The 288,358-nt window shown below is 38.7% G+C and overlaps 2 protein-coding genes across 6 annotated transcripts; one reads left to right on the top strand and one right to left on the bottom strand.

Annotated features, from left to right (window-relative positions):
• The first annotated feature begins 95,878 nt into the window (after nucleotides 1-95,878).
• L3mbtl3 (L3MBTL histone methyl-lysine binding protein 3) lies at nucleotides 95,879-189,413 on the top strand. Of its 5 annotated transcripts, none has more exons than XM_090338138.1 (22): nucleotides 95,879-95,958; nucleotides 111,022-111,138; nucleotides 118,303-118,414; nucleotides 118,782-118,856; nucleotides 120,358-120,514; nucleotides 121,841-121,973; nucleotides 123,993-124,077; nucleotides 125,585-125,676; nucleotides 127,908-128,012; nucleotides 129,855-129,990; nucleotides 131,072-131,163; nucleotides 133,823-133,974; nucleotides 144,476-144,552; nucleotides 149,109-149,194; nucleotides 151,529-151,639; nucleotides 155,539-155,653; nucleotides 157,702-157,804; nucleotides 164,166-164,315; nucleotides 178,010-178,089; nucleotides 185,773-185,942; nucleotides 186,637-186,699; nucleotides 189,005-189,413. In XM_090338138.1, the coding sequence occupies exons 2-22, from the start codon at nucleotides 111,037-111,039 to the stop codon at nucleotides 189,146-189,148; spliced, it is 2,340 nt and encodes a 779-aa protein (XP_090194264.1). In that variant the 5' UTR covers nucleotides 95,879-95,958; nucleotides 111,022-111,036; the 3' UTR covers nucleotides 189,149-189,413. The 5 variants fall into 5 exon arrangements, with proteins under 5 accessions (XP_090194264.1, XP_090194263.1, XP_090194266.1 ...); XM_090338137.1 differs by having other exon boundaries at nucleotides 185,770-185,942; XM_090338140.1 differs by lacking the exon at nucleotides 118,782-118,856.
• A 3,013-nt stretch (nucleotides 189,414-192,426) lies between these two features.
• On the bottom strand, nucleotides 192,427-274,470 carry Samd3 (sterile alpha motif domain containing 3). Its single transcript, XM_090338142.1, is given in 13 exon segments — nucleotides 192,427-192,805; nucleotides 192,988-193,070; nucleotides 194,000-194,171; nucleotides 201,383-201,583; nucleotides 227,209-227,376; nucleotides 227,828-227,912; nucleotides 228,152-228,337; nucleotides 246,390-246,497; nucleotides 249,265-249,454; nucleotides 250,179-250,298; nucleotides 251,430-251,507; nucleotides 271,711-271,782; nucleotides 274,392-274,470. Coding segments are annotated over 10 exon segments (1,584 nt in total). The 5' UTR covers nucleotides 250,258-250,298; nucleotides 251,430-251,507; nucleotides 271,711-271,782; nucleotides 274,392-274,470; the 3' UTR covers nucleotides 192,427-192,493.
• Between the last annotated feature and the right edge of the window lie 13,888 nt (nucleotides 274,471-288,358).

The raw sequence follows: 288,358 nt of genomic DNA, 5'->3' as shown, positions 1-288,358 counted from the left end.
GCTTGATCTCAGGGCCTGAACACGTTCTTGGACTTTCTCAAGGCTAGAGCTCTACCACTTGAGCTTCTGCACCATTTCCAGCTTTTTTCTATGTATGTGGTACTAAGGAATCAAACCTGGGCCTTTGTGCATGCTAGGCAAGCACTCAACTACTAGGCCAAATTCCCAGCCCCTCTTTTCACAAACTTTAAAAACAAAAGTCCAACGGGGCGCCGGTGGCTCACATCTGTAAACCTAGCTACTCAGGAGGCTGAGATCTGAGGATCAAGGTTCAAAGCCAGCCCAGGCACAAAAGTTCGTGAGACTTTTGTCTCCAATTAACCACCAGAAAACCAGAAGTGGACCTGCGGCTCAAGGGGTAGAGTGCTAGTCTTGAGCTGAAGACCTCAGGGACAGCGTGCAGGCCCAGAGTTGAAGCACAACAACCAACAAAATAAAAAGTCAAATCCCTATTTTACAACTGTTCATGTCACTCCATAGCATATTCATGGTTATCAATTTTATCTACTGTTTGCACTATTCTCTTCACTTACACATACTTTACTCTGCACATTTAACAATGTCTTACCTTTAACAAAAGTAAGAGAAATTTTTTCTTATCAGGGCAACTAATCATTTTTTAACAGCTATCTAATATTCCACTGCATGCGTGTACCATAATTTAATTAACCACACTTCTGCTGTAGACATTTGGGTTGTTTCCAGGATTTTGCTTTTACAAACAACACAATAGTGGAGAGCCTTACACATAAATCATTTTGACATGTGCAGATGTGTCAGTGTGATGCATTCCCAGAAGTGAGATGGCTGGGTCAAAGGGCAAATACATTTGTAAGTATTAAAAACATTGCCAAAATGTTCTTCAGGAAGGTTGAATCACTATGCACTGCCACTGGGCATGCAGCAAATACCTACTATTTTACAGCCTCTGAAGCAGAAGTTTGTAGAAATCAGATGGGTGCCAACCTGGTAAATAAAATAATGGTGTAAGTGAACTGTGTCTGACTTTGATTCACAAGGATAGCAGGCTATGGTGAATAATGTGAAAAAGATATTGAGCTGTTTTCTAGTGCAATTGTTGTCTCGACCACAAAAATTGCGGCTGTAGGTGGAACTACACAGCTACAAGGGAGGGGTTCCATTATTGTCACTGGCCTTGAGGACATGTGGATAGATCGGGTAGTGAGAGACCTGCACACAAGCCAAAGAAGGGGTGGGGGTGGGAATGCAGGAGTGAGTAGTTAAGTCCTGGATGCTCCTGAAATTGATTATGTGTCTTGACCCAGATATCAGTTCACTGGAAGTTCAGTACAACCATGTGGTAAGAGGATCAGGAAACACAGTAATGGGGAAAAGGCTAAAATGACTAATACTGAAGGAGAAAGGAAGGCTCTGGGTCAAGTCATCAAAACCTGTAACCTCTTCATGTCTTCAACTGGAAGTAATGGAATAGCCATGCTCTGGGGTGTGGGGTGAATGAAATAAACATGTCCTGGAGTCTATCCAATATATTCAATTGCAATATAATCACAGAGCCATGTGATCCTAAGCTCTGATTAATATGGTTCAAACACACTCTGAATTGGGAAAGGAACTGTTGCATACAAATAGTTGGTTAAAAAAACCTACCATTCAAACAAGAGCTTTATCTTGTGTGATTGTTGTTCTTAACGTACTGTATTTCTCTTCTCTTTTTTTGCCCTTTGGTTAATCTATTGTTACTGTATCTGACTTTGTTACCTAGTATATTGTATATGCATTTATTTGTTTATTTGAAATAAGAAAGGGAAGGAGGTAAAACAAGATGATTGGGAGGGGGAGGGGAGGGAAATGGGAACAAAAATATGAGAAGTGGTATCAATGTGTGAGAAGTAATGCACTTACTACCTGGCAAATGTACCTGTAACCCCTCTATACATTACCCCGGCAATCAAAAACAAAACAACAGCAGCAAAAAAAAAAACCCTCCTATTCAGGAGGGGGGGGAGGGAGAGGGGAGCAAAAACATGAGAAGGGGTATCAAGTAATGCACCCCCTACCTGATGAATGTAATTATAACCCCTTTATACATTACCCCTAACAATATAATACAATAAAAAAAAAAAACACCATTAGAGGGGCTGGGAATGTGGCTGATTGGAAGAGGGCTTGTCTAGCATGCATGAAGCCGTGGGTTTGATTTCTCAGTACCACATAAACAGAAAAATCGGGAAGTAACACTGTGGTTCAAGTGCTAGTCTAAAATAAAGCTCAGGGACAGAGTCCAGGCCTGGGTGCAAGCCCTAGGACTGGCAAAAAGCAAAACAAACAAAAAAACGATCATCTGAAACAAAAAAAAATTAAGGAGAAAGATACCTCTCTTATGACCATAATATAACTCAAATTTAAATTCCAAGATGGTCTGCTTAATATTATGTGTTTTCTGGCCACTAGTGTTTATTAAATCTTCCTGGTTGCTAAATATTTAACTGAATCTATATAAGGGACACATTTCTGAAACATTTAGCAGAATATCTAGTATAATCCTATTGTATTTTGTAGATATTTGTAGAGAGTAATACCAGAAAGTCCATATTATAAAGTGGACATACACTTCTAACCTAGTCAACCTAGGCTGTAGAATTACAGGAATTTTAGTATTTGGAGCCGGGCATGGTGGCTCACACCTGTAATTCTAACTACTCAGGAGGCTGAGATCTGAGGATTGAGGTTCAAAGCCAGCCCAGGCACAAAAGGACCTGAGACTCTTATCTCCAGTTAATCTCTAGAAAATGGGAAGTGGGGCTTGGCTCAAGAGTAGGGCGGTAGCCTTGAGCTGAAAAGCTCTGGGACAGTGCCCCAGCTGAATTCAAGCTCCATGACCCACACAAAAAAACAGAAATTTTAGTATTTGGATTGTTTTTTGTTTTTTTTTTCTTTTTTATTGTAATTAGTAAAAGGGTTACATGATATTTGCCAGATAGAAGGTGCGTTAATTCACATACATTGATACCCTTTCACATGTCTTGGTACCCGTTTCCCTCCCCCCCCACACCCCCCACCCGTCTTGGTTTTCCCCCCTTCCCTATCAAATTTCAAATATCCAAATACAAATAAATTCAATATATTAGATAACAAAGTGAGATACTATACCAATATGAGATAACAAGGGACAGCAAAGAAGATGAGAGACAACATAGTACATTAAGGACAACAATCATTCATTATATGGCTTTTGTTTCACTATCCTGGAGTATTTGGATTGTTAATATGCATTTTTGTAATTGTTTTCACAATGAATGCTTACTAGCTTTGAAAATAATTTTGTAAAACTGTGAAAAAATATTTCAGCAAATGATGAGGTAGAGGGGAGATATTCATTTTCAAAAGCTGAGTTAAACGCCGATGCTGCAGGTGATAGTGGCATGTTGTGTGGGGGGAAAATTGCGTTGCCCAAACTGTCCATCTTTGTACATGCTGTTCAGCAAAGCAGAAGTATTTTAAATGAAATAGAGTAATAATTTTCTAGCTACCTTTTTCTATGTCAGGAATCTATTTGAACTTCTTTGTAGTATAATTCTTCCCTTATTTTACATTTTCTCATTTGAACACAAAATAAAGGAAAGCAGAAGGTAGGGCAGCCTCTCTGTAGCCTATTTTGTATATAAACATCATTTGTCAACCACTTTGCTTTATGCCTCTCATGATTTCCAGCCGATGTAATAGGTCTTAATCCCATTTTCTATTATATTATAATGGTTATTTTCACAGGACACTGTTCACAGTATCTTTTTAACTAGTCTCCAGGCAATCCATCTGACATGCAACCAGATTAATATGTTCCTGAAACACCATTTTCATTGTGGAAGTTCTTGTTTAAAAATCTTCAACAATGTCTCTTATTTATGGTCATGATTTTCAAGCTTTTAGGCAGTAGAATTTTTTTCTCCAAAAGGAAACCTTAGGTGGAATCCTCGTATATAAAGTATAGGAAGGTAGTATTTTATTGGGATTCAATGATAAAGCCAAACAATAAAACTCATGAGGCTATTTGGATGTGCGCGCGTGCGCGCGCAAGCGCGCGCGCGCGCGCACACACACACACACACACACACACGCACACGGCTCACTCCTGAAATCCTAGCTACTCAGGAGGCTGAGATCTGAGGAGTAAGGTTCAAAGCCAGCTCAGGCACAAAAGGACCTGAGACTCTTATCTCCAATTAACCTCTAGAAAATGGGAAGTAGGGCTTGGCTCAAGGGTAGGGTGGTAGCCTTGAGCTGAGGAGCTCAGGGATAGTGCCCAAGTTCAACACTCATGACCCCCACAAAAAAAAAAAAGAAAGAAAGGAAAGAAATACAGAAATATACAGGAATACATAGATGTTTTCATAAAAATGGATGTTTTTGTTTTTTCACTTTTTGTAAATGAGTTTACAATCTCAAGTCACAAATTATAGCAAAAGTTTACTCCAAGGTTCACAATAAAATTTAATGGGTTGGAAGTCACTGTATTAATATGGGGTATGTCATATTTCCATGTAGGATTTGATTGCTTGTTTCCTTGTTTCTTTTAATTATAAAACTTAGAATTCAGGAAATACATTTAGAGATTAAATTTTTTCTAAAAGTTTTTAGTCTGTGGGAACATTTTCACCAAATAAGAGTCTATTGGTTTTTTGCAGCTTTAAAGAAGGTATTCTTCTCCCTTTCTTGAAAGTTGTCAAGTATGCATTTCCAGAAAAACCCTGTCTTGTCTAACCTGAAATTCTGCTGAGGTAAGAAGCAAGGATTGTTCTTGTAGTTTTCCCATTTTCCTGGCTTTAAGATTGTGGCCTTAACCAAATAGTACGACGCTAAATGTACGACCTCCAGGATAAGAAAACAAAAGCCATATAATGAGTGACTATTGTCCTGAATGTACTATGTTATTGCTCATCAATTTTTCTATCCCTTGGTTATCTCATATTGTTACAATTTTTCACCTTATCTGATATATTTTATGTGTGTTTAATTGGTTATTTGAAATTGGATAGGGAAGGGGGAAATCAAGATGAGCGGGGGAAGGGTGGGAGGGAAATGGAGACCATGTCACGAGAAAGGGTATCAATGTGAATATAATGTAACCCTTCTATTAATCACAATAAAAAATTATTTAAAAAAGATTGTGGCCTTGAGCCTAGGGAAATACATTTTTACCAGGTGTTTCAAGGCTGTCCTGTCACTAGAGTAGGCTTCAGCCCCTCAGGCCCTAATAATCATATCATGAGTTAATGTTGGACTAAAAAATAGGCTGCTCTGACTGAGATTGTTCCTTAGTCTGTATGCGTTTTTTTCACTATGACATTTCTATATTTTCCCTGATGACTACTGTAAGTTTCACTTGCTGTATGATAGACTCTTAGTTCCTCAAAATCTATCCTCCTAAAGACTTAACTCATACACAAATAAAAAGTGTAATTTTCATATCATCTTTATCTTTTAAGATCTTTTTTTGCTCATCCTATGGCTTGAACTCAGGGGTATACTTCAACTTCTTTTGTTCAAAGCTAGTGCTCTACCACTTGAACCACAGTGACACTTCTGGCTTTTTTGAGTAGTTAATTGGAGATGGAAGTCTCATCTATTTTCTTGAGATGGACTCTCAAAGAACTTTATATCTGTGTTAACCTGATAGTTTAGGATACTGAATATTTTTTCCATGGGTGCATTTGACATTTTTCTTAATTTATTGGTCACTTATGTTTCTTTTGGAAACTTACTGTTCAGTTTATTGATTATATTACTTTCATTTAGTATTTAATTTTTTATTATTTTATATATTCTGGATTTTATCCTGTTTCAGATGAATTTCTACACTCTTTCTTTCTCTCTGTCTCTGTGTGTTTGTGTGTCTATGTATCTGTCTGTCTGTCTGTCACTGTCTTTCTCTCTGTTTCTATTTTTGTGCCAGACCTGTGGCTTTAATTCAGGGCTTTAGCAATGCTCTTGAGCTTCTTTACTCAAGGAAAGCACTCTGCCACTTGAACCATAACTCTACCTCTGGCTCTTTATAGTGATTAATTGAAGATAAGAGGCTTCAGAATTTAGACTCCTGAGTGACTAGAATTACAGACATGAACCACTAGCATTCAGCTTTGTCAACTGAGACTCCAATAACGATGGCCTCTCATTCTATAGGCTCCCTTCACTCTGGCACTCAATATTTTCTTTGCTATGCAGATAATTTTTTTAATTTCATCAGATCCTATGTGTTCAGTCTTGATTGTATTTCTTGAGCTATTGAAGTATCATTCAGAGACTGGGTATTTATGCCTATGTCTTGAAGATGTTTCTTTTTCTTTTTTTGTGCTTGTTTTTCATACAGAGATCATCATCTGACACTTTTAAACTAATTACATACAGATGGTAGTCTCACAAGTCCAGTGACCAAGAATAAAGAGAATAGCACAGGTATGGCCTCCATTAATGGATAACAGGCAGAATGAACTCATGAGGAGCTACAAAAGTAGTAATGTGCTCCCAAGTATAAATCGCAAGTTTGCACACTGAACTTTCCTAAAGGACTTATGTAGTTAAGAAGTATACTCTTAGAAAAGCAGTTTAAATTAAGCATGAGCAGCACATAAGTACATTTAGATCCAGCAGTAGTAAATGTACATGTTTACTACAGCACCTCATATTTTCATAGGATAAGATTATGGAAGTTACACACAATTTCAATCTGTGGTTGTAACACAAAAATGGCCATAGATAGCATACACATAAATGAGTATTACTAAGCCGGAAGTGGTGGCTCACGCCTGTAATCCTAGCTACTCAGGAGGCTGAAGATCTGAGGATCATGGTTCAAAGCCAGTCCAGGCACTAAAGTCGGTGAGACTCTTATCTCCAATTAACCACTAAAAAAAATGAAAGTGACTCTGTGGCTCCAGGGGTAGGGTGGTCGCCTTGAGCTGAAATGCTCAGCAACAGTGCCCAGGCCAGAGTTCCAGCCAACCAACCAACAGCAACAACAACAAAAAAATGAGTATTACTGTGTTCCAATAAAACTTAGGACAGTGGGATACATTTGACACTCCAACTCCTATGTTAGTCTAAAATATTGTTTTTATATTACTTAGTGAATACTAATAAACAAGTACATGATAAAAAAAAACAATGGCTAGAAATCGTTCTTCCATTGGAAGGTAGAGTCTAATTCCCCTTCTCTTTTTTGTTACTTCCTTGACCATCGCAGTACTGTGCACACCTCATTTTGAGATTGTGGAGGTTGGTTAGAAACCTTGTAGCTTGTTCCTCGGCCTGCTAGGGTGCGTGTTTTAGAGCCAGCTTGGTAACTCAGAGATGGAACTATGCCAAAAATGTCCAGGCCATGGCCCTCAGGGGGCCTAATAAAAGACTGAGAGAGAAGCGACAAGATGGTAGATAAGTAATCAAGGATGCCATATTGAACTTAAGGGGCTGAGCCTCTCCAGCAAGAGTCCAAAGAGAGCAGAGAAAAGCCATATCCATCACACACACACTGACCCAAATGAATATTCTTTATTTTATTTTTTTGGTCAGTCGTGGGCTTTGAACTCTGGGCCTGGGTACTATCCCTGAGCTCTTCAGCTCATAACTACCACCCTGCACCTGGAGCCACAGTACCACTTCCCCAAATGAATAATCTCTAGACTGTTTAAACCAATAAGTTTTGGGGGATGTTGTAGTTATTCAAGAAATTAGGGTTCAACAAGGAGAAAACAAGGTCTTGTGGTGTCAGTACAATATATTCTTATAGGAATTAGAATGCTTATCACTGCATCTTACTCACTCTAGATACTTATTTCAACCCAACACAGAAAATTGACTAATCACCTCTATATGATGTGGTTTGTGCCTGAGCAGTCTGCATGGGAGAGGATATCCCTCCCTGTAGACCTTCCAAAGAGCAGGGAACTGTCCTCACCAAGAGCAGAAGAGGGTACACGTGCTGAAAGGGCTGGGGGGAGTAGCCAGCAGGCTGATACACAGTGATTTTGCAAAGCAGTGCTGTATGTCAGTGATATCTAAAAGGCAACAGGATTTAGCTTATGCATGCTTAGCATATATTAGATATAATTTATGGACTATGCAAAGAAGCCAGTCACTAAATGGCTAAAATAATACCTGTTTAGCCTGTGATTTTTAGAACTTGATGTATAAAATGTTCAAATTTAGTCATGAACCACTGGCTCCTATCTGTAATGCTAGCTACTCAGGAGGCTGAGATCTGAGGATTACAATTCAAAGCCAGACTGGGCAGGCAAGTACATGACAATTTTATCTCCAATAAACTACTCAATAAAAGCTGGAAGTGGTGCTGTGGCTCAAGTGTTACAGTGCTAATCTTGAGCAAAAGAAGCTTAGGTATACCTGGGCCCTAAGTTCAAGCCCCCAGCACAGGCCAAAAGACAGTTTTAATTTATTGCTGAACATTTTGAACTAATATTCAACTTATTGTGAATAATTAAACAAGGTAAGAGCCATTGCCCACGGACCATCTTTGGCTAAATTTTTATGACAGGTGGTTTATTACACAGTGATAGAGAACTCGAATAATACAGCTATGCTGTATCACAGTATTTGTAGGTATCTATATTTTCTTTGTCCAATTAGATTCCTTATTTCTTCAGAACACAACAGATGTCCTAATGTTTTGTATTCTGTATAAGATTTGACCCAATGCTTCATAAACAGTTGCTAGGTAATAAAAACATTCTTAAGTGATAGTGATATCTCAGTAGCCAAAAAAAGGTCACTACACTGATTTGTGGGAACGAAATAATGGAATGTGTTGTTATTCAGTATACAAATGCAAATATTCTGGGTTCTGTGCAGAGACAACTTTCATACTGTTTTGAGAAGTATTTGGAATTTGTCTTTGCTTTGCTTGATCAAAGCATATTCTTTGGGATTTACCCTTACTTTCAGACAATTGCATATTGTTTAAAAATTATAAAAATGGCTGGGTGCAGTGACTCACGCCTGTAATCCTAGCTATTGAGGAGGCTGAAATCTGAGGATCGAGCTTCAAAGCCAGCCCTGGCACTAAAGTCCGAGAGACTCCAATTAACCACTAGGAAAATGGGAAGTGGTGCTGTGGCTCCAGGGATAGGCCAGTAGCCTTGAGTTGAAGAGCTCAGGGACCACATCCAGGTCCTAGGATAGCCTTGAGCTGAATTGCTCAGGACAGCACCTAGGGCCAGAGTTCAAGCCCCAGGACAGAAAACATGACAGGGTTGGGGAGGGAGATAAAAATGCACTGATGCACTGATACACCAAAGAGCACTTTTTTCTTTCTTTTTCTTTTGTTTTGGCAGTAGAATTAGAAGTGTTGGAAGCCTTTGAATGCCCTGGGTTGACTGATATGAATTGGTATGCTTATTTTGTTAAGTGGTAGATTTTAAGCCCTAAAGATGCAACATCTGCTTTGATGACTAGCCATAGGTCATCCAGACTTACATCTGTTTGATCACTGTGGATTAAACTAATAAAATCATAAAACATTTGCAGAATTTCTGTGGTGGTTGGAGAATTATGCTGAACACTTTAGGTTGCCATGATTGAAAATAATATACAAAACCTACTTTTGAATGTGTTATTATATAAAATGTGAGCTAGGATGAGTATGAAAATATGAATAAGGTAAGGAGGAATAATGGAAGATGATGAAAGAAGAAAGGATGGGATTTAATCAACAGAGAACGCAGAAGAGAAGACATAACATTAAGAAAATCTCAAAGAAAGGGTAGGTTTTACAAATATCATTTCAAATGAAAGAGACAATACTGAAACTTTCAAACAGCTTGTTTAAACATTTTTCTATTGTTTCTAGAAAATATGAATGATTTTGACTACTTCTAAGAGATACAATAAATATCTGTATGTCAACTGAAATAAAATGTATCAGTGGGCTCCTGAAAAGTACTGAGTGATTTCAGAGGTTTCTTGGGAAGTTAAGAAATTAAAACATTGGGCAGGGAGTTTGGCTTAGTGGCAGAGTGCTTGCCTAGCATGCACAGAGACCCAGGTTCAATTCCTAGGTACCATATACATAGAAAAAGTCAAGTGGTACTGTGGTTTAAGTGGTAGAGCTCTTACCTTGAGAAAGCCCAAGGATAATGCTCAGGCCCTGAGTTCAAGCCCCACGACTGCCCCACCCCCCCAAAAAAAAGAAAGAAAAAGAAAAAAGAAATGAGAATGCATGTCATATCATACAGGGTAAGCTATACCCAAAACACAGATGCATACATATAACTACACACATGTAGAGAACTGTTTTAATTTGGACATTTCTGGCGCCAAGCAAAAGAGATCGATTCAACCCTGCTGAAACAAAAGAAGATGCAGGTACATTCAAATCACTCTTGTGAGAAGCCTGGAAGAGACAAATTCAGATGGCTTTCTAGCACTTGAAACTTAACCCAAATCTGCCATGTCCCACATGCTTCTGAGGAGATGACTCCCTGTTTAGTATCACATATCTCAGTAGGTCTTCTCCCTTATCAGTGTCCTCTTGAATATTTTTCCATTCTTACTCAGAATTTTCCAACCTATAACTTTTAACTTGCATGTGGCTTTGTTTACTTCAGAACTCTCTAGTTCTGACTCTACCTGACCCATCGATTTTAATGTCTCTGGATTATTGCCCCAAAATCTGTCAGACCTCTCGTTGGAAGATTCCCATGAGAAATAACTGTTTAAGCCAGCTGCTGCTGGATCATTCCTGTAATCCTAGATACTCAGGGCGGCTGAGATCTGAGGATCGCAGTTCAAAGCCAGCCTAGTCACAAAAGTTCATGAGACCCTTATTTCCAATTAACTACCAGTAGACCAGAAGTGGTGCTGTGGCTCAAGTGATAGATTAATAGCTTTGAGCTGATGAGCTCAGGGACAGCTCCCAGGACCAGAGTTCAAGCCCCATTGCCAACAGGAGAAGAAGAAGGAGGAGAGGAGGAGGAGGAAGAAGGAGGAAGAATTGATTTGACCAGGTGGTATATTTACCCCTAGATCAGTGGATAAACTGTGGGTGGATTAATTTTTTGTTATGCTTTATTTTTTGTCTTTTGTTTTATGGCTTGTGTACCTCCCCCACTCTCATCCCACTGGCCTTCCACCTGTTTGAGGCAGATTTTTGCTATGTATTTCAAGCTGGATTCAAACTCATGATTCTTCCTCTCAGCTTTTTTCAGTGCTAAGATTACCAAAGTGAACTATCACGATCAACTTGATGACATGTTCTGATAGGGTGTGCCATGTATTTTTAAATGGCTGAGTTCAGGGACAAAATGAGATCAGGGACCCACACACAGTAGGTAAAACAGAACATGGTAGTAGGCCTGCTTCTATCTGCAGAGGCTGTGACAGACTGGGGAAAAAGTCTGACATTCCAAGTGTATCTTACCAATTGTGGATCCTAATCAGCTTGACAACTGGTCATATGGGATTTTAGACTCGTAGTCTACAAAGCTGGAGCAAAAGTGTTGAGATTAGCAAACTTAAGGAAATCAACTTCATGGGTGTGGTGAGTTAGGTTGTCATCATTAGAGAATAATGTAAATACATTTTTGCCTAGGATTATTTCTTGTAAAGGGATGGAAAGAACTCTTGAGGAAAGACTAAATTATATGTATTGATCATCAGGACAGTCTTCTGTTTTGAACATAGCCATATAGTTGTTGTGAAGTCTATTCAGCAAATAAATTTCAAATGTGAAAGAATAAAGCCATTTTCAGTGCTGAGTCACTTCAAGTAAATAATGTCCTGTCTCTTTGCCTATTAACCTCGAATAGTATGTCATAGCACAAAAATCACAAACAATGCTGACCACATCCTTGAACTTGCAGTGTATCAATACCATTATCTTAGGCCAGTGAAGTATGTTAGATTTACAGAAATAAATAACAATGCTTTATCACTACCAGCATCTAAGCCTGGATCATAAGGTAAGAGAATGAACTAACTTTGGGCAGAATTGTCCAATTTTTATTTATTTATCAATTGGTTAATTTAATTAATTTTCTTCCTTCCATCTTGCCTGCCTGCCTGCCTGCCTTCCTCCCACTCTCCCTCTTCCTTCTTTTTCTTTCTCTCTTCCTTCTCTCCCCAAAGGAGAAAACAGAAATTGACAGCTGCATGAGCTTGATTTCTGAAACCTTGTTCAAAGACAAAATCGTCCTGTGGGCTGAAGATAACCTTATGTAGTCATGACTATTTCCTGCGATCTGATTGAGCAATCTAGAGGACAAGCATTCAAGTCTCAATACAAGAGCTCAGAAAGTTCTCAAATTGTTCTCATCTCAGGAAATGTCTTCCTGAAAGCAAGGCAAATTCTGCTTTCTGTGACCATTAAAGTTTCCCCTCTGAGGCTGTACAGAAAAAAAAGCCAATTGTTCCTTCATTTCTCATCTGCTCTGAATTTTAGGTCCCTTCCTATTTCCTTCCCTTTCTGAATATACTGATGACTTGGCCGCATGTGCCCTGACAAGAGTCCAAGTACTTAGAAACCCAGTGATCCAGGGTTTTGTAACTCAGGAACTAAGAACATAATCTAATTTCTTAAAGGTTAGAAAACAAAATCTAAGCATCTTATCCAAGAATGATAGTGACAACATTGATAACAAACACAAGAATAAATCTCAAAGCATCCAACTGTTTCTTTCCATGGCTATGCATGGCAATGATGATTTTCTTCCTGGCACTAGGGCCTAAGGTAAAGTAGACAATTACTATCTGTGGATTGATTTAATGAAGAGAGAAAGAAAACCTACTCATCAATACTCATCTGATCTGCTCTTGAATTGAAAAGCTCTATTACCAGAGCTAGTTAATTTGTTTTTGAACATAGTACAATTGGTTAAAAAGAAAAAAAGGACTTGCCCAGCACAAGGCCCTGGACTAAATCTCTAATATTACCAAAAGATACTTTCTGTATACAAGAGAGTAATTCTCCCTCTGATCTAAAATTTCTACCTCTCAAGACTGATATCCAATTTTCTGTGTAAAATTCTATGTAGACATTCTATAAATATGCAATCACATATGTAAATGTCTTTGCATTCACAGAAAAAAAAATTTCTTTGTGCACAAATGGCAGCACTATAATTTGGAGACAACTTTTCTGACAGCATGCAGAATTTTCTCATTCTGTTCAAACATTGTGTGTTCATATCACAATTTATCAGTCTACCTTTGCTAGACATTTTGGTTGTCACTGTTCTATTGCTAATAAAAGCAATACTGCAATGGATATCTTTGTACATGTTTTTTTTTCCCATATGTGCAAGTAGATTTGTAAAATTAATTAATGGAAATGAAAAGGATGTGCCAAAGAGCATACAGATCTTAATTTTTTAAAGTGGATGCCAATTAACCTCCAGAGAGTGTGTGTGCCTAGTGTCTGAGGATGCCAGTTTCTCCAAACCCTTTCCACAGCACTGATATAAAATCGGTTGATCTCTGACAAAAAAAGACAGAATATGATGGAACATAACTCACTTCCATTTTAACTGGTCATTTTCTTATAGTGAAGTTCAGCTTCTTTTGACATATTTAATACTCATAATTATTTTTCCCTCTTCTTGTTTCTATTGTATAAGTAATAGTTTATTCACAGCAACATTTTACAGATTAAGATATTAACATTCAGACTATAACATGACAAGCATTTCTCAGCAATTTGTAGATATCTTTTGATTTTAGACAAAGAACTGTTGATCTGCAGATTATATACATGTATACATGTATTACATATATACATGTATATATGATGTAGATATACACTTAAATTTTTTCAAGTTTGTTTTATATTGACATAAAAAGCCCCTCATTTTCTTCTAATGTTGTATTTTTGGAATTTTTAATCCACCCAGAATTTATTCTGATGTTGAGTGAATGAAGATTCATCTTCAAGAGTTTAAAATCATGTATCCTAAGTGAAATAGATTTGAATTTTTATTTTTATGCTTGATAAATTTCTGTCTTGACTGTTTTTCAGTTCCATAATTTCTTTTAAATTTTTCTTATTTGTGTATGTTCTGGTTCAGCTTAATTCTTACTGAAATTTGCTATTGTTTGAACTTTCAGAAAATAAACTCATGAGGTATCTGGGCCTTATATATTTTCAAGAAGGAGAGTGGGGATGAAGGGTTTGTTGATGAATTTTCACTATTTTTATTGATTTACATTTTATACTTCTGTGAAGAACTAGCACAGTCTAAGCTATCTTATAGAGACGTTCAAATCATTTCACATGTAATTCATTGATATCATCCCTTATAATAATTTAAATCCATTCTATTTAGATTATTTCTCACTTCACCCCAAATTGGCTTATCTTTTTATCTTGATCAAATAAGCCAGTGGTGGCTCTATTTTATTGCTTTGCTTTTTTCCAATAACAAACTTTTAGATTAGCTATATGTGCACTAACTTTTCTGTCTCATGATGTAGTTTTCAAAATTTTTGTCAATTTTATTTTCAAGTTGTAATTGCAAATACTGTTGAATATTCTTGTGAGTAAGCCTCTTTAAACCTGTGCAAGGCACATACAGTCATTTGTATCTTCCAGGAAATGCATTCCAGATCCTTTTCTGAGGATGGGTTTAGGAAGATGAGCATCAAGCAATTATGTGAGGCCTAAAGAGGCCAAGTGGTGTCATGGTTAATTGTATGCTGGGGTCTGAGGTGAGGCAGTTACCTACCAGGTCACAGCTCACCCCTCCACATTCTTCATTGCAATGGCTCCCTCTAACTTCCTCACTCAACAGTCTTATGCTCTATAGAAACAAAATAAGTTAGTATTTGGGGATAAAAGCATTTAAATGAAAATCATGAAATCCAGCTATATAAATTATGGAAAACACGAGTCATGGTGCTTTTTGTCAATCACCTTAATAAAACAAAACTAGAAAATATCCCTTCATAAGGAGGCTTCTAAGTCGCTGATAAATTTTTCAAGGAGGCCATTTTATTCAACTAAATGTGCCCCCAGTGAGCAGAAAGAACAGTGGGCAATGCCATGGCGATCCCGAGCTGCCGCCTCCCCTCCCCCAAAAGCTCTGCAGGCACTACACCACCCCAACGCGTTCTTTCAGGTTTGCCTATTAGCTCCTGCTAAGTCTCATGCCTGTAATCCTACCTATTCAGGAGGCTGAGATCTGAGGATCATGACTCATAGCCAACTCAGGGCAGGAATATCCATAAGACTCTTAACTCATATTAACCAACAAAAGGCTAAAAGAAGAGCAGTGGTTCAAAGAGTAGAGTGCCAGCCTTTAGTGAAAAAGCTAAGAGTGTGCAGGCCCTGAGTTCATATCCCAGTATGGGCATGCACACACACACACACACACACACACACACACACACACACACACACTCTAATATCTTATGGTTCTTTTACATACTTGGACTCACTTAAACCTCCCTTTCTTCTTGGGGGAGAATACTAGGATTGAACTTAGGACCTTGAGCTTGATTGATAAGCAGTTGATCTCCTACTTAGCCTTTTTCTTTTGCATTAGTTGTTTTTTTTTTTTTTTTTCAAATAGGAACTCATGCTTTTGTCCAGGGTAAGTCTCAGATCCTGAGAGCTGCAACGAGAGCTGGGATATGCCACTATACTCAGACCCTTTTGTCTTGATTCTTAATTCTTATAAGAACCCTGTTTGTTAGACTTTTTTTGATTGCCCAGTGTTTCATTCAACTAGTCAGAGTCTTTATGATTCTTTTTTAATTTTTTTTCCTTGTTGGTTGGTTTGTTTCAGTACTGGGGTCTAAACACACTGCTAGGCAAGTATTTGACTCTTGCTGATTCTTATGCTGAAATATTTTATACTCATTTCTCATATGTTATCAGAGCCCATTTGTGAGTTTGAGGTTTAGTCATTTCATTCCCAAATTCCTGTGATGGTCTGCCTCTTTCTCCTCATCACCTGCTGGAGGCCAGTTGGGCTCTTGTAGAAAAATCTCAAAAGCATCATGCAAAGAAGGTTTATTTCACATTTACATCATAGTTTAATTCATAATAAAGGTTTATTTCATATTCATCTTATAGTTGAATTCAGCGTATGAGGTGGGACAGAAGGCAGGGTTGAAATCAGCCAGAGCCATGGATCCCAGATTTCAGCTTCAAACAGATCCAGCTGCCCATCTCTGCATTTCCCAGCTCCCTGCTGAGCTAGCTCACTGCCTGTGGCTACAGGAGGGAGCAGAGTATGTAGACACTGCAGCAGGCAGTGCAGGCAAATCTGCCCACAGGTCTGCCATCACTGAGAGTTCAGCCTCAAAGATACAGCCTTGATTTGCACCCACGAGGTAAAGGAAATACATTTTGGTGAAGGCATTGTGCATTTGGTCTCAGCCAACCCTGTTGTCTACCACGGTAGACCACAGCTGCAAGATTTGCATTCATTCATTCATTCCTTGAACTAAAATTTGCCAAACTCAACAATGTATCAACCACTCTGCTCTGTACCATAGATGTGAAACTGCCTGAGCTCACCTTCTTTGATGCCGAGAGCCTAAAGAGTGAAGGGAATAATGGAAGGTATCTTTCCAATACAAATTTTCCAAACAAATTTTCTTTGGGAATTCAAAGGGAAATGTAAATGTTAAGAACCGGTTAGTCAGGGGTCCAGACATGGCCTAGTGGTAGAGTGCTTGCCTAGTATGCACGAAGCCTTAGGGTCAATTCCTTGGTACCACATACACAGAAAAGGCCAGAATTTGTACTGTGGCTCAAGTGGTAAAGCACTAGCCTTGAGAAAGCCCAAGGACAGAGCCCAGGCCCTGAGTTTAAGCCCCAGGACTAGCAATCTTTACCTCCCATCTCCATTCATATGATAACCAGTTAATTTTCTACAGTGTCTGATAAGTCTCACTGTGGTATTCATTCACCCTTGTTGCATCTTTTATGTGTGTTCCCTTACTCTGCTAAATACAAACAAAGTAGCAAACAAATACATCAGGGAAAGAGAACGAAACAGCAACCATAGCAACAATAAAGAGTGTCTTGATAATATGAAATAATATTCTATGAAACACACTCTACCACTTTGAGCCACAGGTTCACTGCCAGAGTTGTAGTCGTTAAGAAGAGTGTCACAGATTTTCCTGCCTGGGCTGGCTTTGAATCATGACCCTTAGATCTCAGTCTCCTAAGTAGCTAGGATTAGAAGGGTGAACCACCAGTGCCCAGCTGGTTGCCACTTTCTAATGAGACTTTTCTCCCTTGGTTACTAAAATGAACCCTAAAATGAAGTGAAACCATAGACTTTGGAAATCAATCAGGGGCTGCAGCTTTATTACATAACTACAGATGAGGTATCAATGTTAACTTTGAAATGAAATGTACTGGTGGCATCCCTTGTTCATCTTTTTATTCATTTATTTATTTTAATTTTATTGTGTAGATAATGTACAATTATATCCTTGCATATTGATAGCCCTTCTCATGTTTTTCCCTCCCCCACCCCGCCTCATCTTTTTATTTTTAATCTTTTAAATTGACTTTTTGCTTGATTTGCCTCAGAAACTTTATTTGTTGTTGCTGTTTTGTTTTGTTTTGCCAGTTCTGGGCTTGGGCTCTGAACATTGTCTGTGGGATTTCTCATGGCTAGAGCTCTACTACTTGAGCTACTTCTGGCTTTTTTCTATGTATATGGAACTGAGGAATCGAACCCAGGTCTTTGTGCATGCTAGGCAAGCACTTTACTACTAAGCCAAACTCCCAGTCAACCTCAGAAACTTTTGAAGTTTGTTTAATAGCGATTCACATATAAAATTAAGAAGTCAAAACATTTACATGAATGGAAAAAAATCCATCCTTCCTGTCCCCAAAGTCCAGCTTCAAATAGAAGACACATCCCAAGTTACTGAATGATAGGTTGTCAGGCTGATATCTGCGCTTTTTTCTTTTTTCTCGGTCTTTACTATTTATTCTAATTCTAGGCACATCCATATTAGATGTTCAAGTGGGCATGGCAGTCTTGATCATCACCTGTATATTGTTTCATTGCATGAATGAAAACCATCTTCTCTAACCAGCCCATCTCCAGGGTGTCGCTAGTTATTCTGTGCCACCAGTCACACTGCAGGCCACCACTTTGTACATCAGACACCTCTGTGTGTGCACTGTACTGTGTGCGAACACGAAACGCTTCAAAGTGAATGAGGACTAGCCAGAGCTCAGTGGTAGGAATTTGCCGAGCCTGTGTGAGGCTCTCCTTCCACCTCCAGTGTGAGAACGATCGAAAAGAAAATGGTGTATGTGTATTACTTTAGTTATTTATGTATGCATGTATGCATTTATTGTTGGGGTTGCATTTCTTGTGAGGGGCTGCATTTACATTCATCTGGTAGTGGGTACATTACTTCTTGAACATTGTTACCCCTTCCTATGGTTTTCTCCCGCTTTCCCTTGTATTACTTCATTTTGATAAACATTGCAAATTGCTCCATCCACAGACAGAAGTTCTGACAGGGTTAAATATCTTTAAAAAAATACCATATAAACATTGATAAATAATGACTATAATAAATATAGTATATAATATATACAGTTTGTATAATAAATAGTATTTATGTAATCTATACAGTATAACTATATTATAGTATATGAATTCCATGTATATATGTATATACTATAATGCATGTAAATATAATATATTACTATATTATATAATATTGAATATTTGAATAATATACAATATAATTTATGCATAAATATATAATATGGTAAAATTACACATTATATTTAAGGTGTGTATTACATATTACATAATGTATAGCATATGGTATATGTAATAGATATATGGCATATATGTAGTATATATGCTATATATGTACATGCAGTATATATACTATATATGTATAGTATATATACTTTATGTATATGTGGTATATAGTATATGTAGCATATATAGTGTATATATACTACATATACCATATACTGTATATATTATATACTATAGATATACTATACTATATTACCTTGTATATTACATATAATATACTATATATAGTATAGTGTGTATACTATATATGCTATATATAGCATAGTATATATTACACATAGTATATAGTATGTATATATAGTATATATAGTATATTGTATACTATACAATAGCATATATAGCATACATACTACACTATATAACATATAGTATATTATATATACTATCATATAATATATAAGATAATATAGTATAGTATATCTGTAGGATATTGTGTATATGTATATAATATATGCTAGATATACTATGTACCACATATATATCATGTAGATATACTACACATATATAGTATAGGTATACTGCATATACATATTTACTCCTGACTATCTAGGATTACAGGCATCAGCCACCAGCACTCGGCTTCTTTATTTTTTTTTTTACTGAAGTATTTGCGAACCTGAATTTAGTATCTATCACTTTCCAGTGTTTATTCCTAAGACCATGCATATATAAGGCTCCCGAGTGGCCTGTGCGTGTAGCGGTGCGTGTAGTTTGCACGCTGTTACCCCTCGCAGGTCCTCTGCATGGCAGTCTCTGCAGTGCAGCCTTTCTGCTCAGCATCCTTCTGTGGGATTTACTCACACTATTGATAGAACTCAGATGCGCTCATTTCCCACTGCTCATACTCTTTGAATGACTGTGCTTTCGTGTATTGATGTACTCTTCATCTCTGTTCAGGCCGTTTCCCACATTTTCTCTTCCAGACAGTGTTACTAAGCATTCTTCATCACCACCAGTGGACACCTTTACTGGAGGGAGCCTGCTGCTCATTGATTTGTGTTTTGTCTTCACTGCATATTGCCAAATTGCACTCCGAAGTAGCTGTGCCAGTTTTCCTCTCGCTAGCAGTATAGGCACATGCCTCTGGTCCCCCGCATTCTGTCCAAAACTTGACAGCATGGCATATTAATTTTTGCTTTTACGATAAGTTTGAACTGGCATTTCTTTGTTGTTTTAATTTGCATTTCCCTGATTAAAAATAAACATTTTAGCTAGGGGTGATAGTGCAGGCCTGAAAAATCCCATTACTTTTGAGAGACTGAGGAACTATTCCAAGATGGAAGCCAGTCAGACTGTACGAGGAGACCATGCTTACTTATCACCAACATCGTCATCATCATCATCTAAAGTAAAATAAAATGGAATGAAATAAATGGATACAAATAAAACTAAAATAAGTAAAATAAATTAAAAAATAGGTTTAATAGTAGAGTGCCACTCAAAGACCCTAGTTTCCATCCCCAGTTGTTGGTGGAGAATGTACATGAATTAACATCTTTTCAGATGAATGAAAGCAATTTGCATTTTTCTTGTATGTAAATTGTTTGTTTTGGTCCTCATTCATTTTCGATTAGATTATTTGTTGTCTTATTTATAACTGCTTTGTACAAAGGTTTTATTCTTCAGATTAGCTACTTGCCAATATTGCAGTCTTTTTTTTTTGCCACCACTTCTCCAGATTTTTCTGTTTCTTTTGTGCTTGTTTATACTGCCTGGGAACCAGATTAAACTCTAAAGCTAGATAGATGGATAGATAGATAAATAGCCTAGAACAATTTATGAAAGAGTACATTTATAAAAAAGCATGTTTTAATAAAAAGCAATAAATGTATTTACTTACGCCTATGTTCATGTAAACATAATTAAACATGATGGCGGATAGCACTTGTGGCAGGGGCAGGGTTTTTTTTTTACTGTTTTGTTTGTTTGTTTTGTTTGTTTTGCTGGTTTTGTTCTCCCTCTCCTCTTCCCTTTCTCCTCACACGAACCCCTTCATCCTGCAAAGATAACTCATCCCAATCAATATCTTCACTGCATTAAGAGAACTCCATGTGGACCTTCATAGATGTGTTCATTTTCATACATAGTACAAAGGATGCCTTGACAATATTACTGTGTCGATTATAAGCATGGGAGAAGTGTGTATAATCTTTTTGGACCTGGTACACTTTCCCCTAGGTATACGTTATGAAAACACTCTACGATTCTAACTCATACTTCCAATAACTTAAGTTTGCAAATCAGCAAAAAGGTAAGGAAAAGCCACAGCACAGGAACTTTAAGGGCCATGGACCAAGATAATTGTACTTAGTGACAATTTTACTAAATATGTCATAGAGGATTATTATATTCATGAACTTTGACATCATGAGGAACAACTCCATAAGGTCTTCTGTGGTAGAAATTGTGCACATGCCTACATAAATATATTGTCATCAATTGAAAAATATATGAGGTATTTATATATCTATCCATGTGTGTATACATGTGTGCATATGTAATAATATGTTTATTATGTAGGTATGTATGTACATATGTGCATGCATGTTATGTATATGGTAGGGTACAGATATAAGCAACAGAAAGCACGTCATATTCCTGGTTCAGTACCATGACACTTCTGTGGACTTAGGGGAAAAAGTCTCCTTTCTGGACTTCACTTATTTTATCTGTGAAGTGAAGCATGCATGCCTGAGAAGATCAGCTCATCATCCGTGAATTCAAGACTAATCCAAAGTTTGCCAATGCAGTCCATTCACCAGCTGACATGGCGCCACCATGTGGTAGTAGTGTGAATAGTTTATATGCAATTGTCTGTCAACTTGTAAACGATGGCACATTAACATTTTTAACTTGAAGAATTAACATTTTTGCCAAGTTAATGCATACATATTAGTAGGAGGCTTTAATAGGACACACACTAAACTGAAGCCCATTTTATATTTTAATAGTGAGACAGTAAATAGGATCAAAGTATAAGTTCATTTTTGCCATTTATTGTAGCATGTATTTACCTATTCTTCTATACCAGAAATAACAATGTCAGCTCGGTTGGCACTATTATTTTTTATTTTGCATACATTTTAAATTTTAGTATAGTTTTAGATTTGCAGTAACTAAATTCTCATTTAACATCAAACATTACCATGTCCATTTGTCCCAACCCAAACCCAAATATGGAGGTTGTATTTTAACCAAAGACCACATCTCATTTAAGTTTTCTACATTTTAACCTAATATCCATTTTATTTTCCATGATTCAATTCATAATAATATTGCAATGTTATATATTCACCATGCAGATCATGCATTCTTATTCTTTGAACTGTGAGACTATTTACCTTTTTCTCTTTTTACTTATTGCTGATGACTAGTGATTTTGAAGGTATTTCATTGATTGAACCTCAATTTGGTCTCATCTGGTATGCTTTTCAAGACTAGAATGTGGTGAGGGATTTGGGGATGGGGGACTCAAGATGAAGTATCATTTTCTTCATGTAATATCAGGTGTCCCCGCAGTCAACAAGGCCAATCACAGTTGATTATCTCATTTTCTAGACTGCTCTGTTTGAAGCTTTCTTGTCCCTCTTTCCACATTGTCTCTGGAAGTTATACATGAAATAAACACTGAGGAATAGTTATGTTATATAGTTTTATATATATATACTTATGAACATATATAACTTCTATTATATATGTAATATAAAATATCATATAATTTATGATACCCATATATTATATACATATACATACCCATATTATATATATATTACATATATAATGTATACAATACAGATATGTATACAATATTATATTCACATATTATATTATATTCACATATTATACATATTCATACATTCATAGGTATACATATTCATAAACATACACGCATGTATATAATATATGGATACAGTCTGAATATGTATGCATGTGAATATATGAATATGTATGTGTATATACATATATAATATATGAATCGAGTATTATATAGTATATTACATATAGTTAATACAATATACTCTCTATTATATACTTATACATGTGATATACTTGTATACTTGCATGTCATTTTAAACGCCTTTCCACCCAACACAGCATTCACAGAAACTGAGATCTCCATTTGCTAGAACATATTTTTTTGCCATTCCTGGACTTGAGCTCAGGGCCTGAGCCCTGTCCTTGGACTTTCTAAAGGCTGGAGCTCTACCACTTGAGCTACAGCACCACTTCCAGCTTTTTTCTATGTATGTGGTACTAAGGAATTGAACCTGGGTCTTCACGCATGCTAGGCAAGCACTCTACCACTAGGCCAAACTCCTATACTTGTATACTTAAATAGGGACTTACACATAGATTGTTTGAGATTCTTCAGTATGAGATATTTATGAATTCAGTCAATTACTTATATCAACACTTGTGGATATAGATTTCCACATCTGGGGAGGTAATTTTCACACTCAAATTCTTCTACCTATGGCTACAGAAGGCTGGTTTGTGTTGGTTTCTGTGTCCCTTTCCTTTGTCACCATCACTTGGCTTCTAGACCCTTCCTTACTCTCTGGCATCACAAAAAGTCCGTGGCTTTCTTGCCCAGCCTTGGAGCCAGCTGTTTCTCCTTTGAGTTCTGTTCCTTCAACTGCCAGAAGGAATTAGAAGTTTAGATCTGGCCACTAAGTGTGACATATGTGCTTTGAATTCATCCTCTGTATGGGCTTGCTAAATATTTCCCCTTTGCATTTTAGTCATTTTAAAATTAAGGTTTCTTTGTTTCCAGAAGAGCTTTGAAATTCTGTGTAATAATTTGGTTCACAAAACTTCCTTCCTTCTTGTTGCCTATTGGTGTGGTTCTTGCTACTTATGAACATACCAGCATGAAAAAGTTTCCAAAATATGAATTCAGGATAAAAGCTTCCTAGAAAAAGAATTATAAATTATTTATGCATTTTTTCTCTCTACATTCTTTTCCACTAAATCAGCAGCCGACAGATTTTCTGTAAGTGAATTAGCAGAGCTGCCTGTGTGCATGCATACAGGTGTTTCCCTTTAGGCTTCTTTACTGAGCACAAATGTGCCAAAATGACCAGACTGATTTCTCTTGAAAGCAGAATCCACGTGTTTGCCTTTGCAGTTACAGAACTAAGCTTAATGCTTGACGTGAGGATTTCATAAAGATTTGCTGAATACATTCTACAGCCTTCCTGGGACATGGATAAGCTTACCATCAATTGTTTAAACATGACCTGGGTATGGTAGTGCTAGTAGATATTTGTAATGCCAGCACTCACAGCTGAAGCAGGAAGATCATGAGTTCAAGGCCAGCCCAGCCTACACAGTGGAACAAATGAACTGAAAAGGATAATATGTCTATCTTTTTATTTTCACATGTTTTAGCTGTTTTGTGTTTGCATGTTTTTATTTGGGAAGAATTCAATGTCAATAATAATAGCTGTTACCATCACAGGTTTTGTGTGTGTGTGGAAAGTGTTGCCTGATACCATTATAACCTGAGCTATGATAAACTAATCCTAGATGTAGGCTACTTTTCAGTTGTTCAAATAAAGCCCGAGTGCTCTTTTTAGAGAAAATGTTTTCTTGAAAAAATGTCTGTCAATGAGAAGCTTTTCTATGCATGATGTGGAATGTGCTGTCCTTCACTGGGTGATACTGAATTTAATCACACACACACACACACACACACACACACACACACACACACACATCTCCATGAAAATAAGCCTTTGAAAATGAAACTCGTTTCCATTTTCACATCAGAAGTCCTCATGTCCGTTAAATGGTGGGAAAATGACATGGATACGAAACACTACAGAAGAAAAAAAGATAACTGTTTGATGTCAGACTTTCTGGGGAAAGTGCATTTTTGTACTTCATCTTCCTTCTATTCTTACTTTCACTTCCCTACTTGAAAGGAAGATGCTCTTGTATGATCTATTTTAATTTCACTCTAGAATTCAGTGCAATTTTTTTTACCAAATGAACGTCATTTAAATATAACCCAGGAACCAAGCACTGATGAATGAAAGTATTTTTAAGACAGCACTCACACGGCTTCCATACAAAAATCACATCCAATCGTGCACGTCTCAAAACTGCTCTGCAGTGCTGGGGACACCTGGGTGACAAAGACACGCATGCCCAGTAATTAGCAGAAGAAGAGGAAGAAGAAACTGAAGACTGTAGCAAGATAGCGCCGGCTAAAATAGCATAGCATTAAGACCTGGATCTTGCATGGAAGTTCCTGGAAAGAGCCTAAACACATAGAATGGGTATGCACATGAAGACCTGGGTTCGATTCCTCAGTACCACAGATACAGAAAAAGCCAGAAGTGATCCTGTGACTCAAGTGGTAGAGAGCTAGCCTTGAGAAAGCTCAAGGACGGTGCCCAGGCCCTGAGTTCAAGTCCCCAAACAGAACAAAGCAAAAAACAACTGCAATTGTCTGCCCCAAGATAAACAGAGCACTTTGTTCCTTCTGTCCTGAAACTCCTACTTCATCCCCCAGCACACATCACCCGGGCCACATGCCAGAATGAACTAAACAAACAGGTTGAAAAAGTTCTCCCATCGCCTCCCTCCCGGGGTGCCCAAGCTGTTGGGTAAGATCAGGTGTAGAACTCCGCTTCAATCCGGCCACACGCAGGGGATGAGTAGAAATGGTGAAAGGCACATAGTTACCTGCTCCTTCCCATGATGGCCTGTCCTGAAATGAGCGCTTTCCTCATGGATGCTTGCGCTCGCTGGGGACAGGGTGGCCCCCAGTGGCCTCTCTGGTAGCTGCAGAAGCTGAAGACAGGTGGAGGATGCCTGGAGGGAACAGTGTGTGTGTGGAATGGATCAGGAAAAGAAGTGGAGCCTCCGTATTTCAAGGGGACCGTTTAGAACACTGGGGATGTTGCTACAGCTAAAGTTGTTTGAATGTATGAAGCGCAGACTGGTCTTGAATTAAGGCACGTCCTGCCTCCACTTTCAAGTGCTGCGATTACAGGTGTGTACTAGCAGGCCTGGCACACATGATGCGTTTGGTAGCACCTTCAGGGAAATGAAATTATTTCCTTGTTTGTTATGGACATGCTTTCCTAAGCAGAGGCTATGGCGTTGATGACGTTTTCTTGACTCCTTAGGGACATCAAGATTTCAGGAAATTATAGTTCCCACGTTGCCATAAACATTTTGTATATTTGTGGTGTATGGTTTTCTTGAAGCTTGTCTTTTTGTTTGTTTGTTTGATTGATTTTTGCCAGTCGTGTGGCTTAACTCAAGGCGGGGGTGTTGTCCCTGAGCTCCTCAGCTCAAGGCTGGTGCTTTACTACTTGAGCCACAGCACCACTTCCGGTTTTCTATTGCTTAATTGGAGAGAAGAGTCTCACAGACTATCGGGACCCAGCTGGCTTTGAAGCGTGATCGTCAGATCTCAGCCTCCTGAGTAACTAGGAATGAGCCACTGGCACCCGGGTGTCTTCTGTCTCCCTCCCTCCCTTCCTCCCTCCCTCCCTCCTTTCCTTCCTTCCTTTCCTTCCTTCCTTCCTTCCTTCCTTCCTTCCTTCCTTCCTTCCTTCCTTCCTTCCTTCCTTCTTTTCTTCCTCTTTCTTTTTTTCATTTTCTCTTTCTTTCTGCAGTACTAGGGGTGAAATTTGAGACCTTTAACAAGGTAGGCCCATGTTTATTTATATACTGAAAATAAAAGATTTCTCAAGTAATTAGACAGAATTGGGATAACTTATGGAACAGCAGTTCTGTTCAGCAAACCCACCATCAACAATAAAATTTTACAACTGTAATTACTGTTCATTTAAGGAATGCTATTGTTATTAAGGAATGAAAGAAATATAATTCAGTTGAGCATTGTTGAGCGGTCTAGATAGAAGAACAAGGATGAGAGATGTGGATTAAATCTCCCCCTCCACAGTACCTTTAACTTTCAGGGAGAATTGAAGGAATCTCGCATAACTCATTCAAGATGCAAGTGTTATTCTCAGAGATGAGCAGACACGTCTCTTGGAGCTACTGACAGCCTTTACTGGGATGAATGCAGAAAACAGAAAACTGTGTCATTGTGTTTCTGCCAGAGACATCGGCCTACATTCCCTCCCATCTCTGATCTCCTGCATCTTAGCCTACTACTGTATCTGCATAAGGAAAGGAGGATGTGGGTTCCCCAGAATGGGACAAAGTGATTCAGTTCTCCCAGCAATACAAATTGTTTTTTTAAAAAAACAAAAAACTATTTGTATTTGGTTATTTGAAATTGGATAGGGAAGGGGGGAAAACCAAGATGGGGGGTGGGGGTAAGGTAATGGGGACCAAGACATGTGAAAAGGTATCAATGTATGTGAATTAATGCACCTTCTATCTGGCAAATATCATGTAACCCTTTTATTAATTACAATAAAAATATTAAAAAAACAAATCAACAACAACAAAACAACAGGATAAGGTTTCATCCAAACCTCTCAACAATGCCACTGCCTTGGAAAACACAGGAGTTTGGTCTAATGGTAGAGTGTTTGCCTAGCATGCACGAAGATCCAGGCCCAATTCCTTGATACCACATACATAGAAAAAGTTGGAAGTGGTGCTGTGGCTCAAGTAATAGAGCTCTAGCCTTGAGAAAGCCCAGTGACAATGCTCAGGCCCTGAGTTCAAGCCCCAGTACTGGCAAAACGAAAACAAAAACAGAAGTGACTGTGTCAAAATGGTGCTAGCCAAATGACTCTCAAACCAGTCCGATCTAAATGTTCTGTATTTAGAATCCTCCCCACAAAGATGATCTCTAGACACATTAAGTGTGCTGGACCAGGCTCTCCTAATGGTGGGAGAGAAGGAGAAAGCGTTCTGATGTCCTCGAGGATATAAAAAATTGCTCCAGAATAAAGGTAAAAGTGAGCGCAGGCACAGGGGTGAGGGATTCCTGAGAGAGAAGATGGCTACCATCTGGAAGCATCGCGGGTGCTTAGTTTCTGGTCTTAAGATCACCTGCAGCATGCTTCAGCGCCTGGCTCCAGCCTTATGGAGGAACAATGCACTGCTATGCATGTTCATCTTTACGTCCTTGTGGGACAGATCTAGTACATGATTCATACTTTCCGTCCTTCCCCTCTAAAACAGCAAAACAAACAAACAAACAACCCACATTTTTAATCCTACAGCAACTTTCAAACAAGGTTAGTTTTAGGGCTATATTTTTTATTACTATCTTTAAATAGTTGTACAAAAGTGCCATAGCTGCCCAACCATTTTAGTTCAACAAATCAATTTGTAAGTATAATGCTTCTTGGTCAATGTCATGCATCCATCTTTTGTCCTCATTTTTCCCAATTCCATTCCTTAATAATACTACTAATTTGGCACTAGTGGGCCCATTATCAATGCTTTGTATGTTTTAGAGGAAGATGTTTTACTATTTGAAACACACCTCTAACCCTTTTATGTATTTTTTAAATTACATTAATCTAAATTAAATACAACTAAACTTCTTGGCTTATTTTTAAACATACAATTACTTTAGAAATACAAACATGCAAAAAATGCTGACCCATTAACTATTAAGCATTTGCTTGGTATGCAGTAACTTTATGAAAAGAACAATACCAGTAATTGTTCAATTTTAATAATAATACCATATGCTGTAAAGAACTGCAAAGCATGCTGAATCATTTGAAATACAGTGTATCAATATTCTTAAGAAAAACAAACCTTACATGTGAATTAAGTACAGATTATTTTTCTGTAACATCACTATTAACCTGAATGTTACCATGGTAACAAGACATCTAATAGAATATAAAGTAGATAATGTTCAATTTTTAAATCATAACTCATAAATAAAAACACACTTGTAGTTTCACAAAAGTTACACATTAGTCCTAACCACCAGGGGTGCAGAAATCTCCTAAGGAATCATATTTTTTAAACTTGTATGTTAACTTTTACAACTGGTTTCCAATTACAAAAGTAATTCATTCTTTCTGTGAAAAAGAAAGTGGGAGTTATAAAAACTCTGAGATGAGTACAGTTAGTATTTGTTTTAATTATTCTTACATAACGGTTGATTTATCATTCTATGATATTTGGATCAAAATGTCAATTTTGTTTTGTAACCTTCATTTTTTACTTCTTCCCATGTTATTAATTATCCTTTCAATTTTCTGCAGGAGATCTGTGATAGTCTCAGGAATGTGGAATTTATGCTTATATAATTTCTCATCAGCTTGGTAGACAAATCTAATAATTGTAGTTGTGGAATCATACTTTACCCCATCAAAAATAACAACTAAAATCGTATTTTGATTCTTTAGGTCATTTTGTATAGGCTTAGCCCTGCAGACTTCCAAACTTGACTGAGGTCCTTTCAAACTAATCAGCTTCCCTAATGCTTCTCTCTCATGCTTCTTGCCTCTAAAACAGTAACTGATTGTTTAAGAACACAATCCTAAACAACCCAGAAAGAGAACTTGGAGGAGTGTGACTGACCTTATTGGAGCAAATATATAGCATTTTCCAGGAAGATCATAGCATGTTTTAAATACTTTGTATTTAAAATGATTGTTTTGACACACTGGAAAATATAACCAAAAATGTTGTATACATGGACCTTTTGGTTATTTACTATATTTCACTTTGTGAACTTTGAAATAGTGTCAAATAACAGAGACACCAAGTATCCATGCTATAATGGTTCCTTTACCAACACAGGAGCTGTAAGATCTGACAACCTCAGTCTGCTAGACTAAATCCTCTTTGTCAGAGGCTGTAAATGGTCATGAAAAAGAGAAATTCACACACAAAAAGGTTACAGATCTCATCCCAAGAAGAGAAATGCACATGAGAACCAGCAGCCATAGGAATAGGGATTAGAACCGGAAGGAACTGGGGAAACCGGAAATCTTTTCTTTCCTAGCAGCCTCTTCCCAGCTCACTATCAATGGCTTCATGTTCCTTTCTCTGCCAAGACAACTGTCTCTGCTTCTCAACCCACAGGGTGAGGGGTGAACAAGCCCTTTGCAGTCCTGAGACACACAGGAAAGTATCTGGCCATAGTGAAATGAATTCCCAGTCCCTTTACCAGTGAACGACCTTGGCTTGAGTCAGGTGCACAGCCTGGGTCATCTTGTGAAAGCTTAGGTTCCCTGGTTACCCACTGAAGGAAAGAGATCAGTCAATGCTTGTAATTTGGGCTACTGCAATCAAGAGACTGATAGTAGGTTCTGGAGTCATACGAAGTATTTTCATTTTACTACTTTTGTGTTGAGAATTTTATTAATAGTACATGAATACATTTTCCTCATATCCATTGTGTAAATTTCCAGGCCCTTTTCCTTGGGGGAATCTCACCGTAGGCATTGTTCTGCAATTTGTTTTCATTTTGTCACATAACAATATGTCTTCTATATTAGAGTTATATATTTTTAATGGATTCATTTTTAAAGGTATACGGCCAATTCACAGGAGCATTTGTATTCTAAGAAAAATTTACGAATATAGATAATGTGGGTGAAAAAAGTCAAAATTCTTTTTCATGGAACTCCTGAATTATGACTTTTTACTTTTCTTAGGATCATGATTCATATATACTGCTCCACAGCATGAATCAATGCATAAATGTTTACCCAGTATTAAAACTGCATTGCTTTGAAAATATTATGTAAAAACACATATACAGAGCAATAAACAAAATCCTCTTTCAACTCCTGTCACCTATAATCATCCAATTTGCTTTTCCAGAATTGCAGTTCTATGCTTCACATATATACATACATATAACATATACTATTTGTATTTAAAAATATATGTTAAGACATATCATAATAATTTAACTCTTTCTTCATTGGTTAGTGTTTACTTGTATCCTTTTTTGTTTTTCGCCAGTCCTGGGCCTTGAATTCAAGATGTGAGCACTATCTCTGGGCTTCTTTTCCTCTATCACTTGAGCCACATCCAGCCTTTTCTGGATGCTTATGTGGTACTGAGGAATCAAATCTAGAGCTTCATGCATGCTAGGCGAGCACTCTTCCACTCTAACACATTCCCAGCACCTTCCAATTTGTTTACTATGGAAACTAGTGAGATATGGCTGAAGCATGAAATTTGGTGACTGATCACTTACCTAGCATACACACCAACCCCCTCCCCCAAACTGTGAAACACAGTTGTGCACATTTCTTCATGCTACCATAGGATATTTCTTCTATGCCAAAGAAATACAAAAGAATGTTTCAGACAGAGCTCCAATAGTTTTGCTCCCAATATGAGCAGGTCCTTTAGGACTTGGTGAGTCTTAAAGGTCAGGAATACTTTCTATTTTTGTCAGCCTGAAGGGGTGGAAACCATCTTTTCCTCTTATAATTTGTGTTTCTTGATTACTCATAGAGATGGCTATCTCTTCATACATTTATTAGCTACTTATAGTTCATATTCTTTGGTTTGTCTATTTCTTCTCTTGGAGTTCTTACCCTGATTATTAAAAATTAATTTGTAGAGTTAGGTGCAAATGGCTCACGCCCATTATCCTAGCTATTCAGAAAGTTGAGATCAGATAATAATGGCTTGAAGCCAGCCTAGGCTGAAGGAATGGTTCAAGCAGTAAAGCATCAAGCAGAAGGGTCCTAAGTTTGGCAGTATAGACTGCCAAAACCAAAATTAATAAAATCTAAAATAAAGTAAATAAAAGTTGGTTTGTAGAAAATAACCTATTGGTATATAATTATTTATGCCATAAATATTTCCAATTTAAACTTTCATCATATGAATTTTTACAAGTTGTACTGAGAATGGAACCCAGAGCATTGTAGTTGCTAGACAAGTACTTTGCCACTGAGCTATGTCCCAGTCCTGAATTTCAAGTTGTTAAGCAGCCAACATTATATTTAGGAAGATTTCTTCATTTATTTGTTGTTATTTTTTTGAGCAGTATTGAGGATTGACCTGTAGAATTCAAGGCCTCCAGATCCTATGTGTGTGTGAGCGTGTGTGTGTGTGTGAGCGTGTGTGAGCGTGTGTGTGTGTGTGTGTGTGTGTGTGTGTGTGTGTGTGTGTGTGTGCTGGTTATTTTCAAAGAAGGTATACACTTTATGCCAGTGCTTTCCTGGATTACAATCTCCCCACTTGTACTTCCAATGTTATTAGGCATGATAGATGTATGCAACCAGCCATTTGAGTAAGACTAAATCTTGCAAATATCTATGCACAACCTGGCCTCAAAACGTAATTCCCTATTTCTAAATCCCATGTAGCTAGAATTACAGCTTGACCCTCCTCATCCAGCGAGGAAGATATTTTTTAAGTTTTGTTTAAAGGTTTATTTTAGCTTACATTTTTTGTTACAAGGGCATGGGGCCACATCTGGGGATTACTTTCTTGCTGGCAGAATACCAAAGCAGCACAAGGCTTCCTGTTGTAAGATATAAGGAAGCACACATGCATTGGAAGATTTCACTAAATCAAGATAATTAAATATATGTTTAATTTGTAAGCACTTCCAATTTGATAACTTTTAAGGTTAACTTTTAAAACATTCTAGAACAATCTCTATTGTTATTTGGGAGCTAATTTTCCTATCTAAATGAATAGCTAATTGTTATTTGAGGAACTGATTATTGTTTACCCACCAAATTAAAAGTCTACCTTTCTTGTAAGTTAAATATCCATGAATAATTGGTACATTTCCAGATTTTCTTCTCTATTTATTTTCTACTTATGCTTTAGTTACCATAACTAAATTATATTTGGGTGTTTTTTTAAACTTTTCTTGGTAGTTTTGAACCTACATCTAGAGAGACAATAAATCGATAGATCGATTGGTCGATTGATAGCTAGGTGAAATTACATATCTTTTAATTGAGACCCATGAACCATATTTCTTGATGTCTTCCCTATTTCCTTCCAGTCTCCTGAAGGGGTGAAAGACTCACCTGTAAGGCCGGATGAGATCGGTGCCTTTCTGAGATTCTTTGTTGACACCCTACCAGCCTCCTCTATGGTTATTGGTTAGTCTTATGCAAATTTTATACTTCCTTAATGTCAAACTCAATCATTTGTGTTTTCTACAGAACTGTGACTTTCATCTACATTTTCAAGTGTATTTCTGTAATATGCTCATTCTTACTCATTCCTTATGTTTGTAATTGTGTTTTAATTTTTATCTTAATCGTACAAGCTGAAAAAATTTGTTGTGGGATAGGATTGTCTCTGAACTATGTTGTTTTTCCTCAGCAATCATCCCCTGCTCTGAAGTGAGACCTAATCATGTGCTGTGTGAATTTGACAGGGCATTCTAGACTGCCAGCTTTCTTTTTGGACAGGAAAAATAAAACAGTTGGTGACCCCTACAAAAATTCAGTCAGGCTGGACACCGGAGGAGGTGGTAGAACTTTAAAAAATGAGACCTAAGCCAGGCGCAGGTGGCTCATGCCTGTAGTCCTAGCTACTCAGAAGACTGAGATCTGGGGGTTGCGGTCAAAGCCAACCCAGGCACTAAAGTCCGTGAGACTCATATTTCTAATTAACCACTAGAAAACCAGAATTGGCACTGTGGCTCAAGTGGTACAGCAGTAGCTTGAGCTGACAAGCTCAGGAACAGTGCTTAGGCCCAGAGTTCAAGCCCCATGACTGACAAAAAATCCAGTCTAGTCACAAAAATCCAAGTGGGCTTTGTTTAAAAATTATATTTTAATTATCGTTTCATTGTATGAATTAGTTATTATTCAACAAATCAGTCTACAAGGATGATGTATCTTGATATTGCCCCTGTCATCATTCTATGCCATCCCTCCCAATCCAACCTCTCCCCTCAGTTTTCTTAATTTCACAGGATAGGCATTAAATATTATGATTATTTTCCCTCCTGCCACTCCCCCCACTTCCTTTTTCTATCTGCTGGACTTCCAGAAATGTCAACCTCAGCTATACTCAACAAGGCAGGGCAATTCTTCCGAGGAGACGCTGCCTTCTGGAGCAGATTATTCTCCCTTCAGGAAGGGCTTTACTATGTCCAGGGGCACACATTGCTAATCCCTGCCACTCTAAATAAGTAGAAGGAGAGAAAGGAATAAGATGCTCAACTGGCCTAGCTATTTCAAGAATGTGTTGATTCAGAGCTGGATAATCACTGAAATTCCTTTAACACTGTATGAATTTTCTCTTAACCATGCATAGCCTGAGGTTTTCTTTCTAACCTTATTTCTTTATCAACCTGATTCCATTTTGTTTCTATTTAATCTTCTCAGAATCTTTCATGTTCTGGGCATTATTGCACATTCTCTAGTCCTGGTATACATTTATTCTTAAGAAATAAACAAACTTGTTTCTGTCATTTCCTTAAGGGATTAGACATGAGAAAGAATGTATACATATGCACTCTGCTGCCATTTTTAGCCTGTCTCTTTTTATGAAATTTGTTTACACTGACATAAGAGGATAATCCAAATAAGTAAATAACTTGGCAACATCAGGACTGAATTAGGAGCTCTAGTTATGAATGCCTTTTGCTACAACCTTCTCCACTGAGTCAGTAGACCCCTGTCCTGCTTGTGGAAGTGGCAGTAATGTTAAGTAAAGACTTCCAGCTTGTGTGCCATTGGTCTCTCTGGTGCACAGCCTGAAATGTGGGTTGTTCCATAAACATTGGCTGGAGGATCAAATGAGTAACGTCATGCATAAGCCAAGCATACACAAAATCACTAGCAGACACTCTAGCTGGATGCCAGCTTCTCTAGGTACTGACAGTTGAGCGTTCAAACCCTGCCTTCCTCCTTATCTGCTTCTCACTGACTTTCTCAGGCTATTTGCTTTGTTCTTGCTTTGCTTTTGGCCACTACTTATACCCAGACAAGTGAAAAGAAGGCTGGGAATGTACCTAGGATTCATGAAACCCTGGGTTCAATTCCTTAGTACCACATAAAGCCAGAAGTGACTCTGCAGCTCAAGTGGTAGAGCACTAATCTTGAGTAAATGAAGCTCACTGACAGTGCCAGGCCCTGAGTTCAAGCACCAGAACTGGCTAAAAAGAAAAGAAAAAAGCCAACTTCAGTTCACAATGGCAGACATTATCATCCATCCTGCCTAACCCCTAACACTATCTTCCAGAGCATTTCAGGAAATCAGCTGGAGCAACCATCCTTTTACCTTGACTATTGTGTCCCCTATTGGAGTGACAAACTGAAGCTCACAGTACTTCTGTGGTTATGTAGTATACTTTCTTCATTTGACCAGCCTTTAATTCTTTTGCAAAGACAGCCATTAGACTCTGTGGGGTGTGGACGTGTAGGTGAGGATGTGAAAAGGTGGGTATGTAAGGCTGGTTTGATTGTTGATTTTATGATTTAGCTTCTGATCTAAGGAGAATAGTGGATGCTTAGCAAGCCACAGGTTTCCTAAAATAAAATTATTTCTTTCCAGAGAAGGGTACAGTGGCCTTTTTCTGTTTTATTCTAGCCACATAGTAACTGTGAGTGTTTAAACTTAATAGCTAAATCATGGTCATCACAGAAGACCTGTTTAAAATACATTTTTGTATGAAGCTGTTTGTTCCCTGATTCTTACCATAGGTAAACGCATGCTTTTTGCCTGAAAAGGGACTATGTTCCTCACGTGTCTAATATTGATGACAGGCTGGACCTAGCAAAAATATTCTGTGCTCCCAAACATTTTTGTAAACTGTAGATGATAATCTGGGCCTGACCAAATATTTTTTTCTTACTTTATAAAAAATAAAGGCATAAATTGGTAAGCTAGAAGTTTGTTCTTAAGTCTGCTTTTTATGGATTAATATACAGATGAGTATTTCTAAGGAATTTAGTAGAATATTTTACAAGAAATAGATAAGACTATTTAGAATTTTTTCATAAAAATGCTTATTATCTTTTAATAAATATACATAATAATTTCCACTTACTACTATTAAAGAAGCTACAGTGTTTCAGGCTTTAATAAAATTAGATTCTCATAAAGTTAAATCTATCTTAGATTAAGAAAATAGCTGCTAAAAACATTTAGAAATTATTTTAATCAGGCATAGTGAGCGGACATTCCTGCAATCTCAGCACTGGAGAGGCAGAGGCTGGTCAATCAGGCTGAAGGCATGCTATAGTTTATATGGTATGACCTTACTTAAAAAACCAAGCACTGGGAATATGATTCAGTGGGAGAACACTTACTTGATATACATAAGATCCAAAGTTCTAGCCTTAGCACTTCAAAACAAATTAAAATTAAAAATTGAGTTTAAGAACTGACTTTTGCTAGCTTTTATTTACAATGGCTATACTAAGAGGAAAAAAAAGAACAATTAGTTCAAAGGTGGGCTTGTAATTCTAGTTTACAAAAAATATCATAGCAGAAAACAGGACAACTGTACAATGTCATAGGTCAGGCTTGTCAGAGCAACATAACATCATAAAATAATAAAACATTTAGAAAATTACCTGAAGGTATTTTAGGTCATGTATTATTTTTATTTGAACACACACACATACACACACATACACACATACATACACACGCGCGTGTGTGCGCACGCGCATGCACACAACTTTTTGAATTTGCTCCATGTCCAAAAGGAAGACAAAATAAAAAAATAGGGAAAAAAGTATTTCACAACTTTTCCAAGTCAAATGAAACTTTTCTAACCCCCATCTGTTAGGATTCTTGAAAATCTATTCTTTGTCATTTGGGGGGTGGCCCTTTCCTTGAGTAAGAATTCAGAATCAGACATACATTCCAGTGAGCTCTGGGGACAGCCTCCAGGCCTTACATCAAGGTGTCTATGATGGTTTATTTGTCCACTTGGAAGTTACAGTCCTTGGTTTTTTGACCAATCACTAGTCTAGATGTAGTAGATGAGATTATTATTTAAATAAGGACACCTTCTCATTCAATTAGTTGAAAGCTGTAAGAGCAAAGATGAGGTGTCCTTAAAGAAAAAGCAAACCAGCCTGGCATAAACCCTAATAAATACTTTCCCGTTGAGATGTTCCCTGACCTAAGGGACATTCTAAGTCAAACTACTCTGCTCCCCTTGACATTGCTGTGCTGCCTCCCATTACCTCCAGCCATTGTGGCACTTGCTTTGACCCCCAAGACAACAAGTCTTAGCATCAGTTCCAGGAGTCCTTATGCAGACTGGTTATTCAGAGGCCCTGTTCCAGCCTGAGTCTGGGCCACCCTGGAGTTTCACTACTCTGCTACCTTCTCAACCTCTGGAAACCTAGCTCTGTCCCAAGGTTGTATCAAACTCCCCACCACTACCCTCACTGTCCAAGTATTAGAATCTGTCCTTTCCCACCTGCTCATCTCCTACCCTTGAGCAAAACCAACTGCTTCCTACCAAAGAGCTGTGTAAGAAGGCATTGGAAAACCCTTTGAAAATACAGAAAAGCTATTTATGTCTTTTCCGTCTATAACTGATAGCACCCAAGCTTGTCACTGAGATCTTAGAAATTATCCTTCTATTCCTTTGATTATCCTCTATCAGTGAGAATTCAGAAAACGAATGTCTTGTTAAACTCTCCTGCTTTGGATGTAAGGTGCCAAGACCCAAAGGAATGTCTTCCCCAACTTTGCCAGAACACTCATGAAAAGATCAAGATGCTATTGAATGCCATATTGCTTCCTCTCCTCTCCTCTTCATCCTTGATCTTATAGGAACAGCTATGAACATGTGCATGAATTCATGGAGCCCAGCGTTGAGACTGCTTTGTTACACACACGAAATAACAAGTTCGAACTTGTTAATTATGTTTGGTTTTTAGTGATACTAAAGTTTGAACTCAGGATCTACCACTTACCCAGCTTGCTTGCTTGGCTGACACTATACCAGCGGAGCTATGCCTCTAGCCCTGATTTTTGTTGATTGTTTTGAAGGTGGAATATCTCAGACCTTTTACAGTCCTCTAGATCTCAGTCTCCTGTGTAGCTAGGATTATAGGCCCGAGCCACTATTGCCTGCTTAGAATTTTATTTTTAAATAGATCACCATCTCTGCTCCTACCACAAGCACAGGCTTTGAAGGGAAGAAGGTCCCATCTCCAAGAGGTAACAGTCCACGTTGGAAATTCTGTGGGCACCATCTAGAATGAGTGGCCAGCAAGTTCTAAAAAGTATAACTACCTTACCTCCCTTCTGGAGGAGCAATCTTCTTCTCTTTTTCACTTTTCAATTTTAGTAGCTTAGGGGAGGGATGAGCTTTGACTGTGGCATTATAACTCAGGTTTTTCCTATCAGTCTCATGGACTCATTATGTAAGCGTATTCCTGCTGCTGATATGAAGCAAAAGTAAAAGGCTGACTTTTGAGTTTGTTTGTTTGTTTTCCTGTTCAAATGTGCTCAGACATTCAACAGTACAAGAGTAGCTATCTGTTTGGTCCCTCCACCAAGGGGTTGTGGCTGGAGTCTGCTTGAGCAAAATATCTGCTTCTGATCAAAATAAAATTCACACTGGAAACCAATGTAATTCATCACTTACAGAAAGCCTTCTTAGAGTTGCAACTTCCCGAGTCACCAGTTCTGTTTCTTCTTTCTTTTCCCCTCATTCTTGTGCTCATTAGTTATCTACTTTTGTAGTTAATAGTTTCTGTACTTTGAATTTTTTAAAATAGATTTTCTTTCCGAAGAGGTCACATACTGCATCCTTGAGTTTTATTTTCAACTCTAAGAAAGAAGCATGTGTATACAGAAAAGTCAGATAAGAGAACATGGACTCATTTGCAATCAGAATGTATCTCTGGCCTACTACCACTGAATGCATCTGTGGAGCCCACAGAGCTCATACTTTTCCAGAATCTATTTCTGCCACATTAGCATCTTGACTCCTGCCATAAGGCCACTCACTGTTCTTGCTCTAAGAAGCAGGTTTTAGATAAGATCACCTTTATAAAAATGAACACTAGGTCACAATGTGGCATCTTATGGAGCTTTCAATTCTTGTAAACAATCTACATAATAATTAGAGGTAACAGACAATTGAGATTTTTTATACAAATATTTATTGATTCAAAAATTATTATGCATAATTTGGTGCATTTGAAATCATCCTTTTTTGTTGCTCTGTTTTTTTGTCTGTTTGTATGTGTGTGGAGGGGCAGGTCCCAGGGCTTGAATTCAGGGCCTAGGTGCGGAGCCTGAGATTTTGTGCTCAACACTAGTGTACTATCATTTGAGCCACAGTTCTACTCACTCCTGGTTTTCTGGAGATTAAAGTCTCATGAACTTTCCTGCCTGGAGCCAGCATCAAGCTGTGATCCTCAGATCTCAACCTCCTGAGTAGCTAGGATTTCAGCCATGAGCCAGCAATGTCTGGTAGTCCTTATTTATTTATTTATTTATTTATTTATTATTTATTTATTTATTGTTAAAGGTAACTTCTGAAGCGGTTTTACAAATGAAGTTATAGAATATCTGATATTTGCTTCAAAATTATATAGAGGTGGAATGGTCAAATTGGGAAACTAAATGAAGAAGTGAGAATGACAATCGCCAGTTATCATTCCTAAGAGATATAATGAGGGTCATTATTCTGTGGTTCATATTGAAGAATACCCAGAGGGAAGTACTCTATAGAGCCATGAATACCCTGCTCACAATATGTTTGCATACATGCGTGGATGTATGACTTCTGGTTATGTACACACTTCTGGCTATGTACACATGCTGTTGTGAGGCTGCAGATAGTCTCAAGGAAAAGTCGGTAGGGACATCAAGTCCATCACCAATTTCTTATTTCTTAAACAAAGTAATACATCATTCAGTGATTGTTACATTTTTCTTTGCGCTCTCTCTCTCTCTCTCTCTCCCTCCCTCCCTTCCTCTCTGTCTCTCTCTGTCTCTCTCTCTGTCTCTGTCTCTCTGTCTCTCTGTATGTGTCTCTCTCTCTCTCTGTCTCTCTCTGTCTCTCTCTGTCTCTGTCTCTTTCTCTCTGTCTCTCTCTGTCTCTCTCTCTCTGTCTCTCTCTCTCTGTCTCTCTCTCTCTCTCTCTCTCTCTGTCTGTCTCTCTCTCTCTCTCTCTCTCTCTCTCTCTCTCTCTCTCTCTCTGTCTGTCTCTCTCTGTCTCTCTCTCTGTCTCTCTCTCTCTCTCTCTCTCTCTCTCTCTCTCTCTCTCTCTCTCTCTCTCTCTCTCTCTCTCTCGATGTAGTCTTGAACCCTGGGTCTGGGTGCTGCCCCTACACTCTTCACCAGGCTAGCACTCTACCACTTTGAACCACAGCACCATTTCTGGTTTTCTGGTGGTTAATTGGAGATGAGTGTTATGGACTTTTGTGCCCAGGCTGGCTTTGAACCCTGATCCTCAGATCTCAGTCTCCTGAGTACCTAGGATTACAGATGTGAGCCATCAGCACCTGGCTTGTCTCAATTTTTTTTTTAAAGAAACAAAATATGCTTTTTAGCAAATGAGAAAATAAAGTTAATCAGTAGATATCAGGAGAAAAATACTGAAACTGGTTTTTAATGAAAGAAATACAAATTTATGTAAGATATCATGTTGGTTTCTTTTTCCTAGCAAAGTGGAAAAGGTGAATGCATTCCAGTGATCAATGTTTGTTAATATCATGAATTAAACACTACTGGAAGTGAAAATCATTTTAAACTTTCTCGGAAGCAATTTGAGGAACAGACTGAGACAAAGCAATTTCACTCATATGTATTTATGCTGTAGAAATAACCAGAGAGACACAGATTTGTTTTACAGGAAAGTTAGAAACTTTCAATCTGACTATAGGAATCTTGTTAAATATGTGATGATTTTGTTCATGAAAGAATTTGATGTAGGAATAGAAGAATAACATCAATGGTAATAGAGGAGGCATGCTTGGCCTAGTCTTGCAGTTTACAAAGAAGATAAAGAGTATGCCTGAAGTGTGATCCCATTTCTGTGAACAATGAACAGAATAGGACTGCAGGGGTGGGGACAGGCCTTCTGCTGGAGATGAAGTGGCATCTTCTGAGAGGCAACCAGTCTGGGCAGGCTGAGGGAAGTCGCAAGGGGCCTGTGGGGCATCTTTCAGTTTGCTGGGGGGAGTCAAGGGATTTCACAGAAAACAATTCATTTGAAGCAAAATAGGATTTGTAGAAAACAAACTGGAGTATGAGACCAAGCCTGGAAGGCACAGGAATGTCTGTAGCCTGCCTTTGAAGAGTTGAGCCTCCAGGGCCTGAGTGGGGAAACTGAAGACTCTGAGGAAAGGTAGAAATGGCTCCTCACCAAAAGCCTCAGGACACAGTGGGAAAGCCACTGTGATAGAAGCTTCCTCTGCTGTTTTCTGTTGCTCCATGCCACACTCAGGACCTTAAAGACTTTGGGGTTGTGAAAGACACTGCAGAAACTGCCCTGGACTGTGGGAGCTGTTTTGGGAGACTGCGTGAGAGCCTCAGAAACACAGTGGACCAGAGTTTTCATGGAAGGAACGTCTGCATTTTTATAAGACCAGGATGTTGAAGTGACTGTGGACTCAGCTCTAGATCAGGGTGGTTTAAAGAAATTTGGATTACACATATGTGCCTATAGGCACAAAACGTTCCTCATTCTTATTACCCTAGCTAATTTCAGTTTCCCTGTTTTGTGACAGGGTCTCCCTGTTTTGTGACAACTGAGATGGAAGTATCACTGAGTATGCTTAACGAGCATTGTGGTGAATGTTCTATAGTGGTTAAGGTAATACTCACAAGCATTATTCTAAAGGATTTGACTACAGGGTTAGGGATGTAGCTCAGTGGTAGAACACTTGCTTACCACATATGAAGCCCTGGATTTGATCCCAGTACCATGGTGGGGAGGAGGGATGGGGAGAGGGATTTTTTTTTTCCTTATGAAACAGATAGTATATTTGATTTCTGTTATTATTCTTGTCAGGAAAATATCCCACTTTAGATCAAATATTCTGTATGATTTTCTAATCCTATGAAAAGTTTATATGTTTATGATGAAATAAATATATCTGACTCGAATCTGGGTGGATAATAGCTTCTCTTGTAGAGGATGAATTTTGTTCACTCAGCATGTTTCATCTCTTGATGGAATTAAAAAAATTAATCATACCAAGACATGAGAAAGGATATCAATGTATGTGAATTAATGTACCTTCTATCTGGCAAATATAATGTAACCCTTCTATTAATTACAATAAAAATATATGAAAAAATTAATCATGGAAACTATTGGTCACATAGTAGATTCAACAGCTAAAAATATCTATAGCGATGAGAACAATAAAAGAATTAATATAAATTGTATTTCTATTTGCAGTTATCTTTTCATCTCCTTGTATATGTTGAAGAGTCTTCTTGTTCACTATTAATAAACTGTTTTCTAATTTGCATTTGTTTTCTCTTTTATTTGTTTCTCTCTCTCTTTTTCTTTTCTGGTGCTAGAGATTGAACTCAGATTGAACTCTTGTACTTCATAAGCATGTGTCTACCTCTTCAGCCATGCCCAAAGTTCTTATTGCTTTGAAATTATGGACATGGAACACTATACACAGTGTATGTTTTCAATTTCATGAGCTTAAATACAGAAATTAGCATTTTGAATTTATTAGGAAATCAAGCCTGATTCAACATGTTAAATGCATAAAAGAAAAGTATCAGTGGTTGTAAGGTAGAAAGTTTTATAGGAGCATTTTAAAAGTATATTAATAATATATACTTGAAAGCTGTCAAAACAACACATTGAGGCTACATAAAATTATTCACAATCTTTGTCCAGGAGAGGGCCACATTAAGAATGTTTTCACTTCCTAGTGGAAATATTTAGTAAAGACCTCTGTTGAGGAAGAACTTGCCTATTGCTTAAAATTATTCATGTATCATTTCCAATTTTTCAATTGGTACAAAAAATTTCACTTTTAATATGATAACCATATTTGCTTTGGCAAATAACCTTTGTCGTGTTTCAGCAATTTCCTTTTATCTCTCCTTTACATTTAACATCAGGAGGTTCTTAAAGCACTTTACGCATCTATGATATATTATTCTTGGTCAAATGCTCTAAATGTATTCATCAAGGTAAGATATGCTAGGCTGCTATAATTAAACCAGTAAGTCTCAGACCCTTAACACAATAAACAGTCATTTCTGATTCATAGCACAGCCTGAGACGGGTCAGTGACTCAAGGAAGGGTGGGTCAGACCCCATCCTCCAGCGAGTTGACATGCAACCTGGAATACGTGTATTCCAAAAGCATCAGAAAAGAGACCTAGAGGGATGAGCAGGACATTTTTAGGTGCATGGACCTGAATATGCTTTTTTGTCACTTATATTCTCGCTACCCTGGCCTGATCTTGGTGTTATAGACTCTGTGTGACAAGGTAGAGTCTCTTCATGCAATTGGTGGAGAAGAAATAGTAAAGAAAGGCAATAGTATTCCTCTGCAATGGTAGCTCCATTGTCGTGATGTCATCTGCTCTCTAGATCTTCACATTCATGACCACAGAATTGTACACGATGCTCTTCAACAGTCTGTTTTATTTGCGGTGGGTTCCCTGCCTGTAAATGTATCACCTTTGTCTTTTTTGTGATTTTGCTCTAATCTGGCTCATCTAGTACTTATCCATTGATCTTTATAAGAAACAAGTTTTTCCAATTTTTATTCCGCTGATATGCCAAACAACAACAGAAACAATAGCAAGAAAACCCAAAACCTCCTGAGCACAATCCTAAGTGACCACTGTGGGTAGACAAACAAGCAAACAAAAAGAATGCCTTGCTCCCATGAAATTTATAATTCTTCTGCTTCCAATCTCTATTGTTCATCTTCTGTCATAATTTGGATAATTCTCATTTATCCCCAATCTTTTTAATAAAAAAACTCTGAAGCCATAAAGTTCCTTTTAATTTTAATGTCTTCAATAGGTTTGAACATTAACAGTTCTCACTTTCTCCTTTGAGATACTTTTTTTCTTATGGCTTTGATTTTTTTTTGGTTCAAAGTGTTCAAAAACATAGCACAGTTTCATTTCCAAGACTTTTTTTTTTGAGGAAGATACCTTTCTTATCTCTTTATTGAGTTGTCATTATTAGAAAATGTGATGCATAAAATACCTACATTTTAGAATTTAATAATTATTTCTTTGTGGATCAGAGTTCTGTGGATCAGAGTAAAGAATATATGTTCTCTAATGGAAGTTAGTATTTTACACAGATTGTGGATTCTGTTGTTAAAATAATCTGCCTTTACTTATAACTTTTCTACTTAATCTATCAAACTCTATAAAAGATGTATCAAATTTTTTAATATATTTCATTCGAGATTGAGCAGTACTTATGGAACCTTTTTTATATTTTTATGTGTTTGGATTTTTGCACAAAATTTATTTATAAATGACATGAGAAGATTTTCCTCAGACTAAATGAACTATGTGCTTGCAATTAAACTAGTTCTTTCTCAGTTCTGATTAATATGTTTACCTTGTTTTTATTGATGCTTTAATACCTGTGTTTATCCATTTATCTTACTAATACGCATTCATTTATATTTTCAGTTTCAATATTTCTTTTCTATACTATTCTAGGGAACTCTTATCTTAAAATGATTTTTGTGATATTCCATGGTTAAAAAAAAAAGTTAGTGGGGCCAGGAGTTTAGTCCAGTGGTAGAGTGCTTGCCTAGCATGCCCAATGACCCGGGTTCAATTCCTCGGTACCACAAACATAGAAAAAGCCGAAGTGGTGCTGAGGCTCAAGTGGTGGAGCTCTAGCCTTGAGAAAGTCCAAGGACAGTGCTCAGGCCCTGAGCCCAAGCCCAGGACTGGCAAAAAAAAAAAAAGTTAGTGAGAACTGATAATTCTCCTCTATGATTTTTTTTCCAGTACTAGGGCTTGAACTCAGGCCTGTTCCTGAGACTCTTTCTGCTCAAGGCTAGTCCTCTGCTACTTGAACCACGTCCAGCTTGTTCTGAATGTAAGAGTCTCACAGGGACTTTTCTGCCCAGATTGATTTAAAACTACAATTCTTACACCCCAGCCTCCTAAGTAGCCAGGATTATAGGCATGAGCCACGAGCACCTGACATCTATGAATTACTTTTTCTATTTTATTGATCTTTGTCTATTGTTTTTTTTTAATTATTTCTTTTGCCTTGGTCAAACTTTTCATCAGTTTGTTAGACTTCATAATTTTGCTTCTTCCCTGTTTAAAATTCTGCTCGTGGTTAAATCAATAGTAAAATCTATACTTATCTATTATAACATCAGAATTTAATAATTCCATCAAACCCTATATGTTTTATGTGTTTATTGCCCCTTCCCTGACCTGGAAAGAATTACAATGCCTTGTTTTCTTACTCTCACATCCTGTGTTCCTCCTGCCTTAAAGATTTTATTCTTATAGTTTAGGGATTTCATCAGAGTCCTCAAACTTTCTCTAGACAGTGAGAGAGCTGTTCACAGAATTCCCACATTTGCTCCCTTGTTGCTCACTGACAGATACCGACACTAGACACATACTGACTGGTTTCCTTCTTAGTTGTGAGGAAGTCAGTTTAGTCTAATTCCAAGGTAGCCCAAAGTAAAAATTTCTATGCTTGGGACTGAGAGAGTGGCCTAGTGATAGAATGCCTGCCTGGCATGCATAAAGCCCTGGGTTCAATTCCTTGATACCACATACACAGAAAAAGCCAGAAATGGAGCTGTGGCTCAAGTGGTAGAGCTCTAGCCTTGGAAAAATTCAAGGACAGTGCTGAGACACTAGCCAAAAAGGAAAAAAAAAGTGTGCTATTTTTTGGTAAATAATCTTTTCTAAAATTTGTATGCTCTTAATTTGTATATTCATATCTCTTACTACAATGGGACATTTTTTCCACTTATTTTTTTTCTCTCATTTGCCTCCATCTGAATTTGCACAGGAGTCACACATACGGAATGGATCTCTTATTGGAATTGCTGGATCCATTCTTTTTTTCCTTTATTAATTCCTCTTCTTGGTACGTTGCTCCATGACCCAACACACTTTCCCTGTAGAATTTCTGCACTACTAATTTTCTTCTCAACAGTAAACATAGCCTCAAGAAAGTGGTTGTTGCCTCATAGTTTGGCTTCCCCTAGCACCCATACAGGTCAGGCTGCAGGGTTTAGGGTAAAAGTGACAAGCTAGGCAGAGTAAATCTTTTTATTCATGGAAAGTAGCAATCAACCCCCTTCCAGACCATGAAGAATAAAGAGAATGTTAGATGGATCCCATTTGGGATTCATTACCTTCTTTCTGAAATCCCGTGGTATCCAATATGACAATATTAAATTCTGAACATCTGACTATCCCAGTCTTCCTTAAATTGAATTCAGAATTCTGCTTCTGAAAATTCCAGGATTAACCTCCACTTATCAAGTAACTATGACATGTCTGCTTGGCCAAGCATGAGTTTGGTGAGTAGGAAAATAATGATAAAAAAAAATCCTTGCTGTATTAATACTTAGAATCTGATGGGTGAGAGGAGAGGCAGAGAGTAAGCAAATATATATATTTGGAGGTGTGAAAAGTTCTAAGGTGGGGTGGAGGGTGGAGAAGAAAGGAGAATAGACATATGGAATTCAGAGTGCTATTTAAATCAGGATGTATTTGAAAGCTGCTTTTAATATGATCCTGAAAGAAGTGAAGAAGGAGAGTACTGTGGGTATTTGAGAAAAAAACTTTCACCCAGAAGGAACAGCAAATTCTATGACAGACTGGTGGGAACTGCCAAGAAACCAGCTGAGCGAGAGCAGAATGAACAAGGTGGGAAGTGGTCAACAGAGGAGAGCAGAGAAATAGCTGCAGACAGGAAATGCAAGGCTGACTCATCCCAGGCATCGCTGGAGCTGCACACAGTAGGACAATTATCTGGGAGTGACAGGGGACAGTTATAGATATCTTTTAAAAAATCTCCCGCAATCAACTCAAATAGGCAATTGTAGTTTATATCCTCCGAGGTACAGCATTGTGGAAAAAGTAAAGCTCTGGATTCTGTACTCTGTGTGAGCTAAGATAACAGTAGATTATAGAATTAATATGACCTTACATGTGGATCAGATGAATGCCAAGGCTGAGAGTTCAAGACCCAACACTATACAATAAAACAACAGAAAAGATTAGGTACTATGTGGTAAGGCCTAGAAAGTGGGGGATATGCCCAACAAAGATAAGTATGAGGGGAGGTTTGTTTTGGGGAAAGTAGTTGGTGGAAGACTCAAATTACAATAATCAAAATAATAAAAACTTCCCCGGGGCTGGAAAGGCAACTTAGTGGTAGAGTGCTTGCCTAGCATACATGAGGCCCTGGGTTTGATTCCTCACTACCAAATAAACAGAAAAAGCTGGAAGCAGTGCTGTAGCTCGAGTGGTAGAGTGCTATCCTTGAACAAAGAAGCTCAGAACAGTGCCTAGGCACTGAGTTCAAGCCCCAGGATTAGCAAAAACAAAACCAAACAAAAACCCCCACTACTCCAGAAGCTGAGAACAGTATAAACAAGTGGGATATGTGCTTACAATGAAAAATCATTTCACTCTTGAAAATAAAGAAAATTCTGGCACTTGACAACACAGGCAAACATAAAATGCCTCATGGAGCTGGGTGCCAGTGGCTTACACCTGTAATCCTAGCTATTCAGGAAGCTGAGACCTGAGGATCCCAGTTCAAAGCCAGCCAGGGAATGATCTCTACAAGACTCTTATCTCCAATTAACCACCAGAAAACTAGAAGTGATGCTGTGGCTCAATGTGGTAGGACAACACCTAGGCTGAGTTCAAGCCCCATGACCTTCAGAGATTAAAAAAAAAAGGCCTTATGATAAATGAGAGAAGATAGATACAATACGATAAATAAATATATTATAGGATTCTTCTTACAAGAGGTTCCTAGAATAGTCAAAATCTTAGTAAGAGAAAATAGAACAGTTCTTATCAGAGCTTGTATGGAAAGCTAAATGGACGTTAGTTTCTGTTAAGCCCAAGGATTAAAAAGGGGTTGGTGAACAAGACCTGGAGGCAGGTAAGGTTACACAACAGTAGGAATATGTTCAGTGCCTTTGAACCATACATCTAAAGCATGCATGGAAGTTTTTTCAATGTTTTACGGTCAGGGTAATGTATAGAGGGGTTACAATTACATTTGTCAGATAGAAAGTGCATTATTTCTCACACAGTGATACCCCTTCTCATGTCCCCATTTCCCTCCCCTCATCCCCTACCAGTCATCTTGCTTTCCCCTTTCCCTTTCAAATAAACGTATATATGTTTATTTGCATGTAAGTTTTGTTGTATATTTACCTCTAAATAAGACATAACAATAATATGCACTTAATGCATTACATGTATATTTCATATACAAAATTTACAGTTTATAGAAATTCTTTGTACTTTATGTTTTCATATCGCTAGGTACTTAAAGATACTCTTTAAGATATCCTGGTGTGTGTGTGTGTGTGTGTGTGTGTGTGTGTGTGTGTGTGTGTGTGTGTGTGTGTGTTTAGAAAACAAACAGGTTGTGGGTGGCCAAAAGTATGCAGCTGTGTACCATAAAGGACAGGCATGTGTGGACATGAGGATTGGTTGTTCTAAAACAATTGTGAAAAGGCTGGGAGTTTGGCCTAGTGGCAGAGTGCTTGCCTAGTATGCACGAAGACAGGGATTGGATTCTTCAGTACCACATACATAGAAAAAGCCAGAAATGGTACTGTAGCTCAAGTGGTAGATTGCTAGCCTTGGGAAAGCCCAAGGACAGTGCTTAGGCCCTGAGCTCAAGCCCAGGACCGGCAAAAAAAAAAAAAAATTGTGAAAAGGGGATACCAAATAAAACAATGTTAGCATGCAGTTACATGGTGTTCAAAGCTATTTGATATTGTTTGGAGCAGATAATCTCAGATTCCTGGTGTGAATGAAAAGCAGACAGGATTTAGAATATGTTCTGCTTTTGGCCTCCATAGTGTGCCTTTGTTTGTTTTGACCATGAGGCCTGTGCATCCTTAACACAAAGTCTTGACAGCAGTAGGTCTTGATCATTCTACTGTGTGTATGAGCAGAGCTTCCCCAAATGGAAACAGAAATCAAGAATACCCCCTTCATGCTTTCAAGTGGTTCTTACCTATTTTTTGCCCATGAAGTCACATGGTAATCAGTGCAAATATACACTGGTGAGGAAGATGAGCCGTTTAATGTAACATGTGTCCAAGCTTTGAATGCAAGAACTTCTTCCCAACCCACCCCGGTTCCCCTGGATGGCCACCGCCTCTAATCTCCAGCCTTGCTTTTCCTTTCTTCTGCTCTGTCTAAGCCACAGACTGGGAGTGAGGAGTGGCTTGGGCAGTGGAGATCTTACAGTGATGTCAGCAATTCTTGCAGCCCAAGGGTGGGGCAGATTCTCACGTTCATTCTTCTGCTCCTGATGACTTCCAGAATTTCTCGGGGAGGGGGTGGGGGGTGGGTCTCCTCATATGGGAGGTATTTTTCTTGCAGTCTCTAGAGATAACCAACGTCTGTAATTTTCTTCTTCCTTCCTCTTCTTCTTCCTCTTCTTCTTCTTCTTCTTCTTCTTCTTCTTCTTCTTCTTCTTCTTCTTCTTCTTCTTCTTCTTCTTCTTCTTCTTCCTCTCCTTCTCCTTCTTCTCCTCCTCCTCCTCCTCCTCCTCCTCCTCCTCCTCCTCCTCCTCCCCATCCTCCTCCTCCTTCTTCTTTTTGTGGGTCATGGGGCTTTAACTTGGCCTGGGCAGTGTCCCTGAGCTTTTCAGCACAAGGCTACTGCCCTACCCTTAGGCTTGGGCATTGTTCTTTAGCTCACCAGCTCAAGGCTACCACCCTACCCTTGAGCCAAGCCCCACTTCCCGTTTTTTAGGGGTTAATTGGAGAAAGCAGTCTCAGGTTCTTTTGTGCCTGGGCTGGCTCTGAACCTTGATCCTCAGATCTCAGCCTCCCTAGTAGCTAGGATTACAGGCATGAGCCTCCACCCCCGGCAACATCTGTAATTTTCATCCCTGAGTCTCTGATATCAGCCAAACTCCCAAGTAGGGCTTTTGAATTCAGTTCAACAGTTTACTCCCATATGGCCTAAGTAGAATCCACTAAAAACCATGCCTACTCTTCTCCACCTGCTTCTTATACCTTCTTTCCTTCTTTGTTCTGCACCTTGGGTGCAAATAGCTTCTCCCTATTTTCATCTTCCAAACTTGGATTTAAAAGTCCTGTTCAACCTGTTAACAGTCTCTCCACATTAAATAGGGTATTTGTATTTTGTTTTGAAAATGACTGACCTATGTGGTGCAGTTTAAATCCTGTTACTACCACCATCTGCTTCTCCTCTCTACCCCAGTAGTTTTTTTGTGGCTTCGGAAATGACTGAAAATTTAGAAAAGCAACAAAAGAACACTAATTATCTCACTGCAAAAGGAAAAAGAAACTATTTCTCTCTGGCTTGACAAATCAGTCAAAAAAAAAAAAAAAACCAACCCCACAAAAAACTCTTTCCACCAAATGAGTAAGAAGAAAATGTTCTATTAGTAAATACAAACATAAAGCATAATTAAATCTTGCTAACTGAAACATTTTAAATGAATCACTTTATTAAATTGAATTCTCAGGTTAAGCAGCAGCCCATTTGTTTCAATGTTTGTTATTAAATATCTTTTTTAAGTTTCTTAGCTGTCTTACATTCATTTTGGAATTAGCATATATGTGAAGTCAAATTAAAATGAAGTCATTTTTCCGGCATAAGTAGGGATTGTAGGAAACTTAATTAAATATCTGAGAAATCGAGGTAATGTGAGGTAGCCTACTGTCTGCCTCAGGCTTATTCTCTTATGGGCTTGCGAGGAGCCATACCACACAGGACAATGAAACAAGACACTGGGAACATGGTACCTCAACAGCCAGAACTCAAGTGCTTAGTGTTCATCCAAATCCCATTCTGTGCAAGACTGTCAGAACCAAAGGACCAAGATCCCACCCTCTTCCCATGTGGAAGACTGTCCAAATAATCATTTTCTCACGCTCCTATCTTCTGTTGTTCTATTTCATATACTCACTGGCCGTTTGAAGTCTTCAATGGGAAATTTGATCAGTAGATGCTGAGGTATGTGAGTCTTTCAGAAACATCCTCTGAATAGATTGTATGGCAAGGCAACAGAGCAGGGGCAGAGTGATTCTGAGAGCCTGACAGGAATGGCAGGGTTTTATAAAGCTACAAAGAGTAAGAAGCTCTGGATCTCTGGCATGGGTCGGGGGGGGGCAATCTGAAGAAGGAATGGCTGTAGTATATGTATAGAGAGCAGGTATTCTAGCACCATGTTTCTAGCTTATAGGCTCCATGGTAAAATTAGAACTTTTGAAGATATTAAAGATCCCCAAATTTTTATACAGCTTAATGTATGAGTGTGTGGAATTAGGAAAAGAGGTAGCCTAATGAGACAAATGCTTAACAGACAAAATGAGATAGGGATACATAATTTAACATAAGGTTGTTATTTGAACTGAGTATTAAGTAGAATTAGAACTAAAACATGGCCTACATAGTTTTTATATGCTGCATAACAATTCATTTATGCTCCTATTTTCTGTTGTTCTATTTCATCTACTAACTGGCTTTTTGAAATCTTCAATAAAAGCTTTGGGCTGTAGATACCAAGGTTTGTGATTCTTTATTATACAGCATATAATAAGTATGCAGGCTAATATTCTCCTTTGATCAGTGTCTAAGTACAATGTGTTAAGAGTCCTTAGTTGACTTTATTCACCGCTGAATAAAATAATGGAAATGGGAACATGCTTAGTAAAGTAAAAAATACATAGTCCCTATTATAATCTGATATTATATGGCACAATAAAGCAAATCAAATGAAATATTGACATGACCTTCTTAGAAGATTGTAGTAAAAAAAAAAAGCCATAAGTGTCAGTCAGATGAAGTGAGTTTCCATCTCCAAGATTTCCAGAAACACCTGGAAGTATTTGCTTTGTCTATGGCCCATTTAATGACTGCACACTTACTATAATATCTTAAACCTTTGAGATATGAGTTTGGCTTTTCCTAGGTATCTCCAGAAGCAGTCATTAATACCAGCAAGATCCTGAAGTAAGTGCTAATATTAATATCAGCCAGCTAACTAACAGACTAGATGGCTGCCTAATAGTGCAGGAGATATCTGAAATGATAGCTGCCCCCTGAGGGTACCTTTTTCTGGATGGTGACTATCTAAGATAGTTAGACCCTAGTACCAGATACTAGTGAAGGTAGAAAGTCACCCATCCACGTATTTAACACTATGAGCTTCATACATTATAGGAGTATTTTTCAAATGCTCTTCCAGATATGAATAACCAATGAACAATCCAAATTAATTTTTTCCTGCTCTCCTAGTGCTCACATTTTGATGGGAGAGGTAAACAAACACGATATATTTAATTGAATTAAATACATACTCCCCGCTTCTCCCCATTTCAGACCTCTGGAAAGAGGATTATCACAATGCTGTTGGTGGTATCTTCCAAGCACATTTCATTTGTCTAGGTATTGTTCATAGGGTAGTTTTTTATGGGAATTGATAACTAAAAACACAAGTCATGTACATTGTTGGTGCCATGTACCTAGAATTTAAATATTGCTTAAAATAACTTTCAAAGCTGCTATTCTTATGTGGCTTAAAATGATAAAGTACTAAATTGACTATCCAGGCTCAGAAATAGAGCAATGGGCCATAAATTTCATAGTAAGAAAGAATATGCTATCATTTGAAAATTGACCACAACTCTTTATTTCTTGCTTTATGCATCATAAGAAAGGAAAATACCTACACGTAAATGAAGCTGTTATGCTTTTTATTAGTGAGAAATTGGATGGAAATCCAATAGCATTGACAATGCTTAGTTCAAGAGCGAAGCTGAAAACTAAACTTTAAAGCTATTGCAAGTATAACTTGTATTACCTATATTTTCCTCCTTTGTGTGTAAAAGATAAATAATTTTTAAGACCCATGACTAAATAAGTCTAGGATGGTGCTTTCAGTGAGTGTAAAATGAAATTTTTAAGTGATAAGCTGTCAGTTTTATTTGTCAGAACTCCTCTTTCTTAATGGTTGTAGAACATAATGGCACATGTTTCAGGTAATAACATCCGTGAGCTGATGAAATTCAGTAGCTATATAATGTCAGAGTGAGATGCCATAAAGAAAAATAAACAGATAAAGGGAGACAGAGAGAAAGGCAGCTTATGTATTTTGAGATTTGCTGTTCAAAGAAGGCCTTTCTGTGGAAGAGAAATGTGAGTACAAACTGGAGAGAATTGAGAAAGTAGGTATGCAGATATCTAGGGGATAGCTTTTCACAAGCAAGTGAATGCCAAAGCAATTATTCTGCAGAGAACATGTGTGAATTGAGGAAGAGAAAAAGAGTTGTCTGCTAAAGCAGAAGAATCAGAAGACGTAGTTGCTAGAATCAGAGGTGGTGCTGGGGCTACTCATTAAGAAACACCTGGGAGACCAGGACTGTGGCCTTGGGTTTTATTCTTGATGTGATGGAACTTCACTGAGGGATTCTCTCAACACTGATGACTGCACTGAAAATGATGTGGATGGCAGGTAAGATAGCTGTGATGCTGGTCGATTCTACAGTACTAGCAGTAGGGGTGGTAATGAGATTTTGAATTCAGTTTGGAGGTAGAATTAATAGAAGTCACTAATGGGTTGTATATGAGGATAGGAGAATAAGAAATAATCAGGCATGGCTCCAAGGTTAAATGGTGAAATCTTTCACTGAAGTAGGTTACGATTCCAGGAGAACAAGATCTGCGTAGGGGGTCAGGGAGAGGACTAATAGGTTAAGACCATATCCGTGAGAGGAGAGGAAAGGCAGATCCACAGTCGTAGGTAAGACTTTAGTCAGGGAAGAAGCTCGGGTACAGAAATTTGTTTCAGAGTCATCAGAACACTGCTGGTACAAAGCCATCAAACAAAATGTGATTTCCATGAAATTAGGCAAAGAATTAGTGGGGGGAGGGAAGCAGAAGGATTAGGAAACCAAGGAGAGAAAATGTTGCAAGTTTTGTGAAATGGGTGTTAAATGTTGCAAAGAAAGCAATCAAGCTGAAACTTGAGACCTGATCATTGAATCAATGAATAGAAGAGCAAAAGACGGCATTAACAAAATCTGCTTCAATGGAAAGGTAGGTAGACACACATCCTGACTAGAAGAGATTCAAGAGTACCCAGAAGATGACAAAGGGGACACTGAGGGAAAAGTTATCATAGATGACTATCAGGTGACTATTTCTTCCTATATGCAACACAGACTCATATATTTTAATAATTCTACTTTGTTCCTGAAAATATCTGGGTTCCTTTGGGATTCCTATACATGGTCAGGAGTAGAAGATAAAAGCAACTTTAGTGAGCAAAGGTAGACAAAGGAAAGGAGTGGCTGAGGCTTCAAAATCATGTCAGCCTCATCTTTCAATTGCCAGAGTTTCTATCAACTATTGGGTGATTGTTGGTTTGTCAACTGAAGTGAGCACTTTCCAGCAAGTTTTAATGAGGCCAACTGTAATAGAACTTAAATTTTTTCATCCCTCCTCCTTCTCCATTCCTCCTTCCTTTCCTTCCACTCTCCCTTCCTCCTCCCTTCTTTCCTTCCTTTCTATTATTTTTTAATAAATCTCTTTTATCTAAGGTAGGTGTGATAGATCTGTGGCCTTTGGCAATAAAAAGGACCTAATACAATGACATTAGATCCCAAAGCCTCACACATATTGTTAGTCTATAAATGGCAACAAACGGCAATGACACTCGCCTACCTGAGGATCATTCACCTACAACACATTCATCTACAACACAATTGTCTAACTTCAGTGTGTAAACTAATCACCTGTTAATGCTGTACACTGGCAGATTCAGTAGCCATGGCATAGAGTCTAGCATTCTACATGATGTCCTCTGCATGCCAGATTTTGAGAAGGAAGACTTTAGTGGAGGGGAGAGTGACATGAGAATTTTCTTTTTTTTTTCTGGGTTACTTTTATGTTTATTTATGTTGGTCTTTTCCCCAATGTATGTGCTTTTAAAATAATCTTTAAGTAATTGTACAAAGGAGTTTCCATGTAACAACTCTCTTTGTGAATAGAGTATATCTTGATTAATGTCATCCCTCTCAGCATTTTCAACCATCTTTTCATTACCAACCCCTTCCCTTACTATTCTTAATTTTTGGAGGTTATATGTTCATTTACTGACTTTATTCTCAGAACTTCTCCACTTCATTTCTCTACTCTTTTCCCCTTGCTCTCACCCCACCCCTCTTGAGTAGCCACTTCTTGGTATTTTATTTTGCTGATTTTTTTTTTTTTTGCTAGTCTTGGGGCTTGAACTCCAGGCCTGAGCACTGTCCTTTGGCTTTTTTCAAGGCCAGCACTCTACCACTCGAGCCCCAGCATCACTTCCAGCTTTTTCTATGTATGTAGGACCGAGGGATGGAACCTGGGTCCTTGTGCACGCTAGGCAAGCATTCTTACCACTAGGCCAAACTCCTGGCCCCTATTTTGCTGAATTTTAACACTGTCTTTCTAAGCAATCACACCATTTCGTTTCTTCCTTGAATCTACCATATTTCAGCAAATATATCTGTATAAACTTAAAAGCTACTGAGCATATTTACTGATAAGTTTATAAGCTAAATCTACCTTCTACATAGAAGGGAAAACATTTAGCTTTTGTCTCTCTGGGTCTGACTTACTTCACTTAACATAATTTTTTTCTGGTCTTTACATTTCCTTCCAAATAGTACAATGACATCCTTTTTAATGAATGAATAAAATTTCATTGCGTATAAATACATTTTCTTGACCCACTTATCCACTGAGGGGCATCTGGGATGATTCCATATCTTAGTTATGATGAATAGTGCTGCAGTAAACATGGTTGTGATGGTGACTTTACTGTATCCTAATTTGTAATCTTGGTAAATTCCAGAAGTATGATTTCTGGATTATTGGGTAGTTCTGTGTCTAATTTTTTTTGAGGAAATTACACACTATTTCCAGAGTGATTGAACAAGCTTATAGTCCTACTAGTAGTATATTAGGATTTCCTTTTGACCGCACAATCCTCAGCGTCGGTTATCATTTGTTTTCTTGATAATGGCCACTCTAACTGGGGTGAGGTGGAATCTCAGTGTTGTTTTAATTTGCATTTTTTTACAGTGAATGATATTGAACGTTTCTTCATGTATGTATTGGCCATTTTTATTTCTTCTTCTGAGAAGAGCTCATTAATAGAAGGGTTATTAATTCTATTGGCTTTTTTAGGATTTAAATTGTTAGTATATCCTAGATTTTAGCCATTGTCTAATGTGTAGCTGGAAAAAAAGTCTTGTCCCATTGTATAGGCTGTCTTTTTAGCTTATTGATTATGTCCTTTGTAGTGCAGAAACTTCTTAGTTTGAAAAGCCCGAATAGTAAATATTTCAAGCTTTGAGGGCTGAACTGCCTCTGTTGTGACTGCAGATCAGCCATTACAGCATGAAACTGAACAGCCAGGATAAGATTTTGAGGAAATATACCTATGTTCTAGTAAAACTACATTTATGGACACTAAAAATGGAATTTTATATGAAATTCAACTGATATAAATTTCTGTTTCATTTTTCTAACCATTGAAAAATGTAGAAATCACTCGTAGCATTTGAAACCATATGCTAAACCACACTGGCCTTGCGAGTTGTTCTTTGATGACTTCATAAGTTGCCAATCAGTTTTCTATGCTCAGAACTTGTACTTTCTCATAAAATACACTGGTATTTTATGATACTAGTACACTAGTATGAGGAGGGATGAGAGAGAGAAAGTGGGAAAGAATGATGGAAAGGGTGATATACTCTGTCTGACTTACGTAACTGGGACCCCTCTGTATATCAAATTTCTAATAGCATTTTTAAAGAAGAAGCAAGTTTGCTTGCCCTACCAGCGTGGCAGCATTCCCTACACCCAGCCCCCAAAGCACATAGAGCTTCCATAGGACAGGACAGCCAGCAGCACACAGTGGTCAGCAACTGCCCTGAGTGCTTGTCATGTGATTTTTCTATAGAGTGGGCATGTAAGTCATATTCCTCCATTTGTAGATTCCCGTGAATTTCACAGGTGCGTGATTTTCCAGCAAATTCTACTAGTGTGACTTCACAGTGCCTTCTCCAGCATCCAGTTAGTAATCGCAAGCTCGTCCAATATTAGTTTTGCCTAATCGTGTATTCTTTTTCTGCAGTTTGGAATTAAATTGTTCTCATTCCCTTTTCTTCTTTCCCACTCTCATTTCCTCTGAAGAAAACCTTTCTTTTTTAACCCACTTTCCCCATATTTCCTTATTCTTCTTAAATCATTTTATTATGATTATTTCTACCTTTATTAATGTTTAACTTTATAGCTTATTCTACATCACTTTTGCCTTTTCTATGGATATTTGTGGTATATGAGTTGTCTTTAAACTTTCAAGTAAACTTAAATATCTGAGCAGTATTGTTGTTATGGTGATTTGCTTTCATCTCTCTGAGTAATAATGGAGACATGAGCCCCTAAGAGAAGACTGGTCACCATGAAAATACTCACATTAAATAAGAAAAAAAAGAAGGGAAAAGAAGAGGAAACTCAGTGCCAATGGCTCAAGCCTATAATCCTAGCTACTCAGGGTAGCTGAGATCTGAGGACTGAGGCTCAAAGCCAGCCCAGGCAGAAATGTACCTGTGAGACTCTTACCTCCAGCTAACCACTCAAAAACATGAAGTAGTGCTGTGGCTCAAATAGTAAAAATGCTAGCCTTGAGCACAAAGAGGCTCAAGGACAGTGCCCAGGTCTTAAATTCAAGCCCCACAACTAGTAACAGAGAGAGAGAGAGAGAGAGAGAGAGAGAGAGAGAGAGAGAGAGAGAGAGAGAGAGAGAGAGAGAGAGAGAGAGAGAGAGAGAGAGAGAGAGACAGAGACAGAGAGACAGAGACAGAGAGAGAGAGAGACAGAGACAGAGAGACAGAGAGAGAGAGACAGAGAGAGAGAGAGACAGAGAGAGAGAGACAGAGAGAGAGAGGGAGGGAGGGAGGGAGGGAATGTTTGTAAAGGAAGCACATAATCTGTGACATAAAAACAAAAGAACTTTTTTTGCCAGTCTTGGGACTTCAACTCAGGACCTGGACACAGTCCAGTGCTCAAGGCTAGCACTGTACCACTTGAGCCACAGTACCACTTGTGGCTTTTTTTGTTTATGTGGTACTGAGGAATTGAACCCAGGTCTTTATGCATGCTAGGTAGCACTCTACCACTGCTCCACATTCCTAGACCCAAAATACAAGAAATATTGAAGAGCAGGGCACATGAAAATTAGCATTTCAATGACTAAAACGTCAGTGAAGAGGTTAAAATGTCGAAACTGCAATGATCAATAGATTGGGTACTTGTGGCTCCACCTGTAATCCTAGCTGCTTGAAAGGCTAAAAGTTCTGAGGATCAGAGCTTGAGTCCAGCCTAGGAATAAAAGCCAAAACTCTTATCTCCAACCAGAAAAAAATCAGAAGTGACTGAAGGGATAGTGCGTCAGTCTGGAGAAAGAAAGCTAGTACATTAGCTGGGCACAGCGGCCCATGCCTATAATCTTAGCTACACAGGGGACTGAGATCTAAGGATTAAGGTTCAAAGCCAGCCTGGGCACTAAAAAAATGTGAGACTCTTATCTCCAATTAATCACTAGAAAACAGAAAGTGGGGTTGTGGCTCAGGAGTAGGGGAGTAGCCTTGAGCTGAAGAGCTCAGTGACAGCAGTCAGGCCCAGAGTTCAAGCCCCAAGACCCACAAAAAAACAAAAGAAGAATACTTTCCAAAATAACTGTAAACTGAAGCAATTTATGACCACAAACTGCTACTAAAAAATTAACAGAAAATAAGAAAAATATACAACCATATCAGTTTAGGAAAAAACAAGTCACACTAGAAGAAGAATAGGAAAAAGTAATGAGAATTAGTAAAGATCAAACCTGTTAACTCAGCAAACTTAAAAACATCCAGGATAGGTAAACAGAAAAATTACTACATAACTTTCGACAATGACCTTAAATGTAAGAATCCAATTAAAAGATGAAACTTCAATGCATGAAAAAAATGACTTCTAAAATAATTTACTGTCTAAAAGACATTCACCTCACTGGAAAATGTATAAATTATGTATACATTATATGTATATATACTTAAAGTGAAAAAATAGAAAATGATATGCCAGGCAAATGGAATCCAAAAGCAAGCAGAAATAGCTATACTCATATCTGATAAGTTTGACAAGCAGCTATTAGTTGGAAAAGATAAATATATGTCAATAAATACATATTCATATCAACTCATGCAAAGGATGTGCTAGCATGTTCAGTTTTCTAAAACCAGCACTACCAGGCATAAAGGGACCTATCAAAGTCCACATACATACTAACCAGTTGAATAACTCCATTCTCATCAATGGATAGACCATCCCTACAAAAGTCAGCAATGAGGGCTGGGAATGGCTTAATGGTAGTGTTGGCCTAGCTTGCATGAAGCCCTGGATTTAGTTCCTCAATACCATATAAATAGTAGCATACTATTAATCAAAACAACAACATCTATAGAATGGTTCATCCAAATGCAGAACAGAATATGTATTCTTTTCAGTAGCCTAGGAAAATGTTCTCCCAAATAGAATCTATTATTTTATTTCAAAAGCAACTTTTCTTTTCTTTTCTTTTCTTTTCATCAGTCATGTGGCCTGGGTGCTGTCTCTGGGCTTGTGTTCTACAACTTTCAGCCACAGGGCCACTTCTGGTCTTCTGGTTGTCAATTGGAGGTAAGAGTCTCTTGGACTTTGCTGCCTGGGCCAGCTTTGAACCATGATCATCAGTCTCCTAAGTAGGGAAGTTTACAAGGGTGAGCCACCAGCACCCAGCTAAAGCAATCAACACCTAACAAGCAGGAAAAATTTAAATTAATTCTTTGCCTCTTAGCACAATATAATGCAATTAACCTACAGATTGACAGCAAGAAGAAGTACAGAAAATACACAAATACTCGAAGACTAAACAATGTACGTTTGAGAAATCTGGATCTTTGAAGCTTAAAATATATAAAATGAAAACTCACATATATATGTACATACACATAACTGCAAATAAATAAAAACATGCACATTCAAGAGTCTGATACTCTCATCTTTGCACTGATCAACAGTGTAGAAAGAGATGTAGCAGGACTACAGGACAGCTAAATATTATCATCCAGCTTGCTTTAGCTAGTACTTAAGGAATCCTAAATCAAACCAAGTCAGGATATACTTTGTTTTCCAGAGTATAAAAAACACAAAAACAAATTACAAACTGGCCAGAAATGAATATTTCCTACTCCCTCCCCATCACCCATAGTTTTGTTTTCTACTGTTTTAGTCATATGTGAAAATTAGGGTCTGAAACTATGAAATGTGAAATTCCAGAAATGATTCCAAGGGTCAAAAGTAAATTCTATTCTGAGTAATGAGGTGAAGTCTTGGGGTTCTGCATTGTATATTTTACCCACCTGTTGGTCCCATGGTATCTCATTTGGTTTTTAGATCCAGCGCATGATATCATGGTTCTTACATTCAAGTAACACACACACACACACACACACACACACACACATATTCTCATGAAAAAATTGAGGTTTTTTAATCAGGAAAGTAAGATTGATTTAATCATTTAAAAATCAGTCAAAGTAATCCGCAATATTTGCAGAATAAGTAAAAAAATATAATTTCAGATTAAACATTCACACCAGAAAACCCAGAAACCAGGGTTAAGGATGGATAGAGAATGGGAGGGTCTGTGGTCCAAGGGAAGCATGGGGGAAAAGTTAGGGACCTCGCCTTAACTAAACAAGCTGGGTTTGGTGATGTCAGCTTGTCATCACAGCTACACAGTAGGCATAATCCAAGCTGGGCCCTAGGTTAAAATCCTTTATGAAATAGATGAGTCATCCAGGCAAAAGATCAGCAAAGAAACCTCAGATTTAAATGACAGTGGAGACCAAATCAACCTGACAGATAGCACTTACATAGTATTTTATCCAACAGTGGCAAAGTACACATTTTTCTCAGCAGCAGAGAACAAAATGGAACTTTCCCCCCAAATAAATGATATTTTAGGACATAAAACAAGTCTTAGCAAATATTAGAAAATCAAACGAGCTCCTTTAGTCAATTAGACCAAAATGAAACTTCTTTGTACAAGCAACCAAAACTAATAAAACTGTAGGAACAGCGACAATAACAAAAGAATGACAAGATAGGCTATGCTGGAGTTGGGGAGGTGTACCAGTGGGAGAAGGAAGGAAAGATGAAGAGGATGAGTAAGCATTAATATGATCAAAAGTACTTTATATGCATGTATGAATACAGAATAGTTTTAGGAAGGGGAATCAGAATAAGGGAGAAAAACGAAGAGGTGACTGACAGGGATACACTGCATATACATGTAAAAATATCACTATCGAAGCCTCCGATTGTACAATTAATACATGCTAACAAAATATTTTTAAATACAAATAAGGGAATATTTTAAATAAATATCTTTGATTAAAAACTCTACAACCAGTAATATATTATATTGAAAATATTAATATCATCCTATGATCAACTTTGCATCATTGCATCATTGCAGAAGATCATCACCTAATTTAGTCTATAAACACTCAGAAAATATCTTCCAGTCTCCAGAATCACATATACTCAGAACAGACCCAAAACTGCAGAGCAAATCCCACAGGGGGAAAAACTGAGTCTTAATAATCCCTCAAAGAAAACAAGAAGAGGTTAGGACCTGAACCAATTTAAGTTAATTGTCTGCTAAAGGAGAAATGCCATTGTTCTTCAGAAAACGATGGATAGATGACAATCACATCACAAAAATCACAATATCCAGTATACAATCAAAATCATGTCACACAAAATTAATCAGGAAAATAATGAGAGACCCTGACATTATCAAGATACCAGATTTGTCAAACAAGACTCACAGAAATATAACTTTCAGTGAGATAAAGAACATACTCAAAAAATTGAATTGAAGGATATGCATAAAAATAACCAGATGGGAACTATTAAAGTTAAAGACATAAGGAGCAGTTTGGTGATAGAGCTTTTGCTTAGGACGAGCAAGGCCCTAAATTCAATCCTCAGCACCAGAAAAGTAAAACAAAGATAAACTAAAAAATCAGAAACAATATTTTCAGTGTATGAACTTAAAAGCAGAATAAACTTTAACATAGATCAACAGAAATTTTCCAGTCTTTCAAACTGAAAAGACAGATAAAAATATGCCTACATATATGCATATATAAGTGTATATGTAAATTGAGACAGACACAGAGAGGGATGTCTATAAATTATGAATAGATATATCCAAGTATAACAATAAGAAATCCCAACCTAATCCAAAATTAGGCAAGAAAAAAAGAAGAGTGACAAAAAAATGTGGGAAGAAATATAAAAAACAAAAACCAAAATAAAAAACAAAAACCTAAAGGTTTTACTTAGCCCATCATATCAAAACTTATATTAAAGCCTAAAACACATTGATTAAAAGAAATGCAATTATCAGGTTGCCCAAGAGAGACCCATTTATATGCTTCCCTTCAGGGATGCATTTTAAATAATAAATAATTAGGTTGAAATGAACTAGATAAAATAATAATCTATTTAGGCTAGGAGTTTGGCCTAGTGGTAGAATGCTCATCTAGCATGCATAAAGCCCTGGGTTCATTCCTTGGTACTACATATACAGAAAAATCCAGAAGTGGTGCTGTGGCTGAAGTGATAGAATGCTTCTCAAGTGAGAAAGCCCAAGAACAGTGCCCGGGCCCTGAGTTCAAGCCCCATGACTGGCAAATAATAACAATCATAATCATAAGCATAAAGTTATTGAATGAGGCATAAACAAAAGAAGACTGGAATGGTTATTTTAATGTTAGATAAATTATCTTTAAGAGAAACATTTAGGACAATTGGTTAGGAAAAAATAAATGTACATACCTTGAATAACTACTTCAAAATATGTCAACATATAAAATCTTATGATATCTTTTATTTTGGCTCATGATATCTTTGTATAATACTGCCTAATAGTAATGCTATTCAGATAGGTGGAAAATAAATATATTGAAATGTTTGCAATGATAACGATCAGGAAAATACAAATTAATCCACAAGAGAGAACCAATGTACAATGTACACTCATTACCATGGCTACATTAATGATGACAGGTCAGAACATGAATGAAGAAGGCTTGATAGCCACTAGAACTCTTATGTAAAGTGGTTCTACCCTGGCCGGGAGTTTGGCCTAGTGTTAGAGTGCTTGCCTAGCATGCACGAAGACCTGGGTTTGATTCCTCAGTACCACATACTTAGAAAAAGCCAGAAGTGGTGCTGAGGCTCAAGTGGTAGAGCTCTAGTCTTGAGAAAAATCCAAGCACAGTGCTCAGGTCCTGAGCTTAAGCCCAGGATTGGCAAAAAAAAAAAAGTGGTTCTACCCTATTAAAAAGACAATTTGGTAAGTTTTTATAAAATTCAATATATAGCTACTATATGAGTCACCAATTCCACTCCCATCAAATACCTACACAGGATGATAAATAAACAATCCATGCAGCTAAGTCAAGTGGTTTGAAAATAGGTGAATGGATAAAACTTTTGTGGTATGTTTATGAGATACTGTTGAACAATAAGAGGGAGTGAACTACTGATAGTTGCAACATATATGCCTGTCAAAAACATTATGTAAAAAATAAAGAAGCCAGACACAAAAAATATGCCATATGATTCCATTTATATGGAACTTTATAGGAGGTAGAAGTAATTTAAAATGACAGAAAGAACTTCCCAGATGAGTGGTTGCCTGGAGCCAGGAAGTAAAAAAGATGGAAGATTTTTTTTATGCTAGACATGTTGTATTTCTTGATTGGGTGATGATTACACAGGTATGTCCATTTGTCAAAACTCATTAAACTGGGAAGTTAAGATGGGTGCATTTATTTTATGTAAATCACCCCCTATAACATTGATCCAAGCATGAAAAAACAGCATTTTGCTTCTTAAGAAGTCTAAGGGCTTATTTTTTAGATTAGGTGGGGGACTAGCTTTTATGAAAAAGAAAGGAGGGAAAGAGGAGAGAAGGAAGAGGGGGAGGAGAAAGAGGGCTATAACAGTGATACGACTAAGGAATCAAGAGGAAGCAGAAAAGGAAGAAAACCCACATGAGCATAAGGAAAGCTTTCCTGGGACTTCATACTTGATTCTGAATTCATCTCAACATATTTGTTATACAGTTCTGGGAAAAATGACTTATTCTTTTGGAATTTCTCTCTCCTTGTACATGAAATGGCTATAAAACTTATCTTGCTGGACTGTCAGGATTAACTGACACAAGGTTTGTAAAATACCTGGCACACAGAGGAATTCTGAAAGAAATGGTGATTTTCTTCTTTTTTAAGGAGAATTATGAGTGTCAGATTTTCTAAAAAGAATTTCCATTTTATCAACCTTCTAATATTCATAGCATGCATTCTAGGTTCTCTTGGTTAAGAAATAAGTGACTGTATATATCTTTAAGTCAAGATTAGGATTTATTTTAATTATTGTCAATTTTGAAAGTTGATGGGTCACAGTCAATTAAGGTTCAGGAAGTTTTCTAGCTATGGAGATACTGCTGGTAAATGGGTAGAGAATATCTAACTATATCAATCGGTGATACAGAAACACATTGAATGAATTGATCGTGTGAAACATATATGTACAATTTATAGTCATGAAGCTATACATATATAAAGTAAACTTACATATAATACACTATATTTGTAATAATATACTCTTTTGTCCTGCTCTAGTCCTACCAAGATTCATGTCAGACTAGGCAATGAAATAAGTGGCATTTTCTTGTCCATAAACATTATTCTGAACTGTGGTTCCTTTTAACTTTGAGTCAGTATATTCTCAAGAATACTTATACTTTCCCAATTTGCAAAGACATTCACTAATATGCAATTTCATTTTTAAATATGTTTTTATTGTAATTATTAGAAGGGTTACATTATTCTCACCAGCTAGAAGGTGCATTACTTAACAAACATTGCTACCCCTTCTCATGTTTTGTCCCCACTTCCCTCCCCCCACCTCCTCCCCTCATCTTGTTTTCCCCCTTTCCTACCCTATTTCAAATAAACACATAAACATATATGCAATATATCAGATAACAAGGTAAGATACTGTAACAATATGAGATAACCAAGGGACAACAAAAGAGATGAGAAATAACATATTACATTAAGAACAACAATCACACAAGATAAAACTCTTGTTTCCATATCCTAGAGATCCTTTCATTTAATTTCATCCTATGTGACCTTCGGTACCTAGGTTTTATGCTATTGTAATCCTGTGCTAGGAGAATCCTATATGTGTACTAATTATTACCAATGAGGGAAACCATTGAGCCTATGCTCCTTTGGGTCTGGCTTACTTCACATAATATGATTTTTTCTACGTCATTCTTTATGAGAGCAGCATAGAATTCCACTGTATAGAAATACTACTTCTTATTGATCCACTCATCAACTTAGGGGCACCTGGGTTGGTTCCATATCTTTGCTATGGTAAATAGTGCTGCAATGAACATCACTGTGCTAGTGGCTTTAGTATATCCTTGTTTCTGGGCAATTGGGTAAATGCCAAGTAGTGGAATTGTTGGGTCATAGGGGATCTCTATGTTTAGTCTTTTGAGGAACTGCCATACTGCTTTCCATAGTGGTTGAATGAGTTTACACTCCCACCAACAGTGTAGCAGTCATCCCTCCTGGCCACATCTGTTCTAATATGCAATTTCTACCACTAACTTTAACACTATAGGTGAATGGCAGTGTAGAAGCTGAATTATCTCAAGGAAAAAATATGATTCATTCATTCTCTCACTAAGCAAATATTGTGCACCTTCTGTATTGAAGTACTTGTGCTAAGTCTTAGTCGTGGAAACCATGTTGGCCTCAACACCACAGAATAAATTGGGAGGAGAGGATAAGGAAGGCATTTTCTAAACTTGGGAAGAATACAAGTAATTCAGTTTGGTATGTTACTTTTTAAGTATCTGAGAAACATCCCAGTGGAACTAACATTTATTCTACAATAAAACAGGAAAACATCCTCAGTTACATTACCTTCAGACCCATGAGCCTGAATGTGGCCAGTTGAGAAACAGTGTACACTGAGAAAAGCTCAGTCTAACTTTTTAGGAGGGCAGAGAATGAGAAATTCACCCCAGGCAGAGAAACTAACAAGACAGTTGACAGAGAATGAAAGCCTGAAGACTGCAGTACACCAAGAAGAGGCAAGGGAAAACTGTGTCATATTACATGAGAGAAAGATCCATGGAACCTGAACAAACTTAAGTCACAGGAGCACTTAGAAGACTGGTAGAAGTGAAGTAGGACTGGGTCTGTGTTCAAGTACAGAGGTGTTGTGGACAGCATCCCTTAAGAAAAACACTACATAGAGGAAAGACTCATCGGAAAAAGCTTTGATGGTAGGAAGGAAAATAGAAGTCTGCTATTTGCTTTTTACTGTGAATAAAAAAAAAAATCCTTGGATGATACTAGGATTAGAAGGGAAGTTGAAGATGAAAAGAGAAAGCTCTTTGAGGGTGGCAATGATGCCATCTAAAGAGAAAGAGAAGGATTGTGTTTGACACTAGGATGGGCCTAAAGCAATACCAAATGATGATGTGGGAAGGCTTGCAAGGGAGAAGTGAAGAGAGGGCACGGCATGGTAGAAAGGTTAGGAGCACCAAAAAGGGTACAGTCTCAAATCTATCACCTTCCATCCACTGTTGGCTTGGTCAACTTATATGATCTGTGAAACGGTGAGAAACTATTACCCATGTCGAAAGTACATCATGTGAAAGTGGTAGAGCGCTAGCCTTGGGAAAACCCAAGGACAGTGCTCGGGCCCTGAGTTCAAGTCCTAGGACTGGCAAAAAAAAATCCAACAACTTTGGGGCCAGTAGTTTGGCCTGCTGGTAAGAGTGTTTGCCTAGCATGCACGAAAACCCAGGTTGGATTCCTTGGTACCACATACATGGAAAAATCCAGAAGTGGTGTTGTGGCTCAAGTGGTAGAGCTCTAGACTTGAGAAAGCCCAAGGACAGTTTGAGCCCTGGGATTAAGCCCCAGGATAGGCAAAAGAAGAAGAAGAAGAAGAAGAAGAAGAAGAAGAAGAAGAAGAAGAAGAAGAAGAAGAAGAAGAAGAAGAAGAAGAAGAAGGAGAAAAAAGAAGAAGAAGAAGAAGAAGAAGAAGAAGAAGAAGAAGAAGAAGAAGAGTACATCAAGAAGAAAAGTACATCATGTGAATTTCTAGTAGCACTTGAAAATGTAGCCTCTATATTGTGGGGCAAAAGGTGGCTCATGCCTACAATCTTTGCAACTCAGGATGGGAAGATCAGAAGATTACAAGTCAAAACCATCCTGAGGAGGAAGGTTTTGTGAGATTCTCTCCAATGAACCACTAGAAAGCCAGAAATAGAGCTGTGGCTCAAGTGGTAGAGTGCTAGCCTTGAACAAAACATTTAAGGGCAGCTCCCAGGCTCTGGATTCAAGCCCCAGGACTGGCATACAATGCCCCCCACTCATATAGAGTACCAAGTGGCACTTCTACTCTGGAATTGATACAGAAGGTCCTATCTGATCACTTTTATTTTTTTCTCCAGGAAATCGGATGCAGATTAAAAGATTATAAGCTCTTCTATCCCCCTCCTAAATTACATAAGTACATAATAAAGCTATTTTCTATTAAATTACTAGAGATATAAGATCTATGATGCCCCCTACAGGGTACAGTGGAATGAATCAGGCTTCTACATGGCCCTGGAAGGTTTAAATAAGTAGATCCCCTGCAGTCAATATGATTCGCTAGATTTTCTATGGCCAATAACACAGAGGTCCTCAGGGGAGGGATATGATTAGTAAAAGGGATTGGAGATCTGCCTTTGGGAGGCTTCACTCCATTTCCAGCTCTCTAATTGGAGAAACTCAGTCCTTCCCTGATTCTCAAGATTCACACTCTGAGATGAACTCTGCTTAAGGCTCCTGTGTTTGTGAACTGTCAGTTTATCTCTACTACAACCCAACTTCTTCATCAGTCCAAAAGTAATCCTTTCACAGAGTCACATCCTTGACTCCCTAGTCTGCAATCTTATTCTTCTTCACAACTTCCTCAGAGAATTCAAAAGCCTTCTCATTTGTGCAGAGCTTTTAGGCTCTTCTAAATATCTAATTCCAAGGTCACGGATCACTTCCCCACACCCTGGAGAGTATTCTCTTCTTAGCAGAGTTCTCATCAGCAAAATTTCACTACTCCTGCAATCCCATGTCTAGAATTTATATAAAGAAATGTTCAGGCCAATTCTTAGCAAAGAGAACAGTTCAGGAGGAATTTCAGTACCAAACTTTAGACCGTATTACAGAGCTACAGTAACCAAAGCAGCTTGGTAGTGGCACAAGAACATGCCTGAGAACCAATGGAATAGAACTGAAGACCCAGAGGTCAACCCATAGACTATGGCCACCTAATCTTTGATAAGGGAGCCAAAAAAATAGAATGGAAGAAAGACAGCCTCTTCAACAAATGGTGCTGGCAGAACTGGTTAAGCACATGCAGAAAGCTAAAGATGGATCCTTTCATGTCACCCTGCACCAGGATTAACTCCAAAGGGATCAAAGGCCTCAAGTTCAAGGCAGATACCCTGAAAACTTCACAAGAAGGAATAGGAGATACATCAGTTCTCCTTGGCACAGGTTGAAACTTTCTTAATAAAGACCTAGAAATACAACAAATTAAAGAAAGTTTGGACAAATGAGATTGCATTAAATTGCAGAGCTTCTGTATGGCAAAGGACATAGCTAGAAAGTTAAATAGAAAAACCACAGAGTAGAGAAGATCTTCACCAACCATACAGCAGACAAAGGCCTCATATCTAAAATATATCTACTGCTAAAAAAATTGAATCTTTCCAAAACAAATCTTCAAAGAAACAACCATCCCATTAAAAGATGGGCCAAAGACTTAAAGAGAAACTTCTCTGAAGAAGAAATAAGAATGGCCTATAGACACATGAAGAAATGCTCGACATCTCTGGCCATAAAAAAACAATGCAAATCAAAACAACTTTGAGATTCTATCTCATTCCACTTAGAATGGCCATGATCAAGAAATCTAATAACAATAGATGCTAGCAGAATGTAACTGTAACCCCTCTAAACATTACCTCAATAATAAAAAAATGACATACACAAGTGGGATCTCTATTACACTGTTGGTGGGAGTGTAAACTCATTCAACCACTGTGGAAAGCAGTGTGGTGATTCCTCAAAAGATGAAACATAGAGCTCCCTACCCATCACTCCCACTCCTTGGTATTTACCCAAATGTCCAGACACAAGGGCATACTAAATCCACTAGCATATGTTCATTTCAGCACTATTTACCATAGCAAAGATATGGAACCAACCCAGATGCCCCCCAGTAAATGAATGAATCTATAAGATGTGGTATTTATACACAATGGAATTCTATGCTGCTGTCAGAAAGAACGACATCGCCCCATTTGTAAGGAAATGGAAAGACTTGGAAAAATTCATATTAAGTGAAGTAAGCCAGACCCAAAGGAAATAGGCTCACTGGCATCCATCATTTGTAATAATTAGTATAAACCTAGGAATCTCCTAGCAGGGGATTACAATAGCTCGAAACCTAGTATCATAAGGTCATATAGAATTAGATTAAATGAAAGAATCTCTAGGATATTGTAACAAGAGCTTAATCTTGTGTGATTTTTTTCTTAATGTACTATGTTATTTCTCTTCTCCTTTATTGCCCTTTGATTAATCTCGTATTGTTACTGTATCTGACTTTGTTACCGGTATATTATATATATTTGAAATAGAAAAGGGAAGGGGGGAAACAAGTTGATTGGGAGGGGGTGGGAAGAAGGAAATGGTGACAAAAGCATAAGAAGGGGTATCAATGTGTGAGAAGTAGTGCACCTACTCTCTGGAGAATGTAACTGTAACATTACCTCAATAATAAAAAAATAACATAGGCAAGTGGGCATTTATATAAGTATACATAATAGAATAATGCTGTTACCAATATTTTGAACGAAATACTATTTGTAAAACTAATAACTAAAAGAAAATGTTCAGGAGAGTCTAGCCTGGTGGTAGAGTGCTTATCTAGCATGCACGAAGCCCTGGGCTTGATTCCTCCATACCATGTATACAGAAAAAGCTGAAAGTGGCGCTGTGGCTTATAAAGCAGAGCACTAACCTTAAACAAAAACTGTCCAAGGACTGTGCTCAGGCCTTTATTTCAAGCCTCAGGACTGGTAAAAAATAAAAACTTCAAATATTCATTCTAATAGTATAATGATAAGAACACTGTAAATTTAAATACTTTATGAGGAGGGTTAAGAACGGGTGGAATGTTACACAATATTAGGATATGATTTTGAAAAAGATTTAAAATGGATATATATTTGCAATATGTTTTTAAAAACACATTGAGAGGAACTGGGGTGTAGCTCATTGGTAGAGCCTTTGCCCAGCATGTGCCAAGTATTGGGTTTGATATTCAGCACTGTAAAAGTAAATATAAGAGTGAAGACACTGAGGTACAAAGAATAAAATAAGCAAGAAAGGGTAGACTTCTCAACATTTTCAACAAGAGTAAAACATGTTTAGGTTGATAAATGTAGGGTAGCAGTTGCAAACTAGAAAGTGAAAAGCTGTATTTTTCTCTTCTTCCTTACTGGTTTTCCAAATAAAGAATTGCTTGTTATATTTTCTGACTTAAAAAGATAAATCTGCATAAGTTTGCAACTATCTTTAATTTTCTACAAAAGGGAGCCTTTATACTTTCAAAGATGCTATTTACATTGTTTTTTCCATTCAGTTTAACGTACGTACTTTCAGAGATCATTCAGTACTACAATGTCAATAATGTAATAGTAATAACATATTAGTATTACATACAGTATTAGTTACATATAGTAATAACTTATTACTATAGTAGCATATTATAATAATGCATATACTATTGTTTAATGTAATATAACTGATATTCCATAATATTTATTATGTCAATATATCCTCTTGGATTTAAACAGTTCTTTTTTTCTTTCCTTTCTTCTTTAGTTTATTCTCCTTTGTTGCTTTAAAAAAATTGTACCCATTGTCTGACTTGGAGAACGGAAGGGGGAATACAGAAATGGAGGGACAAAGGATGAACAAATTCAGCAGTGATTCTCACTAGATACAACTTTACAACTTGGGGGGTAGGGAGGGGAAGCAAGAGGGGAGGAACTGGGAGAAAATGAGGGAGGTGATGATGCTGTTGGAAAGGAAATGTACTCATTACCTGATTTACATAACTGTAACCCCTCTGTGTACCACATTTACAATAAAATTTATTTTTTAGAAAAGCAATAAAACAACAACAAAAATGATTTAAACTGGGCATAAGAAAGCATTCACCCAAGTACAGGTGATATTTTACCTATAAACTGTGTGAAAATGATATCAACTAGGCCCCAGACAGGGATACTTGAAGTACATTTTCTATTTTAATCTCTACAACATGAGGTAGATGTGACTTTCCCAGGTATTTTATAGATATGAATTCTGAACTAGAGGGAGATTAATTGCTTAACAACAATGTAGTTCTTACCACACACCTTCTGTGTACAATTATTTCATTCTTGTAAAATTTCTGTGATGTAAGTGCTGCTACTGTCCCTTTTTACAGGTGATAAAAATAAGGCCCAGGGTACTTAAGTTATTTTCTTGAGGTCATGCAACAGGACAGTGGCAGAACAGGGACACAGACTCAGGCTCTCTCCTGTGAGCCAAAGTCAGCCCTCCATGAGAGGAGAAAAAGAGATGTCAAAGAACAAGCTTAGAAGAAAACACATGGAGCAGCCAGGCTCAGAAGCATAGTGGTTGAGTTATATGATAGAGAATGGACCAGTCCAGTGGGAATGAAAATGGAGTGAAGTGGGTGGAAATATGATCCATTGCAGAGGTGGAACAAGAGAAGAGTTAATGTCTAATTGGATGCTTCAATCCTGTCAGGCCTCTCAGCTAAAGCATTTCATTCCTCTAAGTCAGAGCTCTCAGCTAGCCCCTGTATGCCTTTCCTTTTGGTTTTAGGGACCTGTTTCAGGACACTTCTTGTAGAAATAAGACCAATCCTGTGAAAAGTGGACTTGAGCAAGGATAACGCTAATGAGTTTTGAACTTCAGAGAGTACTTTTCCATCTCTCAAGCATGCACTAATCATATGAGACAAAGATGGGGCTCAGCAAGCAAGTTACAGGAGAGCAGGCCTCTATGATGAATAAAGATCATCTGACTGGCAGCATTCAGCTGTTCCACCAATACTTGTGGCATTGTCAACAATACTGATTATTTCCTCTGTGAAATTCCGTAATTAACTTCTATAATATCTCATTGACTAATTTTTCTTCTACCTCCATCATATATCTTTCCATTCCTCTTCTTTTTTTTTTATCAGAAAGGGAAACAGTATTTTTAATATAAAACTGAAAAAAATAAAGTTTTTCTCATTTCTTTTTTTCTTTTAAACATCAAACATGAAAGTTACTCTGAGAAATTAAAATTAATTGTATGTAGGGCTTGGGGACAAAATGCCCCCAGGGTCTGGTCCTGTCTGGTCTCATCTGGTCCAGTCTGGTATTATCTAATCCAGTCCAGTCTAGTCAGGTCCAGTCCAGTCTGATCTGATCCCATCCTGTCTAGTCCGGTCTGGTCCTGTAGTGTCCTGTCCCATTCAATCTGGTCTGGTCCGGACTAGTCCAATCTGGTCTGGTCTGATCTAATCGGGTCTGGTCTTGTCTGGGCAAGTTTCATCTAGTCCGGTTTGGTCTGATCCAGTCTAGTCTAATCCTGTCTTGTCTGGTCCAGTCCAACCTGGTCTAGTCTCATCCAGTCCAATCCAGTCTAGTCTGGTCTGGTCTCCTCTGGTCTTCCATTCCTCTTAAATGGCATCTCTTCTTCTATTCTCTTAGAGGACCAAAGGCACCAGGGTTTGCTCAGCATTCTGCAATTCCCTTCTGCTTGAAACCAGTACAACCTCAAATAAATGAACTCCGAACTTGTCAGCTGTCAATCTGATGAAATAAGAGGACACTGTCCCTCTTTTTCATGTTGCCATTTAGGGGAAGATTGTTACGCTTACAACACTGGTGATGCTTTGTGCTGCAATTCACTTCTGAGAAGTTCATGTGGGCTAGCTTCACCGACTTCCCCTTCTCAATCCAATGCTTGAGTCGGCCTACTCAGCTCTGCTCTTGGTTCTCTACCTTTAACTACAGTACTTCCAACTGCCATGTGTACACCCTTCACTTGGCCCAATCTACATCAGTGGGTCCCATCAGATATTTGATTACACTGGACTTAAGAAAACAATAATACCCTCCCCACCTAGACATGCTATTTTAATTGATGTGAGACAACACTGAGGTCATTGAGCTTTTTATTTTTTTTTCCAGTCCTGGGGCTTGAACTCAGGGCCTGGGCTCTATCCTTGAGCATCTGTGACTTAAGACCAGTGCTCTACCACTTGAGCCACAGTGCCACTTCCAGCTTTTCTCTGTTTATGTGGTACTGAGGAATCAATCCCAGAGTTTCATGCATGCTTGGCAAGCACTCTACCACTAAACCACATTCCCAGCTCAATTATTTGTTTTCATTTTTAAATGTTTAGATTAATTCACACTTTGTTTCCATTTCTTTTTAGTTTTTTATGGTTACTAGGAAAGTGATATAGAGAGAGGTTAGATACATAAGCCAGGAAAAAAAGTACATTTCTTTTTAATTTAATTTCTTTGTTATTATACAGGTGATAAGTCAGATACATAAGTTGAATGTGCTGGGCATAGGTAGCTAACATCTGTAATCCTAGCGAGATTGGAGGATCACAGTTTGAAGTCAGCTTGGGCAGAAAAATTCCTTGGGAAGCTCTTATCTCCAATTAGCCACTTGAAGACCAGCAGTGGTACTGTGGCTCAAAGTGGTAGAGTGTTAGCATTGAGCAAAAGAACTCATGGATAGTGCCCAGGCTCAGAGTTCAAGCCCCAAAACTGGCACACACACACACACACACACACACACACATACACACACACACAATGGAATGTGTACCAGTTAATTCTAATCACACCCATTGCACTTGTTACTTTTGAAAGGCATCTTAGGAGACATTCCTGAGCACCTGAGGATACAGGCTGCTTCTGCCTCTACCATGTTGGTGACTTATGACACCTCCCTGGCTCACTGTTGCTCAGCCCTACATTCTCCTTCCGGAATGAAGCTTCCTTACCCCGCAGACACCATGTTCCCACTAAAACCTGTCCTCCTACTGGCAGTTACAGTCTTATTTTCTTCTTTATCCTCAGTGCAATAAATATTTGTTGAATGAATTACTAGAAACAAAAATAGAGACGGCTGTTAAGTAGATAGGGAGGAAAGCAATAGGTTGTCAAAAGCACAGGCAAAATTAGCAATACAGACAACCACTGGAATTAGAATCTAAGGTAGGAGGTTTGATGCCAATCATTTAGAATACAAGTGGATTTAATATACACAGATTATAGGTACAGGATCCTCCGAGGCTTTTAATTACGAACAATAGACAATGATGCACACTGATCGAAACAAAAGGAATATATTGAGAGGTTACAAGGTAGCCAGAGAATTACTTGGAGGAACAAAGGTCAGACTTCAAAAACAGGCAAGAGCAAAGGATGTGAGTCATATCCACCCTGCATAAGGGGGCTGCAGCTTACTTTGTTCCTTCGATCACCATGGGACCAAATGGCTGCTGCCAAAGGCACTGTATCTAATTACTGCTATGACTGCTGCCAGCTGACTGGATTCCCCACTCAGCCTTGTTCAAGTGAGTGGGGAAGTCTGCTCTAGAAGTCAATGAATACTTCTAGACTTGTCACCATCCCTCTTGTATGTAGAGCAGAGGCTCATGGTTTATTTCTTTGCTTACTTACTTACTTAGTGTGTGTGTGTGTGTGTGTGTGTGTGTGTGTGTGTGTGTGTGTGTGTGTGTGTGTGTGTGTGTGTGTGCCTTACTGGGGCTTGAACTCAGGATCTAGGCACTGACCTTCAGCTTTTTAAATCAAGGCTGGAGTTCTACCACTCGAGCTAAACCTCCACTTCTGGCTTTTTGCTGGTACATTGGAGATAAGATTCTCAAGAACTTTCCTGGCTAAGATGGCTTGTAATTTTGATCTTTGCACCACAGCCTCCTGAGTAGCTAGGATTACAACTGTGAGCCAACAGTGCCTGGCTAAAGGCTCAGGTTCTGATGAATTCTTCCAAATAAAGAAAGAGGATTAAGAGCTGAAGAGCCATTAAAAATGTTTCCCCACTTTATGATAATTTAGAATGATAAAATTAATTAAAATTAATATTAGGATAAATAACTAATTTTGAGTAGGTCCCAAAACACAATTAAGACAAATTCTAGGACTCTTAAATTAATTTCTAAGTAGAATAACAACATTCACCATATACCATGATAGCGGAAGCAAAGAAGAAAAGAGGCATAGAAGGAATGTATCCAAAGTCGTAGCATGGATTCTCCCAGGAAATTTGGAGAAGGAATAGAAGTCTGAGGAGAAGATGGGGACAGAGAGAGAGCAAAGGTGGAGCTCAAGGTTACTATTCCAGGGTCAAGAGCTTCAAGCATAGGTTCTGAGCAACTGCCTCATATAGAGAGAATTCAAGGTTGAAGAGTTCATTTTAAATGACATTCATTTTCTATTGAAAGCTATTTGTTTCCATAAAAAGTAGTCACATTGAAAATGTTAAGCAATATTAAAAATCCAAAGAAAAAATTTAAAACTCATAGCACCCTTCTAACCATCTTTCTTCACATGTGCACAGATAGAACCACCTGGGCTTTCATACTGTACCAATCAACCCATCACCACTCCTATAGCACAAATTGAAGACAAGTGAATGAATGAGAGAATGGATGAATGGATGGATGGATGGATGGATGGAAAGATAGATGGATGGCTGGGTGGTTAAACTTGTGTCACATGAGCTCAGTGGAGAGAGGAAACGTGAGTGAATGCAGTCATAATATTAATTGTACATACATGGAAATGGAACCAGGTAAATTGAGAGAATGTGTGAAATTTGATATGTTGAGTTGTAACTCGTGCACAACTACTTCAAGAAAAATATTTCATTTTAATTTTATTTAATAGGACAGAAAGAAGGTAAGGTTTGACCTTAAATATGTTTTTCTCTACCATAAAACACATTCTTTAAAAAAACACATTTGGTGCAAAACAAAATTTATTTTTAAAACAATGCCTATGTTAGCTTCTTTTTAATTTCAACTAAATGTTTTGTTTTTCAGCATTATCAGTTCAGTTACTGCTGTGAAGATGAGAAATGTGGTGTTCCTGCTTTTTATCACCTGCCTTTCTCAATTTTCCATATTTTTTCCATTATCAAAGCTGACTGTAGTTATTGGTGCAGTTATATTTCCCAGTGTTCTATCAGCAAATAGATTCATTGCCCAATTGTGTTTCTTTGTCAATTGGGTGCTGTCATCAAACTTCTCTTTCTTTTTGAGAACTCAGTATGTCCTACTCCCTGATGTCTTTCTTGTGCCTTTTCATGACCTTGAAAATTTGATTTTTATCTTATTTTGGTTTGTTGAGACAAGATCTTGACACTGTAGCCCTGGCTGCTGTCAGATTCTTAATCCTGCTGTCTCAGCCTCCAGTACTGACATTATAGGTATGTGCCACCTCATCTGGTAGAAATACACTTTCTTTCTTTTTTTCTTTTTTTGCCAGTCCTGTGGCTTGAACTAGGAGTCTGGGCATTGTCCTTGGACACTTTTGGCTCAAGGATAGCACTCAGTCACAGTGCCACTTCCGGCTTTTTCTGTGTACGTGGTTCTGGGGAATTGAACCCAGGGCTTTGTGCATGCGAGGTGAACATGCTAACATTAGGTTATGCTCCTGGCCCTCTTTATTTCTTTTTCTATTCTACCATCATCTCTGGCATTGAATAGTGCGATGGGGAAAATGTGATGATGCTATTTTCCTCTATTTTTCTGCTTAGACATTTCTACCTTTCCATATACATCAAAGTGTAAATTCCCATGTCACATACACAAAGGTTCAATAAGTCTAAGGTTCTAGGATAATATCAAAACTTTCTGAGCCCTAAGCGCCTCTGAGGTGCATTCCTGGTAGTTTTGGTTAAGAAATCCCTCTCCCATTCCTGAAAGTTGACTCTAGAAACTGACCAAGTACTGAACAAAGAGGACTTGGCTGACCTCCCTTGAGTTGCTTTACTTCATTCTGAGGTTGCAACATCTCTCCTGGTGGGCTGGTATTTTTGCCTGATAATACAGTACATCAGTGGGGGTGTGAGTTTCTGTCTCCATAATGGACAGAAGAAGAGAGCAATCCCTTTCGAAGCAAGCAGGATTGTAAAATTTACCGGTGCCACTTACAGTTTTGCATGAGGAGGGGTTCCTATCCTAACATTCTGAGCTCCTTTAGCTTACTACAATACATGACTTACATGGTTTATTTTCCCTTACCAGAGAAGTTAGCCTTAGATGGGATGAGAGAAATGTGTCGGTTATGTTAAAATCCTCCTCTGCTTCAGAGGGTAGTCTTGAAGACATTAATTTAGATCAGAGGGGGCAAGGTCTCTGAAATTATTAAATCAGCCCACAGTCCCGCGTTCTATGGCTAACCATACTATGCTGTCTTTGGGCTCCATAGGGTATAAAAGATCTTTTTTTGAAGGCGAGAAAGACCCCATAACAACCAGATTACCATCCTGTCTTGTAAAATGAGAGACGACAGTCACACTGAGTGTACATTCCTCATGGCTGCAGAAGACCCCGAATTGCTAAAGCCAGTGAGGAATCTGTTGCCCTTTTGACATAGCCTGTATTCTCCGCTCACCAGGAGTCCCAACACTTCTCATTATTCTCCTGAGACAGAAGCTAGCTGTCAGTTACTATTTATTATTACACCTGAGCTTTTGTTTTTCTTAGGATAGAGTCAAGAGGAATGTGACACATTTCCTAAACTCTGCCTCTAACCTGAACAGAACTATGCCAGATACATAGTGTGGCCAACAAGAATCTTTTCCTTTGCCGATTTTTCTCATTAATCTTGCCTGTTGGAGGGCTCTCAGTTTATGACTATTGCTTTACCTGACAGAAGGGCAAGATGAGTGAGGTAGGCCCAGATTTAGAGTGTTTCTTAGTTTATAGGAGAAGGTAGTTCCTTCTGAGTTACACATAACTGTTGTTGGAAACTATGACTCTGGGGGTGTGGGTGGGAAATGTGACTTGTGGAGGGAGGGGAGTCAGAGAGGATCAGGGACTATTGGATTTTCTTTATTGTTGTTTGATTTTTGTGCCAGTCTTGATGCTTGAACTCAGGGCCTTGGTTCTGTCCTTGATCTTTGTGCCCAAGACTGGTGCTCTACCACTTGAACCACAGCTCCATTTCTGGCTTTTTTTTGTTATTAATTCAAAATGAGTCTTATGAAGTTTCCTGCCTGGGCTGGCTTCGAACCATAGTCCTTAGATCTCAGTTTCTTCTAAGATCACAGGCATAAGCCACTGGTACTTGGCTTGGATATTCTTAATCGTTTGCAGTTACATAACATTTTAAATTTTCCTTCCTTATTAAATTGAGGTTTGATGAATTGCAAGTTTCCTGTTCACTTTCTGTGCTTGAACTATGCTGATTAGCAGTTTGTATGAGATCCTAACCAATGAGTCTAGGCTGAGCATCCATATGAACCTGGGTTCAAAAATCACATGAGCACTGTCCAAGACACACTTTATAATGGTGTGGAATATTATTCATGGATAAAATATAACTTATCAGCTCACTTGCCTTGCTGTAGACTGCAAGATACTCATACTCTACAATAATATTAAAAGTGATTTTAGAATGACCCGTAGTTCAAATTTAAAAAGTAAAAAATAAAATCATATAGTTGAATGTCTTCCTCCCACTCTAGACTCCAACTATTCAGTCTCCCTTACTGAGAATAATGTTTCCAGCTTCTATTTTATGAAATTGAGATTATATCATGTCAATGATTTTCAATTTGTGATCCCTGGATATTGGGAAGCCATGAAGTATTTTGAGGGCTCCATGAGATAAAAAACTATTTTCATAATGACAAAAAAAAATCATGTCATTTTTCTTTTTCTTTTCTTTTTTTTTTGCCAGTCCTGGGGCTTAAACCTAGGGCCTGAGCACTCTCCTTGGGCTTTCTCAATGATACAACCCTACCACTTGAGCCACAGTACCACTTCTAGCTTTTTCTATGGATATGGTACTGAGGAATCGAACCCAGATCTTCATGAATATTAGGCGAACACTTTACCACTAGGCCAAGCTCCTGGCCTCTTTTCTTTTTTTAATTTTTTTTTATTGTAAAAATGATGAACGGGGGTTACAGTTCTTTTTTAAAAAAAAAAAAACTTTATAGCCACCACCCTCATTTTCTCCCACTTACCCTTCCCTACTCCCCTCCCCTCCAACTTGTAATATTCATTTTCAACACAGTGTCAAGTGAATATCATTGTTTGTCCCGCTGTTTCTGTGATTCTCTATGGATCAGATAAACTTACACACTAGACAAAGGATACAAAAATATCGATGCATTATCCTTCATGGGACATAGAATGACAAGAAGCTGTACCTGGAGTCACTTCATTCTTTACCACCAGGCACAGAGATGAAGACAGTTAAATTTGACTTCAGAGTATTTTTGATGGCATTCTTCTAGTACCTTCTGATGTGAGTTTCTGTGTTGAGAAGTCTGCCTGATGTGACAAGAAGTAGATGGGAGATGCTTTCCATGCACAACCGCGCTGCTGTGAGCTCAAGGAGAATTGTGTGACTAAGAGGACAACTCAAAGAGCTCAATAGTCTATAAAGCATGGTTTCTACTTGAAAAAATGAGAGACAACTTGTGGTTAGGTGAAGGTTTGGCAAATGACTTTTGAAAAGGAACAAAATGAATGTATTATCGACAAATATAATCTGAATTGCCAATGAGAAAAGTCAAACTTTTTATGTAAAAATTACAAATTTATAAAACTCATCTTCACCACGTGAGTTCAACTGCTTCTCAGTCTCTGGACAACTGTGCTCCATATTTTGTCCTTTTATATCCAAAGTATATGTAAAAAAACAAACCAAAACAAAAACTCATAGTGTTTATTCACAGTGAGTTCCTGGAATCGAGTGACAAAGCTGTGGTTTGTTTGGTTTAGTTTGCAAGGCTGAAGACTAGACCTAGTATTTCATACATGCTAGGCTAGCTGAGCTTCCTGCAAATCCAGGCTCAACCTGAGTTGTGTTTTTGAAGTGCAGGGTTTGAGTTTTGTTTTTGTTGGGTTTTTGTTTGTTTGTTTTAAATTTTTCTATTGAAGAATACCACTGATCAGGAAACCAGTCTGAGGAAGGCCTGTCTATCACGTGTTGTCATTTGTGACTGGAGTTAACTTCCATTCCATTCTGTTCTATTCCACAAGTATTTATTGAGTTCCATTATGTGCAATGAACTGTATTAAGTGCTTTGATAGATTAAAAATGAATAGATAAGACAGAGCTCTTGACCTCAGGGTATTTTATTATCTCAAAAGGAGACAAATGTTAGAAGGACCAGACACAGTTACTGAGCAGGCTATAACAAGTGCTAACATAGGCACTGAGAGGGAAGAAAGCTTTAAATTTCAAGTGTGGTTACCTTGAATTTTCTTGATAGAAGTAGAATCTGAGCCCTTACTACTCATAGGTGTCATAGAATGAGAAGCATTTGTTTTTTGTTTTTGTCTTTCTAGTGCCTACCTTGGTCCCTGGTCCTTAGTATGTGCAATTAAAGATACAAATTGTTTAAATTGCAATAAAACACTACATAATATTTCCTAACAAAAGCATTCTTAAGTATACAGTTCAGTGGTATTAAGTATACATATTGTTGTGCATCATTTATTCCCAGAATTGTTTTCATCTTAAACAAATTACCTTTTCCATTAAGTAGTGACTCCCTCTTCTTCTTCTCTATTCCTCCCCTCTTTTTGGCTCTATGAATTTATTTCAGGTACCTTATTTAAGTAGAATCAAATATAATTTGTCCCTTTGTGGTTGGACTTACCACAATGTCTTTAAAGTTCATTCATTTTGCAGTCTGCATCAGTTTTTTTTTTCTTTTTGGGGGTAGATTATATTGAATATGTGCACACACACAGACACACATAAATACTCCTCTGCACACAAAAATATTCCTTCTGTTTATATAGTCATCTATCAATGGACATTTGTGTTGGTCCCATGTTTTGACAATTACAAATATTACAGATATGAACATAGCCACACAAATATATATTTCACTACAGTTAGGAACCATTTGGCAGTTGAGGTAGGTGAGGAACATGACTGACTTTATACTCAAGGAGTAGGATTGTAGTGGTAAAGATGTAAACCTAGGACCATTACCCTGGCAGGAGACTATTTAGGACTGAGGAAAAGGAAACAGTTGAAGGGGAGAAGGGGAATAGAGGTATTATAGAGGAACAATCAATAGGATATGTTGAGTGGTAGGAACAGGAAGTTGTTGGCATCTGTCCCTAAGAACACCTGGACATTATAAACTGAGTTGCAGAATTCAGAGGTGCTCAAGGAGTTTACCTCAAGTGAGGAATCTGGATCTTCAGGTGCATGTTAGTCTCCAGAGCCCTCCACATTGATCTGAACATGGAAGGAGTCAAAGAGGATCAAATGCATAGATTGTCTAGACTGTTTAGAGCTCCTCTCCATTATTACTTTATTTTAATCTGTAGGGATGGTGACTAACATTCTTTCAAGCCAAAACATTTTCAGACTTTCCTGAAACTCCGCAGAGATACTTATGTGAATATGGATATTTCCCATATCTCCTTAGCATAATTTGTAGAGGCTTAGGTTACACTAGTCTTGGCTGATTTCATCGGTGCTATGCTGATTTTCCCATTTCAATTTTTTACTGTTAACAAATTTGGAGAGCATATGTCCATTCAGAGGGGACCCCTCCTCACCCCAGTTATAAACACTAGGAAAGACTACTTTCTTAAAGTGGCCCTTGTAAGGAAATACTGGGAAATTACAGAGGCACACTGTTTCAGTTTTGAGTTACAAAATTTCACGTTTTAAAGCCAAGTGTTATTGGCTGGGCCCTGGTAACTCATGTTTGTCATCCTAGCTACTCAAGAGGCTGAGTTCTCCAGCTCACAGTTCAAATCCAGCCTGGGTAGGAAAGTCCATGAGATTTTTTTTTTTGTCAGTTGTAGTGCTTGAACTCAGGGCCTGGTTGCTGACCATGAGCCCCTCTGTACACAAGGCTAGTGCTCTACCCCTTGAGCCACAGTGCTACTTCTGGTTTTTGAGTGATTAATTGAAGATTAGAGTTTCATGGGGCCTTTTCTGCCCCAGCTTTGATCTGCCTAGGCTGGCTTTGAACAGTGAGCCTCAGATCTTAGACTCCTGAGTAGCTAGGATTATAGGCGTGAGTCACCAGCATCCAGCCATGAGACTCTTTTATCTAATTACCCACCAAAAAAGCCAGAGGTGAAGCTGTGTATCAAGTAGTAGAAAAATTGTCCTTGAGTTAAAAAAAAAAAAACAAAAACAAAAACCCTAAGAGACAGTACTCAGGTTCTAAGCTCAGGCCCCAGTACTGGCACAAAAGAAAAATCTAGTTAAGTTCATTGAAAAATCTCTGTTTAAAGACCTTTCTATTGATTCTAGTTTCTGAAATAGAGCCAAATGCATGACACTGATACACAGCTAGTATAATTTAAAGTAGCAGATCATCATCTTCTGACTTTCCATTCAGCATTCTATGTGAACAAAGTCATGTTCCAGGCTTTATTTTTTATATACAGTTACATTTGCTGTATTTATCTGACAAATTCAATTCCAGATATAGGTATTAGCAATTGGAACCATGCCTCAGTTACCTCCTTTATGAAAGATAATGTAGGAATGTTATAACAAATATTTAGTTAAAAAACTGAAAGGGACTTTGAAAATGAAAAAGTGTAATATAAATGCTAAATAAAGATAATATATTCTGAACAGCAGGCTCCTTTGAAATAGGGCCTATGAATTGCATTAGCACTCTCTGTTTACATGCTTTTAGGAACTTTTTAGGAAGATGTAGCTGGGAACATGGCAGTGACATGACGTGTGCCCCAGTTACCAGGAAAGGGGCAAGTAGTACACCATATAATAATGTAGTCAGGTTCTCACGTGGTACAGCTCTAGTCTTGAGAAAGTCCAAGGACAGTGCTCAGGCCCTGAGCTCAAGCCCAGGACTGGCAAAAAAAAAAAAGTAATGCCGGGCGAGGTGGCTCACTCCTGTAATCCTAGCTACTCAGGAGGCTGAGATCTGAGGATCCTGGTCCAGCCTAGGCACTAAAGACCATGAAACTCTTATCTCCAATTAACCACTAAATAAATGAGAAGTGGGGCTGTAGCTCTAGGGGTAGGACTATAGTCTTGAGCTGAAAAGTTCAGGGACAAAGCTCAGGCCCAGTGGTAGAGCAAGTAGCCTTGAGCTGAAGACCTCAGGGACAGTGTGTAGGCCCAGAGTTCGAGCCCCATGACCAAAAAATAAGTATATATCCACTACCTCATGAATGTAACTGTAACTCCTCTAAATGTTATCCTGCCAATAAAATATAATAAAAAAGAATAACAAATAATGTAGTCATGTAGAACTCACATAATAATGTTTTATTTCTTTTTTTCTTCTCCTCCTCCTCTTCTTCCTCCTCCTCCTCTTTCTCCTCCTCCTCCTTCTCCTCCTGTTCTTCTTCTTCTTCTTTTGATAGTTTTGGGGCTTGAACTCAGGGCCTGAGCACTTTCCCTGAGACTTTTTCTGCTGAAGTCTAGTTCTTTACTATTTGAGCCATAGTGCTTCCAGTTCTTTCTGAGTAGTTTATTGGAGGTAAGAGTCTCACAGATCTTCTGTGCCTGGGATGGCTTTGAGCTGTGATCCCCAGATCTCAAACTTCTGAATAGTTAGGATTATAGGTGTGAGCCACTTGTGCCCATTTGATAATATTTTTCTTTAATTAATGTAATAAATGCATGTTACACACTTCCTACATGTAGATACTATAGCAAAGATTGCTACAGGGAAGGAGGGCAATAAAGCTCTGATAATGCACCTCAACAGACAATTTTTGAAGTAAGCCATGCAGATGGTCAATCACTAAATGAAAAACAACATACTCAACATCATTAGCCATTAGGGAAATGCAAACGATGTGTTGTTACCTCATACTTCTTAGGATAGCCAATATAAAAGAGATGAAAGAGAAGAGTGGGAAAAGATATATAGTGTATGCCCATAAACATTGTAGATGGGAATGCAAATGGCTAAAGCCATTGAAGAAAACACCATAGAGGTTCTCACAAAATTAAAAGTAGGACTGCCTTATGCAATGCAGAATCCAGAGCAGCTCTCATACCTGCACCTTTTGCTTCACCTGGCAGCTAAACCTGCACTTCCATGAATCATTTAGCTCTTGATTTCTTACAAACAACTTCGCCTTTATCTCCTGTTCATTTGGCCAAGTGTGAGAGCATGACTGGCCATCCCTGAGCTCTGTTGACTCGTGTGCTATACATGTTCAGTTCTTCTGTAAATAGTACTTTTGAACCAATCAGTTATGGCCAAACCAGCTTATTATTATTATATTTATTTTTTTGGCAGTCCTGGAGCTTGAACTCAGGGCCTGGGCACTGTACTTTAGCTTTCTCAAGGCTAGCACTCTACCACTTCAGCCACAGTACCACTTTTGTCTTTTTCTGTGTACATGGTACTGTTGAATCAAACCCAGGGCTTCAGGCATGCTAGGCAATCACTCTACCACCAGGCCACATTCCTAGCCTGGCCTGTGTCAGTTTAAATAAGAAAACATCTGGAGCTAAGCTGTAAGGGAACTGAGAGCTAGTGTTACAGTACTCATAAATGCTGCATAGTTATAAGGCTTATAGATTTTAAATGAGTGTGTCATTGGAAGAAATAGGTTTTTTTTTACATTAGCAGCAATTTATAGCCCAATATTATTCCACTCTTCTACCTTCTTTCTTGTATCTAAATGAAATGATAACATTAACATCTATCCAGAGGCATTTATGTATCTACTTTCCTTCAGCTGTTTATGATACATGTAGATTTACTTACTTGATAATATGTGTTTTTCATTTGACTTTCTTCTTCCTTCTTCCCTTCTTCCTTCTCTTTTTAATTCCTTCCATTCTCCTCCTTCTTTCCTATTTTTCTTTAGACAGAGTCTTCTTGTATGCAGCTCATAGTCTGTGTAGGTCAGGCTGGCCTCACATTTGGAATCCTCCTGCCTCAATCTCCTGAGGATTTTGTGCATGTGTGTCATGGAGCTTGAAATCTGGGCCTGGGTGCTGTCCCTGAGCTCTTCAGCTCAAGGCTACTGCCTTACCACTGGGCCTGGGCGTTGTCCCTGAGCTCTTCAGCTCAAGGCTACTGCCTTACCACTGGGCCTGGGCGTTGTCCCTGAGCTCTTCAGCTCAAGGCTACCACCCTATTCTAAGACCCACTTCCCGTTTTCTAGTGATTAACTGGAGCTAAGAATCTCATGGTCATTCTTTAGTGCCCAGGCTGGCTTTGAACTGCAATCCTCAGATCTCAGCCTTCTGAGTAGTTAGGATTACAGGCATGAGCCACTGCACCTAGCTCAATCCCCTGACTTCTGCTAGAACTCAATGAGTGAGTGTGCCACCCTACCTACATTACGCTCAGCAATTCAGTTACATTTCACTATTAAAAGCACTGTGCTAAGAAGGTATGCAGGTGTATCACAAGTTTGTGACTCAGGAAACCAGGATTCAAATTAAAGTACCTGTATAAATCTTTCACTGTTTTCTAGAACTCAGGGAGATCAAGCTCAGCTATGGCAAATATCAATAATAAAATTCTTGGCCAATTAATGCTAACATTTTTGTTTGCTTATTTATTTATTTATCTATTTATTTATTATTTGCCAGTCCTAGGGCTTGAACTCAGGGACCTGGCCACTGTCCTTGGAATTTCCTGAGGCTAGAGCTCTACTACTTGAGCCACAGGGCCACTTCCAGCTTTTTTTTCTATGTATGTGGTACTGAGAAATTGAACCCAGAAGTTTGTGCATGCTGGGCAAGAACTCTACCACTAGGCCAAACTCCCAGCCCTGGTAACATATTTCACACTTAGAAATTTGTAAGTAGACCCAGTGCTAACAGCTCTTGCCTGTATCCTAGTTACTTAGAAGGCTGAGATCTGAAAATCATGGTTCAAAGCTGGGCAGGAAATTCCAAGAGACTTCTTTCTCCCTCCCCTCTCCTCCCCTTCCATCTCCTCCCCTCCCCTCCCTTCCCTTCCTTTGTCTTCCCTTCCCTTTCCTTTCCATCATGGGGCTTGGGTTCTGGGCTTGAGCACTGTCCCTGAGCTTCGTTTTGTTCAAGTCTAGTGTTCTACCACTTTGCACCACAGTGCCATGTCTGGCACTTAATTGGAGATACAAGTCTCACAGACTGTCCTGCACAGGCAGGCTTTGAACTGTGATCCTCAGATCTCAGCCTCCTGAGCAGCTAGTATTTCAGGCCCAAGCCACTGGTATCCAGCTCTGTGAGACTCTTATCACCAATTAGCATCCAGAAAATCAGAAAGTGGAGATAAGGCTCAAAGTGTTAGAGCACCAGCTTGGAGCAGAAAAGCTCAAGGACTGCATCCAAGCCCTGAGTTCAAGCCCCATGACCAAAACAACAAAACCCAAAAAGGTCACAACTATAAAGGCCTAGTGTTTGGCCTAGAGTTTGGCCTAGTGGAAAGAACCCTTGCCTAGCATGTATGAAGACCGGTGTTTGATTCCTCAGTACCACATACATAGAAAAAAAAAATGGCTGGAAGTGGTACTGTGCTCAAGTGGTAGAGTTCTATCCTTGAGAAAGCCCAAGAACAGCGCTCAGGCCCTAAGTTTAGTACCCATGACTGGCAAAAAAAAAAAAAAAAAAGGCAAGAGAATTGGTTCAAACAGTGATATTTCTTGGATTTCATTCCTGGGCACTTTCTATTTGAGTGAGGCTGGCTCATGGAAGCCATCTCTAAATTCACCCATTATGGGATTGTATCCTATCTGTTCAGGACAAGTTTGCTGGTAGGAACAGAAAGTTTTTGAGTGGAGTTACATGTTGGGGTGTAGTAGGTGTTTTGGATGAACTTTCAGTGATGAAGAATAGCCTCAAAAAGTCTCCAAAGAGTGAGTTCAGTGATTTGTTTAAAATATTTTCCAGGGCTGGGAGTTTGGCCTAGTGGTAGAGTGCTTGCCTAGCATCCACGAAGACCGGGATTCCATTCCCTGGAAGTGATGCTGAGGTTCAAGTGGTAGAGTTCTAGCCTTGAGAAAATCCAAGGAGAGTGCTCAGGCTCTGAGCTTAAGTCCAGGACTGGCAATATATATATATATATATATTTTTTTTTTTCCCAGGGGCTAGGAGTGTGGCCTAGTGGTAGAGAGCTTGCCTAGAATTCACAAAACTCTGGGTTCGATTCCTTGGTACCATGTACACAGAAAAAGCCAGATGTGGTGCTGTGGTTCAAGCGATAGAGCACAGCCTTGAACAAAAAAAGCTCTAAGACAGTGCCCAGGCCCTGAGTTCAAGCCCCAGGACTGACAACAAATAAAATAAAATAAATTTTTTCTATGTAAAATGACAATGGCTTCAGCATATTAGGAATGGAATAATTTAACATCATTTTAAGGGGTGTGGCAGACAAGGAATGAATAAATAAATAAATAAATAAATAACTACATAGGGCAATAAATGGATGTGCCACTTCTGGTTGAAATGTCAGAGAAGATGTAGGCCTGGATGTGAAGGATGAGTGAAGAACACAGGTAAAGAGGGTAGGCAGGCCTGGGGGTGGGGAGAGGGGAGAGTGGAGAGAATGTCCAGATGAATTGATGCTCTGAAAGAAGATATCGTGGAAAGTTCTGTACATAGTACTCATTTATATGAAGAATAAAACAATATAAATTTTGGTGCTATGTTTTGCTTCTGTTTTGGATGGTGATACCAAAAGACCTTTGTAAAAAACAAACCATCATTAGTACCTGCTTTGGAGTTATTATTCATATGAGTGAGTACATTTAGGATGTCCATGACATAATTCACATCTTGAAAGTAATGATCTCCTGAGGAAAAAGGCGATATATTGTAGAGAGCATCTGGTCATACTTCCTGCAGTTTGTGAACCTCAGTCAAACTGTTCTGGAAACCCATCCACAGGCATTCCCTGATTGGTTCATTCCCCCAGATTCCACCTTCTGGGAAGTGGAATCACACATTCTAGCTGCAGACCTTTTTTTTTTTTTTTTTTTGCCCGTTCTGGGGCTTGAACTCAGGGCTTGAGTGCTGTCCTTGGGCTTTCTCAAGGCTAGAGCTCTACCACTTGAGCCACAGCATCATTTCTGGCTTTTTCTATGCTTGTACTGAGGAATCAAACCCAGGTCTCCATGCATGCTAGGCCAGCACTCTACCACTAGGCCAAACTCCTGGCCTAGGTTGCAGAACTTTTTTTTTTTTTGTAATGTATAGAGGGATTATGGTAACACTGGCTAGATATTAGATGCGTTACTTCTCACACATCAATATCCCTTCTCATATTTTTTTTGCCAGTCCTGGGGCTTGAACTCAGGATCTGAGCACTGTCCTTGGGCTTTCTCAAGGCTAGCACTCTACCAATTGAATCACAGGACCACGTCCAGCTTTTTCTATATATGTGGCACTGAGGAATTGAATTCCAGTCCTTGTGCATACTAGGCAAGCACTCTTACCTCTAGGCCAAACTCCCAGCCACCCCTTCTATATTTTTGTCTCCATTTCCCTTTCCCCACCTCTTTCCAATCATCTTCTTTCCTCCCTTCCCTTTCCTATTTCAAATAATTAAATAAACAATATACAATGTACCAGATAACAAAGTCAGATACAGTAACAATGTGAGATTAACCCAAAGAATGGTTGCAGAACTTTTAAGAATCAGCTGGGCCATCACATCTGAAAAACATGGTTCGGTTACCTCTGGTGCTCTTCAGTTGTCCCTGCTAATATTCATATTCATATTGGACAATAATAACCAGTTCAATACATTGTCTTTGTCATTTGATTTCCTTTGAGTCAAGGCCTAGTTTTGATCAGTTTATCCCTTTCAGGCAGGCAGGCAGGCAGGCCAGCCATTCACATATATGCTTACAAATTCTTAAAGCAGTATCTGAGAATATACATAAAAGAGAAATGACACGTGGAAATTATCGAAAGAGAATAAATCTGAGATGAATTTTTGGCGAGAGGAATCTAAAATTAATTTTAGAGGGTTTTTTGGGAGGAGGGAGGCAAGTTCTTGCTAGAAAAGAAAATTCATTCAAGGTATTTTCCCCCTCCCATCTGTAATAGTTTGCCTTTGGCCACTTGGCTACTTAGTATTCAAGAGCTAGGAAGAAGAGAGTAGCTGAAATTCCTATTCTTTAATGAAGCTATTTGGAAGCATCTTGGAGAAGTTGGATATAGGAAGTGAAATCAGTAATTAACTAGTGGTATGGGATTCTCTCCTTCTTTAAAGAACTCAGGCTCCCTCCTTCACAGCAGTCCTGAACCAAGGGCTTCCCAACACCCAAACTGTATTTTATATGTTCATTTCAGCTTTGCAGGCAGGGGTGTACATATGATTCCTTTACTTTTCTTGTTTGTTTGAGGAATTTGGTCACGATTCCAACATAAGAAATACTGGAATGGTCTGCTTTTCCAAGGTAATTTTATGGTCCTAGCGAAGCATTTTTTTATTTTTATTTTTTGCCAGTTCTGGGCTTGGGCTCAGGGCCTGAGCACTGTACTTGGGTTTCCTCAAGGCTAGAGCTCTACCACTTGAACCACAGCACCACTTCTGGGTTTTTTCTCTGTATGTGGTACCGAGGAATTGAACCCAGTCTTTGTGCATGCTAGGCAAGCACTCTACCACTAGGCCAAACTCCTGGCCCCTTGAAGCATTTTTAATAGTTGACTTTTCTGAAATTGGTTCAAGGAATATTTCTTAAGTGAAAAAAATTCAATCAAGGATAATATTACTTACATTTCAGAAGAAGGGTTTTTTAATACAGAATTTCCATCTGTGATATATTTAAATTCTAAGCCTCAGGTAAAAATTTCAGGAAAGGTTCCCTTTTCCCTTTATTAGATACAAAATAAATATTCCAATGTGGAGGTAAAGGCTTCTCCTTATCTTCTCACCCCTGAAGAGTCTAAGATTTTTCCACCGTCATTTCTGCTATCTGCTACTTAAAAAAATAATTCTGGCAGAGCAAACTCTCCTACTGCGCCAAAATGTTCACCACTTGAATTGACTTGAATTATTTTGTTCACACTCATATCTAGTAGAAAAGGAGATTGGTGAGTTGTCCAAAAAGACAGTCAGCAGTCAATAGGTGGAAAAGCTGTCAATACTGAGAAATCTAATACTGTCTTGATCTAGTTTTGACATGTTGACAAAGGCAGGTTTTGATATTTAGGATCACTCTCTAGCATTCTGAGTACATTTTAGACATGCTTTTTGACAAGATACTTTCACAATGATATATCTATATCTATATATTTTTTTCAAGTTGAGGTAAGGACTCCCAGAATCCCACAACACAGGCCTAAGCCATTGAAGGTCTAGATACCGATCACACTTAGGAAGTGAGGAACACGCAAGTTTTATACACATGGCTTTTAATGCATTCTTCCAGTCCTTAAAAGGGTGTGTGTAGGGGAGGGTTAGATTGAACTCTATAAAAACCTGAAACTTTATCTCCTATTTTTCATGACCTGTAGCATACATTTAGCCTTTGGGTTAGTAGGGTTGGTGTAAAAGTAAGGCCCACTCTTCTAATGGATGAACACATATATTTAAACCAGCAAGCATACGGTGGATTTATCTGTTCCGAGAAGAACTGCCGTTGGGAGGGGTTGGGGGAAAAAAAAAAGTAAAGTGGAAAAAAAAAAACCCAGACAAAGAAATCTATAACCTTAAAGCAGTCTTTCACATTTGTTTATATAGACTGTTCTGGAAGCAGCCTGGGAAGCGATGGCCAGGAGAGCGGCAAGATGCACCTGAGACAGGATCTGCGGGCAGATTCTGCCTTTGCCAAGCGGCTTTCTCGCAGCTTTCCAGCGGCGCAGCAGCAGCAGCAGCAGCAGCAGCAACAGCAACAGCAGCAGCAGCAGCAGCCGCCCCAGCAGCGCAGCCAGCGCGAGCCTCTCCCGGCAGCGGCCGCGGCGGCGGCGGCGGCGGCGGCGGAGGCGGCGGCGGCGGCGGCGGCGGCGGCAGCGGCGGCGGCGGCGGCGGCACCGGCACCAGCGCAGTTTCCCCTCTCCCCAGCCCTGACTCTACGCGCACATGCGCACTGCGCCCGCAGCCCTGGACCATTTGTCAGGACTACTCGTGAGACGGAGAAAAAAAAAAAGAGAAAATTTGGGGGTAAGAAGCGGTTGATCGGATCTAATCTGTAATTAATCTGAAGCTTGGTCCGTGCCCGAGCCATTCGTGGATTTTTTTTTTGGGTGCGGATGAAAGTTAGAGAGACCTGGAGAGGGAAGGAAGCGCACCCTCGTCTTGTGAAACGGATCAGGGGAGGGGAAGGACAGAAGGGGTTTCTCCCCCACTTCTCTGCGCCTCTGGGAAACAGGAGAAAACTTAATCCCGGGGAAAAAAAGTGGGCAAGTGACTCGGAAACGGCTGGAGGGGGAGTCTCTGGGCATCTCACTCCCAAGTAGTGAGTGCGAGTGTGAAAGAGGAACAAAAGAGAGAGAAAAGAGAAAGGAAAAAATGGGGGGAGGAGAGACTTGTATTTTTTTTTCTTTGCGCGCACACGGGGAAGGGTGTGGGGGGCCGTGCGGAAGGGAGCCGGGCGAGGCGGCCGCGCCGGGCTCTCCGGGGCGCGCAGGCGGCGGGATGCGTGTGGGCCCCCTCCTCCGCGCCGCCCTCCCCCCCCGACCCCGGCTTGTCACTTTGGTCGCTTTCATGACACCGGGCGCGGGGTGGGTGGTGGGGGGGGGGAAGGGAGCGCGGCGGGCGCCGGGGTGCGTGTCCGGGGTGGGCGCCGCGGAGCCCGCAGCCCGGGCGGGTGAGCGTCGGCAGCGGCGGCCGCCGAGGCTGGGGCGCCGGAGGGGGGCGCGGGGGCGGCCGGGGCCGCGGATCGGTGCGGCGGGAGACGCGAGCCCCGCGCGCCGCCCCTGCGGCCCCCCCCTCCTCCGCCCGTGTGGCCTTTGTGCCGGGCGCGCACCGGAGAGCGAGCCGAGCGAGCGCGAGAAGTACAAGTACGGGAGACCGAGGCAGTGGGAAAAGAGGCCGGGCCACTTTCTTCCCCGCTCGGGCTTGCGGAGAATGGACTGGTTGAATGTGCAGGCGCGTCTCCCCGGCGTGTGCTGTGTGTGCGCGGCCGAGAGGCCTCCCCGACTCCCACGGCGCACACGCACACTCACACGCACGCACACACACGGACCCGCCGCGGGGCTCGGCGGCCGCCGCCGCCGCCGAGAGTTTGCGTGTGCTTCCTCGCCGCCTCCCCCCCTTCCCGACCGAGTGTGTGAGAATTTCATATAGATCGGCTCCAATTTCCGCCATTTTGGGAAAGTTGCACAAAAATAAACCCTCCGGTTTATTTCTGCCCGAGGCAGGAAAGTGCTTCGGGGAGCGAGGCGGCGCGGGCCCGCGGACGCCGTCCGCGCGGGGGAGGGCGCGGGCCGCGGCTCGGGCCGGGAGCCCGCGCCGTCGCGGCGTTCGCCCCGCGCCGTGCCGCCGTGCCGCGCCGGCTGGGTGCGGGCGCGGGCGTGTGTCGAGGCGGCGGCGGCGGCGGCGCGGGGCGGCGGGCTTGCGGTGTGGGGCGCGGGCTGGGGGCGGGCGGGTGCAGGGCTCGGGGCTGCCTTCCCCTCCAACTTGTTTACGCCTGCCTGAGATACCGGGGAGGCCGGCCGGGCTCGGGGAGTCGGGCCGCCGCCCGCCACGCACCGCGTGCGTGTGCCATTTCGGAATAATGGGTTTTGCACACTCGCGTCCTGGGCCCGGCCGCGGCGGCGGCGGCGGCGGCGGGCTGGGGTGGGGGGGGAAGTAGAGGCCGGCGGGGGTGGGGATCGGGAAGCGCAGGAGCGGAGGCATCCGCCGCGCGCCCCGCGAGCTGCTGGTGGAGAGGGTGGGGGGGGGGGGGAGGAGGAAAACTTGAGATCCCCGGGAGGGGAGGGGGCGCGGTGGCACGGGCGGGGGCGGGGCGCAAGTTCGGGACTGGTGGCAAAACTTTAATTACCTTTCAAGAAAAAAAATTAAAAAAAAAAAGCCAGGGGGTGGGGCGAGGGTTACGCGTTCCATCAGCCCCCCGATTCTGGCCGGAGCACGGCCCACAGCGCAACCGTGAGAGAAAGTTTAAACGCGGGCGGTTTCCTCCCCGCCTCCCTCCCTCGCTCGGGGGTGGGGGTGTCTGTCTGTCGGTCTGCTCCCCGAGAGGTTGGGGTGGGGGGGGACCGAGTCGCACTCGCGGGGTCGCGTGGACCGAGGCTTTAGCCCCACCCTACCACGGGGAGGCGAAGGTAAACGGCGCTTCGGTTTCCCTTCTCGGTCCCCCGGCGGCCACCACCCCGCTTCCTTTTCCTCCTCCTCCCCGCTGATATACATATATATATTTTTTTGAGGGGGGAACCTAAAAAACAACAAAACCGGAGTCTCTTTCCTTATGCAACTTCCTCGGGCGCCTGGAGCCGGCCCTTCCCCCTCCTGCATCCCTCGGCCCGCTCCTCTGGCCACCTCGGGGCCATCGCCAGAAAAAAAAATTGCAGACGAAATCATTCAAAGTGCACGGAAGCAAAAAAAAAAAATAGATTAAAAAATTGTTCCAATGGAGGGGCGACGGATATGAGACATAAGACATGGGGGGGGTGTTTGGGGAGGGGGGAGGGGGCGTCGGCCCCGGGAACGTGCGTCGAATTTCCATTTTGATTCCTCCCCCCCCCCCCCCATCGTGGTCGTGTGGTGATGTTTGTGTTGGGAGACCCGGAGTCTCTCTATGGCTGGCTATCTTGGTCGCGTGGATTTTTTTTTTCTTTTTCTTTCTTTTCTTTTTTTTTTTTTTTGCGCAAGTTTTTAGAAAAACACTGACTCGAGTGAGTAGCGAGCATTTCTCCGGAAAGTTTCAAGTGCAGCAACATAGGCGAACGTGCAAAACTGGCCAAGGGGAGACCTCTAGTGGCTAGACGCGTCTGGAGTGCGCCAGGCCCGGAGCAAAGTTTGGCCTTTCCTTGTTAGCTACGTAAGTCCCCTTCGGACGTGGAAGTCATTAGGGGACCCGCGCGGGCAGCCCCGTGTGGTGTGCGAGGAGCAAGGAAAGGATGAGCTCGGGTGAACTGGGGCCTCTGGGGACTCGCTGATTTTGTTTTTTTTTTTAATTTTTATTTTTTGGGGGGGTCAACACCCCCCCCCCCCCACCGGCCTTGCTTCTTAGAGGAAAACACCTGACTTCTGCGAAAATAGCGATTGGGCGCACTGTTAGGATAAGAAACAGTTCGTTTGTTTTCGTGTTTGTCTTCCTCGGTGTCTTTTCACCGAGTTTTTCTTCAGTCAGTCACCGGTAACAGCGGATGACTCAGTTCTAAACAGTGTTGCTAAAAGACAAAGCAAGATGTGCTTAACACTGGAAAGAAAAGAAAAAAGAAAGGAAAGAAAAGAAAAAGATCTATTTTTGAGATTTGCTTGTGATGTGAACTGGTCACTTTATTCTGGGATCAGTGTATTTAAGGCTAGCCTTTTGTTTCCTAGCTGTATAACACATGTATACATACATATATGTATATGTGATCATACATGGGTAGGCCCTTTTTACTTGTGTTTCATTTGGGTGAAAATTAGTTCTGAATACTGAGTACTTGATGTCATCTGAAATTTAAAATACTTCTCTATGTGGGTAGAAAAACAAAAACTGCTTACCCAATCTACATAATATCCCCCCCCCCACTGGTTTTTAAGCCATTTTTTTTTTGCCAGTCCTGGGCTTGAGCTCAGTGCCTGAGCACTGTCCTTGGGTTTTCTCAAGGCTAGAGCTCTACCACTTGAGCCTCAGCACCACTTCCAGCTTTTTTCTATGCATGTGGTACTGAGGATTCCAACCCAGGCGTTTGTGCATGCTAGGCAAGCACTCTACCACTAGGCCAAACTCCCGCCCCCTAAGCCAAACTTTTTACTAAGACTTCATTTTTTTTTTTCTTTGCCATTCCTGGGGCTTGAACTCAGTGCCTGGACACTGTCCTTGCACTTTCTCAAGGCTAGCACTCTACCACTTGAGCCACTGCACTTCTCTGGCTTTTCTTCCTTTGTATGTGGTATTGTATAATTGAACTGAGGACTTTGTGCATGCTAGGCAGGCACTCTACCACTAGGCCACACTCCTGGCCCGAGGCACCTAATATTAAAGATAAAAACAGCAAGAGAAATTAAAGTTGTGTCAAGTGGCCCCCAGAACTAGTTTCACCTACCTGTCATTCAGTTCACATAATGGTTTTTTGTTTTCTGTTTGAAACCAGTCCTCCTTATGTAGCCAGGCCAGCCTTTCGCTCCTGATTCTCTGGCTTCTGTTTCTAGAGGGCTGAGATTGGCAGCTCTGTCATCTACATTTGAGTTTTATTGAATGAATTTCAGAGGAAGATATAAATAATTACAATCAATTGTACATCAGCCAGAACTAATTCAGTTTAATATACATCGTGATCATGTCAATGTTTAAGACTGTAAATTTATTAATTTCATATTGTGGATAGGAGGACCTTGATGGCAATGCTTTTTTAACCTTTCTTTTCTTTTCTTTTCTTTTTGTTGTTGTTGATGAATGTTAAATTCTTCAGAGAAGTCTTGGGGGTGTTCATTTGTAAAGCCCATCAGACTCTTCTGATTTTCATTACAACTACAAGGTAAGATCAACTTGATGGGAATTACCCAACTTACTTTTTTTTATTGCTAATCCTGGGACTTGAACTTAGGGCCTGGGCACTGTCCTTGAGCTTTCTCAAGGCAAGCATTCTACCACTTGAGCCACAGCACCACTTCTGGCTTTTTCTGGGTATGTGATACCCAAGGAATTGGACCCAGGGCTTGGTGCATGCTAAACAAGCACTCTACCACGAGACCACACTCCTAGCCTTGGTAAAAAGTTTAAAGACTGCATTTGGAAATCAGAAAGGAAAGTGTGGGATGGAGTCAACAGAAAACCTAAGTTTATGGTGGCTGCTTGGGAATTATGTGAACCTATTGACACTGTCTGATTAAGCTTTGAAGGAAACATTAGGAAAAACAATTGCCCTGGATAAATATTTAGAGGGATTTAGTAGGTTTTTCATTAGCATTTCAGCACCTGTTTTTACTGAAAACAAAATGGAATTCAGTATTATTTTTTGGGATTGAAGAAGTAGGGGAACTGGAACAAAGGAATTGTAGACAAATGTAACTTACAGAGCTATACAGTGATACAAAAAAGATTCTGGAATTTTAAATGTCTTTGGAGCCCATGGTGAGAATTAATAGCTTAAATTTGCTGTGAGAGTTTTGGGGTATTTAAGAAACGTATATGTGATTCCTGATACCGGAGAAATGTCAGATACTATGTTGTGTCATAGGAGTAGAGTGACTCAGCCTAGACTTGTGGACTTTTGAACAAAAGTCTTCCACAGGAAGATAGCTATTGTCCAGCAATGTCTTACTGAAATTTTGGAGTGTGTTGGTTTATTCCCAATAATCCAGGACCTACTCTTCAGATATACATAAATCTCAGGATTCCAGTCATGTCTGAAGTCCAACCTCTGAGTACCTTTGTGTCACTGAGTACGTTATGTTACTTATTTCTCTTTTTCTCTTAATCTTTCCATCTCCTCTGCTTGTTTCCCTTCTCTGTCATAAGCATTAAAGGGTTGCTGATTCTAACTTGGCAAAAAGGAAAGGTACTGAAAATTAGTCTTCCTTTTATGAGCAGGACTGATAACCTTGTTGATTCACATGCAATTGAGAAGTCACACAGAGTAGTTTTCTAGGCAAGCAGTTTTACCACTTGAGCCAGTCTCTCAATCAGTTTGTATTTCTCCATCTGCAAAATGGGGAGCCACGATACTTGCCATGCTTTTAAAGACTCTTAAAAATGATTATTAATATTTTTAAAGATGCAATAAAATAAGGTCTTGAGAACTATAAAGAAATACTCAAGTCTGTGCCTGTCGTTTCATCATCTTACCTTAGGTATGCTTTGTGAAAGGCAGAACATGGTGCTTTAATTCCTGGCTAAGATGTTTAGATTGGTTTTGGGCATGTGTATTATATACTCTTGTCAAAACATTTCTAGCAGTATTTTTCTTTCTTGAGAAAAAGTAATTTATCTTTGACAGTAGTGGTTCCTAAGGGAGGGAACGCATTCTAACGTGGTTGCTGGGTACAAAGTCCACAATTCATCCCAAATCAATCATTTAATAAGTAGAAGAGGTGAGTGAAAGAAATACTTTAACATGAGGCCTACTTATGGAAATGGTTAGGTGGTGGGAGAAGAGTTGTCGCAAGGGGAATTTGTGTGCTGTAATTAAAACTTTGGTTTCCTGAGTCTGCTGGGAGAAGAGGATAATAAAATAGGTAAATGGAATAATGGTGATTTAAACTAGTGGGAGGCCAAGGAAATGATTCTGGTGAATGGCTGAATTTAGGGAAAGGTCCACATGAGATTTTTTCCAGCTGCATTTTAAGTCATTTACTGCTGTATTCTATATATGAAATATAAACCTATTCACATGCATAAGTATGCTATATATTATAGTGAGCCCTCTAAAATCTAGATAAAAAACAAATCACAAATACTCTTTGTCATTACTTTCAATATGACACTTCTTTCTTTTCTTTCTTTTTTTTTTTTTTTTGCTAGTCTGGGGCTTGAACTTGTTTGGCTTTTTTTTTTCTTTTTTCTTTTTGCTTAAGGCTGGCCACTTGAGCCATACCTCCACATCCAGCTGTTTTTGGTGGTTAATTGTAGATAAGAGTCTTAAGGATTTTTTTCTATACAGGGTAGCTTACAACTGTGATCTTTAGATTTCAGCTCCCTGAGTAGCTAGGATTATAGGCATGAGTCATTGATGACTGGGTATTTTTTGGTTTTATTTCATTTCTTTTTTGTAGCTTATCCAATCAATGTTCTAAGAAACAAATGTATCCTAATCAATTACTCATTCAGCATTTTAGAGTTGGTTTTTGAATGATTTTGATTGGTTTGGCATTTTTTGAGAACTATGTTCTATTTCAACCAATGCTGTTTATTATAGTAATATTATAAATACTTTATGAGGTGTGGAGCAAGGATGAGTAACTGAATGATCACTCTAGCAGTGTTTTTAGTTACTTAACTAAAAGTTATTTTTATTTTTTTTAGTGTCTCACTTTATAGCCTCTAACTCTTGATCCTCCTGCTCAGCCTTATGAGTGCCAAGGTTGCAGGTATGCCCCTCCTGCTTCTGTAGTGTTAACTCTGGAAGGGTAGGTTTTTACCCTTGTGGATTTCCCTAGGTCATTACCTCAGGAGTAGATACAATTCTGAGCTTTGTACATAATATGAAAACAGTTGCGTACTGTGTCAGTAGAAAAGATTAAGGGTTTAGTAGTTATGGAATCTAGTGAGCCAAGAAATGATGGTTCTATAATGGCATACATAAGGCATAATACTCTGTGTTCCATTTTAATGCTTAGCTTTCAGAAAAGAGTAAGTAGCTTTTTAGCCTTATCAAGAAGTAGTTGACCTGTGTTGATCTGGCAAGGACAATGGATTTGGGCTGGCCTTCTCTTTGACCAGTGTGTTCACATGGAGATGACTTTCTGGAAAAGATCTGCGCCACTACTGCCCCAACTTGCTACTGTGCAGAGGATTCATTCATCACATAGATTTGGGGTTATTATGGTATAGGTGGAGATGCCAGAGAACTACTTACATGACCATATGTATATATATTTGTATTTGATGTCTTCAAATTCAGCAAATCTGTACAAGATATATTCTGTAAAGGATTTCATTCTCAGGATTTTTCTTTATTGTGCTACATTATTTCTTTGACATGTATAGATAGGAGTTAGTAGTGGGAGATCAAGAACCAGTTTGTATTGATTATGGCTATTATATGGCAAGCAGCAGAAAGGAAAACACCAGGAATGGTTCTGTGCACCCTTGACACAAACTTGCTTTATGAGGTCTAGGGAAATCCTTTTTTCAGAGAGAGAAGAGTTGGGGGAAAAGAACAAGGACATTTGAGAGGAACTTTAGTGAGATTTGGGGACTTAGGCAAGAGACTTTCTGATGAGGCCATGTTTCTTCTTCTGAAGTAGATTTATGATTAAAGAACTACATGCATGTTATATGATATATAGCTATTTGCCTTCTGTGTTATTATTGTATATACTATAAATGGACCCTTTGTGATCAATCAGCTCATATTTATTGAGCCTCTGTTGTATGTAAGTGTACTTTGTCTACAAAATCCTTGGCCTAGAGTTTTTGTAGTCTGGTTGGATATATAAGCCAATCATCTAATGGTCATTTACAAACAAAACCATGGCTGTTCAAAATGTTCAAGAAACTGAGTTAGTCTAATCCCATAAAATGACATATACTATAAAATTATTGTTCCATCTGAGAAAGGCCTGGCACATTGTAAGTTCTCAAGAAAAAAGGAATGGTAGAGATATAGCCATAGGTTCCATATGGATGTTAAACATGGTCTTGTGGTAGGATGGGTCAGACTAGGAGCCCCCTGCAAAGAAAACAGTTAAATTTACATGCACTTGCGTACCTAGTAAATGAAAAGCATTGAGCTTGATTTATGGGTTTTTTTTTAGTTCATCCAAAAAATACTTAATACCTTGTCTAGATACTAAGGTATTATTAGTCTTTGTGCTGAATCTTTTTTCTGCTGCTCTCAGTAGCCTTGAATAGTTGGTGTATTATTTCTGAATGGTAGTTGTATCCCAGGCTGCCCTTCAAGCATCTGTGTAGCCTCGGCTGGCTGTGAACTTTTGATCTTCCTGCCTCAGCCTTCCAAGAGCTGGGGATTACAAATATGAGTCACCAGTGCTCAGAGATACTTAGTAACTTGTCTAAATTCATATTATACGTTTTGAAAAGGCCAGGACCAAGGAAAAATGATACAGTTAGTTGTCTCTTTGGGTTTCAGATTTTCAAAACAGCATTTCTTAGCACACTTAAAGACATTGTAATATGTTTGATCTTATAACTGATTTTTTTCTATACAGAGCAACAGTGCAACAAAGGAAAAATGGATGGGAAGAAAACAGTCTTTTCACTGTAGTTTTTTCCCCATAAACCAAGAATTTAGGAAAGACCAATTATTGCATTATGCTAGAAAAAAGGCCTCTCTTTTTAGTGTTAATTAAGCAATCCATAAGAAAGAATGAGAGAGGCAGCTCAGTGGTAGCACATTTTCCTAGAACACAGAAGACCGTGGTTTGATATCCAACATTAGGGGGGGAAAAAGATTTCAAAAAGAATGGAACTCAGATTTACCCAAGTAGACTCAAAGATGATGGAATTTATTCACAAGCCAAGATTATGAAAAGAAAGGATAAAATTAAAATAAGTGATAAAGATAATAGTTGAAGGAAGCTGGGAGCACAGTGTGCTCAATTCAATATCAGAATGAAAATGAAGCATCACTAAGAGGCTTTTCCATCACAGTGTTTTAATTATTGTTGCTATACTCTGAACAGAAGGCCATTACTTTCCATGAAGAGGTGAAGAGTCTTGGAGTTGGTGGTTTTCTGGTATAGTGACTATTGCAGATCTTGTCTAGATGACTTGTGTTTGCGTTCACTGGTCCTTTAATCTGAGTTAGAAAGATGTCATCATATGTACTAACTATAAGGTAAATGGATGGTCCTACTTTTGTTGCAACAATTCCTTTTTTCTTGAGAACTTACAATGTGCCAGGCCTTTCTCAGATGGAACAATGACTTTATAGTATATGTCATTTTATGGGATTAGACTAACTCAGTTTCTTGAACACTCTGAACAGGACTGTCTAGGCACAAAGCTCGGATGAGTGTTTTCACCCCATCTGTTACACTGTTGAACCCCAAGTCATGAACTGAAATGTCTGTGTGGTCAATCTGATTGGGTTGTTAAATAATCTAAATAATTCACCTTGTGGGTTTGTGGTTTTATTTGATGGACTTAAGACTTTGCTGTACAATCTATTGATAAGGAGACTGGCTACAAATTTTATCTAGATAAGCCTAGAGGCATGACTTTGTGGGAGAGAAAGGAAATCTGGTTAAATCTAATTTATTATAAGTGAAAGAGAAATTGAGTGTAAGTCTTTTAATTATATCTTTATGGTCTATAAAAATGTGAAGCAGAAAAGGATACTACTTTTAGAATTTTTAGAAAAATTACAGAATGAAATAAAAAATAAGACACTATTTTTAATTCTTTTTAAATTTAGGTTCATGCATATGTAGTAAATGCACAGAAGTCTGTGTCAGACAGGTTCTTGTTCTTTTTATGGCCCTCAAATCTCTCTAATGGGTGTAAAATTTCTATTATTGCTGTTCTGGTGTAGTATGTTGATGAAAATGATAGCACTTTTAAGGACATTTCTGCCTCTTGTTGAAATACCTTATATTCTGCATGTTGAACATGAACTTCAAATAAAAGCATTTGATGGGAGTGTATTAAATAGGCCATAGGCTCATTAATGTCAGTTAACATGATTTTACTCTCTGTGTGCCTGTTTTTTTTTTTTTTTTCTTGAAAGGCATTTTTCATTTTCTGTTCCTCTTCTAAAGGAAGTAAGTAGGTTAGGCCACAGAATCTCAACTTTTTCATCCTTACAGTAACAAATGAGAGGCAGGAAGTTGAGATTTTTGTAAAGGTTACCCTCCGTGACTGCTTCTTTGCTCTGTGGCTGAGCAGATAGCAAATCAGACAAAGCATTACTAGATCATAAGTACAGTTGTTGTTCTCACTAAAATATGACCAGTATGGAGAGTGGGAATATTGGAAAAAAAATAATAAGATGGAACCACTCTAGTAACTGATTTCCTACATAAAGGGTTGATGGATTGCTTGACAGCTCAGTTGTCTGCTGTTCAAGGACAATTGAGAACACAAGGCTCAGATTTTCAAGGATTTATTCTTGATTACACTGAGGTTTCACTTGTCACATTGAACTAATCTAGGGTTTTTCTTGCCTGAAATCTATGAACTTGGGCCTGGGAGGCAAGACTTTTTACATCTCTGTATCACAGATCTCAATTCTAATATGTGTACAATGCAGAGTTCTTATCAGGTTTGAGTGTGTAGAATATCAAAGCTGGTATCTGTCACGCTTGATTTGAAAGGAAATTTTTTTTTCTTTGTAGCAATATGTGTTCGTTAAGGGATGCTTCAAGTGTGAGTTTGGGTTTTTCTCATATTCTTATTGAATAAGCCTGTTTTAAGAGGTTTGAATTTAACTTCTTTTGATGTGCTCTTCAGTGATGCTTACCTGAGGAGAGTTTCTTGGAGTGGTAATGTTATGCTTCTACCAAAGAAGTAAATAAACACTTAGCAGCTTAGTTGTTAGCTGGGAATTTTTGCTGGAGAGTATGAGATGGACGGACAAACGAATTTCTTTCAGTTTCTTTTTTGACCTCTCTCCTTTGCTGATCTGTTTCATTTTTATTGTCCTGCTTTTGGTTTTACAGTGTTGGGGATCAAACCCATAGCCTGGCTGTGTACTAGGTGTGTGCTCCTACCACTGTTGTACATCCCACCCCGCTCCTTCCTTTGGTCAGTAAAGTTTATTGATACCTTCTGTGACTCTTCATGAAGGAGAAAACAATGACTACATGAAGATCTTTCAAGAGAGAAAGAAGAATATTGTCATAATAGAGTACATCTGTGAAAAAGGGACCAGATTACTTTAGGGGACAGATCGGGTGAGGAGAGATGATGTAGAACGATGGGAAAGGGTCATAATAATCAGGGTACTTTGCACTCACAAATTGACACATTAAATTGAAACCCTTTGACACAACTACTTAAAGATAATTTAAAAAATTAAAATGACAAAGTATAAACCAAAAAATTGAAAACCTCCTTGAAATAGATGAACTTGTGTTTTAATCAGGGTATATTAGCGATATTTTCCTGGGCTGTCTTCTGACATTTTTCTGTGTGCACACATATTCCAGAGCTCACACAGAGAGACTGTGGAGCCCTGTCTGGGAGATCTTCTAGCTTTCATCTCTCCTTCCTACTGGCCTCTCTCCTCAATCTGGGCAGCTCTTTCTGTTCACCTCTTTACCAGCCCTTTTGAAAGCAGGTCCTGGAACCAGCATTGGTATGTGAGGAAAGCACAAATGGTGTAGTAAGGTTGCCAGTGGCCTAGTTTAGGCTAGTTTTTCAGAAATGATGTCCTATTTATTTATTTATTTGGATCGTTAAGCCTCCTTGGAAAGACTTGGCAATATGAACAGTTACATTTGGGACCGCTTACAAATTTTCCCCAATCCATTTCAAAATCTGCTTGTCTGTGAAATCTCAGAGTCTTAGCATTGTCCATTTAACTGCCATTCCTGTCCCCTTTTCTGGACAGGAAGGATTACATTGGGCTTTGTGATCCTTGGTCACCCTCCCCTGTGCTACTTCAGACATCTGCCAACCTAATGCTTGGAGGGTTGTGGATGCGGAAGGACAGCTTGTTTTCTTTACTCCCGATGACTGTAGCTCTTGTGGACTGAGTGTCCGCTGTGCAGAGCACTCCAACTTGCATAATTTTTTTTTAAAGTTCTTAAGTTTCTTGAAAGTACATATTCCTACTCGTTTCTTAGCTGAGGGGCTAAGGCTCAAGATAGAGTAGATTTTCCCCCTAAGGTAATTGCTCAGTGAAGATAATTGTACAGCTTGTAGATTGTGAGACTGAGCTTTAAGTCCAGTTGCCTTTGCTCCAGAGCCTTTGCTTTTTCACAATTGACAGTTTGCTGTCTTTTCTGTTGACTGACATACAAGATACTGGGCACTGTCTTAAGTAAAAGTCTTCTTTCTTTGCCTAGGTGATGTCAATTATTATTATTATTACTTTATTATTTTGTATGCTGTTCTTGGGACTTGAACTCAGGGCCTCCTGGATACTGTCCCTGAGCTTTGTGCTCAAGGCTAGTGCTCTACCATTTGAGCCTCAGTTCTACCTCTGGATTTTTGTTGGGTAATTTATGATACAAGTCTTACAGACTTATCTGCTCAGACTGGCTTTTGAATCCTTCTCCTCAGATCTCAGTATCCTGAGTAGATAGGATTATAGGAGTGTACCACTGGTATCGGATGCTCAGTTATTGTCTTTTATCCATAAAGTGACAATAATAGTCTTTGTCACTCTTAGAAGAAGAGTTGTGAGGGTCAGAAAGCTGGTATTGGTGGGATTTTTTTTTTAATGAAAAAAAAAAAAAACATTGACGAACCCTCTTTTTTATGCCAGTACTGGGACTTGAATTCAGAGCTCAGCAATGTCCCTTAGCTTTTTCACTCAAAGTTGTTGCTCTACCATTATAGCCATAACACCACTTCCAAGAAGAACATGTTTCATGTGTGTCAGGCTCATTGGCTGCTTTTGATTAGCCCAGTTGGCCTTGTATTGCTGGAGGTAGGAATTTCCTCAGCAGAGGTAGGGGAGCAAAGAAGTGGTATTAAAAAAGATTTGTGAAGGAGGCACAGAATGTTTTATCTATAGTCAAAAGTAGATGCGTGACATTTTTGAGGGGTATGTCCCAAGCCAATTGAAATTACTAAAATTAACTGGAATAGTTCAGTGTTCTCTGTAGACCCCTTACAACTTACCTCAGTTGACAAATGATTTTTGTACTGTCTGGAGCATTTATTGAATCAGATTCACATATCTCATCTACTTACTTCCTTTTGGAGCATTTGGTAGTTTTGTTCACATGATGTGTCTGACTCATCATTGCGTTGGACATTTCAGTCTTGAATTTATCTGAAACTTCTGTTTTGTGGCTTGGGCTGGTAACTTTCATAAACATTTCCATATACCCCGCATTCTGACATCAACACTAGACTCAACTTGCAGTTAATTTTATCTGTTTCGAGTTTTAAAAAGAAAGAGTTTTTATCACTTTATTTGCAGTGTTCACAGCACTAAGTAAGTACTATGACTAAGAGACTCCCTGGACTTTGGCCAGGCCTGAGGATGTGTCCTCACTCCTCAGCTTTAAGACATGTGTGATTCAGAATTATGTCTATGCAAAAGGACAAATTACTAAATGTCATGAGAACTGCAGGTGTCACTCAGGAACGAAGGAACCATAAATATCGGCGTGGGACTGCATACCTTTTGTGCAGTAGCCTACCCTACACATCTTCCTCTTCTCCATCTGGTGCTCTGAAACATGCACTTATAGTTAACACCTTCTAGTTAACTTACCAAGAGCCTTGCACGTGTTGACTTGCCTCTGGCAAGTTTCAGTGGTTGACATCAGGGACAGTATTCTCATTATCATATACTTTGTTTTGTTGAGACTGGGGATCTCATCCCATAGCCCTGAGTGACTTTGTTACTGATCATCTTTCTGCTTCAGTGTCCTGATGTTGGGATTACAGGAGTGGACCACCATACCCAGCTCTACGCTAAACTTTTAAATAAGCCTGAAATAGGATTCTGAAACTCCTTATTTGTACTGTTTAAAAATGCATATATTAGGCTGGGAGTTTTGCCTAGTGGTAGAATGCTTGCCTAGCATGCACGAAGACCTGGGTTCGATTCCACATACACAGAAAAAAGCTGGAAGTGGTGCTGTGGCTCAAGTGGTAGAGCTCTAGCCTTGAGAAAGTCCAAGGACAGTGCTCAGGTCCTGAGCTCAAGTCCAGGACTAGCAAAAAAACCACCCAAACATATATTAATTGTATATATGCATATTTGGTTATTTGAAATAGGTTAGGGAAGGGGGGAGAACAAAATGAGGGGCGGGTGTGGGGGAAGGGAAATGGGGACCAAGACATGAGAAAGGGTATCAATGTTTGTGAAGTAATGCACCTTCTATCTGATGAATATAATGTAACCCTTCTATTAATTACAATAAAAATATATGGAAAAATACATATATTGTTTGATGACTGGTGTTGTGTATGCACATATATGTTTGTGCACATATACATACATGTCATTTGAATACTTAGCAGGTACATAAGAATGTACAGACAGAAGTCTCCCTTTCCCATAGGATTGTCTTTTAGCAAATTATTTCCCATTCTTGGACATAGTCAGAACTACCAATTTCTGACATATCTTTACAGAGATTTATGTATGCATAAGCATTCCAGACACACACACACACACACACACACACACACACACACACACACACACACACACACATACACGCACTTGTTTTTTCCAAAGGGAACCAGACCAATTATATTTTCCTGTTTCATGAAGTTAGTAGGCCTAGTATAGTACCTTGCAGCTGTTTCTGTTTCAGAATGTAAACAGTTTCTTTGTCTTTTATGTAGCATCATGTAGCTTTGGGTAGATTTGCTGCAGTTATCCTCCATTGGTTGACATCTGGGTATTCAGTAGTCTTATACATATATTCAGGTATCTACAAGATAACTCTGTAGAAGTAGAATTGATAAATTGGAATATACATTCTTGAATATTGATCTCCCTAATGGTTCTTATTCCCATTAAGGTTCAAACCCAGGGTCTTGTTCAGGTTGATTACCTGGTCTACCACTGAGTGGTAATAAAATAGGACTTTGGATTCTATGGTATTTATTACTGAACCTAAGAGTCTGGCTCAAGGGAAAAGCATTTTACTTTGCATGCACAAGCCCTAAGTTTAAGCCCTAGCACTGGGGGGAAAAGTGACTCATTAATATCTAATGGAAGAAAGAAATGTTAGACTGCAGCCACCAAGAACTTATTTACATGATTTTCCTCAGTAGGCTGTCTCAAGTAAGGAGAAAAAGGACAGGTGCAGGACAGACGGATATGCAGTTTGGAGGGTGGTATCCTTTGTCATTTAGCATGCACTCTAGCCTTGCGGGTGGAGACTTGGGCCAAGACATTTGTAATATAAGTGAGTAAAAGCGGAGGGAGCTGTTGCACTGAAGATGTTGGGGTATATTTATACTCATACCAATGGTAATGGCCTCTGATTGGTTGAGGTGAAATGATTTTGCCTGCAGGTTTGTATGCAGGTAAAGGATGCATGTAGAGGATGAAAGGGAGGTGGCTTTGAACTATGGGATTCTTATTCTTCATACAAGCAGCAGCTCTTGTGAAAATAATATTGATGGCTGGCTATTCTACACAATTTAATAGGTAGTAGAAAAATATTTAGTTTGTTAAAGGCATTCAGACTTCTTGTGAAAATGAAAGTAGCCAGTGGCTATGTAGCCACTATACAGCAAATGTTTTTGTGATTGTATGTATAATACATCAATATATTTTCTGATTAGTACTAGGATTTGAACTCAGGCCCTCCTCACATGCATGCTAACCCTACTGATAAATCATGGACTCTGGCTCTTTCCTTGCAGCTTTTGAGGTAGCATTCTACTTCCTGTTTGGTTGTATACCTAGACCGTGTTTCTCTTATTTTTCACTTCCCCGCATAATTGGGATGATAATGCATGCCATTATGCCTGGCATTTTCCTGTTGGAATGGAGTGTCATAGCGTTTTTTTGTTTTTGTTTTTTTTTTCCTGTCTGAATTGTCCCAGAACCATGATCCTCTTGATTCTGGCCTTCTAGGATGACAGGTATGTACCACTATGCTCAGCCACTGGTGAAAATGAGGTCACTTGAACCTTTCTTCTCAGGCTAGCCTCAAACCATGATTATCTTCATCAGAGCCTCTCAAGTAGGTAGATTATAGTATATGGATTTGTGCTGCAGTATTTTATACAAAGTATCCATCTACCTTAGAGTGAAAAATAGTTAAATAAATTTTTAACATATTTTTTATTGTAATTAATAGACAGGTTACATAATATTTGCCAGATAGAAGGTGTATCACTTCTTGATATGGTCTTACAGGCAGAGTACACTTTGCAACACTTACTTTTATTTTTGTTATTTTTATTTTTTTTTTCTAGTCCTGGGGCTTGAACTCAGGGCCTAGGCACTGTCTTTGAGCTTTCTCAAGGGTAGTGCTCTATCATTTGAACCACAGCACCACTTCCTGTGTATGTAGTACCAAGGAATTGAACCCAGGGCTTTGGTGCAAGCACTCTCTCTACTACTAGGCCACACTCCCAGCCCCTATAACACCCATTATTTTGTGTACCCAAAGCTATTTTGGTATTTCCTAAAGCATGTAACAAACATTTACTGCAGATTTTGCATAGTGGTAACTTTTAGACTTCTCATCCTAGACATAGACAGGATTTTACTACAAGTATGGTTTTTACATAGGAAAAGAAGCATTCTGGTTTTATCAAGTTTATTCAGTAGTGGAAATTTATTATGTCACTGTATGGAGGAAAAATTATTCCTGTGTCACTTAAGAGGGAGGCAGTTTCATTGTTTACCCTAGCCCATTAGACCTTCATGTCTCAGCTCCTTTTCGGGGAATTGAATCTTCGTGAGAGTGAAATTTGAATTCTTCAAATTCAAACTAGATACATTTTGAAATGTCTTGATGCTTTCTCAGAAAAGAAAGGAAGAAATAATACTGGAGCACCTAGAAATTTTCAACAGAAGATAATTCTCATTCAAAGAAATACACTATTTTTCCTTTTGATGGTTTTTAAATGATTACATATTCTATGTGTAAGGAAACTGCACTTAAAAAATCCTGAGCCTAGTATGGTGGTGCCTAGCTATAATAATTCCAGCTCTTAGGGAGGCTAAGATGGGAGGAAATTCAAGGCCAGCCTGGTCTACGTAGTCAGATCCAGTCTCAAAAACAAACTAAAGCACATAGTGTTCTCCTTTCACTGTCTTTTTTTCTTTAACAAAGCAGCATAATCTGCTCAAATCTTTATTTTTAATAGTTTAATTAGAGACTAGTCCAGGTCTATAAATTATTATGATTGGCCACATGCTTCTTAAATCTCTTTACTCTAAATTTCACATTTCCTCTAAGGTTTCTTACTTTTTTTTTTTTTAATGCAGAAAGCAACTTTTATGTTGTACACTAGTGACTTTTAGTTATTTTTGGTCTCAAAAATTTGTATGCTTGAAAATAACCAAAAATCCAAATAGATATTGTATTATAGGATATATATACATATATATATTTGGGAGTACAATGTATATGTACATATTCATGTCTATATATGTCCATATGTACATATATAGAGAGAATATGGTATAACTATGGCATATATGTACAAATATAAATAGGCATTTACTCTTAGAACTGATCATTTGAAGGATTCATTTAAAAATAACACATAAGGGCTGGAAGTTTGGCCTAGTGGTAGAATGCTTGCCTCGCATGCATGAAGACCCAGGTTCGATTCCTCGGTACCACATACATAGAAAAAAAAAAGCCGGAAATGGTGCTGAGGCTCAAGTGGTAGTGCTCAGGCCCTGGCCTCAAGTCCAGGACTGGCAAAAAAAACCAACAACAACAAAAAAACCCCACATAAATCTAGAGAATAGTGTTATATATAAACTTTAGAAAGTGAATTATAAAAATATGAGAGACGTGACATTGTTTTACATTTTTGCAAATCCTTGATATCTAGCTTAATAGAGATAGCTAAATCCTTGACTGTTTCTGCATCATCTGTTGCAGTGTGTTGTTTTGGTTGAAAAATGTGAAGAAAATCTGGTTTTATGTGTATATGAGGTTGGAAAATTAAAGTGTTTGTTAGCTTACATTAGGTTTTCATTGGGGGACCTTTATCTGTTACATTTGCACTCATTTACAATTACATTCAATCAAACTCACCCCTTCTCTGACTTTCCCTGCCCCCTTACTCCCTTCCCCAAACAGTTTCAACAGGTTTCTTTGTTTGCAGTTAACTGTACTCAGATCTCTTTAATCTTCCTTGTTAGCCCAACCCCCTCCTGCTGGTACCCATCCCCTGACCCTCTGTTTCTCTTTCCCATCCTTTCATCCTCTATTGATCAACCTTTAGTAAGGTCCATTATGTGTTGCCATATATAGTTACAAAGTAGTTAAAATTACCCTCTGTTTTTGTTCTTTCCATTTCCTTTTCCTTCTCCTAAGTAGTCCCTTAATTAGATTAATATTCAGTATTTATATACATATGCAAATGCTGTACATGCCATAAATGTCCTTTTGGTAGGCCTGAAAATCTTTGAGCATGTCTTGACTTATATTATTATATCCTCCAATTGCACCCATTTTCTTGTAAAGGATACAGTTTTACTTCTCTGTAGTATTCCATAATGTGTGTGTGTATGTGATTTTATGTATATGTGCTTGAATATACCTCTCTCATCCTTATGAGATATGCCATATGATATGGATGACATATATGTTATGTGATATGATCAAGCACCATATTTATAGTATACATTATGTGGTATATATATGAGAGATTTCATATGAGGCATATATGAGAATCTATGCATATATATGAAAACATCTTTTGTATATTGCAAGGTTCCATAGTGTGCGTATATATATATATATATATATATGTGTGTGTGTGTGCATATATATGCATATATATAATGAGAAAAATGAGGGGAAGGACAGGAGGGGAGAGGAACAAAAGAGAGAGAGACAGAGAGGGAGAGAGAGATGTTTGATTTTTTTTTTTACAGGGCCTCAGCCATGCTAGGAAGTATACTCTACCATCAAGCTTTATATCCCTAGCACTAATGATGAATTTTCTGAAGTAGTTGTTTATGGATATGTGGTATTGTGACCAAGAAAATTAGAGAAACCCAAAGCAGTTATCACCAAATGGCACACTGATTTTGTATATATAATACTTAGTGGTATTTTTCACTTTTCCTTCCCAGATTAAAAAAGGAATCATGACTGAATCTGCATCTAGCACAAGTGGGCAGGAGTTCGATGTGTTCAGTGTTATGGACTGGAAAGATGGAGTAGGTACCTTACCAGGAAGTGACTTAAAGGTAAGCTGTCTTTATCAACTAGAATTATGTGTTGTATGCATTTTAATTTGAAGTAAATGCCTATGTGAAATAAGAATTAAAAGCATTAAGCACACTTCTTTAGACTTTATATAATACTCAGACCTCTGCAATAAACTTGTTAGACAGTTGGAAATGCTGATGGGTTGGCAGACGCTTTTGTCACCTGGGTAAGAAGGTGACAAAAGAAGAGTTCCACAGCATGTGCTTATTTTGTGGAAATCAGTCTATGGCTTCAACGAGGACTGTCTTTGTGTTGAATGTATCACGATGGCTAATGAATGCAGAAATGGCAGACAGAAGTCTTAGCTGCTTGGATTCTGTAATTTTGCCTGAATAACTGCAGTAGCCTTTTCACTGAGAAACTGGATATAATATTGTTAAATTATCGAATGATCACAGATTTTTGTGTAAATCAGTTGTTGTGAAGCAGATGTTTTCTGTAAGTCAGATTGTTTGGGTGAGAGCTCTATGGGAGCTAAAGTTTGCTTGTTATGTATGAGCTGGCCTTGCTTCTGTCTCTCCCCTTCCCCCGTCCCCCAAATCCAGGTGGTGACTACTTACTTCTGCTGCCCCATGAAATGTGGTTGCGAAAGCACTCATCTGGGGAGCCAGCTGCCCCCACTTCTCATTTCTAATTTGCTTTTGCTCTACTCCTATCTCTGAGACCTTGAACTAACCTGTGGCCTTTTAGACTTTGTGTTTGTACTCTGTCATTCAGGTATTGGAACGTCCAATCTCCCTAAGAGGCTGTCACTTGGCCTGTCTATCTAAGGCTTGTATCTCAAATAGGAAAAGTCTGCCCCCTTGCATAGACCTCTTGGAGACTGTTCCTTTTTGGTGCTTGTTTGGCAGGTGTCTTGGCCAATCCTGCCTTGTCTCATAATTGAGGCAATCTGCCTGTTGAAAACTTATGTGAGATTTTAGGTGGGGCTCAATTTAATTAAGTGCAATGTGCAACTATCTCATAAGTTTAATGTAACAGAAAGGCTGCAGTTTTGTGAAATCTAGAGATTTAATGAGTATCAGAATACAGTTAGGAGTAGTTGGTTCTAGTGTTCTGTAGCCTAGAGCAATGTAGGTATATTTTAATATAACTAAAAGAGAGGATCCCAAAGGTTTCCAACACAGAAATTATGTGAGGAGATGGGAATGTTAATATCTTTATCTGAATAGCACATAATGTGCATATGTATGGAATTAACCTATATACTCCAAAAATGCGCACAAACATCATATGTCCATTTAGATGATTAGTTTTTGTAAATTGGATTTTTAGGACTTTGAACAAATCAGCTGATCCCTAAGGGTCAAGTTTCCTCTGCAGTAAAATAAGGAACAGAATGAATTCTGGGAATCTTTGCTCTGATAATTCTCCAAATGTTCATGTGGATAAGACACAATAGAGATAAAGGTCTGAAATGTCTGAGAAAAGAAAACTGTTTCTCCACCTCTAGATAATGTCAACTACATCTTAGCTACCTCAGCTTTGTCACATTACTTGAAGTCTCAGAATTTTGGAAGTTTTACTTGAGAAACGAGCCATTTAAATCTGTAAGATTCCTACTCTTTCAGTGATTATAAGATTTAAAGATATGAACACTTAACAAATTGTGTATGTTCTGACGTTGCAACATATTATGTAAATTGTTTTTCTTTAATTGTTTCATTCTCTTATTTTCTTCTCCCTTTTTGTTCCTTTTCTCCTCAAAAGCTTTAAAATATCAGGTGGATGATGAAATTTATAATTATTTTCGGTTAGTTTAACTGAATAAACTAACTCTGATAGTAGCATGAGGTTTCCATCCCTAAGAAATTTGGATTGCTTTAAGGTATTCTGAGTAATTGAATTTAGAAATTACTTTTTAAAAAGATAATCGAGTAATTAAGTCATTTGGTGAGTATTATAATCTGGGTTATTTGATACGATTTTTAGACTCATTTAATTGAGTCTGAGCTAATTGTCCAATGTCAAGTCTACTTCATGTCCTCTAGATAGTTTAGAAAATAATTTAGAATTATTTCCACCTTTATAACCCCCCTTTTTAAAATCTGAGTTTCAGAGACTTCGTATTCTGGTGCTAATCTTAGAATTTCTAGTTTACTTTCTCATTTATTGAAACGTTTGTTGTTTAAGAGATTGAGAAATTGGCTTTTCACAAAATAAAATATTAGAACTTTAAATAAACAGTGAAATGTACTGCCTTGTATTGTTTACCTATCGTACACTACCCAGGGCACTGCATTCTAATGGCTATAGGTATCTAGGGTTCTCAGCAGCAAGTAAGACATCCAGTTCAAGTTCAGTGAGTTGATGCCATCAGTTAATGTGTAGAGGTCAGCCTCGCACCACAGGAGCCAGCTTCACATGCTTTAGATTTGTCTCTTAGAACTTTCCTCTGTGAAGACCTCATAATTGCTGACCAGGCATGTTATGTTAGTCTTCCGCCTAAATCCGTTGAGTAGTTGCCAGTATTTTTCACAACCAATTTCAGGTGTGTGCGTGCGTGTGCATGTGTGTGTGTGTGCGTGCGTGCGTGCGTGCGTGTGTGTGTGTGCCTGTCTGTCTGTCTGTCTCTGTCTCTGTGTCTATGCTTACTCTGGCACTCACTTCTCCATACATCTCACTCTACTCAATATTTCTTTTCTACTCATCTCAAACAACTAGTTAAAGATTTCATGCCTTGCTCCCCTTTTCACTGTTCCTCATTCCTGGAATCTACTTCCACTCTTCACACTGAATTAACATCCTATTTATACCCAAAAAAGCATGGAAGTCTTCTCAGAGTGCAAAGTAGGGGGAATAGGAAGCTTACTTTTTGCTGGACCCTTTCCTGGTAGAATTTTATGTATCCTTTTACTTAGTCTTGTTGTGTCTTATCTCGCTTGTCAGGTGAAACAATATTCCAGAATGGCTAATTTATTTGCTCAAATCTACCCATTAACTGACAGAACTGGGCTCTACGACTGTGTTTCTCTCATATTGAATTTGACTGTTAACAACAGTACACAAAAGACAAAATGTTTTCAAAGGGAAATGAAGGAAATTGTTATAGATGTGGTACAGACAAAACTTCATGTCAGAGAGATCTGGAAAAACAGATAGATAGCACTTGGGTCTTGGTACCTGTAAATATGTTGGTGTTTCTGTGAAAACTTGAGGAGATAGCCATGGGACAGGGTAAGGAAAAAGCATTAGCAGGGAGAGCAAGCAGTCTTGAAAATAATCATTAACAAGACCTTTCTGCTTAACCAGGCCTTTGAAACTTTGTTATTTAACTCTTTATTTTTTTGTTTTTTTTATTAAAGAATTTATTAACATTGATTTTTACATCATATTTCAAATGTCATTATTTTAAAATGTAAGTGTTTGTAGATTAAACGGCTCAAGAATGGCTCTAAGGCCAGTGGTTGTGGGTGCCTGATTATTATTATTTTATTTATTTATTTTTTTGCCAGTCTTGGGCTTGAGCTCAGGGCCTGAACACTGTCCTTGGACTTTCTCAAGACTAGAACTCTACCACTTGAGCCTCAGCACCAATTGTGGCTTTTTTTTTTTTTTCAATGTATGTGGTATGAAGGAATCAAACCTGGATCTTCGTGCATGCTAGGCAAGCACTCTACTACTAGGCCAAACTCCCGGCAAGGTGCCTAATAGTTTCTGTACTTAAACTCATAATGCTGCCTGAAACTTATTCAGACAGAATTATGCCCCTGAGTCATAAGGATTTAGTCTTTCCACCTCCTACAGTAAAATGCAGATACCCTTCAGTGAGTGGTAGCCTTTTATCTAGTAAAAGTATTGTCCTTTAGCTGAGAGCAATACCTAGCAACAGCCAGGCTGAAACCCAGATATGAAATCACCACAGTCCTGTTTTTGATCTTACTTGAACATTTTTTTGTTAGCATACATTAGTTGGAATGGGACTATTCATTAAATTTACCATACTGTTAATGCACAGTTTTGCTTTGTCTTTTTTTTTTTTTTTTCCTGATACCGAGTCTTGAACTCCAGGCTTTCATTCCTGCTTAGCTTTTCCACTGAAGGTTAGCACTTTACTCTTAGCCATATCTCCATATCCAGCTTTCTTGCTGGAAAATTGGAGATAATTCTGTTTGTGCTGTCTTGGAACCAAGATCCTCAGATCTCAACTTCCTGAGTAGCTAGTATTACAGGTGTGAGCCACCAGTGCCTAGCTGCCTTGTCTTCTTCATCAGTGTTTAAAATAGTTTAGTTATCAAACCTCCTTGCCATTGAAACACATTGGTAATTAGAAGATTTCAAGATTGAAAGTAATAAAAAAATGACATTAGTATCCTTTTTTTAAAAAAAAAAAACATCAGGGTGATACATAGAGGAGTCAGTTACATTCATAAAGTAGTGAGTACATTACTTCTTGAATATTGTTACATCCTCCTTTTTTTCCCCCACTTCTCCTCCCTCTACCCTCTCCCATGTTGTAAAGTTCATTTCCAAGATACTGTTTTGTGAATATTGCTGTTATACTGGTTCATCCTTTATCCTTTGTCTCAGTATTTTTTTTAATGATCATGTTAGTAAAGACAAGCAATAATATGCAAAAGAGCCTTGGCCCTTACAAGCAAAAATAGAGGGGAATTTTTGTTAACAGTAATGCAGGTCAACCCAAACAAACTTAACCTTTTTCTCCACTATATATTTCAGGCATAATTGTTTTCTTGTTGATTGGATATATCTACAGAAGAAATTGGACATGTCAGCCATGTGTTTGTTTTGCTTAATAAATCCCTTTTGTGAAGTTCATAATTTGGTTATTTCTGATTGCAGAAGGTAACACTGTACATGTTTATACTGTCTTTAGATGTCTGGGTTGTAAGAATTGATAATTAAAGTGTACAGATGAAGTTTACATTTCCTCAAACCATTCTTACACACACACACACACACACACAGAGTTTTAGGAGCAGACTGTTTTAACAGGGCACAAAAAGGTTGGGAAATATATATGCCTTTCTACCATTTCATCACTGGGGCTTCGGTGACATTAGCAATACCTAAAAACATATTCTGCCTAATGTTTCCTTCATAGTGGTATCGTGGAAAACAGTAAATTGAATCCCAATCGAGAAATACTTACACTTTGGAAATGCTTTGAAATTTATTAAATTTTGGAGTAAGTAACATTGGAAAGAGCAGATGTGCTTCTCTTTTTCAGGGTTATAGGGCCTACCTTTGAGCATAAAATGAAATGTATGTGTCTCCCCCTTCCCCTGCCCATATGTCTATGTACGTGCCCTGATTTTGCTCATGTTTTATGCACCAACCCTTGAAGTCTATCCATGGATCTCTGGCTTAGAGTTCTTCACACACTGTGTCCCCACGTGACATCTGTGTGCTTAGACAATTAATTTTAGGAGAAAGGAAAACATGACTGATACTAAATACTGCACTATGCGGATATTACTTTTAACGTTGAAAAGGATTGAGGCAAACACTTCCAGGAATCATAATTGTGCACTTTTACTTGGTGTTTCTACTCAGTGGTTTTCATTCTCTTGGTGTTTGAAAGGCGAGATAGTTTGCAGTGTGGCTACAATTTGGAGCCTTAAATCACAGGATGCTCTCTGTTTCATGGAGATGTTGGATGCTACTTCTCACACTTCGTATTTGTCAAATAAGCATTAATTAGAATCGCTAACGTATAATCAAAGGAAAGTTGCTCACCTGAAGTAAATTATCACACTTTGGTCTCCTTTTTAAAAGATCAAAATTGATGTTTCATCACATTCTTTAATATCATTAATTAATAATCTCAATGGCTTGTTTTTTCTACTCTTGCCCAGTAGATGGTACTGTCAGCCTTATTTTTGAAATATTTTGCTTTTAGAATTGATCCTTAAGAAGAACTTATCTCTTATTTTTAGCTTGAGGTTTCTTTTTTGTTTCCCCAAAATGAAGTTATCTTTAGTTCTTTTCCATCTAATTAATGTTGACTACATCCTAGTCAGACACATCATGTTATATGGAATATATAGTAGAAAAAAACATTCCTCATGGAATATATAGTAGAGAGAAACCATTCTTACATTCCTGAATTCATTAATAATTGTAGCATACATCTGCAGAAAATTATTTAAGGCACTCAATTTGTATCTGATGCAAATTATAATTGTTGCTGAGTTGTGCTTATGATTTTTTTTCTTGGAGTCTGAATGTAATTCAGTAGAATAAATAGTTCTGATGGCATGCTGACCAAGTAGGCCTTGCTTAGTGACTACATTTACATACTTGAAAGACCTTTAGACAGATCTAAAAAGTTTTATTGACCTTTAACATCTTGAGCCATCTGTCTGTTCATTATGTGTTAAAATTGGTAGACCCCTCCTGCCACTCAATTTCATGGAACCCAGAAGAAATACAGAAAATCTTTGCATTCACAAACTTCTAAATAAGAGAGTAAGCATCTGTATTTCAGAGAGAACAGGAAATCTGTACATAGGTAATGGTTAAGCTTTCAGTACACACACACACACACACACGCGCGCACACACATGCGCAGATGTGTATGATGGCCAGGTTGTTACAGATGCACACTTGCCATGAGCTGAGAAGGAATTTTGAATACTAGAATTGTAAAAATCCAATGAAAGCAAGCAGAAGTTAACTAGAAAAGGTAGAGGAGGGTCTCACCTGGCTTAGCTTGGAATACAAGGAGAAGGATGGGCAGGCGGTGAGTTCTTTGTCTCTGAAAATTAAGTTCAGGAGGAAAGAGTTAATTCCTAAGAATAACTAAAACACTTGTTCTTCTGTTACTAGCTTTATTATTAAATTAGCAATAATATGAGATAAGGAAAGAAAGGAATGGAAGAAAGGAAGAAAGAAAGGAGAACAAATCTGAGTAAAGAGTGTATCCGAAATGACAATACAAGCAAAATGCAACACAGTCTGAGAGCACACATTCAATAGCAATTGCTGTTTTGCTTGATTTCTCCATCCTCCAACTTCAAATATTCAGAGATTTCTACCTTAGCAACCCCATCCAAGATGTGATTGTTTAATTTTCAGCACATGGTTAATCTGCTTTTGAAGACTGTCTATCAACCATGAAATAAATAACTGACCTCTTTGGTAAGTCCTGCTCTTCTTCCCTTTTCTGTTGCTGCTAGTTTCGGGTGAATGAGTTCGGAGCTCTGGAGGTGATTACAGATGAGAGTGAGATGGAAAGTGTTAAAAAAGCAACGGCCACAACCACATGGATGGTACCAACCGCTCAAGAAGGTAAGGAAGAGTCAGCCACATGGGCTTTCTTGTGGAAGGGTTGGAGATAAGAATATCTCAGGTTTTTTATGATAGGTTGGAATGTTGAGAATCCTGGATGCTTTTTGTATCTCATGTTCTTAGGTAAATTTCTGTAGCAAGCCTAATTGGGGCCAAGGTTTAGATTTCAAAATAACCATAAACCGTCTTCTTTCCTAAAGCCAGATCTGTAATTGTATAAGGTTAGTTGGAAATGATCAAGTAAATCCAAGTTGTCATCATCTGCTCAGGTGATTTAGCCAAAAGCCTGCCACTATTTTTTCTTATCTACTCCAATGGTTGTTAACTAACACCTATATGCTGATGACTCCTAAATCTATATCTCCAGCCCCGACCTCTCCCCCGAGCTCCAGGCCCGTATTTCCACCTGCCCACTGGACATCTCCACCTGGATGTCCCACAGGTACCTCAAATTCCACATGTCTGAAACTCAGTTCATTTTCTATCTCTTTCTCCCCCAGCCCCCCGTCACCCAAACCTGTTCTTTCCTCTGTAACTCACACTTCAGTTTGATGGTAGTACCATCCACCCAGTGGACAAACAAGAAATAGAGGAGTCATCTGAGTTTCTTCTCCCCATCCTGATGTCCTTTCTTTAAAGCTCTCGGTTTTTATTTCCTAAACAATGTCTCAGATCTGGCCTTTCCTATAATCACAACCACTGCCTTAATTTACGCCCTTATTAACTCCTCCCTGAACTATCTCAGAAGTCTCTTCAAATAAAAATCACTTCACTTCTAATTTCACCCCCTTCCAACTTTGCCTGCCCTCTGAATTCAGAGTAACTTATGTAGACTGCTTATCTGACACTTGGCTGATTCTCTGTTGCAAAACACTCAAAGGTTGTGTACCCACCCACCTGTCTGCTTACTTTTGTCTCCTTGCCCTCTGGTCCCTTCTTTGTGTATATATATTGCAGCTATGCCAGCAGCACATAATTACATGTCATTTTCTCAACTCCTTGTATGATTTCATGCTTTCTTGTCTTTTTTCATGCTGTTTTTTTTTTTTTCCTGGCTCAAAAGCCACCTTTCTCTTTGTCCATTCCTCTGTGGCCTTCAAAACCTTGTTGAGGCTTTGTAGCAGAAAATCTTCTGCCCTCACCCTTGGCAGAATGAAGCATTTCTTCTGCACTACTTCTGGAATGTGTCCATCTTTCTACTATTGCATGCACCACGTTTTATTATGAATATTAGTTTTCTTGTCTATCTTCTCTTCTAGAATGTAACCTGTCTTGGGCAAAGGTCTGTACTGTCAGTATCAGTGTCTAGCATAAATCAGTGCTTAATCAATGTATGCTGAATGAATGATTAGTCTAGCAATTCAGACAGAAGGAAATATGAGGTGCTAAGACATTGGATTATTACAATTCAGGAGATCTAGTACATTAAAATAGAACTGCTGATTTATTCAGTTAAATCAGAAGTACTCATCAATAGGCTTAAACATTAACTAATAGAAGTCTTCCCCACTTTGAGATAAAAGTCTTGCTGTGGATCTTATGCTGGTCTTATACTTGTGATTGCTCTGTTTCCACCTCCCTGATGCTGGGAGTCCAGGCTTAAGGAACCACACTCAGCAGCTGTTCGCCCTTTTCAGTTTTATCTAAGATTCACCTATTTGAATTTAATAATTAATAAATTTTCCTTCACTTGGAATTCTGCAGAAAAAGCCTGATGCTAGCTCTTCTTTTAAGCCTCCCTGCAGATTTTTTTTTTTTGCTACAGAAATGGTTTAAGTGATTTTTTTAACCCAACCCCTTTCATCTCAAATTCTATAATACAATATTTCATTCATTCAACAAACATTACTCTGTGTGTGGCTAACAAAAATTATTAGAAGAGAAAGTTGAAGTATATCGTGGAATACCTTCTGACATGGCTTTAATTCTTTTTCACCTTCTAGTTTTTTCAGAGAAGACTGGGGTGCCCTTCAGATTGAAGGAGCCTGTGAAGGAAGGGCTTCAGTTCTGTGAGAACTGTTGTCAGTATGGCACTGTAGACGAGTGTCTTTCTGGAGGAAATGATTGCAGCCAGAATTGTGCTCGGCATGGCAAAGAAAAGTAGGTTCTTGCCCTGTTCCATCTATAAAATGAGTTTTAGAATCAAAAGCCATGTTATCTGATGCTGCAGAGGCTTAAATGCACTTGCTGACATCTATAGTTCATTCTGTTCTCCCTCTGGAGACACATGGTTCTAGTACTATGTCACACCAGACCTGAGTTGCACTGCTAAAGTTCTGCATTATCTTCAGCTTCTGTCTCTGTTGTCAGCCTTGAGTTTACATTCATTTGATTGCTTCCCAGCAAAGAGCATTTAGATGTTGTTTCTGGGATCTAAGTGTGTTTTCATAATACTGATTTTTAGAGCAACTTACTTTTGTTTATATTTTGGGGCTTCTTAGGTAGCATTTAAAATGACACACATAGAAAAAAAAAAACTCCATCTACAGGTGATGGGCAGTTAGCTGAACGGAAATGACCGTGGTGGATAATTTAGTGATTTGGTGCTAGGATGATCTTATAGTACCAATTGAGGATTGTGACTGGCAGTGTTATGTGGCCTTTGTACTTGGGGACTATCCAACAGAGTTTAGCTTACTAGCAAGAAGATATATTTCTTGAGTTGAACTGTCTATTACAATAAATGAGTTAAGCTCTCCATTGCAGTGGAATTTTTCGCATATTTTAATCAGTATAGCTTTAGGAATTGTCTGTGTTTTTTTGGCCAGTTGATGCTTTAACAAAGTTGTACTTGGCCTTTTCCACTGGATTTGCTATTTTTAATAATTGCTAGGTACTTCACCCTCAGAATTGCTCCAAAGATAAGTATTTAAGGATTTGATGCTTTTATTAGTATAGATGGCAGACAGTAGTTATAAACTTGGTAGAACTTATTTCACATGTATTGCTTGTCCTCTTTTAAAATTAACATGTAAAATTTCTAACTTTTGCCTTGACAAACATTTATGTAACAGTAGTTTTAAATGTCCCTATCTACAGTATATCTAATACCTGTGAGTTTCTTCTGATCATTAATTTTTTTTTCCTTTAAAGAGTGATTTTTTTTTTTTGGTTGGTCATGGGGCTTGGACTCTGGACCTGGGCATTGCCCCTGAGCTCTTCAGCTCAAAGCTACCACCTCACCCCTGGAGCCACAGCCCCACTTCCTATTTTTTAGTGATTAATGGAAGATAAGAGTCTCACATTCTTTAGTGCCCGGGCTAGCTTTAAACCATGATCCTCAAATCTCAGCCTCCTGAGTAGCTAGGATTATAGGCGTGAGCCACTGCGCCCAGCCTAGAGAATGATTAAAAAAAATAATATTTGCATTGATAATCAACATATAGATGTTTGTTTCTTCTTGTTTGGGGGTTATAAACACAACAGAGATCAGAAGGAAGAAAGGGATGTAGGAGAAGACAATGAGGAAGAGGACCCTAAGTGTAGTCGGAAGAAAAAGCCAAAGTTATCCCTGAAAGCAGACTCCAAGGAAGATGGAGAAGAGAAAGATGATGAAATGGTTAGTACTTGTTATTTGCCTACCTAAAAGCGCAGAGGTTCTTGGGTGAATGGCAGTTCCAGGTCTCAGCTCTGTTTTCCACCTGCTTGAGTTCAGATGTGGGTTTGGGGACAGGTATGGACAAGTTAGCTAGCCATTCCTGTCCTCATATCAAAATGGGAATAATAATCACACATATCTCAGGGTGAGGAAGTTGAGGATGTCCTGGATAGTCACTGCTGGGCTAGGAGGCCCAGAACACTATCTTCAGTTTCATAGGCGAAGCTTAAATTCCTAATACCAGCAAATTGCCAAACCCAATTATAGACAGATCTCCCAAAACTATGTGACTAGGTAGGAAATGATAGGTAAATATCAAGTACATTGGAGGAGGATCCATTTAAAATGTGCTGGTTAAGAGATAAAGATCTTTTCCATAAAGCAGTATGAATGGTTCTTTGTGAACAGAGCTAAGATATCCTGAAGCATTTCGCTTGTGATCAAATAGAAAGCAGTTGTTATTTGCTGGTCATTGCTAGGTAAGCTGGGAATGTAGACATGAGTAAGGCAAATACGAGAGATAGAGTCTCCCCCACTCCCCAGAGGCTTGTTGTTCTAGGAAAGGGGACATATAATAAGCAAACAAAGTGGACAGGAGAAATGTCAGCTCATCCTAAGTACTATGTTGAGACTAAAAATAGGGCTATAGGATTGGATGCGGAGTTGAGTTTTCAGGGAAGCCTCTCAGAGAGAGTGACCTGACTGCTGGAGACTGGATCGTAGGGAGGAGCCCTCTGAATAGCACCACTTCTGTAGGAGGGTTCCTGAGGTGTAGCAGGTTCATTTGTTGAAAATTTGGACAGTTGGAGGCAAGGGAATGCTTTGATGTAATTTATGTTTTAACAGGAGCTAGGAGCTCATGAGCAGGAGTAGAATCATGGAAACCAGTCAGATGGTTCTTAAAATAGATTATGTAAGAGTCATGTGAGCTAGAAGTTCAGTCTTTTAGAGGTAGGGATGGATGACAGTGTGTGGGAAGACAAGAGAAGAACCAGGGATGCCAAGTCTTAGATTTCAGCGTTGAACAATAGTCTACAATTGAAAGGGAGAGGTGGAGTAGAGTCAGTATCCACTGTTGGGCGTAGTGAGTTTAAGATGGTTACCAGCTACCCTTTGATATTAACATAATTTCCCCTTTTTCCTTTAATACATATATAACAGTAGTTGTTTCTTATATAAGACTTTCTGGTGCTTATGGATTTCTCCTAATGGTTAAATAGTATTCCTTTGGAGAAGAATGTTTTTTATAGAGTCATAGGTTTTTATGTCTATATAGTTATGTTTATATTTTCATTACCATGTCCATAGCTTTGGGTATACACCTATTGAGTCCTCGCTCTTGTAAGAATTTTTTTTTTGGTCTGTCATCGGATTTGAACTCAGAACCTACTGTGAGCTTTTTCCACTCAAGGATAGCTTTCTACCACTTTGAGCTGTAGCGCCACTTCAAGTTTTTCTGGTGATTTAATGGAGATAAGAGTCTCATGGACTTTTCTGCCTGGGCTGGTATCAAACCATGATTCCTAGATCTCAGCCTCCTGAGTAGCTAGGATTACAGGCATGAGCTCAGGCACCCAGGAGAATTTGGATGGAGGTTGGGACTGGTGAACAGAGAAATGACTTTGAAAATTCACAGGCTAGACAGATGAATGGTTAGATTGACAATCAGCCTGAGAAAGGGGCTGGTGAGAGCTGAGGGAGAAGAGTGGGGTAAAGCAGATGGGGGGTGGAGGGGCCATCGTCCTGGTTCTTGCAATCTGTAGATCTTGGAAGCAGTTTTCTTCAATAGTGACCTCAGGCCAAAAGCAACCCAGTTCTCAAATGAACTATATTCTTCCTTTCCACAAAAGTTATGAAGTGAAATGGGAGAAAAGAACAAAACCAAACCAAAACAAAAAAATGCCTTCCGACAGCCCTCTCATTTCTATTGATGCCAATTCCACAAACTTTCAGAGTCGCTCTTTTCCTTTCTTACTGCAGGAGAACAAACAAGATGGAAGAATACTGAGGGGCTCTCAGAGAGCCCGGAGGAAAAGACGGGGGGATCCGGCTGTCTTAAAACAGGGTGAGTTGATGAATGCAAGGGTGAAATTGAAAATAGTTGAGTCAGAGAGAAGTTTTAGTTTTCATCATCCTGTGTGCTGTCACCATGACTGTTGCTTCAGTCTTGTCTGTAATTCCATTTTGTCCCTACTAATGTACTCTTAGAGGAAGTAGAAAGAATTGGCATTAGCTGCTTCTAAATGCCGTCAGGGTGAGTGTGGGATCCTCGTTTGTTTATTCAGTAAGTAGGTAGTGCCTGCTTTTAAAACTTTACCAAAACATCTGTTCTTGTTCATTTCTCACTTTTAAACCTTTCGTGTTTGCTCTCACAGGAAGTGTACCGTTCTTGGTACTTGCTCTTCTTGCTGTGTTCCTCGGGCAGCATTTGGTTCTCAGGAGGAGCCCGCCCTCACTTTTATACTTGGATTGGTAGACTTTGGGGGGGGCTTTTCTCAGTGTCCTCTGGACTTTGCTTTATCCTCCTAGCCTGCTGTGTCTGTCCCAGTTGGCCTTGGTTCTAGGTCAGTCTGTTTTGCCCCAGCTAGCACTAATCCCTCAAAAAAGTGGTGGATGAATCCTTCCACCTGCCTCAAGCATACATTGGAAACTTGTGTGACTTTTCCTAGGAAACTAACTTTCCATCTGAAATCATAGGGAGTCAATTACATTCCTAATTACTTTGTATCAGAATGTGTTTTTTGCTTTTCCAGTTTTTTTTTTCCTTTCCCTTCAGTCTATTCTAGATGAAATTCTAGACCCTGAATCTTTTAGAACTTTCTTTAGTAATTTTCCTTTAAAATATTCTACTTTCACTTGTCCTGCACATTCCCCAAATATTTTAACCAACACTGCTACTAGTAAAGCTCTTGCACTCCTCTCATTTCCAGTATTTTGTTAGGTTAATCCCAAACAAAATTGATATAAGTGTTAACTAACTGCTCCCACCCATTTTTGTTTTGTTTTTGTTTTGTCTTGTTTTTGATCCGCTAACCTTCAGTTCATCCTCTGCTTCCCTTACTTAGACTCCCAAGTGTTAGGATTATAGGTATATACCACCATGCTTGGCTTTCTTCCCTATTTTTTATTACTTGTTACTTTTTTTGCACCTAAAAAAAAGGTCTGATATTCACTACACTGATTCATTTTTCCTTTCCAGCATTAACAATCATTTCCTAAACATTCAGTGTACTAATCTTTTCTCAATTCTCGTGCCTTCATGTCATAGGAAAATGTTTTGAGAGTCTGGAATTTGGAATCTATTGTTTCCATAATGTTATTCTAAGTTGGCTTCCTACTCATCCTCTTCATTTATTCAAAGTTCTGACACTTCTTTCTTTGGGCCTCCTAACTGTGGTTATATACCACAGTTCATTTCCTGTTTTCTTGGAGGCGGGAGGGGTGAGGACAGTAGGATAGGACATGAGACCCACCAGCCATGGAAGTGGAAGAAGCAGGCATAGCAGTAGTTGGGGGGAAAATGTAAACTTATGATCACCGATTTCTTACATTTAGTCTCACTTGCCTTTCAGGTTTGCCTCCAAAAGGCAAGAAATCTTGGTGCTGGGCATCCTACTTAGAGGAAGAGAAAGCTGTGGCAGTGCCCACAAAGCTGTTTAAGGAGGTATGGTCTCTTCCAGAGACATTATCTGTAAGGGCAATGGAGAAGGAATATGGGTCTCAATTAGTATAGCTATTTCTGTGATCTGCTTAGGAAATGTGACTTGGGGTAATTTCTCAGACTCACTACTTTAGATGTGTGAGTTGAATGGAGGAGTGCCTCCCAAACAGTTTGATGCACACACCCCTTCCCCAGGCCATACACACTCATATAAACACACACACACACACACACACACACACACACACACACCACACAATTTTCTCCTAGCTGGATTTCACTCTTAATTTTGAACAGGAATACTAATACTGTTGCCGAGATATCAACAGATTAAAAAATAACTGGCATGAAATTTATATTATCATGGTCTTGAGAGAATAAAGATGAATGAGTGACTGGGATTTACATTTTATTGGCAACAGTACATTCAAATGAGTTACTTTATGGTTATTAGTGAAAAGAAAAATACTTTATCCTAAGTAATTTAAAATCAGTTACAGATGTAGATGCCAACTATAGCTCGACTTACACATTTCTGTAGCTGAGAGCTTTATTGTAGTTTTTATCAGCTTTATTCCAAAACCAAGAGTGGGCCACATTTGACTCATATATTGTGGTTTGCCCTTGATTTGTTATTAACTTACTTTTAGACATAATCTGTTGTTGAAAACCTGCCATTGATATCTTCTGTGAATGAAAATAAGGAAACATTTTTTAAAGTGATGAACAATAAATGTTCAACCAGTTACATCTAAGTATACAGTATTTAATATAAACATAATAGTAACTGCATCCATACTTGTTCTAGATAATTCAGTGTATATCTGTATCTGTTTATATCCACATCTACATCTATCTCACCTTGGTTCTTTTTTTTTTTTTTTTGCCAGTCCTGGCCTTGAGCTCAGGGCTTGAGCACTGTCCTTGGACTTTCTCAAGGCTAGCACTCTACCACTTGAGCCTCAGCACCACTTCTGGCTTTTTGCTATGTATGTGGGATACTGAGGAATCAAACCCGGGTCTTCATGCATGCTAGGCAAGCACTCTACCACTAGGCCAAACTCCCGGCCCCTCACCTTGGTTCTTGACGGAATAAACTTGTTAATATTCTTTTTTCCAGTTCTGGGGCTTGAACTCAGGGCCTGCACATTGTCCTTGGAATTTTTCAAGGTTGGAACTCTACCACTTGAGCCACAGCAATGCTTCTGGCTTTTTCTGTGTATGTGGTACTGAGGAATTGAACCTGGGTCTTCATGCATGCTAGGCAAGCACTCTTTCCACTAAGCCAAACGCCCAGCCCCTAGACTTGTTAATATTTTTTTAAGAAGTTAAAGTATAACTGATTACTTGAGTCTGGACTACAAATGAATGTATTGTAATTCATCAGATTCAGATTATATGTCAAAGAAATTAATGTATGTTCCTTTTAGACATATCATCCAAAGTCTCAGATTTTCTCTTCTTCAAGTAGCTACTACATATGTACATATGAACAGCCCTCATTCACAAATCATCCCTTTAACCAATTGACATTTTAACCACATGCTTTATACTTTGGGGGCTTCATTTTTTATGTTTGTGTGACTCTGATGACGATGATGACGACGATGACTCTTTTGGCTGGTCGTCAGGCTTGAACTCTCAGCCTGGGTGCCATCACTGAGTTCTTCAGCCCAAGGCAATTGCTTTACCATGTTAAGCCATAGCACCACTTACAGTTTTCTGGTGGTTAATTGGAGATAAGAGTCTCATGGAGTTTTGTGCCCGGGCTAGCTTTGAATAGCAATCCTCTGGTCTCAGCCTCCTGGATATCTAGTATTACAGGCATGAGCCACCAGCAGTGTGCCTGGCTTTGACTTCTATTGCTCATGGGGCTTGAACTCAGCCTGGGCGTTGTCTCTGAGCTTTTCAGCTCAAGGCTACCGCCCTACCCTTGAGCCAAACCCACTTCCCTTTTTCTAGAGGTTAATTACAGATAAGAGTTTCAGGTTCTTTTCTGCCTCAGCTGGCTTTGAGCCTTGATCCTCAGATCTCAGCCTCCTGAAAAGCTAGGATTACAGGGTGAGCCACCGCACTGGCTCTATCTTTTTAAATATGTAAAAGATAAAGGCTCTAAGTCATTAAGTTTTCTTTCTATAACTTCTTTATAGACTTCTCTATTTTCATTGGGTTGAGCCTTTTGGATTTTAGGGGTAATTTGATCATACTTACTCTTCTGTTGTCTTGCATTATAGCACCAGTCTTTTCCATATAACAAAAATGGATTCAAAGTTGGCATGAAGTTAGAAGGTGTGGACCCGGAGCATCAGTCTGTGTACTGTGTCCTCACTGTAGCTGAGGTGAGCATTGCCTCATTTTCATTTTAAGACAAAAGTGGTGAGGCTGGAGGTATTGTACTGAGAAAAACTACCCTGGGTGGAGTACTTGCTGCAGATACATTAGCAACCTGATTTTCTACCTTGTACAGAATCCTGGCTTGTTCAGGCAATGCTTTTGCTTTTGTTTTTTAAATCCCTGGTCTAAGGATAAGAGAACGCTCAAAGAGGTGCAGTGTTATATAGAAGGCCAGAGAGCTATAGGATAGACATGAGCCCGTCTTTCTAACTATAGATTTTGCTTTAGTCCATAGCATTGGAATGGAGTAGTAGATAGGTTTTTTTACTCTTCAGGATGACTGAACAATTCAGGCAGAGGGGACAAGGTCACATACATATACTTTCATATTACTCATCTACTGTGGTACTGAGAACATTTTACTGCCTTCTTGAACCAGGGCAGCACATCTTTTAGTAATTCCTTCAGAATAATTCAGAAGGCCCTGGATGGTAGTGTTAGTTGTTGTGATGTGCTTTCAATGATTGAATGAATTTATAAGAAGCATGGCTCTTGCAGAACACATAGCATGTGCCCCTGGGTGCTGGTAAATCACACAGAATAATGGCCACAGTGGTGCCAAGTGCCTTCTGTGTCTTAGGGCATATTATGTCTCAAAGCAACAGAGTTTTGAGGTGGAACCCAGTCTCCTATCATTTAGATGGAAGAAGGAAAGTAACTTGAAGCTTGTATGAATGTATGTTTGTATAAGTATAAATAAATGTATATGTATAAGTGATTATATCTTGTGTTTGTGTGTGCTGGTACTAGGGCTTGGACTCAGGATCTTGCTTCCTCAGTTGGGCTTTTTATAATCAGTGTTGGTTCTCTACTACTTGAGCCATGCCTCTAGTCAGCATTTTGCTGATTCATTAGATAGAGTCTCAAGTACTTTTCTGCCTGGGCTGGCTTGGACCTGTGATCATCAGATTTCAGCCTCTGGAGAAACTAGGATTTTAGGCATGAGCCAGCAGCATCTTGCTGAATGTATATATATTTTTTATTTGTATAGACAAGTATGTAAGTACATACATGAACTTCCATAAACATCCTTTGCTCATAAACTGATTCATCCCATATAATTTGTTCTGCCACTTGCATTTTAATAGAGTGTTTTAGAGGTATTTTCTTGACAACTATTATTCAGCATCCTCGTTATTTTGGGATCGTTCTTGCTGACTCTGCACTGAGTCGCACTCTTGTGTGGGCTTCTGCAGCACGAGCACTCATGGAGTGAGTGGAGGTCGGTGGGAACAGGCCATTTGGAGTCTGCCTGCTCCTGCTAAGCAGAAAGAGCATTAAGAAATTGCACTTTCTCCTTAACCCAAAGCAGACCGTGACCTAACTTGGGTCCTGTAAGCATGCAGTGTCTCTAGGTGGGTTTCAGGAGACATACATACAGCATGTATTACAGAGAGTGAGCTCTACTAGCGTTTCAGGGAGCCCGTCTAGCCAGCCTAAAAATGAACTAGGGGCAACACAGCCACTGCAGTAGTAGTGAACCAGCTGACCATGTTATCAGCACCAGCCTCGGTCTGCAGTGTTTGGTAAAGGGCAGAGCATCCTCCCCTGGGACCTGCAGGAATAAGGTGACTTCTGCTGGTATGACATGGAGAATGGAGAGAACATATATTCTTCCCACATTCATGTGCTCCTTTTGCAGCTAGAGAGGGTGCTAGACCCCCAAGCTTAAGCTCTTTGCAGTACTGCCTCTGGATATTGTGGTTTCTTTACTTCTTTTAGTTGCTGTTTTGAGTTTGGTTTCATGGACATAGATAGCATTATGCCAACCTGCTTACATATTTCAGGTGTGTGGATACCGAATAAAGCTTCACTTTGATGGCTATTCAGATTGCTATGACTTCTGGGTAAATGCCGATGCTCTGGATCTTCACCCAGTTGGGTGGTGTGAGAAAACTGGCCATAAGCTCCATCCTCCAAAAGGTACTGCTTTGCTTTTGTTTTATGTTTTAAAACTTCAGTAAAAACTTAGTTTCTTTGATATTGGTTGGAAAATTGTAAGAATTTGGGTTTTAAGATAATTCAAGTAGCCCCAAATCCATGTCCTTTTTTTCCCTGATGAAAAAAGATGAATTTATTAGAGTGAAAGAAACGGTATGGTTTTAAAATTTAAAAAAGAGCTTAGTGTGGTTTGTATTTCCAGATGCCTGAAGGATTAAAAAGATCTAGAAACAAAGTAAAAAAGGAAGCATGCAAACCTTTTTCTAAATTAACCTCTTGTGTAACTGGTAAATTACTAGCTCTTCTTGTTGTCTATTGGACTTTATTTTAATGATTTGAAGACCAAGAAGATGTTGACTTGTATGAAATTGTGAAAATTAGGGCAGAGACATTTCTCTTAGCTGCAATTTGCTGATAACCTTTTTTGTAGTGCTAAGAGATTCACCTGCTTTATTACGATTTTTCCAACTTCCCTCTTAGTTGGTTCCCATTAGTTAGACCCTCCTTCCCCCAATTAGAATAGGTGAGGAAAAATAATTTGACTATCACCCTTTACTGTCCACACTGCTCAAGAATTCTAATTATAGACTCTTGGGAGTCTATATTATGTTTACAAAGAAAAGAAGTGAGAAAAGCAAATACATTACTTATTTGGGTGCGAGTCCTAGGGCTAGAACTCTGGGCCTGGATGCTGTTCCTGAGAGCTCTTTTGCCCAAAGCTAGTGTTCTTGGTAGTTTAATGAAGATAGGACTCTCATAGACGTTGCTACCTGGGCTGGTTTCAATCTGTGGTCCTCAGATCTCAACCTCTTTAATAGCTAGGATTATAGCTTATTACTATTTATTTAGAATTGGAGAAGTACTGGAATTTGTTGATAGAAAAATATACCTGTGTCTAAAACTACAGTTGTAGTTATGGGTTAAATTTTGTTTACCAAAGAAATCATTAGATTGCTTGATTTTGGCATGATTGGATTTGAGATCAAAGTGGACATGGGTGATAAATTCAATATGAAATCCTTTCATATTTTGCCAAGCTTATTCATATCTGCTTGTGCTCTAGGATATAAAGAGGAAGAATTTAATTGGCAGACCTATCTGAAGACATGTAAAGCCCAAGCTGCGCCGAAGTCATTATTTGAAAATCAGAATATAGTAAGTACCTCCAAAATACTTCTCCTTTCAAAGAAAGCTAGTTTTGAGTGTCTCACAGGATGAATTACAAATGATAACAAGGCACTGTGATAAATTTTATTGCCTTGGTAAATAGACTTCTCTTATCTTAATTAAACTTTAAAATTAGCTTAAAATCTTTATGAGTAAATATCTCCAGTCATGGTTGTCATGTTAATGGATGGTAGAAGACAACATAGTACAAAAGCTAGGTGTGATTTGCAATTAAGATACATAAAAAAATAAATTGCCTGGGATATTTTATTGTTGTCATCATTTAATTAGGAATGCTGTTCACATGGGATTCACACAGTGAGATGAATGTAGTCCCGTTGGAGCACATAGGCAGGAAATGGCTGGTGACTATGTGCCCTTGCTCCAGCTTCTAGCCTTGTTTGCCATGCAGTGGAGGCAAAGGCTGCATGTATGTGCCTTGGCTTCTTACTTCCTGACCTCTGTTGACAGCTCTGAGAGGCCCTGGTACTGTTTTATACAATGCCTCTCCCAAGTTCTGATCTGATTGAAAGAACAGTAGAAAACCAAAATAACGTCTGTATAACTGGTAAGGACAAGGTTGAAGGACAAGCAGACAAAATGAGCTTTTGATTCAGAGCCTTACAATCAAAGGGGTTTATTGCCATCAATCTCCAAGACCAGGGAGCACTGGACCCTCAGGAAGAGAGTAGAAACCATGCATCCTGCATCCCAGCTTATGCTCAGGCTCTACTCAGTACCTTCTTTCCGGATTCACTGGCCAGGGCAACAGTGAGTAAAAGGATGAGAGTTGGTGACATCATTAGCCAGGGGTCCCTCCAAATGAAAATAAATGTGAGGAGTGGGAGGAAAAGAGAACTTTCCACTTGGGAAATGATGCTAACATCTTGTAAATGAAATGTTCTCTCGTTAAATTGAATATGAACCAGATTGAATTATAAAACAAAACAAAACTGAAGTGCTGAGTATGTCTGGGCGAGAAAGACAAAAAATGAGAGAGGCAGGAGAGAAGGAGGGAGGGAAAGAGAGAGACAGCGCTCGTGCTACGAGCCATCTTATTACTTTCTAATATATGTCCTAGTTGGGATAGCTTAATTGCTGAAAGGTAAAAACTGACTTGTCAGAAGGTATTCTCTGAGAAAATGTGCCCAGGAGGAAGGTCGTTTATGTGGAATCCCAGCAGCCTTTGCTCCACGTGGCTCCTTGTTTCCTGTCAAGTTCTCCGATGATAACCTCAGTCCAGGCTTTGATTAACTGCCTTCACCTCTTCATGGCTGGCATACAATTTACCTTACCATGTGTTTTGGTATCAAAGAAGCATTTTTTCTGCTTTTTAAAATTGTTGTTATTGTTTCTAGATCATCTATCTCAGAATAGCCAAAAATTTATCGTCATAATTGCTAGAAAATTTCAGAATTGGCTAGGAGTTTTGCCTAGTGGTTAAAGTGCTTGCCTAGCATGCATGAAGACCCGGGTTCGATTCCTCAGTACCACATACATAGAAAAAAAAGCTGGAAGTGGTGCTGAGGCTCAAGTGGTAGAGCTCTAGCCTTGAGAAAGTCCAAGGACAGTGCTCAGGCCCTGAGCTCAAGCCCAGGACTGGCAAAAAAAAAAAAAAAAAAGAAAAAAGAAAATATCAGAATTGAAATGTACGGTGAATTTTTCTGTATTACTTTTGCTTGCTCCTTCATTTCATATAGGAATTCTAACATTTTTCAGATACATGGCTGTCTATAGTGATAACTGTGTAATTATGGTATAGTAAAAGATAACATTTTTTGTGCTAACAGAATAATATCTGTGTGCTTCAATCTAAATGGAAAGGTATTTTAGAAGAGGAAAGAAGGTGACTTAGTGTGTTATAATTGACATAATTGCGATCTTGAGTGCCTCGCTCTGAGATTAGGGCATTTTTCCTCACAAAATACTGTAGTCACAGGTGTTTCAATATTACTATTCTTTCAGCACTCACTCTTCAAAGAATTTTCCTTGCATTTGTTTCAAGTCCCAAATAGCTGATCATCTTTAGACTTTCTTTAAATGCAAACTCTTTTTGAATGACAATGTATATTAACAATGTATATTATCTCCTCTGCTGTGGATGCAAGATACCTAGTGATAAGTAAGAGTTGTAATAATTTGCAGCTTTTCATAGACGACAATGACCTACTTTCGGCAGTACTCTGGAGGAAGCCACTCAGAAGTGGGAGTGCTTTTGTACTGACTCAGGCACATTTTGAACTTGATTAAGTGCATATTCTGTGCGAAGTAATTCTCATTGCTAAATCTGTAATCAAGGAAAAGAAGACCAAAATGTAAACTGCCTGGTGAATGAATATAACGTGCCTACCTAATGTAGCCTTCTAACCATGCTACCAAAAAGCATTCAGATTTTCTTAAGCCCTGCCAGGTTGTGAGTGCTTTAGTTCTGAGGCTCAGGTTGTTAATTCAGTGTAGCCATTAAGCTTTTTATTTTTTAAAGTATATTTAATTGTGGCTTGTTGGAAGGTAATCCTGATGTGAAACTGGCACAGGATTTTTAAGTTATGTGACTAGAAGGGTGGATATGAGGCCTTGGAGTAGGGGGTGCAGAGTGTGCTGTGTTTGGTGTGTGCTTATCTCTAATTAAATCTGCATGTTTCTATAGACAGTGATCCCATCAGGCTTTCGAGTTGGAATGAAGCTTGAGGCTGTAGACAAAAAGAATCCTTCGTTCATCTGTGTTGCTACGGTAACAGATATGGTGGACAATCGCTTCCTGGTACATTTTGACAACTGGGACGAGAGCTATGACTATTGGTAAGACAGTTTCTATTTATTCATGCTTTTCTGGAAGTTAATGTCTATCTAGGTAAATTTAGGTACACAGTTGTAAATCAATGACAATGAAAAACTCGTAACAAAAAATGACAATGTTCTACCCCTGCTCTCTCATATCGTAAATTTCAAGTTTTTGCTGGTTTCATGTTCTATATATTGCGAAATAATACCCTTTAATGCTATTTCATGATTTGTACACATCCATCCTTCCCCACACCCTTCCTGACATGCTCTCAATGTGTACACAAAGACATTGTTTTTGTTTTTGTTTTGTTTTTGCCAGTCCTGGGCTTAGTCATAGGGCCTAAGCACTGTCCTTGGATTTTTCTCAAGGCTAGAGCTCTACCACTTGAGCCACAGTACTACTTTTAGCTTTTTTATATGTATGTGGTACCGAGGAATTGAACCTGGGTCTTGGTGCATGCAAAGCAAGCACTCTACCACTAGGCCAAACTCTCAGCCCTAAGACATTGATTTTGAGTGTGTGTCTTCCATCAGTTTTTAGGAACGTGTGTGTGTGTGTGTGTGTGTGTGTGTGTGTGTGCTGGCGGCATGGGAGCCATCTCTCAAGGCTTGAGCTATCTGTTTAAGCCTAGGGGTCTACCAATTTTTAAAAAATTATATTTTATTGTTGAGATAATGTATAGAGGGGTTATAGTTACATTCATCAGGTAATGGGTGAATTAATTCTCAAATCTTGATACCCTTTCTCATGTTTTTGTCCCCCTTTCCCTCCCCTTACCCCCTCCCAGTCTCTTGTTTTCTACCTTCTCTATTTCAGATAGATAAGCGTATATATAATATACCAGGTAACAAAGTCAGATACAGTAACTGCATAAGATTAACCATAAGGGGGGAAAAAAAGAGGAAAGGAATAACTTCACATAGTACATTAAGAACAATCACAAAGATAAACCTCTTGTTTTCATATCCTAGAATTCATTTTGTTTAGTCTCGGCCTGTATGACCATGGTTTCCCTCATTTGTAATAATTAATATAAATCTAGGATTTTTCTAGCAGAGGATCACAATAGCTCAAAAGCTATGATCATATGTCATATGGGAGCTACCATTTGACCCACATCTCCACTTTGAGCTTTTTGAAGGTTAATTGGAGGTAAGAGTCTCACAGACTTTTCTGCCCAGGCTAGTTTTAAACCATAATCTTCAGGTTTCAGCCTCCTTGGGTAACTAGGATTACAATTTTGAACCATGAGCACCTAGCCTAGGCACTCATTATTTAATATTATTATATTTATTATTATTATTATTATTGCCTGTCTTAGGGCTTAAACTCAGGGCCTGGTCACCGTCCCAGAGGTTCTTTTGCTCTAGGCTAGCATTCTACCACTTGAACCACAGTACCACTTCTGGCATTTTCTTTGTATTTGGTACTGAGGAATTGAACCCAGGGCTTCATGTATGCTAGGCAAGCACTCTACTTCTACACCACATTCTCAGCCCTAGGCACTTATTTTTATCTTTGTTTCCATTTTTATATGAAATAGCTAATTTAACCATTCTTGCTAGCTTAGTAGGTTACATGCATTGAGGAATATTGCTTTGAATCCTTACTATCTTTACATTTATACTATATAAAGAGTAAGAGCAACATAGGATAAAATTATATAATTATAAAAATAGTTGTAATAAAACTGTCCAGTTTGTTTTTGTTTGCAGTGCTGGGAGGTAAAACCCAGGGCCTTCCCCATGCTAAGCCAAGTGTGCCAACACTGGACTGTATCCCTAGCTTCGTTTTAGTTCTTTTTTTTTTTCATGAAGCCCTTGATGTTTTTATTTATGAAGAGCTACAGAGTTCATTTGGATTGCTGGAACTTAGCAAAATATCTAGTTTTTCATAGTTTTATCTCCCCTCCCCTTCCCCCAAGTTGTAAAGTTCGTTTCTAACATAATATCTTATGAGTAATTCCCCCCTTTCCTTCCCCCATGTTGTAAAGTTCATTTCAAACATAGAGTATTCCTGTTGCATTGGTTCACCCTGTGTCCTTCCCAATATTTCTGTAATTCCTCTTCCCGTCCACAAATCAATAAACGTATATAAAATACAGAGGGTACTGAAACAAAACGTGACAATGGGGTAAACCAAAGGAAAAATGAAAAAAGAAATAACCACATACAGTACACTAAGAAAAATATCACCTCTTAATTCCATATCTTATAGTTCATTTCGATTAGCATCATTTTATAAGGTTATATGAACAGTAACTATTGAGCTATTGTGATTCTCTGCTAGGAGAATCCTGGATGTGTACTAATTGTTACAAATGAGGGAACCCATTGAGCCCATGTTCCTTTGGGTCTGGCTTCCTTCACTTAATATGATTTTCCCCAAGTCTTTCCATTTCCTTACAAATGGGGTGATATCATTCTTTCTTTCTGATGGCAGCATAAAATTCCACGTGTATATATACTACGTGTTCTTGGTCCATTCATCCACTGAGGGACATCTAGGTTGATTCCATGCCTTGCTATGGTAAATAATGGTACAATGAGCATAGATGTGCTGGTAGCTTTAGTGTGGCCTTATTTGTGGTCATTTGGATAAATGCCCAGGAGGAAGGCAATATGGAGGTTCCTTAAAATTAAAAGGCTAAACAGAGCTCCTCTACGTCCCTAGCTTTAAGCCATCAAAGTTCAAACAGTTGAACTAATGATTTTCTATACTTAACTCTCAAGTTCATTGATTACTAGAATTCAGTTTCCTCATCAAAGGCATTTCTGAAGTGTTTTTGGTTCCATCTAGAGAACATGTGAATTGAAAATATTCTAGAGAAGTGACAAATAATGCCTATAAGATATGATAATGTTATTAATGGGGCTCAGTTTGGATGATAATGTTATTAATGGGGCTCAATTTGGTATTTGTCTTTGCACATAGATATAAGATGCACCAATAAAATCCAGTCTCTCTACTGAGAAAAAGATATGATAATGTTATGTAGCAAGTAAATATTAATTTATGTAAATACAGCTAAGTTTCTGAGAAGCGTTTGTCTTGACCTTACTATTTTGCATGCATATATTTAAATATTCAGTAGGGCTTTCAATAATTCCTGCCACCCATCAGACTGAATTCTTTGACACTCATCAGTTTTACTTGCATTGTTTTACAATTCAAGTCCATTTACTGTTCAGATGCTTTTTACTAGGTTTCTATTGTTTTATTTGTTATTTTTATTGTAATGTGTTAAAACGTATGGGCAAATCACTTAATGATTACATTACAAAAGATCAAGTTCTGGGGCTGGGAGTTTGGCCTAGTGGTAGAGTGCTTGCCTAGCATGCATGAAGACCCGGCTTTGATGCCTCAGTACTACATACATAGAAAAAGGCCAGAAGTGGTATTGTGGCTCAAGTGGTAGAGCTCTATCTAGCCTTGAGAAAGTCCAAGGACAGTGCTCAGTCCCTGAGTTCAAGCCCCAGGACTGGCAAAAAAATAAAAATCAAGTTCTTCAGTATATTTCATTAGCTTCCATATCTTTTGCTGCAAAGAATAACTTTTCTCTCATGGAATGTTTGTGTTCAGTTAGTAATAAGTAATATTTTTTTCTTTCTTTTGGGTGGTAGTGACATTTGAACTCATGACCTTCCACTTGGTAGGCAGATGCTCTACCACTGGAATCATGCCCTAGCCTTTTTTTGCTTTGGTTATTTGATACCAAACTTGTTGTCCAGGTCTGGTCTGTAGTATAATCCTCGTGCCTGTGTCATGTCTGTGCCTCCCGTGCAGCTGGGTTGATAGACACACCCCAACACACCGGACTTACTGTTTGCAATGAGCTCTTCATAACTTTTTGCTTAAGTTGGCTTCAACCTGAGATCCTTCCGATTACTACCTCCTGTGTAACTGGAATTATAGGCATGAGCCATCATGCCTGGCTGTCATAAAAATCTTTTATTGAACTATGGGCATGTACAAAATGAATGACAAAGTTGCCCTCTTAGACCTTACTCAGTACCCTTATTTGCAGCCCTTATTTACAGCCCTTATTTTTCCTCTGTATTTCTGTACTTGGAATCCCAACCCTAAGATACTTTGGAAGTCAACTGTATATAACATTTTGTGTGTGACTAATCACTAAACATGAAAATTATTTTTTGAAAATTGCAGTCTGGTCATTTGGGGAGAGTTTTTTTTAAGCTTTTGTGTGATTTAAACAAAATGAGCAGGTATTACTTTATTTGTATGATTTTATAGGTATTACTGTGTTTTAAAGGCATACAATTGCTGCTTTAAAATAACAACATGTATTACCTTTTAAAATATTGTCATGGGGAAAATGAGAAATTTGGCAAAGTTTTCTTTGTTGTGGGATATCTCGGAAAAAAAGAGGAAGGATCGTGGGTTCTTTCTGAGAAAGAACTTAAAACCCTGTGCCCTTTTATGAGCACGGACTAATGTCATTATTTTTTAGGATGGTATACTTTGAGGATTGTTTACAGTTCTAATCACACAAAGTCATATTTTGCTATTTGTCCAAAATCAAATACAGTATACTCTTTTCCTCCATATGAAATAAAGGCACCTTGAAAATTGTTTACACCTATTGGAACTTCTCTTGTTTTATTAAATGTTATGTTCTTTGATATTTGAAATGGTTTTTATCTGCATCAGTTGCTTAGGTGTGTAATTGGGGTTACTCACTGGCTTGCCTCTCTCTGTTTAAAGTAGCTTTGAAATGAGATTTTTTTTTCCAGTTTGAATTGAGCAATGATCTTACATCACTTTTTATATGCACTGGGGAATGAAGAACATGTATCTGTGGTATACGTGTCTAGTTGTAATGAAGTGTGTCTTTTTTATTGTAATATACAGGGGTTACAGTTATATTCGCCAGATAGTAGGTGCATTACTTCTCACACATTGATAACTCTTCTCATGTTTTTATCCCCATTTCCCTCCCTATCCTTTTTTTTTATATAAAAGTAGGTGGAATCTTAATTGATGAATTGAAAAAAAATCTCGCCAGATATTTAAAGGAAGAAAAGTCATAGCTTTCTAAGATGATACACATTACACTTGGAAGTGCACCATTCAGACCTCTTTCGAAATTGTCCATCTTCAAAATCAGCAACATAGTGACAGCATCTTCACATTTCTCCTCTGACTAACCTTTTCGGCCTCTGTTTTATAATGACCCTTGTGATAACCTTGGGCTCACCATAATTACCCAGGATATCCTCCCCATCTCAAGATTCTTAACTAATCTCATCTACATAATCCCTTTTACCCTATGAAGTAATAGTCACAAGTTTCAGGGAGTGGGATGTGGACATCTTTCTGAGGGTTTTGTTGTTGTTGTTTGCTACAAAGAATTTTAGACAAAGGCATTAAGTGTACCTTCTACAGAAGAACATGATAAACATTTATGTAGGATTGGAGAATGTGTGCGTGTGTGTGTGTGTGTGTATTATGGAATATTATACAGGTACAAAAATGAAATCTTGTTATTTGCAGGACAGTGGATGTAATTGGAGCATATCAGTTGAGCAACATGAGCTAAGCCCAGCCTTAGAGACCAATATGTCATGTTTTCACTCATATAAGGAAGCTAGACCAAAAATACATACATGTGGACATGTACATACATACTTATATATACATGTGTGTATATAAACACACAAATGCATAGCACATAATTCTAACTCAGAGGAGGAGAGTAGGGAGGATAAGAAGGAGTCTGAATTATTTTGAAATACATTGCAACTCTGTGTGAAGATGACATAAAGAGTGAAAATTGTTGATCCATAAGAGCAGGGAAAGAGAAAGCAATAGGGAGGGTTAAATTATAATAAAAATAGATTCACATTTGAAATATCATGTGAAACAACCTGAAACTTTAATACGTACCACTAAAAAAATGAATGACAGGAAAGTAAAACAAGCTCTGTGGGGAAGGGTTTATGCCAGTGGAGGGAGAGAGCACTAATGAAGAGGGTGACTGATGATGAATATTATTGAAGTTCTGTTTCTTTGTGGTTACATTTCTGCCTTTGAACACTAGGTGGGACTAAGAGATGACTTCTTAGTGTCTGATTAGTGCTCACAGCCCTCCAACTTTTGAATGAAGTATTGGGAACAGGAAAATAGATAAAAGAGGGGTTCCAGTAGGGAAAAGGAAAATACGTAACAGTATAATGTTTTATCTTTCCTGCTGGCTTATTTATTGTAAATAGTGACTTTGATCAATATATATTTAGTAACCATAACATGCCATAGTGTGTTCTTTGCTTGCAATTTGTAAAGGAATCCAGTAATATAAAAAAGTTAATAATCTTTATAAGACTGGCAGATAATTACAAAAATATGTCTCTATAGTTGTAGTAGATTGAGGAGAAAAATTAATATATATGTTATTCTTTTTTTCTTCATTATTCAAGAAATGATCTCATTGTGCAGCTCAGATTAGCCTTAGAACTCACTATGAGCCCTTCTGCCTCTGCTACCCAAATACTGAAATTACAGGAATATACCACTATGTGCAGCTGTTTGTTTGTACATTCTAAATGAAGCTATATGTAATCCTTTCCTAAAATTAATACATAGTAATAAGCCATGACATAAATGATTGTCTAATAACGCATCATTATAGCAGGGAATAAAGCTTCCTAGTTCTGTATAGCCATTTTAGAATGGTGCATTTAAAGAATACTGCAGTAAGTCATGATGATGTATATTGGAATGATGTGTATTAAAATGTATACTGGAATGATGTGTATTAGATGATGTATATTGGAAGATCAGTAGTGATTGCCACACAACCTTGGCACTGATGTTTCCAAAATAATGATATCATTCTGTAGCATTAACAAATAAAAGTAATTTGGGGAAAGAAGGATCTGAGATAGCAAGTCAGGGAAGAAAGAAGCTTTTTAACTGAGCATCTGAGAACCTCTAAGCCAAGGATTTTCTCAGCATGTATTTCTTGACTAGCCAAGGGAATATTTCCCATTTGGTTATTATAAAAAGAGTTTTATTATTTTTTTGAAAAACGTCTATAAAACAGCATAGATAATTCTCATACCTGTCTCTTGGAACTCCTCAAATTCAATAGTAAAGTCGTCTTTTTGTCCTGAAATGCCTCATTAAGCATGGTTTTGTAGAACTGTCTCTATTCTATTTGTTTTTTTTTTAACTCATTTTAACAAGTTTTTATTTTATATGTAATGGAAGAACTCTCTTAATGAGATTCTTTTATAAAAAGCATTTTTGTTAGCATATATACAGGGTACACACAGTGTACCCTGGACAAACTCACCTCATTCCCTTTCTTCTGCTCCCTCATCCCTTTCTTTCTTTTCTTTTTTCTTCCTTCCTTCCTTCCTTCCTTCCTTCCTTCCTTCCTTCCTTTCTTTCTTTCTTTCTTTTTTCTTTTTCTTTTTTTTTCCCAGTCCTGGGCTTGAGCTCAGGACCTGAGCACTGTCCTTTGACTTTCTCAAGGCTAGAGCTCTACCACTTGAACCTTAGCACCACTTCTGGCTTTTTTCTGTGTATGTGGTACCCAGGAATTGAACCCGGGTCTTCGTGCATGCTTGGCAAGCACTCTATCACTAGGCCAAACTCCCGGCCCCCATCTCCCTTTCTTAAGACAATTTGAAACAGTGTTCATTGTTTTCCTACCTGTATATAAAGCACTTTAGTCACATTTACTGTCTTTTACCAACTCCATTCCCCTAACCCCCACTGGCCCCTCTCCCCCAACAGAATCATTTTCCTTCCTGTCATACATTTTTAAGTATATATTAATTGTATAAAGGGGTTTCACCATGGTATCGCACACATGCATGTATTACATCTTAATCAGATTAACTCGCTCTGTTGCTTTCTCTTTCTTTCCCTGTCATTTCCCATTATCCTCACCACCACCCCTGTGGTCCATGCTAGTAGGATCGACTTGCAGCAGCCTTCCAAATACCTCTTCTCATGCTCCCTCTATATTGAGCAATTACTTTAAAATAGAATCAGATTAAGCTACTTTTCTGCTTAAACCCTCTCCCCCCCCAAATCCCTCATGATGATGTTCTATGTTCTAATCCACTCAGTAAAACCCCAAGCCTTATCATGGCCCTTGTGACCTTCCTTTCCTTTCTCTGCTTCTGTTTCTTTGATTTCTGTTTTGCCAGGACTAAGGTGTGAACTCAGTAGCTTGTGCTTGCCACCAGGCTGCTGCTCTACCACTGAGCCATGCCTCTAGCCCTTTACTGTGCTGGTTATTTTGAGATAGGATCCTGCTTCCTACCCAGCCAAGTACTGGATCTATGATCTGCCTGCTTTAGACTTCCCGGTCTTACTGGGTTCACAGGTGTCTGTCACCACATCCAGCTTTCGTCCGTGGAGGTGGATGGACATGGCTTCCCAGTATGGTCTGGAATCACAACCTTTCCAATCTCAGCATTGTGTAATTTGAGATGGTAGACTAGGTATGATGTTTAGTGATGAAGTTTGAAGAAATCTCAGGAACTTTTCTACCTAATCTGGCTTCAAACCATGACCCTGTTCTCAGCCTTTCCAAATAGCTAGGATGACAAGCCTGAGTCACCTGGTGGCTAGCTCTCATGCCTTTCTATTTCTAAGACAGGCTTGATAGGTTATTTTCAATAACCCTTGTACTTGCTGTGTCTTCTTTTTTTTTTTTTTTTTTTGCCAGTCCTGGGCTTGAGCTCCAGGCCTGAGCACTGTCCTTGGACTTTCTCAAGGCTAGAGCTCTACCACTTGAGCCTCAGCACCACTTCTGGCTTTTTTTCTATATGTGGTACCGAGGAATCGAACCTGGGTCTTCATGCATGCTAGCCAAGCACTTTAACCACTAGGCCAAACTCCCGGCCCCTTGCTGTGTCTTCTTCCCAGAATTGATTTTCTTTATATATTTGAGTTGTTCATGTATTTCTTTCTTTCCAGTTTTGGCTCAAATGTTTGTTGCCTTATTTCAGAAGCAGTTTCGTTACTTTGTTTTGTTTTGTGTTTGGTACTGGGGAGTGAACGCAGGGCTTTCTTGCTTTTGTTTGTTTTCTGATAGAATTTTAATACTTTCCCAAGTTGGCTATAGACCATGATCCTCCTACTCAACCTTCCAAGTAGTTAGGATTATAGCTGTGTACTACCACACCCACCTGAGGTTGTCCTTAAAGAAAAAAATATAAAAGGGTGTAGGTTTATAGACCAGGCAGGCTAGAAGTCATGATCCCCTGCCTCAACCTTGAGAGTGCTAGGATGATATGCCTGTGCCACCACACCTGGTAGGACCTTGTCTGACTAGGCTGAATAAAGAAGTGCTTTTGCACCCACTCAGTGTGCTCATTTGTTTCATTGCATTTGTTTACCTAGCATCATGCCAACAAAGTATATATACAGTTTCTCTCAGTACTCATGGGCTCCATTAGGAGATGGCAAACATAGATCGAAAATGCCGTTAGGTCAATAATGGTTGCGTCAGTACAGAATATGCACAGGATTTTTAAGGAAGTTCATTATCTTCCTAAACAGTCTAACAGAATAACAATGTAGCACCTATATTAATATTTGCATTGTGTTATAAATAACGTAGATACTATAATCTAGAAATAGTTTTCAGTCAACAGGATGATGTCCCTCGATGATGTAGGCAAATGTGACTCAATTTTACATAAAGGATGTGAGCATTTTCTGCCTTTAATGACTACATGGATCACAGGCCAGTGCTCTGTAGATATAGAGGGGCCTTTATGTTTTATTCATTTCCTGTCTTTTCTTGCTATACTGTAAATGTCATGAAACTGGGACTTGGTGCCTGTCTCATTGGCTGCATTTTCCTCATGGTTTGTTCTAGTGGCTAGAGTATCATTTTGAATGAGTGAATGAGCAACAAAATGGATGAACTGCATTATGGTTGGGAATGTATGGAACAAGTGTGCTTAGGACAAGGAATCAGATGCACTCAGTTTGCATGCTGATAAAAAGGCTCTGGAAAAAATGTATGCTTCACTGTAGTAAAGATGACAGAGCAGAGAGGGAAGAGGAAAAGAAGCACCTTGCATTAATACCTGCTCTACGATCCCAATGGGTAATAAAAATAGTGTGTGACTTTCTGGGAATGATTGAGCTTCCTGCCTTTGAACATGCCCTTAAGAGATGCTGATATAATTTTAGCCTGCCTGTACACACAGTCTATTTTTCCCACATGATGTTTCTGAATGGAAATTTTGAATTTTAATGATGCTATCTTTGAACTTCAGCTATATGTGAAGTTTCAGGATATAACTTCAAATATAGCAAAAGAAAACTGCTTGGTGTCAAATCCATGTGCTATTCTATAGTAAAAAGAAATCTGCTTGCTATAAATGGGGACATTGAAAATATTCTTTGGTTTAGCAATTTTATTTTCCAATCAGAACTCTGTGAAGTATTCAGGCCTAGCCTTAAACATTTACTTTTATTTGTGAGTTTTTCTGATGACAGAGTTTTAATTTCTATATCCTGCAGGTGTGAAGCATCTAGTCCACATATTCATCCCGTTGGATGGTGTAAAGAACACAGAAGAACCCTTATTACGCCACCAGGTTTGTGCCAAATACTGGTCATGTTCATAGATGCTTGGTCTCCATAGGGCTTTTTTTCCCAGGAGATGGTTGTAGAGGAAAGCAGTGTGCTTGGAATATATGGGTTTCATTGCACCTGCTCTGTTCATTCTTCCCATGATTCCATTCAACTTCTGCTCAACACATACTGCCTCTCAACAGATGTAAAACTTTCCCTTCATCACATAAACTCCTAACTTTTGCCATATTTTAGAGGTTCCATTTGCTTCTTGGGAGGTGTATTTTCACAAAACTAAGGGCAAGGAAACACTCAGTGGAGTACACAATGTAAACACAACTGAGGACAGAATCAAGGGGTCCACATCAGTTAAGCTGAGTAATATGCACACAGTCTTAGTTTCTGAACTTTCCTTTGTTTCTTTATTTACCCACTGATAGATTGTTGTATTCATTCATTTTGACTATGCTTGCTCAAAATCAAATATAATAATATTTGAGAATAAAATACTTAAGGAGTTGGCAGTTTTTCTGTTAAGAGCCAGGTATTAAGTACTTTCAATTTTTCTTCTTTTTTTAAAAAATATTTTTATTGTATTTAATAAAAGGGTTACATGATATTTGCCAGATAGAAGGTGCATTAATTCACATACATTGATACCCTTCCACATGTCTTGGTCCCCATTACCCTCCTCCCCACCCCCCCTCTTGGTTTTCCCCCTTCCCTGTCCAATTTCAAGTAACCAAATACAAATGTATCCAGTATATCAGATAACAAGGTGAGATATTGTGACAATATGAGATAACAAAGGAACAGCAAAAGAGATGAGAGATAACATAGCACCTTAAGGACAGCAATCATTCATTACATGGCTTTTGTTTCAATATCCTAGAGGTCCATTCAATTAGCTTCATACTATATGGCCTTATGTATCAAGTTTTTGCTCTATTGCAAATCTTTGCTATTAGAGCCCAAGGTTTCTACTGGTTATGATGAATGAGGGAAACCATTGGTGAGTCAGTCATAGGGCTTGACCTCAGGTTCTAGGCATTGACCTTGAGCTTTTGAGCTCACACTTTGAGCCACAGTGCCACTTCCAATTTTAGGTCATTAATTGTAGACAAGAGGTTCACAGACTGTCCTGCTAAGTCTGGCTTTGCACCATGATCCTCAGATCTCAGCATCCTGAGTAGTTTGGATTACAGGCATGAAGCATCACCATCTGGCTATTTTTTTATTAAAGAATTTATTAATGTTGATTTTTACATCATATTTTAAATGACAAGTTTAACAAACAAGTGTTCAAGGAGGGAATCTCTGTTTACAATCACTGCATCTGGCTATTTTTGAGTTTTGTGATCCAGAGCCAAAGTCTGTCACTACCATTCATCTAGTTGTATTGCAAAAGCAGCCACGAACAGTGCACATAGAGGAACATAGTTGTGTTACAGTAACACTTTATTATGCTATGGCTGCATGTGGTCTACTGACCCTTGGTGTTCCTTCAATTATTGTCTTAACTTCATACTAAAATCTGAAGCTTTGTCTTCTTTGGAAAAGTAAACTGTTTAAAGAGATCTTTCATGTTTTAATTTTAGGTTCATTTCTAGGCTTAATTTTGTTAGTAGAGAGTTAAAGATGAACTCTAGATCTGAACTGCTAAGCTTGGACAAGTATAGAACATGGGCACTGGGCCATCGAGGTGGAGTATGTACAACTTATATCATGATGATTCCGATAGAAGCAAGAAGAAGCTCATCTTAACTGGGAGCCTTGAGGCATCTACTCTTTTATTTAGAGTGGTAAACTCTATTTGCTGTCCTTTTTTCTTCTTTTTGTTGTGATTTTAAAAATTTTTTTCATTGTTTTTCTTTTTTTTAAAGAATTTATTAACATGAATTTTTACATCATATTTCAAATGACGTGTTTAACAAGCAGGTATTCAAGAAGGGAATCTATATATACAGTCACTGGCACTTAGATTTTAGAACATAATTGGCCTAGTGGTAGAGTGTTTGCCTAGCGTGCACAAAGCCCTGGGTTCAGTTCTTGGTACCACATACACAGAAAAAGCCTGAAGTGGTGCTATGGCTCAAGTGGTAGAGCTCTACCCTTGAGAAAAATAAAGTTCAAGGACAGTGCTCTGGCCCTGAGTTCAAGCCCCAGGAATAGCAAAACAAATCTGTTGTGATTTTTTTATTACAAATATATTCTATAGATTATCCTAGTGCTGTCTCTGTTTTCTGAAGTTTCTAGGTGCTTCAGCTGCTTGACTGTGGCCATGCAGCTTTCTCACTTGTTCTTCTGACAGGAAAATGTGTAGCTGCTGATAAACAGTGTCCTTGAATGTCGTTTTGAGTTTATTTTCATGTGCTCCGAGCAGCTTCTGCTGCAGCATCCTAAGACCGTGCACTGGTGAACTTGTCACTGTGGGAGGTGATCTGCTGGTCAGAACAGGCAGGGACAGTGGCTCACATGAAGACTCATTGGTTAGAAGGGTTGTTCTTTGGACAGGCACACAAGTGAAACAGGTTTCTCAGATCACAGATAAGAGTGAGTCCTTGCTTTCCTGCCAGATGTTTTGTGGCTGGAGCCCCACAGCATGTAAGAGCAGAGACTCCTCATGGAGCTCCAGATACTAGTCTTATTCTAACAGCGGGGTTCATTGTAAAGTTTCTCCCCAGACCCATTCAAGTGTATGATAGCTTGTTCACTCAGGGACTAACCATTCCTGTGATGTGCCGAGTCCAGTTTTAAATTTTCTGGAATGCTGAAGGGAATAAGGGCAATCCTGTGGCCTGACTAATATATAGAGCTGTTTTAAACATAAAAGGAACAGAATCATCAAATGCTAAAACAAATAATGATTCTGTGGCCAAAATGTAGTTCTGTCTGTAGATTTCATGTGTCCAGTTCTTCCACATCCTGTGATTTTTAAAACATTAGAAGCTGGGATTGCATAGTTGATTCTCTCACTTGGCACCATTGGAACTACTGTGAACATTCTTGTATTTCTCTCAGCTTTTGTAAGGATGGTGAATAAATTGACATTGTAGAGTGATTCTACTGATGTTGCTTGGTGGAGGGTGGTAGTATTATTGCTCATTCCTTGGATGAAGTGGAATGATAGCCACTTCTTTTTCTGTGTGTGTGTGTGTGTGTGTGTGTGTGTGTGTGTGTGTGTGTGTGTCTATTGGTCCTGGGCCTTTCACTTAGTGCTCTGGGCCCTGTTCCTGAGCTTTTCCTGCTCAAGGCTAGTGTTGTATTACTTGAGCTTGCTTTCTGACATTTTATGGATAACTGAGATAAGAGATAAGAGTCTTATGTACTTTCCTGTCCAAGCTGACTTCAAGCTTCAATCCTCAGATCTTAGTCTCCTGAGGATATGCAGTAGAGATGTGAGCTACTAGCATTTAGCCTTTCATGGACTTTTATAGTTCAATAGAAAAGAATTACAACTTTCAACACGATTTAAAAAAATTAAAATTGCTTGTTAAAAACTAAGAATACTTGAGCATTCTTAATGCTACTGAAGTTTATATGTTAAAACAGTTAAAATAAACTTTATAAAACCCCTTTATTTTGTATCGGATTTTCAGAAAATTTAAGCTGATTTCTATGTCTTTTAGACGTCTTCCATTTTTTGAGGACAGCTTGGTTTCTACAAGACTTAGGCTTGTCATATACTTACCTTCCTAGCCCTACAGTTGTCTGTTTCCCCAGAATCCATGTTATTTTCCACAGAGAATCCTACTTACAAATGAAGATCTGGTCACTACTTAGGCTTGTGGCTACTAGAATGTGTCTACTTCCAGTCTCTTCGATGTATATATAAAACAGGAATGTCTAAACATACCTATTCCGTATGTTTATATATGCATATACAAATTCCTATTTGCATATTCACACATATCTATTTACAAAGAATGATATGTAAATCCCTATATAACTAATAAACAAAAATTTACTTCGCTGTCTATCAATAGATGGATTAGAATCTTTGTTCTGATTCACAGCTAACATTGATACCATGCTAGTTTTCCTATGGAAAACCTGTCAAGGAGAAGCCTGATTTCCATTGTCACCAATATATTTGCATAGTTTCTCAGCCCTCTTCTGTAGCAAATTCCCACTCTTTGGACCACCACTACTAATACCTACTTATGCTACCTAATGGATTTTGAACTCTGGAGCAAAAAGGCAATGGAAAGGAGTAAATAATAGTTATATCTACGCATAATTTATAAATGCATTTCTGCATTTCTTTGTTCAGCCTAACCATACAGAAGATAATTGAAACTTTTCATTTATTAATATACATATAATAGTTCTGTATTCCTTTTAATAAATACTTTTATTTTGTATACATTTTTATCTAAGAAGAAATCATGGTCAAGATGAAAAAAAATTATTGCTAGTAGTTCTGAACATGCAGCAAGTTTTAAGTTAGGTGTATATGAGTGTTAATTCCTAGGTCATAGTTGTAATTATAACTCCATAATTTTTTTAGGGTAGTTTCTTGTTCTCACTGGCATTTTGGTTAAGTTTTATAGGATTTGTATCTTTCTTTGTTTTTTAGGTCATCCCAATGTGAAACACTTTTCTTGGGATAAATATTTAGAAGAAACAAATTCTTTACCTGCTCCTGCAAGAGCTTTCAAAGTGGTAAGACAATGCATTTCACACTGTTTGATTAGTTTGTGTTGATATATTATTTGTTCATGAAATTTAAGAATAGAAAAAGATGGTGTTGGCAAGGCTGGGTAGGAATGAAAAGAAAAGAGAAACCAACTATAATAAGTTTAGAGTTTTACTTTTTTCTCTTTTTCAGTCTTGGGGCTTGAACTCAGATCCTGGGTGGTGTCCTGGACTTTTTTTTCACTCTACCATTTTGAGCCACAGCTCTACTTCCAGTTTTCTGGTGGTTAATAGGATATAGAATATAATGGACTTTCCTGCTGTGGGCTGACTTTGAACAGCAATTCTCATCTGAGATCTCAGTCTCCTAAGTAGTTAAGATTATAGGCATTGAACCACTGGGTCCCAGTTTAAGTTTTACAATTTTGAAAATCATCATTGTTACTGAAATTTTTGTTGTTAGCATATAAAAATACTTGCATTTTGGACTTTAAAGTTTTCTTGGAAAATAATGCTACTTAAGACTCCAGTGGTTGAAATATTACAGCTAACTTCTTTTTTATTTGCTAACTATTCTGAAAGACCAAGTACTGCCACGAAAATGCTTGCAAATGAAAATTATATTTGTAATTCCTTTGAATTTGTTTATGGCAAGTGGGGATGCTGTTTTAGTAGGATTCAGAGTAAACTTTGTTTCTGTTCAAAGGAACAAGAGGAAATGAAATACATTGGCATATTTTTTACCTCAAATAACTTACCAAATTCTTAAACAAAGTTTCTTTTTATGTAGCATAGCTTTTCTTCCAGTCTGGATTTTGGTTTAATCTATATCCAAATCCATACCTACTAATTCTGTCATTAAAAATCCAAGTGGTATCAGTTAAAGAAACAAATATTTTTATCATCTATATTTTCTCATGAATTTAAAGGAAAACATAAACATTTAATAGTTAAATAGGATAGTACACAACTATAATCTCAGCACTCTAAAGGATGAGACAAAAGAGGATGATACATTCTAGACCCTGTCTCACAAAAAGAAGAATAGAGCATAGAATAGATTAAGATAGGTTAAGATAGGATAGAATAGAACAGAACAGAATAGATAGAATAGGATAGAGTAAAAATAGTCTGAAAAATATAGCCACATCTATCATAGACAGTAATTTTCTTCAAATGATACTTTTGTGTAGATATTTTTTTAGTGATAACATTTATAGATTTGGATCCAAATGTAAATGAAAAGAACATAAAGAATTTGAAGAGCAAAACTGTATTATGTGAAGAGAAATTTAAAGATTTTTTTTTTTTTTGCCAGTCCTGGGCTTGGGCTCAGGGCCTGAGCACTGTCCATGGACTTTCTCAAGGCTAACACTCTACCATTTGAGCCACAGCACCACTTCCGGCTTTTTTCTATGTATGTGGTACCGAGGGATCGAACCCAGGTCTTCGTGCATGCTAGGCAAGCACTCTACCACTAGGCCAAACTCCCAGCCCCAAATTTAAAGAATTTTTATGACTTCCCCTGATGGTAAGATAGGGATTTAAAGAGGAATAATGTGAAGAGTTATGTGGTATTTGTTGGTTTTTATGTGCTGTCTCTACTGTACCACACCTGGCTTCACACAGGATGGAACTGTGGCAAGATCAGCCTCTGTGTCTAGCGTCATCTCAGAGGGAGCCACGAAAGTGTCTGCTGTGTTCCCTTTCGGGTGTCTTGTATTGATTGTTTTGTGTCCTGTACATAGTTCTTATAATTAACTGTGCAACAACACTTTCATTATATTACACTCTTTACAGAAAGTTTAGGTCATTTGTTTAACACCAAACCAGTCACCTTGCCTTCTGTCGCCTCTTCACAGGTTTATGGTTCTGCCAAATATTCAGATATCTTATTCCTAAGACCCATCTTGTTTGTTTTGAGGTCTCATTTTCTTTTGCTAAGCTGTCTTCTACTTTTTACATCCATCCTCATTCCTAACCTTGGTATCTTTTTCATCGTCTTCAATATTTTTTTTCTCTTTCTAAAATTGAATTTCATGCTTATTGTCTTTTGCCACATCGCCTCCAGTCAGTGAGAACAATTTCCTATCAAATGACTGTCGTATCTTTGTGTCAGTGTTTCTGCTGATTCCTCCATGAGGTTCTCACGCCGTTCTCTTCCATGTGTGTAGGGGTTATGTGTTTTGTTTTGTTTTTTTTTTTATTGAGAAGGTGCCATCCAGAGCCAGTCTGGTAACTTGAGAGTAGTTAGAAAGGTTGGTGCCCAAAATAGCTCATATGTTTATTATTCTTTGTGCCGTTGAGTCCACCTGCTCTTCCCCTAAAACCTCTCTTTCTAAAACTTTTTTGTCATGGCAGAAACCTCCACATGGATTCCAGAAAAAAATGAAGCTTGAGGTTGTGGACAAGAGAAACCCCATTTTTATCAGAGTAGCCACTGTTGCAGACACTGATGATCATCGGATAAAGGTAAGTGTTTTCTGGTGTGGTTTGGTTTTGATTTTTGTTTCAAGATGTCTTAGTGGTATCTTTTGTAGCTACTTAAGCCCTACAATTAAATTAGTCAAACCATAGGAATGCATTCATCTGAGGTTTTCCTTTCACTTTTTAGAAATGCTTTCTCTTTAATTATGAGTGACAATTTAGTGTTCCGAATGTATATTTGGAAAAAGTAGAAATAGAAGGTATTAAGATAATATGCTGTTCAGAATAAAGTGAACTACTTCATTCTTTAAGACTGCTCTTTAAAAAAAAAAAAAGAAGATAACATCTTAAGGAATATGCAAAGATGGCTCAATGGAAAATGTACAGTCCTGAGTATAGTAGTTGACACTGAGAACAACCACTGTAGCAGTTACTGTATCTATAGTATATCTCCATCATATTAGAATTAAATATTTCCTAAGAATATTTAATACTATCAGGTGTATATTCAGGTGTAATATTCCATTTTTTTCTTCAAAGAAAAGATACATAACCAATTCGGTAAGGAAATATACCAATGTGTAGCAAGAGGATCAAGACTGAACTCTTAAGTTTTTCTCATTAATAGTTTGGTTTCTGGAGCATATATTAACTTTGAAATTTAAAACCTCAGATTTGATTTGACATGTGGGATTTTTTGACACGGACAGGTCAAATATTCTGAGATGGGCAGTTCAGTGAGCTCTTACAGCTGAACTCTTCCTAAAACAACTTCCTTCCTGGCCAATCCTTGACATTCAAAAAGGAGCTGGCTGTAGGCTTTGCAGTGGATATCTTTGCGTAATTATTGGAGAGTCTCACAACTGCTGTGCAAATACATTGGTATTTATAATCTCCTTTAAAGGTCAGTAAACAAGGACAACAACTCAGTTCCAGATTTATCAGAAACTTTGGAGAATAGAAGAAGCTTTCTGACATATAAGAAGAGAAAGAGGGAAATAACTCATGTAGCTTTCTTTTCAAGTTTCTCAGGAATAAAGTCAACTTGTGAACTGAATGAAAACCAACTTTTATGTTATATAATATATGATATTTTGCATCTCGAACCAGTACAATAAAAAGTTTAAACTTTTTATAGATTGTACCAGATGTTGTTGAAGAAAAAAATGACCAGAATGTGTTTGCCAAAATCTTGCATTTTCTTGGCATCAAAAGAGTACAGTCTGCCCTGTCCCTCCTCATCCCCCCCACCTCCACCCCCATTCTGGCTCCCCAGTGGCAGGAACTTTACAGTCTTCTAGTCATTACTAACATTTTATCTCATATTTTGTAAAATATTTCATATATTCTCTTTATCTTCAGCTTATCTATGCAAAATTTTCTTAATGATTTCTTTTATGAATTTAGATCTGGCCATTCTTGTGCTTTATCATTTCAGTATAGCAATGTTGGTTTTTCTTCCATGTTAATATTATGAATAAGTAAATCTGTACACTGCTGAACAGTCTTTCCAAATTGCTTTTCCTTTATTGCTTTTTGTATTTCCTGGACTTAATAATTACTTCATAGTTCTTTTTATTTCTTTAATTTTTCTGTTTTCTTCTAAAAATTTACAAGTTCTTCTATCGACTTGATGTCTTTTGACTCAGAATTCACAGACTAACTGTAGCCTTTAGTAGTTAATCTTTCTGTCTTTCGTTCTTGAGCGCTCTTCCTACAGTTGAGACAGTTACTTGTACTAGCCTGAGTGGACAGGTGCTGCCTTCACAGAGCGTTCATCCTGTAATTTCTCTTTGCTAACCAACTCATTTGTATCTCGTTTTTCTTAGAAGCTAAGAGTTGTGATCACACATTTTGTTTGGTCTGGTATACTCTTAGCTTGCTGAAACATCTCTTTTTGTGTCTTCTTTTTGAAGATCATGGGGCTTGAACTCTGGGCCTGGGTGCTGTCCCTGAGCTCTTCAGCTCAAGGCTACCTACTGCACTACCCCAAGGCCTGGACATTGCCACTGAGCTCTTCAGCTCAAGGCTACCACCCTTCCCCTTGAGCCTCAGCGCCACTTGTGGTTTTCTGGTGGTTAATTGGAGATAAGAGCCTCCCTGTCTTTAGTGCTTGGGCTGGCTTTGAACAATGATCCTCAGATCTCAGCTCTCTGAGTAACTAGGATTATAGGCCTGGCTGCGAAATGTGTTTTCTGATTCTTTGTTTGCAGATGTCAGTACAGTGGCTTTACATCCCCTTCATATTGTAGCTAGATCACATATTCTAGATAGAGAACCATTTCCTGTCATATAAAGCCAGCATTGAAGTGCGGCTTTCTTCTGAAGTTGTTTTGTACCTCTTACTCCATTATGATTCCTTTCATCTGGTTTATGGGCCTCTGGTTTCTGGAATCTCTTTGACAACTGGCTCAGTTAGGATTAGAGTGTACACCATGATACTAAACTCATACCGATTATATTGATAATAATCCATGGACATGTATTTTCTATATTTCTTTTAGATTTTCATCTTTTTATATTAATCCATGATGTTTAATAAGCTAAGGAGGGCCGGGAGTTTGGCCTAGTGGCAGAGTGCTTCCCTAGCATGCACTAAGGCTTGGGTTCGATTCCTTGGTACCACATACATAGAAAAAAGCCAGAAATGGTGCTGAGGCTCAAGTGGTAGAGCTCTAGCCTTGAGAAAATCCAAGGACAGTGCTCAGGCCTGAGCTCAAGCCCAGGACTCGCAAAAAAAAAAAAATAAGCTAAGGAATATCTTGTCACAGCAAATACAGTTTTTCAAACCCATAAAATACAGTTTTATGGGTTTTCCATCTTGTTTGGTAATACTTGTCACTGAAACTTTATATTTTTATTTACTCAAATTGAACAGTCTTGTCTTTTATGGGTTTAAATTTGGTCTCTTGTTGTGATAACAAGTAACTTATATCATGCATTCTTCTAGGATGTTTATTATTTACCTTTCAATGTGGGAATTTTTCTGTCTGGTACCTGTTGCCTTGTATGGAATGAAAGATTCACAGACCTTAAAGAACTAATTGCCAACATAATTTAAAAGCAAAATATATAAGGCATTTCAGTAGATCTTTTTATTGGAGAATGTAAAAATATATATACATATATATTTCCTAATATCAGGTAGATATTACCTGATATTAGCAAGCATGGTAATATCCTTGACTGAAAGAGCAACTATCTCTTTACATGAACTTCATTAAAAATATTAATAGTGGTTATCTTACAGCCTGCCTTTGAGAGATGCTATAATTACTTACAGAAAGGATATTTTAAAAACTGTAAACTGGGTATTTCTAGTAGGGTAATGGATTTTTTTTTTCTTTTCCAGTCCTGGGGCTTGAACTCAAGGCTGGGCACTGTTCCTTAGCTTCTTTTGCTCAAGGCTAGCACTCCACTTCAGCCATATCACCACTTCCAGCTTTTTCTGTTTATGTGATACTGAGGAACCAAACCCAGGGCTTCATGTATAATAGGCAAGCACTCTACCACTAAGCCACATTCTCAGCTCTGGATTTTGATTTTTAAAGCTTTGCTTTATATTTACATGAAATCAGTTCCTGTCCACTCCTCCCTCTTATCTCTCTTCCTCCCTCCTAATTTTTTTTCATTATTTCAGTATTTATTGGGTGTGTGGTGTTGATTGTTTGAATATGTTACAACTCAGTTCCTGTCCTTGCTCAGTGTTGAAAGATACTGACTCAGCAGTGCCTCTGTAAGGCATTTATTGGTGGTTAATTTATTGAAGGTATTCAGAAGTGCCTTTTATTTTGTTCTGTGAGTGAAGTATTTAAATAATTGAAATTGTTGACAGAGTATTAAACTTTCTGAGATATGTTAAAAGAGAATGCAAATGATTATAGAGTGAGCACAGAAGATACCCTAGGTATTTTTATGATTATTGATGTCTCTCTGGTATCCAGGTTCACTTTGATGGCTGGAATGCTTGCTATGACTACTGGATAGATGCAGATTCTCCTGATATTCACCCAGTGGGCTGGTGTTCCAAAACTGGTCATCCTCTTCAGGCGCCTCTGAGTAAGGATACACAAGGATATCTTGGCAAATGCTTTCATTCTCTTGTGTGGTTTGCATAATTTTTCTTTTTCTTTCCTTTTTGAGAGATGGATATAAAACTTTAATCAAATGTATCAGGAGTTTATGGGCCAGATAACATCACTTCCTGTTTTTTACTTTTAACAAAATTTTTTTCCCATTAGCATACATTTGTTGTACATGGGGAGGATTTTGTTGTTGGTGGTGTCGTTGTTTTGATCAGTTGTGGAGCTTGAACTCTGGGCCTGAGTGCTGTCCCTGAGCTCTTCAGCTCTACCACTTGAACCACAGCACCACTTCTGGTTTTTTGTGGTTAATTGGAGATAAGAGCCTTACCGACTTTCATGCCGTGGCTGGCTTTGAAACGTGATCCTCAGATCTCAGCCTCCTGAGTAGCTAGGATTACAGGTGTGAGCCACCAGCACCCAGCTATAGTCATAATATTTTTATAGTCACACAAATTCAAAAATTGCCACATGGAAAAGTAAAGATATATAGCAATTTGTTTACTTTTATTTAGAAGCCAACATTGTCTTCATAACTAAGTGTAGGGTTTTGTGGAAGATAATTGGTAAGAATACTAAAGTTTAATGTATCAATTTCACTATCCTTATAGTAACTTTCTGTTGTAGCTTTCCAAATTGTTTGGGGAGTGGGTAAGGCAAAGAAACTGTAAAAGAAAGCTCCTATTTACTTATTATTGCTAATACCTGTAGGTGAACCTGCAATTATAAGAATAAAACATAAATTGAATTCAGTTTTAAAATAGATATACAAAGAACCTACCATGTTCTCAATTTGAAGACATATTGATTGCTATAGAAAGAAATACAGTGAATGCAGCACTTTTTCCTTAAGTTTGAACAACTTAGTGTTCTTCCCTGTCTCGTGGCTTTGTTTCTGTATGTTACATGTACACTGGGTATGACACAGTGATACATGTGCATGGTCATCAGGGCAGCACATCGAGGAAAGAAACTAAAAACCTTGAAACCAATAGTAGGTAAGTATAAGGCATCCATAGAATGTTTACCACGCAACTACCATAAAACACATTCATATTGCTACGGATAATATATAAGGTGAGGTACAAACCAAGGGAGACCATGCCAAAAGGAACATCCAGGTTCACCTTTATGTTTGGAAAAACAATTTTTTAAAAAAACCAGATGTGCGTACACATGCTTTTCAACCAAACGTATATGTGTAAACATAGATATATATTTGTACCTGACTGCTTAGCTCTGCACCCACGGGTGAGTACCTACACCCTGCATGGTCAGTGTGACGGAGATGAGGGCTGGAGGAGCCTGCATGCCCATTCTACATGTTCCCATGGTGTTCGGCTATTCCTAGGCAGCGGTGCTCTACCACTTTCTGCTTTTTTTTTGGTGGTAACTGGAGGAAAGAGTCTCACAGACTTTTCTGCCTGAGCTGGCTTCAAACCACAGTCTTCATATCTCAGCCTTCTGAGTACTAGGATTACAGGTGTAAGCCACTAGCACCTGGCTTCTAATTTATATATTTTTTATTTTGTTTTTGTTCGTTTGTTTTGTTTTGTTTGCCAGTCCTGGGTCTTGAACCCAGGACCTGGTCACTGTCCCTGAGCTTTTTCTTGCTCAAGGATCTGCACTTTGCTCTACACTTGAGTCAAAACACCACTTCTGGCTTTTACTGTTTATGTGCTACTGAGGAATAGAGCCCAGGACTTTATGCATGCTAGGCAAGCACTAAACTACACTCCCAGCCACTAAAGTATGTTTTGAAAGAAGAGTATATCAGTGTTTACTATTTTATTACTGAGGAAAGATAAAATGTGTGAATAGAGTCATTGAGATTCTTTCAAAGTAGAAAATTTAAGATGGTTTTGATTTTTACAAGCCCAACTACTTTTTCTGTTTTTTATGTATTGATTCCATAATTGATTATTTAGAGATTCTTTTCCTTCCTTATTCTGACCCCAGATATTTAACTTGTACAACCATCCACTTAACTTGTGGCCCCTTCTTTCCCTCTTTGCTTTTCCATAGGCTCTGCAGAATTAATGGAGCCTTCAGAAAGTGGAGGATGCTCAACTCTAGGGTGTAAAGGGATTGGCCATTTTAAGAGAGCAAGGCACCTGGGCCCTAACAGGTATGTGTTCTCCACCTCTCACATGAGGATTTTGTACATGGTCACAGCGGGAGGGAGCCCTTTGCTCCTTATGTTTGCAACAAGTTGTGCTTGTGTGTAGACAGATGGAACTGATTTTACATTCATATTCAGAAGAAATAGGGTTCCCATAGAGAACATATAAAATAAAGGTTGTGTCTAAAGTTAAATCTTCCTGGAATAAAATGTATTTATGGTTTAAAATAGATTTACTCTAGTTATGCTGTTCTTGGCAGTCCTGATTAGTTTTATATATACATGACTTCTGAAATGATTAGTTTGAATTGGCCATTAATGGTGAGAAGAAGTTAAAAATTATTTGGTAAAACTACTATGTGATTAAATGACTATGTTTTGAATAGTAAGGGTAATATTATTGTGACTTAATGCTGTGGATGTTTAAATAATGCTCATACTTAGCCATAAACATGTAATGGTCAAAAATAATTCCCTTGATATTTTTTTCTCTTACTCTTAAGACAGTTGAAAAGGAAACAAAACATTTAAATATGATGTATTATTTAGATGATGTGGAGATCTTTGTAGCATTTTTAGAATACTAATGGAAATTGCAATAAATTACTGTGATTTATCTGGGATATTTTTAAGGAACAGAAACATACCATTTGGTTATATATGAAAACAGTAATTTGTCAGTGCAAGTGTAAACATGTTAATTAGATTGCCCACTAAGAAAAAAATGACTTCTCATTCATTCAGTTTTATAGGTTGGGAATCTAGATCTTTAAAATTTCTAAAATTTCACCTCTAAAAATTAATAGAAGCTGGGGCCGGGAGTTTGGCCTAGTGGTTAAAGTGCTTGCCTAGCATGCACGAGGACCCGGGTTCAATTCCTCGGTACCACATACATAGAAAAAAAAAAGCCAGGAGTGGTGCTGAGGCTCAAGTGGTAGAGCTCTAGCCTTGAGAAAGTCCAAGGGCAATGCTCAGGCCCTGAGTTCAAGCCCAGGACTGGTAAAAAAAAAATTAATAGAAGCTGCAAATTGGTGTAATTACTTTCTCTGGATGCAGTTGTCTCTCTCATTCCTGCCACCTCAGTCTTGCTTATCTTCCTTTTGCAGTATTCTTCCCGAGTTTTTATGAGTTCAGTAGATTCCAGAATAAAAGGACATTATGGAAATTCCACTTAAAACTCTGTTTTATTGCAAATGGAAAGTTACAGGATTCAATGAAACTAAGTTAATCATGTTGCTTATTTGACATTGCTGAATATTGGCTAGTGAAGACAACTAGGTTTCTTTTAGATCAGTATGTAAGGCTGCATGTAGGAAGTACTTCATGAGACCGCTAAATTTCCATGGCATGTCCAGAAACCATGGAAAATATTCCTTTGTTCAGTAAATATTTTTGAGGAGTAGCTTTTTCAGCAAGTCAAGTAACATAGATTATGTAGTCTGTGGTCGGGATTATACTAATTACTTTCTGTATGTTGAATAGCCTGTGTGATTCAGGAATCATTACATCTTACAAGCTTTGATGAGACCATAGTAATACTAGAGAGATTTTAATTTGTTTTACCTAATAGCTGGTAGGGAAACTTCTTACACCTTGAGGATCTGATCTTTCCCTTTTTTTTTACCTCTATTTTTAAAATTAGGATATTAATGGTACAAAAGGGTTTTGTTGTAGTATTTCCATACATGAATATTTCCATCAAAATTATCTTCTATATTGTTCTTTCTTACTCCTTGTTACACACTTAGAATGGGTTTCATTATTCTAGTTTCATATATATGCATAAATTACTTTGGTTATATTGATCATTCACCCCTTTCTCTCACTCCTCCTTCTCCCACTGATTGCTCCCTCTGCCCCCAGGTTTACACTCAGATCATTTTGTTTTTATTTTTGGGTGTAGATTCCCCATATGACAGCGGTTTATTTTACTTAATATAATTTATAGTTCAATTGTACCAAGATGGACTTTATTTCATTCTTTTTTGACTGAATATAATATACCCATGTGTGTGTGTACTGTATCATTTAATCCATTGGTGAACACAGAGGCTGACTCTATAGTTTTGTTCTTGATATCTTCCTCTGCCTCTCAGTACTTTGCTATACGAATTAGTCACAGCTCAAGTTTCAGACTTATGTATTTACTTATAAATGACATAATTTAGCTAAAATATGAGAGAGAACAGTAACTAAAATCAAACCTTGCATATGGACCTTTTTCCTATACAGTCCTATCATGTTCATTAGACTGAAGATGCTTGTTCAAATTGTGAAGGAAAAGAACAATATCAACAAAAAAATGTAGGTGAATGGTGACACTTTGTTGCTGAGATGCAACTGAGTATTTAAAATTTTGATTTGGTATTTGAGAGGGAAAGGGTCCACTGGTAGTGATGTGCTTGGAATCTCTGAGTGGCCAGGTTTACCCATGACAGCATGGTCTTTGGTGATAGCCATGTTCCCTCCCAGTGTCCCCACCAGTCTTCAGGGCTGCCTTTCCCCTGTGTGTTCAGGTGAACCTCAAAGGTCCTCAGTTTCGAAGGTTGTCTTTGGGGTATTTCTCCATAGATGTGGTGCTGTTCAGGAAGGGGAGAAAATGATGAGTGATTCAGGGAATGATTCCTAGGGAATCCCGAGTAATTGCAGCCATACTAGGGAATTCCTCATTTCTTGAAGGAAAGTAATTCACTTATTTTAGATAAAAGAGGAGCACTGATGAGGAAGCTGTATTCATTGTTCGGTGCAGGGCAATGCTAGCACAGTATGTGCCTTCGACAGAGTTTGTGGACAGGGGTCTTTGGACAAAGGAATGCCATTCACAGAGCTAGGGGCAGGTTCTAGCTTCTATCTAACTGCTGTCCTCCCTGCCCAGCCATTTTCTTAGACTCCTTGGCCAGCTGTCCTATTCACAGCCTCTAACACCCCTTTCTGGCAGGACATTAATCCTCAGCTGGCGGAGCCTGTTTTCCATTTCATTAGTAGACTTGTGGAATAGCTTGCTGCATCATGGATATTTTCTGAAAGGTTCATTTTACTGGACTTACTTCTGTCCTTGCTAAGAATGCTGTGTTTAGGAAAACATAATGAGGAAATTCTCTTCGGATTAATTTGCTGGGAAACTGCATAGATCAAAACATGCATTCTTTGCTTAGGTAACAAGGAAAGTTGCTCTTTTAGCAAGAATCGTCAGTTTTATTGTCACATGGGCAAAAGACTGTATCTTGATGGGCATTTATGATTACTACTCCTGAAGACTACAAATCAATTTTGATCTAAGAAATGATAGAAACTGCACGTGCACCTCAATAATGAAGTGTGAGAATGTGACCTCGTACCGTGTTGTGCTACAGATGATCAGTGAGAGAGAGGAGGCTCTTCTCATTGCTACGAATGGGTATCCAGTGACGGGCATGCCCTTCACAACTGGCATGAGCAGTCATGTGGTTGCATCTTGGCATTTCTCTTTGTCATTTGGCCTACTGAGAAGGCAAAGGACAGGAGAGGGTTAAAAGAGAGTCGTGGTTTATATAAAAGTACATACTCTACATACCTAGTGCCTTCAAACATGCATCTTCTCTGTGTGAAATTTATCTTGGAGACCTGAATCAAGAAAATGTGACAAGCCAGAGCATTTCTAGCAGCCTCCAAAAATATTTCTGAGGTCTATGGAATTAAATGTCTAACTCTGGGTTCATATATACCTGTAATCTGTGAGCAGGTATTCAGCACTAAGCTTTCCATCACATACTGTGTGAGTGCCTGTTTTGGTCCCCTTGTAGGGTTAGGCAGGCCTCACTTCTAAGGAGGCCCCTCGGATGTAAATAGAGCCAGATAGGGATGTATGTTGAGTAACCCTCAGAAAAGCACCCACTTTCTCTGAGGAAGTGTTGTCTGTACCAATAAGCTGTGTGGAGGAATTTTAGAGGTGGTTGTTAATGTTTGTTGTCATTTTGCTAGTATTCTTTTATCTAGTAGGGGTTACATGTCACTCTTCCCCCTTTTAAGCCATCGTAATGTGTAGGATGGATTAATGACTTCCTATGTTGGAGGCACTCAGATGTGACGTACATGTGTGACTCACATGTGTGACTCATTAATCCTCTCAGCAGTCTGAGACTTGAGCACGGTTTGCAGATGAGTCAGAGCCCAAAATCTCACACTGGCAGAAGCAAGTATGCAGCACAGCCCTGAATGGCCCTCTGTCTCCCTTCTTAGCTTGGAGAGGCTCTCCTACAGAGCAAGGTTGCCTGATAGAGCCTGCCTTTTGTTTTTGTCAACACTGAGCATGAGATTGGCTGTGTAAACAAACTGTGTTGTCTGATTGCTTAGGAAAATATATTTACAACTAGAAGGGATTTTTTTTTAAGTGGCAGTGGAGAGCCATGGATAAAATTGTTCAGGGTTTCCTAGGTAAAGCATCCTAAGAGGGAGTATTGGGAGTGTTTATCTACATGGCTAATATTTAATAATTTGTTAATGGAACAGGGTACAACCTAATAACATCCTTACAGGAAAAAGTAATGCTATCTGAAGCTATCCCTGTGCACTCTGAAGAATTGCAGAAGTGTGTGTGTGTGTGTGTGTGTGTGTGTGTGTGTGTGTGTGCACATCATAGGTTATATAAATACTGTGAAGAAACAAGCCTTACTTGGAAACTTAGTGCATGAAAAATAATCAGAAACCAGTTTCTGGAGCTCAACTTGTTTCCACCCTCTAGCCAAGCTGTCTCTTTCTCAACACACCAGGCCTTTTCTCCCATTTTGTGAAATACTATTTTCTAAACATGAGGGAATGCAGACTTAGTACCAACTTCCCCACCGTCAGGTCTCTACTCAAACCCTTCTTCAAGGAATCCCTTCCTTCTCATCCATTAAAACACCCTGTTCTTACTGTGTCTCACTGTCCTAATTTGTTCATGGCATTGATCCCATTGTAAAGTTACATAGTTCTTTATGCATATGGTTATGCAGTACCCATCTCCCCTTTTAACTTCTAGTTTGTCATATAAAATGCCTTTCTATGGAAGTCGGGAAGACTGAAATATTCTGTGTCAAGCAGAGAGCCCATTGCCTAAGTTCTCCATAATTATTACTAGTTGTTGTTGTTTGATACTGTTTAATCAATGTTGTATATGTTTATAGCAACATGTAATCAGATGTTACTTTTTCTTTTACTTAAAATATAAATATATGGTAACACATAATTAAAAGAAAGATACATGTTCCTTTATTTGCTTAGAAGAGATCTGGTTCTACAGGCCATTAGAATTGTCTGTGAGGATATTCAAACTCTTCTGTCCTCTTAGATTCTCTTGATGACGGGTAAAAATTTTTCTCTGGGTGATTGTCAACTTGTATCACACAAGAAAGGAGCACCTAAGAAACAATAATACTTTACTTAAGGTCCATGGAATTTCCAGATTTAAAAAGACTTCCTCAAAACAGAGGGCAAGACAGACAGCATGTTGAGAAGTATGGAGTGAGAAGACTTAGACACAGTGGCCCAGTGGAAAGGTTGAGGCTCAGCCCTGGACACTGGGTGGCTTCAATTCCTCTGCTTAGCAAAGCAATCTAGTCATGTGAGTTACCCTCCTGTAAGCACAGATGCAAGGAAATGAGTTAGATGGAGCCATTATCCAAGTTGGCCCCTGGTCCCTTTCCACATTAGGGGCTGGTTGGACTATACCCCATAAGTATTTTCCTTGGATGTCAGCTATAGGTGCAGATCTGGAGACAAGAATAATCTGTGGAGTACTCTAATTTCTTTGGAAGGCAGTAGTTGTTCCAAAAGAAATTAAATAGAGCAGATCTGCTCTGTTGGTTGGATCATTGTCTCTCTAAGATTTCTATCACCAGCCTCCTCTAATTATTTCCAGTGATTGCTCCAGGTCGTACCTATTCATAGGACAGTTCAAAGTAATCCTTCTGTGACCAATTGTCAATTTCCAAGATGGTAGCAGGTAAAAATCTAGTAGAAAGATTATGTTTGTTTGTTTTGCCAGTCCTGGGGCTTGAACTCAGGGCCTGGGCACTGTCCTTGGGCTTTCTCAAGGCTAATGTTCTACCACTTGAGCCACAACACCATTTCTGGCTTTTTCTGTGTATGTGCTACAGAGGAATCAAACCAAGGGCTTCATGCATACTAGCCAAGCACTCTACCAAGAGGCCATACTCCTAGCCCTTAAATTGTTTTAAACATACATTCTATACTGGATGTTTAATCATATGCACACATATAGAAATATATCTAACAGGCTCATCTCACTTGTGGAGTTACATATTCTGTAGTCTGTCATTTTAATTGCAAGAAGTAAATATGGTCTAATGGAAGTATTCTCTTTTCTTTTTCTCTTTTAATCTGTTAGTGCTGCCAATTGTCCCTATTCAGAAATCAACTTGAATAAAGACCACATTTTCCCAGATCGCTTAAGTGGTCAGATACCTCCAGCTGGTCCAACATTTCCAAGAACTAAAAGAGCAGATGCGAATGAAAGCTCGTCATCTCCTGAAATCAGGTAATTAAAGCGATGGCATTTGTTTTGTTTGGCAGCACTCTGATTGAAGAGTCTGTCTGTCTCACTCAGATGTTCATGTTTTGTGGTGGGGTTTTCTTGCAGGGTGGCTGAAAATGCACTTGAATGCATGTGAAGTGAGATGGTAGTAGTAGAATTTAGAACTAAAAAGCTCCCCATCTTTCATCCTGCCTCATCTTTTCGTAAAACAACTGGAGTCTTTTTATCTTGTTGACTGTCTCTACTTATAAACTTTAAAGTGAACTGAGCTAGGGTAGTGAACTCCGCTAGGGTCATGGACTCAGCTAGGGTAGTGGACACTCATAATTCCAGCTGCTTGGGAAGCTGAGACAATCAGATTGCTTGAGCCTGGGAATTCTGTTAACATAGTGAGATCCCATCTCGCTGCAATTTAAATGTAACCCAAGACTGGAAACATCTGTCCTAAGTAGGCTAAGAAATGGTCTCCCCTTGTTTCCAGTGCTGCATGTCCTTTTCAGGAAAACACTGTACCTGCTGCTAGTAGTAATAGTAACTGATGGTCTCCTTCCTTCCTTCCTCCCTCCCTCTTTCCCTTCCTCCCTCCTTCTCTCCTTCTCTCCTTTTCCTCCCTTTCCTCTCTTCCTCCCTTCTTTCTTCCTTTCTTCTCTCTCTATCCTTTCCTCCCTCCTCCCTCTCTCTCACCCTCTTTTTCTTTCTCTCTATTTTGTCAGTTATATGGCTTGAACTCAAGGCCTAAGCACTGTCCTTGAGGTCTTTTTGCTCAGGGCTAGTGTCTGCCACTTTGAGCCACAGTTTTACTTCCTGTTTTCTGATGGTTAATTAGAAATAAGAGTCTCATAGACTTTCCTGCCTGGGTTGACTAAACCAAGATCCTCAGGTCTTTGTCTCCTGAGTAGCTAAGATTACAGGCATGAGCTATCTGTGTCTTCCTGGCTTGGTACTTCCTTGTTCATTATATGTGTATATTTTAATGTCATTGTGTATTGTTTATGGCAAAAGTGGTCAGAGATGCACATGTCTAACTTGGGGAAGATGCTGACAGAGTCCTGTGCTCTGCTTCTGCCCTGGAATTGTGTTTGGAGGAATTCCACTGGTCATAGTGTAAGAAGACTGGTGTTTCTGTAGAGCATTTCAGGAATTTGCCTTGCTATTTTGCACTGAACATTATAAACTCATTTGCTTTAACTATATCTTCTCAGCTCTCACTCTTCTGCCTGACCCACACAAAGCTATGATTTCAATATATGAGAGATGGGAAACAACTGCCAGGTAGATTTTACAGCTGGATATGTAGAATTTTGCTGCTCATTTCCAGTTCTACCAGTGGACAGTCAGTATGCCCAGAGGTTAGAATAAAAATTGTTTGGCGGGGGCCAGGAGTTTGGCCTAGTGGTAGAGTGCTTTCCTAGCATGCATGAAGACCTGGGTTCGATTCCTCGGTACCACATACATAAAAAAAGCCAGAAATGGTGCTGAGGCTCAAGTGGTAGAGCTCTAGCCTTGAGAAAGCCAAAGGATAGTGCTCAGGCCCTGAGCTCAAGCCCAGGACTGGCAAAAAAAAAAAAAAAGTCTCACACAAAAAAAATTTATTTGGAGGATTATGCACTTTCTCCTTAATTAAAAGGTTCCTCAAACCCTAAGGGTAGTAAGGCAATTTCTGGCAGAAAAGCAAAACTTTTCTAAAAATAAAGTATCATGGATGTATAAAAAGTCATTATTAAGTAGCTTCTGGTGCTATAATTAGTATTATACGAGGATAATTCTTATTTCTCATACATATTTTTTTCCTGTCCTGGGACTTGAACTCAGGAACTAAGCACTGTCCCTGAGCTCCTTTTGCTGAAGGCTAATGTTCTGCCACTCAAGCCACAAAGCCACTTCCTGCTTTTTCTGTGTATGTTGTACTAAGGAATCGAACCCAGGGTTTCATACATGCTAAGCAAGCACTCTACCACTAAGCCATCTTCCCAGCCCTCATATTTTTTTCTGAAATGTTATTTTCCTGAGAAATATTGTTTGAGGCAACCTTTTTCTTTTAATGCTTTCTCTCTGTCCTAAAGAGACGTTAACTAACAAGAGATGCTAAAACATTGGAGTTACAAATCTGTGATGAGCTGAAATTCCTTCAGCTTTTATTTGTTTGTTTTTTTATCCTACCAAACTTTAATGCTTTGGGACAGCCAGTCTGTACTGTAGCTCTTGCTTCCACATAGTGGTGATTGAAAGCAGAATGTGCTACTGAGTCTCACACCTTAGCTTCCCTACCTGCAAGGTATAACACCCATGATGAATTAATCCATTTTTGCTTTGAATCTCAGTTTATGAGGCTTATATGAGATGAATATTGTAAATGAAAGCTCTTAGAATTTAGACAGTCTGTAAGAAACAATAGATAAATAACTAATGTTTTATTTGTATTACTCAGAATAATATAGATTTTTTTTATTTGTTTCATAGTACTAGCTCAGTGTTACTTGTCCAAAATGCTTGGAAAGAGAAGATCTTGGGTTTTTGCTTATTTGTGAATGGTGGGGGGGGGATTAGCCTGACCTTTCCTATTCCTAGTCAGAAATGCTCCATAATCACTCTGTTTCTGTTTTGTTAGTTTGTTTGGTTTTTTTGGAGCATGTTTACATTAGAAGTTTTCATTTTTTCATTTGAAGATACTCAACCTGTGTTTTCCTTAAGAGCAAAAGAATGGTTGGCCAATTTCATTAAAAGTCCCAGGTTAAACTGAGCAGATTATTCAAGCAGGATGCTTCTTCCAGTGGACAGTCGTGTTCTCCTTTTCTCATAATTGTTTGCTCACGTGGATGAAATATCTTCAGTTGGGTTCTCACAAATATTATTTTCATTTTTCCTTATGATATGCTAAAATTCTGAGTGCCGTTCTCTGAGCACTTTGGTTTTTTTCATGCATTTCTCACTGCAGGAAGCAACCTCTGAACCAAGGGTTTGATTGCAGGTGGATTGCTGGGAACATCCACAGTGGAGCCAGGGAGGAAAGAGGAGGAGCAGGGCAGGAGCTGGAAGAAGCTTAGTTGTCATACCGGTTCTCTTCTCTATGGTAGAAGCAAAGAACCACTGGGGAAACACTGGGATTCGATGTAAGCCACACATCTCAACACTGCCCAGCATGGGAATGAGAACCTAAGCTAGTCACATACCAGTTTCCTTCCAAACCCTGCAGGCAGGCAGGGCACATATGACTGGCAAGCATTAGGTATGCTGAAGTGGTAGCAGGTGGCTGGTAGTATGCACAGGGTATTGATAGTGGTTACTGTACCATGCCATCACTCATTCACCTGTTTCAGATGGTAGACAGTCCCCTAAAGGAGTGATATGCTGGTGTTGCTTTTGATTCAGGATCTGCTATAATGTAGCCAAAGGGGGGGAAAATGAGCAAGGCAAGCTTTTTCATACTAAGCATATTTTTATGAAACACCTATTCAAGATAGATGTACAGGTAATGTCCTGTAGCAATCGTTCCCAAACTTGGTTTTGCATACCATTTCCTGCAATCTCTTTAAAACTGAGACTTAAGAAACTGTCTCAGTCCATCAGAATCTTTCAGGATAGAACATGGGGTCCACATTTTAAAAATTCATTGGCCAGTATATCTCCTTGCTTAAACCTTCAGTAACTTCCCCTTGCTGAAGACTTGGGACTTTTACATGATTTACAAACATACTTCAATCAGCCTGATGCTGAAATCTCGCATCTCCCTCTTCCTAGAACCTCTGCCTTTTAGCTGATTTCTCATCTTTCAAATTGCAGACTTACTGTTCTTTCTTCAGAAAAGTTTAGATCCTCTAGAGTATGGGTCAGATTCTCCAACACTTGTTTCACACACACACACACACACACACACACACACACACACACACACACAATTATCGAAGCTGTGTAAATACCTCCTCCAGCAACCAACCTCTTTGCTTGGTCATTGGCATCGTAAAGCTAATGACTTCAGGTCATGGCCTGTCTAATCCTCAACTCCCCTTAGCACTGGCACACGACAGGTTCTAAGGGTATAATGGTGACCTCAGATCATCCATCAGTCTTCCCAGGAGACATGACGATTGTATCACCTAACAAGCAATACAAATCTTCTTCATTTAAAACTCTTGTTTCATTTTCAACGTTGGCAGGTCACCTTACAAAGGGGTGATTCCTACACCATGAAATAAATTACCCATATTTATACTCTTTTATACAGTAAGCCCATGTTTTTTACCTTCCTGGCTTCTATAGATAAAGATATTACCAAAGTAGTAATGTAGCTAAGACACAGCAAGGATATGAGTCTGTGGTTTCTCACTGACCAAACTCGAGAGCCACAGGAATCAATTTCTTTGAACTCCAGTACCTGGCAATTCAGGGTGTCCTCGCTGGCAAGCTCCAGCCCACATTACATGGCTTCCCCTTCAGGAATTTTATAACTATGCTGAAAGCTTAGACCTGTTTTTCTACAGACACTTGTCAAGTGGTTATGAGCCAATCCACTGTGCCTGTCTATGTAGAAATGTGTGTAATTAATCCTTTGTACCTTCCCGTTGGACCGTCAGAAACGTGATGAGGTAGGTCTGTGGTGAGCCTAATGCTTTCCATGTGTCTGTGATGTTTTCACTCAGGATACTGTGCTCATGGTTCTCATGGCTGACCATAAGATGGAAAGAAGTTTTTCACAAGGATTGGTAACTTTCATCTCTCACTGTCTACTGCTGGGTCAAAAACATGTCTTTTCACCATGTGTCTTTATAAATCTATAAACTAAATAGATTTGCATTCTAACTATCAGTGATGCTTTTTTAAAATGTGGCTTTGGGACACCATTGCCAGAGATACCAGGGAGGAAGTGGCAGGCATGTGTCAGGAATCCCTCATGTGTCTCAAGCACTGGTGCAAGATGCACATGAGCTCTGTGTTGGGCTTTGGGAATAACACTTGGTTGCAAACACCTGTCTGAGGGGAAGCATCAGGCATCTATCTTACAGAGTCTGTGACGTCTTTTCATGAAGTCTGTTTTACATCTGCTGTATTTGTATTCTAATTTAGATGTTGTCTCTGTTAAACTCTCACCTAACATGCTGGGGCCAGTGATTCATGCCTATTGTTCATAAACACCTGGGAAGCTGAGATCAGGAGGATCAGAAGTTGAGGCCAACCCAAGCAGAAAAGCTCTTGAAACCCCTCATCAACTAATAGCCGGTTATGGTGGTACAGGCTTATCAAAAGTTTTAGCTACAGGAAGTCAGAGATTGAGAAGATTATGGTTCCAGGCCAATCCTACGCAGGAAAAAAAATCCTGAGATTCCATCTTAGTGGAAGAAAATAGATGCATTATTACATTCTGGTTAGGACGCTTAGTATAAGTGGATTTCAGTCTAGGCATGTACCTGGTCAGGAAGCAAAAACTTGTCTCCAAAAATAACCAGTGCACATTAAAAAAAAATGGCTGGACACTGGACTTAGCAGTAGAATGCCTGCTTAGTAAGTGCTAAGTCCCAAGTTCAAACCCTGTTACTACCTAAAGGGGAAAAAAAACAAAAAAAACCCGAAACTCACTTGGTGTTAAAAACTCCCATGTTGGTTTAATTCTGCTTAAACTAACCACAGAAATACAATAAAGCATCCTTAAAATGCCTGCCAAATGTTTGTATTACCTTGTAAGGCTTATTGCTAAATGAATCTAATGAAGCAGTTCAGCTGTGTAGTTCGTCCTAAGCCATCAAAATGGCTTCTCACTTGTAGGCCAGTGTTAGACCCACTCCTGAGAGCTGTGCAGAGCTCAATGCTACCGTCAATCTGATTTATGTTTTTCATGCAAATCCAATTTTGCCAGTCACACCAAGAGCCCATCTGTACCCTATTAAACAGATGGGAAAATGAGCTAAAATAAAATACAGAACTACAGTATAAGCATATATACATCTATTTACTTGGCCAAATGATTGCACCAGGCAGAACAAAATGAATTTAGAGACACAGTTCTAAAAGATTGTAGGACTTAATTAGTTGTCTTGTGGAACCTGGCTTTACCTCTGGAGGTTTTCCAGGCCTGAGGGGTTGATATGGAAGAATGGAGAAAGTCATTTTCATAGGCTAGGCTTTCCCTGGCTTTGCAGAAGCTCCTTCTCTTGTGTCCAAGGGCTGCGAGGTATAAATTAGAAGCTGTGGGAGTTTTGAAATACTCCAGCTCTTGGGAATCTGAGTCTAATCCATGTAACTTTGTGTGCACCACAGAGAAACTCAGTTTTAGTTAAAGCACTTACAGTTCGGCTGCCAACTGCTGTGACACCAAGGCAACCATTGAAGGTGTCAGGAAAGAGATGAGGATTGTTAGATGCCTGTGAAATTGTGGAACAGTGCTGTAACAGGGTCTTATTTTATCTCCTTGAATAGCACTAATTCCTGCACAGGGGGACTCCCCTGCATAGAGTAGAAAGCAGTAGCCTCGGTTCCCTTTTGTGCACCACAGCCTCCATCTTTCCTGTGTAACGCCATCTTTCTCTCCCAGAGTTCACCTTCCTCTTAGGCAGAGCCGTTAGTTGGTTGTTGAAAGCTTTCTGGAGAGTTTTTTCCCCCTTGGTATCCTGATGATACCCACTGAATTCACTGATTACATTCCTTTTTTTTTCCCCTTTCCCAGCTGATGTTCTGTTTGTAAAGTTATATTTAAAGAGGCTTATTGATCAAAATGTCTTCATCTTAAATCACTGAAGAGTCGTCTGGATCCTGTTCCTGAAAAGATCCTTAATAAGTAAAGCTATTGCTATGGTGTTACTGCAAAAAGACTTTCATTTTAAAGACTCTTCATTCTAGAATTCTTTTCTGAATTCCCTTGAAGGTGGTACCCTCCAGGTTCTGAGGCATTTCATATGTAGCAGGCATTTTAGGGGCAGCTAGAAGAACCCTTTGGATCCACCTGAGAGTCTCCATCTCCAATCTGTTTACTCAATGAGTGTGTTCAGCCCTGGCATTAAAAAATAATGAAGGTGTGCAGAGAGAAACCCTTTTGTCACTCAAAACCAGAAAACCTACATTTAAAGACAGTATTTATCTTTAAGTAGTTGTACCAGGAGTGTCACAGTGGGACAAAGGGTGAATCATTTCAGCAGTGATATTCACTAGACAGTGTGCTGGAAGTGAACTACAGAAGGGGGAAGGGGGGAGATGGGAGGGACAATTGGGAAAGAACGAGGGAGTAGGTCAGTGTTCAGAAGGAAGTGTACTATACCTGACTTATGACTTATGTAACTGTGACCCTTTGGTACATCACTTTTACAATAAAATTTAAAACTAAACCAAAGGGATTTAGGTTCAGCATATCAATTTGCGAGTACAATGAATGTTGATCAATATCCCCCCTTTCATAATTCCCCCCTTCTCTCCCATTTTCAACCATATTCACGTTTATATGTTGAATATCATGACAGCATTTTTATATGTCTCCCTGGCATTTGTTGCAGCCCTACTTGTTACTGAGCGCAAGTCCTTCTTAGCCTGGACCAACCCCCTGGGAGTCTGAGCTAGTCCACTTGGGAAGAGTTAGCATCTCATTCGCATGAGAAGTACCTGAGAGACTTCCAAGGTTACTTGTCTCTGTTGCCCTTGGGCACAGTATGTTCATCCTGGCAGGAGTGAACAAACAGAAGGCAAAAGGAGAATTAGGGTCGAGTCCGCCTGTTCCTTCAAAGAAGAACCCTAACTCTTTTCACTAGCTCCACTTCCTAAAGGTTCCACCAGCTCCCATGAGCACCTCAGGCTTGGGACCAACCCTTTAACTCTTGGGAACATTTGGAAGCATTTGGAAGCATTCTAGCCAAACAATACAATGGGCCGTTGCTCCTTGAGCTGTGGTGCATCCGAGTCTGACACTGGCCAGCGGTGACCCTGTATGCTGAGCTGCCTAACCTACATCTCCTACTCAGCTTTCCCTTTCGTCTGATTTAGACACATAGCTCCAATTAGTGCATTCTGGAATTGAGGCAGAATAATGGATTATTCAATATATTTTCAATGTTTTTTTTTATTATCCTTAAGTAGTTGTACAAAAGAGTTGTCATTTAACAGAACAGTTTATGAATACAATGCATCTTGATCAATGTTATCCCCATTCAACATTCCTATTCATCCCTCCTTTCCCTCACTTGTCTTCATTTTGTAGGAAAGACACACACACACACACACATATTTCAAAATTGTCTTTAGTTGCCTGGGCCTGGTTGGGACATAATTGGTGAGGGATTGCTTTTAGATGAAAAAAAGAACAAACGGGAGGAGACGCAAGTGTGGGCGTTCAGACACTGTCCTGTTCCTAGACATTGACTGTTCTCTCATTTGCTTATCTAATATTTACCTCAAGCATAATTGGAAAAGGATAGTAAGACATCTACACTGTGGCATGTAATTACAGAGAAAAGAAGAATGCTGCCCCGCAAAGCATACGCTTCTCCATCTGAGTGGATTCCTTGCCTTAATTAAAAGCCAAAGGCATTTCCTTGACTTAAGATTTTGCTATGTGAACCAACCCAGATGTCCCTCACTTGATGAGTGGATCAACAAGATATGGTATTTGTACACAATGGAATTCTATGCTGCTGTCAGAAAGAACGACATCGTCCTATTTGTAAGGAAATGGAAAGACTTAGAAAAAAATCATATTAAGTGAAGTAAGCCAGACTGAAAGGAACATCGGCTCAATGGTTTCCCTCATTTGTCATAATCAGTAGAAACCTTGGGCTTTCCTAGCAGAGATTTACAATAGATCAAAACCTAGATACATAAGGCCAGATAGTAAGATGCTAAATGAAAGGACCTCCAGGATATAAAAACAAAAGCCATATAATGAGTGATTATTGTCCTTAATGTACTATGTTATCTCTCATCTCTTTTGCTGTCCCTTGGTTATCTCATATTGTTACAGTATTTCACCTTATTATCTGATATATGGTATGTATGCTTGATGGGTTATTTGAAATTGGATAGGGAAGGGGGAAAACAAAACGAGGGGGGGGGAATAGGGACCATGACATGAGAAAGGGTATCATTGTATGTAAAGTAATGCACCTTCTATCTGGTGAATATAATGGAACCCTTTTATTAATTACAATAAAAATATATGGAAAAATATTTTGCTATGATTATGTTTCAGTTTAAGGTAAAATAAACGTCAGACTGGTTCTTGGAAATGCTAAGATCCCAAGAGACTGTCATATTCTGGGCACGTTTCTGGGTACGTTTCTCTTCCTTCTGTCATTTATCCTTCATGGTGCCTTATTTAGACAGTACATAAGCTGTGCTATGCTGACTTTTGTTTTTTTGTTTTACCAGCCCTGGAGCTTAAACTCAGGACCTGGACACTGTCCTCTAGCTTTCTCAAAGTTAGCACTCTACCACTTGAACCATAGCACCATTTCTGGCTTTTTCTGTATATGTGGTACCAAGGAATTGAACCCAGAGCTTCATGCATGCTCGGCAAGCACTCTACTACTAAGCCTCACTCCTGGCCCCAATGCTTACTTTTTACATGGGCAAAACTTCTCATGTTTATAAGTTGCACAGCTAGCCATAACATAGAAAGTTTAACTATAAGCACTAGTAACTAACCTAAAACGGGTGGAAATAGGAGAATCCTGGGACGGGGATCTCAAACAACAAACTGGTCATGCGTTGTACATTTGTTACCCCACCTATGTGGTTGGTGTGTAGACAGATGGACCATGCTCCAAGGCTTGCCAGTGTGAAAGGGATGAAAACATGTCTGAGAAATGACTAACACAAGAAGGCTGGGAGTCTTGCTCAGATGGTAGAGAGCTTGCCTGGGAACATAAAAACCCTAAATTTAACTGCCAGCAACATCAAAAGGAGAAAAAATAAAAACAGGGAGAGCATGGTTGTGAAACAGGTAAACAGGTATCTGTAGGTGATTTTATCCTGACCGAGAAGCACCTGGGAAATAGTGTGTCTTGTTCCTGCCTGCATGCCTACCCTAGCCCCCTGCTAAACACCTGTGCATTATTTTCCGCAGCCCTCAAAATGCTGTGGAAGGCTTGATTGCACCCAGTTTTTAGAGGAGAACTAGAGAACTTAGGTATGACATGCTGCTAAAAGTCATGTGAAACTAGTAAGTGGCCAGCTGAAATTTAGACCAGGTCTGCTGCTGCCAAGGATCTTGCCTATGACCACTGTTGCCCATTGCCTTGTCCGTATTAAGTCTGCATTCAAGCCTAAGCAGTCCTTGTCCCTGCCCAAGGGCAAGGGCTGACAAAGAGAGCTGTAACCCTGGAGAGCAGGGCAGAGTGCTCTGTCACACAATACAGTAACATTGAAAATATAGTATAAGCCATCTCTCATTTTAGGGAAAAAAAAACTATCAAAGAAGTGAATCTTGTACCGGGCTCCAAAAGCATATAATATTATACTAGAGTTTTCACATTCCAATGTAATCATATTTTGTGTGTAACTGGAAGACTGTAGCTGAAGTAAATTTGCCAAGGAGGTTGAAATCCAGAAACAAGGATTTTAATTTTTTGCATAGAGAAAGAAGTTCTCACAATACTCATTCAGCCAGAATTCAGATAGTGAAATTTTTAGCCTGCTAGAAGACAGTGGTTGCTCAATAGAAACACTAATTTTTATTCCAAACAAATAAGAATGTGAAGTCAGATTCTTTGTTTCTGACTTGATTGGTGAAGGACAATTTGAAAATAAGATGATGGCCCCGAGGGCATGTTTCCTTTCACTTCATAAACCAAGAAGACACAATATACTCTGGAAAAACACAAGTGCAAACATTAAAGAGTCATTGAGTCTAATTACACGTTTGGATGTTGGGAAGACCTAGTTAGTTATATTTGCCTTCTGAATCTTGACTTTTTTATGTGTGAGTGATTATAATAGAACTGTGCTCCATGGAGTGCTTTGTAATTCTGAGCTCAGCCAGCCTTTGGTTTGTGGTATGTGCTTAAGAATGCTGACTTTTCTTCCTGTGATTGGCCACTTCCACATGTTTGGATGTGCTCTGTTAGGATTCTGCTCACTTCAGTGTGTCTGGTAGCCCATCTGTTTCACAGTGCTGGTTTTAATAGACTGCAGATTGACCCCATTCTGCTGCCTCAATCTAGTTAAAGGAAGTGGCATGTGGAACACAGGACATCTTGTCACTTACTTAATTTTAAAGAATTCTCTGAATCAATTAATAAGAAATAAAACAGGCCATAAACATGTCTTGAGGACTATAGTTTGAGTTGTGTTTGGAAAAGATAAATATTCATGTTTGTAATATTCCCAGGTTTACCTGGGTCCAGTTAAATGAAATATGATTATGGGCCTGGAGTTTGGCCTAGTAGTTAAAGTGCTTGCCTAGCATGCATGAAAACCCGGGTTCGATTCCTCAGTACCACATATATAGAAAAAAAAAAAAAAGCCAGAAGTGGTGCTGAGCCTCAAGTGGTAGAGCTCTAGCCTTGAGAAAGTCCAAGGACAGTGCTCAGGCCCTGAGCTCAAGAAAGAAATATCATTATTTAAAACTGCAAAAAAATCTGATCATGCTTTTGTAGAGATAAATAATAGAAGAGCACACATAGCTTCTATTTTACTTTTAGGATAGATTTTGGCAGATCTGTACATGAAGAAACTTCTGGTGGCAAATACTTAACTTTTCCCTTTCTGTCTCTGTTTATTCCTGGGAATAGTCTTTTCTTATTTTTAAGAAAAAAGTAATTTGTTGTGTTTGCCTGGAACAACATGAAGGAACTTTTCTCTTTTAAAAGTTTTGTATCTTTATTTGATCCAGATTACTTTACTAAAACCCCAGGATAGCTGTTGATTATCAGTATGTTATTTCTGATCATGAAAAATATACAGGCACAAAAAACTTGGTTGAAAACTTGGTTTTAGTTTTTAGTTGTGCTTTTAATCGTCCATCAAAATTTCTAAGAAAAGCACAGTGAATTGGGAATTTGCTCTCACTGACTATGGGAAATGCCAGATTAAAATTAAACCATTGGTATATAGACATATATAAGATATATAGTCTATAGACATATATTGATATATTGTATAGATCGATATGCATCTATGACATACAAAGATTCTGCTTAATTTTAAATATATTCTTAAATTTGTGGGCCAATGATTGCATATAGAAATATTTTTCTTGAATGCTTGTTTTTAGAGCATGACATTTGAAATATGATGTAAAAACTCAGTGTTAATAAAATTTTTAATAAAAATAAACCACTGCAATATGAATATTTGTGTCTGACAGATATTAATATAATCACTTTCAACTAATTTTTCTTTGGCCACAGTACTTACTGAAATACAATTGTGGATTCAGTGTTTTTTTTCCATGTTAATATAAGCAAAGTTAGAAGTTTGTGAGTTAGTTTATAGTTTCATTCAAAGTACATTGAAATATTTTTTGGCCATTACTATTACTTCCGCATTGTTTTTACAGAGAACAAACTTTCCTATCAATACCTCAGGTAATCAAAAAACCTCAAAGAAGTCTTTTATTCGATTATTATTGTTATTCTTTCTTGCTCCGTTCCTTTCTTCCTATGGAATGAGCACAACCACTCATTTAATTGAGCTGATGCTAAATTAAACATGCTATGGACAGTCTAAATGGAACGGATAATTAAAATCTTAGTTCAGAGCTTTCTCAATGTCTTTGAAAAATGTTTTCATTGCATAGTCACAGTAAATCTTCCCTATTCTCTAATTAGTGTGAGTACTTTTCAGCTACTGTGGCAAGTTATTTTTAGTTTGGTAATTAAGCCAGAGAACTCAGGTTCAAATGAAATTTTACATTTACTCTTGGAAATAATTTTCCTGTAAAATAGTGAATATGTATCTCATGATTACTGTGTTAGCAACATTGTGTGCCAGTATCATAATCTTAGAGAATACATTTGTTTCTAGCTAAAACCATAGAATCCCCTCTTTCACATTTTGTTGGGCTATTTCTTTGAAATGTATTTACCTTGATCTTGAAACTTAATACTAAATTTACAGTCTGAGTCAAAGTATTATAAATCACTGACATATATAGCCAGATAGGGTAGGATAGCCATATTCCCAATAGTCTGGGGAAATTGCAAAGTGGGGTTTATTTTGAACCTTGAGAATGGGATGTATTAGGTTGGAATTTTTAAACCTATCGTTAATATTTAGATCAAAATGAGTAGTGTGCACCTAACTCATTATTTTATTATTTTTTTTTATTTTGGATGCTGGTACTTGTGATTGAACTTAGGGCCTCATGCTCTCACTTGGCCTTTTCACTCAAGGCTGGCACATTTTCATTTGAGCCACTGCTTTCCATTTCCAGCTTTTAGGTGGTTAATTTTGGAGGTAAGCATCTCCCAGAGTTTTCTGCCCACACTAGCTTCAAACCACAATCCTTTGTTCTCATCCTCCTGACTAGCGAGGATAGCAGCCATGAACCACCCGTTCCCAGCCCTCCACTCCTTTAAGCTCTTGGCTTAACAGTTTTAATGAATCCATTCCTTCCCAAGCCTCCTACAAGTTTAGAGTCATTCGTATTATCTGCATTGTGGTAGAGCTACATATTCTCTCTAACATGTTTTTGGCACCATTTGTTTTTAAGAAAAAGATATGATGCTGTTCTGAACCATTTTGAAAAATTTCTTACAAAATATTGAAACACCTGTTTTCCTCAGAGACCAGCATGCTGATGAAGGCAAAGAAAACTCTGAAGAAAGAAAAGAAACAGAAGTGAGGCCATCACAAGAAGCCAAAGGTATCTATAGTAATCTCCCATATTGATGGTTATAATGGTCAGTATTCAGTAATCAAAATTTTAATTACAGACTGGGGAGATAGCTTGTTGGTACAGGGCAACACAGAAAAGGTAAACGAATAAATACATCAGCCACATGTTGCAGATAAACCTCAGTCACACTTTATTTGGTTGCTTTATGGTTGCAATAGAAGTTTAGTGTTCAAGATAAATAAAGCATGAAATTCAGGAAGGTATTCTCGTTAGGTCTTGTGATACATTTACTTTTTTATTATTGGTGGTTGCTTCATATGCTTACAATTCAATTCAGAATGTGTTTTGAAATCCAAATAGAATATGATCTTAGTGAAAGACCGCAAAATGAAAAGAAGATCACATGAACAAAAGTTTTAAGATGTTGGGGCCAGGAGTTTGGCCTAGTGGTTAAAGTGCTTGCCTAGCATGCATGAAGACCCAGGTTTGATTCCTCGGTACCACATATAGAAAAAAGCCAGAAGTGGTGCTGAGGCTCAAGTTATAGAGCTCAAGCCTTGAGAAAGCCCAAGGACAGTGCTCAGGCCTTGAGCTCAAGCCCAGGACTGGCAAAAAAAAAAAAAAAAAAAAAAAAAAGTTTTAAGATGTACTGGAGAAAGTAACTTGTCTAACAATCTGGTTAATGATTTACTTAAGCAATGAAGTCATAATAATTATTAGTTATAGTATAGATTATGCTTGTAATTCTTATAACTGTTTAATACTTATTTCTGTAAGAAAATTCCAATCTGGCTGGGTGCATTGGCTCACACCTGTAATCCTAGCTACGCAGGAGGCTGAGATCTGAGAAGCAAGGTTCAAAGCCAACCCCGGCACTAAGATCTGTGAGACATATCTCCAGTTAACCACTAGAAAACTGGAAGTGGTGCTGTGGCTCCGGTAGGGCAGTATCCTTGAACTGAAGAGTTCAAAGACAACACCCAGGCCCAGAGGTAGGGCCAGAGTTCAAAGCCCCACAACAGACCAAAAAAAAAAGAAGAAATTGCCAACCTGGTTATCAGCTTAATGATTGTTAAGCTGATGCTTAGTCATGTGCATTTTGTCCTCTAGATTGTAACATTCTAGAATGGCACCATAATGATTGTTTGCTTACAAGGATTTATTCCGTAAGTGCTGCTTTGGTTTTCATATCTGATTGTCATAAAACAGCAATTAACGATTAAATTGAATGCTGTGTTCTGTGCTGTCATCAGCATGTTTCTAGTGTTTAATGTAGCTCTATTACTGTGGTCTAGTTATGTGGCTGTGCCTCAGTATCCTCTGGTATAAAATCTATATGGGGCTAATATCCTGAGAACTGACTGCATCAGTGGGTATGGTATTCCTTGTTATTGATTGCTGTGGTAGTATTGTGGAATAGGTGTTAGTTATATCCACCTTAAGAAGGCTTATATAGATTCATAATAGGATTTTCTAGGCTCTGAACCTTTTTTAGTGCAACACCAGTTCCATTATGATACTTCACATCTGTATGTAGTATATTAGGATGAATTAGGGTCAGCCTCACCACCTTTATTACTTCCTTATACTTCCCTCTTTTAAAACAGTTTCTCCAGGTTCCATTGTTCTGTTTTCATGCATACAAACAACCTATATCAAATCTACTCATTCTTCTTCACCCTCTGTTCGTCCTCTCTTCCTCCTCCTGGTGTCTTACCCTTCCCTCAACTTTTTAAGTAGTATTGTTAATTTGGGGGTCTATTTAAGTTTTTATTTGCAGAACCAATTTTGATTATTTTTCTGAACATTGTTCAGTTAGTTAGAATTTAAGACTTAAAAAAATATTTGATATGATGGTCTCCTTTTTTGGTAGTTTTTCTTTTTTCTTATTTTGAGTTTTTGTTTACAAAGAAAGATAGGTGGAATGCATATACAGTTCTTGAGTTAATAAGTTTTCAAAATCATTAATTTTTCTTACCCACAAAATCTGTGGTTTAATAAATATAATGTCTTACTTTTTATCGATGGAAAGGAGTCTTATATAATAAATTCTTTTGTTGGGCATGCTGTGTATGCCTATAATTCCAACAGTTTTCATTACAAGTTAGGTCAAGACCCGTATTCAAAGAAATGAAAAGTTGGACTGGAAGTGTGGCCTAGTGGTAGAGTGCTTGCCTAGCGTTCACAAAGCCTTGGATTCAATTACTTGGTACCACATACACAGAAAAAGCCAAAGTGGTTCTGTGGCTCAAGAGTTAGAGTGCTAGCCTTGAGAAAATCCCAAAGAGAGTGCTTAGGCCTTGAGTTCAAGCCCCAGGACTGTCCAAAAAAGAAAAAAAAAAACCTAGAAAATTGAAAAGTTGTTTTGTGAATTTAACACAAAGATTTCTCTATAAGATTGTCCTTTAATTTTCTCCTTTACTATCTATCCACCTTCAGCTTCCTAAATGAGTTTGATAACATTTCTTTTTCATTTTTAAAACACTTTGGATAAGAATTAACTTAATCTGTAGTGAAATCTTATTAATTTCTTTTCTTTTTCTTTATTATTATTTTTTTTTTTTGGTCAGTCCTGGGGCATGAACTCTGGGTCTGGGTGCTGTCCTTGAGCTCTTCAGCTCAAGGCTAGTGCTCTATCACTTGAGCCACAGCACCACTTCCATCTTGTTTTTTCTTTTTTTTTTGCCTGGGCTTGAGCTCAGGGCCTGAGCACTGTCCTTGGATTTTCTCAAGGCTAGAGCTGTACCACTTGAGCCTCAGCACCACTTCCGGCTTTTTTCTATGTATGTGGTACCGAGGAATCGAACCCGGGTCTTCATGCATGATAGGCAAGCACTTTAACCACTAGGCAAAACTCCCGGCCCCAAATCATCTTGTTTTTTCTTAAAGCTGGCTTTTACTCAACGTCTTTTTTTTTGCTTTAGACTTTCATCATGCTTTTTCAATAATTGCTTGTTTTCCAAGAATCCATGAGAGATATATAATTTACCTTATCATCTTACTATCCAATAGTTGATTGGCCGTCTTCCTTCTCTAACCCAGGTCTAATAGTATCTGAGAGCATGGATTCCATGGCGACACTGGAGTTATCCCAGGTCCTAGGTAGGCCCTTGGCTACTCGGGTCTCTAACCACAACCTGAGCTTCATAGATTGGGCTGTCTGTAGGCTCAGGTAGAGTCAGTTGGGATGTGGTTGGTAAGTATTAGAAGAGTGATAGGAGCTAGACTGGACAGTGAGAAGCTGAGTTGTGATAAAGTGACCATAGAGGCCACAGAGGCTGTGAGTTGCTTCGGAGTTATCCCAGATCTGAGCGAGAAAGTGAAATCTTTGTGTCTTAGAACTGACGGATTCTGGGGTGCTGGTGGAAAGTGGAGCCTCCGTGGGCTGCTCAGAGTCACTGGCACTCAACAAGCAGGAGAATGAACGATTCAGTTCTGGAAAAAATGACTCGAGTCCCTTGCCACAGTACCCACTCTATCCAGCAAGTACTTTTGTTTGTTTTTCCTTAAAAAAATAAAATGTGGAAAAGAGACTAACCAAAATACCCATTTCATACTTGAGGGATTATTAGGCCATCCTAATTCAGTTCAGTCTTTTAGGTTTTGAGAATAGGGACCTGACTTAAATTCAGTCTTCTTTTGTGATTTTTTTCAGGAGGAGGAGGGTTTCTAATGAGCAGTCTTGGTTTTTTGTTTTGTTTTAACCCATGTCTGTTTTAGATTAAAAAAAAACTTCCTTCAGTTATACTTAGGCTTATTATTTCTGCCCCATTTGTCTCCTTCTTGACTGGAAATATATTTTTCTTGGAGTGGAGCCAAGCATTGACAGCTTTGTTTGGGAGCTCACGTTGCATAGAATGGTTAGACAAGCAGTGGCACTGCACTGGTGCAGGGCCTGCAGGCAGGCCATGTGCCAGGACTTTCCCTGAGAGGCTGGGTCTCGGGGAAGCCCCAGAAGGGTCCAGCTGCAGCTGTAGATGAGGAAGTAATGTATCAATAGTATGGAAAATTCATGTTTTTATAACAGATTCATTTTCCATGTTCTATACATGTTTCTCCAATTGCTTAAATTTCTTTTTTTTACCATTAACATAGAATTGAACAGCATCATTTCCTATTTCTTTTTTTATTTTTTTTGCCAGTTCTAGGGCTTGAACTCAGGTCCCTGAACACTGTCCTTGGGCTTTCTCAAGGCTGGAGCTCTACTGCATAAGCCACAGCACCACTTCTGGCTTTTCCTAAGTGTGTACCAAGGAATTGAACCTGCATCTTTGTTCATGCTAGGCAAACACTCCATTCATATCCTGCTCTGCTTTTTCATTTTGTAAAGTTTCTGCCCCCTGTGGCATACTAAAATCACAAAACAACTCCTTTAATTAAATCAGTGCTCCTTTTCTGTTTGATAGAACTTTAATTTGTTGTTGTTGTTGCTTGTGGGGCTTGGACTTTGGGCCTGGGTGCTATCCCTGAGTCTTCAGCTTCAGCTACTGCTCTACCTCTTGAGCCACAGCACCAGTTCCAGTTTTCTAATGGTTAATTGGAGATAAGAGTCTCCCAGACTTTAGTGCCCAGGCTGGCTTTGAACCATGATCCTCAGATCTCAACCTCCTAAGTAGCTAGGATAACAGGCATGAGCCACTGCGCCTGGCTTTTCTTTTTTTTTCAATCAAAGGCCCTGTTGTGATCATTTTTTGTTTGGTTATTTTTGTATGCAGACTAAATTCTCTGTCTTTTTTTTTTTTTTTTGCCAGTCCTGGGCTTGAGCTCAGGGCCTGAGCACTGTCCTTGGACTTTCTTAAGGCTAGAGCTCTACCACTTGAGCCTCAGCATCACTTCCAGCTTTTTTCTATATGTGGTACCGAGGAATCGAACTCGGGTCTTCATGCATGCTAGGCAAGCACTTTAACCACTAGGCCAAACTCCCGGCCCCAAAATTCTCTGTCTTTTGTAAAGAGCACTTAATGTTTATTGCACCCATTTGGGTTCTGGCTTGAATTTTCTTCAGGCAGGAGCTGAAGGTCAGGTGGATGTGCTCCATTCTGGGCTCACTCTCTTGATCTTTCTAGGTGCTCTGTACTGTTTGTACACCATCCCATTTCTCAGTGCTAAACATCCCTTCCAAGGCTTGCCTCGTGAGGTGCCATTGGGGGCCACTTAATGAAGTATTAGAAGCAACTACTCTCAATTTCTTTCCCATGCCAGTGAGATGTAAGACTCAGTAAGGCCATGAGTGACCCCCTTGTTTAAGTCTTGACACAAATTGATTTATTATTCCTCCCACAGATAGCTTAGCGTGAACATTGTGATAGTTTCCACTAATACTGTGGATTATTTCCCGACTTTTATTCTTTGAATAAGATTGTGGCATTTTGTGGACTGAAAAAGTAAACTGAAGGTACCAATTCTCCTAGAGAAGCCTTACTTTCTATTTTGGCAGCTTGCTATTTTTTTTTTTTTGTAACATGGCAATTAGTTGAACACAATCAAAGTACAGAAGTAATTGATCTTCTCTTCCTGCATGAGTGAGTAGATGATTAAATATTAATGTCATGAACACATGGAAATAAACAGTGTCTGGCTATTGCTTCTGTTTGAAACAATGCTGTGTTTGACTATGGTTCAAAGTTTTAGTATCTCCTATGGAGCTCTCACTGTTCATCCTTGACAGATTGGACAAAATACTGTTAGGCTGAATCTTGCTTTATTTGGTCATCTTTGTATGCATACAGTGGTTGTAATGTGTGGTTGTTGTTTTTATATGATTGGGGATTTCTTTTCCTGGTGTTTAAAACTGTCTCTCTTTTTAAAACTGATGTTCATGCACAGTAGAAGTTAGATCTGTGAAATTAATAAAAGAAATCCTGTTTAAGAAAGTACAATTTTAAGGTGGGTGCTAATGGCTCATAGCTATAATTCCAGCTATTCAGGAGGCTGAGATAGATTTGAGGGGCGTGGTTCAAAGACAACAAAGGCAGAAAGTCCATGATATTCATCTCTAACAGTTAACCACCAATAAAGCTGGAAGAGGAGCTTTGGCTTAAATGGTAGAGCTCTAACCTTGAGCAAAAGAAGCTGATAGACAGCAACCAGGCCCTGAGTTCAGGCCCCAGAACCAGCACAAAAAAAAAAAAAAAAGTAATTTCTTTACAGAGCAGTCTTATACCATCCTGTGGGCCTTTTGTTGGAAATGTCTGATCAAGTCTAAAACCAAAGTGCTTTTTCATTCTATCATCTAGCATTTCAGATGTAGGAGAGTATTGTATCACACTTGTATGAATGCAGGATACCATATGCCTGTTTTATGACAGTGGTGACAATGCTTTAACACAGCAGGTATTTTTTTCTCTTGTCTTTTCTTTTTTAGTACTGGATATTGAACCCAGGACATTGCATTTGCTAGGCAAGCACTTTGCCAGTGAACTACATCCCAGCCCTAGCATTTTTCTTTTCTTTTTTTTTTAAGAATATTTCTCTAGAATGTTTCTCTGACCTCATAGTGTTGTACTTTGCAAGGAATATATGTGTTCTGAAACATGTGCACACATTCTTGAAAAGGTATGTGTCTTCCCAGCACACACACTCTTTTTGGTATGTTCAAAAGCCATCTGAAGATAATTCTAAAGCTGAGTAAATGAGTGGATGCTGCTCCTAGACAGAGAAGTCATTCTCCGTGCTAGATGTGTAATCACTTTCACTCTTTGATTCAGCTTCTGGCTGCAGAGGTGTGTTCCATTCAGCTATATGTTTATGACTTATACCCCTTTTTATAAATATTATTCTTCAAAAGAGGAAAACAAAAAGTTTACTTTAGTATATTCTTAGAGATACAAAGCCCTAAACTAGGTACCATTTGGCAGACTCATTGTAGACATGAAGTAGTATCCTTATGGCTAAGCTGCATATAAAAGGAGAATAAATGTGGACAAGGTATCTTTCTTCCTCCTGACTTCAAATAAGTAATTTCAGGAAAGGGTTCTGTGCTGAAGGACCACAAGGAGATAATCTTTGAAGAACTGAGTCACGAGTTCCAAGGGCACCAAAGGTCATTTGCTAGAGGGTGACTGTTGAGGGGAGCTGCAGCAATACAGCACATAAACACAGTAGTCTTCAGTTTTAAATTTGATCAGCACAAACCAAGGGACAAAAGGGGTTTGCCTTTTTTTCTCTCTCATTCTTATCACAGTCATTTCTAAACATCCTATTCAAACCATGTTCAATTGCGATTCAAATAGCCAATACGATTAGTAAATTAAACAAGGCCTGAGATAAGAGATTAAGCTCTATAACTACGATTAACTATGGTATAAACATAGTTGCTATACTTGAGCCTGCAAATGGGCAGCTTCTACCTTCCCAGCATCAAAAACAATTTTGCAGAGATCAAAGTTTCTTTCCTTGCAACTAAAACCAAGGCATATTACTTGTCTGAACACAAAGGAGGCAACATGGAACAATAAAAATGAAGCATGCTTTAGCTATATGTAGTAAGCATATAGGTTGACTGTCCTGATTATTATAGTGACCTTTAGTAAAGACAAAAGGGAGTATATTTTTTCAGTACGATGTTGAGCAGAACCAACATTTTGGCTTTTAAGAACTACCTCTACTTATTCCCTCGCCGCATTCCCTGAGGAGATGCCTGGCATTTGGGACTTTCCTATTCTCTTTCTGCTTTTCCATAGTGACTTGTCCCTTGTTTCATTTGAGCAGGTGCCCGGGAAGAACCTGCTGTACAGCAGGCCCAACGTCGATCAGCTGTATTTCTGTCTTTTAAGTCCCCAATTCCATGTCTACCCTTGCGCTGGGAGCAGCAAAGCAAACTTCTTCCAACTGTCGCCGGAATCCCTGCTAGTAGAGTTTCCAAATGGAGCACAGATGAGGTAGGTTTTGTTTTTGTTTGTCAGGCTCAAAAAACAAAAACAAAAACAAAAACAGGAGTATTGGGTTAAAGACTGTTGGATTGTGTGTGTGTGTGTATGTGTGTGTGTGTGTGTGTCTGTCTGTCTGTCTGTCTGGTTTGGCTCTTTACCTTCTTTCCAGATGAAGGAAACTATTCTTTTTCTTTGTCTATAAGAGTTTACTTGAATATTTTTCTACTTTTCAATACTATTGCTTGAGTTTTGTGTCTGTAACATGGAAAATCCAACTTTATTTTTAAAAATACTAGAATCATGTAGTAATTATGGAGACTTTCTACATGTTCCCAAGGTACTTACCCCTGATTGCGTTTTGAGTCTGTAGCTGAACAGTGACAATAATCCAAGTGTATTGTATGTACAACCTGACCAAACTTCTGGTGAAATGTGTAATTGGACACACACCTGATAAGCTAAACAACAACCAGATCCATTTCACAAGGGAATCAGTTCAGCCCAACCAAAGTTCTCAGTAGCAGCTGACAGTGATGTGGTGTCAGTGTACAGACATGCAGAAGAAATTGAATCCAGGGAGCCCGTCCAGTGGGAGGAAATTATTCTGAGCGAAATACTAGAAACACATATGCTAAATGTTTTGAACTTGCAACATTATATTGACATTTTTATATCAAGAATTTTTACTCTTTATTTTTGGCAGGTATCGGAATTCATCCAGAGCCTACCTGGGTGTGAAGAACATGGAAAAGTATTTAAAGATGAAGTAAGTGTTCTGCTGCATTGCAGCGTGTTATTTCATGGGATAAAGTATTAAGTTTCAGATGTAGAGAATGGGGAAATGAGTTGGACTGGCTGTCAGGAAGACATGACTCTTGTGGAATTTCACAAACTGGGGCATAGTTGCCTTTATAAAAACGTCATGGTAGAAAATGAGATTCAAATGAATAAGTACCATTTGATGGTTCCCTATAAAATATAGCACTAGACTCTTTATTTTTAGTTTTATTTTTTTGCTAGCCTTGGAGCTTGAACTCAGCTCCTGAGCACTGTCCTTGGGTTTTCTCAAGGCTAGAGCTCTACCACTTCCAGCATTTTCTATATAAGTGATGCTAAGGAACCAAATATGGGTCTTTGTGTATGGTAGACAAGCACTGTACCACTAGGCCAAACTCCTGGCCCAACACTAAACTCTTAATAAAAATCTCCCCTGAAAAAAAATCCCCCAAAACTTAATAGTATGCACTTGACAGTCTATAGCACAGAAAACAACCATTGTTAATAAACTAGTTACCATTATTTTCCAGTATTACTCTAATAATACTGAGTAGTTCATTTGATGCTTATAATGAGTAGTATTGCTACCATTGTTAAAATAGTCTTTTAAATCTTAGTCACTTCTCCGGTGGTAGGAGTGATTCTGTCACTGTGCAGCAGGAGCTCTTCATTAGAAACCTGAGAAAATAGGCTGCTTGTCAGAGCATGCCATTACCCCTCTGTATATACTGCCAAGGCGCAGGAAATAGCTTGATCTCAGAAGACTTTCTCCAACATCTGCTAACTGTAGTTGTTGCAGGTATACCTTGTTTGCCCCTGTATATAACCCAACTGCTATGAATTGCACACTTTCAATTACTGGTGCTACAGGAGCATAGGGAATCTCAGAATCCAGGCATAGGCCATCAGCTGCGGTTTACTGATAATCCTTCAGATGGATGCTGTTAAGATGAGGCTCTGACTTCAGCATACTTTCCTGATTTATGTTCTTACTGCAGAAATAACTCATCTTTTCTTCTAGCTGACTTTTAGTTTGGTTGTTCGTTATTCTGCTTTGGGGTTTCTTTCTCTAAGAGCTGAATCCTAATGTCATCATAGACTTACCTTCCATCAGTTTTCTAACCCTGGGTAGTTTTAGGTCCACAGAGGAGCTGCTAGGCTTTCTTTGAAAGAATCATGTGGCCACTGATTTTGAAAATGATAAACATTTGTGAAAATACATTTTGTGGGACATTTATTTTGTAAGTGCTGTTTTTTTTGGTACTATGGAGATATAGTCCACACAGATTTGCACTGATATTTAGTTTAAAGGACAATTTAAGTTCAAACTCAAAATAATCAGATTTGCACTGGTATTTAGCTTTCATTTATTCTTAGGAGACACAAGACACACTTGGACACATTCTCTGAAGAAATCCCTCACTCAATGTGTCTATTAACTCCTTATTCATACATCTGAGTGAGCATTTGTTAGATTTATACCTTGTATGTTTCATCTATGAAATGGTTTGGTGAGAAGAATATGTCAAAAAAAAAATACAGTCCTTCCTCTGAAGTGACTCACTAAGTCAAATGGGTATTAGTTTTGAATGGTAAAAGTAAAACATTGCAAATTGAACTAAAGCTTCATAAGTTCTCCACAAAAGGCAACACAAGTATAGGATAGACTTTTATTTGAAACCAGCCTTGGCTGCTGTCCTCACATCTATTGAAAACCTGTATATTTAAAAAATGCACCCAACATACTCTGTCTCCCTCTGTAACTACTATTTTAGTCTGAGCTATCATCATCCTCCAGTTGGCTTCATGAAGTAACCTTTCAGCAGGTCCCTCTGCTTCTGTGTGGGCTTCTCTACAGTCTATCCTGAACAAGGCCAGGGTGACACTGCTAACAAAGGAGTTTTGACAGTCTGACACCCTTTAAGGCTCTCCCCACCCAGCCACTTTGGTAGACTGCCCCAAACCAGCCTCCTGACAGGTGCAATGCTGAATACTGTGAAAGAAAAAAAAAGTGCTATGATATCCATGTGTGGCACCCTAGGTTTTTCTAGTTCTGGAGTGGACATTAATTCAGAATTGATACGGAGATGCATAGCTACCTTCCCTTTTGGGTGAGTTTCACTGTTCTCAGTTCACGGGTTGGATGTATTGTCTTCAGTAAAAGCTCATGTCAGGAAATGTGCACATGGATTTTGAGTCCCTTCCTACAGATGGCTGTGTAGAAGTCAGCTGATATTTCCCATGACAGTACACTTGATGAATCCACATTCTTTTGTTTCTTTCTCTTGTTTTAGCAAATTGATGGAGAAGCATTTTTACTTATGACTCAGACAGACATTGTTAAAATCATGAGCATTAAGCTGGGTCCTGCTCTCAAAATTTTCAACTCCATCCTGATGTTCAAAGCTGCAGAGAAGAATTCTCACAATGAACTTTGAAGGTGGCAAATCCCAAGTACAGTCAGCTTTCTGCTTTAAAGCTCATGTTTTACTCAAAGCACAAGGACCTTTATGACCTCCTAAGTGAGAAGTCTCCAAAAGAGCAACACTATTGGATTATTTATATTCCTCAGAAGACAATATATATGAATTCTTATGAAAGTGCTTGAGCTTTTAACCAGGTACTGTCTAACAACAGTCATCTTTTGGTTCTGTTCACTGAGCTAAATTTATCTTTGTAAATCTTTTTGAGGCTGAGGGGCGGGTGGGGGTGGGGCAAAGGGCAACTTCATTATTTATGGATAAGGGAAGGGCAAAGTAAGAACTTTTGGCATTTTGTAAACATTGTTGAATTCTCTTTCATGTACACTGTTTCTTTTTCAATACTTTGAGAGACCTTTTTATATAATTGAATTTCGACTCAAACCAAATTAGTCAAAACGTGGCTACATTCAGCCAGTGGGACTGTTATCTGTATTGTTCATTTTGTGCCATATTTTGAATTGCAACATTATGCGAAGTATAACTTTTCAAGTCATGATATCGCCTAACTGCTTGTCATCATTTGCTGGGCTGTATAGTCTTGTAGAAAGTACTTTGTTTTCTTTTTTGAATCAGTGTTTTTACTTTTGCACGCATTAGGAAATGTTAAACCAGTTACTTTCACCAGCATCTTTACTCTTTTACCAAAAACATGTATATAAAAGACTGGAATTGAAAAATAAAGCGTATGAAGATAAATGAATGGCATCAGTCTCAAGAGTTGTGGTGCCCTGGGTAAGGAGAGGAGCCATGTAGCATCAGAAGACTATGAGGTTACACGCCAGAGGGAGGTTTGTAAGAACTTCAACTCCTGATTGTCATGGACAGAACTGTGGTGCTTTACAGAGGTGAAGTGCTCAGTCTATGGATGGAGACACGACTTCTTAAAGAGCTCTGTCCCAGATACTGCGTTGCTGTCCAAACCCAAAGGTCTCATTCAGAGTAGGCTGAAGAACCAGTGTATGGATTTTACCAAACTGCTGAGGTGTGGGAGAGCAATACCAGCAGACACCCAGTTCTCAGTGCTCGCAGGCCAGGGACATGATTCCCAAAGCAGTTATTAGAGAACCCTCGTCTGGAAGGAGTCCTTTTTTTTCCTTTTTTTTTTTTTTTAAGAAAATGCTTTGCTTCAATATATGAGTATTCGGATGCACTTTAAATGAAAACCTTTGATTATCTATAAAATGATAGCTGACAGTGTTTCTTTGTGAAGAATGCATTTCTAAGGGAAAACGTAAATTATTTTGTCAGTTTGGTGAAGTACTTTCTAATTCCAGGATTAGATGTACATCCGAGGACTGTTTTTACAGTAGGAAGTAGGTTTTGTAGCATGCTGTCTGAATTCAGAGGGAAGTCCCACCCTTTCCTTGGTCACTCATTCCTTTGGTGCGACATGTTGGGAGGGTATTATTAGTCCTTTGTGATCATCATAATCAATGGATAAAGTATGGTCTGTGAGTGACATGTACAGGATTCCATTCATTTCTTTGCATGAATTAAGTTTTTTGTTGTTGGGCTTTCTTTCCCCTTTTTAACCTTCTGTTCATAATTTGTACATTCAAATTGTACTTCTTTCACCTGTTGTAAATAAAATAAAATCTTGGTTGTAGATTGTTTTAAATATATTTATGATTTATAAGGAAGCTTGTTGAAGAAGAGAGATTAGAACAAGTACAGGAACAGTATCAAGTGTAAAGAAATTATTGATTGAGACCACTACAGGGTTGGGGGATGAGACTCTATGATGACATGGTTTCTCTCTCTCTCTTTCTCTTTCTCTTTCTTTGCTCCTAGCTAGTGCTCTACCACTTAAGCCATAGCTCCATTTCCAGATTCTTTTGATAGTTAATCAAAGATAAGAATCTCATGGGCTTTTCAAAAATTCCAGGCTGGCTTCATACTGTGATCCTCAGATTTCAGCCTTCTGAGTAGCTAGAATTATATGTCTGTGCCATAAGCACCCTTCATAAAAGGCACACACACACACACACACACACACACACACACACTAAAATATAAAGTAAAACCTATCTTCAGGTTGACATTTATTACAAGCTACAATATACAATGTATAGATTCAGTAGACTCAGGCCCCAAAGAAAACAGGGTCTATTAGTCAAGTAGTATTGAAGTGGCAGTGCTAAGCTAGACACTAGGGTAGATGCACCTGTGAAAAGACAACATCGTCATGAGCCCATCCTTGAGGTCAGTGCTTGTCTTCGTCATGTGGTGCCAGACTTGCATGCTGCTGCTTCATCCTCCTCATCAACTATCAGCATTGTACCTGCCTCCCCTACCTCCACCCCCATTTTTCCAGCCAAGAGGAGTTGCCATTCAGGCTCAGCCACAGGCAGGACACTTGATTTGTAAAGAAGGGCATCTTTAGGAACTTTGAAAATTCATTTGGTGGAAAATGAGTAAGCCAGGCTGTAGACTTTTTTTTTTAATAAGAGGAGATAATTGGAAGAAATAAAGGCACGTTTGTAACCAAGGCACATCGCAGTGAGAAGGAAAGAAAGAAAACTAGACAACCTTTAACAGTTAATTTGGTGAAATGACCTAGGAAACACTCATCCCATGTGATGCAGATAGTAACAGGATTAAATGTTTCTTTACCCACCCTCAACTTTAGCATTCCAGACGAATTAGAAACATTGATATGTTGATGATCACATCAAAGTGCACCTTAAAACTAATTTTGTACTTTTTCCTGTGCAAAAGAGCCAAAGTGAATAGAGTGTAGTTGGAGCAGAGTTCTGGCATTGGTTCATGGGCATTAGCTTGTGGGTGCCGGTGGGTCTGTAGGGAGGGAAGCAGTGGAGATGAGGGCAGGGCACAGGTAGCAGAACCTTGTGCTATCATGGTTGGCTGAAAAGGGTAAGAAGAACTGGATTTCTATGTCCCTTCTTAAGCACTCCATCTCGGAATGTTTCTAACCAATGCTCAGACCAGAGAGGCAGGCCATGGTGACACACACGCCACTGCTGGACTTCTAGATTGGACGTGAATCCACAGGATTTGATTATCTCAGCTGTAATGTTTTTGAAAAACGAAAACCCTCTTCAAAGTGTAACTTGGACAATGGAATGTCTAAGAACTCGGTTCACATTAAGAGCACCTAAGTAGTATTTTATTACAGACTTCCACAAACAAGGCAGAGAAAAGGAAGCCTTGGGATTTATTCGTACATTTGGTACAAGGTGGTTTTCTAACACCTACTTCTACCACACCCTAAATCAAAGTCATGTATATAAAGTTTTATTGGGCTACAGATTACATCCCAGATACACTCTTTAACTTCTGTTAAGTGATTGAGGTTTGGGATCCTGTTTCCTCTTCCTTTTCTTTGGAAGAAGGAAAATGGGGACTGTGCATATCAAAGATCAAGGTCTGTAGGAAGTTGAGGGTTTGCCACAGTCTTCTTGGATATTCAATCCTAAACACATGAAAGGCAGCCACAAGTGCAGCCAGCCCTGAGACACAGTCATCCACTTGAGTGAGCTTCTCTTTGTCCAGATATAAAGAAAACTCACAAACCTCGATGTTGAAAGGATTTTTAACCTCCAGCACAGGTGTGGAGACTTGCACCAGGAAAAAGAAATCAAAGAGAAGTCACTAGTCCACCATAACTAACTAGTCAAATATGCCTGCTCTGAACACTAATACTGCAATCAGTAAGCTCGTTGCACGTTAGCACAGATGCAAATATGATAAAATATACTTCCAAAATAGACCACTCGCTTGCTTGTAAGTAATCAGATGAAGGTTTTAAAGCAATGACTTAACATATTGCATACCTTCTCATTCACAACAACAAAAAGACTAGAGTCATCCCCAAAAACATCTGGGAGAAGTACACACATGGCTGTCATCTTCATGTCTGTCAAAGCAAGCGTGTTCACAGGCCAGGTAAGATTGTCAGCAATTGTAAGCAAAGGTAGTGTTAAAACATCTGTATGGTGTTTTTGCTTGTTTTCTACATACAGATGAGTGTTCCACACAATCTTTTTTTTTTTTTTTTGCCAGTCCTGGGGCTTGAACTCAGGGCCTGGGCACTGTCCATAAGCTTTCTCGAGGCTAGTGCTCTACCATTTGAGACATAGCACCACTTGTGGCCTTTTCTGTGTATGTAGTACCCAGGATCCCGGGGCTTTGGGCATGCTAGGCAAGCACTCTACCACTAGGACACACACCCAGACTACCCAGCCCCATCCACACAATCTTTTTAAACCAACATCTAGCCAAGTTCTCAAAATTGCATGCATGGCCTCCAGGCTACTTCCTCAAGAGATGAGAGTTCTGCACTATATCCATCTGCCAGGATGATTTTGCCCAGCGTTTTCTCCTGACTTCCATTATAAAAACCAACAGCATACTAGCTGGGTACCAGTGGCTCACATTTGGAGTCCTAGATTCACAGGAGGCTGAGATCTGAGGGTCACCATTTGAAGCCAGTTCTGGAAGGAAAGTCCATGAGACCCATCACCAATTAACCAATAGAAAACTCAACGTAGGGGTATGGCTCAAGTGATAGAGTACTAGCCTTGAACAAAAGTGGTCAGTGACAGTGTCCTGAACCTGAGTCCAAGATTGGCACACACACACTAACTATATAATTTTGCCCAAATACAGATTTATAATAATGAATGTACTTTTAAAATATAAACATGCACTTCACTGACATGAACTTTTTTTCTAACTGCCAATTATTTTCTTGAACTTTACTTATTACTACAGTGGAACTTTCTTAATTATCCTGAGTTGTACAGACAGCTGAGTCCAGCTCACCCTGTGCCCAGGTTTACTAACATTTCAGCATGTCTTCATCTGTGTACTGCTTCATTTTTTCTTGTAATGCAATGTTTATTGGATTGTCTGCCACTGAAAAAGCAGTCAGTACATTTTCTGAATAGGATTCCAAAATATGCCGTGTTTTCTTACAAATATCAGTTCTTGTAAGAAGCTGGAATTCTCTGAACATCTGATAAAAGGAGAAATCAGTAGATACATCAGGTCACCAGAAAATCTAATATATATTACATTAAGCTTGGAATTGGTTTAAAATTAGATATTTTGTTAAGACTTAGGAGGAGTGAAGACAAAATAATAAAAAGCTAAACTGAATGAGAAACGATCAATAACACAGCAAAATTCTAGATCTATAGAACTAAAACATTGGGAAACTGTATTCAATGAAATGAAGTGTCTTCTAATTCTAAAATTAAACATCAAGCCAATTAAGAAGTAAAACTTTAGCCAGTGTCAGTAGCTCATGCCTGTAATCCTCCTTGCAATCAGAGGTTGGAAGAATCATAGTTCAAGGCCAGCTTGAATAAAAATGTTGATAAGGTCCTTATCTCAGCAGACTGAGTTGGGCTTGAGAGCAGTATGTGCCTATCATCTGCCTATGGTAGAAGAGGATTGAGTACCCAGGTGGTGAAGGCAAAAAATGAGACCCAATTTAAAAAATAATCAAAATTGGAGATACGGCTCTAGCATCTGCTCAGTGAAAAGATGCCTGAGCTCAAAATCCAAGAATTAAAAAAAAAAATTAAAACTGAATTGAATTTCAGATGCAGATTCAACTAAATGAGAAAAACGAATTATACAGTGTCTTATTTGGGTTGTTTATTACATGATTCTAAGATCTTCTATTTCTCCGGTAAACTCTACTAATTCTATTTGGCAGTGTCCAATAAGAGGCAAAACACGAAAACTACTAGATTTTTAGAAAGCAGGCCTTCAGAAATACCTCAGAGTAGCACGAAAAAGGTAGAATGCTCTTGAGATTATAAGCCTTGAAAAACAAGGGAAAAATAAACAACAGAAATGTATCAAATTTTGCCACTGTGATGCTTTATCATAATTATCAACTTGATTGGATGAAGAACTGCCAAGAGATTAGTACAACAAACCTGTGAGTCTGAGGGCCTTTCCTCACAGGATTAGGAAAGGCCTAATAAATAGAAGAATTCCTTGATGGATTCCAGTCTCAAAGGATTATTGTGATATGGCAGATGGAGCCTAGTTGGAGGAAGTAGGTTGAGGAGGGGGGTTCCTTAGGGATTAAATCTACCTGGACCACTTCCAGTGTTTCTTCATTGCCTGTGCTCTTATGTTTCCCACCAGGATGGACTGAAATGGTTAAGTGTTTTCCTTCCTCTCAGTTCTTAATTCCCACTCCAAAAATTCTCTGCCTTCCACTCCCATTTTATTGACAGAGGGACATTATCAAATCATTAGTCATTTTTTTAGGGAATGTAATGACTCTATAAACTTCTTTTCCCAAAACTGTAAGTAAACGGTTACATACTGTCTAACTGGGTCCTCATTGTCCTTTGGCTATTTTGATAGGTTATATATAAGTTGAACAAAGACAGTTCTGAAAGGTAAGTTTCCAGAAAGCTGGGATTCCCATAAATTCTTTTTTTTCATATATTTTTATTGTAATTAATAGAAGGGTTACATGATATTTGCCAGATAGGAGGTGCATTAATTCACATACATTGATACCCTTTCTCATGTCTTGGTCCCCATTTCCCCCACACACTCACCCCTCATCTTGTTTTCCCCCCCTAACCTATCCAATTTCAAATAACCAAATACAAATATATCCGATATATCAGGTAACAAAGTGGAATACTGTAACAATATGAGATAACCAAGGGACAGCAAAAGAGATGAGAGATAACATAGTACATTAAGGACAACAATCATTCATTATATGGCTTTTGTTTCTATATCCTGGAGGTCCTTTCAATTAGCTTCATACTATATGGCCTTATGTATCAAGGTTTTGCTCTATTGCAAATCTCTGCTAGGAGAGCCCAAGGTTTGTACTGATTATGACAAATGAGGGAAACCATTGAGCCTAAGTTCCTTTGAGTTTCTCAAAAGACTAAACATAGTGCTCCCCTATGACCCAGCAATTCCACTACTTGGCATTTACCCAGTCATCCAGAAACAAGGACATACTAAATCCACTAGCACAACAATGTTCATTGCTATTTACCATAGCAAAGATATGGAACCAACCTAGATGTCCCTCAGTTGATGAGTGGATCAACAAGATGTGGTATTTGTACACAATGGAAGTCTATGCTGCTGTCAGAAAGAACGACATCGCCCCATTTGTTAGGAAATGGAAAGACTTAGAAAAAAATCATATTAAGTGAAGTAATCCCATAAATTCTTATATAGAACATAGTGGCTTTGTTAATAGGCAACTCTCTGGGTGAATTATAACCTTAAAAAATCGTTCTCTTATTAGGCAGAAAAAAAATAAGAAGGTAGAATACACCAATTCCCTCAATCCATAGCCTAGGAATTTTTTTAACTATTTATTTTGAAATAATTTCAAGTTTACATTCATGTTGTAGAAATAATAGAGCTCACAGTGGAATATAGATACTGAGACTAAGTAATGCCATTTTGTCCTCACTGCCATTTTGACACCTTAATAGAGGGTGGAGACCTTCTGGAAAAAATGTAGAGATGAAATAGGTCATTCTTTGAACTGAAGATGTGTTTAGCTCCAAAAAAGCCTTGTTCCAGGGAATTCTTACCCAAAGCCCCTTATTGTTCCTCACCTGGTTTGTTTTACTTATGTAAAACACTTGTTAGGTTTAATTCCTCATACCACATGTGGTTTTTGCCTTTGTAAGCATTGTGCTAGCTACATTCAGGCCTGCAAGCTTTTGGGGACATGAGTCTGCTTGCAGACAACAGCATTTCAATGAAGACTCCCAATTTGACTTCTTAAAGGTGTGGCTTCTCTGTGTCTCACTGATTGGAATTCCATTTAACAACTAACAAGCTTCATTCAAATGCCCTCATTTCTGACCTTCTTGAAATACGCGGTAGACACAATGCCCAGTTTCTCCTTAACTCTGTGTTTGCACTTCCTTAGTATAAAAACATTCAAAATCAGGGAATCTAATCCATGGGTTTCATTCAAATTTGTAAGTTGTTCCCATCATGTTTTTTATAGGTCAGACATCTAATCCAGAATCACATATGAGATTTAAACACCATGTGTCTGTTCAAACTGCATTTGGTAATAACTTCTTGCAGTCTTGGATGTTTTTGAAAAGTGACCATTTAGGACATAGAACATAATTTGGTCTAAGTTTGCTTGATGCTGTTCCTTCATGATTTACATATTTAGGACAAGGAAGTTTGCATGTCTCACTGCTTCAAGGACAAGATATTAATTAGTACCTATTTTGGAGATACTAACTTTTATCAAATTGGAATCTTCCAGGTATCTTCAGTATATAGTTAATTCGTTTTTGCTGTATTTTATGAGGAGATACCTAGAGTTTATGGAAATACCTTGTTTCTCATGTAAATTTCATGCACCAGATATCACCTCTGGTCATGACTTTGCTCTTATTAGGTTCTCTTAGGCAGACAGTCACTGCCAACAGACACATTATTAGCCCATCCTTGGGTTCCTTTAGTAGGGCAGAACTTTCTCTTCTTTCACATTCATTTACCTCTGCATTTATTATAGCACTACAGACTAATATATCCTTATTCCACTCAAATCTGATCCTTAAACTATCTTTGTCTTCTTATAATAGGTTCAGCTTTTCCAGATTTAACCAGTGGGAACTGCTTTAAGCATATTTCCCTGTCTTCTGGACACATTCATGTACGGTACTAGACTGTGAGCACTTCCTTGATCATTTTGTGTCTGGAGTCAGTCACTTATTTTTTTGAGAGAAGCATTTAGAAACTAAAGCTTCATCCCAAAATGTGTTCTTTACTAGCAATGTGTTATTGCTCCAGGCTTTCTCATAGAACAAGCTAAGACATTTATTTTTATATGTTGTGACAGTGTCAGAATCAAAATGGAGTCACTGGTGTCAAACTCCTAAGAAAAGATAAAGCCAAAAGTTTTAAAAGTAAAAAATTTCCAAAACCAGACTTTTCCCAGAGACCATTGCAACCTGACACAAAGAAGGCTTTGTGTGGGAATTACTACCTCTCTAACCTTGAATTTATGCCACCTTTGATCATGACCTTGAATTAAGGATATTGTTTTAAAGCAACTTGTGTAAATCTCATGTTTTCCTTTAAAATCTTCCTGCTTTGCCTCCTTGATTACTTATTCCCATTGCAGAGTCAAATTCATTATCTCTTGAGAATCTCTCCCTTTTTTTATTATCCGGCTGCATATATATATAATTTTGTCCCAGAGGTTAAATGATATCTTCATATTGGTACCTTCTACTGGACCATCTTTAAATTCAGATTGTTGGTTTTCTTTCAAGTTAGTAACTCTACCCAGGGATGTGTACATTTCCGTAAAATATTCTTTTCAGTTCTAAATTGAAATACTCATATTCCATTTCTCTACTGAGTTTTCCACATATAGGATACATAGGTTTGTTGGTCTTACCGTGTTCTTATTACGCCAAACAATTAGCTTGATAAAATGATGGGGCGACTTTGCAAAGGCTTGGTTACAGCACCAGCTAAATGGCAATACTCGGTGAGCATTTTTCAGGGCTTTCTACAGTATATATTAACTTTTTAATACACACTACAGACTTTTCTAGCGCCAGTCTTGCAGGTGAATCAAAGGGCGTAGCACCCAGGGCAGCACCACCACTGGTGGTTGGCCAGCGATCCACTAGCAGAAGGTTTAATTTGTATTCCTTTAGAGAGTTCACTTTTAGTCTGCCAGGCAGTTCAGTTGCAGTTCTGGCCTTGAAAGAAATGATGTTATCATTTGTTTGGGCAGGTTTATTTTGAAGTTGACCTGTAGTCACAGGTAAAATGAAGCCTAGGGCATGATTCTCCTAAAGCATGGACTTCCCGAAATGATGAGTCTGTGCCTGATGTGCTCAGCAATACTTGTCTACTCTGGTCAGAATGTGCATTTGCCAGCATGGATGGTCCTCTGATAGCAGCTGTCAGTTTGCAGTCCATTTTGCTCCTCTGTCTCTCTCTCTCTCTCTGTTCTCTCTCTGGGTCTCTCTCTCCCTTTCTCTCTCTCCCCCCTACTCTCTCTCTTTCCCTCATCTCTCTCTGTCTCTCCCCACTCCCACCCCCCCTTCCCCCACTTCTCCCCCTGTCCCCTTCCCCTCTGGCTTTGTGCAGTCCCATCTTATAAAGTTGAGTTCTCAGGCACTCTGGGAGGCTTTGCATGGGCTTTTTCCTTACTTCCCCCCCCTCCCACTTGCCCCCTCTCCCCAAAACTCTGTCCTACAAACTACTTCCTCATTTCCCAACTCCAACTTCTTTTGGCTTAGCCTTTGAAAACTACCACATTCAGCCTGGCTTCTACCTTTCTGTGCCATGGTCTGGAAACTAACCATGCAGATCTATACTTCTTAACCAGGCCCCCATGCTGCCAGTAACTAATGCTGGCAAGCAGTTGCCTCATCTCTTGTTTCTAGAGCATTAGACATGTGAGCAGGGAAGACCAGTGCAGTACCCATTACTGTGTGAACTTTACCATTTTTAAATTGGAAAGTTTTCAGTTGGAAATGTTTTTGAGTGGAGGCGGTTAATGAGAAGAGGAGGTAAAGGTGGATCAAGGCTTGCAGCTTCTGTTTCTCAGCACCTGGATCACAGAGGTCAGCTTGGTAAACACAGCAGTAGTAGTGACAAGCCATGGAACAAAGATGACCGTTCTATTCTACAAGTCATTGGTTCAAATAGTTGGAACTAGGGTCAAGCTTGCTTTAGTTTTAAGAAGTCCAAGAGTTTTATAAATTGTAAATCCCAGCTGCATGGGTCTAAGTTTTAGAAAGTTACGTCTTAGAGGAACCAAAAATATTTTATTATTTTGTTAAAAAATACAGTAAATAGACAATTTCATCTAATAAATACAGTCATTGCAAAAAGCATTCCCATATGTGTTCCTGTTTGGTCCACATTTTAGACATGGAAAGTGAAAAGTCTAAGGGAATAAGGAAGCAAGAGGCAGGGGGAATCTTACAAGAGGCATAGTTTGAGATATCCAAAAAGCAAAAAATCTAAAAATCTCCGATCTCTTCTTGGCTTCTCACTCAGACTTAATGCCATCTATGGCTCTTTGAATGGATACCTAACAGTGATTCATCAACTGTATTACTGAACCACTGAGGGCTGACTCCAATGAAAACTCCTAAGGCTTCTAAAACCAGTGACTGACCATCATTACTAACATCGGCTTATTTATTCTACATCCAGAAACTCAATGTGCTTTATTGACAGGCACACTGCTTGATGAGGGACGTGTTTCTTGTGTCAAAAGAATTTTACATGCTATCAGAATGGCAAATTTTTATTTTAAAACTATTTGCAGGTACCTTTGTCTGGCATTGCTTTCCTATCTAATAGCAGCCAGAGGCTATTGGCTATGATTGGTCCTAGCAATCTAAAGATTAAGAAGTAAAGAAACAAAAGCCAAAGTCAAGTTGCTGCAGGGATTAAATAAATTAACCCACACAAAACTCTGAAATATACCAGCTGTAAGCAATCATGTGTTTACTGTTGACATTATTAAAATAATACATGTAGGCAAATGCTTCTTAAAGTTTTTGGTAGATCATCAAAAACATGTCATGTTTTGTTTTATTTTTTTATTTTCATGTATTTGATTAAGCTCCCAGAATTCTTCCATGAAATGTATTCTTAGACAAAAACTGTGATAAGGGGCTGGGAGTTTGGCCTAGTGGTTAAAGTGCTTGCCTAGCATGCATGAGGACCCGGGTTCAGTTCCTCGGTACCACATACATAGAAAAAAGCCGAAAGTGGTGCTGAGGCTCAAGTGGTAGAGCTCTAGCCTTGAGAAAGTCCAAGGACAGTGCTCAGGCCTTGAGCTCAAGCCCAGGACTGGCAAAAAAAAAAAAAAAAAAAACAACAAAAAAAAACAAACAAACAAAAAAAAAACTGTGATAAATCACTTTTTAAAATCACACTAAACTGTTGACATGACTCTTGGATGGGCCACCATAAGAAAGCACAAAAGAGAGGTATTTTGTTTACCCATTAAACTATATATATATATATATCACCTAACAGTTTTAAAAGAAATAATGCTGTATAGTAAGAGTTCCTTAATATATAGCACTGATGGTTTAAACACATGCGAAATAGCCCTCAGCTTCTACAATAATCTAATGAGAGGTCACTGGAATTCTGAAGGCCACACCTTGACCCTGTGATCAGAGTGATAAAGATGAATCCACATACCTGGTGAGGGCATTTCAAGAAAGGAAACATTTTAAGGATATCCTTCAAAGGTGTCCTCCTGTCAATCATCTTTCTTCTGATTTCCAAAGTCTGGCTCATTCACTTGTCAATTTCTCTCCAGTTCTTTTCTGTTTTCACATATTCTTGCTGGAACCACTTAATGTGTTCATCTACCTCAGAGTCTAAACAAACAGATTCTTCCTGCCAAATATTTTCAAAACATCAGTGAGTTTCATGTTTCAAGTGAAAGTGTGCTACTGCATGAACACTTGAATTGCAGGCTGTTATTGCACTCCTAAGCGGGGCATCACCATGCCTAATTACACTTGGCCCTGAACACAGTTAACCAAGGAATGGTCTTTAATGGAATCTAATTAGGCGATTACTTACCATGGAATTATAATCTGTGCTTTTGATGGACTTAGAGAGATTAACATAATTCCTACTTACCCATTTATAAGGAAGCTCAGACTACCCAGAAAGTTCACACTTAACAGGAATGTTGTTTATTTCTATGCATGGAAATTTTAGAAAACAAAATGTTAAAAATAGATGAAAAGTTTTACATGTCAAATTCTTACTATTGTTATTATTTGTCCCTTTTTTCTTTTTTTTGTCTAGAAATTTAATTAGAGTCATAATTAGAACTGGCCACAAACAGGTTTCATGTTGGGAGGCAGCAGAAAATATATTTGAAGCAAGCAACAGAGAGGCCTTCTACATCCCAGTCTCAGCCACATGGGGTTTCCTAACTCAATTCTTCCACCCCATACATTCTCCAGGCTCACAGGACATCCTAGTCCTTTGCTCACTCTCATCAGACCCTTCTAGCTTTCTGTCCTTTTTTTCTTTATAAATGCCTCTTTATTCTGAAGAATCTGGACATATAAACCAAACTGAAAATAATAATAATATTGGTTGTGTGTGTGTGTGTCTGTAAGAGAGAGAAGGAGAGAGAGAGAGAGAGAGAGAGAGAGAGAGAGAGAGAGAGAGAGAGAGAGAGAGAGAGAGAGAGAGAGAGAGAGAGAGAGAGAGAGAGAGAGAGAGAGAGAGAGGCTAAACCATTATGCTGTCTGTTATGGTCACTAGATTCTGGGAACACTAGATGGGGTATGAGCCAAAAAAAAAAATCAGACACAAACACCTAGGACAAACAGCTTTGAGCAAACAAGAAAATATTTTTTTAGGACAACTGAGAGGATCTCAGCAGACCTACCTTGGAATGAAAGTCAACTCACCTAACTGGTCTGACTGTGAACAGATGTTTCTTATGAATGATGAAGAAGATGACAAAGAGTCTAAAATGTTCCTGCATCAAAGGCTTTCGAACCACATGGAGAAAGTGTTAGGAACACCCACTTCCTATGAAATCTAAATGACTATCAGGACACAGATCAAGTGACTACATTTCTAGAAAATATATACTTTACCAAAATGGATTCAAATGAAATTCCCTACAATCTTACAGAAGCTTAATTAGAAGGTAAACATTTCTTTTCCAGGAGAAAAAGCAAGACTTGCGTATTTTACTGATAAATTTACTCCAGTTTTGAAATTGGATGTTCCAAATTTATGCAATTCAGTCAGGAAACTGAAAAACAAAAAGAAAAAAAAGACTTTTGCAACTCTTCCTGTAATGCTCTGCTTTGTTTGTCCCCATATGTGGAGGTCACTCCCATTTATGGAAATCTGACAGAACAAGAAATGGTAATGGGATTATACCTGAAGTTCAGTGTTTCTTGGATATCAGTAAAGAGGCTAAGCTAGCCTAAAGAGAAATATGATTGATTTACCTATCATACTTCAGGACTGTCATATAGCAAATTGAGGCAACTGTTAGAGCATGAAAGCTTAGAGCAGGGAAAATGTAGGTTTGATAAGAAATGGGGGTATATTAACATCTTCATGAATTACTTAAATTATCTGAGTATCTGTAAATATTTTAGATCATAAGTAAAATTGATCATAAAATAAGATTACTTCAGATAGTGCAGGAAAAATGTATAATTCAACCTCCTTTTATGCTTTAGAATTAAAGAAAAAAATGTTGAACAAAATGAAATGGGAAGGCTGGGAATGTGACTTAGTGGTAGAGTGCTTGCCTCGCATGTGTGAAGCACTGGGTTCGATTCCTTAGTAATACATAAACAGAAAAGGCAGAAAGAGGTCTGTGGTTCTAGTGGTACAGTGATAGCCTTGAGCTAAAGAAGCTTAGGGATAGTGACCAGACCCTGAGTTCCAGCTCCAGAACTGGCAAAAAAAAAAAAAAAAAGAAGTGAGTAACCTTAAAAACCTATAAAGTTGCCCACCAAAAATCTTTGCTAACAGTATATTTTTCAGTTTTGAAATTTTAAAAGAACTATCTTTAAATTCAAAGGTAAGAAAAGGTATCAGCGATAGCCTTAGCCAGAGTAGTAAAATAGTGAAAATAAGGTATAAAAATTAGAATGGGGGCCAAGAGCATGGCCTACTGGTAGAGTGCTTGCCTAGCATGCACGAAGACCTGGGTTCGACTCATTGGTACCACATACACAGAAAAAGCCAGAAGTGGTGCTGTGGCTCAAGTGGTAGAGCTCTAGCCTTGAGGAATGCCCAAGAACAATGCTCAGGCCCTGAGTCCAAGCCCTAGGACTGGCAAAAATAAAATAAAATAAAATTAGAAGGAAAGAAACAAAATTATTATTCATAAATTAGAGTGTTTCAAAACCACTAAATGCAAAATCAATGTACAGATATATACTGACTACGAAACAGAAATACTTATAGTTTTATGTATATAATGACAGGTGTTATCACTATGTACCCAGACTGGCCTTGAAATCATAATCTTCCTGTCTCAGCCTCCAGAGTTGCTGTTCTTATGGCTATGTGCTCACTACTTCCAGCTAGAAAAAGTAGTTTGTTTGTTTTTATAATTGGTGAAACACCTTTAATGTATCTAGATATAAAAGTAGCATACTATGTGATAGTTTGTAATAGATGTGAAGAAAATTCCCAAATCCCTGGAAAACATTACTGAGATCAAATAAATGGATACCTTTTTTGGTGTCCACTAAAAGATTCAATTATTACAAGAAACTCCCCCTCAGAAATACAGATTCAATGTTTCCAGCAAAAATCCCTGTTGTTTCAACAAAACTAGCTGAGTTTTTCTTTCATTACTACTTTTAAACAGTTATACAAAGACATTTTAATTCAACTTGTCAGTTTTTTAGTACAATGCATTTTGATCAATGGCATCCTTACGTGAAAGTTTTCAAGTTCAAGAATAACCAAGACACTTGTAGAAGTGTAGCGATGAGAATGTACGAAGACTTTCCGCAGCTATGCAATAGGAAAATGTGGTTTTCCTGCAGGAAGAGAGAACTTTCCTGATGGGAGACAGTAGATCTAGACAAAGTCATGGAAGTAACAGAAATGGCACTGGAAAGATTCCTGGGGTAAGAAAAGGCCTGTTTTATAAAAGGTGCAAGAAATTGGTCTACCTATCATGGAGGCTAAAGGGGAATCCTATAAGGTTTACGAAACTTCAGTATTAAAGGTAAACCGAAAAAAAAGAAAGAAAATTTCTTATCACTTAGAGGAAGTGATTTCCTAAAATACTAATTATGGGGGAAATGATTGACAAATCTATATTAAAGTGACAAATTTATTTTTAACAAAAGACATCACATAGAAATTTATAAGAGAAAGCATCAAGTGGGAGAAAATATTTACAATAAAAATAATTGGTAGCTTAGAATTCAGCATATGTCAAAGATTCTTGTAGATAAGTAAAAGGCTGTTAGACAAACAAGAAAAAGATATGAACAGGCAAGAAAAAGATATGAACAGAGGAGAAAACACAAGCATTTCATAAATGTATGAAACTATGATCAATTCATAAATAATTATAATGAAAATGAGGTCCCAAAAAGATACCAATTCATTCTCAATAGGTTAAGACAAGAAATGAAATCTGGTAACTAGTCACTCAGAGACGTAAATGACTACAATCATCTAAGTAAATTATTTCTGTCTCACAAAGATGAGTATTTGCATACGTACTCCAGGAGCCAGCAACTCCACTACAAAGCATGACGCCTTGTAAAATGCTTGTGCATATGCCCCAAGGCACACATCCAAGAATGATCAAAGCAGCATGGCTCAGAACAGCCAAAACTGGAAACAAATCAAATGTAAGTTGACAGGAGAATAGCTAGATAAACTCTGGCTCCCTGTCAAAATAGATTATTAAGCCAACGGGAAAATGAATAAACTACACAGTTGAATTTAACAGCCTGGATGAATCATATGGAGTGAAGCACAAAGGGAAATCATCAAAGACAACATATACTATTCATATCTATTTGTAGCCTCAAATAAACAAACAAACAAACAAAGAGGTACACAGAACAATAGGCCCCTCAGGGCCTATTCCATTGCATAGAAGCCCAAATCATTTATTTACATGTACTTATTTACAAAATCAGAGATGTGATCAACTTAAAATTCCCAGCCGCGGGTACTTCTGGAGGTCAGGGATGTTACAAAAGTGGGCAGAGAAGAGAGGGATACAGGTCACCAGGATTGGACTGGCTGTGATTTAATTTTAAAGCTGGGTGTTGACTTCTGAAGTGTTCTGTGAATAACACATATACCATACATTATACGTTCTTTTTAAAATCTCAAATGTCTATAATGATAGATATGATATTTTTTAGTCCAGTCCTGGTCTTGAACTCAGGGCCTGAGTTTCTGAAGGCTAGAACTCTACCACTTGAGCCTCAGCACCACTTCCAGCTTTTTTCTATATATGTGGTACTGAGGAATCGAACCTGGGTCTTATATGCGAGGCAAACACTCTACCACTAGGCCAAATTCCCAGCTGCAATGGTATTTAAATGAAAGGGAAACCTCTTACATGTGGAAAAGTAATGGAAAATACAAATTTTCATTATATAAACAGCTTTCTACTACCGCCATATCATTCTCTAAGTACTGATAGTGATATTTATGGATCACTGCATACATGAGGCATTGCTTCTCCCAAAAGTCCCACATAATCATTTTTAGGAAGTTTCTACCTGACCTGACTGGGGGTTCTACTCTAGATTATAAACCTGAATCAATTTGGAAATTCCTAGATCTCTCTTGCTTTTAATAGTTTATATAATTGCTAGATCTGTTATTTATGACTGACTTACACACTTCAGGGCCGGGAAAAATTTGGTCCACATATCCTTTATACTACAGAAGGGACAGGTGAGGATCCTGATTAGTAGAGCCCCTACCCCTCTAAAAAGAGAGATGGCCTTCTTGTGAAAGCTAGTTTCCTCGGTGCATTTTGGGAGGCGAGAAGTAATGGATGAGAAATGGCTGGGTCTTACGGAGCTGCATACGGCTGCAACAGAATCAATTCCAAAATATTGGTCACAAAAGGACTCTGGATATGCTGAGAAAGGAACACGGGAAAAGTAATGAGGTGGAACCAAGATTGTTCCTGAAGGAGGAACACGTGGAAGGGAAGTGGAGGAGGCCTCTGTGGGGGTTTGTGACCTGAAAGCCATCAGCATAATTTGACCAGAACATGACCAGTTGAACTCTGACACCCTTCCAAGTAAACATGCGCCATAGTAACTTTCAGCTTCTAGAGAATTTGTTGGAATCATGGAGTTCAGTTTTAGCCAAGTTTGAGTCTAGCCTGGCAGCTGGAACAGAAATAAGGCAAATATTTCTAAATTCAGTTTTGACAGAAGATTGGGATGTTTTTTGAAGTAGTAAGCTACTGCAGCATGATTTAAAATGTAGTCATACCTTTTTTAATTCTCCCAGAAATAAACTCACATTGACTTTTATTGAACATAATTTTGCTCTACATTCTGCAAGCTGAATAAATTTACAAAGGCCATACTTTGTTATGAAAATTGAATATTTTCTACAGCTATATATTACCAAAAGTCTGCTTTAATGAATCTGTGCCAGGCAGGTGTGTTTGGTAGCTGCTGCATTCAGAAGGTAGAGGCGTGAGGGTCCTGAGTTCCAGGACAGCCTAATTACATAGCAAAGGTCTGACTGAAAACAAACAAGCAAAAAAAAAACCAAAACAAGCCACAGCCTCTTCGTCAAGGAAGAGCATAAAGAGTTGAAGACTAGTTTGTGAATACACGCATCATTGGCGAACGATTGGTCATGCTCACTGTAATGGTCCCCACAGTGTCAGTTCACTAGATCTCTCATTCTTCAAGGTTATATGTATTGAGCTATCCAATATGGTAACCTTTGTAATTGTCCCCATTTAAATATGGCTGTACCAGCGTAAAAATGTGTACTGGAAATACTGAATTTTAAAGACTTAACATGCAGAAGAATGCAAAGTATCTTATTGATAATTCATATAATGAGTAAGTACTGAAATGATAATATTCTGGATATATATGCAGAAGACACTATTAAAAGTCCATCTGCTTCTTTTTACTTTTTTGTATGATGGCTATAAGAAAATTAAAAAATTGAGTGTGTCTTCAATTACATTTCTATTGAACAATGCTAAGGGTTTCTTCCTACGAAATTCCAGTCATCTCCATTTTCAATCTTTTTGTCATCAAGTAGACTTTGAAAAGGAGGTGTCCCCTGGAGAATTTGCAGTCTCTTTGCTTATTATGCAGGCATGTGTCTCTATCAATCAGCAGGCAAAGTTTGCTCCATGCTTCCAAATGTACAGCTGACTTAGAAAACTTCAAAGTATTAGTAAACTTGCCACCTGTTAATGGCAGTAATTGCATCCAGAATCCAATTAACTGTTGACATTTTTCTCTAACTTTTGCTGTCCTGTGCAGCTTTGAGCCACAAGAGAAACAGCTGTGGAGAAGGCAACCCTTTTGCATCACTAATTAAAGATAAAAATAATAAGAATAAACTTACATCTCCAGAACCAGATCTGGATAATGATGTTCCGGGAGTTTGGCCTAGTGGTAGAGTGTTTGCCTAGCATGAATGAAGACCAGGGTTCGATTCCTCAGTACCACATACATAGCAAAAAGCCAGAAGTGGTGCTGTGGTAGAGCCCTAGCCTTGAGAAAATCCAGGGACAGTGCTCAGGCCCTGAGCTCATGCCCAGGACTGGCAAAAAAAAAAAATTAAAAAAAAAAACAAACTGGTTAGAATCAATGCACCTGAGATTCACATAGAAACATGAATGAATTTTAAAGGGAAGGAAGGGAGGAAGAAGGAGAAAGGGAAGGAAGGAAGAAATAAGAAAAAGAGTGAAAATTACCTAAAGGTATCTTAACTCAAACATCACTAAGATTTTAGAAATGTAATGGAAACTAAAATGGAGGTGTGAGAAAGTCAAAATGGAGATTAAGAGTAACTTAGGTAATTAGTCTGAAGGTTACAGTTCTGTGATATAAATTCAGTGTTTGGGAAGATTCTTCCAATCTTTACTTCTCAGTATTTATATTCTCTGCTTCATCACTAGAGAAGAAGCAGAAATGAAGAAACATTATTTTGTACAATATGTCTGTGTAAACTTTTTCTATCTTTTCAGAATGCCTGGCTTTATAGAACATGAAATCGTAAGAGTGTTGATACAAAGAATCAGTAATTTTGAGCTCCATAAATAAGAGGGGAGAAAAAGTAAGTCCTTACGGTTAGATTTGTTTGTGGTGGCCAGTGTTGTCATTTCATATCTGAACAATGACCTATCTCTCCTTTAGCCCAGCTGGTAGAAAGGTACAAACTCAGTTCTATTGCAAAGAATCACATGTGGGCCTTAAGTCGATTTGACCTTGGGTTTAGGCAGGTCTGAAAGACATGAAGCCATGAAGACTGGTTCCTACCAGAGTTAAGATGTGCTGAGAAAGAAGCAAGAGTAGACAGAAGGGAAGGAAGATGGCGCCGAGACAATAGGGACGCTGCTTAGCTTTCTCTGACAAAAAGAGAGAACCAGGGAGTCCCACGAGCCAACTATCTAAAGAAATCCACAACAACAAACTCAAAAAGCAACGGAGAAGGACTCAAACCGGAAAAGAAATCCAGATAAAGCTCACATCCAACTTTCTCAAAGAATTCGGAACGAGAGGACCCCTCCCCCATCTCTCGCCCAAAGCCGGGAAAGCCGCGCAGAAAGCCGCGAACAGCGGCTTGAGCGGGCACCGGCTCCACGCGGGGAAAGCGGGGACGGGCACCGGCTCTAACCCACAAAAAGCGTTGGCAGTGGAGGGCACCAGGCTGGGAGCCCAACGGCTGCAGAAACCAGCACAAAACCGGGCCAGCGAACGGCGGAAGTGTTGGGAGCCAGAGTGGAATCAAACTGTACCTTGACTTGCATCAGACGATGGCTATATTGTCTTATTGCTTTCTGGCCCTATTCTATGTAAATGACCTGAGAATTACCATATGAATGTAACACCTGGAGGTTGCCTGGGAGAAGAGGAGGGAAGAAGGGGGAGGGGAAAATAAACGCGGCAGTCTAGTCAGTCTTTGCCTGGACGGCGGACATCCCGGACCGAGTGTGTCTGTCTCTCTTCTTTTTCTTCCTAGTCCTTGTCCCCTATTTCAGGAACCCCAATCTGCGAACCCTGGTTTGCTGCCGGTTGGCCCCGGCATCTGGCGCCCGAACAGGGACCCTGAAAATCTGGGACGAAGGTGAAGGACCCCTCCCTGTGGTGAGTAACACATCGTAGGACTATTAAGAGAGTATAGTCAGGAGTAAAAATTATGGGTCAAGCTAATAGCCATGGGTTATTTCTACCGATCTTAACAGGCCTATTTGAAGCCCACGGAACGCGGGTGGAAAAAGGGGTGCTTCAGAGCTTCCTACAGTTTGTCGAGGAGGCATGCCCGAGGTCTATAGAGGAGGAATTCCAAAAAGCCTGGCAGCGGATAGGAAAAAGAATTCTAGATTATTATGATGTATATGGCCCCGAGAAGACCCCAATAGAGGCTGCTACTGTATGGAGTTTAGTAAGTGAATACATAGATCCTCTACATGAAAATGCTGAACTTAGTCTTGAATTAAGGGAACTTTATGAGTTAAAGGACCCTTCTGAAAAACCTGAGGCTGAGCCATATGCCGCAGCCCAAGAGAGTGAGATCTTGAAAAGGGAACAACAACCAGTAGATATTGAGTATCAGAATTCAGGTTTGAATATCAAGGAGGAAAGTTATGATGAGTCAATGGAGGGCCGAATGGCTACGATGGAGAAGAAGTTAGAAGAAATCCTACATTTTCTATCGAAAATGGGGACAGAGCAGAGAGCCCCCCCAGAAGTAGGAAAGAAATATGACCTTCAGGCCACTATGGTGTCTGATTCTAAACCTTACCCCTCACACCCACCGCCTCCGGCTGCAGCCTTACGGCCTCAATCCCTTTCTCAACCTTTAGGCAAGCCTAAAGGCCCTAGCAACAAGTCCCTTTTAACAGGCACTACAACCAGGCACAGTGCATCGCAATTAAACCTGACTCAGGCTGCTAGAGAGAGGGAAGATATTTCAGGGCCTCGATGCTTCCCTAGTTTAGTTGATTATGATGAACAAGTAAACCATCAACCTGTTCCTGTTAAACTATTACAGGATTTAAAAAATGCCTGCTCCCAATATGGGCCAACTGCCCCTTTTACTCAAGTAATATTGGAGGCCGCGTGTGCTGGTATTGCATGCCCAAATGACTGGAAGCGGCTTGCCAGAGCATGCCTTAGTGCGGGAGAGTACTTATTATGGGAGACAGAGTTCACTGCACAGTGTCGGGCTAAAATTGAAACAAATAGGTCTAAGAACCTGCCTTACACTGTTGATCAGTTGTTAGGAGAGGGAACCTATAAAAACACCAAAGATCAATTGGGTTATGCAAAGGAGGCCTATTTACAAATAAATGCTGCGGCGAGAGAGGCTTGGAAAAAGTTACGCAATTCCAATCGTACAAAAAATCTAGTAGAAGTTAAACAGGGACCAAATGAGCCTTATCTAGAATTTTTGTCTCGATTAATGGAGACTGCAGACCGCCTAGTACAAGATGAGAATGCAAGGGAGATTATAGTTAGACACATAGCCTATGAAAATGCCAACGCCGCCTGTCAGGCAGCTATCAGACCCCATAGGAATAAGGGAGGAATCACGGACTTTATTTCACTGTGTGCTGATATTGGACCCTCCCATGTACAAGGCCTTACTTTAGCCGCCGCTCCTCAAGGAAAGACTGTTACTGAGTCTCTAAAATATAGAGGTCAGCGGCATTCTCGGGCTGCTAGACCCCCAGGGCGTTGCTTCTCTTGTGGACAAATAGGACATTGGATGACGCAATGCCCACGCCAGGCCAGGCAAAAGAGAGAAAAATCACCTGGCACATGTCCACGCTGTGGTAAAGGGAAGCACTGGGCTAAAGATTGCAGGTCAAGAACAGATCGCAATGGCCGCCCGCTTTCGGGAAACTGGAGGAGGGGCCAGCCCCTGGCCCCGCAAAACCATGGGGCAGTCCCTCCCTCTTCTCGGCCACAAGTGCATCTTCTAACAACCCCCCAAGATCAGTCTCCGGCCTCCTCCGTGCCACCCCAGGAAGTGCAGGATTGGACCTCTGTTCCTCCACCTGCTCAGTATTGACCCCAGAGATGGGGACACAAGCTCTCCCCACGGGGGTCTTCGGCCCCCTTCCCCCGGGAGTGGCTGGATTGCTGTTAGGGCGAAGTAGCTCAGCCCTTAAAGGGATACAGATTACACCTGGCAAAATTGACCAGGATTTTACTGGAGAAATCAAAGTTATGGCCTCTGCCCCGAAACACGTGGTATCGATCCCAGCCGGTCAAAAATTAGCACAATTAATACTTGTGCCTTTACCTCCCGGGGAGACTACTAATTCCCCATGTGGACAGAGAGGATTTAGATCTTCTGATATCTATTGGGTACAAAGCATAAAACAAGAGAGGCCTGAGATGACTATATTTATACAAGAAAAGCCCTTTAAAGGAATATTAGACACTGGAGCAGATGTGTCTGTGATATCTAAAAAACATTGGCCAGCCCAATGGCCCCTGACAACCTCTATGACTTCCCTACAGGGGGTTGGGCAAGCAACTGACCCACAGCAGAGCAGTGCGATCCTTGTTTGGAGAGATGAGGAAGGGCACTCTGGTCATTTTCAGCCATTTGTCTTGGATCATCTGCCAATTAATTTATGGGGTCGTGATATCATGGAAAAAATGGGAGTGTATATGTTTAGTCCTAGTGCTGCGGTCACTAAGCAGTTACTTGATCAAGGCCTCCTCCCCTTTAGGGGACTAGGCCGAGCAGCACAGGGGGAGCTAGAGCCACTCCAACCCCAGTCTCACCCTACGAGACAAGGATTGGGGTATCCCTTGACGGGAGCTGTCGTTTGCCCTCCCCCACATGCTGATCCCATAAATTGGCTCTCTGAACGACCGGTATGGGTTGAACAGTGGCCTCTTTCACTAGAAAAGATCATTGCAGTACAGCAGCTAGTACAGGAGCAGCTGGACTTGGGGCATGTGGCCCCTTCTAACTCTCCATGGAATTCTCCAATTTTTGTTATAAAGAAAAAGTCAGGTAAATGGAGGCTGTTACAGGATTTGAGAAAAATAAATGCCACAATGGAACTGATGGGGGCCCTACAGCCTGGCTTGCCTTCACCCATGGCAATCCCAAAGGATACTTATAAGATTATTATAGATTTGAAGGATTGTTTCTATACTATACCCCTGGCGCCTCAAGACTGTAAGCGCTTTGCCTTCAGTGTCCCCTCTGTTAATTTTAAAGAACCCATGAAGCGATATCACTGGCTTGTGCTCCCACAGGGCATGGCAAATAGCCCAACTTTATGTCAAAGTTTTGTGGCTAGAGCCATTTCTTCCACTCGTGAAAAATTTTCTTCTGTTTATATTGTTCATTATATGGATGACATCTTGTTGGCTTGTTCTGACCCTATCGTCGTACGACAAGCCTTTGGACAACTAAAGCAGGATCTGAGCCTCTTTGGCCTTGTAATAGCAGCTGAAAAGGTTCAGGAACACCCGCCTTTTACATATCTAGGCCATATATTAGGCCCACACTATTTTAAAAGCCAAAAAATACAATTAAAAACTTCACACTTAAGAACTCTTCATGATTTTCAGCAATTCTTAGGAGATATAAATTGGCTTCGGCCTTATCTAAAGCTCTCCACAGGAGAGTTAAAACCCCTCTTTGATCTCTTAAAAGGAGATACCAACCCTACATCCTTGCGCGAATTAAATCCTGACGCCAGGAGGGCCATCCAAATTGTAGAAAAGGCAATTTCCCAGCAACAAATGACCTATTGTGACTATTCTAAACCCTGGGGAGTTTACATTTTAGCTACTTCTCACTCCCCAACTGCTGTATTGTGGCAGGATGGCCCACTTTTATGGCTTTATCTACCATCAACACCCGGCAAAGTGCTGACCCCCTACTACGAATTGGTAGCTAATCTGATACACATGTGCCGAGTGGATTCCCGTAAATATTTAGGTCAGGAACCTCATTTTATCTGTGTCCCATATAATTTACAACAACAAGATTGGCTATTCGCCCATTGCGATCCTTGGGCCATTGCTTGGGCCAATTATACGGGAAAAATTTTGCATCACTACCCGTCTAACAAACTTCTCCAATTTGCTGCGTGTCATACGTTTCTATTTCCTTCCATAGTACAGGCCTCGCCTTTATCCTCTGCCGCTTTGGTATTTACAGATGGATCCTCAAATGGAACGGCTGCTCTGACCATTAATGGGAAAACTCAATCTTGGGTTACAGGTTTTTCCTCCGCCCAAGAGGTGGAGTTAGAGGCTGTTTTACAGGCACTCGTCCTGTTACAAGACGAGCCCTTTAACTTATACTCAGACAGTCAATATGTAATCCGTGCTCTTCAAGTCATAGAAACTGTTCCCTTTATTGGAACTACTAACTCCAATATTCAGACCCAATTTCGCCAAATACAAACTTTGCTTTGTTCTCGCAACCACCCCTGTTTTTTTGGCTTTGTTCGAGCTCACACTAATCTTCCTGGCCCTTTAAGTGAAGGCAATGCGGTCACTGACTCTGCCACCAGAGTTTACTTAACTCAGGTTGAACTTGCTAAGCAGTCACATGCCATCCACCATCAAAACAGTCGAGCCTTGCGCCGACAGTTCAAATTATCTAGGGAAGCAGCGAGGCAAATAGTCAAGACTTGCCCCAACTGTGTCCCTTTTTTCACCAGCCCCCCATTTAGGTATAAACCCACGAGGACTGCTTTCTAATCACATTTGGCAGATGGATGTCACGCATGTTCCATCATTTGGCCGATTAAAATATGTTCATGTTACTGTAGATACTTATTCTAATTTTATCTTGGCCACCCCCCTTGCTGGGGAAGCCACTAAACATTGTATCTCTCACTGCATTCGATGCTTTGCTGTGATGGGGATTCCCTCGCAAATAAAAACAGATAATGGCCCTGGCTATGCAAGCCGAGCATTTCAATCCTTCTGCCGTTCCTATAATATCACTCATATTACAGGCATTCCTTACAATCCTCAAGGCCAAGGCATCGTGGAGAGAGCTAATGGATTATTAAAACATCAAATTGCTAAAATACAGAAAGGGGAGTCGTATCCCGCTACCCCTGTGAATATACTTAATCATGCTTTATTTGTTTTAAATTTTTTGAATTTGGATTCAAATAATTTATCTGCTGCTCAGCGATTCTGGGAAAAAAGAGAGCAGCGTGCTTTTGCCTTAGTAAAGTGGAAGGATCCCCTAACTGGTGCTTGGCATGGACCCGATCCTGTTCTAACCTGGGGTCGAGGGCATGTATGTGTTTTTTCACAAGGAGAAAATGACGCCCGCTGGCTGCCTGAACGCTGCGTTCGGATCGTGGAGAGTGACAGTGGCCATCCAAGCAGCGACTCACTGGGCCTACACCCCCAACCCTCCAGTGGTGCATCCTGCGACGTGGAAAGGACCTGAGTTATTTGTGCATGTCTATTGGGACTGCTACTGATCCACTTGTTCCACACATTCATATGAGCTGTGTTTCTCCTCCTTTTACTATTATGTAGGGACCTTTTAACATATTCATTGACTCTACACAATTTAATATGTGACATTATTTTGTCTTTACCATCCCTCTTCTTAATAACCTTTTTTATAAAAGATGCCCAGGTGAAAAGCAAAGGCCTCCAGAGGTAAGTAGAAGTCGGCCGACCCCCTGTATGTCTGTGTTTTGTTTTATTTTTTTTATTCTATTTTATTTAAAAAAAAAAAAAAAAAAAAAAAAAAAAGGGGTGCACTGTGGGCCTAAAATAGAGGCCTGGGTGGTCAAGGGACGCCTTGACCCCCCTTCCCCTTCTGAGTTTCTTGTCAATATCAAGGCATACCTGAGAGTCCCACCAGCAAGACATGTCTAAATCTAAAAATAACTGTTTGGTGAAAACATTCATTTGAGCTCATGTTTTTTGTGTTAAGTGTATCTGATTGAGTCCAATTTTCTTGTTATATGTCAATGTCTGATTATTTAAAAGTCTCCGTTTGTCTTGTTCGTGTTACATATTTTTCCTTGTCCAGTTTTGTCTTTAAAATTGGTACCATTTCTAAGTATGGATCCTTATGGTTTTTCTGTGCGTACTCAAGCACACATCCTTGTTATTTATTTGAACATTTCTGGGCCTGGTATGGCCCCTCCCAATCCGCTGCAGCTGAGGTGAGCAGAGGCCAGACAAAGCAGCTGCAGGCTTCGTTCAGTTTCCTTTTTCCTACAACCTGCTGAAGTGACAGTCTAGAGACACTTGGTGACAGGACACAGACTTGTCTTAGTTCTCCTAGGTTTAAGACTCCCACCCAACTTTCATCTGCAAAAAGTAATATGTCTGATATCAGAAACAAACTCTGGAAGAATAAATTTCAGCTAAGTTGCCTTGTTAGAAAGCTTTGTTTAAAAACAAAAACAACAACAACAACAACAAAAAACCTGGTTGTCACCTCCAAGAATAAGCTTTGCAAAAACAACAACAACAAAAACAACAAAAAACAACAACAACAAAAAAACCCTCATGGTACTAAAATTTCCGGAAAATGAACGGCCGATATTAATTTTGCGCGCTTTAAGATCTTTGAGTATGAATGTGTGTACGAATGGGTGTGAGTGAACATGTTCAAGGTTAAATTGTCAGCATGCTGTATAAAACAATGGTTGAGCTCATTTGAAACACAAAAGCAATTGGGTAAATCTAAGTCTAAACTTCAAGAAAATTAGTAGGTTTGAATGTTTCCTATGTCTCAAAGGATTATTGCATTGTCTTAAAGAAAAACTGGTAAATATTTTTCTAGATCCTGAAATCTGCATTTTATTGCAAGGCATACAACTGTTTACATTGTAAACATTGTATCCTGTTTAGCACAGAGATGTTAGGGAATTTGGAATTTATTACTTTAAGTTAAAGTTTGGAAACATGTATTAGAGATTTAAATGTGAAATTGTTCATTAACGTCAGAAATTTTGCCTGTCTGTCTTTTCTTGCAAATCTGATGGTAAAATGTGGATAATGTGATTAGTATTTTAAAGGAATGTTTAAAGGTTTATCTCCATGCTATTGGGTGAAAAAAAAAAAAAAAAAAAAAAAAAAAAAAAGAGGAAACTAAGTCCAGACCTAGACTTTTGGTGCACTGATGTCTATAGTTCTTGCATTAGGGAAAAACTGTTATTTGAGTTTAAATTGTTGTTGGAGTTTAAGACAGTAATCTAAACTGCAAAAAAAAAAAAAAAAAAAAAAAAAAAAGGCCCTTTTCTAAAAGGCAAGAGGAGTGACTTGAGCCCTAGGGGGCCTGAAGGCAGAAGGAGTTCTTTGTGCCCTTAAAGGTTTTTCAATTGCAAATAAAGGCTAAGGTGTTGATTGTTTAAGCCAGTATCAGCAAAAGTTTTAAGAACATTGGAAATGGGTTTCTAAACAATATTTGAAAGTGAAATTGTCTTAAATGTTTAAAGAAAGAGAAAAAAGGAAAATCAGGACTACCAAAGTAATTGCTTAATTGCTATTTCAGCTTACTCTTGTAAGTTACTTTATAGCAATCTCCAGAAGGCCCATGGAGAAGGACAGCAGATCCTCATTCAGATGTAAGTTTGGCCCTCACCAAGTTCCAGGTAAGATCATGCTTAGAGACTATTTCTGTATTGACCACCTTGTTGCTTCTAATTGGAGTAAAGTGGCCTTTTGTAGACTCATTGATCTGAAAGCCACAGTTTTGAGCCTGCCCGGGCAAAGCAAAGTCCCTGTGAGACTGTGGTGTCTAATCTGCCAGCAGGATGCTGGGACAGAGTTGCTTTGGAGCTCGAAGTGGCAGAGTGATAGCTCTGAGCTGAAAAGCTGGGGGGAAGCACTCAAGCACCAAGCTCGGGACTCACAGTGGCAGGGTGCTAGCCTTGAGCTGGAGAGCTGAGAGACAGCGCCCAGACCCTGAGTTCAAATCCAGCAACCAACAAAGTGAAATGCCAATGGCATGTTTATCCCTGTGTGGAGAGACACTACCGGGACAGGAAAGCCTCTGCTTGGATGGCAGAGTTGGTGTCAGATCTTAGAGTCACTTGTGCTTGGCCATTCAAATTAATCAGAGCCGGGAGGTCATAGAATAGTTTGTAAGCATGCCTTACTAATGCCCGTGCCTTTCATAACTGGGCAGGAACTTGTCAATCTTCTGTGATAGTGGGTAGTTTAAAGTCCTAATTGAGCGAATTTTTTTATTTTTGACACCAGCCACAAATTCAGGAAAAGTTTGTGGATCTGAAGCTTGTGTCTCTATTAATCTGTTTAGATCTGACAACTGAAGCATTGTTAAGGTTGCAGAAATTTAGTTCCCCAGACAATCAAGAAAAAGCCTTTGCAAACGGGTGCTAGGTAGGCTGCGCTGTTGTGGCCAAGGATGGTTTGTGCAGTTGTTGAATGTCAAGTATGATTTCTAGTTTGGAGTAGATTGTTGTTCCTGGTGTCTAATCCTTGCAACCCCTTGATAAAACAGGCTAGGCTTCTTAAGGTCCCTGGTCAAGCGTGGAGACGGCACCCCTGAGTCAGCTTGAAGAAGTCACGGAAGTTGAATCTCCGCCCATCAAATCCCCGTTGGACCAAGGGACCAAAGTCATTTTTGGAAAATGTGACAGGATAAATTAGGGGTATAGAAAAGAGTAAAAATTGCACTTGTGTTTCTTTTAAAATAAAAAACGGGGGACATGTTGGGAGCCAGAGTGGAATCAAACTGTACCTTGACTTGCATCAGACGATGGCTATATTGTCTTATTGCTTTCTGGCCCTATTCTATGTAAATGACCTGAGAATTACCATATGAATGTAACACCTGGAGGTTGCCTGGGAGAAGAGGAGGGAAGAAGGGGGAGGGGAAAATAAACGCGGCAGTCTAGTCAGTCTTTGCCTGGACGGCGGACATCCCGGACCGAGTGTGTCTGTCTCTCTTCTTTTTCTTCCTAGTCCTTGTCCCCTATTTCAGGAACCCCAATCTGCGAACCCTGGTTTGCTGCCGGTTGGCCCCGGCACGGAAGCAGCAGAACCCAGACGCGGAACCAGAACAGCAAGCGGCGGAACCCAGACGCAGAACACAGGCGGCGGCGGAGACCCGAGGGGAGTGAAAGACTCCCCACCACCATGGAGCACCCGCAGAGGGACACAGAGGCGTGAGTAATACAGCGTGTCCCCAAACACATCGGGAAAGCAGAGCGGGTGCCAAGCAATAGAACTTAACTCAGACCCCAACACCCCGCCCGAGAAAGACTGGCGGGAGCAGGGGGGCAAGGAATTTAGAATCCTGTCCCTCCCCTCAACAGCCCCCTCCCTCAGGCCATTGACTGGAGATTGACAGGCGGGCTACCTAAGACCCAGCACCCCACCAAGGGAGGCGGGGCTGTCCCAACTCCCACCCGCCCAACGGGCTCAACCCCCAGCCCTCTGACTGGAGACTGACGAGTGGGCGGACCCTAAGACTCAGCACCCCACCAGGGGAGGCGGAGCTAGCTCCCGCCCGCCCACCAGGCTCCTCACCCAGGCCACTGGATCTGGAGAGTGGAGCGCTTTGGGACCCTGCCTTACAACAGTGGGTAGGGGGTGCGGGTAAATAGGAGCCAGCATCTGCCCCCCCTCAATTCTCAAGCGGGGCATCCTCCAGCTGGGAATCCTGAGCAAGACAGCACCAAGGGGCCCCCCACAGTCACAGACTCTGACAAAGCAGTGCAAACACAGCAGGGATCTGAAGGGCCGACCAGCAGCCAAGCTCCCCTTCTGAGAACCAAAAAGGCTCAGCTCCGCCCTTGGAGCCCATGTCCCCAGCTGGGCCTCTCCCCTGGGAACAGAGGGGCCTCCTGTTGGTCCGGCTGAGAGCTCCTGATTCTCTCAATCCCCACACCCTTGGCTTGGGGCCGCACCTGGAAGCAGCACAGGAAAACGTCCGCCAACCACGCTCAGACGGAAGCTCGCAGATCCATCCCATGGTCCACTGTGAGGCCACTGGTTGGGCTAAGAGCTAGTCGTGCAGCAACACATAAGTTTTATTCGAATACTTTCCAAACTTTGTACTCAAATACTCTACCTTCTTACCCCCTGACCTCTCTCATTCTATTTCTCTATCTCTGGACCTCTGCTCCTCTTTCAACCCTTATACTGCATGGATCTACACTTGATGGCTGTTGAGCAACATTGTATATCTAGGTGTTTAATCATTCTCTAGGCTCAGAGGGACTTAAAGACAATAGAGATTGGATTGAGAGGCTTATTGTTTTGGATATAAATCGCTTACCAGTGAATTATTAGACTAGTCCGTAACTGCACAAAAAGAAAGAGTGATAACACCAATCAAAACTTGTGAACATCTAGAGTCTGCCAGCTACAGAGGCCTAGGTTGGAATTATCTGAAAAACTATAATCGTGTTTAGTATTAATCTTGCTCCCATTTTCAAATGGGCAGAACAAGAAACTCAAGAAAAATGTCAAATCAAGAAACAACACCTCCCACTTCCCCCACCCAATGTAAACAGCCAATGGAACAGTCACTGGCAAACCTAGAGGAGAGTCTTCCAAGTGCTACACAAATGCAATTGATAAACATCATTAATGAAAAATGTGAAAATATAAAGAAAGACATAAGGGAGGAAGCCATAGCTGAACAAGAGGAAACCATAAACAAGGTGATAAGTAAAAAAGAAGAAGCCATAAAGGAGGCCATAATAAAGGCTGTTCAAAGAAAGATGGATGAATTCATAGAATCCACAAATAAAAAGGTGACCGAACTCCAGCAAATGTTCAAAGAAAATAAAGCTACTGAGCTAACCACTCAAATGGAAATCAAGGAGCTAAAGAAATCCATACATGATCTAAAAGAAGAGATGCAAGGCATCAAAAATGAGCAATTAGTAGCAAGGGAGATGAAAAATAAAGTAAATAGCTTTGATAGCAGGTTAGACAATGCAGAGGAGAGAATTTCCGGGGCTGAAGATAATTTAGTTATTATAGAGAAAGAACAGAAAATGAGTCAATCCAAATCTAGGAAAAATGAGAGAGCGCTTCAGGAGGTCCAAGATACAATTAGGAAGCCTAATTTAAGGCTAATTGGTATTGAGGAGGGTTTGGAGAAAGAGGTCAATGGTATTGGAAATATACTTCAGGGAATCATCTCAGAGAATTTCCCAAATATCCAGAAGGGCAGACCCATCCAGATACAAGAAGCTTTTAGAACCCCAAACAGACCTGAGCAGAAAAGAACATCTCACCGCCACATTGTAATCCAAACTGGATCAGTAGAAACCAAAAAAAGGATCCTAAAGGCAGCCAGGGAAAAGGGTTCAGTAACCTATAAAGGAAAACCAATCAGAATAACCCCAGATTACTCAGCAGAGACCATGCAAGCAAGAAGTGACTGGAAGCATATATGTCATGCCCTTAAGTCAAATAACTACCAACCAAGAATACTGTACCCAGCTAAGCTCTCATTCATAACTGAGGGAACAATAAAAACATTCCATTCCAGGGAAAAGCTGCAACAATATGTCGCAACAAAACCAACACTACAGAGAATTCTGAAAGATGTTCTATACATAGAAAACCAAAATAAATGCAATATAGGGAAAGAAATGGCACCTAAACAGCATACCACCTAAGGACCACAAGAACTGTCAAGACACAGGCCCAAATAAAAGCTTTTAAAAATGGTAGGACCTAATAAATATCTCTCAATCCTAACTCTCAATATCAATGGACTCAACTCTCCAATTAAACGGCATAGGATGTCTAGTTGGATCAAAAACCAAGAGCCATCGTTCTGCTGTCTTCAAGAGACACATCTTACCCAAAAAAACAAGCATCTTTTGAAAGTGAGAGGTTGGAATAAACTCTATCAAGCTAACGGCCCCCATAAACAGGCTGGAGTTGCCATCCTCATATCAGATAAAATAGACTTCAAACCAAAATTAGTAAGAAAAGACAAAGAAGGTTACTACATACTACTAAAGGGATCTTTCCTCCAGGAAGACATAACGATCCTAAATATTTACACACCCAATCCCGGAGCTCCAAACTTCATCAAGCAAACTTCACTTACACTGAAACCATACATAGATCGAAATACAGTGATTGTCGGTGACTTTAACACACCACTTTCACCTATGGACAGATCAACAAGGCAAAAACTCAACAGAGAAACCTTAGAACTGAACAACTATATAGACCAACTAGATCTAACAGACATCTGCAGAATATTCCACCCAGCAATGACACAATATACGTTTTTCTCAGCAGCACATGGAACATTTTCCAAAATAGATCACATCTTAGGCCATAAAACAAACCTGGACAGATTCAGAAACACAGAAATTATTCCATGCATACTCTCAGACCACAAAGGCATCAAACTGGAACTGAACACACACCTCCACCAACGAAAACCCTGTAACTCATGGAGACTGAACAACACATTGTTGAATCACCAATGGGTCATCGAAGAGATCAGAACAGAAATCCAACAGTTTATGAAATTTAACAGTAAGGAGCACACAAACTACCAACTCCTTTGGGACACAGCAAAGGCAGTACTCAGAGGAAAATTTATAGCACTGAGTGCCTACAACAACAAGTTGGAAAAATTGCAAACCAACAAGTTAATGTCTCACCTTAAGCTCCTGGAAAAAGAGCAACAAACCAACCCTAATCCCAGTAGAAGAAAGCAAATAAATAAAATCAAAGCAGAATTAAATGATTTGGAATCCAAAAAAACTATAGAAAGAATCAACAAAACAAGGAGTTGGTTCTTTGAAAGAATTAACAAAATTGACAAGCCCTTAGCAAATCTTACCAAAAAAAGAAGAGAGCATATCAAAATAAACAAAATCGCAGATGAAAATGGTAATATCACGACAGAAATTACCAAGATCCAGAATATCATGAGGGAATACTTCTCAAACCTTTATGCCAACAAATTTGAGAATCTAGATGAAATGGATGAATTCCTAGCCAATATTAACATACCCACACTGAACCAAGAAGAACTAAGCCAACTCAACAGGCCTATTTCAAGCTCTGAAATAGAAATGGCAATTAGAGAACTTCCACCTAAGAAAAGCCCAGGGCCAGATGGATTCACAGCTGAATTCTATAAGGTCTTCAAAGCAGAGCTCACACCAATACTCCTCAAGCTCTTCAACGAAATTGAAAATGAAGGTTCCTTACCAAACTCATTCTATGAAGCCAGTATAACCCTCATCCCCAAACCAGACAGAGATTCATCAAAGAAAGAGAACTATAGACCTATATCTTTGATGAACATCGATGCAAAACTTCTCAACAAAATACTGGCCAACTGTCTACAACAACTCATCAAAAAAATTATACACTATGATGAAACTGGATTCATCACAGGAAGGCAAAGCTGGTTCAACATACGCAAATCAATTAATATAATTCAACACATCAACAGGAGCAAGGACAAAAATCACATGATTGTCTCAATAGACGCGGAAAAGGCATTTGACAAGATCCAACACCCCTTTATGTTAAAAGCTCTGGAGAAACTAGGAATCCATGGAACATTCCTCAATGTAATAAAGGCTGTGTATGAGAAACCTACTGCTAGTATTACACTTAATGGTGAAAATCTAAAGCCATTCCCTCTAAAATCAGGAACGAGACAAGGATGTCCACTCTCTCCACTACTCTTTAACATAGTACTGGAATTCCTAGCCAGTGCAATAAGGCAAGAAGCAAGCATAAAGGGGATCCAAGTAGGGAAAGAAGAAATAAAACTATTCCTCTTTGCAGATGACATGATTCTGTATTTAAAGAATCCTATAGACTCTACTCCCAAGCTCCTTGAGCTGATTCAAAGCTTTGGAAGAGTAGCAGGCTATAAAATCAACCCTCAAAAATCAACTGCCTTCCTTTATGCCAACAGTGAGAGGAATGAGGCAATAATCAGGAAAGAAACTCCTTTCACAATAGCCTCAAAGAAAATAAAGTACCTAGGAATTAGCTCAACTAAGAATGTAAAGGACCTTTTTGATGAAAACTTTAAAACCCTAAAAAAGGAAATTAAAGCAGAACTAAGGAAATGGAAAAACCTCCCATGCTCCTGGATTGGAAGAATCAACATTGTGAAAATGACAATCTTGCCAAGAGCTATCTACAAATTCAATGCAATACCCATCAACATCCCAATGTCATTCTTTAGAGAAATAGAAGAGGCAATCCAAAATTTCATATGGAATAATAAAAGACCCCGTATAGCAAAAACACTTCTTAGCAGAAAGAACAGCGCTGGAGGAATTTCAATTCCAAACTTTAGACTCTATTACAGAGCTATAATTCTCAAAACAGCTTGGTACTGGCACAGGAACAGGCCTGAAGACCAATGGAATAGAACTGAGGACCCAGATATTAAACCATAGACCTATGGCCACCTAATCTTTGACAAGGGAGCCAAAAAAATAGAATGGAAGAAAGACAGCCTCTTCAACAAGCTGTGCTGGCAGAACTGGTTAAGCACCTGCAGAAAACTAAAGCTGGATCCTTCTTTGTCACCTTGCACTAGAATTAACTCCAAATGGATCAAAGACCTGGAGGTAAAAGCTGACACACTGAAAACTCTACCTTGAAGGAATAGGAGATACACTAGGCCTCCTTGGCACAGGTCGAAACTTTCTTAATAAGGACCAAGAATCACAACAAATCAGAGAAAGGCTGGATAAGTGGGACTGCATTAAACTGCAGAGCTTTTGTATGGCAAAGGACATAGCTAGTAAACTAATCAGGAAGCCTACAGAGTGGGAGAAGATCTTCACCAACCAAACAACGGACAAAGGCCTCATATCTAAAATATATCAACAACTCAAAAAATTGAATCACTCCAAAACTAACCTCCAAAGTAACAACCATCCCATTAAAAGATGAGCCAAAGACTTAAAGAGAGTCTTCTCTGAAGAAGAAACAAAAATGGCCTATAGACACATGAAGAAATGCTCAACATCTCTGGTCATAAAAGAAATGCAAATCAAAATGACTCTAAGATTCCACCTCACTCCAGTTAGAATGACCAGGATCAGGAAAACGAATAACAACAGATGCTGGAGGGGATGTGGCCAGGAGGGATCACTACTACACTGTTGGTGGGAGTGCAAACTCGTTCAACCTCTATGGAAAACAGTGTGGCAGTGCTTCAAAAGGCTAAACATAGAACTCCCCTATGACCCAGCAATTCCACTACTTGGCATTTACCCAACCACCCAGAAACAAGGACATACTAAACCCACTAGCACAACAATGTTCATTGCAGCACTATTCACCATAGCAAAGACATGGTACCAACCTAGATGTCCCTCAGTTGATGAGTGGATCAACAAGTTGTGGTATTTGTACACAATGGAATTCTATGCTGCTGTCAGAAAGAATGACATTGCCCCATTTGTTAGGAAATGGAAAGACTTAGAAAAAAATCATATTAAGTGAAGTAAGCCAGACTCAAAGGAACTTATGCTCAATGGTTTCCCTCATTCGTCATAATCAGTAGAAACCTTGGGCTCTACTAGCAGAGATTTGCAATAGAGCAAAATCTTGATACATAAGGACATATAATGTGAAGCTAACTGAAAAGACCTCCAGGATAGTGAAACAAAAGCCATATAATGAATGATTGTTGTCCTTAATGTACTATGTTGTCTCTCATCTCCTTTGCTGTCCCTTGGTTATCTCATATTGTTATAGTATCTTACTTTGTTATCTGATATATTGAACTTATTTGTATTTGGATATTTGAAATTTGATAGGGAAGGGGGGAAAACCAAGACGGGTGGGGGGTGTGGGGGGGAGGGAAACGGGTACCAAGACATGTGAAAGGGTATCAATGTATGTGAATTAATGCACCTTCTATCTGGCAAATATCATGTAACCCTTTTACTAATTACAATAAAAAAAACACACACGGAGGAAAAAAAAACAAAAAACAAAAAAAAAGAAGCAAGAGTATAAAAATTGGCTCAAAGATGATGCCTTGACAAATGAGAAGAGCTTGACTGTAAACAGCCTCTCTGTGGCGTGATCTCGGATCCCATGAACTTGCCCTTAAGAGAACAATTTTTAACTGTCCTCTTTGTGGGACATGAAACACAGGAAAAGAAGAAAAACCGCTTTTTTTTTTTTACATTTTAATTCCCTAATAAAAGAACTCTGTGTTCATGTACCAACAATCAGCTTTTTGCAGAAAAGCAAGATATGCCTGATGTAATAATATTATTTTCCAGAGGATGATTTAAGAATATGAGTGATATTTAAAAAACCAAAAACACTTCTATCTTATCATGATTTTTTAAAGTTTGTTTGTTTTTGTGGGGGTTTAGAGGAGTCAGTGTCTCCCTAAGTATTCCAGGCTGCCTGTACTAACTCGGGAAAAGACCTATACCAAAAGGAAAGAGTTGGAATGGGTGCAAGCATCGTCTTAGCTATAGAGAAAAAAAGCATACATAGAAGGCTTACAGTCCTAACTGGCCCAACTAGAGAGAGATGCCCAGCAAGCACAAAACCCAGAGTTGAAGTCCCAGTACATGAAGAGAGGAATAAGAGGAAAGTGGAAACTCGAGTCATATTATTGAATGCATACCCTATGAAATTAAGAAATTGAGGGGAGGCCGGGCACGGTGGCTCATGCATATAATCCTAGCTACTCAGTAGACTGAGATCTGAGGATCTGGGTCCAATGCCAGCTTGGGCACTAGAAAGTCCTTTGAAACTCATCTCAGATTAATCACCAGAAAACTAGAAGTGGTGCTGTGGCTCAAGGGGTATGGTGGTAGCCTTAAGCTGAAGAGCTCAGCGACAGAGTCCAGCCCCAACAAAAAAAGAAAAGAAAAATTGAAGGGAAGACTTGGATTGGGAGAAATGGGGAAGAGTAATGAAAGTGGGGACAAGATCAAGATGCCTTGCATTTATAAAATGATTTGTTGAATGGAAATTCCCATGTACAACTATTTGAAGATAATGAAAATACAATAAAAATATCACCTAAAAGGAAAAAGAAAAAAGCTTATAAAATGCATAAGAGAATGAGAGAAAGAAATAATTCAAGGGCCCAGAACTTCACGAGTTTTCCCAAGTCATCTAAAGATTGTGAAAAAATGACCATGAGATATTCAGTAACATTCTTGCTTCAAACTGCTTTTGGACACATTACTCACTATTTGCCATGCAAATTATTGATTAATTGGATTCTGATATACCTATAATTTTTAAAGGTATCTTGTTATAAAGTTTTATTATTCTTCAATCAATCAGTCAAAGTGCTCAGAACATTTAAAGATTCAATCTTACTTTTATCTGTACAATTTTAACTTCATCAAATCTTGTATCAGCAAAGGATTTTCTTGTCTGGCCTCTTCGGTGTCCAAATTTGTACTTATTTCTCATTACTTGTTCATCATCTTCAATAGGCCTTCGAACATACTTAAAACGATCTTTGAGGGCTCGTTTCCATAAAAACTGTGTAAAATCAAACAGGCTAATTATTATTTTTTACAGGAGATTAGAATAATGCTACATAAATGCTAAAATCTTCATTTGTCTATCATCCCTGGGATTGAACTCACAATAGCGGAAGTAATGCATCTATCCTTTGATTTATCCTTGCAGTAACTTTGGAACATTATTATACAAATTATATTCTTAAATTACAGTGAAGGACATAGAAGCACAAGTTCCCATAAGATTATTTCTTGCCCTTCAGAAACTATCATGTCCTCAGTCTGGAAGTCCCACGTCTAGAACAGCTCTAGTACAAATTACCGAAGTTAACTATTAACAGGTGATCCCCTGATCAATGAAACAATGTGATCCATCTTGTCAGCTGCTCTGGGGTTAGAGGAGAGTCAAATGAGCTATTATTTCGGGGTGGACTGAGATGAACAGGATGACTGGACCACGGGTCACTTACAAAGCCACAGCCGTCCTCATCCAGGAATGGATGGGCCTGCAGTAAGGCATTGACCACATCATTGTACTGCTGAGTGGTGGGATACCTGTTAACCACAAGAAAGATTTATTTCACTTCAAAAAGCCTGAGTTCAAGAGACGTTTATGTTATATTCACTTTTTGACAAATCTTCCAATAAAACGACACAGACATTGAAATATAGTGCACGTGGGACTTCTGTTGTGTGTCATCCAAGACCTGAAGATTTGATTCCACGTGAACGTCTCCTCTCCTCGGGAAACACACCCTCTCCCAAAGCTGAGAGCCTGCCCTGTTATTACTTACAGTGAGCCTTCCAGGTACTTAGTCATGTCGGCCTGGAGAAACTCAATGATCCGTATCCTTGTGCTGTGATCTGGACACTGCTGCTCCGCTAACATGCATTTGACATCATAGGGAAACTCAGGTAAACTGTAGGACTTGGTCCACTGTAATGCTTTATTCCTTGCTAGAACATGTTTCACATTTCTTCTGTGAAATAAACATGAGAACAGTGAAATCCTATTTCAAATCTATGGACAATTTATTACTTCTCTACCCTCTGAGAACGTGGGCCACAAGCCACTTTCCTGAGACCTGAATATATGAAGTCATCAATCTATTTTCCATCCATTTATTTGCTCACATCTGAAGTTCTTATTTGATGTCTTTGGGTATTTTTTCCCCTTGCACACGCATCAATACATCTTTTTTTAAAGGGGCAATTATACATTTTTAGAATAACTAATGTATCAAAGTGGTGACTTACAATACACAGCTCAAAACTGAAAGAGATGTCTAATAGAAAAATTGCAATTATGTAAAATCAAATGAAGCATGCAATAAATTAGTTTTAGTTTAGAGTAGAACAATTTTCTACTCTATTCTGCTTCTGTTAGTAGTGAAATATAGGGCCCACCTAATCTACATGTTTGCTAGTTCAATAAGAAATATTGAGTTACTACATTAAAAACAAACACCAGCTATTCTGCTCTCGTTCACTGGAAGTTTTTTCAACAGATGACAGAAAATGATGTCTTCTAAATGCTAGTTCATGGTTGCCTAAAGTCTGAAGGTGGCCAAAAATGCATTGGTATGGTGGTTGCACACAAATTAATAAGCATAAATTTACTGCAATTAACCGACTGTTCACTTGAAAAAGTGAATTATGTCATGTAAACTAAACATCAATAAGACTGTAAAATTAAATAATTTCTAAAAATTATAACATTAAAGATTTATTTAAAATTATAAAAATTTATAAAATGAAAGAAAATTTAAAACCTCCATGTTAGTGGCTGGTCCTTGAGTATATACAAAGGAGACTCTAACAGTAAAATTTACAAGCATCAGTTAATCAAAGGCACCAGGTTGCTTTCAACCTATTTCACCAATGGGATAGACTGAGATTCAAGTGAAGGAATAATAGATGACCAAATAAATTTCCCAAACTAACCAAAGTAGGTTAATTTTATAATGACAATGGATTTCTTGATAGTTCAAATAAAAGTCTGATTAGTTTTCTTTTATCATTATAGATTATCCTTTCAAAGAAAACAGTAGTTACATCAAAAGATAGAATTAGCAACCTGGAGAAAGCATTCTCTTCTCTTTCTATGGTAAACCATCTCCTTTCCTCCCCCTTAGACAGTCTATCACTGGCGGGAAAATCTGCTGGCTACAATAGCACACTGATAGTTTAGTTCTAGATTCAACACAGCAGCTGACAATTCTCAGAAATAAATTTCTGCTACAGCCTAAAGTATTTTCCATTACATTTCTCCCTCATTTCATGCATTCATTCAAACACTATGTATTGGGAATCTAATACATGCCAGTTATTCTTGTACATTTCCCATTTCCTTCTATAATTCATTGTCTTGCTTTTTTTTTCTACAGCCCAATGATCTCTCCCTTATCTACAGAGAGCAGGGGTTAGTTTTGTTGACTAAGCTTTGTAGCTCCCCAGAGTTTTAAGAAGGCTATGTGACTAAGCATATGTCAAACCTGGTATCAGTGCATTCTAGCATCCCTCTCCCTTTTTGCCATTTTGTGGCATATATGTTTGCCTATGTGTTTTCTGTCCTACATAAAACAGAGACAATAGTGCATAGGCTTATTTCTATTAAACAGAGACTGTAAACAGACACCTACAGGACCTATTAAGGACAGATGACCCACCATAATCTAAGCTATCCTATCTAGTACAAGTCAAATGAGTATTATGTAAGTCAGTTTCATCAGAAAGTAATTCAATCTAATTTATTTTTAAAAATTTTATTGCTTAGCTAATTTCTCTTTTTTCTTTTTTTTTTTTGCCATTTGTGGGCTTGAGCTCAGGGCCAGAGCACTGTCCTTGAAATTTCTCAAGGCTAGAGCTCTACCACTTGAGCCTCAGCACCATTTCTGGCTTTTTTCTATGTATGTGGTACCGAGGAATCGAACCCAGGTCTTTGTGCATGCTAGGCAAGCACTCTACCACTGGGCCAAACTCCCAGCCTCTGCTTAGCTAATTTTTAAAATTTAATTTAATTTTGTTGTAAAAGTGGTATACAGAGGGGTTACGATTGCATAAGATAATGAGAACGTTTCTTGTCAAGCATAGTTACCCCCTCCCTCGCTTTTCTACTTTCTCCCAACTTTCCCAACTCCAAGTTGTAGAGTTCATTCCTAACCTAGTATCTCATGAGTATGGCTCTTGCATTGGTTTACCCTTTGTCCCTGTTTCACCACTTTGTTATTTCCCTTGCCTTCCCCAAATCAGATTATATATATATATATACACACACACACACACACACAGACACACACACACACACACACACACACATATATGTGTAACTATGAGTGCGTGTGTGTGTGTGTGTGTGTGTGTGTGTGTGTGACCCAGGGTACCAGAATAAAACCAATCCCTAGAGGGTTTAATAAAAATGATGCTAATTGAAATGAACTCCAAGATATGGAAACAAGAGGGGTTTTGTTGTTGTCGTTTTGTCAGTCCTGCATCTTGAAATCAGGGCCTGACCACTGTCCTTAGGCTTTCTCAAGGCTAGAGCTCTACCACATAAGCCACAGCACCACTTTCTGTGTGTATGGTACCGAGGAATTGAACCCAGGTCTTCGTGCATGCTAGGCAGGCACTCTACCACTAGGCCCAATTCCCAGCCCCTGTTGTTGCTGTTTCTTTTCTTTTTTAATTTTTTTTATTGTTGAGGTAATGTATAGAAGAGTTACAGTTACATTCACCAGATAGTAGGTGCATTGACACCTCTTCTCATATTTTGTCCCCATTTCCCTCCCTCATCCCCTGTCGCTGTTTCTTAATCTACTACATGAAGTTCTTTCTTTCTCCTTTATTCCCCCTATGGTTTATCCCCTGTAGTCAATCTAATTTAGGAATAAGTACCTGCTAGAATAACCATTTCCTCCCTGTAAAATTACTTTTGCATTAAATTAAAATATTGATCATTATGTTAAAATTATTCATAATAATTTGCTGAGTTAGAGTTGGACAGAGCATTAAAAGAAGCCATTGTAAAATAAATGCAAGGCATAAAGAGTTCCCTAATGCAAAGGTTGCTAATATTTCTGTTCATACTTCACAGAGCTTTTTGTCAAAATTTCCATCACAAAATAACAGCTCTCAAACATAAATGAATAAATAATAAATAGTAACTACTCATTAGTTTGATGGATTTTAAATCTACATGCAATAAAATTAACCAGAAAGTTTTAAAATCATATTAATGCCTAGTACTTTGTCTAGGTGAACCAGTGTCTACTCCTTACTAAGCACTCAGCACATCTAACAAATGAAACATAATGTACAATAAAGTTAAGCCAACAGTTTGACAACTAGTGGTATCATTTTTACACCTAAAACTTTTTTATTGGATATAGACATGCTAATTTATGTATTCAGGGGCTACAACGTCCTATTATATATGATACAATGGTGTATAATCAAGGTAGCGTTATGGAATCAAGCTAACCAACATATCTATCACCTCAGCCTGTTATTGTTTTTTTCCTCCCCTTTAACTGAAATAGTCTATTTTTGACTATGTATTCTTTTAATGATCGGATTCACCATAAAAAGCACATTAACTCTCCGACTCTGTGTGACTATAAGAGTGAAAAATCAACATTTCTTCAGCCCTCAAAGAGCAGACAGTGTATTTCAATGGGATTGGCACAAGATGAGGAAAATCATTCTGTTATGACAGGTTCAGTTGAGTTCCAACTCCCTAAGGGAAACATCTGAATGCATAGATGAACATTGGAAGGGAGCAGAGGAGAGTTGAATATTAAACATGGCAGGAACTATTTCTATAGTGTGTACAACAATGCTTAGCGTAGCCGATGCCCAGTGATCTTATTTTTTGACTATTTTTCCTTTTTATTAATAATATTTTTCCCATTTTATTTTTTATTATTGAGGTAATATATAGAAGGGTTACAGTTACATTCGCCAGATAGAAGGTGCGTTACTTCTCATACATTGATACCATACCCCTTCTTATATTTTTGTCCCAATTTTCCTCCTCCACCCTCTCCTAATCATCTTGTTTCCCCCCTTTCTTTTCCTATTTCAATAAACAAATAATCGTATATACAATATACCAGATAACAAAGTCAGATACAGTAACAATATGAGATTAACCAAAGGACAACAGAGGAGAAGAGCAATAACATAGTACGTTAAGAACAACAGTCACTCAAGATAAAGCTCTTGTTTCCATATCCTAGAGACCCTTTCATTTAGTCTCAGAATGAACAGGTAAGCTGGAAGAAGAAGCTATGGCAGTTAGAAACAATTCTGCGGCTTCCTGTCACATTTACTGCTTCCTAATTAAACACCAAACATGACCTCTGTGTTTCCTTGATTTCCTTTCTCTTAATTTCTTCTCCATTGCTTCATTGTGATTACTTTCTCAAAGGACCGAGGTATCCTGCTTACAAATCAAGGGGCTTAGGGGATGGAAGGGCCAAGGAATGTAGAAAAAAAATGGTGGCTAAGTGCAGTTGTAATTCTCAATGTACATATGTGAAAATGAAACTAGGAAACTTGAGGAGATGAGTGAGGATGCAGGTGATAGCAGGGATAGAATGATGGAAAAAAATGACTGATAAAAATGCATTGGGTCTGAGTACATACAACAAGTTGTAAGACTAAAACTTTAGCAAAAAATCTGAGTCCTTTTGGCCTACAGTGGAAAGAGTCTGAGGTAACTCTATGTATGCACATGAAGAGAAGCACCAAATTCTGTATGCAAACTGTTCAGATCTTTGGTTGATTCTGAACCATGAACATGCATAGTCCAATTAAAGGGAAAAGAACCAAATAAATTTAAGCTAATACCTGGAAGACAGTTTTTCTCATTTATATTTGTTTAAGGACAAATATTTTTTTCTGCTTGCTAAAACAACACTCTAGGCTAGCAGTGTCTTCACATAGAAACATTTATAATCTAAAGCTATACAGCATACCAAAAGAAAAAAGAAGGAAGAAAGGAGGGAGGGAGGGAGGGATGAAGGGAGAAACAACCAAGAAGGAAGGAAAAGGCAAGAAACAAACCTTGGAAAGTGGTAACCTACTCTCTATATTGCTTGACGCTGAGATGAGCTATATATTAGCAAGGATTTTTAAAAAGCTATTATAACAATGTTCCATGATTTAAAGAAGAATATGCTAGATAGGTTGAAATGACAAGAAACTTTAGCAGAGAAATAGAAATGGTTTCGCAGGCCACACTTTGTACTCCAAGACATTGCCAAGAGTTGCAGTAGAATAATCCAGTCTTATTTGGAATACCATAACCATGCTGTGAGAAAAAGAAACAGTTCAAGTTCTGGGCCCTCACTTGGGGTCTAAGTAACTATGGGATGTTACGTCAACTTAGAGCTGGCTACAGTGAGGTCTGGACTAGTTATAATATCCGACAACAACAATATTCAGAAATGACCCTTTTGTGTACCTGCCAGCCTCTCAGATGCCCTACAGAAACTCCTTCTGGGAACTGGACAGTTTTGCAATTCTTGTGAAATAGATATGCAGGGAACACTTCCATCTAACTGTCTCTAGAGAGAAGATAAAAAGTACAAAGACCATATAGTGCCAAGAAAGAAACACAATTCAGAGATATTTGGCTATTACTGGTCTCTCAGATTTGCCCCAATCATATGGAAAATTTTGCCCTGATTTGAAACATCTACATATCATTTGTCTATTGCCTTCAGAAGTTTCTGAGGGAGCTACTCACTGGTTGTTGTCTGTCTTTACTCCTGTGACTGGTGTCTATAAAGGAACTGAACTGTATCTTACATTATGTGCAGCCTAAACTTTGGATTTCTAGAGACCTTCCTTGGTTCTGCTCATGAATTTCAAATATCATTTCAGTAATGAAAGAGTACTTGGAATCAATGTAGAAATAATCTCCCTGCTTTTTGGCACTGTCATCCATACATTAAGTGACATTGGTTCAGGATTCTTCTAGCACCAGCAGTCTGACATGGTACAGTGGACATGCCAGGCAGTTATGTAAATAACTACTAGCATTGTCAGAACCCCATTTCTATCTAGTCCCTTTGAAGGAAGTGACTATTTCATGGTGGTGAGGGCAACTCTGAGCCAGGCCCATGTTTTATTGATCATTCCTATGGGATCTTGGTAACTCTTCAGAAGAGAATAACTATGATTTAATAACACATTTGGATATAAAAATTCACATTTGGAAGGAAAACCCTGAATTTGTTCCTTGCAGTTAAACTCCATTTGCAGTTACTATTGAGTGTTCGCAATCATTTTATTCTTGTGAAATTGGATGATATTGCTTTGGGGACAAAGTAAATTCTTAAATCTTCCAGCTAGAAAGCTTTAGTATTTAGTGGATTTTACTTTGCTGCATCCTTAAAAAAATAATGTGTGAATTGAACAATAGTTTTCTGGTTGGTTGAAACTGTTGCTTTCAAATTAGTTGATTCTCAAATTCAAGGAATTTCATTATTTTTTTCATTTAAAGAATTTATTAACATTGATTTTTTTTTGGTTTGGTTTTTTGTTTTGTTTTTGTTTTTTGCCAGTCCTGGGCTTGAGCTGAGGGCCTGAGCACTGTCCTTGGACTTTCTCAAGGCTAGAACTCTACCACTTGAGCCTCAGCACCACTTCTGGCTTTTTTTTTTTATGTATGTGGTACCGAGGAATCGAACCCAGGTCTTTGTGCATGCTAGGAAAGCACTCTACCATAGGCCAAACTCCTGGCCCATTAACGTTGATTTTTGCATCATATTTCAAATGGTGTGTTTAACAAACAAGTATTCAATAAGGGAATCTCTATATACAATCACGGCACTTAGATTTTAGAACATAATTAAAATTAGGCTGAGAGTTTGTATGTTATAGATACATATTAATCTATCTAATAAAACATTATGGCTATAGAGTCATAAATTTTTATGTCTATGTAGTTGTGTTTATATTTCTAGTACCATGTCCAAAGCAGTGGGTACGCAAATATTGAGTCCTCGCTCTTGTACTATTTGGATCTAATAGCCACATATTAAGAATACCATGCGCAATTTCATTATTTTTTAAAAACTCATTTCTACAAATAAAACAGATGATGGGATTTTTTTTCAGATATGTTCTCAGAAAAAAAGAAAATTCAATAGTATATTACCTACTTAATATCTCAAAATTTAATTCTACACCTTTAATGATTAGAACAATTTCTAAAATTGTTCAATAATAAAAATGTTATACTATCTAATTATGAGCCTACAGCACAATGTAAAAAGTCAGATTAGACAAGCAACAAACTTTTTGGAGATTTATCTCCAAAAATTACTCCCCAGGAATAGGCAGTTTTCTCTCACACAAACAGGGTCTTAGGCTTATCTTATGCAGTCATCTCGGTGGTTCCTGTTCCCTGCGCTCTTGGTTCTAAGGTGTTTCTTCCCTGTCACAAATAGCACACATGACATGGCTTCCTTACTGTCGGCCTTGATTTTCCTGTTATAATGGAGCCATCTCATAATTAGGATTAAACAACAATAACAACTAATTGTCTTGGGGCCAGTGGCGGAATGGTAGAGTGCTTGCCTAGCACACATCAAGACCGGGGTTCGATTCTTTGGTACCGCCACAGAAAAAGCCAGAAGTGATGCTGTGGTTCAAGTCCTAGAGTGCTAGTTTGAGAAAGATCATGGACAGTGCCCAGGCCCCGAGTTCAAGACCCAGGACTGGAAAAAACAAAACAAAAAACAAATTGTCTTTTCAGTTCCCATTCCACAGAAAATATACTAAAGAGAGAGACAATCCCCACAAAAACCCTGGACCCTGGCACCAAGAAAGGTATACCAGAATGCCAAACTTTCCCATATATCTCCAAGTTTTACTCATTAGGACTGCAGCTAAATCTACATACTAATGTCAAATTCTTCCTATAGATTGTGATACTGCTATGGCAGGGCAAAAAAAGCCACTGCCTCTCTCCCATCCTGGTTTCAGCCAAACCTGTAACTAAAGTCATTTTTGCCTTTATTTCATGTTATTTCCCTCTATATCTGGGCTGGTTGCTGGATTCAGAACCAGGTCCTTATTGTCAGGAGCCTCTGGTAACACATAATTTGACAGCCATGAAGGTATTATTTCTGATAGTGTCATCTGGGGAGTTTCCAGACTTCAGTCATGGCTGCAAAGGGAAAATGGAGGTTGTTTCTATAGCTGTGAAACCTCATTTAGTCTCAGGACTCTTCTTTGAACCAGATCAATGGCCCTTTGCCACTGGAGACAAAATGGAAAAACTTATGTCTTGGAAATAATTGGTCCAAAGTTTTTTTCCCTGGTGACTTCTCAATAGTGTGACAGGCTTCCTCTTTTTTTTCTTTTTTCTTTTCTTGTCATGTGTGACTTTCTCATGAGCCAATTTGGGCCTCTCCTTGGTGTGCTATTTAGGGTTTTTCTTGACCTATCTGTCTGCCTTGGGTTCTTTGTGCTTTGGGTTATATTTTTCGAGTCAATTTTCAGAAATGTTAAGAGACAGAGAACTACATGTTTTTGGAGACCCTGGTTGCATGAGAGTGGAAATCTCTAACTCTATTTCAGAGTTCTCTAGAGAGGACGCTGGCCCCACCCTTGAGCCATGCTACACTTCTCCTTTCCTAGAGGTTAATTGGAGATGAGAGTCTCAGGTCCTTTTTGTGCCTGGGCTGGCTTTGAACTTTGATTCTTAGATCTCAGCTTCCTGAATAGCTAGGATTACAGTCAAGAGCCACCACACCTGGCCACTTCTTGCATTTTTTGAACTCATGGGGATTTTTCATTTGTTTTGTTTTTGCTTTTCTTATAAATTCACATATCAGTTGTGTACTAAAATTAATACATCTTTGTTTTGTTTTCCTTAGTTTTGTTTGATAGGAGGTTTTAGCTCTATCTGATTATTCTTTTATACTAAAATAACCTAACATTTACTTATGAGCTTATAAAGCTCAAAAATCTTAAAATTCAGTCATATAACTAGATGTCAGTATGTCATAAATATAATTTGAATTTAACTGTCAATTTACTGGTGTGGTAAATTAATATTACCATGTTGTTTTGTCTTATAGCAAAAACTTTAGCATACCTAGATCTGTGACAGATGAGTTGATTGAAATGTATTGCCAATATAAAAGAATGATATCTTTAGAACTATTAATTTATATACTAGCCAATTTGGATATTTTAACTTTGTATGTCTGCAAGTTTATGAAGCATTTCCTTTAGCAAAAATTGTTTCTGTCTGGCATCCTAAATTCCATAAGTAATCTAATAATAAGAATTAAAAACAGAATTGAGTAAATATAAACTGCATTATAGAAGTAAGACATCTGAATTATTTGTAATTTAAAATGATGCTAAGTATAGTTCAGGCTTCTTAAGAATCTACAAAAAGATAATGTACTTGGATCTATTAAATTCACATAGGTTATCAATATTTAAAACTCAAAATTAAACGAGAAAAAAACAGCAATAAAATCTTGTAATGCTCACGCCTGTAATCCTCGATACTCAGGAGGCTGAGATCTGAGGATCATAGTTCAAAGCCAGCCCAGGCAGGAAAGTTTGTGAGACTCATCTCTAATTAACCACCTAAAAATCAAAAGTAGAACTGTGGCTCAAAGTGGTAGAGCACTACCAATGAGCCAAAAAGCTCAGGGACAGTGCCTGGGTCTTGAATTGTGCGGGCTGATTAAAAAAAAAAAAGGTATCAGTGAGGCAATTCTGTAATTTCAAATTTCATCTGTGTTTGTTTTAGTTAAATAAATGTCATTGTATTTAAGGGATGCATTTGTATATAAACAATGATATTGTCATTGGCATTGCTCCCTAAGCTTGTAAAAAGCCTAAATCTATGCTTTACTTAGGACACTTTATCAAGTTAATGGCCTCCTAACTAAAATTGTTAATATTTTTCAGACTTATATGTGTGCTGTTAATTGTTTTATAACTATCATTCTCAAAGATAAATGAATGTCATGGTTTCCTTTATTTGTAATAGTTAGTATACATCTAGAATTTTCCTAGCAGTGGATCATAATAGTTCAAAAGCTATGCACATATGGCCACATAGGATGAGGCTAAGGGAAATGAACTCCAGGATATAGAAACAAGACGTTTATCTTTGTGGTTGTTGCTTTTAATGTACTATGTGAAATTATTTCTTTTCTCTTTTCCCTTTGTAGTTTATACTCTGTTGTTCCTGTATTTTACATTAGTACCTGGTGTATTGTATATATGTTTATTTGAAATAGAAAAGGGAAGGAAAAAACAAGATGATGAGCAAAGGACAAAGGGTGAACCAATGTAACAGCCATATTCACAAGACAATGTATTTGAAATGAACTTTACAACTTGGGAGTGTATGGTGGGGGGGAGGGAAAGTGGGAGAAAAACATGGGAAGCACTATCAGTGTTTGAGAAGTAATGACCCAGTACCTGATGAACGTAACCGTGACTCCTCTCTATATCACCCTGACAATAAAATAAAATAAAATGTGCTTTAGCACTGTGAAAGTCCAAGCATGACCACTTCTGATAATTGAAAGGATTGCATATGAGTCACCTAGGAATATATCTGGAAATCAGCATCAATTTAACGGGGGGACTTAAGTCATTTAATATATTTTTTTACCAGTCGTGGGGCTTGAACTCAGGACCTGAGCGCTGTCCTTGGGCTTTCTCAAGGCTAGAGCTATACCATTTGAGCCATAGCGCTCTTCCCAGCTTTTTTTCTATGTATGTGGTACCAAAGAATCAAACCAGGGTCTTCGTGCACGCTAGGCAAACACTCTACCACTAGGCCAAACTCCTGGCCCCTCATTTAATATTTTTAATTAGATATTAACACAGGTTAAAAACTTAGGTGCATTTTAGAGGATTAAGAAAACTTGGTTAACAAATAGAAATATAAAAATATGACAATTTTTTCAAGGCAAGAAAGAGAGGAATTATAATAGGACTCCCTGAAAATTATGACTTCAAAAAATAACTTTTTCAGCTATAGCCACTCAGGAAGTAGAATAGAAAGAGATCTCGAGGACCTCCCCTGCTTTTAGAGCAAAGAAGGAACAATAAGAACTACAGAAAGCCCAACTTACTGGGACCCACTGCTAAATCTGTATATACATATTTCATTTCCCAATAAACTGTAATACTGCTACTGGAAATACAAAGGAAGATTTAGAAAAATTCCCACCTGCAGTTTTGGCAGAAACTGTAAACAGATGCATTTTTCCATTTTGTATATTTTATTATAATTAATGCCAGGCTTTAATGGCAAAGGCTCTGTTAATACTACATCCTTTTGAGTAGAATAGTTTATGATAAAAGTGTGATAGAAAGGTTTAGTAGCATATAAAAGAAATACACTTTTAAATATAAAAATCTTATGACAGATAAATCATTGTTTTTTGTTCTATAAAGCTTTGATTGGTTGTGTACATAACTTCTTTCAAAAAAGAGGTTCTTGTCTAATAAAAACAGCTCACCTATGACAATTAAGTAGTAGGGGACCAAAACAAGAGAAGGCAAAAAGATGCGTTAAATCCTAAACCATAAATCGCTAGGTCTTTATCATGGACTTATGACCAAAGATAGGATTCCCGGTACTGGCAGATGGAGACGGAGGCAGCTAGAAATCCTAATGTTTTCAAGGACTGAATTGAAATCTTCCATTTCATTGTATTCTCTATTACAAATTGTATTCACGGAGAACAGTATGATCAACTCTCATACTAGATGGCATGCCATGCTAGACACATCTAAGTTTAAATGTTTGGGGAACATAAATGAAGAAGAGGAAGCTAGGAAATACTAGACATCTGTTTAAGGAATCTGCTGTCATTTAACCTAGGACAAAGGATATGTTGAAGCATATCTTCACAATAATAATATTATATAATATATTTGATAGAACTATATTTTATAATATGAAAATGTATTATTTCTATTATTATAGGTCTTATTATATTATTTATACGTAGTATAACATTTTATATAATTTACATGTGATATTATATGTGTTATATACATATTTTTATAGTCTAGGTATTCTATGTGACTTTGGAAAGAATGCAGTTCCTAATATGCATGTATAAATACACAAACACAAAGAAATGAGAGCGCGACAAGATTGGAGTCTGTATAGATAGATGCCTTGCAATCCTATATTCCTGATTCTCAGTGTTATATTTAAGGACTTAGAAGCAATCAAGAAAAGAAACAAGAAATAAATACTTTATATCCTGTCACCTCCCAAATTTCCTTGGTATGTGACAGAAATACAAATGTCTAGAAATTTGGCCTTTGTCTTCAAGGTTTCCACTTACAATATGACACTCATGTAAGCAGATCTCACAGTGGTATCTGGTCCAAGTCCCATTTTTACTTATTTTCTTTCTCAATCACGTATTAGAAAAATTAATGAGATAGGACTTATTACTTGTTACAAAATGGTTTGGTACTACGACTATTTTATTTTTCTGTTGCGAAGTATAGGAATGTGTTAGCTGAGAGTTGAATGGATATGGGACAACTTTCTATGTACCAACCATCACACTGCTGGGCTTCTGGATTCTAGAGAGAACAGCACAGAGAATGGTGTTTCTTGTTTTGTTTTGGTTTGGTTTTGGTTCTGGTGGAGGAGGGGAATGGAAATGCCACTATTCAGATCTTGCCTAGATTTCTGGCTGTATTTGCTTCATGTGGTGAATCCTCCAAGAACTGAGTCTTACCCCCCACCCCGGCCCACTCTTTATCCCCTCTCCCTCTACTTTACATTCTTGTTCTTCATAGTATTTCAACAACTCCATAATGTAAGAGCTTCGTTACTTTTCTCCTTGTTTAGCTTGCAAATTCTGGGAGATGGGAGTGTGATCTGCTCTGCTAGTTACTGTAGCCCCCATCCCACAGCAATGTTAGTAATAGAGCATTCAGTAAGGATTTCTCTACTGAACAAATGAAATGACCGAATCCTGACTTATGTCAGAAATCTTTAAAACAAAAGGTATTTCCGAAGGCATTGCCTGTGATGTTCGTAGATGCTACGTAGAGAAATGATTGAGTTAAATAGGTAAATCGTTTTCTTACTCTAGGACTCCTGGTTTTTTTTTGTTGTTGTTGTTTGTTTTGTTTTGTTTTGTTTTTGTTTTTTGCTAGTTGTGGGGCTTGAACTCAGGGCCTGGACACTGTCCTTGGATACTTTTTGCTCAAGACTAGCACTTTGCCACTTGGACCACAACACCACTTTCAGTTTTTTCTATTTATGTGGTATTGAGGAACTGAACGCAGGCCTCTGTGCATGTGAGGCGAGCACTCTACCTCTCAGCTACATTCCCAGCCCTACTCTAGGACTCCCTTGAGAGTTTAATTCTGAAGCACAGTTAGTATGCAACACATCCCAAACACAGGCATGTGGTGCTGTGCACACGTGTGGTAGAAAATGGTGAATCTTGCACTTCCTTCAGATATCCTTGTTCCTCTAACCTGACGTTCAGTGTCAAACTGTGGCAACATGCCCACTCTCCTGTGCCTCTCTCTGTTGTAACCAAGTTTCTTTATGAGGTTCGTAAAAGCCCCACTCCTCTCATTGCACACGGTTCACAGGACTTTTTTTTTAATATGTGGTTTTGTATCACAGCTCTCAACAGATGTCCCTGTACTTCTGGAAAGACTGAAGCTGTCCTCCTCTGGCCTGGAGCCTGAGTCCCTGGAAGGCTTCCAGGCCTCACTAGCTGCCCATTCTTTCTGGCACAAATCCTGCTCTTCTACTCTGGGACCACTTGTTAGAATTGAGAACACAATTTTTTTTAGTTTTATTGGACCCTGTGTCTGATACTTGGCCAGCAAGCAAACATAATAGCTATAATTTATAAACTCCTCCTATGGCTAGGCCCTCAGGATCCCTCATTCTGCTCACTTTACACGTGAGAAATGAGGTCCACTGGGATTGGAGCACTTGCCTAAAGTTATTCAGCTAGGATTCAAAACTTAACTTTTATTGACCAGCTTGTCTTGTGCCATCATACTTACCTGACCATGTTTGACCTTCATCTGCCCTTTTCAGTACCTCAACATCACAGTGAACCACCACCTATGGTGATGAATCTCAATATGCCATGTCTCAGTTTGATGTCATTCTATCAGGCTCTTTTGATCTCTGTTATGGTGGTACAGCTTTGATTCCATTAAAATGAGACTAAAGAAGAGGCTTAATTTAAGTCCATATTCCTTTCATGTAGAGAATATGTGTTGATCGTGTCCGGCACTACAAAACTCTTGTCTCTGACATCCTCAACTCCCACACCTCTTGGCTATTAGAGTACATAGACTTGTAGGAATGGCGAATCTAATCTCAGGGTTGGGGTGTAGCAGAAGTGACAGAGTGCTTTACACAGCATGAGTGAGATCCTGGACTGACTCCTAGCACTGCAAAAACAAAATGAAACAACAATAAAATAAACCAAAAAAAGCATTGCTGAGAAGATTAATCACAAATCTGATTGGAATTCATATAAGGTGACCTGCAACTAGGCTTGCACACATGACTGAACCTTCCTTTATTTCACACTAGGGTAGGATGCAAATACAAATATGTGATTTCCCTTGTATGGAAGTGACGGAAACTAATACATTAAAAGTTTAGGACCCTAGATTGATATTGCGTTACTTACTGAAAAGGCAGACAGAGAAACTTATTCTACAGCATTTCATAGCAATAGTCAGACCAAACAGGGAAAATATCATTAAAATGATCTTTAAATACGCATAGACCATGACTAATTTATAATTATGCCCCAAAGCCAAACATCTGCACACATCTACTTAGAGTTCAAGTGACGTGTCTTTAAAGTAACCTCCACCTGTTTATCTTATTTCATGCCTTATTAGCTACTAAAAGAGAAGAAGGGAAGAGTTTCTAAGGAGATTTAAAAATGAGAAAATACTGCTCTAGAAAAGAACGATCCCTGAAACATCATCAATAGATGATGAGGATGGGGCCAAATGACCCGGAAAACTTCTTAAAGCTACTCAGTAAAGAACAAAGAGCAAAGAATCTCCAGCAACTGGAAAAAACTGCATCATGATGTAATATCCTGGGGTTCCCTGTGGACCCCAATTCCTGTCCTGGGACACACACACACACACACACACACACACACACACACACTTCCCTTTCATTAGTAACAAAGAAAGCCAATATCAGGTGAATTTCTAGTCTGTAAACATTCTTTCTGCCTACAAGCCATCTGAATGGACAGAATGTATTTCTTCTAGGGAATTAGGGTCTGAGAAAACAATCACAAGAACAATGTTTGTATGGTGCGTGGTGGCAGTTGCCAGGTGCCAGGCTATGTTCTCTCATTTGGACCTGTGGATTGCACATCAAGGTGAAGGTTTCTAATCCAGATGGGCACAGAGTGCACTCAGAAGGCAAATGAGGCGACAAGAACTGAACTCCAAACCTAACAACTATTGCGTCACCTCTTCCTACCTCTTAAAAGCAGCTGGCTTCATGAAAGCCTTTTGACTCCCTGGCTTATTTGGGGTGAGTAGTTTATAAACACCCGAACTTCAGCTTAGCACTAAGTAGGCTGTGTCTGAAAAGAAATTGGTGCTATTCACATACTTATCCTTTTCCATGAAAGTGTATTTCTTCTTTGACTCACAAACCCTCAGTTCATTGTTAAATATTCTCTTGAGCTCTAAAGTGCCAGGGGTTGAATTACATGCTGTACTCACAGCTGAGAAGAGATATGGTCCTCTTTCTCATCTTGCTTGTATTAATATCATTAGTTACTTTCTGAAAACATATGGAAAAGGATTCTTATAGAGAAGGTGTCTCCTTGCTTATCCTGGAGACTAATCAGAAAGGTGTAGTGGGCACTGTTTTAAAGGATGAACAGGTCTTAGGTAAGTAAGAGGGAGAGCACCATAGTCTGACATAAAAGGCACACAAGAGGCTCTTAATACACAATTAAATACAGTGCCTTGAGCAGAAGGGCAAAAAAAATCAAGGGTGGTGGCAAGATTTTTAGATCTCATGGCTGCCTGGCAGAGCCATGATCTGAAATATGACATAGAGGGAGAGGGATAGGGGATCAATCTTCTCTCCCCATTCCACAGCCCTTGGTAAAGGGTAGGGCTAGAGAGTTAATATTTACAATAGGTTCCCCTTCCCTTATCTACCTACCCCTTATTGCATATCCAGTTTCTCAGTAGGAGACACCAGACCAATGAGAGGCCTGTTTGCATTCCTTCCCTAGAAACTTCAATCCAGCCAGATTGAAAGTCTGGGTCAGTTGGCAGAGAGGCCCTAAACTATTTTCAGAAAAAGAATTCCCTTTGCATTTGGTGCTGAGGCAAGGCCATTGTATGTCCGCCAGTCTGATGAGAACAGAGCAGCCATGATTAGAAATATACATCCATACTGAACACGAGCAGCAAAGGAAGGATGCAGACTGGAACACAAAGAGCCCCAAACCGTTGTTGAAAAAAAAAGAGATAGGTGTTGGTTCTGTGAAATGCTATTCAAACAGTAATCTCCATTTCAAGGGATTCTGGTTTTTTTCTATGCAAATACTTGGACATGAAAGTGGAAAAAAATTAATTTTTAGATGTAACTGAGATTATTGGGTAGAGGTAGTGTCAATACATCTATAGAGCCATCAGTCTTGGCTTCCACACCTTCCTATTTTCTCATTTCTAAGCTTGTCTCCTATCTTTCCCCCTCTTCTTCCCAGACGAGGTGAAGAATGAGACACATCAAGAAGCACAGGCAATTCCTTCCAATAGAGTCTATGAAAAGATGGAAGTGCAGTGCTGCCCTCCCTGTAACTGAAGCACAGTTATAAAGAGCTGATACTTGGGAAAGAGAAAAGGCTTGTACATTTAGAAGGTACCAACCCAATCTTCCAGTTCTGCAGGTGAGGAGTTAGGAGAGGAAATTCTAAGGAAGGTAGGAACATCACTGAAATAGTCGTGACAAGTGCCTCTCAGGTGCTTCCATTCTGTCTGACACTTCAGTACTAACAAAAGTACCATGAAAAGGGATTCTTTATCTTTTAAAGGAAGATTTGAGACAGTGGGGCTAACTATTCCTCTCCCCATCTCTCATCTTACTTCTGTGACAGAAGGGACTCCTGCTTTCAGCAGCTTCCTGTTGGAGGGAGTGAGCTGAGAACTCATGGTCTTACTTCTGTCGTTTGATGGCGCTCACCATCAAAGGAAAGTTCTAGCAGCACAATTCCGTCTTTGGTTTTGTATTAGTACCACATTCCCATGTGCAGTTCCTATGTGTAGCTCTTATTATGCACTGTTTTGTTTTGCTTTTCTTTCTCCAATGAAATCCAGGCACTGAAGTACTGCACCATGAGAAACCCAGTGTATAGCACCTCTCCCTGGAGCAGTCAAGTTAAGGCAATTACCTCAAAGCTCAAAACAAATAAACAAAGTACCACTCTACCCAGGGCATAACCTTTACAGCATTGCTCACAGAATAAACTTCATCCTTTTCTAGCTAATACAAATTGTGGTAGGAAGTTTAGGATTCCAAACCACTTTTTTCTTTTTTTCTTTTTTTTTTTTGCCAGTCCTGGGCTTGGGCTCAGGGCTTGAGCACTGTCCTTGGACTTTCTCAAGGCTAACACTCTACCACTTGAGCCTCAGCACCACTTCCAGCTTTTTGCTATGTATGTGGGGTACCAAGGAATCGAACCTGGGTCTTCGTGCATGCTAGGCAAGCACTCTACCACTAAGGCAAACTCTCGGCCCCCACTTTTTTCTTTCTTTAAGAATTTATATTTGGAAGGTAATGTGTGTGTGTGTGTGTGTGTGTGTGTGTGTTCACATATGTACATATACAGCATCATGTAAAAACTATACTTGATCAGTACAAAGAACAGAAAATATCCACTTGATAAACAATATTCCTTTCCAGAAAACAAAAAGTGGTAAGTGAGAAATGTATCACATGATCGTTTGACTTTATAATTGGTATCTCACCTCTGTTTTAGTACTCTTTGGTCAATTAGTGCATTATCAACGCTTTCAGCTGGATGGGAATACAGTGCCCTCTCTCTGTGGCTCGCAGGACTAAGAGACTGTTCGTTCCTAGAACCAAATCAGAAAAGTTGGGTCAAAGGTCATTCAATAGGAGTCATCATTGTTGTCTCACACTGGCCCTGTTGGTAGTGTTTACACTTGGTCAATAAATAATGTGGTCATCATCCCTGTCTAAGTTCACTCAGGATTCAAGACCCAGAGAACTGAAAGGAAGACCTGCTGGATTCACTCCATGGCTTCTACATTTCAGGAAGAAGATGAATGCCAACTAACCATGCTGTATCCACCCAGCTGAGGTATTTTTAAATAGTTTCAAGAAAATCTTGACGTTTCTAAAATGAAGAAGATTCTTTCTTAGTGAACATTCCTAGTGACCAAAATTAAGTGGTGAACAGGGTTCCACCCTTCCTCTACTCATTGCTGTTTTGAGGGAACATTCATTGCCTGCAACATTCTTTTCATCTTAGAACTACACACCTTTCTTTTCCAAGGGATGCAGCTGAAGCCGGGAAGGAAAGTCACTTTTTACTAACTTGGCAGTTATTCCAGAATTCTTACTCATTACTTTTTCCAATTTCGAATCCAATAATATTCTACCAGATTTGTGATTTTTGAGTCACAAGGCAACTGCAAATGCTTTCATCAATTTCACATTCCCATCATTGGCCTCATTGTGAATAGATTGCCAAGTATTCTGTCCAAATATGGGCCACAAATCCGACATCAATTAACATGCCAGGGAACCGTTGTCCTATCGTTTGCCAAGTTCTGAATAGTTTTTCAAGTAGTCGGTCCAGGTATGGGCCATAAATCCTTTCTAAGCTAACATATCAGAAAGCCACTGGCCGCTGGTTGGAGTTTTTCTTAAGTTGAAACCTTTCTGCTATCTCTGATCAGGATTACCATTCAGAATTGCCAAGAAAGAATCATTTATTTTATTTTCCAGTCAAAAATGCTAAAACTTTAAAAAGATCAAATAAATGACTAAGGTTAGAAGAGTAGCATATGTAAGAGAGATTTGAAATTAGATATTTTGAAGTATTAAAAACTAGTTTTAGAGATCTTTCTTATACCGAGTTTCCTGTTTCTGAAAATCATTTCCTACAAGGCTTTAACTCAATAATATATTTCTATATCTCTCTACTGCCATTTGCACTTGACAATAGTCACAGTATATTTGGCAATAAACAAATATAACCAACAATATCTTCTCACATGCAATTGTGATTTTTTTTGTGCCCAAATAATTTAACCTAAATATAAGGTAACACAGTTGACTTACAGTGGGTCACTGTAAGTCTTCATCATAATCCCTGTACAAGCAGCAATTCTGCCTTGGCTACAACTGAAACTAGTAAACTGGAGTAACAGAACTTCCTAATTAACAAGGACTGTTTTGGACTGGTATCGGGTGGAGAGATTTACTCAAAGATTATGTGACTCTTTAACATGGGTGTGAATTAACAAGGTGTTTGGTACTATATTACTTATACAATGTACAGAAGTAACAGGAATGCCAACATTTAATTTAATCAACCCAAGCCAGTGGTAGACCAGGAATGAAGCCCAGATTTCCTGGCAGCCAAATCAGTTCTTGTTTACTGGAGAACATTATAAACTGATTTGTCGTGGAAAGAGATTGCTTGTTTCCTCCTGAACTGTGCCCAAGGCAACATCAAGATTCCAGTCAGCTAAGAGACTTCTAGCTTACAAGTTTTAGTCATTCAAAATGTCCAAAAATTACTGTGCACCGTCTTTGAAGTTTATAACCTCCCTTTTGCTAAAAAAAGGGAGTAAAAGTTTCCTGTGGAACTTCACCAAGATCCACAAGTTCAAGATTATGCCAGAACACCATTCAAGAGATATTTTCAAATGTAGCAGTTAGGGGATTTTCCAGTCCAACTGTAAACCAGCCCTTCAAGGATTCATGTCCTGAATATTTGATACTAGAAATCAAATTACTTTAGGCAAGTCTAACATTACATTCTTTATCAAAGAGAAATAGAAAAACTATTCCAGATCAAATTTCAAAATAGTAAAAATAGAATGAATATTATTAAACATCACTCTTATTATTTAAAGAATAATTTATCCACAACAAACACTGCACCTTGTCTTTTAAAAACAGAAACAGCATATCAGAATGCTTGAAAGGATTCCTGGGAATAGATTTGTAAAATGAAATGTTTACAAATAAATTCTACTATCATCTTTTTGCATTACTCAGTATTTTTTTTAAGACCAAAGGAAAAAAAGTCACTCCAAAATCTCAGAGCTTTCACCTCATACCACAAATTTTCTGCATATTTCTTTCGGGGTGCTTTTTTTAAAAAACAAAAAAAAAGAATGACTCTTAAAAAAGAATTTAAAAAAATTATAATGGCAAAGGTGATTAGTGAATTATATTGAGAGAATCTGGAACAGAAAGGAGAATGAGTTAGTACAGACTCCTAAACAAATAAATACACAAACATATAAATAAATCAGTCGTTCTGGACACAACAAAAGAAGCAGTCAATACAGATGCCTTTGCAAATACTTTCATCTCCACTGCTTACTTTCTGCAAGGACTTCCCTAATCACTGGAGTCAGTGATTAAAGATTGCTTGTTTACAGGTTGTTGAATACAAAAGTAATGTACCTTGAATTGTACAGCTTTGACAAGAGCACTTTTTATTCAACAAACTAGACATGCTGTACATGCAGTCTTTTAAAAGGCTACAGTTTACTACGATCTTTGAACTCCAGGTCTGATGCCCACCCTTCCAAGAGGGTACACAGTATCGAAACTAAGGCCATTTGGGAGCACACTTACTCAAGGGCTGCATCACTTGGGGTGGTCAAGGCTGGCTCTCCCAGGCTTCTGGAAGACTCTAGGTTTTGACTGCTCTGCTTATATTTTTTAATTAAATCCATCAGAACCGCTTGATGTCCTATTTTCTTCACCAGTTGTTGAACCATCCTATCATTAAGTGCTAGAAGAGCGGCTCCACTTACTTCTTCCTCTGGAAAAAAGAAAAATGATTCCAATCTGTAGGGGTTCCCAGTAAAAATCTGGGCACTGTAAATAAGCAAAAGCATTTCTGGTGCTCAAAGGGCCATCTGAACTTGTCTTCTGCTGTCACAAACTCATCTCTATTTTTTAATAAAGAGAGAACTTTGATAGTGTGAATTCCAAATTAATTTCAGCTCCTTAGCAAAGTATCAGAACAGGGAGCCACAATCAAAACTTTATTTGCACACTAATGTCCATCCCCATTCATATTAAAACAGCCATTGTCTTTATGAGACAAAAAAAAAAAGAAAAAAGAAAGAAAAAAAAAAGAAAATCTTTGGAAGTTGTTCTTATTCCTTGCCAGTATCTAATGCTTGTAAATCAAATACTGGACAAGATATATACTAAATTATATATGACAAAAGCAATGTTAAAGTTGGTATAAGACAATATACCAACATAAGACGGTATATAGTATATACGTATATGTGCATATATATGAGTATATATATATACTTATATGTCCAAAGCCCTACAAAACTGGCATGTATCCCTGGTAGACACTGGGTTAAATAGACATCACCAGTCAGTAAAGAAATGAAATTATCTCTGTTCCAACAACCCCCCTTTCACATCCACAGACATCAGACAATAAAATTTTCACAGCAGAAGACACTCATAATATCTGGGCTGCTCAAGACAGAATTTTTTTTAAAAAAGTAAAAACAACTCACCTTGAAACCTAGGAATCAGCTCTCCTAAGTTTTTCTCCACTAACCAACTGCAGACCTGCTCAACTGACCAAGTTTCCATTGTTGTGGCAAGGCTTGTAAATAATACACCTGTAGAAGTAACTGTCAGAGAAAAACCACTGAAGTTTTAAAAAATATTGTTCTTCTTTGATTACAAAAAAACCCACAAACTTTCCTTTGCTCAACTCCTTTAGACTGTCAATATTCAGCTTTTGAAAAGTTAATATTTTTGCAATATACATTAAAAAGTTGCTAACAAGACAATAATTTTTTAAAAGATAATTTTAACTATTATCTGGTTTCATTTCTTAAATCTCTTAGCCTTCTCCTACTTTTTTTTCTACAGGCATCCCTGGATTTTACTGAAGGAAAGCCAGAGCATACAATGGTACCCAATCCTGTACCATTAACACCCAGGTTTCTTCACAAAGAAAAGAAAGGTGTAAAATCATCAGGAAGTGGTTGACATTTACAAAAGGGGTGGGTAAGGGAGATGGGAAGGAAGGATCAGATAAAAGGCTGACAGATACTCAGTACACCAAGATCGGTTAACCCTTTGCTGATCCCAGATAGGAGAAAAAGCTGCAACCACTTCTCACAGCTCTGGTTTCCCAAGAAGAGGAGCCAAGCTTTCCATCCAATATTACCCTCACTTACTGTACTAAGTTCTAGAACTGTATTGGTGGTTTCATGATTGGTAAGGTAATGAAGATAAACGGGTACTTTAATTGCATTTTTAACATAAGAACAATTGAAAACTAGTAACCATTATCTATGTGAAAGAAGTATATAGTTCTCAAGAGAGTCTTAACAGTGCAGCTTGCTTTGCGTATCTCTATCCTGCAAACAGTATACTTCTATGCCAACTTCGATACCAATTTCAATAATTTTTCCTGTTTACTTGAGGTATCTTCTTCCCTATTTTAAATTTTAAACCAAAAGTTTACTAATAGATTGAATAGCCTAACCATTGATTTGATGTGTTAGAAACTAGAAACTGGAACATCTTGACCATTTAACAGTTTTCAGTTTTGATTTTCAATCTAAAAGACATTGATTAATTTGGGTCATGTGATAATGATTATTCTGTAAAGGCAGGAAAAAGCTGCACTTGGTGGAATGGAATCATAAACAAGGAAAATGTATCTATTAGGTTACATATAGTTAGACATTCTAAAACTAAATGTTCTGCCATTTCATTTGTATATATCCAAGTAAGTTACAATGACCTACCTCATGGACAGAAAAAGGAAAAAGATGTTGACTTCCTTAGTTGACGATGTACTGATAACTGCACCCAGAAATAATTTCCTAGAAAACAAGCACACTTCATAACAATAAGCAACTTAGTCATGAGTATTCACAAACACTGAGTTGAAAAATCGAATACAAGGGTTAAATATAGAACGTCTTTTGAATTACAGCAGTGAATTTAATTTGCTATGACAAACAGTAGCCACAGAACTCTTCCCCTAGGCTAAGCAGCAAGAGCTGGGTGTGAAAAGTCATTATTTGTGAGACTCTGGTGTAAATTAAAAATCACACCTTCCTGTCACACTTTTGGCTTCCTTGTGAAGAGCAGGACTTAGAAAAAAAGAGAGGTAAAAAAAGAAAAAAGAAGAAAACAATTTTCTAAACTCCAAGATTAAAAGGTATGCTGACTAGAAGATACTGACTAGATGGAGAAAGGAAATTCAAAACTAAAATTAATGCTTGCACTTGAAATCATTTGCATATTTTTATTTTGCAGGTTCCTTTTACTTCAATATTGCTTCTGGAAAGAAAAACACTTGTTAGATTCTAACCTCATACAAACAGAATGCAAAAATAGTAGGTCTATCCATAGTTTCTCTGAATATTATGTAAAATAACATCACTGTCTAGACAAGGTTGCATCTCTAGGTAGCAGCCTTGCAACTTCTAATATGAATGATAGATGCAATATTTTGATCTTCTATACCATGAATGGATAAAGGTTATATAAAATGAAAAAAAGATGTATCTGCTATCTTTACTCTGAGATTCAGGAATATTTTAAAAAGACTACAAAATAGGAGAGCAACTATTATATCTTAAAACTCAAAAATAAGAATAGAGAATTAATTAAAACATTATGTGTAATTGTTCCAGGGAGAATAGTCTTATTTGATTATGTTGTAGTTCAATACATGAAATTTGCATTAAATAATAAAGGGATTCATCAAATTCAGCCCAAAGAGAGATAAGACTTTAGGTAAAGCACCCTGAATGTGAGCATATTAATTTAATAAATGTGCTAAAACTCCAAAGAAAGATAATAGAGCTTCCTGCTGTAGATCTGATTTTGAATCTAAAGGGAAAATGTAACATAACATCAACAATAACAAGGCCTTACTTGGAAGGAAATACATAGAAACATTTTGTCAGATTTCTTCATAGTAGCATTTAATTATTTTTATTTTCCTGAAGTCCATAAACTAAGACAACAAAAAGATAAAAACGGATATGGTGAATCCTAGGTGGAGATTTGACATGTCCCTTTAGGGCTGAACTGGAAAGGACAAACCCATGTTTAGGCTCAACTCATGACCTATGGGCAAAAAAGAAGGTACATGGAACTACCAAAATAGGAAAGGTCCAGTTTCTGGGTAACTTCATGAGGTAGCAGTTTTGTTGGGAAGCAGGCAGTGAGATCATGGTCCTGCAGTGGAGTGAACTCCACCTGAGGCTGGTGACCATTCCAACTATCACCAGACCAAGTTGACTGAAACAACCTACCTCCTTCCAGTGTTTTGCCCACCAGCTTGGCTGCCTCTTGCCTGCAATTCTAGCTATGTGGGAGGCAAAGAACAGGAGACTGAAATATGATGGTAGCTAGGGCAAAAGGCTCTTGAGACTCCTTTTGCATCAATGAGGGGGGAGTCACAGTGTCACATGTCTAGGATAGATCTGTGATCTCACCTCTGAAGCAAACTCAATGGCCAGGCACAAGGGTGCATGCTTGTCATCCCCTAGTTACACAGGAAGCATCAGTAAGAGATTCTAAGTCCAGGCCAGCCATGGCATTTATTTGCAATTCTAGTTTGAAAATAATCAACACAAAAGAGGCTTGGAGGCATGGCTTCAAGTGGTAAAGCACCTGCCTTGCAAGTGCAAGGCCCTAAATTCAGTCCTTATTACTCCATCCTTCCCCCCCCCCAAAAAAAGGTATTTACTGCCCAGATAGCCCAGGGCTAAGTGAATATATGAAGCTAATTGAAAGGACCTCCAGGATACTGAAACAAAAGCCATATAATGAATGATTGTTGTCCTTAATTTACTATGTTATCTTTCATCTCCTTTGCTGTCCCTTGGGTATCTCATATTGTTACAGTATCTCACTTTGTTATCTGATATATTGAATTTATTTGTATTTGGTTATTTGAAATTTGATAGGGAAGGGGGGAAAACCAAGATGGGGAGGAGGGGAAGGGGGGAGGGTGATGGGTACCAAGACATGTGAAAGGGTATCAATGTATGTGAATCAATGCACCTTTTATCTGGCAAATATCATGTAACCCTTTTATTAATTACAATAAAAAAATTTTTTAAAAATCTGCCAGAGTTCATAGAGTAATTGGAGATTGGATAAAATGGCTACCGTGGCTTATGTGAGAAAGGCAAAAGTGAACAAACCTAGATCTTAGCGGACAGAATTTGGGTAAAATAGTAGTAACCAGAGGTTACTTTTTATTTATTATTACAGAGGCCATGTTGTAGAAGCCTTGAACCCTTTTAGGGACAAAAATGTATATAAAACATAGAAGAAATACTTTCATAACAAAGCCAAATGTCCTTCAAACAAACAAACAAAAAAAGACACAAAAGAAGTTAGAAAGTTTATCACCAAGGCTCCACACACTAGAGAGAGACAGAATGCTTGCGAATAAGATCAGCCAAAGACCAAGGTGTTGGATCCTCTTATACATTGGTAGGGGAAATATAAATCCATATAGCTTTCTATTTTATAGGTGAAGATCTTGAACTTACCAGAGGTAAGTCATCTAATGTTCCATAGCTTTGCACAAATACAATATTTTTGAATTCCAATCTAACAACTTTAAAAACAAATTATAGTTATTATAAAGGTGATATAGAGGGGTTACAGTTATGTAAGTCAAGTAAAGAATACATTTCTTTTTGGACAATATCACCCCCTCCCTCTCTTGTAGTTTTTCCCACCTGACCCCACACAATGGGAACACATGGTGTCTGATGCATACCATTGTTGCATTTGTTTACCGCTTGCCTCTTCATTTATGTGACCCCTTACCTTCTCAAAGACAGATCAATGCACAAAGACAAAAATGAAAGCAAAACAGAGCTAGGGAGTTTGGCTTAGTAGTGGAGTGCTGACCTAGCATGCATGAAGACCAGGGTTCAATTCCTTGGTACCATATACACAGAAAAAGCTGAAAGTGGCGTTGTGGCACAAATGGTAGAGCTATTGTCTTGAGAAAGCCCAAGAACAGTGTTCAGGCCCTGAGTTCAAGCCCCAGAACTTGACAAAAGAAAAGAAAAGAAAAACATTAGAGAAATCACCTTGTTTCCATTTCCTGGTGTTCTGGAGTTCATTTCAACAAATAATGTAAATAAAACTTTTTAAATGGTCCCACCCATTAACTTTCAAATAATACTTCTAATACCTAAGGACATTAAAGTGAATGTAAGTCTTTGAGCTGTAGCAATGCTTTCAATGGCAATTAAATCTCAGTCTAATGCAAACCAGAACTGTGTTGTTTTGGAGTCAGCGTGGTGTGTTCTTCAACAGTAGCAGGCCTTCAGAGGTTACTGAGTTAAAACTGCAAGCTTGTGCATGTCCAATTACTGTGTGAATATGCTTTGAAGGCAATTCTGTGGGTGTGATATGAACAGGAGGATTCCAGTGCCTCAGGGCGTCTCCAGCTGGTGGACAGTGTTGAGACTGGGTCAGTCTTGGGACAGCAGTGATAACTTGTTCCCCATGCTCAGAGACATTCAGCAACCTCATTTATTCAGCCTATCATACTCTACAAGCCCTTTTCTTCTGTAGTCAACTGAATGGTTCTGTAAGTGGAAATATGAGCAGACCATGCTGAGAATGCTGAAGTAATGAATCTTAAATGTAGATTCTCTTAATTGTATCCTGACTTGCAATCTTTATTGACAAATGCTCAAAAGTGGTGTCAGAAAGGAAAGAAGGAAGGAAGGAAGGAAGGAAGGAAGGAAGGAAGGAAGGAAGGAAGGAAAGAAGGAAGGAAGAATCTCTGTGGATGTTGGTCAAGCTTCCTGTGCCAACATATAATCTGGATACAATGAGAGGAAGGTCCTAGAAATAAGTACTGGGTCAATGGGTAGTGTGTGTCCAATGAGGAAAGGCCTTGCCCCATAGCCTCTGCTGCCAAGGCCTTCGCAATGTCCATGGCATGGAATTCTTGGCTGAGCTCAAGGGCATCCAGGAGGGGTCCACATGATGAACTGTGTTCAAACCTGGCTCAGAGCTTGATATTAAATTACTATGAAACAAAGAAAGATTTATGTCTCCTGCTTTTAGTGGACTGAGATTTATACCCAAATGCTGATACTTAAAAAAGAAAAACCCAAGTCATAAAGTAGCAGAGTGTCATGTTAGGCTTCTGCCATTCATCATGTGGGATTACAATGGGTTTCTTCATTAGATGAAGTTCTGAGCTAGCTCTGAGGGAAGGACTGCTTCTTACCCAACATTGCACATACTTTCCGTACTTTGCACCATGCCTGGCACAGAGGAAGCCACTGTCAGGATAACAATTTAAAGAATTGCCTAAAGAGGAGCTGGTATAGGAAGCTCAAAGCAGAAACGAGCCAGCCAATCTCTCCAATATTAATGGCTCTCGAGCCTACAATCCCATATTCTGAAATGTGGACGAGCTTTACAGCTGGGGGAATTCTTTCCCTCTCGTCATAACTCATAAGACAATTACTTCTTCCTACAAATGCTTCCATCAAATGTAATAACTTGTGATGTCTGGGGCTCCTACTTATGCAGTGTAAGCTCTGGTGCAGCACACTGCTAGTGATTAGATTTCTAATGAAAAGAATCCAGATTTATTGTCATAGAGTCCCCAGTATGAGGTCCTGAACGTTGCAGCAATGACTTCCAGCCTTTTAGATGGCGTTGTGTTGGGACTCTGTATTTAGAACTCAAAGCAGTCTATAGTGTAAATGGGCAGCAGGCTGGGCCTATGCAGGAATTGCTGAACAAGAAGATGGACTGATGGATTAATAGAATTTGGTGTGCAAATATCTCTAAATTATTTGGGAAGACCATTGTAGACTCCAAGGAGACACAGGTTCTGTCAGACTGTGAGGGTCCCTGAGCAGGATCAAGTTCAAGTTAATTAATTACCCTTACTATCCTTTATTTCTGATCCATATATCCACTCCTCTTCAAGTACTTTTCCAAACACAAGTTCTCTAAGGATCTGTTCCTTGGGAAATAAAAACTCAGAGTGCTGCCAGCCCCAAACCCTGCCAAGCTAGTTGTATAAGTAAGAATAGGATGGTCTGAAGATATGCATTTTAGAAGTTCAGTTGATGGAGACAGACAAGCTTGTCTGTTTCTTTGTATGAATGTATGACTTGAACAAGTTCTTATAACCTAAGCCTCAGTGTCATTTTCTATAAAACAAAAAATGATAACTGTGCCAGCCTCATAAATTACCAAAAAAGCAATTACCAGTACTAGCACTCAGAATTTATGATGTGATGTTATATAATATGATGTGATGTGGCAAGGGGTGTGTGGAATGTGCCAGTCCTGGGGCTTGAACTCAGGGCCTGACCACTGACCCTAAGCTTGTTTTGCTCAAGGCGAGAGCTCTATTACTTGAGCCAACTTTTTGGTGATAAGAATGTGAACTGCAATCCTCAGATCTCAGCCTTCTGCATAGCTAGGATTATAGGCATGAGCCACTGACACTTGGTTATGTCTTATTTTATTGTTATTTCTAGCAATGGTGTGGAAGGAAAAATGCATCTGTTATTATTACTAATTGAGCCCACCTTTTAAATGAAGGACACATATGCCTTTCAATTCTTGAAAGAATTACTTGATTAGAAGGTACAGGGAGCATTCCATAGGTGTGGCATAAGCTTGAGGGTTATTCTTTGCAACATGACTGACACAAGCTGTGCTTACCATACCAGGCCTCTGACTGGCACATACAAGCCTGTATGGAAGCTTTAAGTCAGCAAAGTGAATTTCCTAAACCACACAGTCTGAGAACATGGCTGACCACCACACTAGACTCTGTTCCGACACCAGCGGCAGGCTCAGCAACCTTGAGGGCTACCCCCACTACTGGGTATAAATTGGGGAGTCCTCTCAATCTCCCTAGAGTACTAAATAGAAGACTCACTATAAATAGTAGACTTAGGATTAAGTTTTATTGCAGAAAGGGGATGCAAATTAAAATCATCCAAAGAAGAGACATGGAGGGCAGGCTGAGAAATTTCTGAATGTAAAGCTTTTGTTATCCTCTGGACTAAAGTCTCCTTATGGTATTTTGAAGGTTGACAATGCTCAAAGGGCATTGCATTAGCCAAGATTCAGTGCCCAGTGTGTTTGTGAAGACTCCTTAAGGAGGCATTCTTGATTAAATCATAACAAAGGTATTCCTGTCATTTGGGAAGTCCAAGTACTTAGAAGTTATGTTCCAGGAATGAAGACTAGCCAGACAATTGTAATCCAGATACTTGACTAAAGTACAGCAAGGCCATGAGACTATTAACTACCGAGATGATAAAGCATTCTGTGTAGGCCTACTGTGCTTGTTTTCCCTGCTCAGGTTAAAAGTTTTGGGGGTTTGATGCCTAAAAGAAACGTGACTCTGCGGTGGTTCATGCCTGTAATCCTAGCTACTTAGGAGGCTGAGATCTAAGGATTTCGGTTCAAAGCCAGCCCAGACACTAACGTCTATGAAACTCTTATCTCCAATTAACCATCAGAAAACTGGAAGTGGCAGTGTGGCTCAACATGGCGGAGCACTAGCATTGAGCTGAAGGGCTTAGGGACAGCACTCAGGCCCAGAGTTCAAGCCTCATGACTGACAGAAAGAAAGGAAGAAAGAAGCAAGCAAGGAAGGAAGGAAGGAAGGAAGGAAGGAAGGAAGGAAGGAAGGAAGGAAGGAAGGAAGGAAGGAGAAATGTGACTCTGAAGCCTCTATTGCAGTCATGACAGAACACAAATATTGGACTTAAAACACCAACTGTCTAACAATACATAGTACATATGGCTGAATTAACACTAATACAGACACAAAGAAATTTTCCTTCACTTCCCCATACTACTGTACACTTGAACTTATCCAAATCCAAGGAAAAAACACAAAAGGGGCAGAAAGCAAAAACACAACTTTCTTTTCCCCTGACTTCTTTGAAAGAAGCAAACGTCAGTGAACACCATCTGTGGATTCATTTCTAAAATCCAACTGGGGCCCACTCTAAGTTAAAGAGGTAGTTCCCATCAGTTCACAGGCAGGATTCCCATTTCCTATTGTAGAACAAAATGGAAATGTGTGGCAGCACCAAAAAAAAAAAAAAAATCCAGTTTTTGTCCAAGATGGAGATCACACAGGCTGGTCGGGAATCTTGTGTGACCCCGTGAAAACTGCCAAAAAATTGTCCCCGAATGGATTCGTCATTTTGGCATCAAGTCCTTGAGTGTTAGATAATCCTAACTTTATGCTTTGATTCCAGATGATCACTGGGGATTTAAATTTCAAGCTAAAAATGGAAAGGCTTTGGTTTTAAGGTTTGGATTAACTAATCCGCCACAATTACCCTCCGGCAATCTAGCAAGGTGAAGGCAAAGCAAATGAGGTCATGAAAGATTCTGACTTGCATGGAAGACTAAACGTCAAGAAGCAGATTGATTTCTATTGAACAGTGACTTTTTAGAAAGAAATCATAAGATTGGCTGGTAGATACTTGGCCTTTGTGATAGGCTGTTTGACTTCTTTCCTTTTTTATTATATTTTATTGTCGGGCTAATGTATAGAGGGGTTACAGTTACATTTCGATCCCATCTGACTTATTTTCTATTTATTTAATTTTCATTTTAACTGATTTACTCAAAGTAAGTTTATTTTTGTATTAAATAAAGACAACGACTTTATTTTAAAAATAACTTTATGGAATATTACTCTGTGGTATGGGGCACTAGCTTTTGCTTACTTTGAAAAACCAGGACCGAGGATGCTGATACAGCTCAGTGGGCGAGTGCTGCCTTTAACACATGATATCCTGGGTTTTCTTCCCCAGTGCCAGAAGGCATTAATTTATTAATGAACAAAAATAGGGTTTATAGATACTTTTCTATATGTCCTTACAACGTGAACACAACTCCATGCATTCATAAGCTCATTCCATTATCATTTCATGCTTATTTAGGGATTGAATTTTATCGCTCAATTACATTATAGATTCACATATGGTATGTTCCTAGCTATGATTTAGATGCACATTGTCATCACCAACATTTATTTTGAAATATACTTACCATTGTGGTAATGTATTATGAGGTGAACCTATCATTAAGAAAAAATAATCTCGGGCCTGGAGTTTGGCCTAGTGGTTAAAGTGCTTGCCTAGCATGCACGAAGACCTGGGTTCGATTCCTTGATACCACATATATAGAAAAAGCCGGAAGTGGTGCTGAGGCTCAAATGGTAGAGTTCTAGCCTTGAGAAAGTCCAAGGACAGTGCTCAGGCCCTGAGCTCAAGCCCAGGACTGGCAAAAAAAAAAAAAATAATAATAATCTCACACACACTCTCACTTCCTTTTCTCTCCTTTCTCTCTTTCTTTCTTTCTTTCTTTCTTTCTTCTTTCTTTCTTTCTCTCTTTCTCTTTCTTGTCCTTGGGCTTGAACTCAGGGCCTGAGCACTGTCCCTGAGCTTCTTTTGCTCAAGGCTAGCACTCTATCGCTTGAGTCATAGTGCCATTCAATGCTTTTTCTGTTTATGTGGTACTGAGGAATCGGAGCCAGGGCTTCATGCTCTCTACCACGAAGCCTATTCCCCCAACCTCTTGTGCTCTTTTCTTTTTCTCTAGTCCAAGCCTCCTTTTCTTTCTCCTCCCTTTTTTTCTGGGAGGTTTGGGGATGGAACCAGGGTCCTTATCCACATGAATGCTTTCTAGTGAGAGTGAGCTCTGGACCTTGAGGCTCTGCATTCATCTCTGGGGGAGAGAATAAATTTAAAAACTCGGCTGCCTTTAGTGTTTTGTCTCTTCTGCACATGCTCCTCTGCCTGACTGCTTTCTGACATGCATTGACAACACAGGGCTCTCACCACAAACCAGCAGAAGTAAGTACCCTGTTCTCTGACATCCTAGCCTCAAAAACTGGGTCAACTCCTTTCGGGATAATGATCCAAGACTCCCACTGGGTTTTATCCCTCCTCTGGTTATGGGGCTTGGATGCTGTCCCTAATCTCTTCAGCTCAAGACAATTGCTCTACCACTTGAGCCACAGTTGCCACTTCTGGTGGTTAATTGGAGATAAAAGTCTCGCAGCCATTACTGCCCATGCTGGCTTTGAACTTTGATCCTCAGATCTCAGCCTCCTGAGTGGCTAGGATTACAGGCATGAGCCACCTGTGCCTGGCTTAGGTCTCATTTTTTTAACATCAAAATTTTTATTAAAGCATTTGTTGACATTGATTTTTACATCAAATTTCCAATGTCATGTTTAACAGACAAGTATTTAATAAGGGGGGAAAACCAATATGGGGGGGGGCGGTGGAGGTGCGGGTAATGGGGACCAAGACATGTGAAAGGGTATCAATATATATGAATTAATGCATCTTCTACCTGGCAAATATCATGTAACCCTTTTATTAATTACAATAAAAAAAAGAAATCTAAAAAAAATAAATAAATAAAGCCCAGGGCCAGATGGATTCACAGCTAAATTCTATAAGGTCTTCAAAGCAGAGCTCACACCAATACTCCTCAAGCTCTTCAACGAAATTGAAAATGAAGGTTCTTTACCAAACTCATTCTATGAAGCCAGTATAACCCTCATCCCCAAACCAGACAGAGATTCATCAAAGAAAGAGAACTATAGACCTATTTCTTTGATGAACATCGATGCAAAACTTCTCAACAAAATACTGGCCAACCGTCTACAACAACTCATCAAAAAAATTATACACTATGATCAGACAGGATTCATCACAGGGAGGCAAAGCTGGTTCAACATATGCAAATCAATTAATATAATTCAACACATCAACAGGAGCAAGGATTTAAACTGTGACCTTACTAAATGTAGACTCTTTCAGTTATAGGAAATGTGGAGTGATAGTTACCTTTTGAATTCAGAAACCACAGGTTCAAAGAATCTTAGTAACTCCCCATTAGTTGGCTAATAGAAGATGTCTAGTATGTGTTACAAATATACACACAATGTCACACTGTACACCACACATGACAAATCTGTCATTTATTATATAATAAAAATTGAAATTCATCTATGACTACTTGCATGTCATTTTGTTCTTGTGTAGTCTCAGGAGTAAAGGTGTCTGAAACTTGATTATGGATTTCTTGTTTATGTTTGATAAAAAAGTATAGATAACCATTAACTTCTCATTATATAAAAAAATTTTAATCAGCTTGCAAATATAAAATAGGAGGTAGATATTAAATAATGGTTCCTTTCCTATATAAATAAGACCATTAACTTTGTTTCTAGTACTTTGTTGAAAGTACATTCTAATTGCACTATATAATTTAGTTTTATGGGATGACTTGATTTAGAGGACGCTATTTCATGCCTTTGACAAAGATGATTAAAACTTCTATTCAGAAGGTAATTTACAGCCTCACTAACCTCATATTATGTGTCACAAAAGGATATAAATGATAGATACTTACTCAGGCCATGTTTTCTTCCAGCAAGGAACCAATTGTTCTATGTAAGAATGGGTACAACAGCTACATTTCCTTGGTATAATTCCTAGCTCTTTCATTTACTAGCTATACAATATCAAGTACTAACTACTTCTATGTTCACTTTTTCTCCCCTTAAATAGCAAATACTTCACTGATTTTGTAGGGTCATTGCAGTGGCTGAGATGGTGCTACAGTACCACAGAGAAGCAAGCGCTAGAAGGATGCTAGGTATGTAAGAAGATCTTGGTAAATGTTAGCTAATTTTCACTCCAAAGACATGTTCTAGACTTTACCAGGAAATAGGTGCTGTGACTGGAATGTTGTGAGAGAATAGCAGAATCGTCATGTCTATTTCTATGCAGGGTGAACTCTCAACAGCACAGCTCAAATTTCTTGGAATTTAAAATATTTTAATGTTTACTTATCACTGTTTCTAGAAAAAAAATAGGAAATAGAGTATTGGGAAATCCACACTAAGTCCCTGCTACTATAAGAATGAAGGTTGTGTGGAAAGGGCTAGATCAACTTGAATGGTGATTATAAGATGGTTTTACAGCTAACGTCAAAAATATATCATGATTGCAAATAATTACAAATTTGCCCTCATGAAGGAGAAGAAAGCAAAGCCATTTTGCTGGGCAATTTCTATGTCATATCACAAGATCAAATGCACAGTGTTCAGATTCCCTACCCCCTTTTTTCTTTAATTCCAGGATATCATGTATTGCTAGTAAGTAGGAAGAAAAGAAACTATATTATCTCACAACTTCTCTGTGATAACATTCTCACTTCAGACTTAATACTGGACTTGAAGAGAGGAATTGATATTTCATTTTGATCCAAAGTCACTGCCACCTTTCAGGGAAAAGGCCGCCTAATAAGGTAACCTCTTCTCAAGAATACTCTCTCTCAGCACTTTGAGGGTCATAATGTCTTACCCATAAGGCTTGGAGTGAAAAGCTTTACCACTATCCTTTGGACTAAAACTGTAAATAGGCCTCAGGGTGTGTAATAAGCCTTACAGAATATGTGCTAAGCTGTACATTCTGGGAAAGACAGAAATTGTACAAGTACCCACAAAACAATACTTATTACTCATTCCAGCTTCTTTTGTATCTAGTGATCAAATGTTGAAATGTTGTCCCAAAACATTTCTCTATTTTTAGGTAAATCATTTATTTGGTTTCCTTTACCTATATGAAAGTAGAACAAAGGAGAAAGACAACACAGCTGCTCTAGAAGCTTCAGTAATACACTTATTGTTGAGATTTTGTTTAGCAGATCTAGTATCAGGGAAATTCAGATGGATATGTAAAAGGAGACCTGCCCATCTTCTAGCCATGTCCCCCAAGATTTTAGTGACAAGAACCAGAAGCCAATTTTAGCAGAGCCAGCAGCAAACAGATTTTAGTAAAAAGACATTCAGAAATTCATAGAACCAAGATCAAGTCTAAATCACCAGAAAATACGTTAAAAATCATGAAACAAGCACATGGAATTCTTACATAATTATAATGCTTTTATTTTTTAAAAGCTATTTCTAAAACTGACTGGGAAAGGAGACAAGAAACAATAATGGTATATCAAGTTGGTGGTAAAAACGCATGGAAGTTGAGTTTTTCCAAAGAAAAAGAGGAGAGAAGAGAGGAAGATGGGAGAGGGAAAAGGAGAGAGAGAGAGAGGGGGGGGGGGAGAAACAGGGAAAGGAGACAGAGGAAGACAGAGGGTGGAGAGAGAAAACAACTTGTTTCTAGTAATTATGACTTTGGTGGTAGTGTCAGAATGTTTTGAGACTATTGTTCACTAAGTGGGTAATTACCCTGATATAATCAAGTAAGATTTCAGTTGCTAAAAGATTAGAAAAAAATGTGAGGTTGAAAAGTTAAGTTTCTCCACTTGCAAGTTTTAATGGAAAGTCATTATGAATCTACAGTTTACTTTAAATACATATATTATTTTAATTACTGAAAGTTCTAAAATCCCTGAGAACTTCTAGGACCCAGATTAATATTTCTAAATATTTCTAAATACTAATTACAATGGAACTAATTTTCTTTGAGAATGATTTGTCTAAGAGCAAAATATGAGTAAAATGACCCTGAGATAGTGAATACTATCAGACAATGAAAAAGTTATTACAAATTGTTGTCTTGTCAAAGGCATTCAAAAATCAATTGGAACATGCGTCTAGTGTACAAAGATGGGAGGATTTTGTATTAATTCCTATGATGTTGATATACCATAATTTTATTTGGAACTATGAATTCAGAATACAAAATCTGACCTGGGGGTAGAGGATATTGGGAGATACTCAGTGGACAACCATGATTTTGAAACTAGTAAGAAATAAACAACACAACAACGAAGTCAGATAATTACCCTGTCTCATAGTTTTGGAGGTTCAAGTTACTTGGCATTGGTACAGTTTTCTGCTGTCACAACATGACAAACTGGGATGGTCGTTACATATGCATGAGCAAACAATGACAGCACACACAGACAAGTCCAGGTAGAGCAAGCCTAGAATTTAGAACAATCCCTCTGGAAGTATTACCAATGAGTCCTACTAGACCTTCCTGCTGACCTCAGAAAGAACTGTTCCCTAGGCTCCACCCCCAAACATTTCCATCACCTCTCAGCACCACTACCCGGGGGCAAAACCTTTAATAGCAAGGTATCCTTGGCAAGTGCCAATTCTATTTAAACTTAGCACTTCTAGGTTCCACTTTTGACCATTGCCTCCATTCTAATAATCCGAGTGAGGTGTGTTACAGTTGTCCATCACTAGCGTATGAATATTTCTGCTTATATGTTCTATTTATCCCTTGTGACATCTATTGTTTCCAAGGTATTTATAATCCATTTAGTGCAAAATGTACCCCCACAGCATTTAGATTACCTTCATAGAGATATTCAATTTGGGGGGCAACATATGAACTTTGCTGATGTTAGGAATCATGTATTTACTTTCTCTTTGACAGTAGCTATGTCATATTTTTGATTATCTTGTTCGGAAACCACTGTGAATCATTTTTCCTGAAGTAATCAATCTGAAAATTATCTTTGCTCATTCCTTTGCCTTTATCAGCTAAAATTCACGTACAGTGTTAAACATACTTTAAAACACCAACTGCAGCCAGTGGTTCCCGTAAGTGACTACTCAAAGCCCTAGATCAAAGCCCAGCTGTGGAGAGCATTATTCTCTCCAGTTTTCCACCTCAACCTCTCTTTCTCTCTTATCTCACCAACACTCCTGAGTATTTCAAAATGTGTAGAAACAAGATCACTTTAGAGGAGTTAAGAATCTTGCTTGTGAACAAGGAGAAATATTCAGCGTCGAGAACAGAAAGGAAGGATACTGCCTAGTGTTACCCAGGGGATTCTCCTCTCCCCATTATACCTGTCTGTTCCATCTTAAACCTGCCTGTCAGCTACATTCCCAAAGAGACCGTAGCATAAAGAGAAAGGTGAAGGAAATATCTCAAGCCTGGCAATATCTGGCATAAGGAGATTGTTGCAGACACAATCGGCTGAAAGATGCTACAGCAGTAAGTCAGACTCTTTGAGGGCAGGAAGGGAAGAGAGGGAAGGGTTTTGAGGAATGATTGCAGCTCCATTTGTAAATAGCCTGGCTAAGATGCTGCCAAGAAATTTAATAATGACTCTTTTTCTTTCTGGATTTTCAAGAGATTTAAAATTAATATTAAAAGGCTATTAAATGCAAAACCTTAAAACCAGCCTTCAAAGAGATATCATCTATGCATGGCCCACAGAGGATGGTCTCTGAAGCTCAATACCAGGTTGTAAGTCAGGGCATGACTGCTGGGGACTTCTGAAAAGAAAGACAAATAAACTTGTTTGTAAGCTAATTGCTCAGAAGCATACCCTTGCAGAATCTCTCTTCCTTTTCTGGACAGTTTGCAGTAATATCTATGCTAAAGACCAATGTCCTAACCCATAGCCAATCAGCCTGAGCCCTTCTAGCAACCAATCCTTACTAAGAAAGGAAAGAAAAATGTGAACCACAAGCTACAGCCATTGGACACAAAGTCCTGAATTTAGCCTTTCTTTGTCCTCACGACTCTAATAACTCTAGCATAGCTATAATCTTTAATCTCTAATATGAGCAGTTTTCTGTTAACTTTTTTTATTTTGCAGCTATGAACATCCTGAACACAAGCTGAACTTCGGAGATTCAAGTTGTATCTCTAGTGAGTCAGCTTCATTCATTTATCAGTAGACACACCTGTAGTCCAAGGTGTACATTTCAATCCTATTATATACATTTAAAGAAACAAAAGGCAAAAAAAAAAACCAGGGAAAGAGTTTAACTAACTCTACTAACTCCATGTAGGAATATGACAAGCTTGAAAGATATTTGACAGTGTACTAGTTTCTAAAAGTTTTAAGACTAGATCAGTATAGTGAAAATAGATTTGTGGACATAGAGAATCATTGATCTGAAGTGAACAGTTGAGCCAGTCTCAGGGAAATCCCTTTAGTAAAGAAGTATACACACTTCTGACTAGAATTTTGATATAAGCTGAAGGCTATTCAGAGGAAGTCAGCTAGAACTCTATGGCAGTAGTCTAACGTTAGGCTTCTCATTTATGACACCTAACTCTGGTCAATATGGTGCTGCAGTGTGGATCTTGAACTATCTCTCAAAGGCCTGTATGTCAAAGGCTTGTCACCAGCCTGTGGAAAGATTGGAACTAGGAACTAGGACTTAGCAGAAGGAAGTTAGGTGATTGGGGGCATGCCTTTAATAGAGATACTAAGACCTAGTTCTTGCTTCTTGCTACCCCATTGCATGAGGTGGGCAAGTTTCTTCCAAGATGGCCCCCACCATTGTTTTGTTCTTCAGGCCTCCAGCCCCAAAGCATCAAGGCCAGGTGACCGTTGACAGAGACCTCTGAAACAATAAGATGAAAAAAATGTTTCCTTCTTTTCTGTTCTCTACCTCCAGCATTCTGTAGCAGCAATGGAAAACTGACTAACACAGGAATGAAGTAATAGAAGCACCAAAGATACACCTAAGCTCACAAACTCCATTATAATGTGAGCTGAGCCTACGAATGTGGGGGTAGATTGGAACTACCAAGACAGTGAAATCTCTTTTATAAAGAATAGAAGCCAAAAAATAAAATAAAATAAAAAGCACTGATGAAATACGTTAGAGACTTTCTCAAAGGTTGTTGCAAGCTTGTCAACATGGCAATATGGCAATACTGACTCATATTTTCCAAAGCTTTCAAGGAAACACTTCCAAGCTATCAACAGAGGGCCTATCAAATACCTTTTCTCTAGGTAGAATGCAGAAGAACTACAAAGAAAGGGCATGAAGAGTTATGCCCCCAAATAAAATCCCCCCTCTTAATCTTTGCTGAGATGATTTTCATATAACATTAAATTTACCAGTATATAAGTGCACTCAGAGTTGTGCAAACACCACCACAACTTAAATTTAGAACATTTATATTATCTCTAAAAGAAATTGCATATGTGTTAAGTCACACCATTAAGTCTCTCTCCAGTATTCCTGAACTTTCTCCCATCTTCTTCCTTGAAATTTACCAGTCGTGGACATTTCATATACATGGAATAAAATATATGGTCTTTTATGTCTGGCCTCTTTCTCATAATGTGTTCAAGAGTCACTCACATTATAGCACAAATCAGTATTTTATTTCCTTCTATGGCCAAATGATAACCCACAGCATTAGCATACTACATTTATATACATGTGTGTGTTTTATATATCTTGATAGATATTTGATAGGTATTTTGGTTGGTTCTACATTTGGGTCCATAGTGAATAATGCTGTTGTACCCATTTATGTACAAGTTTTTATATAGACTTTTAAACTTTTTAAATTTTTTATTGTAATTAATACAAGGGTTACATTATATTTGCCAGATAGAAGGTGTATTACTTCACAAACATTGATACCCCTTCTCATGTTTTTGTCCCTATTTCCCTCCCTGCAACCCCTCCTCTCATCTTGTTTTTCCCCTTCCCTATCCTATTTCAAATAAACAAATAACATATATACAATTACATAGACATTTTAATAGACATTTTTTCTTCTTTGGAGTATGTACTTAGGCATGGACTGATGGTATGATAATAGCAATATTATAATATAATAAAAATGATACTATGATAAGTTTATGTTTAACTATTGAGGAAATAACCAGTTTTCTAAAGCAACTGCAGTATTATACATCCCCGGCAGCAGTTGATACAGTTTTTTGCCAACACTTGGGATTACGTCTTTTCTTGTAGACATCTAAAAATATAATTTTTAAAATTTATGTCACCACATGTGCCTTAGCATTAAACGAATGACATTTCCTACTTCAAGTGAAGTCATGATTCTGCTTGAATTGCTACATCAAATTACTAACCACAGGTAGCTACTTTTCTTTGCTGGACTTTCTTCATTTATCTGGATTTATTAAATGTATATTGCACCTCTTTTGACCATGAGGTTTTGAGTTATTAACTCTAATATCTTAATGTGATTTTGGCATATATGTTTACCTTATTTAAAATATTTATCTACATTAAAACAATTTAGTATTTCAATTATTTTCCTGAATTGAGAAGGTTGTACAAGGTGTTATGATTTAATGAGTTCATCTTGCATCCAGAGCTTGCCATTGGATTCTCTCCCGAGACCCATTCCCATTTCCCACTTCCCTCCTCATACATGCACAGTAGTATTCCAGCTGTATTTGTCTCCTATTCCTTTTCATTCACCTACCTACCGTCTCCTATTTTCCCCTCTAACAATCGCAAATACAAAAAGCTGGAATAATTTGATTTTTTAAAATTGATATCAATGTGCAAAAATCATCAACCCTGACAATGAAGACACAAAAGAATGTAGCAATGAACCCGCTCTGAAGAAGAAAACATTGAAGGTCTAATCTCATCACTGTGTTCAAATGGAGCATTAAATATAATAATAGCGATTAATTATTGAATGTGTTCTATCTATCAGGTATTATAAAGTCTTGTATTCCCTTTGTTTTATAGCAATTTAACAAGAACTATTATTTGTGTGTGCATGTGTGTGTGTGTGTATGTGTGTGTGTGTGATGCACGTGTGCTGACTGCAGTCTCCAGAGTAGCTAGGATTACAGGCGAGTCACAAACGCTGGGTGTTTATACTTTTTAGAGATAAGTAGAGTAAGGAGCAGGATGACTAGGCTCCATTCACATCCCTGATGTGTGATGGGGAGCAGGGTTCCACTCATTCTGTGAGTACTTCATCTAGGCTAGCTCTACGTCCTCTGACTCAATTTCACAGTGACTGCACAGCAATCATCACGACTGCACATCTGCCACTTGCTTTCAGTTCTCTACTCTGGTCCTTGATAGCAAGTGCTTCTCTTATTAGGATAACTGACAAGGTCAAGCACATCTCCACCCACTCTCTGTGGCCATGTGACTTACCTCTAGTCAACGGGACAGAAGAGAGTCTACCAGGAAGTGTCCTGAAAGATTTTCTTCCTTTTTTAAGGAAATGATGAGATTAGGAAGCACTACTCTTTTCTCAGCCAAATGTTCAACTACAAAAACAAACAAACAATAACAACAACAACAACAACAAAAACCAAGCAGCTGAGCTGTGGATGGCACTTCATAATGTCAGGAAAGTTTAGACCTCTGGTGTTAATGAATTGGTTAACTTAAAACTCCAGGTTTCTAGTGTTTCAGCACCATGGAGGAACAGGATACTCCTAGCTTTCTCTTCTGTAGCTAAATGTTACACTATTATAACAAGGAGGAATTCGCTTTCTAAGTAATTTATTTGCTTTATATGTTGGAATTGAAGACAACCATTCATAATTGTATGCCAGAGAGTTTCCACTTGATGACTGCAGGGTCTTGACTGTTTGCTGTTAGGTAGAAATGAAAAATGTTCTCTCTTTTTTTTAGCTTGCTTTGTTTTAAATTCTGAGCCATTATTATTCTTTGTAGAATCTCTTCTTGGAAACAAATTTTCTTGCTCACAGATCTCTAGTTTATACTGCTGCATGTCGTTCCACTGTCAAGCTAGAAAAGTCTTTATCCCTGACATGTCTGTTTACAATAGAATTTTGTGTCTGGGCTCTTCATAGAAACAGATGCTGTTGCCTAAGCTCTTTCCCCAGTGAAATAAATGAAACAGGACTGAAGTGAAAACAAAACATTTTCTGCTTTCAAATTATTTTAAACAGCAAACCCAGATGTTCCAGCCAATCCAGATGTCATTAAATGAATGAGCTCAATTCTTTACCAATGCAAAATATTTATCTCAGCTTATGCAATAGGATAAGAGGAAGGTACTTTGCAAGTACGCAAAAATCACTCTCCAGCAATTAGTTGGAAATAATGGCTCTGCAAATAAATAGTCCTTCTCATGGATTATGTCCACAGCATGACTCTAACTGGAGCTAGGATTTTTAAAAGATAACATTTAACTTTACAGTGAGTGACACTAACCTGATGGTACAGTAGCTTTAAAAGAACAGAAAGATCTTCCCATTCTCTATCACCTAAGGACACAGTAAAGATACACAGAGAAAAGTACCATTTCAAGCCAGAAAGCTCCTCTCAGGGGCACTTTCCAAATATAACAGAAAAGAAATGAATTTCTCTTGTTTTCCTTCCTTCCTTTGCTCCTTCCTTCCTTCCTATCTTCCTACCTTCCTATCTTCCTATCTTCTTTCCTTTGTTCTCTCTCTCCTTCCTCCCTTCCTTTTCTCCTTCCTTTCTTCCTCCTCTTTCTCTTTTTTTCTTTTTTTCTTTCTTTTTTTCCTTTTTTTCTTTCTCTCCTTCCTTCCTTCCTCCCTCCCTCCCCCCATTCTCTCTCTCTCTCTTTCTCTCTCTCACTTTCTTTCTTTCTTTTTTGTCAATCAGGGGGCCTCAACTTAGGGCCTGAGTGCTGTCCCTGAGATTTTTTTGTTGTTGTTAAAGACTAATATACTCTATCACTTTGAGCCACAGCTCTACTTTCAGTTCTCTGGCTTTGGAGATAAGAGTTTCACAGATTTTCCTATCCCAGTTGGCTTTGAACTGCAATCCTTAGATTTCAGCCTCCTGAGGAGTAGCTAGGATTACAAGCAGGAGCCACCCAGCGCTCAGCTAGTTTTTGTTTTTAAAGCCACTCAGTCTGTGGTGTTTTGTTGACACTCCAAGCATATTAATTCATGTGTATAAGTCCCAGGATTACAGGGACCTGATCTAAAGCTCAATAGGAAGAGTGGACAGATTGTATTTATATTATTAGTTGTCATTCACTTAATTTATGTTAAAATTGAACCAGTAGAACAATTTAACTGCTGAAAGATTAAGAAACAATAGATTAAAAACTACTATTTCCCAGCCTTTCAACTACTGTTTCCTCTATTTCAATGGCAACTCTTCTCTCTTGTTGCATCAAAATCTCTGATTATCAGTCTTATCCAATTTACTATAAATACCACAGAATTCACTGAATTTTTGTGGGGTTCTATTAAAAAAATTTGTCAGTCATGGGGCTATTGAACCCTGGGCTATTTTTAAGTTTTTATTCACTTACTTACTGAATTTTTGAGTCAGAGTTTTGTCATGTAGTTGAGGCCGACTTTGGATACACAATCTTCCTGTCTCTAATCCTGCTGGGATCATACATACAAAGCATCAAATCCATTGTCACTTTACATTTTTTTGAAGCTATACACAGAAAAAATTTTCCACAGTTCAAATGTATATATTGATCAATTTAATATAAATATATGTACCCAACAAACTAGACAATGTTTGTCTTTTAAATTAGCAACTTTTACTCTTATTTTTTGAATTCAGAAAATCTTTTTTATGTTTTTTTTATATCAAGATCTTGGTGCTTGCTCACTTTCATTGCTATTTATTTTTATATCTCTTTGTTCTAATTCTATTGCTTTGAGTTTTCTTATTGCTTTTTGGCAGCTAATCTGGATAAGAGCTTCATGATCTTGTTGATCTTTCAAAGAACCAAGTCTGTTTCATTGATTCTATAATGTTCTTTGAGCTTCTATTTAACTTGCTGTGATCATCTCTCAAGTTATAGTTAGGTATCTAATTTATTCAAAAGAAACAAGAAATAAAATCTGAAGGAACAAGTAATGGAAAACCATTAACAAAAGCAGACTTAAATTACACATAATATATAGTGTACATAGACTAGACACATCAATAGAAACACTAGAGATTATCAGACAGGGCAAAAAAATAAATAGAAAGCACAAATCACCATCTGCCTTCTATGAGAAACTAACTTTAATATTCAAGAAGACATAGGTGCAAAGTGAAAGACTTTAAGAGGATACACTGTAGAAGCCATAAGAAAGCTAATATGTAACTGGATTAATTCCAGATGTGGTAGACCAAAAGATGTCAGAGTGCTCAAAATAGTTTTATTCCTTATACATAAGACATACCATTAATAGCAAAGTGAAAGAGCAAATTGTTATTAATTCAGTCAGTAGAACACTCACAATAATAAGAAAGACTAAATAAGAGCAAAGACTAAAATACAATATGTAGTAACATGCATAAACACAATTGATAACAAGCAACCATGTAGACTAGTATCACAGACATGAATTGAACAAATGCGTTTATATGATATGTACAAGAAGAAGCAAGACTAATATACATGATGATAAAGGCAAATCAGCAGTTATCGCAGGCTTAACTCAAGGGAATCACCTAGTTGCTACCTGCATTTCAGGTGATTGCTACTTTTCTGATTCATAAATTGATACTAAGATGATGCAGAACACTTAAAACATAGGAAGGTTTCTGTGTGTGCAGTTGCAGTAAAATGTAATGTTTTAACATGAGCAAGCCCAGTGATGCAGTACTATAGCACAAAGACGTGGAAAGTGGAAGCAGAACTCCGTGTTCAAAGCCAGTCATGAACGTGTAGCAAGACCCTATCTCAATCAACTAGTCACTGAGTGGGTAAATGAATAAACTAAAAACTCCTCAAGAACTGCATGTATTTCATAACATTTTGAGTAAAGCAAGTACGAATGAGGGTGTAAGTACGTGACCACTTCAGCCACTCCACCTAAGACATTACTTTTCAGCAATACTGGGATTTAAACTCACAGCCTCCTGATTGCTAGGCAGGTACTTTATCACTTGAGCCTCATTAACTTAAAAAATTGTATTGTTATTATAAAGGAAGGTGATGTACAGAGGAGTTACAGTTACATAAGTCGGGTAAAGAGTACATTTCTTTTCAGATAATGTCACCCCTTTCCTGCTCTCTCCCAGTTTTTTCTTCCCCACAAGTCATCTTGTGTAGTGACTACCACTGCTGCGTTTGGTCACCCTTCACGTCTGTGTCGCCCTTAGACATACCCAAAGACAGATAAATGAACAAACGGGACAAAAGGAAAAGAAAACAAAACAGCAAAAGGGAAAAAATAAACCTCTTGCTTCCATTTTCTGGAGTATGTTTTGATAAATATTGTTTTCTATAATCATATGTTTTAGGCACTGCACCTTTTTTTGCTGTCCTAAGACTATTATTCTCCTTTGGTCTCACTGTGTGTGATTACCTAGAGTTTTATATAATTTATTATGTCCTAGTGTACTTTAGATCTAGCTTGTGCATATGAGAGAAAACATGTGCCTTTTGTCTCTCAGCTTGGCTTACCTCACTTAACATTTGTTCTATGTCCCTCCATTTCCTTGTAAATGCTCACTCGTTTTTGATGTCACCATTTAAAATGTTCATCATGATGATAGGAAGATAAAGATAGGTTATCATTGTATGTGTCCTTTGAACTTTCACCCCAGAAGTAGAACTTTTCCTATCTTCCCTCAGTACATCCTCTTTGTTTGAAATACCTGCTTTTTGCCCATTTTTCAAAGTCACGGTTCTTTTTTAATTGTTGAATTTTTGAGAGTCTGTTCAGAAGTAGGGGACCATTTTTTTCTGCCAAAGGCCATTTGGATATTTATAACATAATTTGTGGGCTTAGATTTATTCAATATTGCTTACAAAAAAGCTCAAAGATTTATTGAATTATTTTTTAAATTTTTTTTAAGTGGGGTAATGTGTAGAGGGGTTAGAGTTACATTTGCCAGGTAGTAGTTGCATTACTTCTCACACATTGATACCCCTCTCATGTTTTTGTCCCTACTCCCCTCCTCCACCCCTCCCAATCATCTTGTTTTCCCCCCTTCTCTTTCCTATTTCAAATAAGATTTCTTGAATTTTAAGTCCCACCTGTGGTTGCTTTGGCCAAAGTGAAACCTCCTGATTTCCTGGGCCTTTTATGGCCACAGACCAGATGTTTCCTACCATCTCCATAACTCATCTTTGTCAGGTATGTGGTTTGCAGCTAGTTACCATGCTGCAGGATGGCCATTATCATGTCATAAATAAAGCACTTCACAGAGCCAAAGTTTCAAATTTTTATGAACTCCACATCACTGCTTATTTTTCTTCTTAGTTTTTATCATCATTGGAATTCTTAGTCCTAGGTCCTCCAAGGAAAGGTTCGTATGTTAAAGGTTTGTTGCTGACTTATGGCACTGTAAGGAAAATGGTGGAAGGGTTGGTTGGGGGAAGTTAGGTCTTAATGAAGGCATGCCCTTGAGGGGTAGGCCCTCACTCTCACTCTTGGCTTCTTGGCATTATGAGGTAAATAAGTACCCTTGGTCACATGTTTCCATCATGAAATACTGTACAGGCATAGGCATGAAATACTGTACAGGCATAGGCATAAATGGGCCAAATGTCAATGAACTGTGAGCCAATATATACCTTGCTTTCCTTTTAAATAGTTTATTTCAGGTGTTTGGTTACAATAGCTGAGCTCATAGTGTCCTGAGGATTTTGTTCTTTTGCTTTGTTAGATTATTATGGTTTTATATTGTACATAAGCTGTGCTCTTCTTTGAATTATTCATTTCTTGAGGAATGGAGTGCATGTTGACGTTTATTCTTCTGCATGTATCAGTATGTTCCATTGTTCGTGCATTATTAGTTTCAAAGGCTTTCCTTCCTCTACCGAATGACATTGGCGTCTTGTGAAAAATAAGCTCAACCTGTGAATGGGTACCCTTCTAGATTTGATATCCTTGTAAAAGGATAACAAATTTATTTGTTCTTTGGTAGGGTATTTTTCTTAGAGCTTTTAGATAGGGTTCATGGTTATAGGACTATGTAGATTATCCATTTCATTTTAGCTATATTTTCGTAGTTTTGTGAGTTTTGAGGACCTGGGCCACTTTCCTAAGCTGTTACACTGGTTTACATAAAATCATTTGCAGTTTCCCTTCCTGTCATCTCAATGGCTGCAGATATACAGTAACGTGCCCACTTGCCGTCCTCATATTGGTAATTCATGTCCTATTTTCACCAGTCTTGATGCAAGAAGTTTGCCACTTCTATCCATATTTTTTTCAAAAGACAAACCTTTTTTTCTCTCATGTTTCCTGTTTCAATTTGAATGATTTCTATTATTAACTTTATTCTCTCCTTTCTTCTGCATGTGTAACCAGAGATGAATGGTGGTAAATTTCTTCATCTTCTTCCCTCTTTCCTTCCGCCTCCTCCTTCTCCCCTCTTCTTTCCTTTTTTTCTTCTTCTTTTTAATGCCAGTGGCTTGTACTTAGGGCTTGAGTGCTGCTACTGAGATATTTTACTTGAAGTTCTTGTGGGACACTGGCACCAGACTCTGCCAATATCTTAACTCTTCATAAACTTTGACTCCCAATGTTTACATGTATGGATTTTTACCCACTTTATTGTATAGATACTTCAAGAAATATGCCCATGATTCCTTTTTAGGTTAATAATGGAAATTCTCACAGTGTCTTAATGTTCATTAATAAAAGAATAGCTAAATAAGTTATTCAGAGAATGATACATTTATAGCTATTAAAATGAATATACTAGCTGTAAGGATTGATATATTGACAAAATCAGATGAGAGCCATATGGCATTCTGGGAGGGGAATTCTGGCAATTTGATTCTTAACCCATCCACAGATAATATTTGTGCATAGCCACATCTTTGTTTAATGTTACTTAAAGATGCTAATCCTTGCTTGTTAATGTCTTCATCTAAAGTCTATGGAAGGTGAAAGTCCAGTTCAAGTGGAACCAGAAAGAGAAAAAAGACTGACTCAGGCTAATGAAGTCCTAAAAACCATCATGAGATACTGGTCTACCCTACCTACTCAAATCAAGAAGTAGCCACTTAATGTTGTACAATACTTCCTCTCCTGTCTGAACCTCTCCAATGACATAATAATACTTATAAAATGATGGGTACTCAAACTCTTCGATATTGATAACTTTAATTGGCCTTCCCATATCATTTTATGCCCATTAATTATACATTTCCCTTGTTTTCTTTTTATTATTTTAATGTCTACATCCTTTTCCCATTTTACTGGGCTCTTTGCTTTCTATTACTTTATTTTTAAGGGCTTCCCACACATCTAGAAAGTAACCTTTGGTCTGTCATATGTGCTGAAAATATTCCATTTCACAGTTTTGGGAATTTTGTGTGGTTTTTTTATGTTTATCATCTACTGAGCAGAATTTTAAATTTGTATACAAACAAATTTATTCATGCTTTTCTTCATGGCTTATTGAGTTTCACATTTGGTCTTAAATGGTTTTTATCATTTCCAAAATGACAAATGAATCTCTTATGCTGTTACGTCTAAAGTTTTGGTGCCCTATAATTTGTTTTTATGAGACAGTAGAAAAAAAACTGTATTTACTTTTCAAATTGTTAGCCCTCATCACATCTCCATTTGCTAGATAAACTATCTTTTCTTTGTTTATAAAGGCCATCTATATCATATGTCCAATACCAGTGTATAAATAAATGCTTATTGGTCTTCATTTAATAGATTTGGTGGGGGTGGGGGGTAGGGAAATGGGGACCAAGACATGTGAAAGGGTATCAATGTATGGGAATTAATGCACCATCTATCTGGCAAATATCATGTAACCCTTCTATTAATTACAGTAAAAATATATGAAAAAAAAGAAAAAAAAGGGAACATAGATTAAAAAAAAAACAATTACTTTCTTGAGATTCTCTTAAAACGAGAAAGCAGACCAGGAAACTAATATTTAAAGTAACATTTATATTTCTACTTGTTATTAAAAATCATTTCACATCTAAATTGTAGATTTGTAGATTTGTCATGTCCCAAATTGCAAACTCCCCATTAACACATCTAATACTTCTCAGTCATGCAAACAATATGAAAATAGCTAGCTATCCAGGAATTCATTCCCTAAAGTTATTGGGAGATTAATTTTTTTTTGTTTTGTTTTTGCCAGTCCTGGACTTGAGCTCAAGGCCTGAGCACTGTCTTTGGACTTTATCAAGGCTAGAGCTCTACCACTTGAGCCTCAGCACCACTTCCAGTTTTTTTTTCTATGTATGTGGTACCCAGGAATCAAGCCTGGGTCTTTGTGCATGCTAGGCAAGCACTTTACCACTAGGCCAAACTCCTGGCCCTGGCTAGTGATGAGTTTTATGAAACAGAGCTATATAAATCACATGGGACTAAATGTCAATATTTTGGGCCATTTAAATAAATCTTCAACATATAATTAAATTTTATTGTGCTTTGTGAAAGTATAGACTAAAATTTGTTGTTTTTCTTTAGTTGGATTACAGAATTACCCTAAATTTTAGTTGCAACCCACTCACTTAGTTGACCCAAAGAATCAGAATGGATGGAAGTCATAGGAAAACTTAAAGATAGACTTTTTTTTTACACATCCTCAGATGCCATACATACTTGGAATTTCTTCATTAAATTATTTCTGTGTAATGATATACAAAAACTGGAAAAATCTCTCATTTATACATCATTTAAATTGAACAATTCTGAATATTTTATTCCTTTTTTTCTTACTTTTGCTGACATACTTTGAAACACTTCTGTATATATCCTAATGCATTTATCTTACATATCACAAGCCTTGCATAAAGGACAAATTCATCTGTAATATGAAAAGTCCAACATAAAACAGAAGTATCCAATCATCTGTGTAATTGAAGTCATCTTTATTGGTGAAAGTTAATCATTTCTTAGAGAGAAAAATTCACTTGCAACTAATAAGCTATAATGCTTGATCTATATAATTTAGGAATTAATGCTATTCATATAACTGCTTGGGTTTTAATTGGAAGTTTATAGGGAGAGAGACCCTACATTTAAGCAAATAATCAAAGTTGTTATCATTTCAATTAGCATCCCTAAAGTCTCACATGTCTCTTGGCCAATGTCATCATTATATCATATCATGGCTAATGTTATCATTTCATCATATTACTGAGGTTCAACTTCATTGGAATATTATGAGCCATAGAGACTCTCTAACACTTGCTATCTCATTCAACATTTGTTGAATTTTTCCCTAAGTGCTGCACATATTTCAGCAAATAAAAGTCTGAAATGATTTCTCATCTTCTCAATTTGAAATAAAACACAGAAATTACAATTTTCATCATAATTTTTTGGCCACTTCCTTTCTCAGTTCACTTTTGAGTAGCATCAAGGAGCTTGTCATCATTTCTCTCCAAGTTCTTTAAACTCCTCATGAGCTGCGCAGATAACTGTCCACATGTTTTCATCCTGGTTCTGAGCCACCCTAGATGATTGAAAGTCTGGTGTTGTCAAAATATGTCATCTGGTGTTTCTTATTGTTTCTCAGCTTTCTTTGTCTCTAAATTCCACATCTAAAACAATCAGAAATTGCTGGTTTAAGCTTATGCCTTTGCTATTTTCAACATTTGTTCCATTTTTGGATGCTAGTTATGAAAGGAGCTTTGTATACATTTCTAGTCTTTTTCTTTTGATGAGAGCCTTATTAGTGTCAGCCTCAAAAATTACAAATGTATTCTGCATTTCTCCAAATTTTTCAATTATTCCTGCAAAAGGCCTTTTCTTCCCACACTTGTCAACCACCAGGTGCTTTTCTTTAAAAAATAAAAATCTTCCCTTCAACAGCTCAGACCTTTATCTTCTTCCTCAGTGTCACTGGTAGTTTCCCAGATTTCCTAGAATGCTTTATTCCACAGGGCACATATGTTGAATTACAGGTCTTTCTTTTGTCTTGATGATGACATGAAATCACATACCTCTTTTCTCTTTTCCTTCCCAAACCTCATTTTGCCATTGTGCCAGTTCCCTCCAGAAGGGCTTTCTAGATGTTCCTTCTCAGCCCTCCTCTGTGTTCAAATACTGCTCTGTGTGCTGCACTCACTTGCTCCTCCAAACCTTGAAAATATCACCCGTCCCTGGACAGCTTCAAGCATAGCCTTTGACCACAACTTCTCATCTGAATTCATTTCCAACTTCTCAATCACCTACTAAAATTTTCACATGAATTTTTGTTCCTGCATTTCAAATTTATTGCCTCCCCAGTTGGATTCTGTACCTACCTGGCAATTGTCCTCCCTCCTGTTTGGCACTTAAATACAGTGCCATGTAATGCTGTTATCCAGAACGTGATATTACAGTTTGCAAATCTCTTTCAGAAAATAGGTAGAGAGGCTATCTTTCCTCCTGCTGGCTTGATTTATTTTTGTATTAAAATTCAGTAATCATTTATCTCAACAGACACTAAGTACATCGATTTGATAATTGCAATATGGGCAATAAATATGTCAAATAACTACTTACATTTTAAAAATGTGGTATAATTGAGTCCAGTAGGAGTCACCAGAGTTCTAACTGGTGGGGGAAAAAAGAAAAAGAGAAAAGTCTTATTTATTTAGCAACTTAATACTGACCTAATAACTTGCAGCATTAAGTTATTTTTCTGATTATTTAAATTTTAGAGCCATGGGGCATGTTCCACTCTAGGTATTTGATCAGAGTCAGAGCAACACTGTTGCCAAGAGAAGAAGGGCACAGCTGGCATACCCCAGAAGGACAGGAAAACTCGAGAGCAGCAGTCCCTTTCTGGAGCATCACCCGGTACGGCTCATTATTCTCTAGGAAGTAGGTTTTATTTTAAATTTGGGTTTCCCCCACCTCCCTCTGGAATAAGAATAGACTGATAAACACCTGCTGGGCAGCTAGCAGTTTGCCAGATTCCTCTACAAAGAAGGTGGGGAGTCATCACAGCCCAGATTGCTTCTTGGAAGGAATGCTAGTGTTGCCTCACGCGATAGATAGAGCGGTGCAGACACAGCTGTGGCGCCATTACAGAATTATTTCTATCACGCCAAAGCTCAGGGATACATTATTTATACTACACTATGTATGTGTATCTTCTTTATTGTTGATTGTATTTCAGAATGGATTTCCAGTCATTTTTAATGGACCCAATAGATGAGATCCCAGCGACTGGGAGAAAATGAGGAAGCAGAAGACACTGCGCGGACGTGAATGAACTACTCATCACCTGGCTCGTGTAATTGTAATTCCTCGGTACATAGCCTCTATAAGAACAATTAGGTCAATTAATAAATAAAAATACCAAGAAACAGTTGCCATGTCTGCATAAGTGAGAATAGATATCAATGTTTGCCATTTCTGGCTACAGCACACCATAAAGGACAGACCAATTCTCCACCCTCACCCCATTTTCTCATCTATTTAGGTAGTTCTGCTTCCTCTCAGAATAGATATGTTTGCATCAATAACTAGACTTGAACACTAGACAAATGTGGTCATGAATGGGTCTTCTGGGTCTTTGGAACTTCTCTGCCAACTTTCCACTTGGTTTTTTCTTTGCTTTGTATGGCTTGGGTATCTGTTATTCCGGAACCAAGTTTCAGCCTCAGTACTTTATCCTGCTCTGGCATCATCCACCCCTCAGGACCCTTTATGGCTTTGGACAATCATATATGTGGGTTAGAGCAATGGCCTTACCTTCCTGTACCTCTTTTCCATACTGGCCCCCTGGAGAGGAAATCCAAGCCTGAGAGCCAGGGAATAGCCAGGAAGAAGAGACTTTGAGTTGTAAGGAAAATGGAGGAGAATGGAAAAGGAATAGGCAAACTTGGTTGTCAACAGGCAAGAACTGTTATTGAGGAGGAGCGAGGGACACAGACCTTCTGGCAGGACTGGAGGCTGTCCTAGGGACTGGATTTGGTAGTAGGCTTATATAGGACTTAACAAGGAAGCAAACATTAAAAGATTAGCGGTCTCTTGGTCGCCCAGGGTGATGTCCTTGGCCTGAACCACAGTAGGGTGGGTCTCCACCTGGGGTGTGGGAGCTACTATCCTCTGAGGACCAAATCAGAATGATCTGCCTGCAGACAAGCATGTGAGGGTGCATCTGGTGCTTTGTTTGACCCTGGGGGATAAGGGAAGACTCAGTTCTTCAGTTGTGACAGTGAACAAAGAAACTATGAAACATGGATGGCAGTCCAGAAAAATAATATCCTACCTAGAACAGTAACAGTAATTCTTATGCATTTAAAACAGATATGATAAACATCTGTAGCACTGAACAAGAACAAGTAATATATGTTTAACAAGAAGGTTAGAATTATTGAATAATTTTGATTCTTACTAAAATGCATGTATATTATTAAATCACTTCAGCAAAATCACTTAAATAATATAAATTGTACAGTATCTAAATAATTAGAAAATATAACTGAAGAAAGATACCTTGGGAAATCTTAAAGAAAACAGGGCAAGATAAAAGCATTTTAAATGGAGATGGAGGAGAGACAGAGGGAGGGAGGGAAGAGCCCTGACTTTTCTGTCTTTGGTGCTTCTTGCTTTGAATGGAGTCTTGGGAGGCCACAGAATGTCCAAAGCTACAACCGTCATTTTGGGATGATGAGGGAACAAGCTTGAAACTGAAAAGGCACCAAGTGGAAGATGATATGTTGTAAGGAGAAAACTTGGTATTATTGAATCACATGACTAATATGGCTGCAAACTCACTCCTTCTACAGTTTGTTACATAATATAAAGCCATTGCTAGGTATATTTTCAATCATTTGAAGAAAAAAAGCATCCTTCTCTGTCCTAATGACACTTTAACAAGTCCATCTGTTTTCTAGATGAGAAAGGTTGTATTGAAGACTTGTATTAAACTCTCACCGAAGCCTGGCTTGATGGCTCACGCCTGTAATCCTAGCTACTCAGAAGACTGAGATCTGAGGATCAAGGTTCAAAGCCAGCCCAGGCACTAAAGAATGTGAGACTTTTATCTCCAATTAATCACTAGAAAACCAGAAGTAGGGCTGTGGCACGGGGGTAGGGTGGTAGCCTTGAGTTGAACAGCTCCAGGCCCAGAGTTCAGGCCCCATGACTGACAACAACAACAAACAACAACAAACCCCTGCTCACTGGCATTGTTTTAATACAGCATAAAACAGTGAACAGGCAAAGTCCTCACTTTAAAGCTCATAGTTTAGGAGAGATACGTACATTTAAAGCTATAAGTAATGGTAGGTCCTTGTAGGTGTTTGATCATGGATATGAGATAGTAATGTCAGCGAGATTCAGTTTGACATCATATTAAAAATTATTGGGTACCTTGGTTGCCTGCACATGTCAATGTAACAGATTTGAATTCATTTGAACCTTACAACAAATCAGTAAGGAAGATACTGACTATACTTTCTACATAATCATTCATGGAGTTTTAATTGACCAAGGGCAGACAGTAAGTAATAAGGTTGATTCTGGGTCGTTTAATTCTTAAGGCTGAGCTCTAACGACCACAAGTCCCTCTGTGCATCTGCCACCCAAACTCTTCCGTCTGATGAATGAGCACAGGAAGGACAGGAGGGCAGAGCAATGGTTGCCTAGGAGACCGATAAACGTAGCTGGGAGGTAGTGTAGGAAGATGGCAGACTTTCAGGAAGGCACAGTGACTTCTTTCTCCTCAACAATTTGTCAACTTCCAGAATTATCTTTGGATGCCTCACTTCACACTTCCATCCTTAATCATTCTTTTTTTTTCTCCTTAAGGTTATTTCTTATTTATTCATCTTTAAACTTTATCTCCTCTGAGAAATCTTTACAACAGTCTCTGTTCATAGATGTTCTCTTCTTTCCTTTCCCTTTCACTCTCAGATAGTGTTTAATGTAGTTTCTTTATACCAATGGATTCCTTTTGTATATTCTGTCAGTCCTAGGGCTTGAACTCAGGGCCTGAACACTATACTTGGGCTCTCTCAAGGCTAGAGCTCTACTACTTGAGCCACAGCACCACTTCTGGCTTTTTTCTATGTATATGGTATGAAGGAATGGAACCTGGGTCTCGTGCATGCTGGTAAGCACTCTACCACTAGGCCAAACGCCTGGCCCCCTTTTTGTATTTTTATTTTCTTGAAGTCTTGTAAGTCAAACCTAGAACCTCACACTGGCTAGGCAAGCACTCTTATCACCTGGGCCAAAAATCCCTCCATCTATCTTTGCTTTAGCTATTTTCAGATACAGTTTCTGCTCTAGACACTGCTATTCTCCTACATTGAACTTCCACTAGAAGAGATTATGCATGTAAACTACCTGCCAGTTCGTTCTTTGAGGTAAATCTTGTTAAGTCTGTTACCCTGGCTAGTCTTGATTCTCAATCCTTTTTTAGTTCTTTTATTTATTTGTTTATTTTTTTGCCAGTCCTAGGGCTTGAACTCAGGACCTGAGCACTGTTCTTGGACTTTTTTTCGAGGGTAGCCCTCTGCTACTTGAGCCACAGCACCACTTCCAGCTTTTCTATGTATGTGGTACTGAGGAATAGAACTCGGGTCTTCATGCATGCTAGGGAAGCACTCTACCACTAGGCCAAACTCCCAGCCCTGTAGTTCTTTTTCTAAAAAAGAGTAATTTTTAGTGTCCTTGATAGTTCATACATATTTCCTAGTAGTCTTTCATCTAGCAAACTCCATTTATTTATTCCTTTATTCATTCAACAAATACAGGAATGGGAAGCACAGAAAGATAATTTCAGAAGGATGTAGAAATCCATATTCTGTCCATTTTACTTTATTCATATATTCTTTATTGTACTTAATAGAAGGGTTACATTATATTCACCAGATAGAGGGTGCATTGCTTCACATTCATTGATACCTTTTCTCATGTCTTGGTCCCCATTTCCCTCTTTCCCTCAACCCTCATCTTGTTTTCCCCCCTTCCCTATCTGATTCCAAATAACCAAATACGCATATATCCAATATAGCAGATAACAAGGTGAAATACTGTAACAACATGAGATAACCAAGGGACAGCAAAAGAGATGAGAGATAACATAGTACATTAAGGACAACAATCACTCATTATATGGCTTTTGTTTCTATATCCTGGAGGTCCTTTCATTTAGCATCACACTATATGGCCTTATATATTAACCTGGTAACATTGGCCTGCTTTAAAATTCAAGAAGCTATTAAACATACAAGGGAAGGAAGTCAGTAGAGGATGTGAGTGCTTGGCTCACACCTGTCATCCTAACTGCTCAGATGTAGAGAGCAAGAGGAAGGAGACTTGAGGTAAACCTGAGAAGAAAGTTTCTGATATACCGTCACAACAAAACAGGCTACACAGGACTGTCATCCAAGATACACAGGAAGCAGAGATGGGAGGATCGTGGTCTGAGGAGACAGCCTGGGGCAAAAAAATATAAGCTCTTACCCAAATCACAACTAAGGCAAAACAGGATGGGGGAGCTTGGGTCAAGTGGTATCAGAATTCAAACCTTAGTGCTGCCAAAAGAGAAGAAGTAAAGAGAGAACGAGGAAGAGGTGGATGGAAATTATTGGAAGTAATTACTGGAATTAAGTACCACAGTGTATCTGTGGTACTTAACTGTTTCTCACTCTAGGTGGCAACAACTTTCAACCACCAGCAGCCCCTGTGTTATGTAAATATTGGTGTTGCTTATTTTGCTTTCTTGTTTTTGAGGCAAGTTCTCCATAGGGTGCCCAGATTGGCACCAACTGGGAATCCTACTGCTTTTGGCTCCCAAACAGCTGGGATTACATATATGTGCCACTGCACTCATATCCAAAATAGGCTGTAGTCTATTTTGTGAAAATGTTAGGTCTTAGTGTGATGTTTCCAAGGAAGTAGATATGGATGTGATTAGAGTTTTCTGGAGAAACAGACAAATCTACCAAGTGATAAATTTGTCTTTCTATCTACATCTATCTATCTATCTATCTATCTATCTATCTATCTATCTATCTATCTATCTAGTCTATCTACCTATATGTCTATCTATCCCTCTCCATCTATCATCTATTTTTATCATGATTATCTACCAGTTTACAGATTTATTTACGATCTATAGATCAGTCTATCTATGCACTATCTGTCTTTAGGCCCACCTCTATGGAAGGTTCATTTTAGGAATTAGTTTACATGATTCCAGGGGCTGACAAGTCTGAAATTTGAAAGACGGGATACTGGTAGACTGGAAAATTCCCCAGGAGTCGGTCTTTCCTTCCGAAGAGAATTTGTTGGCAAATAGTTATCTGGGAACTTCCTTCTGCTCTCCTAGTCTTCCAGTGATTAGATGAGAATACATTACGTGTTTAAGTCTATGGATTCAAATGCTAATTGCATCTAAAACATTCTTCACTGGAACATTAAACCTAGCATTTGATAAACAATTGGATACCAACCAACCTAGTCAACACAGAAAATGAGTCACTATTTGGTTGGAAGCCAAGAACCAGGAGAATGTTTGGTTTGGGAAAAGAGGAAAGTCAGATCCTTCCAAGAGAGTGAGGAGGGATAGTTCTATTCTTCATGAGTGGATGAGAGGAAAGGACTGGAGGTTGAGTGATACTGATACTGTGGCAGAGTAATACTGTGGCAGAAATGTTTGAGGTGGGTGGGAGAAAAGTTGCCAAGTGAAACAATCCAGTTGCTGAGTTGAACGACGGACTGATGATTATGATCTTAGGAGTGTACAATCTCGTTAATAAATGCTCATTATGCAGCTGCTTCGCTTTATTTAAGAATCCTTATAAGTGTTTGTAGAGTCCTTCTCCCAGCCAACACTGCTCTCTATTTAATTGTGCAGTCTCCAGAAATCTCACATGCAGGACTGTTAACTGTGGTGTGTGTTAGGGAGACACTATTGTTATAACCTCATATGTAAAGGAAAAGATAAAAGTTTTGGCCCTGGTGACATGGCAAACCAACTTTTGGAGAAGGATCTCCTTGTTGAGACTAATTTGAATGCTGAAAGACCTTTGCAGGCCTTTAGCTGCAGGCTTCACTTCTCTGTGACCTGGCAATCCCACACGCCTTTGTTACCTTTCAAGAGCACGCACACACACCATTCAACAGAATCTCCCCACAAACTTGAGCAAACAGATGAAAATGTTGGTTTTCTTGGTTCTCTTTTTGACATCTGTGTTTATTTTCATAATATCATAGCCACAGGAACTGGCTAGGGAATAGAATTTATCTACAACTTTTAATTCAGGGTTGTTCTCTTCCTCCATTAGAATTAGCTGGCAAGTGGTACTTGTTTATTTGAGAAATAATAAGAGGTAAAGGAAAAAAAAACTAAACCATGGAGTCATAAGACCTAGGTAGATGGTGGCCAACTCAAATTCCTACAGAAATAGAACATGTCTGCTGGAGCCAGGCACAGCTCATGTGCTGGCACATCCTGTATCTTGGACCTGTGTTTTGGTTCAGATTTTATTATACACTAGACCTAGTAACTGGATAAATAAGCCCTCTGTGCTGGCTTTATTTACCTTTAAGATGGTAATAATACTTATTTTACCTGGGGCATAAAATTATAATGAGGATGAAATAAAGTAACATTATAAAACAGAACCCTGAGATGATATAAATTTACATATATTAGTCAAGATTCGCCATAGAAACAAAACTAACAGGACACACACACACACACACACACACACACACACACACACACACACACAAACACACAGAGAGGTTTATTTTAAATAATTATGATTATGGGCATTGACAATTCTAAAATCTTTAAGTCAAGAAAGAGTCGATATTGAGTATCTTACTGTAGGCTGGAAATTTTGGTAGTACTTCTGTACTGTAGTTTTGGGCAGAATTGCTTCTTCTTGGGGACAATTGAGTCTTTGCTTGTTGATTGGATCAGGCATACCCACAATGTGGAACTGGAGGTCACTAGTTTGCTCCATTAGGAATCTACTGATTTAAATGGAAATCATACCTTAAAAAGTACAGTCACTGAGACATCTAGAGCAGTACTTGACCAAATAACTTGTACACACCAGGTACAACTGTCTAGTCAACCAATCAAATGAATTTCTATATTAAAGTGTTGGGCTTACTACCTGAGTGCTTGAATTAGACTGCTAGGATTTTAAACCTTGATGAAGAATCCCAGAGCAATTAATGTAGCCTTTCTGTGACTCTATCTCCTCATCTTCCAAAGTTGTGAGATGAGATGATACATGTAGTCTATGCAGAATGGTAGCTAAGAGTACATATACTGTCAGTCGTAGTTATTGATAAGATAATCATATATTGTCAAACAGTAAGTATGACTGCTGTTGATTATGAAATTAGAATAGAGCAATACAAAAAAAATTCCTTTAGTTTCACTGTTTCCCTGACTCTCATTGGCGGAGTGTAGAGATAATGAGTGATGAATCACCTTGAGTTTATTGGTAAAATCACAATTCCAATATTCTGCCCCAGTGTTCCTACCGGCACATTCTGTTTGTGAGACCTTTCATTCTGATGTTTGGTTCACAGGAGACACATTATAAACACTGAAGGCAGTAGACCTTTTCAAGATTTCCTGTTCAGGCTCGTTGTTTATGCTATAGTTTGATAGCAAACGAGCAAATTAGTTACCCATATGTCAACTGAGAAGAATGGCTTCTTGCAGACACTATCTTGATGATAGAAAGTTATTCATTAGGTTTTTTTCCCCCATAATCCCATTTATTTCTCAGCATCTAAATGCTTCAGCATCAGATAATTCTGTTATGTGATATGTGATCTTCATTGTTAATACTCATGGGACTTTACCATTTCAAACTCTTATTGTTTCTATTTTCCAGAATTCCTTGATTAACTGTGAATTTTCCTTTGGGCACATAGTTATGTATTTAATAAATTCTCAATTTCATTAAAGTAACTGCCTGTGGGTAAATCTCTGGGTTCTTAATGTGTCTCTATACCACCTCTTTAGCTACAAAAAACTAATTTGGCTTAGAAAAATAAATCAGGAATTTTAAAAGGAATTAAAATTGTATAGTTT

Source organism: Megascapheus bottae, chromosome 8, assembly GCF_031878675.1.
Source record: "Megascapheus bottae isolate mThoBot1 chromosome 8, mThoBot2.hap1, whole genome shotgun sequence".
Classification (NCBI taxonomy): Eukaryota; Metazoa; Chordata; class Mammalia; order Rodentia; family Geomyidae; genus Megascapheus; species Megascapheus bottae.
This window is presented reverse-complemented; position numbering and strand designations above follow the sequence as displayed.

Coding starts and splice junctions, on each gene's coding strand:
- L3mbtl3 (XM_090338137.1), top strand. CDS start 111,037: ATGACTGAATCTGCATCTAGCACAAGTGGGCAGGAGTTCGATGTGTTC. Junction 155,654..157,701: donor TCCTCTTCAGGCGCCTCTGA/GTAAGGATACAC, acceptor GCTTTTCCATAG/GCTCTGCAGAATTAATGGAG. Junction 164,316..178,009: donor TCGTCATCTCCTGAAATCAG/GTAATTAAAGCG, acceptor TGTTTTCCTCAG/AGACCAGCATGCTGATGAAG.